The sequence below is a fragment of the Scyliorhinus torazame genome, chromosome 18 (assembly GCF_047496885.1).
Source record: "Scyliorhinus torazame isolate Kashiwa2021f chromosome 18, sScyTor2.1, whole genome shotgun sequence".
Taxonomy (NCBI): Eukaryota; Metazoa; Chordata; class Chondrichthyes; order Carcharhiniformes; family Scyliorhinidae; genus Scyliorhinus; species Scyliorhinus torazame.
Window position 1 is genome coordinate 29,227,908 of NC_092724.1, and position 288,358 is coordinate 29,516,265.

The 288,358-nt window shown below is 46.6% G+C and overlaps 2 protein-coding genes across 8 annotated transcripts in view; one reads left to right on the top strand and one right to left on the bottom strand.

The window, feature by feature from the left end:
* The first annotated feature begins 21,157 nt into the window (after positions 1 to 21,157).
* LOC140395090 (phospholipid-transporting ATPase IC-like) lies at positions 21,158 to 152,746 on the top strand. 5 transcript variants are annotated; one of them, XM_072482476.1, is made up of 30 exons: positions 21,158 to 21,447; positions 23,169 to 23,303; positions 42,318 to 42,359; positions 42,488 to 42,556; positions 49,080 to 49,171; positions 54,352 to 54,465; positions 60,377 to 60,475; positions 65,928 to 65,989; positions 66,525 to 66,597; positions 66,684 to 66,754; positions 69,368 to 69,450; positions 70,838 to 70,996; positions 76,563 to 76,651; positions 78,219 to 78,412; positions 80,650 to 80,858; positions 81,714 to 81,745; positions 83,578 to 83,734; positions 86,746 to 86,934; positions 90,991 to 91,103; positions 97,888 to 98,052; positions 101,457 to 101,568; positions 105,204 to 105,279; positions 106,064 to 106,208; positions 109,233 to 109,509; positions 111,611 to 111,834; positions 118,406 to 118,489; positions 122,770 to 123,015; positions 124,911 to 125,049; positions 132,743 to 132,873; positions 149,068 to 152,746. In XM_072482476.1, exons 4-30 carry the CDS (start codon positions 42,499 to 42,501, stop codon positions 149,305 to 149,307), a joined length of 3,633 nt encoding a protein of 1,210 aa, XP_072338577.1. In that variant the 5' UTR covers positions 21,158 to 21,447; positions 23,169 to 23,303; positions 42,318 to 42,359; positions 42,488 to 42,498; the 3' UTR covers positions 149,308 to 152,746. The 5 variants fall into 5 exon arrangements, with proteins under 5 accessions (XP_072338577.1, XP_072338578.1, XP_072338579.1 ...); XM_072482477.1 differs by having other exon boundaries at positions 42,491 to 42,556; XM_072482478.1 differs by having other exon boundaries at positions 23,197 to 23,303.
* Positions 152,747 to 191,632: 38,886 nt separating this feature from the next.
* The window catches only part of LOC140395091 (hepatocyte nuclear factor 6-like), a 129,410-nt gene continuing 32,684 nt past the window's right edge, over positions 191,633 to 288,358 (bottom strand). The window contains exons 2-4 of one of the 3 annotated variants that reach the window (XM_072482484.1): positions 263,627 to 263,696; positions 250,673 to 250,723; positions 200,644 to 200,747 (exon numbers count right to left, since the gene is read on the bottom strand). In XM_072482484.1, coding sequence (XP_072338585.1) covers positions 200,735 to 200,747; positions 250,673 to 250,723; positions 263,627 to 263,696 — 134 coding nt within the window. In that variant the 3' untranslated portion in view covers positions 200,644 to 200,734. Of the gene's footprint in view, positions 200,748 to 250,672; positions 250,724 to 263,626; positions 263,697 to 288,358 lie in introns of all 3 variants that reach the window. The other 2 variants (XM_072482481.1, XM_072482483.1) reach the window with 2 other exon arrangements.

The window sequence follows — 288,358 nt, forward strand, 5'->3', positions numbered from 1 at the left end:
GCAAGGTGTCAGCATATATCAGGGGATGAAAGAAGAGGGGGAGGCGTTGGTAGAGGAGCTGAAGGGTAAATGGGAGGAGGAGCTGGGGGAGGAGATTGAGGAGGGGCTATGGGCTGATGCCCTAAGTAGGGTTAATTCCTCTTCTTCGTGTGCCAGGCTTAGCCTGATACAATTTAAGGTGGTTCATAGAGCGCATATGACGGGGGCGAGGTTGAGTAGGTTCTTTGGGGTGGAGGACAGATGTGGGAGGTGCTCAGGGAGCCCGGCAAACCATGTCCATATGTTTTGGTCATGCCCGGCACTGGAGAGGTTCTGGAGGGGAGTGGCGGGAATTAAATCTACGGTGGTGAAAGTCCGGGTCAAGCCAAGCTGGGGGCTAGCAATATTTGGAGTAGTGGACGAGCCGGGAGTGCAGGAGGCGAAAGAGGCCGGCATTCTGGCCTTTGCGTCCCTAGTAGCCCGGCGAAGGATCTTGCTAATGTGGAATGAGGCGAAGCCCCCCAGCGGGGAGGCCTGGATAAATGACATGGCTGGGTTCATTAAGTTGGAGAGGATAAAGTTTGCCTTGAGAGGGTCTGTGCAGGGGTTCTACAGGCGGTGGCAACCGTTCCTCGACTATCTCGCGGAGCGTTAGATGAAGGGCGGTCAGCAGCAGCAACCCGGGGGGGGATGTCTTGTGAAGGGGGGGTGGAGGGAGGGAGGGGGGAAGGGGGGTCTGCCTAGGGGGTATTTGAGCAAGAGATCACATGAAAGATCTGGAAACTGGCATGTACGGGAGGAATCCAGTGTACAAAGCTCTAACATATCGTTTTACCATGTTTATATCTTGCTATGTGCGTTTTCTTTCTATTTTGTTACGGTGGGGGGCGGGGGGGGGTGGGGGGTGGGAGGGGTGGGTGGGGGGGGGGGTTGTTTGTAAGGGTGAAAAATTGTGTTAAAAAACTTTAATAAATATATATTTATTAAATATTATATATATGGATGCGGAGAAGGCTTTCGATCGGGTGGAGTGGAATTACCTGTGGAAGGCACTGGGAAGCTTTTGGTTTGGTGAGGGCCTTATTGACTGGGTGCGGTCTATCAGGAACCAGTAGCGAGTGTGCGTATGAACCAGCTGAGGTCGAGGTATTTTGAACTACACCGAGGGATGAGGCAAGGGTGCCCCTCTCCCTGTTACTGTTTGCTCTGGCCATAGAGCCATCGGCCATGGCGTTAAGAGCCTCTAGGAACTGGAAAGGGCTGGTTCTTGGGGGGGGGGGGGGGGGGGAAGCACCGGGTCTCACTCTACGCAGATGACCTGCTCTTGTACATTTCGGACCCGTTGGAGGGGATGGGGGAAGTAATGCGAATCTTGGGGGAATTTGGCAATTTTTGGGGGTATAAATTGAACATGGGGAAAAGCGAGATGTTTGCGATCCAGGCAAGAGGACAGGAGAAGAGACTGGGAGAGTTGCCGCTTAGAATGGTAGGGAAGAGCTTTCGATATCTGGGAATCCAGGTGGCCCGGAAATGGGAGGTACTACACAAGTTAAACCTATCCCGGTTGGTAGAACAAATGGAAGGAGACAATAAGAGATGGGAAATGCTCCCGCTATCACTGGCGGGAAGGGTACAGACCGTAAAAATGACGGTTCTCCCCAGATTTCTGTTTGTCTTTCAGTGCCTCCCCATCTTCATCCCTAAGGCCTTTTTCAAGCGGGTGAATAGGATTATTTTGGGCTTTGTGTGGGCGGGTAAAACCCCGCGAGTGAAGAAAGTGTTGCTGGAGCGCAGTCGGGGGGAGGGTGGGTTGGCACTGCCGAACTTCTGCAATTACTACTGGCTGGCTAATATAGTCATGATTAGGAAGTGGGTAGTGGGGGAGGGGCCGGCATGGGAGCGGATGGCGGCGTCATGTAAAGACACCAGTCTGGGAGCATTGGTAACGGCACCTCTGCCGTTCTCGCCGTCCGGTGGTAGTGGCGGCTCTGAGGATCTGGGGGCACTGGAGGAGATATAAGAGAGTGGAGGGAGCATCAATTTTGAACCCCGATTTATAACAACCACAGGTTTGTACCGGGTAGGCTAGATGGCGGGTTCCGGAGTTGGCAGAGGGCAGGAATTGGAAGGATGGGGAATCTGGAGCTTTCCCAGCTTGAAAGCTTTGGAGGATAAATTTAAATTGCCAGCAGGGAATGGTTTTAGGTATTTGCAGGTGCGAGACTTCCTGAGAAAACAGGTGCCGGCCTTTCCGCTGCTGCCGCCACGGGGGATACAGGATAGAGTAGTTTCCAGTATCTGAGTGGGAGAGGGGAAGGTATTGGCTATTTACCAGGAGCTTTCGGAGGCGGAGGAAACTCCGGCGGAGGAGCTTAAGGGCAAGTGGGAGGACGAGCTAGGAGGAGAGATAGAGGCGGGTCTATGGACGGATACCCTAAGCAGGGTTAATACCTCCTCATCGTGCGCCAGTAAGTTCTTCGGGGTTGAGGATAGATGTGCGAGGTGAGCGGGAAGCCCAGCAGATCATGTCCACATGTTTTGGGCATGCCCGAAGCTTAGAGGGTTTTGGCAGGATTTTGCTAAGGCAATGTCCACGGTACTAAAAACACGGGCGGTGCCGAGTCCGGAGGTAGCGATCTTTGGAGTGTCGAAAGATCCAGGAGTTCAGAGGGCAAAAGAAGCCGACGTCTTGGCCTTTGCCTCCCAGGCAGCCCGGAGACGGATCTTGTTATTGTGGAGGGACTCGAAGCCCCCGAGACCTGGGTTAGTGACATGGCTGCGTTTCTCAGTCTCGAGAAAATAAAGTTTGCCTTAAGAGGGTCAATGTTGGGGTTCACCCGGAGGTGGCAGCCGTTCGTCGACTTTCTCGGGGAAAATTAAAATGTCAGCAGATGTAGTATTCCAAAGGGGGGTGGCTGGCGGATTGTTGTTTTATGGTTGTGGTGCGTGTAGATTGGGCTGGGGGGGGGGGGGGGAAATGTTTATTTTACCATGTTGATGTCATTGTTTATGTTACTGTTAGAAAAAATTTCAAATACCTTAATAAAATATTATTAAAAAAACAAAAATCGTGATACTGGCGTGGTGGCTGATGAAGTAGAGAGAGAGGAGGTGGGCCACAGAGAGGAGTGACTGCAGGCTCCCGGGCCGGACACAGGCCGGGCTGGCTGGGATGAGGGTGGGGGGCTGCCAGGACCGGTGGGGGGGTGACGGGGGAACAGGCCGAGTGGCCGGGGTGGCCCCCACGGGATTGGGGTGGTGCCCAGGCACTTACCACCATTACTGCGGCCATCTTGCTGTACACCCACTGACCACCCATCCTGGCGTCTGCAGAGTGACACCGGCTGTATGGGTGTCCCAACAACCCCCCCACCCCTGCACCCCAACCCACCAAGCTGCCTGGGGTTCGCCGCCATCACCGAGATGCCTCGGGTCCAGGGGAAGACTGGAGGATAGCAAATGTTGTCCCCTTGTTCAAGAAGAGGAGTAGAGATAACCCTGGTAACTATCGACCTGTGAGCCTTACGTCTGTTGTGGGCAAAGTCTTGGAAAGGTTTATAAGAGATAGGATGTATCATCATCTGGAAAGGAATAATTTGATTAGAGATAGTCAACACGGTTTTGTGAAGGGTAGGTCGTGCCTCAAAACCTTTTTGAGTACTTTGAGAAGGTGACCAAACAGGTGGATGAGGGTAAAGCAGTTGATGTGGTGTATATGGATTTCAGTAAAGCGTTCGATAAGGTTCCCCACGGTAGGCTACTGCAGAAAATACAGAGGCATGCGATTCAGGGTGATTTAGCAGTTTGGATCAGAAATTGGTTAGCTGGAAGAAGACAAAGGGTGGTGGTTGATGGGAAATGTTCAGACTGGAGTCCAGTTACTAGTGGTGTACCACAAGGATCTGTTTTGGGGCCACTGCTGTTTGTCATTTTTATAAATGACCTGGAGGAGGGCGTAGAAGGATGGGTGAGTAAATTTGCAGATGACACTAAAGTCGGTGGAGTTGTGGACAGTGCGGAAGGATGTTACAAGTTACAGAGGGACATAGATAAGCTGCAGCGCTGGGCTGAAAGGTGGCAAATGGAGTTTAATGCAGAAATGTGTGAGGTGATTCATTTTGGAAGGAATAATAGGAAGACAGAGTACTGGGTAATGGTAAGATTCTTGGTAGTGTGGATGAGCAGAGAGATCTCGGTGTCCATGTACATAGATCCCTGAAAGTTGCCACCCAGGTTGAGAAGGTTGTTAAGAAGGCGTACGGTGTGTTAGCTTTTATTGGTAGAGGGATTGAGTTTCGGAGCTATGAGGTCATGTTGCAGCTGTACAAAACTCTGGTGCGGCCGTATTTGGAATATTGCGTGCAATTCTGGTCGCCGCATTATAGGAAGGATGTGGAAGCATTGGAAAGGGTGCAGAGGAGATTTACCAGAATGTTGCCTGGTATGGAGGGAAGATCTTATGAGGGAAGGCTGAGGGACTTGAGGCTGTTTTCTTAGAGAGAAGAAGGTTAAGAGGTGACTTAATTGAGCCATACAAGATGATCAGAGAATTAGATAGGGTGGACAGTGAGGGCCTTTCCCCTCGGATGGTGATGGCTAGCACGAGGGGACACAGCTTTAAATTGAGGGGAGATAGATATAGGACAGATGTCAGAAGTAGGTTCTTTACTCAGAGAGTAGTAAGGGTGTGGAATATCTTGCCTGCAACAGTAGTGGACTCGGCAACACTAAGGACATTCAAATGGTCATTGGATAGACATATGGACGATAAGGGAATAGTGTAGATGTGCTTTAAAGTGGTTTCACAGGTCGGCGCAACATCGAGGGCCGAAGGGCCTGTACTGTGCTGTAATGTTCTATGTTCTATGTTCTATGTACGGGAAAGTGGCCCGCAATCCCTACCGGTCAACCATTCGTTCCATCTCCCGTTGGAAGACCAAGACCGCCGAAGGGAACCCTAAGGAAGTGGTAAAGGCGGCCGTCCGCTTCAAAAGCAGTTTACTGGCGGTCCGCCTTGCGAATGGGGAGCTGATGGTAGGCAGATTTCAGGTCCACTGTCGAGAAGACCCGGTACTGTGCAATCTGATTGACCATATCAGATATGCGTGGGAGGGGGTACGCGTCGAGCTGCGTGTACCGATTGATGGTCTGACTGTAGTCAACGACCATCCTGTTTTTCTCCCCAGTTTTCACCCCTGCCACTTGGCCTCTCCAGGGGCTGTTGCTGGTCTTGATATACCTTCCCGCAGCCGCTGGACCTCCAACCTGATGAAGGTCCTGTCCTGGGCACTGTACCGTCTGCTCCTGGTGGCGACGGGTTTGCAATCCGAGGTGAGGTTCGCAAACAGGGAAGATGGGTCGTCCTTAAGGGTCGTGAGACCGCAGACAGTAAGGGGTGGTAGGGGCCCGCCAAATTTCAGGGTTAGGCTCTGGAGGTTGCACTGGAAGTCCAGGCCGAGTAGCAAGGCAGCGCAGAGGTTGGGGAGGACGTAGAGCCGGAAGCTGCTGAACTCTACGTCCTGGATGGTGAAGGTGGCGGTGCAATACCCCCGGATCGCCACGGAGTGGGATCCAGAGGCCATGGAGATTCTCTGGTTGATGGGGTGTACCGTGAGGGAGCAGAGCCTTACCGTATCGGGGTGGATGAAGCTCTCAGTGCTCCCGGAGTCCAGAAGGCAGGATATCTTGTCCCGTTGACCTTCACTGTCGTCAACGCGGTCGTGAGGTTGTGCAGTCGGGACTGGTCGATCATGACGGAGGCCAGACGTGGCTGGTCGGCGGCAGTTGCAGGCGATAAGCAGCCCGATGAGGTGCCCGACGAGCAGGGGTCCTGTGGCGGGGAAGATGGCGGCGCCCACGGGCTGCACGTGTTGTGAGGGGAGCAAGCTGGCGGCGTCCACAGGCCGCATGTAGTCTGAGGCGAGGAAGATGGTAGCGCCCACGGGTCGCACGTGGGGGGTGCAGGGACAATAGCGGCGATCGAGCGGGCCTGATCCCCTGACCCCCGGCAGCAGCGAAATGTCCTTTCTTCCCGCAGGCTTTGCAGAGCGCGCTCCCTGCCGGGCAGCGCTGCCGGGGGTGTTTTGACTGTCCGCAGAAGTAGCACTTGGGTCCCCCGGGGTTGGTTGGCTGCCGCGCGGCGCAGGCCTGGGGTTGGTTGGGGGCGGTCGCTGATGGGGCCCACGGCGGGGTGTTCGCTGGTGGGGTCCATGATGCGCAGGAGGGGTGGGCCATGCGGTCGGGGGCATACGCCTGTATATTGCATGAGGTGACTGTGAGCGGGAGCGTTAACTTCTTGGTCGCCGTGGGGTCGAGGGTAGCCCCTTCTAAGAGGCGCTGGTGGATGTAGGCCGACCCGATGCCCGTAAAGAACGCGTCTCTAAGTAACAGGTCAGAATGTTCAGTGGCTGAAACGGCCTGGCAATCGCAGTCTCTCACCAGGACGTGCAGGGTACGCCAGAAATCTTCCACAGACTCACCGGGGAGTTGATGCCGCGTGGACAGGAGATGCCTGGCGTAGATTTTGTTAGTCTGCTGAGTGTACTTCTCCTTCCGTAGTGCCATGGCCTCAGCGTAGGTAGGAGCGTCCCGGATGAGGGGAAAAATATCGGAGCTCAGCCACGTGTAGAGGATCTGGAGCTTCTGTGCCTCTGAGGGTGATTCAGTCGCAGATCCGATGTAGACTTCAAAGCAAGCTAGCCAATGTGCGAAGGCCGACTTGGCGTTGTCTGCCTGAGGATGCAGCTGCAGGCGATCCGGCTTGATGCGGAGATCCATCGTTGTAAAATCTCTGCGTAATAAATTGATGCACTATCAATTACGACGAGATGAGAGTAGAGAGTAATCGAGGCTTTATTACACGGGGATGTGGAGCCTCCCGCAGCTGCTGCTGAAATGGCTGCAGTTCGGAGAGCCCACATATTTATACTCCGCCTACTGGGCGGAGCCAGCAGGCAGGGATCTACCCCCGTACCTGGAGTACAGGGGCCTTACCATAATACCCTCGTATGCACTATATACAATACAACAGTGGTGACTACCACACCTATCACCTTCGGGAGGCACTCCTCCAGCCTACCCGCCAGTACCTTCGCCAATGCTTTGCGTCCACATTCAAAAGTGATATGCGTCTATACGACCCACACTCCGACGGATCCTTATCTTTTTTTAGCAACAGGGAAATCGATGCCTGCCCGAAGGTTTGTGACAACACCCCCTTCCCTATCGCCTCTTCAAACATCCCCACCATCAGGGGTGCCAGCTTATCCTTGAATTTTTTACAATATTCCACCGGAAACCCATCCTGCCCTGCCACCTTCCCCGACTGCATCCTCCCAATCGCATCTTTTATCTCCTGCTCCACTATCACTCCTTCTAATGTAGCCCTGTCTCCCTCCCCTAACCTCGGGTACTCCAACCCACCTAGAAATTCCTGCATCTTCCGGTCTCTCCCAGGTGGCTCTGACCTGTACAACCTCTCATAAAATTCCTCAAAAACCTTGTTAATCAGATCTGGAGCCACCACCAACTTCCCTGCCCTATCCCTCACCTGACCAATTTCCCTTACCGCTGCCTCCCTTGTGTCATCATTTAGAACAGTGGAAAGCAATAGACATCCCAAGGAAATTAATATTGAATCAGGGATGAGGTCTCACCAGAACTGACATAAACATAATAGTAACAAAGAAAATAATAGCACCAAGGAATGAGATTTCCCCAGAATTACAAAATTTTCATCCCAGGGTTTGAAAGGAAGTAGGTTAGCACACCCACGTCGAAGCTACAACCAAAAAAGCGCTGACACTTCCTCAGGAAATTAAGGACATTCGGCATGTCGACATTGACTCTTGCCAATTTTTACAGATGCACCATGTAAAGTATTTTATTTGGCTACATCACAGCCTGGTATGGCAACTGCTCGGCCCAAGAGCATAAGAAACTACAGAGAGTTATGAACACAGCCCAATCCATCATGCAAACCAGTCTCCCATCCATTGACTCCGTCTACATCTCCCGTTGCCCTGGGAAAGCGGACAGCATAATCAAAGACCCGCCCCCTCCTCCACCCGGGTTATTCTCTGTTCCAACCTCTTCCATCGGGCAGGAGAGACAGAAATCTGAGAACACAGGTTCAAAAGCAGCTTCAAGGCCTGCTGTTACCAGACTCCTGAATGACCCTCTTATGGACTGAACTGATCTCTCCATGCATCTTCTCTACTGAGTAGCACTGCACTCTGTATGCTGCACCCAATGCCTGTGTCCATGTACTTACTTTGTGTATTTATGGTATGCCCTATCTTTTTCATGTGTGGAATGATTTGTCGGGACTGTACGCAAAACAATACTTTTCATTGTACCCAAATCCATTGCAGGTCCTCTAACTGTGATCTTCTAAAGTTCTCTCAATTCGGGAAACATTTATTTAGATTGCAAAAGTGCGCATGTCCCTCTGCTATATAAGAAAGGCGAAAAAGTAAAAGCAAGGATTCCTGTATCAGTTAGCATTAACATCAGTTGTTGGGAAGCCACTAGAGTCTATAACTAAGGTTGGAGTGACTGAACACTTTGAAAAACTTCAGCTGCTAGGAAAGAGCCAGAATGGATTTATAAAGAGTAGATCATGCCTGACAAAATGGTTTGCATGTTTTGAAGATAAGATTACGTGTATTCAAGGCTGGGATAGACAGATTTTCAATCAGTAAGCGAATCAAGGGTTTTGGAGATAAGACGGAAAACTGGAGCTGAGGACTATATCAGGCCAGTCATGATCTCATTGAATGGCGGAGCAGACTCGATCAGTTGAACGGTCGACCTCTGCTCCTATGTCTTATGGTCTTATTAGAATAGTGGACAGGGCATTGTCTCATGGTGTTGCTCATATGAACTTCGAGAGGAATTTGATAAAACCCTTTATATAAAAATGTAAGCTAAAGTTGAAATCCATGGAATTGAGGGCAAATTATTGGCCTGGTTAGGAGATTGATTATGTAACAGGAGGCAGAGTAGGGATAACGAGCAGGTACATTAATTGGCAGGATGTGACCACTGGGATCTCACAGGGATCTATCTGGAGCCTCAATTATTTTCTGATGATGGAATTGTTATGGGCGAGGCGTTTTCAGAACCCCAAAATGTATCATGGAGTTCAACCAACCTCTCCCTTTAATGTATTTGTTGCTTTTCCTAGCACACGGCTTGTTCTCTAGGTGTGGGATTACAATTATGGACACGTGGGTTTTTAACACAAAACAATGTTTATTCCATGAACTCAATTTAACATCTTAAATAAACATTGTATCTCTTAACACCCCTTACTTCAAAGATAACTCAGAAAATTTTGCAACAGTAAATAATTCCTAAAAATGTTCCTTCAAACTTCCAAGAGACTTAACACCTTTAAACAGAATCACATCAGGTTAAATGCTTTACTATTATGAGTTTAAATCACCCAAATGATCCAGAGATAGTCTTTCATGTCAGAGATCCAGCTCACTGCAAACACAGATACTCCCCAAGCTCTTTTTCTCCAAACTGCAGCTCTCTGGAAACACACAGACACACACAAGCTCTTTTTCAAACTGCCAAAACTAAACTGCAAAATGGCTGACCTGGGGTGAAATTCTCCGGAAACGGCGCGATGTCCGCTGACTGGCGCCCAAAGCGGCGCCAGTCAGACGGGCATTGCGCCGCCCCAAAGGTGCGGAATGCTCCGCATCTTTGGGGGCCGAGCCCCAACATTGAGGGGCTAGGCCGACGCCGGAGGAATTTCCACCCCGCCAGCTGGCGGAAACGGCCTTTGTTGCCCCGCCAGCTGGCACGGAAATGACATCTCCGGGCGGCGCATGCGCGGGAGCGTCAGCGGCCGCTGACAGTTTCCCACGCATGCGCAGTGGAGGGAGTCTCTTCCACCTCCGCCATGGTGGAGACCGTGGCGGAGGTGGAAGGGAAAGAGTGCTCCCACGGCACAGGCCCGCCCGCGGATCGGTGGGCCCCGATCGCGGGCCAGGCCACCATGGGGGCACCCACCGGGGTCAGATCGCCCCGCGCCCCCCCCAGGACCCCGGAGCCCGCCCACGCCGCCTTGTCCCGCCGGTAAGGTAGGTGATTTAATTTACGCCGGCGGGACAGGCATTTTATCGGCGGGATTTCGGCCCATCCGGGCCGGAGAATCGAGCGGGGGGGCCCGCCAACCGGCGCGGCGCGATTCCCGCCCCCGCCAAATATCCGGTGCCGGAGACTTCGGCAACCGGCGGGGGCCGGATTCACGCCAGCCCCCGGCGATTCTACGACCCGGTGGGGGGTCGGAGAATGTGGCCCTTGACCTCAGCTGCACCCACTCTCTGACATCACTGTTTTCTTAAAGGTACATTGCTTAAATATCCATGTCTTAAAGGTACTCTCACATGACAGAATAGAGGGTCGCATATCCATATTTGCGAATGGCACATAAGCAACATTGTCAACAGTTTAGATGGAAGCATAACGTTACAAAGAGATATTGATAGATGTGCATAAAGCTATGATAAGTGGATTTCAATATAGGCAAGTGCAAGGCACAACAGAATTATCTGCTTTGGACATAAAAGAATGAAAACTAGAAATAGTGGAGGTGTAAAGAGACTTTTAGGGGGTTCATGTGCATAGGTCATTAAATGTCATGAATAAGCAAAAAGTTTAATCATAAGTGGGGTCAGGAATGATTCAGACTAGCAGGTACAATGCTACCTCACATTAACTTACCCCTCTTTGTACACATTACCACGTATTCTAACTGAGGGATGATTTAGACTCTACACATTGGCACACAGGAGAAATACCGCAAGCTGTTGCCAACCATTACAAAGGCAGTCTGTGAGAATCATCAGTTCCATTACTGTTTCCCCAGCTACACCCCTAATTCTCTGCTGCAGAAGGAACAAACACACCCTGAGGCTTTTATATCTGGAGGACTAGAATACAAAGGGTTAAAAGTCATGTAGTAGCTATACTCAGCCCTGGTTAGTACTGTGCTACACTTCAGGAAGGATATATTGATCTTTGGGTGAATACAACATAAATTGTCAAAAAATTACACCTGAAATCCAATGGTTAAATTACATGGAGAGATTTTAAAAACTAGGGGTTGTGTTACTGGTAATTTAAAAGATTAAGAGGTGATTTGATAGACGTTTTCAAGATAATAAGGGGAGCTGATATGATAGAGAGAAACTATTTTCTCTGACTGAGGAATCAAGGAGGCATAGGCTAAAAATGAGAGCAAAGTCTTTTCGGAATGAAGCTAAGAAACACTTCTGTACGAGGTGGTTAAAGTGTAAAACTCTCATCCACAGCAGTAATTGATGCTGGGTTAATGGTTAATTTTAAATTTGAAACTGATAGCTTTGTGTTAACCAAAGTATTAAGGGTTTTAGGGCAAAGGTAGGTTTATGGAGTTAGGTCACCAACCAGCCATGGCCTCACTAAATGGATGAAAAGACTTAAGGGGTTAAATGGCCTTCCCCTGCTGGTATGTCAGGATCTAGGCCAGAATGCACATTAGTCTGTACACAGAGGGGTAGGTTAATGTGCAATTGCATTGTACCTTCTTGTCATAAAATGTGAAATATAGCTATGTGCAAAGCAAGCTGAATTGAATGACTAATGGTGTGTTTCACCGGTTTATAGCCAAAATGACAACGTAGAGATAATGCAGCTACTGGCACCAAGATACCAGATATTCTGAAGAATTCCAGATGGAAAAATTATCTGAAAATGAATGATTTGAATAAATATCACTTATTTCCCCTGTTTATATCTTTTATCATATTGTTGTCCATTAATCCAGGACACCCTGTAGCTGTTCACTTTGATGTTTTAACTATACATTTTGGCTCAAATAATTGATTTTTTTTCTCTAAAATCATTGCAAATGTACTGCACCCTAATTTTAGAAGCAATACACATGGCGAAATATGGGGCAGCACGGTGGTACAGTGGTTAGCACTGCAGTCTCACGGTGCTGAGGTCCCAGGTTCGATCCCAGCTCTGGGTCACTGTCCGTGTGGAGTTTGCACATTCTCCCCATGTTTGCGTGTGTTTCGCCCCCACAACCCATCGATGTGCAAGGTAGGTGGATTGGCCACGCTAAATTGCCCCTTAATTGGAAAAAATGAATTGGGTACTCTAAATTAAAAAGAAATACTCATAGTGTAATATATTTCATGGCAGGTGAGGAGACATGCAAAATGGCCGTTTGCAACAGTACCTCACACTGAGGAGAAAGCCAATATCAAGCTGCCCACATTCTTCTCCTGCTGGGAGTAGTCCCTCCCAGTCAGTAACCATAGTAAACTCTGCACCTATTTCTTTCCGCAGCAAAACAACAAGGTTAAAAAATACCTTCATAAGCAGTGTTGTTCAATCACAAATTTGGCTCCAGAATGGATCAGAGTTTACAAATACTGGCACACAGGACAAATACCACAAACTGTTGGCAATTATCGCCAAGCCAATCTTGTGAGAATCATCATTACCGTTCACATTGCCCCAGCTACACCCATTGTTTTACTGCAGAAAGAACAAACAAAACCTAATGAATAAATAATGTGGTTTGATAATGTGCCTGGGCCTATTCATTGCTCTTTTGTAAATATTTTGTGCGGATAATGTGTGTTGCAGGTTAATTTCAGCAAGGATGAAGAGACACAAGCTTGCAATGTGCAATTATTAAGTGAAATGCGGTGGGCTGCTTTAGTTGAACGTGTGAATTATTCACAAATTGGCCACCTGCAGATAATTCAATTGCTTCTCTTTTCATATCTTTTTTCTCTCTATTCCCCTTTTAATCCTTTTCCTGTTGTATGTTTTTGTACTTTTTTGATGTATTCATGGGATGTGTGTGACTGTCACTGGAAAAAGCAGCGTTTATTACCCATCCCTGATTGTCCTTGAGATGGTGGTGGTGAGCTGCCTTCTTGAATGGCCATCGTCCATGTGATGTAGGTACTCCCAAGATGCTGCTAGGGAGTCAGTTCCAGGATTTTGTCCTTAATAAAGGATTAAGTCAGGATGGTGCGTGGCCTTGGCAAATGGTGATAGGCCCATGTGCCTGTTACTCTGCCCTTCTCAGTACTAGGGCTCCTGGATATAGGAAGCCTTGGTGAATAACTGCAGTACATCTGGTAGAGGGTACACATCGAGGCCATCGTATGCCAGTGGTGGACGGAGTGAATGTTTCAGGTGGCGGATGGGGTGCATTGTTCTGGATGGTGTTGAGCTTCCTGAGTGTTGTTAGAACTGCACTCATCCAAGGAATTGGGCAGTATTCCATCAACTTCTGACTAATATCTTGTAAATGGTGATAAGACTTGGGCAGTCACGAGGTGAGTCACTCACTGTTGAATACTCAGCTCCTGACCTGTCCTTTTATCCACAGTGGCTGATCTTTCTAGACTTCTGGTAAATCTTGATGTGGGGAATGTGGCAATATTTGTTCCAATGCAATATGGTTCGACTTTCTCTTAATAGAGAGATTGCTTGCGCACAAAATTGATGCTCCAGTGCATCTTTTGGATGAGGCATTAAACCAAGACTCACCTCCAGCTCAGATTAATGTGAAAGATTCCTTGATGCTATCTCAAAGAGCATCAGTGTTATGGCCGACATGTATCCCGTAATCAACATCACCAAAAATAGATTAATCGTTATCACATCACTGTTTGTGTGAGTTTGCCGTGCTCAAATTGGCCAACATGTTTCCTACATTACAATCATAAAAAAATATATTTAAAATACTTAATTTCCTACAAGGTGCTTTGGGAAACTCTGTGTCATGAAAACTCCTATACGGAGGCAAATCTTTATTTCTGGTCATTGCCGGGCACTTGTGTGGTTACCTCCCACTTATCAGACCAAGCCTGAATGTTGTCCAGGACTTTCTGCGAATGGGCACAATCTTTTTCATTATTTGAGAAGTTGTGAGTGGAAATGAACATTATACAATCATCACTTCTAACCTTCTGATGGTCATTGATAATTGTTGGTCCCAGGACACTGCCACGAGGAACTTTTGTCGTAACGTCCTGGTGGGGTGAGGTGATTGGTCTCGAACAACCACAATCATATTCTTTTCTTCAAGGTATGAGTCCAACCAGTGAAGAGCTTTCCCCCATTTCACATTGACATTGATTTTATCAGGGCTCTTTGATGCCACACTTGATCAAATGTTGTCAGTCACTCTCACTTCACCTCTGGAATTCAGAGTCTTTGACCATGCTTGAACCAAGGCTGTAAGGAGGTCTGGAACTAAGTGGTCATGTCAGAACACTAAGCACCGCTGAACAGGATACTGGTGAGTCAGTGCCATTTGTTCAACAATGCCATCCATCATTTTGCAGACAATTGAGAGGAGACTGAAAGGTCAATAATTGGCCGGATTGGACTTGTCCTCGTGAGCAAGACATACTTGGGAAATTCCCACATTGTCAGGTAGATGTGTTGTCGCTGTATCAGGACAACTTGGCGGGTGGCACAGTTAGTTCTGGAGCGCAAGTTTCAGTACTACCGCTGAAATTTTATCAGGGCCATAGCCTATGCAATATGCAGCGTACTTTGTATGGAGAATGGAAAACGTGAAAAAGTAATGACTGTGCCCATCCTTAACACAATGCATGCAAGAGAGAGCAATGTGTTACGGCAGTGATCCTTTAAGGGAATGAGGTGATGTCAGAATCCCTAATAACAAATATCAATAGGAACCTAATCTCATAATATACAACTGAAACATACTGTGGCCCCAATTTTATTGCAGAACGGGTTTCTTACAGCCCACAGGATGTGGATGAGCAATGGTGGGCCCTGGAGAGATTTTAACCCCGGGGCCCATTTCCATACTTGGACCCAACTCCCGCCTGAACCCGACAGAAATTGCTGCCTGGACGGCAAACAGAAGCAAAGGTTCAGGCAACAGTAGGGTGCAGCCATGACCTGCGGGAACTGTTGCTGACAGTGGGGTAACTGTTGAGGGAGAATGTACTGTAACATCACAAGCACTGTAACATTACATGCATAGTAACACCATACATACTGCGATCTACCGCCACCCTCACCCCCGCCCCCTACACATACTAACGCCACACCCACCTTATCCCTCTAACAGCATGTGTACTGTAACACCATAACATTCAATAAATAAAAGACTGCCATTTGATCTGTATGTTGTAGCCTGGCAATTCTTTACTCGTCCTTCTCACTTATCTTACTTCATAGTATACAAAACTGATCCCAAATAGTTGCTGGTATACTCAGAAGACATGAAAGAAAAAAATATATCTAATTCTGGCTACTTTATAAAATTATTTTTAAAAATATTAAATGCATGAAGGTTAATTTACACTGCCTGAAGTCAAGACTGGTCAAGACTCACACAAAAGGAATTTCTAGTCTTCAGAAAACCACAGCAACCCTGTTATCTCGAAAGAGGTGCTAATGTCTCCTGTGACTGCAGAACTCAAATTCCAAACAAATGCACAAAGCTCCCTTCTGAGGCAAAGCACTGTCCAGTGAAGACAATCTGTTTGTGAGGACAAAGGATGCTTAAAGCCTCTGGTAAGCATATTAATGAATGGAACATTAACCATTGCAAGAATCCATACCATGTATACACACCATTTATCCAAACCAGGTGGAAATGTGGGAGTATTGTCACATGACTTCCCACCACCGCCAAGCTGCTAGAACCTATAATATTGTCTTCTGAAGCTAAAAGAGGCGGTCTGTCATCTTCCATCAAACAAACTGCAATAGAACTGGGGCCTTGTCCAGGTTTAAATTGACTAGCCCTCATCTACACTATTTCTGATGATACCAGTACCAACTACAACTCTGACTCATCTTTATATGCTTTTCCCATTGTGGACATCAGCGCTACTGGAGAAATGGATTCACCCACATTAGCTTCAGACTGCTAACCTCTCTGGAGGAATACACCATTGGACTATTGATTCTGGACTCACATGAAACAATGGGTGTGATTTAACTAAATGGGACCAAAATCCCATAGTGAGTGCATTTAGCTGCATGTTTCCTGGCACTCGCAGCGCCGAGAAACACAAGGCTATAAAATGCGACTCGCATTTGATAAGGGACCTCACTGGGGAATGTGCTGCCAAGGCCGTGCAAAGTCCTGTTATGTACACTGAGGAGCTCTGCTTGCCTCAACACTTCAGTGTAATGAGAGATCGGGACACCATTTTTAAATGGCCCCTGAAACGACTCCTGACCAACCCCCCAAACCCCAACGCACTTAGTGTGGGTCCCCGGCCCTCTTGAGCAACCCCTCCAATGCCCACACAGGGCACCCCCTGCCCAATTGCACCTGTGCAAAAATGCCAGCTTGGCACTTTGGTATTGCCAACCTAGCAGTGCCCCTGCAGTGCCACCTAGGCATCTTGCCAGTGCCAGACTGGCACCCAGGTGGCATTGCCAGGATGCTAGGCCTGCACTGCCAGGGTGCTGAGATGGCATCAGCAGTGCCAGGGCGCCAACCTGTCCAAAGGGCGTGCAGCTGGGGGCCGCCGATCCCCTGGGAGACCCCCACAAATGTAATTTGGTCTGGCCCCCGTTTATGGAGACCAGAGCTGAATGGCGCTTCACTGAGGTCTTCGAGACGAAGGAGATCCCGGGAATGGGGTCTCCCGGCTTTTACCGGCCGTGCTGCGCAGTGGCGAGCTGCTGTTTGTGCTGAGAGTGGCCATTGGATCGCACCCAATGATTCTTACTTTGCCTGTCTTTCCCTTATCCCTCTTTTATTGTGTAAATGCACTGGGAACTATGTATTGTCATCCCCTGTCACATTTTGAATGTGTGTAAAATAAACTTACCCTCTGATTGTACCCTCTGAATTTGCTATGGGGTTACTAAGAGATGATTGCATCACTCCAAAACTGAGGGGTTGGGGAAAATACACCACCACTTATAAAGGGGGAAATCAAAACATACGTTTGTGTTTATGGATAGGTAGTGATGGGATAAATCAAGGCTGATTTAAATTAAACCACCTCCTCTCCATACCACTAGGCACAACTAAACATGTAATTAATCACAAGTTGTTAGGCCAACTAATAACAGGACATGCAAAAGGCTCTGCATAATGTGATCTTCCCCCACAGTTTTCCCTGACTGCATTGGTTCATGTGCTGTGGATGGTTGTTGATGAACCCACGTTATGATGATCATACCTTTGCTGTGCCACACTCTGTGGCAGTGTGTTAGGCAGCACAGTGGCACAATGGTTAGCACTGCTGCCTCATGGTGCCAGTGACCCGGGTTCAATTCCGGCCTCATGTGAAATTTGTACATTCTCCCAGTCTCTTCGTGGGTCTCCACCAGGTGCTCCAGTATCCTCCCACAGTCCACAAAAATGCAGGTTAGGTGATTGGCCATGCTAAATTGCCCCTTAGTGTCCAAAGGTTAGGTGGGGTTATGGGGATAAGGTGGGGGATTGGGCCTCGGTGGGTTGCTCTTTCAGAGGGTTGATGCAGACTTGATGGGCTGAATGACCTCCTTCTGCACTGTAGAGATTCTATGATTCCTATTACTTTGTTGTTTGACTGCCTGTCTGATGCAAATTAATTTGTGAACCAGGACCACTTGTAGCCACATCCATCTCTCATGCGTTGTATTCAGCCACCTCTTTTTCTTGTTCCTATTTGGTGTCCATAATTCTCTATGAAGTGCGACAGAATGTTTCACTGTGTCGAAGTTACGATGTTAGTTTTGTTGAGCTGTTTTTGAATAGTGCCAAAACCAAATCATCCTGTACCAGAAAAGGAGACATGGGCAGGATTTTCCATCCCGCCGCACCAATTCTCCGGTGAGACATGGCCATGCCAGCGGTGGGATTCGCCATCTTGCCAGCCGGCCAATGGGGTTTCCCGTTGTGGGCAGCCCCAGGCCGTCGGGAAATCCCCTGGCGTGCATGCGCTGCCGTCACAACGGAGAATCTCGACAGTGGAGAATCCAGCCCATGGGCTCGATTCTCCGCACCCCGACGCCGAAATCGCAGCTGGTGCCGGGTCGGAGAATCCATTTCCTTGCATGGAATCGGGACCGGCGTCGGTTCCCCGATTCTGCGGGCCACGAAATGCGCTGCCCAGCACCTACCTGGGGCCATTGGTGGAGGCCTGCTCTGCCATTTTCCGCCCCTGACCATCTGAAGTCCCGACGGCGTGGATCTAATGTGGTCCTGCAGGTCGCGATACTAGCGTGGCGGCTGCGGACTCAGTCCGCGGCCGCCCTCGTTAGGGGCGGGCTGATAGGAGGGCAGGGAGGGCCTTATACACTGCCGGGCAATGTTTGGGCAGGCGGTCAGGGTCGGGTGCGTGGCCGATCGGGGGATCTATTTTCAGTGCCAGCTCCGGGGTCCGAGTCCGCCATGGAGTAAGGTGTGCGTACTGGAGGCCGCTGCCGTGCGCATGTGTGGCCTCTGACCCGGATGTGCGGGGGCCCATATCTGCAGCAAAAGATGCTAGATTTATGCCGGGTCCCTGCTAGCCCCCTGCAGGGATAGGAATATGTGGCCCCTTCGCACCAGTTTTTCGGGCGTGAAAGTCCACAGTTGTGACGCCGGCGTGGGGACATTGTCCCAATCACAGAGAATCCAGCCCATTGTATTCTATGGATTTGATGCAGTAAGGGTTAAAAGCCTGAGTTAGTGTGTGTTTGACTGCTGCAGTAGTGTTTTAAAAATCCTGGTTTCAAGACAGCCAGGCCTTTTGGGAGCTAGAAGTGCAATTAAAGCATCATAAAAGTTTGGTCATACAGATTTTTGTTTATATTAAGAGGGTTCCCAGGGAATAGTTAATTAGAACCATTGTGTTCAGTTTCGTATGATGATGTAGTTAATGGGAGGAACCAAGCATTGAAGCAATCAGGTGTTGAGGTTCAGTTTTAGTTTTGTGGCTAGAAGGCAAGCTGCGCAGGGTTTCTGAAGAAAGACAGATCAAGATTCTGCATTATCTGGTTAGCAGACAAGAAGCAAAAAGTTGGAATAAATGGGTCTTTTTCTGATTGGTAGGCAGTGACTAGTAGGGTGTGGCAGTGATCTGTGCTAGGACCCCAACTGTTCACTTTATATATTAATGATTTGGCGAGGGAATTAAATGAATTATCTCCAAATTTGCAGATGATGCAAAGTAGGGTGGGAGGGTGAGCTGTGAGGAGGATGCAGAGATGCTTCAGCGGGATTTGGACAGGCTGAGTGAGTGGGCACATGCATGGCTGATGCACCATGTGAGATTATCCACTTCAGTAGCAAAAATAATAAGGCAAATTATTATTTGAATCAATGTAAATTGAGACAGCTGGGTACTCAGTGAGACATTGGTGTCCTCGGGCATCAGTCCCTGAAAGTAAGGATGCTGATACAGCAGGCAGTAAAGAAAACAAATGCTAACTCGGCCTTCATTGCGAGAGGATTTGAGTACAGGAATAAGGATGTTTTACTGCAGTTGTATAGGGAATTGGTGAGGCCACACCTGGAGCATTGTGTGCAGTTTTATTGTCCTTATCTGAAGAAGGATGTTCTTGATATGGAGGGAGTGCAGCAAAGGTTTACCAGGCTGATTCCTGGAATGGTAAGACTGTCATACGAGGAGACACTAAATTGGTTAGGGTTATATTCATTGGTGTTTAGAAGAGTGAGAGGGGATCTCATGGAAACTTATAAAATTCTAACAAGATCAGACAGGGTAGATTCAGAAAGAATGTTCCCAATGGTGGGGGAGTCCAAAAATAGGAGTCATAGTTTGACGATAAGGACTGAGGTGAGGAGAAATTTCTTCACCCAGAGCACGTAGCACAGTGGTTAGCACTGTTGCTTCACAGCACCAGTGACCTGAGTTTGATTCTTGGCTTGGGTCACTATCTGTGCGGAGTCCCTGTGTCTGCATGAGTTTCCTCCAGGTGCTCCGGTTTCCTCCTACAAGTCCTGAAAGACGTGCTTGTTAGGTGAATTGGACATTCTGAATTATCCCTCAATTTACCCGAATAGGCGCCAGAGTGTGGTGTCCAGGGGATTTTCACAGTAACTTAATTGCAGTGTTAACGTAAGTCTACTTGTGGCACTAATAAAGATTATTATTATGGTGAATCTGTGGAATTCACTATCACAGAAAGTAGTTGAGGCCAAAACGTTGTGTAAGTTCAAGAAGGAGTTAGATATAGCTCTTGGAGCTAAAGGCATATGGGGGGAAGGTGGGATCAGGGTATTGAACGTTATGATCAGCCATGATCATAATGAATGGCAGAGCAGGCTCGAAGGGCTGAATGGCCTCCTCCTGTTTCTATTATCTATATATGTTTCTATGTATGCTTTTATTATTCTGACAGGGTGCAGGTCTTTTTCTTTAAGCAGTTTCAAAAGATCTCTCTTTCTCAAAGCGGAGTATTCAAGACATCTTTGAACAGCAAGCATTCCTGAGTGCTAACTGTATTTAAATGTGGATTGGGATCTGAGATAGTTCTGTTGTTTGAGTGGAAGTAAAGATAGCAGTTAAGGGTTAGTGTGTCACTCTATTGATTAGCATTGTTTAAGGGGTAAATATAAGCTACCTCCTTGTGTGATGTTAAAGATATTTTGATACTGTGATCGTAATAAAGTTTGTTTTAATATACCACATCCCTTTTTTGTGTGAAATTACTCCTGGAGCGAGGTATCCTTTCCTCACAGTCTTACATAATTAAAATAAAATATTGAGGCTTCTGTCCAATATCCTCGTCACTGTTGGAGTCTGGTCCGGGATCGTAATGATATTAAACATTAATAACATTAATATCGTCAGCAATGATTTCGGTCACAGCTTCCACATATTGACACATGTATCCAGGTCATCATTTTGGTAGTTATCTTAATTATTGACATCTGCCTTCTTATATATCTTATATTCATTCAGCGCCTTACAGTCCTGTTTAAGCTTTTCACAGATTGAAATGCTTTGCGATATTCTGTAAATCCAGGATGGGGTTTGCTCAAATAGAAAGTCCTTTCCCAATTCTGGAAGTTCCCCCCTTTCTGATGTCAGCTGAGGCGCCCAGGCGGCGCAACCGGGTATCAAGTCAAACTTCAGGACGTCCCAAGACCATCTCAGCCAATCCCTGTATTTGCTATGTGCCTCCGAGACGATGCGAGGGCGTCATGTGATGCAATTTCCTCTCTGCAAACGATATTAAATATTCGCTGGAGTAGAATTGTACTTACGACCAAATGGATCCCTTATATCTCCACTCGCTCTGGCTTCAGGCTGTAAGATTGCGGAGAGAGGTGTTGTTAAACTTCTAGAATCTCCCCCGCTGCAGCCCGATTGATCCGATATGTAAAACAAGTTGCTTCAATCTTTCGGCAAAACCGCCCGAGCCGCACATGGTGCAGAGATTGACACAGGGGAGAACTCACTGCAAAGCAAATGCGTGGGAACACAGCTTGTCTGTCAGGTCAGTCTGTTTATATACTTCAGCTGTACGGTGTGAAACTGAAAACTGTAAACTTCAAGCTTTGCTCCGAAAGAGCTTTTTTAGAGAAGTCAGTGGGAAGGTGCCAGTGAACACCATTCACCCAGCAGCAGAACTGATCTGCACCTCGTTTCAACAAGGTGAATTGGACATTCCGAATTCTCCCTGTGTACCTGAACAGGCGCCGGAATGTGGCGAGGAGGGGATTTTCACAGTGAGCCCTGCTTGTGACAATAATAAAGATTATTATTATCCCGCTCATCGAAAAATCAAAGAGCCTGTTTGTCGGTGATCGCAGTGGCTATAGTGGAGCCATTCATCTCTGAGAGTTCAATGTGACCCAGAATGGGTTAAATCGTCTCTGTATTCTGGCAACTCACGATTATGCAGCTTTTTAAAAAAGATTGCGCAACAAGTTACAAAAATAACCTGCTGAAAATTGGCTTGTTTCGAAAGACAAAAGACATTTTAGTTCAGAAGCAGGATATTAAACAGTGAACCCTTTCTGTCTCTCCGTGTTTGACAAAATAGACGATTGTTCATGTGTAATGGGATCCCGAATGGCTCGGAACCTGAGAAAGGTTACCAATACATGGTTGAGACCCAACCATCACATTCAGTAACAAGATCAACAGGAGAGTAATATAATTTGAATAAAATTAGTTATTTACATTTTCGGGATTTTTTTTGCTAGAAGTTCATCTTTCCCTTCCATTTCCTCAGACCTAATAGAGAAATAGAATTTATATTATGATCTGGCCCATGGGAATAAAGTAGAACTTTTGAAAAATTAAACTGCGATCAACTGCACATTCTCGGTTTAGACTGAAAGAATCTTACTACAAGTAGGCTGGTGTGTTTTTCTTCCATCAAGTTTACTTTGAGGTCTGGTGGTTTAATGGTGTAGCGAGGGTATATTTTCTTTTAGTTTCATTTTGAGTGCCCAATTATTTTTTTCCAATCAAGGGGTAATTTAGTGTTACCAATCCACCTAACCTGCACATCGTTTGGGTTGTGGGGGCGAAACCCACACAGACACAGGGACAATGTGCAAACTCCACATGGACAGTGATCCAGGGCTGGGATTCGAACCCGGGCCCTCAGCGCCGCAGTCCCAGTGCTAACCACTGTGCCACAGTGCTGCCCTGTGAATACTAACATTTCTGGTTTCCTTTGAAAGGCAGAATCCAAACATGTGTAACAGACAATACAGTGCAGAGGACTTTTCAGAGGAAGTTGGCATTTCTTGCAGGCAGACAATGTTGCATGGCTGGCAAAACGGTATTGAAGTTATCAGACATGTCTCAGAGCCTGAGACTGGCTTGGAAAGGCTGGGTATAGTTGCAGAATTTTATGGGTTATAGATTGCTGAACCTAAATTTATCGCCAGCCATGGCATGTTATCTTTCAATTGCAGCACCAGCAACACTTCATTCTGTATGTGGTACTGGATTCTTTTCTGGTTTAATCATGCTGTCAAATTGAAACCTTGCTTACATCTGTTGAACTTATCAATGCAAATATTCAGTGGTATTAAAATATAAGCATGTATTTCATGGAGCATAATCCATGACCTTCGCACCTCAGGCATGAAGGTCAACGGATGCCATTTTTGTGTTTCTGCAAGAAGTTTTGTTGATGATTATCTTTTATCTGTTTATTTGTGGTTTGAAATGAGTCGGCAATCATTTTTTCCTAAACAGATTGATCACGTGGCACTGTTCTTAATAGGCTTAAGGCCAAGGATTACTCCTATTTAAAGTGACGGACTCACTGCGGCGCAAAGGAGAGATAAGGTCGGAGATTCCCAGGCAAGGAGAGGAAGAAGGAAATAAGAGGTAGTTTTACTCAATATTTTCTCCCCTTGTTTCTGTTTTCGCCTCAGCTTCTTTTGCCACTTCTGAATTTGTTGGCATTTTTTATTGCCTTTTGATTTTGACATGGTCGATAGGGGAGAAAATGTTTCCATTGCCAGGAGAGGTGATAATAGGTGGACACAGTTTAAAGATCATTAGAAATAAGCTGGGGCAGGGGTGATGGGTAGGATTCTTTATATGGAGTGAGCTGTTGTCATCTGAAGAGTATGAATGGAAAGGGCAGCAGATTCAATAGTGACTTCCAAAAGGGTATTGTATGTATACTTAATAAAGAAAAAAAAATGCATGGCTATGGAGAAAAAGCTCAGAAAATAGGCCGAATGGATTGATCTTTCAAAACGTCAACATTGACACAATTGACTGAGTAACTTTCGTAACTTTCTTCTGTGGTGTAATGTTTTATGATTCCATTGTATTTGAGTGATTTTTCTTGGTATTGCAATGATCATGCTAAAATTGATCTGGATAGGGAAGGTGAAACATTTTGCTTTGTCTTTTTTTTCAATTTGGAGTACCCAATTCACTTTTCCAATTAAGGGGCAATTTAGCGTGGCCAATCCACTACCCTGCACACCTTTGGGTTGTGGGGGCGAAACCCATGCAAACAGGGGGAGAATGTGCATACTCATCACGGACAGTGACCTAGGGCTGGGATTGAACCTGGGATCTCGGCGCCGTGAGCAGCAGTGCATATTTTGCTTTGTCATTAAGGATAATTAATATACACAGGAAGAGTTGGACTGCTGGGGAAAACGATGGTAAATTGGTCTTGCACCCTCATTTTTGTTTGTAGTCTAAAATGGATGTAAGGAGAGCAGGAAAAGAGAAGGTAAATAAACCTCTGTTAATAACTGTAAACTTCTTACCAAGATTCTTATTAACAATCTCGTAAATGTTTGCTTGGTAGGAGGGAGATTTCATGGAAATCATGGAATCCCGAAAGTGTAGAAGGAAGCATTTGGCCCATTGAGTCTGCACCGACCCTCTGAAAGAGCTCCTACCTAGTCCACACCTCTGCCCTATCCCCGCAACCCCACCTAACCTTTGGACACTAAGGGGCAATTTAACCTGGCCAATCCACCTAACCACATCTTTGGACTGTGGGAGGAAATCAGAGCACCCGAAGGAAACTCACGCAGACACATGGAGAAGGTGTAAACTTCACACAGACAGTCACCCAAGGTCAGAATCGAACCCCTGTCCTTGGTGCTGTGAGCCAGCATCGCTAACCACTGAAAAAAACGGTGTCCTGAACTCCCTTATCGAATGGGAAAGAAGGGCAGTTTTTCGATGCAATGGCATAATATCACCAGAAGTGAATTGTAGAGAACATTTTTCAGTCACGCAGAAAAGCTGCATCAGCCATTCTTGAGCATATTAAAATTACTGACCCATCAGTGCCACTGAGGCAGCTGCAGAAGCAGCACTCCCAGAAATTCAGTTTTCCTCACAGCTCATTGACTGTATCTATGCAGCAGCTTGTGCAACCAACAACAATTAATTCAGTGGGCACGGCTATGATTTTTATAATATGTAAATCATATACTGTTACAATTCCAGATGATGTTATATCTGGACGGGAAGATTGCAGAATGGAACCCTGGCTCAAAAGACTGTAACCGTTGCTTTTTGTTTTGTAAAACATGGAGGAAAAGAGTCACAGTACCGCTAATAAGTTTTAGCAACAAGAACATTTTTTTATTAAACATGAAAAAATTGGATTGTGTTACAATACTCATTTACTTTCCTTTTAACTTAACAATACACACAGGTTTTAGGATTAACATAAATGGATTACAAAATACATCTTAATCTACAGTGGACTCATTAACACAAAGTTCATTTGAAGCACACAAGATGACTGTGGTCAAATACACGCACTCCGCTCCGAACCCAAGTTATTGCCTATGGATCTCTCCTCAGAATCCCCCCAGATGATTGTCACAAGAGAGTTTCAAAACTCCACTCAAAAAAACACACTTTAAAATCTTCTTTCGTAAGAATAATGCTTTTGATTCGGGGTTTGTATTCCAAAATCCAGTCCAGGTTGTTCAAATGACAACTTTAATACCAAGCTTCCACTCCACTTTTAATAGTGAATACAGTCCAGGGTTTTACACCAACCCCTTTTCGGATTTCTTCGTTTTGACTGCTGTGCAAACTGGTCACAATTGCGTTCACTCTCAATTTCCAGATTGTATTAACATGACATCAAACCTCCTATCTACCTCGGAAGTCTGCTCTCCCACTTTAAATCTAGTAAGAGGTCTTACACACCAGGTTAAAGTCCAACAGGTTTGTTTCAAATCACTAGCTTTCGGAGCACTGTTCCTTCCTCAGGTGAATGAAGAGTGCTCCGAAAGCTAGTGATTTGAAACAAACCTGTTGGACTTTAACCTGGTGTTGTAAGACCTCCAACGCCAGCATCGCCACATCATGACTTTAAATCTAGTTACAGCAATTGTCTTTGTAACTCAGAACACTTTGTTTCCTCTTCCTTGAAATCTTCTGAATAATACCTTCGCCTCTGTTCACTTAACTTCAGACGTCTTAAACATTCTTTCTGTCCCAGTTCCCTGGTTATCTGGACTATAACTTGTATTTTTGGAAGCTTGCATCTTTGCAGCTCCGTTCCTGTCCAGCGTTTACTGGCAGAGTGAGAGATGTTCCTTCCCTAAGGTCCTGTCTCCAACTGCCAACAAATTAAGCTAAAACTAAAACTTAAAAGCTTCTCTACCTTAAAAGGTCTTAGTTGCTAAGCAGCACCCACATGCTTATGCCTTTTATTTATTCTTCACAGCGTAGCCCTCCCTCAGCACAATAGAAACCAGTTGGAATTTAACCAACCCCACATATACAAACACTTTTGTCCAGCATGAATCTAACTATAGGTTTTACATTTGCAGGCACAGAAACTTTAATTAAATACACTTAAAACGATATCTTATTTATAATGTTTACCAGTACAAATATCAATCCCTTAAAACTACATTTGTTTTCCTATAAATTACAAACCCTACCAGAGAACTGTGCAAAGCAATGCCATGCATGTGGGCAGCATGGTAACACAGTGGTTAGCACTGTTGCTTCACAATGCCAGATCCCAGGTTCGATTCCTGGCTTGGGACACTGTCTGTGCGGAGTCTGCACGTTCTCCCCATGTCTGCGTGGGTTTCCTCCGTGTGTTCCGGTTTCCTCCCACAAGCCTAAGTTGCTGGCTCATTCAGAGCTGGTGGGGCTCATTCAGAGTTTGCCCCACCAGCGTGACATTGTGGGACCTGCCTCCTCCCAATTTTCTTTGCGAAGAATTTAAAACTACAGGGGGAAACCCAGCAATGCTGCCGACGGACTACCCTATGCCTTTCCCGCCCGGGATGGCATTTTGCCAAAAACAAATCACAAAATTCTACCTGTTGTCTTTCGAACAAGATAGAAAATCATGATCGCTCAGCTTGACGTAAAAGATCCCTGGGCACTATTTTGAAGAAGCACAGGAGGTTTTCGTGGTATTCTGGTCAATTTTTATCCCTCAATGGGCGGCACAGTGGTTAGCACTGCTGCCTCACAGCATCAGGGACTTGGGTTCAATTCTGACTTTAGGTGACTGTCTGTGTAGAGTTTGCAGGTTCCCCTGTGCCTGCGTGGGTTTCCTCCGGGTGCTCCGCATTCCTCCCACAGTCCAAGTTGGTTAGATGGACTGGCCATGTTGAAAAAAATCCCACTTAGTGTCCAGGGATGTGCAGGTTAGGTGAGGTTACGGGGATTGGGCGGGGCAGTGGGCCTAGGTAGGGTGCTCTTTCAGAGAGTCGGTGCAGACTTGATGGGCCGAATGGCCTCTTTCTGCAATAGTCTTAGTTCAGGATTCTCTTAAGGTTAATGTGCAGGTTCAGTTAACAGTTAGGAAGGCAAATGCAATGGTAGTATTCATTTTGAGAGAGCTAGAATACAAGAGCAGGCATGTACTCCTGAGGCTGTATAAACCCATTTGGAATATTGTGAGCAATTTTGGGCCCCGTATCTAAGGAAGGATATGCTGGGTTTGGAGGGGTCCCAGAGGAGGTTCACAAGAATGATCCTGGGAATGAAGGGCTTGTCAGTGGTTGAGGACTCTGGGTCTGTACTCAATCGAGTTTAGAAGGATGAGGAGGCGGATTTCATTGAAACCTACAGAATACTGAGAGGCCTAGATAGATTATCATAGAATTTACAGTGCAGAAGGAGGTCATACGGCCCATCGAGTCTGCACCGGCTCTTGGAAAGAGCACCCTACCCAAGGTCAACACCTCCACCCTATCCCAGTAACCCCACCTAACACTAAGGGCAATTTTTGGACACTAAGAGCAATTTATCATGGACAATCCACCTAACCTGCACATCTTTGGACTGTGGGAGGAAACCGGATCACCCGGAGGAAACCCACGCACACACGGGGAGGATGTGCAGACTCCGCACAGACAGTGACCCAAGCCGGAATCGAACCTGGGACCCTGGAGCTGTGAAGCAATTGTGCTATCCACAATGCTACCGTGCTGCCCTAAAGTGCCTTTAGTGGACATATAAAAGGTGCTTCCACTAGTAGGAGAGAATAGAATCTGAGGACACAGCCTCAGACTGAAGGGAAAAACTGAGATAAGGAGGAATATCTTCAGCCAGAGGGTGGTGAATCTGTGGAACTCTTTGCTGCAGAAGACTGCGGAAGCCAAGTCACTGAGTGTGTTTAAGACAGAGAAAGATAAGTTCTTGATTAATAAGGGGATCAGGGATTATGGGGAGAAGGCAGGAGACGGGATGGGAAACTTATCAGCCATGATTGAATGGTGGAGCAGACTCGATGGGTTGAATGGTCTTACTCTGCTCATATATCTAACGGCCTTATGATTTTATGAATGAACTCCAAAAACAAATTATCTTGTTTGTTGGAGCTTTTTGTGCTCAAATTGCTGTTGGATTTCGTACATTACAAAAGTGATCACGCTTAAAAAAATACTACAAAGTACAGTGACTCTTGAAAACACACCTTACCTAGACACACTCCTTGCCCTATCCCTGTAACCCCATAACCCCCCCTAATTATTGGACACTATGGGACAATTTAGCATGGTCAATCCTCTAAACCTGTACAGCTTTGGACTGTGGGAGTAAAATCTTGAAGCCATAAAAGATGCTATATAAATGCAATCCTTCCTTCTTCCCTCCTTTCCTTCCTCTATTTCTTCTTGCATTAGACCCGTTCTTTCTCTTCCCCTCCTTTTCTCCCTCCCTTCTGTTTTGTAGTCAATAAAATTCAAAAATACGTAAGAGCTTTCTGCTGTAATGATCAAAATATAGCCAAAGATTTCGGCTAAATCAACTCAATGAATAAGTCTACCCAATATTAAAACAGAAAGGCCAGGTGGAGTGAGACACACCTAATAACTCAATTTTCTTCGGACCTCGAGCATTTGAACAAATCCACCACACCAGCAATGATATACTTGGTTGCTCATTTCTGAATTGCAACTCTAATTGATTCATTTTGTTTTGAAGGTGTTTGCTGTTTAACTTAGTAATCGTGCACTACAAACCTGAATTTGGGGGGCGGGGGGGAATATACCTCGTAATCAAGAGGCGCATCGGTACCCATTTTCAACTTCAATTTAGAGTTCAGGCACTCCCATGCACAATAGAGTAACATATATCACAGACAATGGACACAACTGTATTAAAAATAATTAAACCAGCTTTGTTAAACAACAGATAATCTCTTATTATAAATCTGAGATCCATAAAGCAATTTCTGGAGGTTGCCAATGAAGAGATGAGTCAGGTTAAAAAAAAAAAGTGCTTGCCGGAAATGGTTTGCTGATATATGGGCTGCATGGTGTCACAGTGATTAGCACTGCTGCCTCACAGCGCCAGGGACCAGGGCTCAATTTCAACCCAGGTGACTGTGTGGAGTTTACACATTGTTCCCTTGTCTGACTGGGCTTCCTCCAGGTACTCTGGTTTCCTCCCACAGTCCAAAGCTGTACAGGTTTGGAGGATTGGCCATGCTAAATTGTCCCATAGTGTCCAATGGTTAGGTGGGGTTAAGGAGTTACAGTGATAGGGCAGGGAGTGTGTCTAGGGAAGGTGTGTTTTCAGAAGGTTGGTGTAGACTCGAAGGATCGAATGGCCTCCTGCACTGTAGGAATTCTATGGTTCTATGATTCTATATTTCACATAGCTCTTAAGCTGCAGGCAAACATGACACATTAGTGGCTCAATTGTACACAACGGGCACGATCTAACTGAAAGGTTTCTAAGTGTCATTTGCAGCGGGTTTTGCAGGGAGATTCTCACTGGCTTTGTCGGAGAATTCCCCACTGTTAACTATTGACACATAGTCACTTTATGGGCCCCGGAGAATTTTTCTCCAGTTCAGCTCACACTGAGGGTGCAATTTATCCAAATGGGAATGTGTTGCTAACTTTTGGTTGGTTCAATTGGCTCTGTTTTATAACCTTTGTTCTAGAGTCGCCAGGTATCTTTATGATACCGCCACGAGGTTCAAGTTCAAGTAATGATCAATAACTCAACACACCAATTAGTAAGATTCAAATCAATACACATTTATTATACACAGTAAATCGCTACTCATGCATAAACTCTACTTTCTAGGCTATTTCTATAACTAACAGGCCTATACTTAGCTTCGGTCTGGCCCACCAGGTCAGGGGAACAAATGGCCTTTCGTTCGGGTTCTGAAGCTGCGGGATGCAAAAGCTGGTACGGACTGGTAGCTAGGAGCGCCTATCTCGTAGCGAGCGTTGACTTGAGACTTACTTCTTTGGAGGCCGCTGGACAGGTCACTGTCAAGGGTTGCTTCGCATTGCTGAGTGACCCTGTCAAGAAGGATGATTTGAACTTGGGGGCTTTGCTTTATAGTCCCCAGGGGCTTCCCGCCCTTCGGGGCGGACCCCGTAACTGGTTTCAAGTGATTGGACTTCGTTCCAATCGCTTGGTTCGATTTCTTCAATACTGGAGCTGTTCTCTGATCGTTGGGCATTCTTTAAGTGTCCGTTAACCTCTTTTGTGTTGGCTCCTGCTGGCGCCAAGGAGTCTGGCTTGGCCTTGTTTGCCTTAAAATGTTTTGATTGTTCCCAGGGATCGCTTATTACTATGTAGGTGGCTGCTACATTACTATGCAGATGGCTGCTTGTATCGATGCTGTCTGGGTTTTTGTAGAGTCTAATACACAGTAAACTTGCATCTGCTAGTTTTTGCCTGTGTTGGCTGAATTTCCCTTCAGCCTTTGCGGTTCTCCATTTTAAGTCGGGAAGTGGCCAACTCAGGTGGTTACAAATGATGTCCCACAGCAAGCGCGTTTAGCCTCATGTATCTAACGTGACTCCAGTTAGATAGGGGGCTTCAGCGGGAACATGTGGCTGATGATACAGGTAGTCCTGTTTCCTGCACTTGAGGAGCTCCTCTGTGCAGGGAGAGATCGAGACGACCCTGATGCAACCCCCGGAGCCCCAACTCACTGTTGCGGGGTCCCTGGCCTCCCCTTACCACTCCACACCCATGCAGGGCACCCCTTGCCTGATCACCACTGTGCAAAAAGTGGCACCCTGGCAGTGCCCTTGCCAGTTGGCAGTACCACCTGAGTATATTGGCAGTACCATGCTAGCACCCATGCAGCACTACCAGCATGACATGCCAGGGTACCAGTGTCAGGGTGCCCAGGTATCACCAGCAGTGCCAGGGTGCCACTATGTACAGAGGGCGTGCACCTGGGGGCATCCAATCCCCTGAGAGACCCCTACCAGTGCCATTCCATCTAGTCCCCATTTGTGGATACCAGCACTGAATGGCGCTTGCCTGAAGTCTCCAAGGTGAAGGGGCTAGATCCCAATGCGTTGGTTACCTCAGGGAATTGCATATTAAAGTGAGACTAGCTGTCTCACTCTGATATGCAGATTTTCCAAAAAGTGATCTGCCCTCAATGGGCGGGCTTTACATCATGACATCTCGCGTGATCTCGCGAGGCATGGTGAGTCAGGTAGATCCCGGGTGCCGGGTCTCCCGGCATTTACCAGCCACGTTGCGTCGCAGCGTGCTGGTTTTTGGGCGCAGCTTTGCTGGCAGATTGCACCCTTAGAATTATTTTTATCAGTGGGAAGCTGATCCCACTGGCCAGCCCGGCTCCTCAGAGATCAGGGTGCCATTTTGAAAAGGTGCCCCGATCTCCGAGCGAACTTGAGGGTCTGCCACACTCCCCACCCAGGGGGAATGTCACCCCCCCCCAAGCCTGTGGGAGGCCTCTGTTGGCATCTGCTGGCTGCGTCGTGCTCCCGTTCGAGCACGGCACGGTCTATAGATCATGCCAAAGTATTTTGCTACTTGGTTCTCAAGTAGCAAAAGATGCCAAATTTGTGGACATGAAGATGGAGAAGAGCTAGAATATCTTCCAATAACCTAGTATTTTGTTCTAGTAAGAGATTATAAGTGAAGAGTGATGTCTGGACCTCTTCAGTTATAACTTTTACTTCCACTATTTCAAGATTTGAAAATAATGTTTGTTGATCTGATAGGACGTCCAATAGAAACACTTTTCGGTCTGCTCTATGAATGGAGATATATTTGTCTTGTGTTTCTCAGAGTACTTATCTGAACAGAGATTGTAAACACCTTTGAGATTTATAATACCAAAGAGCAAGCAATTTCTCTTTGCTTCTGAGGACTGTTTTGAGAAAAACACTGTACAGAGTAGTCTCGTGGGATTAGGAGAATTAGGTACATTAGGATCCCATTCTCAAAAAACCCCAGAATTGACTGAATATATGGCATGATTACTGATTTACCCATTGTGCAAATAATTAAATGAGGCATCAGTCATGAAAAGGTCTTCACTGAGATGGATGCTGTACACAATTGTATTAATTAACCTACCAGTTTAAAACCAAGATAAACTGAGATTAGCAATTTTAATTATGAGAATAATTGCAATTGTTTTCTTTTTTGCATTGTTTTGACAATTTTCTTAAAATATTTGCTAAAACTGCTCCATCGTTTGGCAAGTTTCTCCTGCAATGAGCTTAGCCAAGCAGACCAAAAAGATCCCAGTTTTGCTCCTTAATTTATGTTGTTAGCGGATCTCACCAGGTTAAAGCGAATTAACTTCAGCACTCTTGAGTTAGTGAGTATTTTCACTCCCTGTTTTACATAGCAAACCTAGAATAGTTTGCCAAGACTTGCTGCATAAGCTCACATCTGACTGACTATTGGCCAGAGCAGAGGAATGATTGGCATCTATGCATATCTACATCAGCAACCCACCTTTAGGGAAACCATTATGGAGAATGTTGTCAGAAAAGAGAAATAAAAGCGACGGGCGGGCTTCTCTAATCCTGAGACTAAGTTTGACACTGTCGGAAACGCTATCGCGTTTCTCGATGGCGTCAACACGGCCTCAGGATAAGCAATAGGGCCAGCACGGCACTGGAGCAGCCCACACCGCTCCAGCTGCTGATCCCGGCATCAACTGGGCGCCACGGGGTCTGCGCATGCGCAGTGGCACTGGCGACAACGCGCGCATGTGCAGTGGCTCCCTTCTCCGCGCCGGCCCCAACGCAACATGGCATAGGGCTAAAGCGGCCGGCGCGGAAGAAAGGAGGCCCCCAGCCCGAGAGGCTGGCCTGTCGATCAATGGGCCCCGATCGCGGGCCAGGCCACAACGGAGGCCCCCCCTGGGTTGATGCCCCCTCTCCCCCTCCACAGGCTCCCCCGGACCCTTCCACGCCGAGGTCCCGCCGGCTGAGAGCAGATTAGAACAGCGACGGCGGGACTCCGGCACCTGGCTGAGAGAATACCACCCACTATTTTTGATACCTGTGCATTTATTCATTCTATTCATTCATTAGAATGAATGAGCCAGCTCTTTGAAAGGCTCAGTAAATAAATATGTTGTCCAATGTGCTTGGCACAGATTGTTAAATGACCAATTTCTGTGCGGAGTAATCTAGTGACCTTTGGAATGTGACAATTGAGCTCATTGCACCTAGGCCAAGGAAGGTAGGAAAATACATGAGGTGTCCGGCCCTGATCATTTTCCATTGGCACCCGCAGGTACCTAGAATCTGTGTAGACGGGATCTGTCTGGGCTGTGACACAACCTTCCACAGTGCATGTAAATGCGTGCAGAAGCTAAATGAAGATTGGATCATGCACGGTTGTGACATCACGCCCACAGTTTAGGCCAACATGCCAAGAAAAGTGGGGATTAGGCTTGCTGGCGTTGTCACTGCCGTCGTCCAATTGGGGCCCACTCTTGCCATTTAAAAATGCCGTCCCGTCTCTCGCTACAGTGGGGTGTCCTGGTGAGTGGAGCTCCCCACTGTACAAAACGGGACTATATGCGGCCTCGGCTGTGCGTTCCCATTCAGGCACCTTATTCAACGCGAGTCGCGTTGAATAGCCACGTGTTTCTCAAAACTGAGTGTGCCGGGAAACATGATGCTCAGTATGCTCGCTATGGGACTTAGTTCCCGTTTGGGAGAATCACGCTCTATGTATATCTGGATCTCGCCCAGTGAAGGTTCGATCCAGATCACAATGTCTCACAAGGTTCCATTAAATCTCGCAAGGTGTTTCGAGCGCGCAAATCTCACAAGAGGCCTCTAGCAAGATTCAATGGCCTCTTTGCGTCACCAAGCCTGGCGCGATGAGGCCATTAAATTGCACCCCAGTTGGAACCCGGTCCCAGGAGATTGCTGCCTTCAGTAAACTAAGGGTATCAAGATGGAGAAGGAAAATAATTGAAGCACTGTCTTTGAGTTTTGTTAAATTGATCACGGAGGCTATTTTGGTTTCAACCAAATACAAATTAATTTAATAAATTGAACACTCTTAGCATATGTAATAACTCTCATGAGGCCCATGGGGATTCCCTAATCGAGCTCCCCTTGGGACTCGTGGAATATGAGCCTCCCCGCTAGTGGCCCGCCCAGCTGGGACTCATAACTGTACAGAAGCCGCCCAGGCAGGGATCGGCATCCTGATAGTCTTGATTGGGACTTGTAGTGTGTGTATTCTGCTGTAGCGGCCGTTTCCTTTGACCTTGAATAAACCACCATTTACTCAACTACTCGGCCTTCTGGGTCTTCATAGCACACAACTTTTAAAGAAATGTTCATCAAATGGATGCAATGCTGCTCGTCAATTTCCTGTCTAATTGCATCAAGGAATAAGGTGAAGCAGAGTAAGATTCGAGTGTAAGTACTCCAGGATGTGCAGTTACAATTCAGTCTTAATTTTTAAGACACTCATTCTGTCCTTACTTTAATTTAACACTTTGATTTTTGTTATTATTCATAGTTTTTAAAAATAAATTTAGAGTATCCAATTCATTTTTTCCATTTGAGGGGCAATTTCGCGTGGCCAATCCACTTACCCTGCACATCTTTGGGTTGTGGGGGTGAAACCCACGCATCCACAGGGAGAATGTGCAAACTCCACACGGACGGTGACCCGGGGCCGGGATCGAACTGGGACCTCGGCGCCATGAGGCAGCAGTGCTAACCACTGCACCGCCGTGCTGCCCTATTATTCATAGTTAAGTAGCACAGAAATGGAACTGGTTAGAGAATAGAAATCTCTGCAATGTAGGCTGAGGAGCTGGGAGATGTGAAACTGAGATATGACAGTGTAACCCAAAGCAGGTGAGTGTACAAAATTACACATTTATTGAGTCCTTTATCAGGATGAATGTAGACATAGGAATTTATTAGCTGATCTGCCGTGGTACTGCCTAAGGTTAGTTAGGACACAGCGAATTTCACTCTTGAGTGCAATGGTGATGCGGCATGTATCGGGGGAATCTGCAGTTTCCACAAATATTCATTGCCTCCAACACCGACGAGCAGTGGCAGCCATGTGCGCAATCCTAGAATCCCTACAGTGCAGGAGGAGGCCATTCAGCCCACAGAGACACGAGGAGAATGTACAAACATCTACAAGATGCACTGCAGGAACACACCAAGGTTCCTTCGGTAACACCTTCGAAAGTTACACCCCCTACCATCTTATCCTATGATCACATATCAATTCTAGCTCAATATCCATTTTAAAGCAAATTGTCAGCAGGTGGCATTCCAATTGTCCCCCTTTTGTTGTGACAGTAATTTTAGTTGGTATGGTACATAAATGGAACACTTATTAATGAATACATGTCCTGTCGATTGAAAAACCTACAAGAGATCTTTATTACTCATGTCAGTGGATTTTGCTATGAGATATAGACCATGGACATATGTATGTGTTTAATGTTTGAACAAGGTTACATGCCTGTGTGACATTTCAGTGGAAAACAAATTAAATAAAAATAATGGGTTCTCACATTTAATGATAAAAACAAGCGGCGTAGGAACAACTGCATTGTGTATCTTGAACATACTTTCTAATACATTTGAATAAAGCAATTTGTTCAGCGTCCCGTACCGTGGGTCAAGGGTGCATTGTAGAATCAGCACCTCCATCATTGGCAATCTTGAAAAATAGGCGTGCCTAAGTTGCTGTTAACAAGGAATGGAAGATTTCACTTTCATTAGCTTGGAACAGGATGATCAGCAAACTGATAGAAAGCAGCCTGGTTGACCCTGCCCTTTATTGTTTATGGTTGCTATAGTAACTAATTTATTTTCTGTTCCTCTGCACACAGGGGACACATTTTCATCCTCACCATGTGGTCAATGAACTGGCAGAGTGAATCACTCAGCCATTATGCATCCTGCTTGATTTTCATTCCATTGACGTTGATGGAGTGAAAATGGTAAGGATGATACACATTCCGTGTGGTGAAGGTGGGTATTTACCCTGAAGATAAAATCATGCATAGTCTTCGGGTGAAGTAGGGTTAGATGCATGATTGAGCCAGGATGCATGGATGAAATGTTGTTCACAGTTGAAAATTGGACATTCTGCCCTTAAGATGGAATTAGATATCAGTAAATTTAAGGATAGAAAACGTTCCAAGCATACTTTGCACGGAAAACTGAAGTATGTGGGAGAGCAATGGGATTTGGGAATTCAAATTTACAAGCACATACACTGAATGTCTGAACCTGCGGTTCCTCTCGTACCGAGTAAGATTACTGTTGCAACAACATATCGTTAATTATCGTCAACTAGTTTGACGAGCATAAGTCTCAGGAATTTAGCGGGCACAATTACTTTCTGCTTCAGGAGTAAGCAAAGCAAATAAAGGCTGTTGAAGCGCCCTCATCCACCCAACCCATTAGGCCCGCCTCCTTTACTCTCATCAATCCCCACCCCCCACCCCATGTGAACCGCAACGACCCTTACACCCACAAAGATCAGACTGACACAGCCCTCTTAAGAACTTTGAAACAACTCAAGGCAGCAGACGTCAGGACCACTCACACCAGCCGTGCCCCCCCCCCGGAAAACTCCGACCCCCACCTATACCCCCACCCCTGCTAAATCTCCCCCCATAAGTTTTAATGCACAATATCTTAAGAGTTTGCTCAGGGTAGATCTGCAATAGGTCACCATTTTCAACTATTATCCGGAAGAACATGATTTTCCGGGCTGAGTCACCAGCAAACACTTTCAGTTTCATTGTTGTCATCGAGAACACTTATCACCCATGCAAAACATGCATTTTCTTCTTCAACTATTCCCAAGAGCTCAGCTGGCCAATTGAGCTCAGCTGGCCAATTAAATAATAGTGTGCCACAACAGCAGAGCGAGACTTGCTGCAACATTCCTTCTGCTGCCAGTACACACGTAGAATATGTCAACCAGGGGGAAAACCAAAAGCAGTGGGAGAAGCCTTGCAGCAGCATGGTGAGAGATTCCGCAGCAGCAATGGTGAGAGATTCCGCAGCAGCAATGGTGAGAGATTCCGCAGCAGCATGGTGAGAGATTCCGCAGCAGCAATGGTGAGAGATTCTGCAGCAGCAATGGTGAGAGATTCCGCAGCAGCAATGGGAGAGATTCTGCAGCAGCAATGGTGAGAGATTCTGCAGCAGCAATGGTGAGAGATTCTGCAGCAGCAATGGTGAGAGATTCTGCAGCAGCAATGGGAGAGATTCCGCAGCAGCAATGGCGGGAGATTCCGCAGCAGCAATGGTGAGAGATTCCGCAGCAGAGAACACCTGAAAGATGAAACCAGGTTTATTATTTATTCACTGCTGTTGTGTTCTGCGTTTAGTAATGTATCCCTTGTGAGTGAATTGCAGATGTCCTGTTATTTCTGTTTGTCTTTTTCCAAATTGTCCCCTGAATAACATATACGCTCATCCAATTTGGAAGATAGGAGCGAAAGCCATTTAAAACCGCATACCTGTTTGTGGAAGATGGGTGAGGGAGCACTGGACTACTCGACTTTGAGCTTCTGCAAATCCAGATAAATCTCTCACTGTTGTGGTGCTTTTCATAACTTTCGGTGCGATGTCTACTTGATTTCTACGAAATTACACTGAACACACCTCCAGCCAGTTTTTAGTTTCCAAACTAAAAAAGGGCAGCACGGTAGCACAAGTGAATAGCACTGTGGCTTCACAGCGCCAGTGTCTCAGGTTCGATTCCCCGCTGGGTCACTATCTGTGCGGAGTCTGCACCTTCTCCCCGTGTCTGCGTGGGTTTCCTCCAGGCGCTCCGGTTTCCTCCCACAGTCCAAAGATGTGCAGGTTAGGTGGATTGGCCATGCTAAATTGCCCTTAGTGTCCAAAAGGTTAGGAGGGGTTATTGGGTTATGGGGATAGGGTGGAAGTGAGGGCTTAAGTGGGTTGATGCAGACTCGATGGACCGAATGTCCTCCTTCTGTATGTTCTATGTTCAAACATTTAAGCTTTTGGTCAGCCAGGTGTTTACACTGCAAAGTACCCAGTACCATGATTAATGGGGCAAAATCTTCTAGCTGCCACGCGGGTTTTCCGATGGCGTGGGGTGGATTCAATGGGAAATCCCATTGACAGCGGCGGGACCAGAAGATCCCACCACCAGCCAATGGTGTGTCCCCTCTCACTGCCAAAAAACAAGCCATGGGGAGACCAGAGAATCTCGCCCGGGGTCTCAAAACCAAGCAACTGAAAATCTATTCTCTTCGACAGATACCGTGGACACTTGCTCTCTCTGTGGAGATAAAACCACCTAAGTCCTGAGGACCGGCAGATGAGATGTTAAACCAAATCTCCGATTCGTTCTATTGGGTGGATGTAAATGATCCCATGGCAATACTCAAAAAAGAACAGGATAATGTTCCCAACGTCTTGGCTAAAGGTTATCCCTCAGTCAATGTCATAGAAACAAATTATCTGGCCTCATCTCATTGCTGTTTGTGGAACTCTGCTGCATACAAAGCAGGCAGGAGAATGGGGATGAGAAACATATCAGCCATGATTGAATGGCAGAGCGGACTCAAATGGCCGATTGACCTAATTCTGCTCCTATGTGTCTTATGGCTGCAACATTTGCCTGTAGTACACCAGCAACTACACATCAAGTGGTTCTTAACAACTTTGGGTTACGACAAGAATGTGGAAGGAACTACCCAAATACCAGTCCTTTCTTTATTTCTTCCCTTAGCACCCTGATCTGCACGCCCAAGGCGCCTAACATTGCTTTCAAATGGGTATCCTTCACATATGGAAGTCAACAGTTTCCAAAGAGGCAGAGGCACACAACACATGAAGCATTGCCATCTGAAATTCCCACCAATCACAGGCAAAAAATTGGTTGACTTTCTCCCTAACATTAATTCCCCAAAATATTTTGAAAGAAAACATCTGTTTTACAAGCTACAAATCTTAAATATACAGGAGTCATATCAGTGATTTTTATTGTTCTAAAGGGCTAGGGAATGGGGTCAGAGCAGGCCACAGCGGAATAATCATGGAGTCAAGGGAACAATTTTGTTTCTTCTGGTTTCGTAGAAAAATGTTTTTTTCCAATTTCTAAGACTTAGCTTTCGTAGGTGATTGCTATGGCTGCTAAAAGAAGATCAGTGATCAATTTAACAAACAAGTAATTTAACAGGGGCTGGATTCTGCGCATCCCGACGCCAAAATCACGACTGGCGCGGGGCGGAGAATCCAGTTCCGCGCACGAAATCGGTTCGCCGATTCTCTGGGCCCCGAAAAGCAGCGTACTCGGCCGCGTATCCTCTACCTGCGGCCATTGGAAGGTCCAGCTCCGCGGCCTGAGTCCGCCATGAGGCACGGCGCGACCGCTGGAGGCTGCCTCTGACCCGGAAGTGCGGGGCCCGTATCTGCAGCAAAAACTGCTCGATTCACGACGGGTCCCTTCTAACCCCCTGTAGGGCTGTGAATATGTGGTCCTTTCATGCCAGTTTTTCTGTCATGAAAGGCAACAGTTTTTAAGACGACGTGGGGACATACTCCCAAAAACAGAGAATCCAGCCCCAGATATTTGGCCTCAAATCCACATATTCAAGGGCCTCAAGGTCTAAAGTGACCACTTGGGAGGCCTAAAAAAAAGCCTCACTAATTTGACTGTGATGGTCAGGAAAGATCTGGGTGACCAGGCCAGCAGGGTGGCACAGTGGGTTAGCACTGCGGCCTCATGGCGCTGAGGTCCCAGGTTCGATCCCGGCTCTGGATCACTGTCCGTGTGGAGTTTGCACATTCTCCCCGTGTTTGCGTGGGTTTCGCCCCCACAACCGAAAAATGTGCAGGGTAGGTGGATTGGCCACGCTAAATTGCCCCTTAATTGGGAAAAAATGAATTGGGTACTCTAAATTTTAAAAAAAAGGAAAGATCTGGGTGGCAATATCCCACTGCTAATTTGTAGGCTTTGCACCCATTTTTCACCTGAAAGACTAGAACAATGCATACCAATTTCTACCCCATAACATTTGCAGAGGATACCATTATCGTTACATTTACTCTGCGCCATTAATGCATAGCCTGTTTTGTCCTGTTATTTTTCCTGTTGCTTTACTGATGTGATTTTCTCTGCCTAGTTAACACAATGGCCCTCTGGTTTCTTGGATCAATATCCTTCTTGGAATTCACCTGGCAGAGAGGCTCTCAGGCTTCTTGTAACCAAGATATTTTAGAAACGGTGATCTTGCAAACTGGCAAAATATATTGGAGAAGGTGCTTCCTCATATTTTACCTCAAAAGTGTAAAATTTGGAGAGTTTTGGAATGCAGCAAGGAGTGAAATTAACTGCCTTATTTTAAAGCCTGACATTCGGGTGTGTAATTAGCTGCAGGCGTGTTTGCTGCTTTTCCTGAGACTTATAGGGCCAGAAGGATCCCATGGTGATCCAGGAACAGAGGTGGAGAGGGCCCGTCAATACCCATCTCTGGTCAGCATGCCAGTTTCCTGACCTGTTTCTCCATGCTGGCCATTTGTGCCGGGACGGGTTTGGTGCTGGCAAGGCAATAATCCACCTCCATGAGGCGGTCAGCCAATTGTGCTTATTCGCCCCTGGCTAAGTGTACTGAAAGCAGGCCAACTTGTATTTTGGTTCAAGTTTCCTGCCGTGACGTGGAGCAGTTCAGCTGCCTGGAGGTGAGCCCTCAGTGGCAGACCAGGATCCCAATGCTCCAAGCAGACCCCATCTGCCAGCCTGCATCGTGGGTACAGCCAAAGATGACCCTGTAGAGGAATTTCCCACACCAAGTCAATTTGTTGAGGGGAGAAGATGAGAGAAATCAGATTTTGTATTTTGAATGAATAAGACATAAAGCAATATTTTAAAGACATATCCAACCAATCCAAAGCCCTCCTTTTATTTTAAATTCCTTCTGTCCTGCTTGCTTCTCTATTTCTTGCTTGTATCCATCCCAGGTAAGTTGGCAGTGGTTTGGGATGTTGCTCACTGCAGATCTACGAGTTTAAGGTTTCACCATAAGGGAAAAGGGCGAGGTTGGGAGAAATTTGCATGGTGATTTTTTTTTTTTGGATAAGGAACACCCTATCAGAAACCAATGTGAAATCAGAATCCGTAATGGTTTTTAATGGGAAGAGGATAAATATTTAAAAAGGAGGAACTTAAAAAGTTATGTGGAATGGACTGAGTAGAGAAATCTTTCAGCGACCAAGCGCTGTTAAATTCTATGATTTTCTAAATTATATGCTCTTAAATTCTATGATTTGACTTGAATTACAGCGAGAGGTGTTATACCTTCTCATTTGGTTACAGAAGCCGCCTAACTGCATCTCACTTGAGGTATTTGAATAGCATCATGAATTGTGGGTTGCGTGTTTTACATTGTCTTCCAGAGCTAGGATGCACAACAGCCTTGATCATGTTCCTTAATAGGTCATTTTTAATAATGAGTAAAAAAAAACATTTCTCCTTTTACTGCTGTATGTCTGCATTATGGGCCTGGTCGCTAATGTGTCTGAGTTACAGGGAAAGGATTGAGCATAAAGAAACTAGAAGCCGTCTAAGCTTGGTCTTCGGGCTAGAGGAGATTGCAGAGGGTAGATTCAGGCCTGTATATGTTCTAAGTGATTTTAAGAATAATATTAAGCTCCTTTTTAATGCATTTGCAGAGCTGTCTTGTAAATGCAGCTGAGGTGATTATTAAGCAGCTTACTGGTAAAAGTACATGGGACTGGACTGAAGACTTGGACGAAGGTCAGGTCCTTTAATCGGCTACATATCCTTTACTATTCCCACTTCCATGCAATTACAAGTAAACTAAGATATCTAAAAGCATTTTAAATGACTTGATATTTGTGGTAATGTAAAATAACAGCTTGAACTGCTTCCATTTTTTTTCAAAAATACCTGAGGTTTTGAGCTTCCATGGATCCAGTTCCCAAATGGAAATTCTTGTTGAACTCTCAATTTCTCATGAATCTGCTTCAAACATTGAGGAGAACTATATCGCACCTTGCAGGAGGAAGTGTACTGAGACATCCGAAATGAAACAGTAGACTAGTCAATAATGTTTCTGTGATCAAAACGACGTTCTGCATGTGTTCATTTTTGTCTGTTCTTTTTACTGTGTAGGTGGCTGAGGTGAGCCCGAGATTAACCCTTTCAGGGTAGCAGGTATGAAGAATTTCTTTCTGCAATTTGGTCCTACATCATATATTTTTTAAATTGGTAATTTTTGATTTGCTCCGCCTGTTCACTTTCGAGCTTGAGTTTATTAAGCAGCCAATTTTATTTTTTGACAGCAGTTTCCATAATGAACACTTCTGAATCTTCGAACTCAAATACTTTCGAGACATGTCAACTAACAAAGGGTAAGATATTTGTACATCGATGTTCTATACTCAGCACTGCAGCGGGCATTCATGGTCCTGCCTGCTCCCACCTAGTGCTGGAGTCCAGAGTGCTGGGTTGCAGGTTTACAACCACTGAAACCCATTTAATGCACCTCCTGGTCTCAGTTTGTTGAGGTGGCATAAATTAACAGCTCAGTACATCCCCAACTGTGGAAAACAAAGATGAAGCAGAAAAAGTGCGCATATGACATATGTCAGATGGTCAATAGAATTGAGAAAAAGGCCACATATTATAGGATGTTCAGAGGGGAATTGAAAAAACAAATAAGACAAGCAAAGGGAGAGCGTGAGAAGAGACTGGCAGCTAACATGAAGGGGAATCCAAAAGACTTCTGCAGGTACATAAGTAGTACAAAGGTGGCAAGAGGCAGAGTGGGGCCAAATAGGGACCAAAAAAAGGGATTTACCTATGGAGGCTGGGGGCAAATTGAGGTTTGAATGAATACCAAGGAAGAAGGTGCTACCCAAATCATGGTGGAAGAAGAGGTGGTTCAGGTACTTGAAGGATTTAAAATTGATAAGGAGTTGGTATTAGATAGGTTGGTATTATTGATAAGGCATCAGAGGTGCATCCCAAGGATACTGAAAGAAATGAGAATGGAAATGGCCAAAAACAGCTTGGTGGAATGAGTGGACAAGTGGCAGATGAAATTTATGTAGCGAAGTGTGAAGTGATTCATTTTGATAGAATGTCAAGTGGCAATGCAAAACAAAGGGGAAAATTCTAAAGTGGTGCAGGAGAAGAAGGACTTGGGGTGGAATTTACCCCCATTTATTCAGAAAGTCAGGGTCTGACTGAAACCCTACATGTGGCTCTCCTGCTGCTCAGCAGGGTTTTAGTCCAGATTCTGAATCTCTGAAAAAGAAAAATTAACTTGCATCGGAGCCCCCCCTTCCTCCCCCACACCATGCAAACGTCGGGGCAACCCCCCGCACAGGCATCAGGGCATTCCCCTCCCCTCACGGGCATCGCCACCTCAACCACCACACATGAGGGGAATCCACCCAATGTGACTCCCCAGAGGGCTTGCCCCGGCATTGCCACACCCCCCCAGCATGATCATCACGACCGGCTTTCACTTTTGAAAACCAGTAGTGATTCACGCCAGTGTGATGTCACGCTGGCTGGGCGGGTTATGACGGAGAGGGCGGAAATAGCGGCGTTAGGCCTGCTAGTGATATTAAAATATATTCTAATCTATGCTAATCAGGCTCCTGCCCTTCCTGGGTGTGAACCTGATTACATCACCATATGAGGACTGGGAAGATTGCATATAGAAATCTCAATGTCGCAAATCCCGTTTTTGGCGTCTCGCTTGGTTTAGCGGCCATTACCAGATTGGTGCCTGTGGCTTGCGCGGTCGGTCGCTAAATCGCAGCTAGTGGTTCTGCAAATTTTCCTGCCCTGTCTGTGATGATTCCCGCCGGGGCCAGAGAATTCTGGGGCGTCATTCTCCACTGGCGGGAGTCTCCATTCTGCCGGCACCGGGGGGGTTTCCCGACGGCGTGGGGCTGCCCCACAATGGGAAACCCCATTGACCGGCCGGTGTTACGGAGACTCCCGCCGGCCGGTCGACGCAGAAATGTGGCAGGGCGGGAAGGAGAATTTCGCCCCTGGTCTATATGGCTGGTCAGCTAGTGGAGGTGCTACATCACGGCTTACTTTCTCGCAGGTTTAATGCAATATTTGTTCCCATGGGTGAACAGGAACAATTTAAAATATATTAATAATAACAACAGGTCATAGCCGGGTTAATTAGGCATCTGCACGGTACGTGTTGCCATAGAGCTTTGTAAATTGGTTGACAATATAATAGCTCAGGATGAATGCCTTGGTTTGAACTCTGGCTTGTTTCGTGCAGTCACTTGAACTGTTCTCTGAACTGCTTTCCTGGCTCTTTCCACTGGACGCATTCGCAGATGAATTGTTCTGCAGTTATAGGTCATACCATTCATTTTCTGCATCTTTTGCACTGGTCTGAAAGTGGTCTGAATTACAGCAACATTTTAAAATAAAGCTCTAGTCTGCTTGTTTAATTTTAGTTCTCAACATACAGCCAGAGCGTAGATATCAAGTACTGGAGCTGGCACAGCGTAACACTAATTTACTGGACACTTAATCCAATGAATCTGGTTTGTGTATTCACAGTGGTTTAGAAAGCACGCAAAGCCCTTACCATTTAATACTTTACAGGCAGTTTGTATTTCACCAAAGCATGTTGCACTTCAACAGTGTGAGTTTTAGAGTATCCCAGCTTCAAGTAGAATTATAGATTCATACAGCACAGAAAAGGCCCTTCAGCCCATTGCGTCTGAGCCGGTCAAAAACAGCCACCTAACCAGTAGTACAGTAGTTATACTATTGGCTCGCATTGCTGTCTGCCCAAGTTAATGGAAGAGAATTGTAACTGGCATCTTTGAATTTGTGTATATATATGTTTTTGGAACATACCTCTTCATTCACCTGAGGAAGCAGTGGCGCTCCGATGGCTAGTGATATCGAAACAAACCTGTTGGACTTTAACCTGGTGTTGTAAGACTTCTTACTGTAAATAATGTAGTAAAGGATGAATGGGTTAGCTAGATCTTTGCCAACACTAAAGAATTAACTCTAAATGAAGCATGCTAAGACCTACTTGTGGTGGTAATGTTTTTAAGGCGGCACAGTAGCTAGCACTGCTGCCTCGCAGCTCCAGGGGCCCAGGTTCAATTCCGGTGTCAGGTGACTGCTTGTGTGGAGTTTGCACGTTCTCCCCCTGTCAGCGTGGGTTTCCTTCGGGTGCTCCGGTTTCAGCCCACAGTCCAAAGAAGTGCAGGTTAGGTGGATTGGCCATGCTGAATTGCCCCTTAGTGTCCAAAAGGTTAGGTGAGGTTACTGGGTTGCGGAGGTACGGGCTTAAGTAGGGTGCTCTTTCCAAGGGCCAGTGCAGATTCAATGGGCAAAATGGCCTCCTTCTGCACTGTAAATTCTATGATCTAAAAAAAATGTAGACAGTAAAGGAATTAAGGGTTACTTGTAGCTGAGTCTACAAAAGGATCAGCCATAATCTCATTGAATGGCGGAGCAGGCTCGAGGGGCCAGATGGCCTACTCCTAGGTCTTTTGTTCTTCTGTGACTTAACATGATTCGGTCACACAAGGTTTGATCCTGAGGTCCATTCCGTGCTGTGTCTTAATGCACATCTGTAATCACCAAAAGAGACTATTATAGCCGGCCTGTTAATTTGAAAATGCATCCTCAGAGACCAGCAAGGTGTTGCTAACCATCTTATCAATGATAAATAATAAAAAACAGAAGTGCTGGAGAAACTCATCAGGTCCGACAGCTACTGTGGAGCGAGAAACAGAGTTCATGGGTGGGATTTTCCAGCCCTTCCTGCTGGCGAGATTGCCTGGTCCTGCTGGTCGACCCCTGCCACAAGTTCCCCCTGAGGTGCGACGAGGAACCAATCAACTTTCGATTGACTTTGTCGGGGCATCCCGCTGACAGCCAATAGCAAGAAGGGAGTTTGCTGGTAATTTGCAATCTATGCTTATACCTTAGTTTTAAACTATTTATCAAAGCCTTGAAATTGTAGCCTAGATAGCTTACTCTACATACACTGAGTTCCTTGAGGAAGCCTCTGAATGTACCTGTGCTGTTGTGGATCTGTATAACAGGCGTGGTGTGGATTCCATTTTAATTCTTTGAATCAATTGGATGTCCATGGTGCTGGTCACAGTGACAAAAGTGAAAGTATGGAAGATAAATGTGAATGGTGCCAGAGAGGCTCGGCCATCCACACCCACATGTTCTGGGCTTGCCCCAGACTTGTAGGGTTCTGGACAGCCTATTTTGAGGCAATATGCAAGGTTGTGGGGGTGAGGGTGGAGCAGTGCCTGAGATTGGCAATCTTCGGGGTTTCAGAACAGCCAGAGCTACACATGGGGAAGAGGGCCGACGCCCTAGCTTTCGCTTCCCTAACCGCACGCCGGAGAACCCTGCTTGGTTGGCGATCAGCAGCACGACCCACAGCTGCAGGCTGGCTGGCAGACCTGGCGGAATTTCTCCATCAAATACACCAGCCAGGGTCGGAAGAAGGCTTCCTCAAAGCATGGGGGCAGTTCCTCGGCCTCGTCCAAGACCTGCTCGAAGCCAACACAAGGAGTGAAAAAGCGAGAGAAGGGAGAGAGCAGACAGGGGGACGCATCTCTCAGGGGAGGGGGGGGGGAGGAAGAGAGGAGGATACTAGGGGGAACTAGAGGGAGAAGCGTGGGAGGTGGAGGGGAACGGGGCAGAATGTCGTCATCCCCCGAACCCACAAGGCTGGCAAAGAAAAACACAAAGGGAAGGGGATGGCGGTGGGGGGGGGGGAAATAGGAGCAAGGGGACACGATACCCAGAATGAAAGAGGGGGATATCATGGAGGTGTCAGGGAGATGGGGAGGTTGGGGGCTGGAAGAGGGAAAGGGGGAAGGAGACATCAAGAACGACTGTATGTACGTAAGAACCGCATAAACTGTAAATATTGGACTCAAAGTTTTAATATGTATAATTGAAAATGTTAACAGAAATATTCAAAAAAAAGTGAAGTATTCCTATGGAAATTGCGCTTGCCATAAAAATCAACACAAATTCTCCTCATTCCTTGTTACCAATAGTTACCATATTTTCTGTTTTAGTGGCTATGTTTATTTTGTTCACCTATTTGTGCGTTTCATTTGGTGATACCAAGAATGAAAGAACAGTGTGTATTATTGAGAAGGGGGGGTGAATTGAGAGCTGGTATTGATCAGTGGGCATCAGGAGTGAGCAGGGGGACAGCAATGAGGGGGTCAGGGGTGAGCAGGCTGACAGCAGTGTGGGGGTCAGGGGTGAGCGAGGGGACAGCAGTGTGGGGGTCAGGAGCGAGCGGGGGGACAGCAATGAGGGGGTCAGGGGTGAGCAGGGTGACAGCAGTGTGGGGGTCAGGGGTGAGCGGGGGGGACAGCAGTGTGGGGGTCAGGAGTGAGCGAGTAGACAGCAGTGTGGGGGTCAGGAGCGAGCGGGGGGACAGCAATGAGGGGGTCAGGGGTGAGCAGGGTGACAGCAGTGTGGGGGTCAGGAGCGAGCGGGGGGACAGCAGTGTGGGGGTCAGGAGCGAACGGGGGGACAGCAGTGTTGTGGTCAGGAGCGAGCGGGGGGCAGCACTGTGGGAGTCAGGAGTGAGCAGGGGGACAGCAGTGTGGGGGTCAGGAGCGAGCGGGGGGCAGCAGTGTGGGGGTCAGGAGTGAGCAGGAGGACAGCAGTGTGGGGGTCAGGAGTGAGCGAGGGGACAGCAGTGTGGGGGTCAGAAGCGAGCGGGGGGACAGCAGTGTGGGGGTCAGGGGTGAGCGGGGGGGGACAGCAGTGTGGGGGTCAGGAGCGAGCGGGGCGACAGCAGCGTGTGGGTCAGGGGTGAGCGGGGGGGACAGCAGTGTGGGAGTCCGGAGCGAGCGGGGCGACAGCAGTGTGGGGGTCAGGAGCGAGCGGGGGGACAGCAGCGTGTGGGTCAGGGGTGAGCGGGGGGGACAGCAGTGTGGGAGTCAGATGTGAGAGGGGGGCGACAGCAGCGTGTGGGTCAGGGGTGAGTGGGGGGACAGCAGTGTGGGAGTCAGGAGTGAGCGGGGGGGGGGGGCTGCCGTGTGGGGGTCAGGTGTGAGCGGAGGGCAGCAGTGTGGGGTTCAGGGGTGAGCGGGGGCAGCAGTGTGGGGGTCAGGAGTGAGCAGGGGACAGCAGTGTGGGGGTCAAGAGTGAGCGGGGGGGACAGCAGTGTGGGGGTCAGGGGTGAGTGGGGGTAGCAGTGTGGGGGTCACGGGTGAGCGAGGGGACAGCAGTGTGGGGGTCAGGGCTGACCAGGGGGACAGCAGTGTGGGGGTCAGGAGTGAGCGGGGGGACCGTAGTGTCGGGGTCAGGAGTGAGCGGGGGGACAGCAGTGTGGGGGTCAGGGTGAGCGGGGGGGGACAGCAGTGTGGGGTCAGGGGTGGGCGGGGGGACAGCAGTGTGGGGTCAGGGGTGAGCGGGGATAAGTAAAGTAAAGTAAAGTTGCCATAGCCCCAGGTGACCACAGGATTCTTTCCCTTTTGAGGGGGAGAGCTGAGTGGTGGTGATTTAACCTGAGGGTCACCACACCTCAGGCAAGGGCAAGGTGGAGAAGGCGAGGCCTGTATTAATATCCTCAGTCAGTCTGGGAATTGAACCCTCGCCGTTGGCGTCGCACGCATCACGACGCAGTTGAACAGCCAACTGAGCTAACTGACCCCCTGAAGACCAGTGGGAGTCTGTCATTAGCAGAGTTAAAGCAGTATTTACAAGCATCACATTTACTGGCCAATGGAAAATTTAAATTAAACTGTGTTCCTTCTCAGTGCAGAAAAAGAACATCAAATATAAAGAGAACAGAATGTGGGGAAAGCAGCAGATAGTGGGAGAAATCAGCAGATAAATCACAAACTGAATGCATGTTGATTTTCTATCTTCTAGACCATACCTGGGAAGTCAAAGCGAACAACAGGAGATACCACACTCAAATCAAAGTACCTTCCTTCCTCTGCTTTAAGAAAAGGAAATATGCTGTAAGTCTCTTTATTCACTTTTATGTCCAAACTTATAGGGCGCTATTTCCCCCCCCCGGCGCCGTGTGGGAGAATCGCCGGGGTTGCCGCGCAAATTGCGCCACACCGCCCCGACCCCCGCACGTGATTCTCCCACCCCCTGAGCGGCGATTCTCCGGTCCGGATTGGTCGAGCGGCTGCTACGACACGACAGGTTCCTGCCGGCGCCGTCCACCCCTGGTCGCTGCCGGCGGGAACTCTGCGGATACGCTGGGGGGGCGGCCTGTGTGGAGGGGGGGGGGCTCCTTCACCGGGGTGGCCTCCGATGGGGTCTGGCCCGAGATCGGGGCCCACCGATCGGCGGGCCGGCCTCGCCCCCCACGGGCCTACCTCCTTCCGCGTGCGGCCCCAGGACACTGGCTCCATGTTGGTGAGGGGCCGGCGTGCGTAAGACGTTCCCCACGCATGCGCAAGATGGCGCGGCCGAACTGCGCATGCGCAGGATTGGGCTGCCCCAACTGCGCATGCCCAGGTTGGCGCGGCGCCCATTTGGCACCGCGTAAGGACGCTGGAATGGCGTGAGCCGCTCCAGCGCCCTGCTGGCCCCCTGTGAGGCCAGAATAGGTCGTGTCCGTGCCCTGTTTGTGCCGTTGTGAAACGCGACGGCGTTCACAACGGCACGAACACTTGGCCTCAATATCGGAGAATCGCCCCCTTTAACTCATATCTGGGGTGAAACTCTCCAGTATCGGCGCGATGTCCGCCGACTGGCACCCAAAACGGCGCAAATCAGTCGGGCATCGCACCACCCCAAAGGTGCGGAATGCTCCGCATCTTGGGGGGCCGAGCCCCAACCTTAAGGGGCCAGGCCCGCGCCGGACGAATTTCCGCCCCGCCAGCTGGCGGAAAAGGCCTTTGGTGCCCTGCCAGCTGGCGCGGAAATGACATCTCCGGGCGGCGCATGTGCGGGAGCGTCAGCGGCCGCTGACGGCATTCCCGTGCATGCGCAGTGGGGGGAGACTCTTCCGCCTCCGCCATGGTGGAGACTGTGGCGAAGGCGGAAGGAAAAGAGTGCCCCCACGGCACAGGCCCGCCTGCGGATCGGTGGGCCCCGATCGCGGGCCAAGCCACCGTGGGGGCACCCCCCGGGGCCAGATCGCCCCACGCCCGCCCCAGGACCCCGGAGCCCGCCCGTGCCGCCTTGTCCCGCCGGTAAGGTAGGTGGTTTAATCTACGCCGGCGGGACAGGCGTTTTAGCAGCGGGACTTCGGCCCATCTGGGCCGGAGAATCGCGGGGGGGGGGGGGGGGGGGGGCGCCAACCGCCGCGATTCCCGCCCCCGACGAATATCCGTTGCCGGAGAACTCGACAACCTGCGGGGGCGGAGAATCTCGTCCAAGGTCTTTCATGGCAGCAAATCTTTATTGCTCAACACACATGTTGTGGTAGGGAAGCCTCTCTTGAGTTGCTCCTGGTTAAATTGTGTAAAGTGGGTTTCAGCTGCACGTCCAGCAATCATATGGGGGCAGTTCCAAGGAAACCGCTGGTCTATATTCTCAATGATTAGATTTCCAGGTATTTTGAAATGGAATCTTTCCAGATATTTTAAAATTGAATCTTAACTGTATGTGAGGAAAAATATTTCCATGCAATGAATGGTTCGGGCCTGGAATGCACTACCTGGAAGTGTGATGGGGTTTACAGCTTTCAGTTCATTTCAATGCACTGTTTGTGGATCTCGTAGTCGGATAAACAAAAATAATGGGGCAATTTACCTGGTTCATATTTCCCGCAGGAAATCATCAGCAACCTGCACAAATCCCTCAGGTGACTCTGTTTTAGCAAAATTGCTTGCACAGATTACCTCCGAATTACCTGTAGCTGCAACGTTGATCAATCTGAACTCGTGCAGTGTGTCTGTGTAAAGTGCAGAATCACAACAGTTGTTTTTCATGACCTCACTTACTCACCTGGGCTGCAGTTCCAGAGACACGAATCATTCTCGAGTACAAGCAGTCAGTCTTCATTCTCGAGTACAAGCAGTCAGTCTGAGCTAGAACCTTGGGCAGCACGGTAGCATTGTGGATAGCACAATTGCTTCACAGCTCCAGGGTCCCAGGTTCGATTCCGGCTTGGGTCACTGTCTGTGCGGAGTCTGCACGTCCTCCCCGTGTGTGCGTGGGTTTCCTCCGGGTGCTCCGGTTTCCTCCCACAGTCCAAAGATGTGCGGGTTAGGTGGATTGGCCATGATAAATTGCCCTTAGTGTTCAAAATTGCCCTTAGTGTTGGGTGGGGTTATGGGGATAGGGTGGAGGTGTTGACTTTGGGTAGGGTGCTCTTTCCAAGAGCTGGTGCAGACTCGATGGGCCGAATGGCCTCCTTCTGCACTGTAAATTCTATGATAATTGTCCACAATATTCTAGTAAATTGTATAAACCCTGTGTGTCAGGCACCGTACAAGCCTCAGGTGCCCCAGCTGAGCACAGGGAGGGTAGTTCCGGATATTTTGCTTCCTACTATAAAAGCAAATTACTGCGGATGCTGGAATCTGAAACCAAAGAGAAAAAGTGGAAAAATCTCAGCAGGTCTGGCAGCATCTGTAGGGCGAGAAAAGAGCTAACGTTTCGAGTCCAGATGACCCTTTGTCAAAGCTCTTTTCAAAAAAAAACTGTGACAGATGTAGGGGGAAGCAAAGGGGAGAAAAGTTAAGGAAAGGGGATAAGATAGAGGGGGGGGGGGGGGGGTGGTTTATATATAAATAAAGACGAGAAAGAAAGAAATGGTAAAAGACAGCTAAAATGAAATGGGATGAAAACAAATGGGTCAAAGTGGGGTAGAGCTAATCATCTGAAGTTGTTGAATTCGATGTTGAGACCGGAAGGCTGTAGCGTTCCTAATCGGAAGATGAGATGTTGTTCCTCCAGTTTGCATTGAACTTCACTGGAACATTGCAGCAGACCAAGGACAGACATGTGGGCCTGGGAACAGGATCTAGTGTTAAAATGGCAAGCAACGGGAAGGTCAGTGTCCTGAATGCGCAAAGACCAAAGGTGCTCAGCAAAAAGATCACCCAGTCTACGTTTTGGTCTCTCCGATATAGAGGAGACCACATTGGGAGCAGCGAATGCAATAGACCAGATTGGAAGAGGAGCAAGTGAAACGCTGCTTAACCTGGAATGAGTGCGATGTGAAACTTGGAAGAGGTAAAGGGGCAGGTGTTACACCTTCTGCAATTGCATGGGAAGATACCATGGGTGATGGGCGAGGTGTTGGGTATGGTGGAGGAGTGGACTAGATTATCTCGGAGAGAACAGTCTCTGCGGAATGCTGACAGAGGGAGTGAAGGGAAGATGTGTTTGGTGGTGGCACCATGCTGGAGTTGGCGAAAATGGCGGAGGATTATGCTTTGCATATGGAGGCTGGTGGGGTGAAATGTGACAAAGCTTTGACAGAGGGTCATCTGGACTTGAAACATTAGCTCTTTCCTCTCCCTACAGATGTTGCCAGACCTGCTGAGATTTTTCAGCATTTTCTCTTTTGTTTCGTTTTCTTCTGCTCGCCTTAATCTCAAGGACAACTGCAGCATACTAACTGTCGAACAGTGATTGACTAATTTCAAATAGAGTGGGTATTGATCCTCTGACCTTCCTTGCTTGTGACCTGCAACATGTCACAGAAGATTTGGAGGAGCTGAAACTTAACTAAAACTTAATTCCCGCCACAATGAGCGCCTAAATGTCTGGTTTGCCGGTAAGATTTCAGGACAAGGGATGATAAGTTGCTGGAACCTCCTGTGAATTAAGCTGCTGGGTCAGTGGGAGGGAAACACTGGTGTGATTGTGGAGGAGTTTCCAGCTCGTCCATTTCATGCCATCTCCAGGCTACAAAGAGGTTCCTGACTCAACGGGGACAAACATAAGGAGCTGGGGGGTTTCTAGCTCTCCAGCCAGGGGGACGGGGGGGGTGAGACCCCCCATCATGAGAACTCTTTTCAGGAGGGCGAGACAAATTAAATGCCACTCAGGATCAAGGACCCTGGGGGTAGAGGTCCTGCTCACCGGGAGTTGTGGACTGATCTGAGGCTCGCAGCTCCATTGAATGACAGCGCCAACGGAAGGTCAGCGGCTGCTGCCAGCATACCGCACCCACTCGAGGCCTTGGATCGTCGATGGATCCCAGGCCACGGGTGAGTGAAGTGGTGGGGTGGGTTCATGGGGATTGGCAGTAAGGGCAAGGGGGTGTCTCCCAGAGGGCCCACCCCTTTCTTGAAGCCGGTTTCCTCAATCAGAAACTGAGTGGATTTGAATGAGTGAACCCTCTCAGCTTGTTAGATTGGCGTGATTCCCGTATGGCAAGTTCCTCGTCTGCCACTAGGTTAATACCAGCCGTGACAGGATGAGGGCCTGTTGCCTACTTTTTTTTCAACATCCTTTTATAATTTAGAGTACCCAATTATTTTTTTCCAATTAAGGGGCAATTTAGCATGGCCAATCCAACTATCCTGCACATCTTTCTGGGTTGCAGGGGTGAGATCCACGCAGACGCAGGGAGAATGTGCAAACTCTGCACTGTCAGTGACCCGGGACCAGGATCGAACCCAGGTCCTCGCCGCTGTGAGGCAGCTGTGCTAACTACTACGCCAGTGTGTTGCCATGCCTGACCATTGCACCACCGTGCTGCCCGTTAAGTTGCCTACTTAAGGGTTTGGCAGCAAGAGCAAGGGCGTGGCTCTTAGCCGGAAGCCCCCCCCATGCCGGATCCCTGGATTCTGATCGAGGAAAAAGAGGTAGGGCCCCACCTGCCTGATTAAATGCCCCACCTCTATGCCAAACGAACCATGAGCGAAGGCATTAAATTCTGTCCAGAGAGACCGCGAGAGTTGTCAATTATCATTGACTCCATTTTTAAAGCTTTATTTTCTTATTTGATTTTCTAACATTGTTTGGCAGTGGGTGTTAAATGCCGTTTTCAACAATTCTGAAAGATAGAAAAGAAGCAAAGGTTAAAAAGGCAGATTCCTATAAAGCTATATAATCACAATAGGAGAGTTACTTAGTCTGACTTAAAGAAGGTTCCACAGCATCAAACCAAAAATGGCAGCCAACCTTAAACAAAGGTTAAATCAATCATTGTGTAGATTATGAAAATGCATATTTCTGTTACACCCATTTTGCAATTGTCATTATGTCTGTTTATTTCCAGGGCAATGAAATTAAGACCTCTAAATACAATGTTATTACATTTCTACCTCGCAACCTGTTTGAACAATTCCAGCGAATTGCTAATTTCTATTACTTGCTTATTTGCATTCTCCAGGTAAGAACTGTTTGACTTGTTCCTCTTTATATGTTGTATTTTTGTATAATTTCAAGAAGAAAATGGCGGGAACAGCAAGGCATTTGCAATCCTTGTGCGAAGTCTCTTCACAGTTTAGCACTGCTGCCTCACCAACACCAGGGTCCCAGGTTCAATTCCGGCCACGGGTGACTGTGCAGAGTTTGCACTTTCTCCCCTCAGTTTGCACTGAGTGCTGAATTTGGTGCTTTTTGAGTGCGATAGTGAGAGTTTGGTGACCGAGGGAGTATAAGGCTTCATTTTTATCTAAAGTTTAGTCTTTCTTTTATTTAGTTAATTAACTTAAAAGTTGCTGTTTGGTTTAGAAGAAGGTGAATTTTCAATCAGCTTTAAACAGGCTTCTACTTCTAGGCACTTGCAGCTGGAGCTTGTTAATTAGTTAATTGGATTAGGCCAGTTTTTCAGAGGCTAGATTCACAGTATAAAAGTGATCTCCTACAGTGCAGACTTTGTTTGCACTGAGTGCTGAATTTGGTGCTTTTTGAGTGCGATAGTGAGAGTTTGGTGACCGAGGGAGTGCTGAATTTGGTGCTTTTTGAGTGCGATAGTGAGAGTTTGGTGACCGAGGGAGTGCTGAATTTGGTGCTTTTTGAGTGCGATAGTGAGAGTTTGGTGACCAAGGGAGTGCTGAATTTGGTGCTTTTTGAGTGCGATAGTGAGAGTTTGGTGACTGAGGGAGTGCTGAATTTGGTGCTTTTTGAGTGCGATAGTGAGAGTTTGGTGACTGAGGGAGTTAGGTGAGGAGGGAGTAAGGTGCTCCTTTCATTTTGTTTCCGACATTTCCGCAAAGAGTGCGAAGAGAGCCAGGAGTTTACAGGAAGTGTAGCTGACTGGGAGCAGAGTCGGAGGGCGGAGATCGAGTTAGTCCACACAGCAGCTATATTCTGTAAGGTAAGAGGGGATGGAGGCTAGGCCAGTTACATGCTCCTCCTGTAGGATGTGGGTGGTGAGGGGTACCACCGGTGTCCCCACTGACTATACCTGCGGGAAGTGCACCCAACTTCAGCACCTCAAAGACCATGTTAGGGAACTGGAGCTGAAGCTGGATGAACTTCGGATCATCCGGGCGGCAGAGGGGGTGATTGAGAAGAGTTACAGGGAGGTAACCACACCCAAGGTACAGGACAAGAATAGCTGGGTTACAGTCAGGGGGAAAAAAACAAACAGGCAGACAGTGCAGGGATCCCTCGTGGCCGTTCCCCTTCAAAACAAGTATACCGTTTTGGATGCTGTTGGGGGGGTGACCTACCGGGGGAAGGCCCTAGCGGCCAGGTCTCTGGCACGGAGTCTGGCTCTGGGGCTCAGAAGGGAAGGGGGGAGAATAGAAAAGCAATAGTTGTAGGAGATTCAATGGTTAGGGGAATAGATAGGAGATTCTGTGGTCGCGAGCGAGACTCCCGGAAGGTATGTTGCCTCCCGGGTGCCAGGGCCAGGGATGTCTCGGATCCTGTCTTCAGGATCCTTAAGGGGGAGGGTGAGCAGCCAGAAGTCGTGGTGCACATTGGTACCAACGACATAGGTAGGAAAAGGGGTGTGGAGGTAATAAATAAGTTTAGGGAGTTAGGCTGGAAGTTGAAAGCCAGGACAGACAGAGTTGTCATCTCTGGTTTGTTGCCGGTGCCACGTGATAGCGAGGCTAGGAATAGGGAGAGAGTGCAGTTGAACACGTGGCTGCAGGAATGGTGTAGGAGGGAGGGCTTCAGGTATTTGGATAATTGGAGCGCATTCCGGGGAAGGTGGGACCTGTACAAGCAGGACGGGTTGCATCTGAACCAGAGGGGCACCAATATCCTGGTAGGGAGGTTTGCTAGTACTCTTCGGGAGGGTTTAAACTAATTTGGCAGGGGAATGGGAACCGGATTTGTAGTCCAGCAACTAAGGTAGCCGATATTCAGGACGCCAAAGCATGTAATGAGGCAGTGGGGAAGGGAACACTGACAAAGGAGAGTATTTGCAGGCACGGAGATGGGTTGAAGTGTGTATACTTCAACGCAAGAAGCATCAGGAATAAGGTGGGTGAACTTAAGGCATGGATCGGTACTTGTGACTACGATGTGGTGGCCATCACGGAAACTTGGATAGAAGAGGGGCAGAAATGGTTGTTGGAGGTCCCTGGTTATAGATGTTTCAATAAGATTAGGGAGGGTGGTAAAAGAGGTGGGGGGGGGGTGGCATTATTAATTAGAGATAGTATAACAGCTGCAGAAAGGCAGTTCGAGGAGTATCAGCCTACTGAGGTAGTATGGGTTGAAGTCAGAAATAGGAAAGGAGCAGTCACCTTGTTAGGAGTTTTCTATAGGCCCCCCAATAGTAGCAGAGATGTGGAGGAACAGATTGGGAAACAGATTTTGGAAAGGTGCAGAAGTCATAGGGTAGTAGTCATGGGCGACTTTAACTTCCCAAATATTGAGTGGAAACTCTTTAGATCAAATAGTTTGGATGGGGTGGTGTTTGTGCAGTGTGTCCAGGAAGCTTTTCTAACACAGTATGTAGATTGTCCGACCAGAGGAGGGGCAATATTGGATTTAGTACTGGGTAATGAACCAGGGCAAGTGATAGATTTGTTAGTGGGGGAGCATTTTGGAGATAGTGACCACAATTCTGTGACTTTCACTTTAGTAATGGAGAGGGATAGGTACGTGCAACAGGGCAAGGTTTACAATTGGGGGAAGGGTAAATACGATGTTGTCAGACAAGAATTGAAGTGCATAAGTTGGGAACATAGGCTGGCAGGGAAGGACACAAGTGAAATGTGGAACTTGTTCAAGGAACAGGTACTACGTGTCCTTGATATGTATGTCCCTGTCAGGCAGGGCAGAGATGGTCGAGTGAGGGAACCATAGTTGACAAGAGAGGTTGAATGTCTTGTTAAGAGGAAAAAGGTGACTTATGTAAGGCTGAGGAAACAAGGTTCAGACAGGGCATTGGAGGGATACAAGATAGCCAGGAGGGAACTGAAGAAAGGGATTAGGAGAGCTAAGAGAGGGCATGAACAATCTTTGGCGGGTAGGATCAAGGAAAACCCCAAGGCCTTTTACACATATGTGAGAAATATGAGAATGACTAGAGCGAGTGTAGGTCCGATCAAGGACAGTAGCAGGAGATTGTGTATTGAGTCTGAAGAGATAGGAGAGGTCTTGAATGAGTACTTTTCTTCTGTATTTACAAATGAGAGGGGCGATATTGTTGGAGAGGACAGTGTGAAACAGATTGGTAAGCTCGAGGAAATACTTGTTAGGAAGGAAGATGTGTTGGGCATTTTGAAAAACTTGAGGATAGACAAGTCCCCCGGGCCTGACGGGATATATCCAAGGATTCTATGGGAAGCAAGAGATGAAATTGCAGAGCCGTTGGCAATGATCTTTTCGTCCTCACTGTCAACAGGGGTGGTACCAGGGGATTGGAGAGTGGCGAATGTCGTGCCCCTGTTCAAAAAAGGAACTAGGGATAACCCTGGGAATTACAGGCCAGTTAGTCTTACTTCGGTGGTAGGCAAAGTAATGGAAAGGGTACTGAAGGATAGGATTTCTGAGCATCTGGAAAGACACTGCTTGATTAGGGATAGTCAGCACGGATTTGTGAGGGGTAGGTCTTGCCTTACAAATCTTATTGAATTCTTTGAGGAGGTGACCAAGCATGTGGATGAAGGTAAAGCAGTGGATGTAGTGTACATGGATTTTAGTAAGGCATTCGATAAAGTTCCCCATGGTAGGCTTATGCAGAAAGTAAGGAGGCATGGGATAGTGGGAAATTTGGCCAGTTGGATAATAAACTGGCTAACCGATCGAAGTCAGAGAGTGGTGGTGGATGGCAAATATTCAGCCTGGATCCCAGTTACCAGTGGCGTACCGCAGGGATCAGTTCTGGGTCCTCTGCTGTTTGTGATTTTCATTAATGATGAGGGAGTTGAAGGGTGGGTCAGTAAATTTGCAGACGATACGAAGATTGGTGGAGTTGTGGATGGTAAGGAGGGCTGTTGTCGGCTGCAAAGAGACATAGATAGGATGCAGAGCTGGGCTGAGAAGTGGCAGATGGAGTTTAACCCTGAAAAGTGTGAGGTTGTCCATTTTGGAAGGACAAATATGAATGCGGAATATAGGGTTAACGGTAGAGTTCTTGACAATGTGGAGGAGCAGAGAGATCTTGGGGTCTATGTTCATCCATCTTTGAAAGTTGCCACTCAAGTGGATAGAGCTGTGAAGAAGGCCTATGGTGTGCTCGTGTTCATTAACAGAGGGATTGAATTTAAGAGCTGTGAGGTGATGATGCAGCTGTACAAAACTTTGGTAAGGCCACATTTGGAGTACTGTGTACAGTTCTGGTCGCCTCATTTTAGGAAGGATGTGGAAGCTCTGGGAAAGGTGCAAAGACGATTTACCAGGATGTTGCCTGGAATGGAGAGTAGGTCTTACGAGGAAAGGTTGAGGGTGCTAGGACTTTTCTCATTAGAGCGGAGAAGGATGAGGGGCGACTTGATAGAGGTTTATAAGATGATCAGGGGAATAGATAGAGTAGACAGTCAGAGACTTTTTCCCCGGGTGGAACACACCATTACAAGGGGACATAAATTTAAGGTGAAAGGTGGAAGATATAGGAGGGATATCAGAGGTCGGTTCTTTACCCAGAGAGTAGTGGGGGCATGGAATGCACTGCCTGTGGAAGTAGTTGAGTCGGAAACATTAGGGACCTTCAAGCAGCTATTGGATAGGTACATGGATTACGGTAAAATGACATAGTGTCGATTTATTTGTTCTTCAGGGCAGCACGGTAGCATTGTGGATAGCACAATTGCTTCACAGCTCCATGGTCCCAGGTTCAATTCCAGCTTGGGTCATTGTCTGTGCGGAGTCTGCACGTCCTCCCCGTGTCTGCGTGGGTTTCCTCCGGGTGCTCCGGTTTCCTCCCACAGTCCAAAGATGTGCGGGTTAGGTGAATTGGCCAATGATAAATTGCCCTTAATGTCCAAATTGTCCTTGGTGTTGGGTGGAGGTGTTGAGTTTGGGTATGGTGCTCTTTCCAAGAGTCGGTGCAGACTCAAAGGGCCGAATGGCCTCCTTCTGCACTGTAAATTCAATGATTATCTATGATTAATCTAGGACAAAGGTTCGGCACATCACCGTGGGCCGAAGGGCCTGTTCTGTGCTGTATTTTCTATGTTCTATGTTCGAAGCCCTCACCTTGGAATTCTCTCCAAAGGTTGCTCAAACTGAGATGGCCTCGACGACAGCCCACTTCACAGGGTTTCAATCTTGTCACCCGAGATTCTGAACCCGTGAGTTCCTGAGTTTGCGCCCAGCATCAATTCACAAACACAACTTCAACTCTTTGGCCGCACCAAGCAGGATACCACTCCTCCAAAGGAGTATCTTCACCCCGGTGGCCCACTTGCTTACCAAAGGGGAATTGTATTTTTCACTGAGGAATAGATGGAGAAATCAGTTTTTTTCTGCTGTACATCCTGTACAGCACGAGATATGTGGCGATAAAAATTAGAGTTATCTGTGAAGTTCGAGGGCAGGATTTCCCATCCCCCTCGTGGTATTCTGGTGGCAAAGGCGGCTCACTATTGGCTGGTCGCGGGATCTTCTGGCCCCAATACTGTCAACAGGGTTTCCCTGTTGTTCGCATTCTCCTCTGCCAGGGAACCTGTGGAGGGAGTGTGGTGGGGGGGGGGGGGGGGGTGAGCGGCCATCATTGGGAAAGGCCGGAAACCCCACCCTGAGAATTTTCGGTTCCTATCTCGGTGCTGCTCCATATAACTCCCGTTGGATGAGAGAGAAACTGGAACACAAAACCAAATAGTTTATTAAGGATCCGTTGCCAGATTTGGAAATACGTTCCTTCTCATGCGAATGTTTTTTCTATTGTTTAGGCTGTCCCTGCTATTGCTACTTTGCCTTGGTATACAACAATGATTCCTCTCACTTTTGTCCTGGGAATAACAGCAGTTAAGGATATCAGTGATGATATTGTGAGTACTTCTCCATTTGCTATGAGCTAACAATCATTATTTGCATCGGAAAAGCGCCGTGAATGTAGTAAAATGCCTTAAAGGCCTTCATGGGATCAGAATGCTGAGCCAAACGAGACATTAGGGCAGGTGTCAAAACGCTTGGCCAAACCTTGGGCGGGATTCTTCCAACGGGCAGCTAACTGTCGTTGCCGGAGTAAAAACGGGAGTGTATTACTCCGGCATCGCCGCCCGTTCAGGGACCCCATTCTGCGGCCCACAGGGGGCTAGGACGTAGCTGGAGTGGCCTCCGCCGCCCCAGCTGCTGAACCCGGCGCCATGGAGTCCGCGCATGCGCAGTTGAGCCGGCGCCAACTAGCGCATGTGCAGTGGCCTTCTTCCCTGCGGCGGCCCCGACGCCAAATGGCGCAGGGCTACAGGAGCCAGCAAGGAGGCCGGGGGCAGAGAGGCCGGCCCGCAATTGGTGCGTCCCAATCACGGGCCAGGCCATTACGGAGGCCCCTCCCCCCTAGGTTGGACCCCCCCCCACAGGCCGCACCCGGACCCTTCAACGCCGTGGTCCCGCCTGCTCAGAGGATGTTAGATGGCGGGATTCGGCTTTTTGTTGACGGCCGCTCGGCCCATCTGGCCCGGAGAATCGGTGCGCCGGCCCCAGCCGTTGAGTTGCCGCATACCCCGACCTGCGCCGCGCCGACCATGCCGGCGCGCCGATTCTCCGCATTGCGCCCTGGCGTCGGGGAGTTGGAGAAAGGTTTTTCACTTCATAGGCAACCATGCGGACTGAAGGATGACCAATCGCCGTATTTTGGGTTATATCAGGAGAAATATTTTCCACATCCCAATCTTGGTTCAGAGATAAGCTTCCTCAGTCGATGCTGCATTATTATAGCGCCATAAATAGCGCCATATATTAAGTTCCAATATATTATTATGTTTGTGTTAAATATAATAAATGATAAATCTATGATTTGGTCAGAAAGTTGAACCTTCAACATTCCCTTGGACGGAATTTAATTTCCTCTTCCAAGGCGAGTTTGGAGGTTGGGCGGATGTATTTACTTGGGTGTGAGGACGTCAGCTGGAGACTCCATCGCCTTCCCACCTCTGCCCCAATTACGTTTGAGGCAGGAAGGCTTGTGGAGAGCCTTCCCGTCCCTGGGGTCCCTGGTTGTAAGGCCCCTACCTAATGACCCTCAGCTTGCGACTTGCATCCCACCCCCATTCACAGTGGCCTGGGGCCCTCACTAATCCTGGGCTACTGTTGGGTGCATTGTTGGTAGTGACCAACTCTTTCCCCCCCCCCCCCCCGTGGCTCCGACGGCAATGAGGAGCTGCCCGCCAATTGTTTCCATTGCATGTGGTTTTGATGAGACCACATCTGGAATACTGTGTACACATTTGGTCTCCGTTTTCAAGTAAAGACAGCCCTCCATTGGAGGCAGTGGCTGGGATTCTCCGATCCCAGTTCACCCTGCCACCGTTGCCAGTGAGAACGGCGAATTTGACGCTCAGCCAAATCTCCATTCACTGGAGAATCCCGCCAGCGTGAATGGACTGAGAATTCCGGCCAGCACAGCGAAGGTTCACTAGATTAGTTCCTGCGAAGAGGAGGTTGTCCTATGATGAGAGGCTGAATAAATTGTGTCCATATTTCTTGGAGTTTATAAGAATGAGAGGGGATCTCATTGAAATGATCAAGGCTAGGGGTGCGGGGTTTGTTTGGGTAGCCAATTAAATATTGTTTCCCTGGCTGCAGAAGCTAGAACAAGGGGGGCGATTCTCTGAGCCCCGCGCCGGGCCGGAGAATCGGAGCAACCGCGCCACAACGCCCCGACGCCCCGACGCCAGTTCTCCGAGGTGCGGATAACCTGCGCCATTTGCGCCGGCGTGGTTGGTGCGGCGCCGGCCGCAGGCCGCTGGAATCGGTGGGGCCGCTGATTCTCCGGCCCACCTGGGCAGAGCGGATACGACAGAGTCCCGCCGGCGCAGTTCACTCCTGGTCGCTGCCGGCAGGAACTTCACGCGAATGGTCGGGGGGCGGCCTGGGGAGGGGGGCTCCATCCCCAGGGGGGGGCCTCCGATGGGGTCTGGCCCGCGACCGGGGCACACCGATCGGTGGGTCGGCCTCTTCCCCTCCCCTGGCCTACTTTCCTGCGCGGCCGGCCCCTGAAGCCCCACGCCATGTTGAGTCGCGGCCGGTGCGCGGAAGAAGCACCCCGCGTATGCGCAGGTTGGCGCAGCCCAACTGCGCATGCGTGGGTTGGCACTGCGCCCATTTGCCGCCGGGAAGGGGGGCTGGACTGGCGTGAACCGCTCCAGCGCTGTGCTGGCCCCCTGTGGGGGACAGAATCGGTCGTACCCGGGACCGGTTTGCGCCGTTGTGAAACGCGACGACGTTCACGACGGCGCGAACACTTGGGCTCCATTTGGGAGAATCGCCCCCAAGGTTTCTGGCTGAGGGCCTGATCATTTAGGCCTGAGGTGAGGAGAAATTACTTCATTCAAAAGGTTGTGTTTCTTCAGAATTCACCACCCCAGAGGGTAGAGGATGCACCATCACTAGACATACTTAAGGCTGAGATAGATAGATTTTAGCTCTCTCGGTGAATTGAGAGATATGGGAAGCAGGTGGGAAAATGGAGTTGGAAGACAAAGATTGGCCTTGATCATATTGAATGGCAAAGCAGGCTTGACCGGCAGTATGGTTTCCTCCTGCCCCTGGTTATATTCTTGTGCTGTCCAGATAAGGGCAGCTTAACAAAAAAGGCCTGGCCACTTTGGGCACCTTCCAGACTGGGCTGCTTTTCCCACTGGCTTGATTTGGCGGGAAAACCACAGTCATTTCCTTGCTCAGGCCCATGGGACCCTGATGACATATTGAAGCTAGATCTTATTTAAAGAAGGACCTGTGGTGGCGATATTTGGGGTTTCAGAGAAAGCCGGAGCTCACGGAGAGGTGGAAGGCCGATGCCGCGGCCTTCGCCTCTCTAATTACACGGCGGAGAATTTTACTGGAGTGGTGGTCCGGCATCGCCACCGGGGGTAACTGCTTGATTGGGTGATCTGTACGACTTCCTGTGGTTGGAGAAGATAAAATATGAGTTAAGGGGCTCTGCCGAGGGGTTTGCGAAAAGGTGAGGGTTGTCTGTGACGGTCTTTGAGGAGTTGTTCGTCGCGGGGGTGCTGGTGGTGGTGGTGGGGTGAAAAAGGGGGAAAAATCTGTACAGACTGTAGAGTTGATTGCTGGGAAGTATGTTTCTTGGGGGGGTGTTTATGTGTTGTAACCTGTTTTGATACATGTTTGTAATAAAATACGTTTAAAAAATAAAGAAGGACCCAACCGTCTTTTGTCGGGTGTCCTTGCTGCCTGTTACGCAGAATGGACAAAGAAATGTCTGTGTCTGACAACTATACTGCGCTTCATGAATAGTTGATGCCCGATCATTTCACAGTGTCTGAAATGAAAAATTTGCCTGTACCAGCAAAGATTTTGCAACTTCTTCAATAATACACTTTGGAGACTGCAGCATATCTTGAGCTTTACTCAAAATGCCTGAACACATTGTGAGCAGGTATATTTGTTCCATTTCTGACACTAGATGGCTTTATGTGCCATTTACACACAATTGGCTAACCTTATGGTTAGCCTCACCAAGGCTACAGGTTGCGATTAGCATCCTGAGTGTGTATCATTTAAAAAAAATAGATTTTCAGAATGGGGAGACATGATTCTGGAAAAGTAGGCATCACATTTAAGCAAACTGCTTTTTTTTTTACAGACAAATTAGGAACAAGAGGCTATGGCAGGGGTAGGCTATGGCAGGAGTTAGCTTGGCAAAAGTAGGCTTGGGCATCTGGCAAGACCCTTGAACTACTTACCCTTGAACTAAGTGGCTTGCTAGGCCATTTCAGTTGAGAGACTTGGAGTCACATGAAGACCTGACCAGACAGATTTCATTCTCAAAAGGAGCATTTCGTGAACCAGGTTTTTTTGACTGTTTTGTTATGCTCTTGATGTGGCATAAGCTGATTCCTTGATGTGAACTCTGACAAAGGAAGGTTCAGACTTGGGGATAGCTTTAACACGTTTATTAAACTATTAACAATTCTCCTACTTGGATTCGACGCTACTGTTAACCCTGCTATAGATACTCAGACTGATGAACCAGTCTGCTACAATCCACGTGGTGGGTGTAATGCTGAATCAACCCTGTGTCTGTACTCACCGAGTGTCTCCACTGGAAAGAGGAAGATCATGTGTGCAGTGTCCTTATATATGGGTTGGTGTAATGCCCCCCAGTGGTAGTGTCACTTCTGTGTGTATCATGAATGCCCATTGGTCGTGTCCTATCTTACTGACCTATTGGTTGACTGTCTGTGTGTCATGTCTCTGGTGTTCCCTCTAGTGTCTAGCTAGGTGTAGTGTATGTACATTAACCCTTTGTGCACTTACAGTGATGTATATCACCACAATGACAATCCATAATAGTTTCAGCTGAGTCTGATTCCTAAATTTTAGATTTATTAACTGAATTCCAATTCCATCAGCTGCCATGGTAGGATTATGGGATTTGAACCCATGTCCCCAGAGCATTAGCTGGGTGTCTGGATTACTAGTCCAACGACAATACCACAATGCTGCTTTTTGGCGATGTTTTCACAAAGGAGGAGGATGATGCTGAGGTCTGTACATTATTTTGGGCATACCACATTCTTGTAACCAACCTGCTAGAGAAAGAATATACTTGGACCACTCATCCCGTAGAACATTGGATTTTAAGTGCCTAAGGATGCCAATTGGACCATTGTGCCAGCGGATTACATTAACAGGAAAGAATTGTGATCCGAATGAAACCAGAGGTTTCTGTTGGCAGAGGGGTCCCTTTTCCAGAGATCAGTTAATTCCCAGTGGTTGGCAGTAACCCCACTCCACCCTAATTCATTGTGAGATCCCCTTTGGTCGTGCTTTGATTCATATTGAAATAATCTTCTGTGTTTGTTTTAGTTATGCCATATCAAATTTCATTCAGCACAATGAGATCTCTCCTAAATTTTCTCCTTTATTGATGGTAGAACTTGAGCTTCCCCATTGCTTATTTCCTTTAGGTGTGAGATCATTCTTGTTGCATTGTGTGAGGCACGTTAGCTTGTCACGGATAGCGTGCTGCCTACAAATACATTTGCAAACAGGATCTACAATTGCTGAAACACGTTAGGAGTGCACGAGGACCTTTGAGATAAATTAGACATGCTGTTTATTTAATCAATATGAATTATATTTGTAATTTGGCAGGTGTATGTGCGTCAATATTCTTTTCACAAACATACAACATTTTTGTTTGAACTTATTATTTATACTTTATTAAATTTGTAATGATTTTACTGTGTAAAGATAGATGCCACTGGCAAGAAGGGGTAGAATTGCTCACTCTTTTGGCTCTATGTTTGCCAGGCACGTCACAAGAGTGACAGAGAGATCAACAACAGACCATGTGACGTCCTTGTTGGGAAAAGGTAAGCAGTCAAAACAGCACAACGTCCACCATCACCTGACACAATATAGCGAGTAGCGAGAGCAAGCATTTAGCACAGCATTACATTCCGCAATGGCTACGGGTTAGCACTCTCAGCCCTGGATGTTGCAGTCCCTCGCTCGGGAATGGAGCACACAATCTAATACCACACTTCTGTATGGTACTCAGGGTGTATTGCGCTGTTTCAGATCAGCTCTTTGACCAAATTCCTGCGTGGCCCCTCGGATGAATATAAAAGACCCCGTGGCACCATTTGAAGGAAGCTCAGCGAGTTCTCCTGATGTTCAGGTCAACATTAATGCACCCGGCAGCATCACTAAATACAGGCTGTCTGGGAATTTATTCTGATTGCTGTTTGGGGGAGCAATACCGTATGAAACTTGGCTGCCAACTCTGCCTATATTGCAACAATGACTAATTCAGAAGTGGTTCCTTGGTGAGGAAGCATTTTGAGATGCCCCAAAGCCATGAAAGGTTCCATGAAAATGGAAATGCTTTACCCATTTCTTTTACAGCATTACAGTTGCAAAATGGAGAGAGCTCCAAGTCGGTGATGTGGTTTGCCTGAAGAAAGATGACTTTGTTCCGGTGAGTTATCTTTTAAAGATATCCATTCTTCAGAGTGATAATGCTCAAGTATCTCAAATGATATTCATATTTGTGGTTCTCCTTAGGCTGATCTCTTCTTGCTGTCTAGTTCGGAGCCAAATAGCCTGTGTTATGTTGAAACAGCTGAAATCGATGGGTAAGTTTGCTACATTTGCTGATTGTCATTCATGTTGGTTGGATTTTCCTGTTCTTGTTATGTTCAAAGATTATGGAACTCTGCTTCCTTTCCTGACAGTGATATTGCAACAGGGAATATTTACCAGTGTACAATTAAATCGCTAACGACATTAGGTCGGTTTCAGTTTCTTAACTACATTTGTCTCTGGTCAGTGGTGTGTCTGAAACATTCAGGGACCCATGCGTCACCATGTTTACAAGTCTTTAATTCAAGCAACTGAGAAGCCTGCTCGATATGAATAGCAGACTCTCTTCCCAAGGACACAGGTTACTTACCTAAACCACAGTGACATAGTCACATTTTGGATAGTAGAAGGCCATTGGCCCAGCTTGCCTATCTTTCCCAACCAGCCATCCCGTTTCCTTGCTGCACTTTGAGACAGTTAGCTCACAGTCCCATTTCCTCCTGACCTGCCCACCATTATTATCTGTTCAAACTTACTAATAATGTTCTTCCACTATTCTATTACCCTCTTACATTAAAAAAAATAGCTGTTACTATGGTGAATGTAGGGCATTTTTACATAGATTTTATTATACATATCTGTTGCAGTAATGTTATTAAAACATTGTGGTTTACTATGCAGCCAGGCAGTGTGTCTGCAAAAGGTGCAATTAAGATGTTGTAAAACTGGGGTAATTATTAATTTGAATGTTTACATGTTTACACAGAGATGCGAAATGGAACTTTGTAATGATTACTGGAGATTCCCTGGATATTGTGTTTAGATTACGGTCTGAGTGGGATACAGATTATGTAAATAATGGAAGGAGCCAGGTCTGTAGCAAGCAGTTTTGGCTGCAGGACATTTTAGTCCGACAAGGACAAGAATTTGCAGGATGTCCCTGAAAGGGTCTCTCTACTTTTGTGGAAAGAAATCTCTACACAAAGTACAGCAAGTATCCCTATGTTTGCTAACTTTATTTATAAGTAGCTTCTAACCTGTAATAGGCTTTGCTTAATTGGGGATAGAAAAGGTATAAGTGAGTAGTTAAAGTGTTTGTCCTTTTATTTTAAGAATTGTTTAACTATTAATTGAAAAGCTATTTTCTGTGATGTTAATGTGGTTACTCATGTGTTAATTATAATGTTTGTTTTGATATAAAATATCCCTATTTGCCATTTGAATCACTCCTGAAGTGAAGCATCCTTTCCTCACAGTTTTTCAAATTGAAAATTTTTTGGGTTTCGTCCGGTTCCCTATCATAAATTGGGGTCTGGTCCGGTACCGTAACATTACCTAATTTCCCTATTTTCATTTAACACTCTCTTCATTTCATGATTTGGGGAGCAATGCTCTTGGCTGAAATGATCCATTTCTTAGCAATGATGTTCATTGCCTCGATGGATATAGAAGAAGAGCATAAATACATACAAGAAATTCTTGTCTCATGCATTTAAGGATAAATTTGATGATTTGATGGTTTCAATTCAGAGCTTCTTGTGAAGGTGCGAAGGTCAACGTGTCTAGTTTACCACCCAAGTAAACTGAGATAGCATCATAACGGTTACAAATGAGACACACCCACCTCCGCAAACAGTTTCCCACTATTGTGACCCTGCCATAGGAAGATCTTGAGTGTTGAATAGTAGCTTTTCTCTTGCTGTGCAACCAGGGATAACTGTCAGACTGCCTTCTGCCTATAGTTTCCTCCAGACTCTTCCATTCCACACCCATTCTTTCCACTGGAAGGTTACCAGGTTTTGCTTGGCATTTTTTCCATTGGTGTCAGCAACACCAGAAATTACTGTAACACTCTTCTCCTCCAGCCTGACCCTTTTATTGTTTTTGTTTCATCCCAATGTAAATCTTCCCCTCCCCCAACTCTCCCACTGGGCTATCTGTCTCTTGTCTTTTAGTTTAGCACTGACCTTTGTTCTGCTATTGACACATTCTGCTATCTTACTTTTATGCCACTATCAACACCTTCTTTAGTCTTTAACAGTACCATTAACACTCCCTTTGTCTTGTGTCCATGACATCTTTGCCAATCTTTGCCAAGGTAAGTTAAAGTGGGGTTGCGGGGGTAGGGTGTAAATGTGGGGATAGGGTGGAGGTGTGGGGTTAGGTAGGATGCTCTTTCCAAGGGCTGGTGCAAACGTGATGGGCCGAATGGCCTCCTTCTGCACGGTACGTTCTGTGATCTCTCCTTAGCTCCCACCTATCCCTGACCTCTGACTTTGCTCGAACTTCTTACAACTGTGTAATTCACCACATTTCTACCCCCTCTTCAGCTCTGAAGAAGTAAATACGGACTCGGAACATTAACTCTGTTCCTCTCTCCACAGATGCTCCCAGACCTGCTGAGCTTATCATGCCAGTGTCATCCTATGGTTCCATATGCTGCTTTAGTGAATAACCCTGTCAGCCGTCCAGCTACTTTTACACTGACACTTTGAACAAAAATATCACAGTGACTACAATATTTCTTGACGTGATCCAATTCCTCCAATGTGACCAGGCCTTTACACTGGCAGTGGGCTTTCAGCAGTCCGTGTAGCATGGCAGCATTAATTAAGTAACAACACTGATTGAACAGCCTTATAACTGAAAACAATTTTTGCTTTCAGTGAAACTAACCTTAAATACCGACAAGCACTGAGTGTCACACACAAAGAGGTAAACACGATGGACCAACTAGCACAGTTTAATGGTGAGTGTGAACTATGGTTCCAGAACCTTCTCCCGGGTTTCATTGGTTTGAAGCCTTTTCAACAGAACATGGTCTGCAGCAGACCAGCGTTGGTGGACTTTGAGGATCTTTCCTCATCTCCTAAATTATCATAGATTCTTAGAATCCCTACTGTGCAGAAGGGGGCCATTATCCTTGCAACCCCATAACCCCACCTAACCCACACATCCATGGATACCAAGGGGCAATTTAACATGGCCAATCCACCTAACCTGCACATCTTTGGACTGTGGGAGGAAACCGGAGCACCTAGAGGAATCCCAGGCCGGAATTGGCCCCAGGCCCCTGGCGCTGTGAGATAGCAGTGCTAACCACTGTGCCCCCGTGCTGCCCCTATACACTTTATATATAGGGGCTGGTTTAGTACATGGCTAAAGAGCTGGCTTTTTAAAGCAGACCAAGGCAGGCCAGCAGTATGTGCAATTCCCATACCAGCCTCCCCGAACAGGCGCCGGAATGTGGTGACCTGGGGCTTTTCACAGTAACTTCATTTGAAGCCTACTTGTGACAATAAGCGATTTTCATTTCCTTTACAGTCTCTTATCTAACCCCAAGTATTGCTCTGTGTTGCAAATGAGAAACTGATGTTTCTCATTTGTGGTAAGAAAGGGACGTGTATTATAGCGGCAAACTCAAAGTTCCCTCACATTTATTTAAAAAAAAATGTTTTATTAAGTGGCAATTTAGCAGAGCCAATCCACCTACCCTGTACCTTTGGGTTGTGGGGTCGAAACCCACGTAAACACGGGGAGAATGTGCAAACTTCATACAGACAGAGATCCAGAGCCGGGATCGAACCTGGGACCTCGGCGCTGTGAGGCCGCAGTGCTAACCACTGCACCACCATGTTGCCGTTAGTTCCCTAACATTTATATCCTGAACATAATGATTAAATAAATGGTTGAAAGTTGAATTAAAATCTCTGTAAACCTGTAAGATCCTTGACCTCAATTGTTTGTCTAGGGCCCTATCTATTTTGAAATCATTGGTTTAGAGCTAGCTAATAATAATGTGTGGGGCCCTGTCAACAGCACTGTGGCTAAGAAAATTAGTTGCCTGTCCTCGTGCCTGATTTTTTATTTGCCTAATTTTATAAGGGTGCTGAGGGTGAAAGAAGCCAGGCCCACATTTATAGTGCTGAATTACTTTTATTAAATTGAAAATGATTAATTAAATTGGTAAATTCAATCTCAGGTGAAGTTTCACGATTTTGGGGGAAGCTCCACTCAAGTGTACCTCACTTCTGTACAGTGGGCCGCTATGGCACCTGAGCTGGCCTCACCTGCTTTCTTAAAACAAGGTGCATACTTGCTAGCAGCCTTTAAGCAAATTCAAATTGTCTCCACAGGTAGAATAATCTGCGAAAAGCCAAACTGTGACCTGCACTCATTTACAGGCACTCTATTTTGGAAAAATCAAGAATTCTCACTTGGCAATGAGCAAATATTACTCCGAGGTTGCAGAATACGAAATACGGAGAAGTGCTACGGTGTGGTTTTATTTGCAGGTAAGTAGGACGGTGCACACTAATGTGTTGCAGTCAGAATGCAGGTCTTCAAATTGAACACAGCCTATTCCGGTTGATATTAGGTGATGATTGTCAATTCAGCCACTTGGCTAAGATCAAGTGTGAGATCAGGTGCGGTGCCTGCCCTTGTCAGCTTGGATCTAGTCTCTGCTGTTGGGACCATGAATTGGATTCAGTTTCAATTGGATTTTGGATCGAGCAATGAGATGGATTAATGTCTTGCCCCGTCCACTCTGCATGCTTTGTTACTCTGTGAAAGGAATAACACTTTTAAAAAAGATTTGGTAATTGCGATACTCATGAAATACATTCTGCTCCTTAAGCACTGTTCCTTCCTTTAATTATGTTAATTACATTGCTTAATCCAAATTACTGGATAATTCAAGTTAGCGAATAATTCAACCTTCTATAATGCATGGAATGCCTGCGAACTATGAGGCCTAGGCTTAAATCCGGCCTTTCAAAGACACTTTAAATTCTAGGTGACAGAATTCAGCACACACGAACAATCCTTCTGTGGCTGCATGCATGGTGGCGGTTTTGGCACAAGAGCGATTTAAAGCAGTCAGTGTTCTTTTTTTTTAGTTTAGAGTACCCAATTCATTTTTCCCAATTAAGGGGCAATTTAGCATGGCCAATCCGCCTACCCTGCACATCTTTGGGTTGTGGGGGTGAAACCCATGCAAACACGGGGAGAATGTGCAAACTCCACACAGACAGTGACCCAGAGCCGGCCTATTTCAAGCTGGTGGTACTGGCAAGTTGTCCAGGCTCCATGCCAGGGAGTGCCAGTGTACATTCTAATACTTAGTTACAATGACTGGACTCAAATTGGGAATTTGAAGCTGGGAAGTTAGCATCTCAGCCCATTCTATAATGTGTGCCACCTTCTAGCCTGTCTGTAGTAGCAATGGAGTCTTCTTTCACAAAATATACAAGTTTCATTTTAATATTGCAGTGCGTGCTGATGATATGTGAGTCCGTATGGGTGTGACTCCGAATGGGCGTCAACCATGATTAAAGACATCAATCCTCTGAACGGCCCAACGAACTCTGCATGTATCTGTACCCGAGGTCCCCAGCCCATTCCCCCGGGCACAACAGGCCAAAGGTGGGGGCTTCTTCATCTGACACAAAGGACACTATTTCACCGAGTTCTCAATGCCAGTGTCAGCCCGAGCCATCAGATGTAGCTCAATGCAAGCAGCTTCCTCTTGGAGACTCCTGGATGATCATTGTGTAGCCGCTGACCTGGGTGGGGGACAACCACTCTGGATCCCCATAGGATGGTGCCACCTTCCACACCCAATTCTTGATGTTTGGAAAGGAAGGGCTTGATATCCTCTCTGGGGTGTCCTTGAGTTCCGTCACTTCGGATCATGTGGCACAGATCTGTCAGCATTGGGTCCTTCTGGGTCCACACCGAGACTTGTCTCATTTAATTGGTTTGATGTGGGACTTCCACCCCTCACTACCTGATTTCCAAACCATGAGTGACCTCAGCACGTCAAATTCCCCATGGGGAAATCTAGGAGTCACACCCATACGGACTCACATATCAGCACGAACTGCAATATTAAAATGAAACTTGTATATTTTGTGCAAGAACACTCCATTGCTACTACAGACAGGCTAGAAGGTGGCACACTTGAGATACTAACTTCCCAGCAGGCAGGGTATCCAGGAAATTTAGTGTCATTGTGACTTCTTCCATTACCGGCGGAGGGGCCAACTTTGTGGGCAGCGGGAGATGACTCAGGATGTCAGCGTTGGCGATGTGTGTGCCAGGATGGTGCACGAAGCAGGACTCATAGGCCACCAACAATAGTGTCCAATATCGACCCGAGCTGAGGTGAAGGGGGAAATCGCATTGTCCTCTTTAAAAAGGCCCAACAGGGGTTTATGGTCCGTGATTATTAAGTGTCAGCCATAGATGTACAGATGGAATTTTTTAACTCTAAATATCACAGCCATTCCCTCTTTTTTGATTTGGACATTGCATCATTCCATATCTGCCAAAGTTCATGATGCATACATAATCAGTCGCGCGGTGACATCGTCCCATCAATGGGAGGGCACTGCCCCTGCTCTGTACGAAGAGGCATTGCATGCTAGTACCAGATGTCTTGTGGGATCATAGTGCAGCAAGATGTTGGATGATAGCAGCTGTAGTTTCACTTTTCATCCTGTGGCCCCTGCAATGATCACCTCTGGAGGTGTTGGAGTGTCAGTAAAGGAGCCAAGTTGGGGATGAACTTCCCAGAAAAATTCATGAGGCCAAGGAATGACTTCAGTTTCGTCGTGTTTCATGGGGTCGGTGCCCCACTTTTATGGCCGTTACTTTGTCCTCTCCAGGGTGCAGGCCATCTTTATCGACACTGAAATCTGGTCTGGGTCTGGGAGCAGCATTTAAAGGGATAACATGGGAACCCGTACTCTACAAGCCCCACGGGGAGGTTGATTAGTGACCCCCATAGTCCACACGAGGGTTATCACCATATTCCTGTCAGATTTTGGTGAGGGCATGAATTTCACCCTTCCCGCTGGCAGGCTTTTAGGCAGAGAGAGAGTGGGAGGGTATGTGCAATGTGGGGGTTGGGGATCGGGGTGAAATTGAAGGGATGGGATTCCCTCCAGTTTCCAGCCCACCCCAACCTCACAATTATTTTACCCTGGGATGGGATGCCCACCCTTGACCAGTTGAGGTCCTTAACCAGCCAATCATTGGCTACCTCAGGGCCATTCATTGCCCAGCCTCAATGTTTAGGCCAGTGAGAGGACTTACCTGGCATGGGGGGGCGACCAATAATGAACGGGCTTAGATCTTGGGCGGGAAGGATTGGCACCTCCCTTAGCCTTTCCTTCTGAAACCCCGATCACACCCTTTCCAACCCCACCCAGGCCCCCCCCCCCCCCCCCTCCCCCCTCCCCATCCCTGGTCTCCTTAAATTTACCTCGTCCTCCCGTCCTGGGCCTTCAGCTCATGCACCTTCTGAAGTTCCCCTTCTGTCCACTGCAGCGCTGTTGCTGCAGGGGGTGGAATGCTGCCCGCCAATCCGATGGTCCGACAGCTCTCCAGTGAGGAGTGGAAGTTCCTACTACAGTCAAATGGCGGCTCATTCAAGTGCGGAATGGCTGCGAGGCCCTCGGGAGTCAATGGCGATGTGCTCCCCACATACTCTTTGGATGTCGGTGAGGGACACCCCGCCATGAAAAAATACTTAGGCCCAGGAATCCACATCAACCTGGCTGAGGTCAGGAAGTTTTATCACCTGCCTGAGTTCCTGCTCGCTCCAGTCCCACCCTGAGTTAAAACCCCTGCCCTTAGTCATCAAGGCAGACTGAGAGGGCTGAGGCCTTGCTTTGGAAAAACCTAGGCTTTGAGAGAATGTGACTGTGATAATAAAAGGATTAAGATCCTGCCCGTGTGACAAAGCTATCGGACCTAGATAGACTCGGGAACATGCTTACAAGTTAGGAAAGCGGAGAATTAAGTTGCATGTTAGGAAGTGCCTCCCTGAGTGGACTCCTCAACCTCTGGAATAAATGCTGGCACATTCTGCGAGTACAACTTCACCACATGAACTTTGCAGGGAATTAGATAAGTTGCTGCAAGTGCCAAATTTCCCTGCGTACGTTATTCAGGTGAGTGCTAGACACCAGACATTATCATCTCCCGGAGCTTAATTGCCTTTGTGGTCAGAGAAAGGTTTCTAAACTTGGACAAAGTTCATTGCTACTCCTGGGAGATTGTCTACGCGGTCCTCCAAACCCGTCTGTTGCCACCCCACTGCTAGTGAGAAGGCAGAATTTCCAGTCAAAACTCCTTTCCGCGGTTTCCGCGGAGTATCCCCGCCGCAAGCGAAGCAGGAGAATCCCGGCCTGAATGCTTGAGTTATGTGGGAGCAGGAACAGGGATGAAGGACTGGTGTGTACCCATTGCATTATGTTGGAATGGGACAAAATCAATGGGGTGATTTTGTCCGTAGAAGGTGCGAAACAGACAACAGCAAATCAGCAGCGCATGTTACATCTCTTCCAATTGTTATTGTTACCATTAAGATCAAGAGCGATGAAAATCAGGAGAGATGTTGAGCAAGTGGTTGCTTTACACTACAGTAAGTAACTAGTCTCCACTTAACATTGCCCTTCTTAACATTGCCTTTCTTAATGTTGCGTCATTCCATTAAGTTAGTGCCAGTAAACCCATTTGACGTTGCCAGTTTCACTTCAACGTTGTTTGCCAGACTTCCTCTTCTGTGTTCCTGGGCCTCGCCTCCCCGCCCTCCGTTCTTGCCTCACTCATCTCCTGGCTTCACCAGTGCTGAACTCCCAATGAAGTCTTCGCCTCCATCTAGTGGCAGACATTGGTCAGTGCAAGTAGTTCTGCTGATAATTGCACCGACCAACTTCTGTCACTAGATGGAGCCTGGTCAATCTAAAAATACTGTACAGATGTCTACAAAGTGAGTGTATTTTGTTTGTTGTATACTGTATTAGTTTCTTTTATGTTTAGTGATATATGTTATTTTGGAAAGAATGCACAGTGCGGCACACAAATGGAGCAGCGGTTCAACTTGTGCGTCATTTTTTTCCGGGCCAGAAATGTCTGAAGGAACTTAACTCTGGCTTTATCATTGATCCCTACGGGAGCCTACGATTCACTTAAAGTCATGAATTTCAGGAACACAAACGCGACTTTAAACAAGGACTTACTGGATGCGATTCTCCCATGCCGTGCCGTGTGGGAGAATCGCCGTTCGCGCCATTTTTTCCCGCGGCGCCGGTCCGACGCTGGCAGGCAATTCTCCGAGGAGCGGAGAATCGGCGCCATTTGCGGTCGCGGGCCGCTGTTTGCGGCCAGACCGCTGATCCTCCGGCCTTGATGGGCCGCGCGGAAAAGGCAGAGTCCCGCCGACGCCGTTCACACCTGGTAGCTGCCAGCGGGAACTCTGCGCGAAGGATCGGGGACGGCTGGTGGGGCGGGGAAAAGCACTCCTTCACCGGTGGGGGGGGGGCTCCTATGGGGTCTGGCCCGCGATCGGGGCCCACCGATCGGAGAGCCGGCCTCTCCAGCCCCGGCCCTATATTACTACGCGGCCGACCCCTGAACCCCCATGCCATGTTGCGTCGGGGCCGGCGCGCTGAGGAAGTCCCCCACGCATGCACCGGTTGGCGAGGCCCAACTGCGCATGCGCCGGTTGGCATGGCCCAACTGCACATGCGCGGGTTGGCATGGCCCAACTGCACATGCGCGGGTTGGCGCGGCGCCCATCGGGAAGGGAGGCTGGAGTGGCGTGAACCGCTCCAGCGCCGTGCTGGCCCCAGAAACTGTATTGCCCACGCCCATTACGCGCCATCGTGAAACGCGGCGCCGTTCACGACGGCGCGAACACTCTGTCTCACTTTCGGAGAATCGCGCCCACTGTATCTTCCAAAGCCAAAATTGTTGCTCCCCTTCCCATAAATTTACTGCTGATGTTAGCATAATGACCCTCTTCAGCACACGGATGTTGACTTGTCTTGTATTTCATTTAATTTCCAGGGGTGGATACAAAAATAATGAAAAACAGTGGGAAGTATATCTTGAAGAGAACCAGAATCGAGCACCTCATGAATCGTGTGGTGCTTCTGGTATGTTCAGTCGCTTTTCACTTGCTCTCTCACTTTGCCTGAATATGTCCCTTTGTAACTTTCTGTGCCTCCTATCCTTGTGACATCTGCGCACTGGTAACTCCTTATTCCAGTCACTAGTAAGCGTACGGCGAAAAGCTGAGGCCCTGGTACAGTCATCTCCCACTAGTCGGGAGATGTTCCCTTTACCCCGACTCTCTGGTTTTCAACCTCCCAACCAATTACCGACCCAGGTAGAAAGTGCAGACCCAGTTTTTATAGTCGACTGGGCAGCAGTGGGTAGCTTAAATTAAAAGTAGGTAAATGTTGGAAACGCTCAACAGGTTTGGCAGCATTTATCGTGAGAGAAACCGAGCCAATGGTAGATTCCGACCGTCCCCCCCCCCCCCCCCGTCCCCCCCCCCCCCCCCCCCCCCCCCCCCCCCCCCGTCCCTCCCCCATCCCCGCCAGGATCCTCCAGTTTTGCCAGAAGCCAAAGAACCTTTGGCCGGGCTGCCGAATCTCCCACTGGTGGGCTCCCCCACGGCAGGGCTGGAAAGTCTCAACCAACGTTTCAGGCCACTGGTCTGTTATAAGTTCTCAGTAATGTAATTAAACTTGTGCATTAAGGGTATGAGTTAAATAGACGTAAAGGAATTGTTTTTTTTTGGGGGGGGGGGGAGGTAAAACGAAGCATAAAGTCGGAAAATGCACGTGCGGCCTCTTCGCTGTATCGTGCATTTCCGTCTGGTGCTTGTTTCTGACTTGCCTCCAAAACAAAAAATGTTTTCCCCAAAGAGCTTTTATAGTCCAGGAAATACGTAGAAATGTCCTGAGGGGTAAAAAAAAGGTGCTGTTTCTTTTTTAAAAATAAATTTAGAGTACCCAATTATTGTTTTTCCAATTAAGGGGCAATTTAGCGTGCCCAATCCACCTAGCCTGCACATTTTTGGGTTGTGGGGGCGAAACCCACGCAAACACGGGGAGAATGTGCAAACTCCACACGGACAGTGACCCAGAGCCGGGATCGAACCTGGGACCTCGGCGCCGTGTGGCAGCAGGGCTAACCCACTGCACCACCCTGCTGCCCTAAAGGTGCTGTTTCTGAAAGCATATACAGGTAAATCCCGTTTTTGACCAAATGGATGTTCATTCGGTAAAAAAGGATTTTCCTTAAATCCGGCACTGTGCAGTTCACCCTTTAGAATTAAGAGTGAAATAATCAGAGAACGGCGATGCGGTCAGACAAAAAGATGGATTTAGTTCACACCGCAGGGCCCTGCTCAAAAAAACAAAGAGGAACCGACAAACGATGAAATAAAGTGATTTGCGTGAGGGAACGCTTCAGCCGAATCGACCGAGAAAATAAATCAAAATAACACGCCCTGTCCGTTAAATCGGTATTAAGTAAATTCTGGATTTACCTGTATTTCTTACTGCCTGTCTGACTTGGTTAAGGACTGCGCTTAGTGTCCAGGACGATCAAAGCAGGCTGCAGCTATTTGGATCAAAGGTGACTGTAACATTGCCTGTGAGGTGAAATTGAAACTGAAATAACCAACTGCAAATGTATTTAATGCATTTCCAGATTCTCTTGATTCTCGCTGGTTTAGCCTTCTGCCTGGCTGTTGGAGGTGCCATCTGGGGTGTGAAATTCGAAAAGAAAGTTCCCTATTTCGACCTTGTGCCTGATGCTTTCAGCCCAGGATATGAAGGCTTTCTGTCCTTCTGGGGATATGTTATTATCTTGAACTCCATATTGCCAATGTCACTTTATGTCACGTAAGCAAGTCATCACCCCTCTGCAAAGCTACACGCAAACTTACAAATACTTTGAAATGTGCGTCTATCTCGGCTGTTTAGCCCTCTACCTTCTTCCTGGAGATTAATAGCGCAGAAAGAAAACTTTCGGTGGACTGCCAGATCGAACAATTCTACTGATTTCCTCATAATTCAGAAAGCAAAGGAAAGAGAGCTATTGGAAAGCAATCAATGCCTTTCTATTAAATTGAAAGCAAATTACGGCAGATGCTGGAACCCTGACACAAAAGCAGAGAATGCTGGAAGAAACCCACCAGCAAGGTCTGGCAGCATCTGTAGGGAGAGGAGACCGAGTTAGCGTTTCGAGTCCATTTGACGCTTCTTCAGAACTGAGGGAGAGGGTGAACCCGTTTGATATTTTACCACAAAAGAGGCTGGAGCAGTGATTAGTCGGAGCTGGGAGAGACTGCAAATAAGATGTAGCAAACCTAAGAACAGGTGACAGATGGCCCAGTGGGCGGGGGGGGGGCTAGTGAGTGTTTGTGCATTGAGTCAAAAAATGTATGAGGTATTTTTTTAAAACGGGGAAAAAAGTGGTTATGCTGAAGGAGGAAGGTCTTAGTCTAAAATTGTTGACCTCAATGTTGAGTACTGAGGTCCTAATCCAAAGATGCATTTCTATTACATATAGTGTTTGATAGTAATTGAAATAATAAGCTTAGAAAGAGAAGGTAAGGCTATGAATCATTAGTCAAATTGTGTGCTTTAAAACATGATTTTATAATTTTAAACATCATCCAAGTCTGGCTCTGATATGAACTAAACCTCTGAAAATAGCTGATAAGCGGTTTGGTGCACGTTAAGGCTCTGAGATACGATTAGTACGTGTACCTACATCGGCCATCTCCAAACATAGGAGTAGAAATTCTCCAGCCATTACGTTTCACTTTTCCTGCTAGCAGGGCACCCCAGTGGGTTTCCCGGCGGCATGGGACGGTTTCAATGGGAAATCCCATTGACAAGCGGCGGGAAGATTGAATCCCACCACCAGTGAATGGCGTGCTGCCAAGCAACACGCGGAGACTGGGGAATCCAGACCAGACTCTCTCCGTCATCAAGCTAAACATCGTGTGCTTCTATCAAAGGCTGTTCTCTGAGCAGCTGAGGTTGCAGCAATGACGGCGAACAGTTGTGTCACGCACTGATCAATTTCAGTATCAATGGGCTGCACGGTGGCAAAGTGGTTAGCACTGCTGCCTCACAGCACCAGGGACCGGGGTTCGATTCTGACCTCAGATGCCTGTGTGGAGTTTGCACGTTCTCCCCGTGTCTGCGTGGGCTCCCTCCGGGTGCTCCAGTTTCCTCCCACAGTCCAAAGATATGCAGGTTAGGTGGATTGGCCATGCTAAATTGTCCCTTAGTGTCCAAAGGTTAGATGGGGTTACAGGGATAGGGCAGGGGATTGGGCCTGGGTAAGGTGCTCTTTTGGAGGGTCTTTAAAGACTCGATGGACCGAATGGCCTCCTTCTGCACTGTAGGGATTCTATGATTCTATGAACTTTGAATGAGTCAAATTGCAGAGTGAGGACAAAACTAGGGGGAGCTTCCCGTAACAGCCTCCCCGAACCGGCGCCGGAATGTGGCGACTAGGGGCTTTTCACAGTAACTTCATTTGAAGCCTACTTGTGACAATAAGCGATTTTCATTTCATTTTCATTTTCAAGTAATGTTGTGTGCTGATTTTAGTGAGGTCCAGGAGAGGGAGCTAATTTATTAAATTGTATAAACAGCCTTGGACACTGGAACTGTTACTGAAAAGAATATTGTCATTTACTCTGCCCTCTGGTGAGGGAACAGTGAAGCAAACCTAGGCGGTAGGATTGAGAAAGCCCTGAAATTATCGGAATTTCCGTGGTTCCCTTACCACTAAACACATGAACGTTTCACCTCTGAAAAGCAGCTAGTGACACAGAATTGTATATATTGAAATAACTATTCCCCCTTTTAGCTGACGCTTACTTTAAATATTTCAGCGGGTCTTTTATTTGACAGAAAAACATGCTGATTTTTAATCGCAGTACATTGCAAAGTGGTGTTAATAAATGCCACCACTTCGTCCCTTTTACAATGGTTAGTACTGATGTAATTTGTGCAGTACCTTAATATTTAACTAACTGTAATTCTGATTGTTCTCATGATATCATTGCAAGCTAACACTTCAGCATACAGCAGGTAACAGCAGGAATGTTATTTTTCAGCTTTGAACTCCTCCACATAGCCCAGAGCTTTTTCATTAACTGGGATATGAAAATGTACTGTGTTGAGAGAGACTGTCCTGCCAAAGCAAGAACCACCACCCTGAACGAAGAGCTTGGCCAAATAAAGTACATCTTCTCAGATAAAACAGGCACTCTGACCCAGAACATCATGGCATTTAAGAAATGCAGCGTCAGTGGACAGATATATGGTAATTATTGATGTTAATCAATGAGGAACGACCGCTGTTCCACTTTGCAGAACTCTTATCGGCTGAATACTCTTCAATGGGACTGTTTTAAAAAGTCCACAAATAGAGGACAAACTAATTCCCCAAAGAGTTTTGACTGCAAAAGCACTTGTGATGATTTGCAGTTTCATTTTGGTTTTATTTGTGAAGTTGCACAAATTTGTAGAGGTTAGGGAGACCTGTTCTTGCAAATCTTCACAGAACTCGATGTATGTGCGACATTAACAAGCCTTTTCCAGTAACTACCTGCAAAACAGATTCATGCTCCTACTTTGCCAGGTGACATATTACTGCCAGGAAACAGGTCTGCATTTTTCCGGCAAACCCGCAGGACATCCCAAAGTGCATTAAGCCTTTACCTGCGCAGTTCAGCAGTGGTTATGTTGGCAATTAAGTTAAGCACAATAAAGATCCCAGAAACTTCAGTTTATGCAACTGATTAGTTAATCTGATAAAGCAGGCACTCTAATCCAAAAGTACTTATTTGTTGGTTAGATACAATGTACAGAAAGAAACTGGTAAATAACCATCTGGAAAAGGGATTGAAGATGTCAGGATCAGGACGTTAGTTGGCTGGATGGACAGTGCGAACCAGATTGGTGCCAACAAGTGTGGGGGAGGGTCAATGTTCAATCCCCAGTCCGGCAGGGGCGGACTCAGGACCTGCCTCCTTGCCCTACATGTGGCGGAGATGACCTGCCTTCAGGCAGAGAACTCAAGAGGGGGAAAGCTATGTCATGGTGGATTGAAGAAGAAATCTTGGATCAGAAATATTCTGTATTTTGTCAACTAAAGTTTGAATTATTTGTCTTTCAGGTAATCAATTTGGCGATGTCAATAGAGCAAAGGTAAGTGCTTTTTTAATCAAAATTATTTGTCAGGAATCTGACTTTGGCAGTCGTTGAATTTTGAGATTCAGTTATAACCTGGTACCCATTAAGTACTAATTACTGACCTACGAGTGATTACAGGAAGATAAGGAGGGCCCCTCTCTATATTTGTCACAAGATTTTAACTGGGATAACTAAAGATTAGTATCATTGCCTCATGAAGCACTGGTAGAATAATGGAACAAATTACAACTTGTGATGTATATTTCACGTATTCATCACCAGTAGAATCTTTATCTTTATTGGTGTCACAAGTAGGCTTACATTAACACGGCAATGAAGTTACTGTGAAAATCCCCTAGTCAACATATTCCGGCGCCTGATCGGGTACACTGAGGGAGAATTCCAAATGTCCAATTCACCAAACAAGCACGTCTTTCAGGACTTGTGGGAGGAAACCAGAGCACCTGCGGAAATCCATACAGGCACGGGGAAAACGTGCAGTCTCCGCACAGACAGCGATCCAAGCTGGGAATTGAACCTGGGTCCCTGGCGCTGTGAAGCAACAGTGCTAACCACTGTTCTACCGTGCTGCCTATGTTTAGCCATGTGAAGTGCAAGCTAGGATGTTTTGTGGGACAGTGCAAGCTCCCCTCCTCTGAGGCAGAAGCTCCCAAGTTCGAATCCCACCCCAGGTCTTGATGGCCAAGGAAGTTGTGTTGATACCATGGCCAGACAGGTTGATTATCAACCATTAAATCCTTCCAAAATGTCTACGGCAGGTGGTAAGAGTCTCCTAGTCAGCCATAACTGCAGAAGGCAGCAGCAAACCACAGTAGTACCTTGCCAGGCATAACACTGGACCAACATACAAAATGCATGGTCACCAATGCTCTCTTATGGCATGGGACCTGAAGAGAGAGATGCAGGTAATGAAATAATTAAGAACATTTCCAGCCCTTCTCACTGGCAGAACCTTCCGGTCCCCCCGTGGCGAGTTCCCCTGTAGCGGGAGGGCCGAACCACCCAAAACGTCGTAGACATTGGCAGGGCTGGACGACCCCGCTTGCTGCCAATGGCGAGCTGCCTCTGCCCGGAAAATAGGCCCCAGGGAGGAGTTGGAAAATCCCGCCCAGAGATTAAACATACTGAGGTAATAAGCATTTTATGGAAAAGATACCTTTGTTAATAAGTGGAGAAAATAACTTGTTTTTGTTTTATTTAATGTTAACTTTAAATCTGAGATCGAAAGACATTTATTAACCAATGCTTTTCAGGGATATGTGAATACGTTGGGCATTTGGAGCTAGGTTACAGGTCAGCCACAATCTCGTTGAATGGCAGAATGGGTTGGAGGGGATGAATGGCCTCCTCCTGTTCCTGTGTTCCGATATCTACAAGAAGTTAAATCCACTCCCTCTCATGTTGGAATAGACCAGAGGCGACCACTTCATCAGTAATGAGGGTGGAATCATCATCGTAATGTCATGCGTGCTCTGCCCAAAGGCAGGTCCTCCGCTGTTGTCCACTGACGCTTTATCCTGAGCTGTCGTCTCAGCAGGTTTTATGGCAGTGGTGATCTGCCATTGCCTTCTGCTGTCGGGGGCAGGACAAAGAGGGCGGTCCCAACTTCACCACATCCGGGGCAGGAATCAAACCCGTGCTGTTGGCATTATTCCGAACCGCTCACTCGGCAAACAAGCCCCCCCCCCCCCCCCAGAAGTGGAATATCAACTGTCATACCATGCATTTCAGTTCTTATCCCATAATTCTCCGCTTCAATCAGCGTTCATCAATTATTGAGCCACTCGCCTCACCCCACATTGAGAAAGTCACTGGTGTGTTTACAGGTCGTTGACTTTAGTTGGAACACGTTCGCCGATGGAAAGCTGACGTTTCATGACAGTTCACTTGTGGAGCTGATCCGATCAGGGGGTGACCCTGGAGTGCATGAATTCTTCAAATTACTGGCTGTTTGTCACACGGTGATGGTGGAGGCGAAAGATGGTGAGTTTGAATTGTCTTTGTTTAGTGACTGTTGAATTTCACTGATGTTTATGCAGAATACTGCTCGAAATGCAGACAGAATATTTCTTCAGTGATAAATGGGTTCTCTTAACTTTTGCATGAATTAGCTCTTTATACTCCAAGGACTGCCCGATTTCCTATATTTTTCTCATACATGACGTGGCGATGCCGGCGTTGGACTGGGGTGGGCACAGTCTTACAGCACCAGGTTAAAGTCCAACAGCTTTTGTTTCGAATCACTAGCTTTCGGAGTGCAGCTCCTTCCTCAGGTGAAGGAAGGAGCAGTGCTCTGAAAGCTAGTGATTCGAAACAAACCTGTTGGACTTTAACCTGGTGTTGTAAGACTTCTTGGGCGTCATTCTCCGCCGGTGGGAGTCTCCGTTCTGCCGGCGCTCGGGGGTTTCCCGACGGCGTGGGGGTGCCCCACAATGGGAAACCCCATTGACCGGCCGGTGTTACGGAGACTCCCGCCGGTCGGTCGGTGCAGAAATGTGGCGGGGCGGGATGGAGAATTTCGCCCCTTGTTCTTCTCATATATGTAAGTGGGGATACTTTGACTTGAACGAAGCAAAACGAATTTTGGTAGCAATTTTACCATTTAGAGAAAAATATCCTTTGACACAAAGATGGTTTTAACAGCACTTCTGTCACTTAAAGGCTGAAGAAAAGTTGCTGTTACGATTTCAAAGTTTATGGAATAGGGCAGGTATTTCAGGTGCACACAACAGGCACAAGCTGGTGCTCGCTGCTGGGATTATATAATTAGCAAATTCTGAGGTCATTGCAATCATTTGCTGATAAGTGCTCCCTTTGGGTGATGCTCCACATCAGGGAAGTTTATTTGTACAATCGGCCCTCACAATTCTGCTTTCAAATATTCATCGCTGTGATCCCACAGTTTCACAAAGGCAGCTTGGGTAACAAACTATAGACAAACTGGTCATTGCAATGTGGACACTGCTTTAGCTGGGCAGTAGCTTGGCCAGGGTGCAGGCATTACAAATACATTGGGTGGAATTCCTCCGAGCAAGGGGTTTGCACGCACGTAGGATTTTCTTGGCCTTGTTGTTGATTGCTGGTGAGATTTCCACCCTCGGGGTCTGAAATTCTGGGGAAGGCCTGACACTGCCCAGGCACTTAATTCTGTCAATGGACGAGATGTGGGGCTCCCAATGATTCTACTGTCAGCAGGCCAGATCTCTGTCATCATCATCTAATTCCACCGGAGAAATCTAGGGAAAAACTTTATACTGGCGGGATTTTACTGTCCTGCCAAAGTCAAAAGGCCCTTTAATGGCTCACCGCTCGCCCCTTCCCCAAACTAACCAAGTACTCAAATAAAGACAGAAAATGTTTGAAATGATTAAAGAAGAGCAACACTCAAACAAAGCCAATACATGCAAAATACTGAAGCGAGAAACATGGACAAAAATTGGGAATTCAGGTCCCTTTGTAAGGGGAGGCAATGGTGTAGTGGTATTGTCGCTGGACTAGTAATCCTGAAACCCAAGATAATGCTCAGGGGTTTGAATCACACCATGGCAGATGGTGTAATTTGAATTCAATACAAATTCGCAATTAGAAGTCCAACCATTTCTGATTGTCGTGAAAAACCCACCGTGTTCGTTAATGTCCTTTTGGGAATCTGCCATGGCCTGGCCTACTTGTGACTCCAGATCTGCACCAATGTGTTGATTCTTAAATGCCATCTGAAATGGCCTGGCAAGCCTAATCAATTCAAGGGCAATTAGGGATGGGCAATAAATGGTGGTCCAGCAATCAACACCCACATCCAATAAATAAATAAAAACCAAAGAGAAAATGCTGGAAAATCTCAGCAGGTCTGGCAGCATTTGTAGGGAACGAAAAGAGCTAGCGTTTTGAGTCCAGATGACCCTTTGTCAAAGCTTTGAATAAATACAAAACAACCTCATTAATTGAGCTTTTGAGGGTCAAATATTATCCCATGTTAAAATTCAAGTTTGAAAGATACTAATCAAATAGTTTCAATACCTTGGTGGGGATTGCCTTATTTAATCTGCAAGGTGAATGCCAGATGGCCCACTCCTGCTCCTAGTTCTTATGTTCTTATTAAGGCACTCAAGAAAGACAGAAAGCCCCATTATGGGACCGGAAATCCCAGAATTGGGACCCGCCTGCCATTTTTGAAGAGTTTGAGTCAACCTGACTTGGTGAAAAAATCCGGGCCCTCGTGTTTGTTAAAATTAGTTACAGCCGGCTAATTTTATTTTGCATTACTGAGGTTGCTCCTCCCTCGAGTAAATAGAACAGAACAACTACAACATGATACAGAAAACAAAGGCGGGGGATTTTGCGCCCGAGTTGGTCGCAGGCGCAAATGGCGACACGGGCGCAAAGTTCCATGAGAGCTGGAAAACAAGAATCTTGCCAGCGGGATCTTGGTTTCACATATTCCTTGCTCCCCCCTCCGTTTATTATATCGGAGGTCAGGGCACCCTTTAAAAAGGAAGCCACAATGTCGGGATTCACAGCGTAGCTGGCTGTTTCTGGCCCCACCCAACCAGCCAGGTGAGGTTGGCGATGCCGCCATTTAATTTTTTTGTACTGCGCAAAGCTGGTTGTGCAGCCAGTGAGCTGCACGTTGATTTTCTTGCCTCATCCAGCACTCTACACGAAAAAAGAGAAAATTCCGCTTATTGGCATGGATTCACCATCACAGTTTTCCTGCTTTACCTTTTTTTTAATAGAAATGGATGAGATTAGCAGCAGAAATTGGGCCTTGGTGAAGTGGGATAACTGGACTATTTTAGGTTTTCCTTTTAGTTTGGACCTCCCTGTTCTAATCTGCAGAAAACTTTCAGTACTGGACACGATTAATAATGGGAAACCATTACTAAAAGAGGTCAGCGGTATTCAATGGGAACTCAGAAAGTTAATTTGACAGAATTTCTGAATCTATTCCAGGCCATGTTTGGACATTGAACTTTTCCTGTTTGTCTTACTTCAAGGTCAGCTTGCATACCAAGCCGCTTCCCCGGATGAAGAGGCTCTGGTCACTGCGGCAAGAAATTTTGGTTACGTGTTTCTGTCACGCACGCAGGACACAATAACCATTAGTGAGCTGGGAGTGCAGAGGACATACACAGTGCTGGCGATACTGGATTTCAACAGCTGCCGCAAGAGGATGTCTGTTATCTGTGAGTAGCTAACAAAAAACAACTAAAGAATAAAATGCATTTCCACTTTTGGAGCCATTCTGGCACAGAAGGAGGCCACTCAGCCATGAAGTCCATGCTGTCTCTGTGTGGAACAACCCAGTCAGTCCCATTCCCTATTCTATCCCCTAGCACTGTAAATTTATATCCCTAACATTCCTATCCAATTTCCTATCCAATGAGGCCTGCGCCTCAACAACCCGGATAGACAACGGATTCCAGGGGTCTTTATTGCTCGTTACGTAATAGAAGGTCTTTTTCTGTAAGGTGAAACTTCCTTTCAATGAAAGTTGTTTTTTTGATTTTGCATCCTGTCTTTTCTTAACTATGCAGCCGTGAAGATAAGCAGAGATCGCCTCTCGCTCCTCTGCCAATCCCATTGTCCATCTCAGCATGGTGCTTTCCTTTCAAATCCTCCAATCCGATTACTCTGTGACAGGAGCCCAGGGAAGAATTCTCCAGCCCTTCCCGCCGCCGAGATCTTCCAGTCCCGCCAAAGTCAACCACCGCTGCGGATTCCCCGACGGCGGCACTGGCGAAGACCGTAAATCACCATGGGCTTCAGCGCGATCTGAAGATCCCAAGGGTGAGCCGCACCCATCATGGGAAAACCTGCCAGAGAAAGGCTGGAGAATTCCGCCCCTAGTTACTCCTGTCAGAAATATTGGCGTACATGTTTTGTTTTAAAATTTGTCCTTGATATGTGGGCAATGCCGACGACGTCTATTGTCCATCCTAATTGCCCCGGCAACGCGCACATTACAGGATGTGTTCACATTAGAAAGAGTACAGAGGGAATTAATGAGGATGCTGCCAGAACTGGAAAATGTCAGTATTGAGGAAAGATTGCCCGGGCTGCTGTTGTTTTCTGTGGAACAAATTAGGTTGAGGTGAGATTTAACTAAAATGTATAAAATGATGACAGAGTGGAAGGAACTATTTCTCTTGGAAGACAGATCAATAACCAGGGTTATGGGGGGTTGTGGCAGAGATTTAAAGCAATTAATAAGAGGATCAGAGTGGTGTTCTAAAGGATATTTTCATGCAAAGTGTGGAATTCATTGACTGAAAGGGTGATAGAGGCAGAAACCCTCATCACATTAAAAAAAAACACTGAGATACGCACTCGAAGTGCAGTGAACTACAGGACTACAGACAAAGGCTGGAATGTAGGATTAGGCTGGATAATTCTGTTATGGCTGACACGGAAAACAATGTAACTTTTGATGATTCCATGATTCTAACCCAGCGGCTTGTTTGGCCAGGTTAAAGAGCATTGGGAGTTAACCGTACAGTGCAGGTCTGTAGGATATGTAGGCCAGATCAGACACAGGTGTCAGGCTGCTTTCATAGATCATAGAATTTACAGTGCAGAAGGAGGCCATTCGGCCCATCGAGTCTGCGCTGGCTCTTGGAAAGAGCACCCTACCCAAGATCAACACCTCCACCCTATCCCCATAACCCAGTAACCTCACCCAAAACTAAGGGCAATTTTGGACACTAAGGGCAATTTATCATGGCCAATCCACCTAACCTGCACATCTTTGGACTGTGGGAGGAAACCGGAGCACCCGGAGGTGTGTTAATGAAGCAGTAGGTTTTTCACAGCAGTTCAACAACTTTCATTGACATTTGTTGATACCGCCCTGATTTGTTATGTTGTTGGTGTAACATAAGCGGCTTCCTTGTGGTGCACTTGACAAAGGAAGGTTCAGACGTGGAGATAACTTCAACACGTTTATTAAACTATTTACACTTCTGTTACTCGGGTTTGACTCTACTGCTAATCCTACTATAGCTACCCAGTCTGACTAACCAGTTGCTGCAATCCACGTGGTGGGTGTAATATTGAATCAGCCCTGTGTCTCTACTCACTGACTGTCTCCACTGGAAAGAGGCAGATCATGTGTGCGGTGTCCTTTATATATGGGTTGGTGTAATGCCCCCCTGTGGTCGTGTCACCTCCGTGTGTATCGTGAATGTCCATTGATCTTGTCCTATCTAACTGTTCTATTGGTTGAGTGGGTGTGTGTGATGTCTCTTGTGCTCCCTCTAGTGTCTAGCTAGCCTACATGTATTTACATTGATGCACATCACCACACGCCCCATAAATTACCAGTCTATTTGTCTTAAAAAATTAATTAACACCGTGCCTGTTTTACTGACATAAAACTGGCACCTAATGTCCATGTGGTGGGTGGTGCACTGATTACTATCTTGGTCCGGGCCAATGTCTGAATGCTTTGCATTTCCACAGATGAGGCCTATTATCTGTTTCAGGACCACTTCCCAAACACAGCTATGACGTTTTAGGAGATCAAAGTTTTACATAAACGTAACGACAGGAAGTATAACATTAAAATGGACTTGCACCTGTCACTTTGTCCAGTCAACCTCCACTCCCTAACTTAGCACATGTTGGGCATCAAAGCTGAACATTTCTTGGTTTATATGGAGTGTTTTTCTCTCAGAAAAGCTATATTGCAGCGAAGTAAAACACTCTTCGTCATGTGAGGATGTAGCCAACTGTTTAGTTTCAATGTCCCAAATCCCTGGAGCTTGACTAGAACCAGAAAGCCAGAAATGATTGACCTACTGTTGCCAATCTGAATACTATCCCACCAGTGTCACCAATAATGTTGCTCTTTAGAGTTGCCAATATGATACTGAGGCTCTTTTTATGATATGATGATATGTCCCAACAGCGTCGCCATACTGTGGGTGTTTCTATTTCTCTTACTGAACCACAAGGCTTTCCCGTATATCGGTCAAATCACCACACAACCAGTTAGTCAGTTGCAGTTCAAAGATGGTTTATTTACACACAAGGGTTACTTTGACATGCAAGCACAATATACTACAAGTTAAACTACCCCTATCAGCTACATAACCTATACTTAACTTCAGGGCGACCGGCACTATGCAGATGGATAAGGCCTTTATCTTGATTTCACGTGGCTGGTTTGAAGAAGTGGCTCTGTCTCTGCCTCTGCTGGGCTCACCTGTCAGGTAGCGATCGTTGGTCCTGAACTTGGCTGACATGGGCTGGATCCAGAAGGGGCTGGCATAGGCCGGGTCCAAAAGAGACTGAACACATGACTGTGTCCCCTTTTATCCCTCTAGGGTTTCACGCTCTTTGGGGCGGTCCTTAATCTTGAACCCAATAATTCGACAGGGCTTCGATCACTGCCTTCGATTTCGGCCAATAAAGGGGCAGCTGCCTTGGTGACTGGGCGGGTCCTTAGCGGTCATTGACCTTGGCAGTTGGGCTCTCTGAGTAAAGGGAGTGGCGTCGATCAGTCTGTGGCTGTACCGTTTTCTTGATTGGAGTCCCAGTGTTCTGGGGAATGGGCCATTAAAATGCAAACAAGTGGGGGTTTTGATCAGGTCTAACTACCTGCGTTTCAAAAACAGAGATGCTCTGCATCTGTCTGAGTCCTGGGTCGGCCATAATTCCCACAGTCCTTTGCAGGTGGCTATCTCAGATGGCTACACTACAAAAGCAAGCTCTTTGTTGTGCCATTTCCTTAAGAAAAAGCTTGTCTGGAATGCACCACATTTTATGATATAGATCTGATATAGAGCAGTGGCACAGTGGTTAGCACTGCTGCCTCACAGTGCCAGAGTCCCAGGTTCAATTCCAGCCATAGGTGACTGTGTGGAATTTGTACATTCTCTCCGTGCCTGCGTGGGTTTTCTCCGGGTGCTCCTCCCACAGTCCAAGGATGTGCAGGTTAGGTGGATTAGCCATTCTAAGTTGCCCCTTACTGTACAAAGATGTGCAGGTTAGATGGATTGTCCATGCTAAATTGCCCCTTATTGTACAATAGGTGGGGTTGCGGTGATAGGATGGGGAAGTGGGCCTCGGTGGGGTGCTCTTTCAGAGGGTTGGTGCAGACTCGATGGGCTGAATGACCTCCTTCTGCACTGCAGGAATTCTATGGTTCTAATTCAAAATTTCCTCTGTTACTTGTCATCTTGAGCCTAATCTTGGAAGACTGATGTTGTAAATTCACCCTGAGCACTTTTTCTTTGCAGTGGAAGATTCAGAAGGGAAGATTAAACTGTACTCCAAAGGCGCAGATGCGGTGATCTATGAAAGGCTTTGTCCCAACTGCCCCCACAAGGAGAGCACTCAAATGGCACTCGATGTAAGGCTGCTAATTTTTCACCCCCCCCCGTGTTCAGACTTGCTACAGGAAGGGTGCGATTGCACCAGAAAGGGTGCAAAGGAGATTCACCAGGATGTTGCCTGGATGGAGTATTTGAACTCTGAAGAAAGGCTGAATAGGTTTGGGTTGTTTCCTTTAGAGCAGAGAGAGCAGAGAGGGGACCTGATTGAGATGTATAAGATTAGGAGGTGTTTGGACAGGGTGGTTAGGAAGCAGCTGTCCCCGCTCAGTTGACAGGTCAATAATGAAGGGGCATAATTTTAAGGTGAGGAGCAGGAAGTTTAGAGGGCATTTGAGGAAAGTTTTTTTCATCCAGAGGGTGGTGGGAATTTGGAATGTACTGCCTGGGAGGGTAATAGAAGCGGGAACCTTCACAATCTTTAAAAGGTACATGGATGAGCACCTGGCATGACATTCAAGGCTGTGGGCCAAGGACTGGAAAGTGGGATTAGTGTAGACTTAGTGCAGCTTTGTTGGTACGGACTCTTCTGTTCTGTGACCCCGATGACTATCGGAATCTTTGAGGACTGTGAGCGCACTCTGGCATCATTGAAAATTTTAGCAGTCATTAGATATGTTCAGAGATCAGGAGAAGTGGAAATGGTCTTTGGTTTTAAGCTTCTCCTTTTAAATGTTCTCATGTTATAATTTCAACAATTCTCGAAATGTTGAGTTGACGAAACGTGTTCCGTTTCCGCATGTTATACGGGAAACTGAGGTTGAGAATTGTCTGGTCGCATTGAACTGATAAATTGATTTGATATTTTCTGCCGCACACTTTACTCTGGATGTTGTTAGGTTACGGGACTTCACAAAGGAATGCACGTATGATCACAAAGAACAATCTTAGCAGCACTGCCAACTTAAAGTGAACTCATTGCAATGGCCGCTTGTCATGCAATCATCGCAGTGAATATTTAATGATGATGGGGGTCTCTGTCACAGGGGAATTATAAACGTTTATGAGTCTACTTAAAGCTCTTTAACCACATCATCACTGAAATGCCAGCAGTTTGGTCTAGAAATTAGTGGTCCCGATTTTAAGTGGGGAAATTGGTTGGGGATTGGTGCTGGGGGGTAGATAGACATGATAGCTGTAAGCCCCAAAACAGGCAACGAATCCAGGGGTCCAGCAACGTTCCAGGTCTTACCAGTCGGTCCACACTTATCCCTTGTCCAGAATCCATCCAGATCTACTACCCGCCAAAGGGCGAGAATGGCAATTCTGCGGCAGGAGGGGTGGGGCATATTTAAAATCTATCCTCCCATTCTGTCCTATGGTGTCTTCCTCGCCTACTCCAAAGGTGGGTTAAAAGCAGGACACAGAGGAGAGACTGGCCGCAGTCATTTTAACTTAAATTCTGCTAGATTTCTGTCAGGCAAGGAGAGTTCAAATCAGGAGCATTGTTGCTGCTCAGGCAATCCTATACAATTCGAACACCAGACTGATTAAATTGGGGATTTAAGATCTTTAATATCTGAGAACACATGGGTGTGATTGAATGACCTTATCGTGCCCGACCCGGTGACGTGGTGAGGCGGTTAAAACTCGCGAGAGGTCTCTCGCGGGATTTGCGACGCTCGAACCACCTTGTGTGATTTAACTGCCAGGGTGCCCAGGTGGCACTGCCAGGTTGGCAATGTCAAGGTGCCAGGTTTCCTGCACCAGGGATCAGGTGCTGGGGTGCCCCGACCTTAAGAGGTAGGGTTGTGTGCGGGGGTGGGGGGGGCTCGAGGACCCCCTGAGAGGTAAGCTGGGCATTGGGGGGGTGGGCCTCCGGAGGCTACGGTGGGGAATTCCAGGGGGGTCCAGAGATCAGGGCAGCATTTAAAAATGGCACTCCGATCTCTTCCTGCACTGACGAGCTGTGAAGCATACAGGAGTGTAGTACTACTCAGCAAAGAAGATGTGTGAAGAGATCAGATCAGTCCATGAGAGGGTCGTTTAGGAGTCTGGTAACAGCAGGGAAGAAGCTCTTATTGGATCTGTTAGTGCGTGTTCTCAGAATTTTGTATCTCCTGCCCGATGGAAGAAGTTGGAAGAGCGAATAAGCTGGGTAGGAGGGGGGTCTTTGATTGTGCTGCCAGCTTTCCCAAGGCAGCGAGAGGTGTAGACAGTCAGTGGATGGGAGGCGGGTTCACGTGATGGACTAGGCTGTGTTCACGACTCTCTGTAGTTTCTTACAGTGTTGGGCTGAGCAGTTGCCATACCAGTGATGTAGCCAGAAAGAAAGCTTTCCATGGTGTATCTGTAAAAGTTGGTAAGAGTCAATGTGGACATGCCAGATTTCCTTAGTTTCCTGAGAAAGTGTAGGCGCTGTTGTGCTTTCTTGGTCGTAACGTTGACATGGTGGACCAAGTCAGATTGTTGGTGATATGCACACCTAGGAATTTGAAGCTGTCAACCATCTCCAGCTCGGCCCCATTGATGCAGACAGGGGTGAGTACAATACTTTGCTTCCTGAAGTCAATGACCAGCTCTTTAGTTTTGCTGACATTGAGGGAGAGATTGTTGTCATTACACTAGGTTCTCTATCTCCCTCCTGTTTTCTGACTCATCATTGTTCGAGATCTGACCCACTACGGTCATGTCATCAGCAAACTTGTCGATGGGAGTTGAAGCCAAATTTGCCACGCAGTCGTGTATGTATAGGGAGTATAGTAGGGAGCTAAGTACGCAGCCTTGCGGGGCCCCGGTATTGAGGACTATCATGGAAGAGGTGTTATTGTTTATCCTTACTGATTGTGGTCCATGGGTCAGAAATTCGAAGATCCAGTTGCAGAGTGAGGAGCCAAGTTCTAGGTTTTGAAATTTGATATGAACTTGGCTGGGATTTTGGTGTTGAAGGTGGAGCTGTAGTCAATAAATTGGAATCTGACATAGGAGTCCTTTATCCCAATTGCTTGGAATTCCCACATGACAGTGACCCTGACGCCACAATATATTCACTATAATAATGGTGTCTGGAGATCACCCAAATGAGCTCACTTTAAACCGGCAGTGCTGTTAGGGGTCCGTTTTTTAGGAATATTATTAATTGCATGCAGGTAGAGCAAAAACGAAACTCCCTCAACTGCTAGTTTACCAACTATTCATACTGGCGAGATATTGTGGTCCCACACCGGCACATGAATCTCCCGGTGATGAGGGGTGCAGTCACTGGGAAATCCCATTGACAATGGTAAATCCCGCTGGGGGCTGCTTCTGCCGCCGAAAAACATGGGCATGTTGGACGGGACATCCCGCCCTAGATTTCAAGCAGATGGCAATCCTTTTTCAAAGAATACAGTGGTCCTCGCGTGTGCTGCTTTTGGTGGAATCTCTGATTGCAAGCCCATCATTTAAGACTGAGATGAGGAGGGTAGCGAATCTGTGGAATTCTTTACCACAGAGGGCAGTAAAGACTGGATCTTGTTTTGGGAATGAGGTGGGATGTTGGAGCTGAGGATTATCAGATCAGATCAGTTATAGTCTCATTGAATGGCGGAGCCGACTGGATGGGCTGAATGGCCTACCTCTGCTCCTACATCTTATGGTCGGATGATTTTATTTCCCTTTTTCTCCTTATGTGCCTCAATGTCAAATCACGTCAGATAATGCTTTTGCAAAGAACTTTGGGATGTTTTACTATGTTAAAGAAGCTATCGAAACGCAAGTTGATCATTTTTGGCCCATACTCATTGGAACAAAAGCCAATTTGTGCAAACAGCCCTTCTACTTGAAAGTAAATTAATTTTTAAAATACTTGAATTTTTGCATGCAGAATTTCAAAACAATTCTAAAACCACTGACAATGATATTACGTGCAAGCGCACTTTCTAGAATAATAATGACTTTAGATCTCAGTGAGATTGAGACCCTGGGCTGGATTTTGTCTGGCTTTCGCTGCCTGTGCTGGAGAGCTCAGAAATAATTGGGAATTTGGCACGAGAAGGATGCGGCTGCCTAGACACAATCACGTGGCAGTAATTTCCCACAAAATAGGTGACAAGGGCTTATCACTGAATCACATGGCAGGAGACCCGCGACGTCTAATCCCCGTGCGGGAGATGGCGTGGTACAAAAAAGGCAGACAGCCCTGTGATCCAGTTATAAGTTGGCAGTGCTGTGCTCAACCCCCCACCCCTCCCCCCAGTGCTTGAGGATGAAGGAATACAGGGTGAATGATTCCCATTGGGCCAAAGCTTCTTCCTCTCAAGGCAGTGTTCACAGGATCCACCTCCTTCGGAAATTGATGTTACGTTAATGCGTGGTCCCCTCTGTCCCTCGGCAATGAGCTGCCCCTTTAATGTTTAGACCCAATGGTTTGGATTTATGCCCTTCCTACCTCAGGCCCCACCCCTCAAAGTTTAAGCTGACCACATTTCAACACAAAATAAAAGGGACTGGGTTCTCCGGTCCCCCAGCCATGTGATTCTTGGCGGTGCGCCGTTCGATCGCCGCTTGTCAATCGGATTTTCCATTGTAACCACACCACACACCGAGAAACCCACGAGTGAGTGTGCGCCGCCGGCGGGGAAAGTGAATCGCAACAACCAGAGAATTCCATCCAAGTTCTCCAAAAGCAATGCACCTTGCTGTGTCTCAGTCTGATGCAAATCCAAACACTTTTACACTGAGCCAGTTAAGCTACATTTAAATCACCGATTTTCACTGGGCTGGTTAATGAAGGCGCACGAGGCACATGTGAGTTTCATTAAATTGGGGAGGCAGCATTAATTCAATTTGAATTACATTTGCATTAAGCATGGCAATGAGCTTCCCGCTGCTAATGGGTTTACCGTTATGTTACCATCCCGCTGCTGACTTGATCGCTTACAGTTTTCCCGCCCCTGGAAATCTTGACACACGACCTCCCGCACAGTTTTCTGTGCCTGCCGGCCATCTTGCCTGCTCCCGTGTGCTCCACAAAATCCAGCTCCCCATGTGGGAACCTAAATCATCGTCTGTACTGGGTCCTGTTTGCACATGGTGTATTACACAATAAGGACTGGAATATAGCCATTTTCACCATGGATCCAATCACCAATATAATAATGGTATTTATGGTATCATCTTTGCAGTGTTAATGTAATGAGTCATGGATCTTCTTGCACTTGGCAATGTGTAATGGGAGCATAACATCAGCGTGAGGCCCCAAAATAAGTGATAACTCCCATTTGTCTGAACTGTAGGAGGCAATAATTGGCTCCAGTGGAAATGGAACTTCTAAAGCAGCAGTTTAATCAAAGTGCTGGAAACAATGATTAACACAAACACAGTAACCAAACAGAATATCATACCAACAGCAGTGTTGGGAACTTGAAATAGGTACTCAATTCAGGACAGAGAATTGAGGCCAAAACATGTGATTTCAAGAAGGAATTAGATATAGGACTTGGGGCTAACAGGTTTACGGATATTGGGGGGAAGGAATTTCATAAAATTGTAGTCACCTCAAGTGTAAACTGACGCGACCATCAATTCACAAGAGACAGAGAATTGAAGTGAACAGTGGCTTTAATCAACTAGAACAGTACCTGCCTGCGACTGTTCTGCAATGAGAGTCGCCTACCGGGCAGCTGCTCTTTATACCTCCCCTCAAGGGGGCGGAGCCAGGGGCGGCACCCACAAGAGCACCAACATGATACAATCAGTGTAGTACAGTACAATGGTCCATAGGTGGAGCCCACATGGGCAACAGCATGGTACAATGTAGTACAGTGGTGAATGGTTACTATAATACGTTCACCACATAAACAATGAGGCAAATTTGGAATCAATGCATCTTGGTGATGATAGCATTATAATATCACAATACAGTTATTGTGTCAAGATTGGGTACTACTGTCACATTTGCATTTTGCCTATTGACTGGTTCCTGACAGAACAGTGACTAATCACCTGACCTGACTTTATGTAGCTAGCTGGGCACCTGTGGCCATTTTGAAAGCTTCAATCTTCCATTTTTAAAATGAATTTACACCTGCAATTTTGAAAGGAACTGTAAATAAAGGCTTGAAGTGAGTGACTTAATACCACCAATGAGTCAGAATTATCTCGATAGGGCCCTGAGAACAAGTCAAATCCTCAATATTGATACTATTTTGAAGGCTGCTGCTGAGTAGCTTATCAGTTCTTTGTTGGTCTAAGAGTTGAAACGCTCTGTGACCCTGGAATATTATGGCTTGGAGTGAGGGAAGGAATGGCGTCACCGATCGAATCCTCTGTCAGTTGGTTTTTGGCCAACACTGACTGAGATTTAGTCCACCCTGCTGTTCCCCCTGAGGGAGGATGTGTGACAACTGGAGCCAGTGGACACTTTTAAACATGGAAACAGGGAAAAACATTCCGGCACAGAAGGAGGCCAGTCAGCCCATTGTGTCTCTGCTGGCCCTACATTTTAAAATATGGGGTGGAATAGCATTAAAAAATTTCCGTTACCGAAACACATTATTTTCAAATGATTAAAGTAAGCTTTTAAATATATTTTCCATAATTCTGAAAATCTCTGGAAAAGTCTGACTTTCCGACTGTCTTTTTCCCTGGAGTACTGTAAATATTCCTCATTTTAAATGTGTTACCGTCTCAGCACAAATATTAGAAATGTCATATTAGAAATAGCATCTCTTGCTTATGAAATATTGTCGAGGCAGGCAGCAGAGCGAATACTGTATCTTCCATAATCTTTTCACACATAAATTGTGGCGTAAATCAATGCTAGCTTGAAGGTAAGCTTCATTTTCCAGAACTGTGTTGTGAAAATTGATATGCTTTCTGCAGTATTTCGCTGCACAAACACTGCGGACATTGTGCCTGGCATACAAAGAAGTGGACGAAAGCTACTTCAAAGACTGGAACCAAAGGCAGCATAAAGCCAGTGTTGTTCTTCAGAATCGTGGGAGATTGCTCGAAGAGTTGTATGAAGAAATAGAAACAGATCTGGTGGTAAGCCATCATCTTTATCAAATAGACTTGGCTGAAAGCAGTGTTTCCAAATCAAACTGTTGTTTGCCAAGTAACAAAGGGTATCGCCACCAGACTGACCTGCCGCCTCTAGGCATAATTATTTACATACAGCCAACATGATGCTCTCAAGTGAGTTAAGCATCTCCAGGATAATCTCACCGTTCAGGCCTTTAATAATGCCGAGAGAATTCAGCACCTAAAGAAAAGCAAATTACTGCGGATGCTGGAATCTGAAACAAAAACAGAATAATAATGGACAATCTCAGCAGGTCTGATAGCATCTATGGAGAGAAAAGGGTGCGAACATTTCGAGTCTGGGTGACTCTTTGTCAACTTTGACAAAGACTCATCCAGACTCAAAACGTTAGCTCCCTTTTCTTTCCACAAATGCTGTCAGAATTCAGGGCCTGATGGTTGGAATGGGCAGCATTACCAATTGAATGTATACTTGTGTTGGTATGTCATTTGGAAATTGATAGTGACAGGCTGATCTCCAAGTCACACTCCCTTGCCCCTCACTACCAAATCTAAATCATGAGCAGAATTTGGTACAACTTATCCTTCTGTTCAAATCACTCCATAACCTCACCTGTGAATATCTCTGTAAACTCTGCCAGCCTAGCGGCGCTCTTGAGAACTCTTCCAACTCTGGCCTCTTGTCCGTTCCCTACTTTCTCCAGCTCCTTCAGCTATCCAGGCCCCAAGCTCTGACATCTCCTCCCTGAGCCTCCCATCGCCTCCATTTTTCCCTGCTCCGATAAGCTGGCCCTTAAAACCCAACTCTTTGACCAAGCTTTAGTCACCTGCCCTCTTCTCTCCTTCAGCTCAATGTCAATTTTGTCTTATTATTTCCCAGAAATGTGCCTTGGGACATTTTACCAAGTTAAAGGCGTCAGAAATACAACTTGAGCACAATGTGAGAGTTCGGCCTTCTCCTCAGTAATCAAATTTTATTTTCATAAGTGACACTTTCCTCATTGTCTTATTGCTAAATATTGTGTTGTGATCAGAATCAGTTTGAATACTGTTGAAACATAGAACATACAGTACAGAAGGGGATCATTCGGCCCATCGTGTCTGCACCGACTCACTTACACCCTATCCCCGTAACCCAATAATCCCTCCTAACCTTTTTGGTCACTAAGGGCAATTTAGCATGGCCAATTCACCTAACCTGCACATCTTTGGACTGTGGGAGGAAACCGGAGCACCCGGAGGAAACCCACGCAGACACGGGGAGAATGTGCAGACTCCGCACAGACAGTTACTCAGCAGGGAATCGAACCTGGGACCCTGGCGCTGTGAAGCAATTGTGCTATCCACAATGCTACCGTGCTGCTCCAATTGATTAACATCCATTTTTCTCAGCTGAAAATATGACAATTGTTTTCAACATTTCACTTAAAGTGTGAATAACAATTCAAACAATACTGTAGGTGTAAGTGTGTTTAACATCAATTACTCACCACTTATTTAACTGATAATTCATTTCTGAGAGAGATTAATTGGTTTAAACAATCCAATTTATAGTGTGGAGTCTGTCAGGCCCATTGTAACTGCTAAAACAAAACAGAAATGTGGGAAAATCTCCTTTAACTATACTGCTGAGTATTCCCTCCATTTTCAGTTTTAACTTGGGGGTGGCGCGATGGCACAGTGGTTAGTGCTGCTGCCTCACAGTGCCAAGGACTCATTTGCATCCTGTTAATGGGCCGCGCACCATGGGTGGGATTCTCTCAGCCCGGGGCCGGGCCAGAGAATCCCCACGACCGGCGCGAATCGCACCACGCCGCCCTGACGCCGGCATGCGATTCTCCGCAGAGTGGAGAAATGGCGCCGGCGTGGTTGGCGCGCCGCCGGTCGGGGGCTGCTCTACGCAGCCGGCCCGCCGGTTTCGGCCCGGGATGGACCGAGCGGCCGTCGTAAAAACGCCGAGTCCCGCTGGTGTCGTCTACACCTGCTTTCAGCCAGCAGTAACTCGGCGTTGAAGGGGCCGGGGGGGGGGGGGGGGTGTTCCTCCGATGTGGCGGGCCGGCCTCTCTGGCTGGGGGCCTCCTTTCCTACGTGCCGGCCCCTGTAGCGCCATGTTGCGACATGCACAGTAGCCTCCTTCAACGCGCCGGCCCCGACGCAACATGGCGCTACAGGGGCCGCGCGTTGAAGGCGGCCACTGCGCATACGCGCGTTGGCGCCGGCACCACTGTGCATGCGCGGATCCCGCGGCACCCAGTTCGCGCTGGGATCGGCAGCTGGAGGCGTGTGAACCGCTCCAGTGTCGTGCTGGCCCCCTGTAGGGGCCAGAATTAGTCCTCATCTCGGCCCGTTCACGCCGTCGTAAAACGCGACGGCGTTTATGATGGCGTGGACACACCGCGGGATTAGATAACCCGCCTGGTATTTTTCAAGCCCGCGTGAATCGTGGGCGAAAATTGGTGCAGATATTTACAAACGTGGCCCGGACATGGTGGACCTTGCGGTGGGCCAAGGCCGTAACTTTTTAAGAGAGTTGCCCCCAAAGACCATCAGAGAGCCAATGACCCCCACCCCCTGGCAGCAAATCTTGCCTACCACCAGACCTGCCCCACTAACTCTTTCCCCCCCCCCTCCCCAACCAGGGAGACCCCAATTACAAAGACCCCCAACAGATATCCCTCGATTATAGAGTCCCCCACCAGAAACTCCCCACAAGGGAGACCCCTGTGTGGAAGCTAGAGAGCCGTCCAGACTGGGACAGTGAAAAATTATCATTGCCTTAAAACTCACCTGGGCAATACACCTGTTGGCTCAGGCACAGGAAGCAGCACCTGTGAATTCCTGGAAAGATAAAACCAGTCAGCTGGGTTTAAACCCCCTCAGATCTTTGATCTGCAAAACTTTCATTCATATCGCTGTGAAAATGTTTCCACACAAACCCAGCTGTCTGCTGGGAACAAAGAGGAAGCCTATTTTAGATCCTATTTTAACCCAATGCACTCGGGCATGCATTTCTAGCAGAGGCGGGTGAGATCGCGTTAGGTAACGGTAGCTCTGAACAATTTTCCTCCACTCCTCCTCAGGACATTCAGGTTCATTGTAAGAACCAACCTTGAGCAGTCTAATCTAGCATAGGCTCAAACTTACAACCTTCCTGATCTTGATAGCCTACTGGGTAAACTGCCACAGCCTGGAAAATCAAGAAGGGGGTAATCTGAAATCAAATGCAAAAATAATGAAAATGTTAGACTACGAATGTTCTGAAATTCTAATATAACAGCAATGGAATCTTGAGCTCTATTTCTGCATGGTTCTCCATAATACACTCTTATTTTGAATATAATATTTGCAAATCAATAAAAGGATTTTGCTTAAGTGGAGTGAAGTCCTTATTTGTATTTATATTGCAGCTTATCGGAGCCACTGCTATCGAGGATAAATTGCAAGATGGAGTCCCTGAAACCATTCAGAACTTGAAGGAGGCAGATATTAAAATCTGGGTACTGACTGGAGACAAGAAAGGTGCTGGAACTGTCAGACTACTTATTTACTGAAATATATAATATAAATACATATATATATATATAAATATTCCTCATCAGCTTCTTCCATTTTTTTTTTTCATGAGTTGAGTGAATCACTCTGATTATTCTGTGTTGTACACTCAGCAAACAGAGGATGTAAGGCACGATAGTATAGTGGTAATGTCACTGGGTTAGTAATATAGAGGCAATGTTCTGGGGTTATGGTGTGGAATCTTACCAGAATTTGGCAAAGTGTCAGGCTCAGACTGAAAACGACATGTAGCTCTCCAGTTGCACAGATTTCTCTTCAGATCTTGAGCCTCTTTAAAGAAAACAAAATCAGTGGGCGTGGTTTATGCAGTCACTCTGGCAGGGGCCTGATAGGACCAGCTCCACAGAGATCAGAACGCCATCTTTAAAGGATGCCCCAATCAGCACTAAAACTTAACGGCCCCCAGCCCCTACCACGGAGTTATTGGAGGCCCGTTCTCCCCCCCCCCCCCCCCCCCGGCATTTCCCCTCCCTGCGCACCACTGTGGAAGTACCACCGGTACTCTACCATGCCCCCCCCCCCCCCCCCCCCCGTGCCCACTCTTTCCCCCATCCCTCCCGATGCATAAATTAACCCCCCCCCCCCCCCCCCCCCCCCCCCAAGGGCCCACCCAGGCATTGCCCCGGCACAGTTTGGCACTGTCACTTTAAGACAGTGCCAATCTGGCAGTGCCAGACCTGTGCCAGAGGGCAGTGCCAGGCTGCCCCCCCCCCTGTACTTCTGTGAGCCTGAGGAACCCCATCGACTGATTCTCATTTGGCCAAACCTGTTGTAAACCTCATATTGGCGAAATATAAATATTTATTGAGGAGGGATCATGTGGCAGGGGGCCTGTTAATAATACCTAAATTCATTAAAATCTGTTTAAATGGGTTCCCGCCCTTGAGGTTCTGACCATGAACCTCATTATATCACCAGCAAGGGGGCGGGGAAAATCTGGAAAGGTCATCGCTCTGGTGAGAATCATGGGCGGGATTCTCCGGTCCCCCAGTCACGTGTTTCTCGGCGGCGCGCTGATCGCTAGGGGTGGGATTCTTTACTCCCGCCACTTATTAATGGGATTTCCCATTGAAGCCACCCCATGCCGGTGGGAAGCCTGCAGGCAGGGGTGTGCTGCCAGTGGGAATAGAGAATCCCAACAGACGGAGATTTCCGGCCCCAGTGTTTTCCGATTCTCTTCGGACTTTGCGCCCATGTCGCCCAACCCAAGCACGGCTAGCGCGGGCTCAAAATCATCCCCATGGGTTCAAATCCCACCACAGCAGCTGGTGGGATTCAAACTCAATTAACGAATCTGCAAGGGAAAGCCAGTCTCAGTAATGGTTGACCATGAAATTATCATTCATTGTTATAAGGACCCATCTGCCCTTTGAGGGAAAGAAATCTTGTCATCCTTACCTGGTCTGGCCTACATATGCCTCCAAACTCCAGCAATATCGTTGAATCCAAGCTGTCCTCTGAAGTAGCCTAGAAAGCATCTCATAGACTATTCGGCCCATCGAGCATGCACCAAACCTTTGAAAAAGCACTCTACTCAAGCCCACTTCCCCGCCCTTAACCTAACCTGCACATCCCTGGACACTAAAGGGCAATTTAGGATGGCCAATCCACCTAACCTACACTTCTTTGGACTGTGGGAGGAAACCGGAGCACCCGGAGGAAACCCAGGCAGACACGGGGAGCAAGTGCAAGCTCCACACAGACAGTCACCCGTGGCCGGAATTGAACCCGGGTCCCTGGTGCTGTGAGGCAGCAGTGCTAACAACTGTGTCACCCTCAGTCCAAGGGCACTTAAGGGTGGGCAATAAATAGTGGCCTTTCCAGTGCTGTCTATACCTCATGAAAGAATAACAAAAAAGAGATTACGTATCGATGGGGGTGCCCGAATTGTGTGATGTTCTGCAAGGCGCAGTTGGAGAATATTTGATTTAGCCAGAGAACAGTAACACCTGGAATTTTACAGATGGCACATCAGAATCTGAAATAAGAAACAACAGGTTAATGTTTTGTCTGTAGACATTTCATTTCAACAAACATCTCTATTAGATTGAACACAATGAAGGTGAGAGAGATCAGCAGGTAAAGGATACTGAGGTATGTTAATTATTTACACTGAGAGGGTTCAATAGTCTCATTTATCAAAAGTTTAAAAGAGATGAAGGTGTGATATCGGTAAAGGTCATTTACATCATAGGAAGACAGCTGACATGCCTACCACTGTCATTATAACTGTGCAAAGTCATGGGGAGAGATTTCCCAACCATGACACCAGCGAGCATCGTCATGGGCAGGGCGAGAAAATGTGGTGTGCCGTTAAAAGCCACGGCTCTCCGAATTTTCCTGACCTGCCAGCGACACTGCCCACCACTGACAGCATCGGAAAGTCCTGGCCACTGGGCGGAATCTTCCCAAAAATGGGAAGTGTTGACTCTGGTGAGAAAACCGGGGCGGGATTCTCCCATCGTGCGGCTAAGTGCCGACGCCGGTGTAAAAACGGGAGTGTTTTACTCCAGCGTCGGCGCCTGCTCCGGGACCCCATTCTGCGGCCCACAGGGGGCTAGCACGGCGCTGGAGCGGCCCACGCCGCTCCAGCTGCTGATTCCGGCCTGAACCCGGTGCCGCCGGGTCCGCACATGCGCAGTTGGGCCGGTGCCAACTAGCGCATGCGCAGTGGCCTTCTTCCCTGCGGCGGTCCCGACGCCAAATGGCGCAGGGCTACAGGAGCCGGCGCGGAGGAAAGGAGGCCGGGGAACAGAGAGGCCGGCCCGCCGATCGGTGGGCCCCGATCACGGACCAGGCCCCTACAGAGGCCTCCCCCCTCCGGGGTTGGAACCACGCCCCCCCCCTTCCCCCCCCCCCACAGGCCGCCCCCGGACCCTTCGTCGCCGAGGTCGCGCCGGCTCAGAGGATGTTAGGATGGCGCCGGCGGGACTCGGCTTTTTGGTGACGGCCCATCCGGGCCGGAGAAACGGCGCGCCAGCACGGCCCGGGCCGGAGAGTCGGTGCATACCCCGACCGGCGCCGCGCCAACCACGCCGGCCCCAGTGGAGCTGATTCTCCGCTCTGCGGAGAATTGCTTCCCGGCATCGGAGCGGCGTGGTGCGATTCGCGCGGCCAGCGATTCTCCGACCCGGTGGGGGGTCGGAGAATTCCGCCCCCGATATGCAGCTGGTCGGCTTCGCAGCTAGATTGATGTGCCGCATCGAACACTCTGTGCATTTTAAAAGAGGAAGCGAGGTTCACACTCAGCTGGTGGGGTGGGGCCTAGGTCAGGAATCCTAAGATCGGGGCCCCCTTTTTAAAGGCCCCTGTGATCTCCGACCTAGATCAAAGGCCCCCTCTCCCTGCCCAGGAAATCAAGACACCCTCCCCTGAAGCACCGGGGAACCCCCCCCCCCCACCCCCACCACAACGTGAATATCGTCTCCCCCACCACCCCCATTGGAACATAGGTGAATAAAGATATTGGTAAAAAGCATGTGATTATGATTAGGTAAGGAACAGCATTATGTAATTCACTGTTTTGAATGAATGGGAGTTACCTTCCTTGACTTTTCTCTGTCTTTTTCCATTTTTAACAGAAACGGCGGTAAATATTGGATATTCCTGTAAATTACTCTCAGATCGAATGGTGCTTTTTGATGGGCATGATATCAGGTGAGTAATGAATGATGCAGTTCTCTGTTGATGAATTGCTTCAGTTTTGGGATGTACCCGCCAGAATATTCGGAGTGTAGAAGATATTCTCCAATTTAAACCTCCCTGGCATTGGTAGGGAGGTATGCAATAGTGGGGGTGGGCCTGTTGCTAAGACAACTGTTATTGAAGCCTCAGGGCCCAACAGTACTGGCAGGTCCGGGCTGAGGAAGCTAACAGTCTGAGAATCCTCTAGGCCCTGGCCACACCCTCGCTGGGTGACCTTTGAGGCTGATGGTGGTGAAGATTGGAACCTGCTGTTTCTGAGGCTTGGCCTAATTCCAGTCTTTCCAACTCGCACTGGATGGCCTGTGGTAATTGGGGGCTGCCGTCATTACAAAATGTAATGGCAAACTTTATTGTGTTGATCCCAAAGCATGCCAAATAACATAAATGTGTCAAAGCACTTCACTTTATCACTTGTGTGGGAAATTATCCTAATAAAAATGTCTCGTTGCCATTCCGTCCCTTTCTCCAGAGGATTACATCATTGGACTCCACTGCCCTCCCTCCCCACCTTCTTGTGAGGAGTTTTTCCGTTCCCTGCTTTGAAAGAAGGGATATTCAGCAGCTCATTCTCCTAGTTATGTTTAACGGTGGCAAGCGTTCATGCTCAGCAGGTTTGCACGCGTGTGACTTCACTACTAGAGTGTGAGCCGGGGGGGGGCGCTTGTGTGAAAAGTGAACTGTCCACTGATAAGCCAATAGTAACACTGTGAACATTTCTGTCATATCACCACCTCAGCAAAACCCTGGAGAAGTTACAGAAGGACAACTACACATACAAAGAGAACAACATTGCAACTATTTCAGGGGCCATAAGCAACAGTGAGCAGCCGGACATGCTGTCGTGCAGTAACAAGGCACTGATTATCACCGGGAGCTTCTTGGTATGTTACCTGATTCTTTGACACATTTGTCTCTGGATTCTGTTGATATACCGTCAATTACCACGAGACGAGAAGGGTGGAACAATCGAGGCTTTATTGCACAAGATGTTGTGCCTCCCGCAGCTGGAACCAGAATGGAATCAGCGCAGGAGAGCATACACTTTTATACGCCGCCTGCTGGGCGGAGCCAGCAGGCAGGGATTTACCGTCGTACCTGTAATATACGGGCAGTGCCGTAATACATACAATATACCACTAGTGGTGTTTACCACATCTGTTAAGATTTATTTTATCCAACTTTGCCATACGCCGATCTTAACAATGACCAGGAAGATGGAAGCATTCTAATGCTGTGTGCTGTCACAATATCATAGAGCCCAGTGTGTAATATAATATGAACGAGGTCCAGGGCTCAGAGTAGCCAACCATATAACAGACATTGAACTGAGTGAGATAATGACCTTGATAAATGAAACTAGTGGCCGGGGCTTGCGTAGGTTTACATAGGAACAGGAGTAGGCCATTCCGCCTCTTGAGCCAGTCCCGCCATTCAATGGGGTCATGGCTGCTCTGTGGCCTAACTCCATAAAGCTAACTCCATGGGCTTTTGGCCCATATCCCTTAATATTTTTGCTTAACAAAAATCTATCTATCTTGGATTTAAAATTAACACCTGATCTAGCTACAACTGCAGTTTGTGGGAGTGCGTTCCAAAAACTCTACCACCCTTTGAGTGAAGACGTCCTTCCTAACATCTTTCCTGAATGGTCAAGCCATAGGTTTTAGACTGTGCTCCTAGTTTTAGATTCTCCAACCAGTGGGAATAGTTTATCTTTATCCACCATATATATCTTTCCCTGTTAATATCTTGAATAATGCGATCCGATCACCCCTTAACCTTCTAAATTCTAGCGAAAACAGGTCTAATTTGAGAAATCTCTCCTCCTGTTCCTCCTGTTAGGTTATAATCCAGGTATCATTTTTGTAAACCTACATTGCACTCCCTCCAAGGCCAAAATATCCTCCCTAAGGTGTGGTGCCCAGAACTGCTCACAGAACTGCAGATTGATTCCTGGGGTGAGAGGGTTATCCCATGATGAGGGATTGAGTGCTTATATTCTCTGGAATTGTGGAGAATCAGAGGTGATCTCAATGGAACATAAAAAAATTGTTAGAGGGCTTGACGGAATTCCTGCTGAGAGGCTGGGCTGAGTTTTCCCGGGATTGGATTTGTTTATTGTCACGTGTACCGAGGTACAGTGAAAAGTATTTTTCTGCGAGCAGCTCAACAGATCATTAAATACATGGGAAGAAAAGGGAATAAAAGAAAATACATAATAGGGCAACACAACATATACAATGTAACTACATAAGCACCGGCATCGGATGAAGCATACAGGGTGTAATGTTAATGAGGTCAGTCTATAAGAGGGTCATTTAGGAGTCTGGTAACAGCGGGGAAGAAGCTGTTTTTGAGTCTGTTCGTGCGTGTTTTCAGACTTCTGTATCTCCTGCCCGATGGGAGAAGTTGGAAGAGTGAGTAAGCCGGGTGGGAGGGGTCTTTGATTATACTGCCCGCTTTCCCCAGGCAGCGGGAGGTGTAGATGGAGTCAATGGATGGGAGGCAGGTTCGTGTGATGGACTGGGCGGTGTTCACGACTCTCTGAGTCAAGATCCTGACTTCGGGATGAATGCCGAGCCAGGAAAACGGAAGACAGGGCAATAAACGTGACCCTCCCAGAGGCAGCCAATTAAAAGGTGGGAAAACAGTGTCCAACTGGAATGCTGTGCGAAATTGCAAAATTTCATTCAACTATTGAAACATAAATGTATCACCAAGGCCGACATGTTAACTAACGTTTGCTCTCCTGCACACATTTCTTTATTAGGCATGATTTAACTTGAAGGACTTAACACAGCTTTGAAGTGTGGCTCAAAAAGAGAACATACTAGACAATCTCAGCAGGTCTGTCAGCATGTCTGGAGACAGAATGGCGCAAACATTCCATTCTTTCTCCACAGATACTATCAGAAGTGCTGAGATCATCCAGCATTTTCTGTTTCAGATTCCAGCACCCGCTGTAACTTGCTTTTGTATTTGAAGTGTTCTGTTGTGCTCAGCTCTCTATTTATGATGGTGCACCTCACAACTAGACCGAGCATGATCTTGAGCGTGTTTCCTGCCTCGTGGTTCTTGCTGATCTGTGAAAAAGCAGCCTTACAAAACTCTGGTGCGGCCGCATTTGGAATATTGCGTACAATTCTGGTCGCCGCATTATAGGAAGGATGTGGAAGCATTGGAAAGGGTGCAGAGGAGATTTACCAGAATGTTGCCTGGTATGGAGGGAAGATCTTATGAGGAAAGGCTGATGGACTTGAGGCTGTTTTCGTTAGAGAGAAGAAGGTTAAGAGGTGACTTAATAGAGGCATACAAGATGATCAGAGGATTGGATAGGGTGGACAGTGAGGGCCCTTTTCCTCGGATGGTAATGTCTAGCATGAGGGGACATAGCTTTAAATTGAGGGGAGATAGATATAGGACAGATGTCAGAGGTAGGTTCTTTACTCAGAGAGTAGTAAGGGCGTGGAATGCCCTGCCTGCAACAGTAGTGGACTCGCCAACACTAAGGGCATTCAAATGGTCATTGGATAGACATATGGATGATAAGGGAATAGTGTAGATGGGCTTTAGAGTGGTTTCACAGGTCGGCGCAACATCGAGGGCCGAAGGGCCTGTACTGCGCTGTAATGTTCTATGTTACACGTTATGGCAGATAACTTTACTTTGAAAAGTCTCTTGACCTGGCAAACTATGTTGGTACAGTTTGGCCAATTTTAAGTTAGATTAAGTTATATAAAATGTGTATCCTTAAGGTACTTCAACAGTACCTGACTGTCAGTGAGAGACTGCAACGTAACAGGGGAGGCCTGGATGAAATATCTCCTCCCACTGGTGAAGTCTTAAGTCACAAGAATCAATTCCCTTGCTTAATTTTTAACCTTCATTTTACGGTCTGCATTTAGGATAAATTCATTAAACGCTTGAAGCGATCGAAAAGGAAGAAACAGTGTTGCTGGAGGTTGAGAACTGCCATTAACCCACAATCAAGAGAAGATGTTGACTGCGAGGAGGAGGCTCACGAGCGAGCGTTTGTGGAGCTGGCTTGTCAGTGCAAGGCCGTCATCTGCTGCCGCGTCACTCCCAATCAGAAAGCTATGGTGGTGCAGCTGGTCAAAAAGTACAAAAGTGCCATCACGCTGGCCATTGGGGACGGAGCAAATGATGTAAACATGCTGAAAAGTAAGAAAAGGCTTGCAGAGTTCAAAGGGGAGGAGGCAGGGGCAAAACCCAAATCCATATGGCGGCTAGTCATTTTCAGTTGTTAGTCAGTAATTGTGGGATGGTTTACTGGTTGAGCAAGATATGTGTGAGGGGTGGGGTGAGGGAGGGATGGGGCTGGGGTAGAGGGGACGTGTGGGTTAAGGTGGATGGGGAACTATCCACAGCACGGTAGCACAGTGGTTAGCACAGTAGCTTCTCAGCTCCAGAGTCCCAGGTTCGATTCCCAGCTTGGGTCACTGTCTGTGCGGAGTCTGCACATTCTCCCCGTGTCTGCGTGGGTTTCCTCCGGGTGCTCCGGTTTCCTCCCACAGTCCAAAGATGTGCAGGTTAGGTGGATTGGCCATGCTAAATTGCCAATCCAAAAAAGGTGGGGTGGGGCTACTGGGTTACGGGAATAGGGTGGAGGTGTGGGCTTAGGTAGGGTGCTCTTTCCAAGGGCCGGTGCAGATTCGATGGGCTGAATGGCCTCCTTCTGCACTGTAAATTGTATGAAATTCTATCCAGCTCTCCACAGCTCGACGACCACATTGTCTTAATTACTGTGTCCTGTCCAGGTGATTGGAGTCTAACCTGACGGTAAGAGCATACATGGCTGGGCAGGCATTTCGGGGGGGGGGCTGGAGAGAGACGAGGGGGGCAGGGGGGAGATTGGGGGGGTGGGGGAATGTTGAAAGACATTGAGAGTGAGCAGGGAAGCATGACTGAACAGGCATATTTGTTTGGAGAGAAACATGAGAACAGAAAACTAGAAGGATAGCATGGGCTTGACTGGGTGAAAGACCTCCACTTATGCCGTAATATTCCATCATTCTGTGACAAGAGCTGTCAGAAATAGTGGCAACTTTATTTTATAGGGATGCTGAGCAATTAAAAGAACAGTAACATTATTAAGGCACATAGGCAGCGGAATGTTCCATTTTATAAGCTCGAACCTGTAGGGATTCGATTCTACGTTCTAGTCTTCAGCCCCTTGAGCCCGCTTCGCCATTCAGTACGATCATAGCTGATCTCATCTTGGCCTCAAATCCGCTTTCCTGCCCATTCTCCATAACCCTTCAACCCATCACTAATTAAAAATCTAGCTGCTCTTTAAATTTACTCAATGTCCCGGCATCCACCACACTCTGGGTTTGTGAATTCCACAGATTTATGACCCTTTGAGAGAAGTAATTTCTTCTCATCTCTGTTTTAAATCTGCTATTCCTTATCCTAAAACTATGACTCCCTCGTTCTAGATTGCCCCACTAGAGGCAGCATCTGTTCTACATCTACTTTGCCAATAACCTTTATCATCTTACCTCAGTTAGATCTCCTCTCATTCTTCTAATCTTGACTTTGACACCAGGGTCAAATGGTTCAATTGTCCCAAAGCTACATAAGAAGGTTACCCGTCATTCCGGACAGCAGAGGGGTCATTTTAACCCAACCCCCCTGGCTGGAAACTGATGGGATCGGATCTGCCACCCATTTCCCCAACACCCCATATGTTTGTCTTCACTCTTGATCTCACTGGAGAGTAAAATAGGGGGGAGTCTAACATTTCTGGGAAATCCACTCCCATCGGTTTCCTGTTTGGGTGCGCCAAGTTAAAATGACCCCTGTTTCTGCTCTCTGACCTTTTCCTCTCCTCTTCCCGTGCCATCCCTGATCACCTAGTCCCCGAAAGCCCCAGCAAGATCAGTTCAATTCTTTTGTTTAATTATTACGTATCAATACCCAGAGTTTAGAATTGTCATTGAGCAATTGAATTTGCTTTGTTCTGCTTTTGGAGCAAGCCATCCATAACTGAAGATGTAGAATAGACTGATGGATAATGCTTTATATGAGATCTAGTCCCACATCAGCTCTGCCTTCACCGTGTTGGGCTGATGTTGAATTTATTGCCCATTGCTCTGGAGGAGGTGCAGGTGGGTCTTCCTCTTGAATGGCATTGGATTTGGTGACCTACAATCCATTTGGAGTCACAAAGATCCATATCGCTCAATAACCTGTGAATGGTCTGAAACAGACTTTCTGTTCTCCTGTACACGGTGAGTGACTTTATTGTGTGTTTCCCCAGCGGCGCACATCGGAGTTGGAATCAGCGGTCAGGAGGGCACGCAGGCTGTTTTGTCCAGCGATTACTCACTCGCGCAGTTCCGCTACCTTGAACGGCTGCTTCTGGTTCATGGTCGATGGTCATACTTAAGGATCTGCAAGTTCCTGAGATATTTCCTGTACAAGACATTCGCATTTTCCTTCGTCCAAATCTGGTTTGCATTCTTTAGTGGATTTTCTGGTCTGGTAAGCAAGAATATTTGAACATTGTTTACCTAAAGTTGTGATTTTCTGGGAAACTTGGGATTGAAGGAATGAAAGCACTCAGTTTATGAGTTTTCTGATACTGGAAAGGTTTGACATCATTTCTCTAAGATTTCATAAAAAACACAGCTATTTCTTTATTTAAACAGTTCCATAACTTTCAAGCCTCATGCCTTGAGTCAAGTATACTTCCCATTGGAGAGAGCTTGGCCAGGTTCACTCTGAGGGGCTTATGGGCTTTGAAAGTCAGGTCTGCATGTCCGACAGTTGATCGCGGGTTATCGTTAGTTAAATCTCAGTGGTACCGTATTTTATACTGTTTAAGTTAAACAATCCTTCCAGCTCCAGACGTCAGTCGAGCTTATCCTTCATGTTCCATAAACAGGGGCATTTTACTAGACATCATCTGAGCCTGTCCTTCATGTTCTGAAAATAAGGGTGTTTTCAGTCCCTGGTCCTCATGAAATCCATTTTACACAGGGCAGCAATTTTCTTGTTAGTTTCTTTAAAGTTCATTGACTTCTTCTCCCATGATGCCTTATGGCACAATGTTGGCCACCTTTCCCACTCAGCTTGGATCTGCTCGCTTCTTCAGACAGATTTAGAATGTACTAACTTATTCCTCCAAAGTTTCTCCACAGTCATCCGGCTGGGTAGGACTGCGCCTCATTCTTAGCTATCTAATCATAGCTAGGGTATCACTTGTAATGGCTTCTTTTCCCACACGTTTTGCATCAATACCTCAGTTACCGCCTGGTACCCCAGGGTTCTATCCTTGCCCACTCCTAACTTTTGTCTACATGCTGCCTCCCAGTGACATTATCCGAAGGCTCAGTATTGGTTTGCATATATATGCCAACAACACCCAGCTCTCCCTCACCACCCCCTCTCTCAACTTCTCCACTGTTGCTAAGCTATCAGACTGTTTACCTGATCAGCAGTACTAGATGATCAGAATTTCCTCCAATTAAATAGAGTAGACCAGACTGTTTGCAATCTTGGTGTCATATTTGAGCCCAAGATAAGCTTCAAAGTACATAACCGTACAATTACTAAGACCATTTTTTGCACCTCCATAACATTGCTTGACCTCACATCTGCCTCAGGTCCTCTGTTGCTGAAACCCACATTCATACCTATGTTACATCTCGACTTGACTATTCTAACGGATTCCCGGCTGGCCACCCATATTCTACTGTCTGTAAACTTGAGGTTATCCAAAACTCTGCTGCCATTGTCCTTCCTCACACCTAGTCCCATTCACCCTGTGCTCGTTGACCTACATTGGTTTCCAGTCAATTCTCATCCTTGTTTTCTAATGCCGAGATAGCCTCATCCCTCCCTGTCTCTTTAATCTTCTTCCAGGCCCATAAATCTCTGAGATAACTGCACTCACCTAATCTTGGCCTCTTGAACATCTCCGACTTTAAGCACTTTACCATTGATGGCTCTGCCTTCAGCTGCCTAGATCCTAAACTCTGGGATTTTCTCCCCATACCCCTGACTCTATCCTTGGGCGGGATTCTCCCCTACCAGCGGGGTGGGGGGTTCCAGCGTAATGGAGTGGCGGGAACCACTCCGGCGTCGGGCCGCCCCAAAGGTGCAGAGATCTCCGCACCTTTAGGGGCCAAGCCCTCATCTTGAGGGGCTAGGCCCGCGCCGGAGCGGTTTGCGCTCCACCGGCTGGCGGGAAAGGTCTTTGGCACCACGCCAGCTGGGGCCGAAAGGTCTTCGCCGGGCGACGCGGGTCGGCGCATGCTCGGGAGCGTCAGCGGCTGCTGACGTCATCCCCGCCCATGCGCAGTGGAGGGGGTCTCTTCCGTCTCTGCCATAGTGAAGACCATGGCGAAGGCGGAAGAAAATGAGTGCCCCCACGGCACAGGACCGCCTGCGGATCGGTGGGCCCCGATCGCGGGCCAGGCCACCTTGGGGGCACACCCCGGGGCCAGAACACCCTGCGCGCCCCCCAGGACCCCCCCAGGACCCCAGAGCCTGCCCGCGCCGCCTTGTCCCGCCGTTCAAAAGATGGTTTAATCCACGCTGGTGGGACAGGCATTCCAGCAGCGGGACTTCGGCCCATCGCGGCCTGGAGAATCGGCAGGGGTAGGTCCGCCGGCCGGCGTGGCGCGATTCCCGCCCCCGCCGAATCTCTGGTGGCGGAGACTTCGGGACACAGCGAGGGCGGGATTCACGCCAGCCCCTGGCGATTCTCCGACCCTGCGTGGGGTCGGAGAATCCCGCCCCTTGGGCGTCTTTCTCCGACCCCCCGCCGGGTCGGAGAATGGCCGTTGGCCGCCGTGAATCCCGCCCCCGCCGAAGTCTCCGGTACCGGAGATTGGGCGGGGGCGGGAATCGGGCCGCGCCGGTTGGCAGGATCCCCCGCTCAATTCTCCGGCCCGGATGGGCCCAAGTCCCGCCCAGAAATTGCCTGTCCCGCCGGCGTAAATCAAAGCTGGTATTTACCGGCGGGACCAGGCGGCGTGGACGGGCTCCGGGTTCCTGGGGGGGGCGCAGGGCGATCTGACCCCGGGGGGTGCCCCCACGGTGGCCTGGCCCGCGATCGGGGCCCACCGATCCGCGGGCGGGCCTGTGCCGTGGGGGCACTCTTTCCCTTCCGCCTCCGCCACGGTCTCCACCATGGCGGAGGCGGAAGAGACTCTCCCCACTGCGCATGTGCGGGAAACTGTCGGCGGCCGCTGACGCTCTCGCGCATGCGCCGCATTTCCACGCCAGCTGGCGGGGCACCAAACGCCATTTCCGCCAGCTGGCGGGGCGGAAATTCCTCCGGCGCCAGCCTAGCCCCTCAATGTTGGGGCTCGGCCCCCAAAGATGTGGAGCATTCCGCACCTTTGGGCTGGCGCGATGCCCGTCTGATTGGCGCCGTTTTTGGCGCCAGTCGGCGGACATCGCGCCGTTGGGGGAGAATTTCTCCCCTTGTCTTTTTTTCGTTGTACCTTAAAATCTACCTATCCTTCTGTGGCTTGATGACTAATTTTGTTTGATTACACTCAAGTGAAGTACTTTGGAATGTTTTATTAATTCATAGCTGAATCTAAATATAAGATTTTGTAAACACTTCCTATTAATGGTTTTAATGGTCCCACACTGTCAGCACTGTTTAGAAATCTAAATTGACAGAAATGGGTGACTTAAGAGACTGCAAGAAACTGTAGGATAAATGATGAAAACCCACTTCAGGTCTGTCAGCATCTAAAAGAGGCAACCGAAATTCATCCTTCATAAAAAATTATCTACTACCGTCTCATTTTAAAATTTCATTTATGGAGTGTCAGCATTGCTGGCTGGGCAAGCATTTATGATCCATCCCTAATTGTCCTTGAACTGTGGTTTGCTAGGCCCATTTCAAGATCAATCACATCGCTGTGGATCAGGAGTCACATGCGGCACAATTGGATGAGCACCAAACAATTGCTGATGCACATCAGGTGGAGGCAGGAACATCCAGGGGTGACAGCAATCGGAGGTCTGCTGGATCCCAGGACTCAGCTGGGTCCCAGTCAGATGCCGAGCCTCTGGACAAGGTTATCCCAGAGCTGATGCAGATGGAAGGACACAGCCGTGAGATTCAGGAGGGGATGTCAGCGATACTCCAGCGAGCGCATACCCGATTGGAGGAGTCCCAAAGGCTACGGGTGCTGAAGTAATGCCGACAATGCATGGCACCGAGGCCAACTGTGCTAGGGTGGCGACCACAGTGAAAAGCCTGGGGCATGCGTCCGTGTCTCGATTGGTGGTTCCCAAGGCGTGATTCAGTCCGTGACAACCATGACTGAGGGCCTCAACATCATGTCCCAGTCGTTAAGGGATATGTCAGAGATGTAGGTGGACATTGCCGAGGCACTGAGGACCATCACTGAGAATGTCGACACCATGGTGTAGACAATGCGCAGTCGCTGGGACTGGCAAAGCCAGGTCACTCAGAGGCCTCTAGAGCTCACTCCAGCTGCCTCTCCATCCCATGGAGACCCCCAGGGCCCTATAGGCAGGAGGAAGTGCTGGGGGCCAACCTGAGGCCTACCACCAAGGAGTCAACAGCGTTCTCCAGCTCTTCTTAATCCCCCTTCTCTCCTAACACCAGCACATCGCCAGGGTAACGGGCACAACATGGTGGCACAGTGAAGCCTGTGACACTGGTAGGTTTGCCAGGGCCCTCCGGCTCCAGGCCCTTCAGAGGACGTCTGCCACAGACATCAAAGACCACACAGCATGGAAAGCAACAGGTTGCCTCCACCTCTGATGTGCATCCTGGGGACACACCTTGAAGTAGCGGTAAACCATTAAAGACCAAGAAGAGAGATAATCACTGAGTAGTGTCAGGGCAGAGTCACTGTCTGTAGGTAGGGGGAATGGAAATGTCAAATATTCATGTTACACCTGATAAATGTGAAGCCTCTGTCATGTAACTCTTCACAGCAGGCCTGCTTGCACCCCACCCTTGTTGCCGTCTGCTCCCCCCATGCCCCACCTCCTCGGGCACAGTGGTACAAACGCTGCCGATGCAGACCCCGTTCAGGGTATGGATGTCAGCAGAAAGACAGGAGTCAGACTTTGGCATAACCTGAGGAGCACCAGACCTAACCTCACAGCGAAGTAACTGCCGCGATTTACCAGCCATGTCCATCGGAATGGGGATGGGACACAGCTGGTAGATCCCGGAAGAAGCCTCTCCGGGGATTCCCGGTGGCCATTACACATCGTGAGATCATACGAGATGTCACGATCTGGATCCGACGCACAATGGGCGGAACCCAGACTTGCGCAGCTAAAAGCTCACTTCGCTAAGCTGCCACTGGATCAGACGGCCAACCGGCATCTAATGGCCTCGCCGAGTTGACCCCAGCCAGGCGCTGTTCAGCACTGGTCCCCACAAATGGGGTCCAGACGGAACAACACTTTTGGGGTTGGTCTCCCAAGTGATCGGAGATCCCCGCGTGTTCAGCCTCTTGGCAGTCTGCCACTGCTGGTGCCATCTGTGCACCATGGCACTGCCAGCCTGACACTCTGACAGTGCCACCTGGCACCCAGGCTGTGCCATGCTCGAGGACCCCCCTAATAGGGTTGAACGTCAACCCTAACAATAACAGATTACTGTAGTTTCTTAACCTTGACACACTAGTTCCCATTAAACAGCACCTTAACAGAACATGCAGCTCTCATGCCATTTACACAGGCAACTAAAAGCAATACTTGCATTTACGAAGCAATTTTTCTTCTGTTAGGGAAATTCATTCTGAACCCTTTTCCAAAGCCTGTCTCAGTGGCAACTTTCATGTCCTCTCTCGGCCGATTTCCAAACACTTCTCCTTTGTAACTTTCATGATCTCTCTCGGTCGATTTCAAAATCCTTCTCCTATGTAACTGTTCAGAACAGCATTCTTTCTCTCTTTGTCTTTTAACTCCGCCCAGCCTCTGGAACAAAGGTTCTTTGCTGGGTTTTACAGGCTTGAACCCATCAGTGTTAGCTTGGCTGTTTGATTGCCCACTCCCGTTTATACAAAAGTAAAGAGCCATGGTATGGTATGCAACTAACATCCCACTGTCGGAAAAAAAAGGCCATCAGACTCTGTAATTTATCATAGAATTTACTGTGCAGAAGGAGGCCATTTGGCCCATCGAGTCTTCACCGGCTCTTGCAAAGAGCACCCTACCCAAGGTCAACCTCCACCCTATCCCCATAACCCAGTAACCCCACCCAACACTAAGGGCAATTTTGGAAGGGCAATTTATCATGGCCAATCCACCTAACCTGCACACCTTTGGACTGTGGCAGGAAACTGGAGCACCCGGAGGAAACCCACGCACACACGGGGAGGATGTGCAGACTCCGCACAGACAGTGGCCCAAGCTGGAATCGAACCTGGGACCCTGGAGCTGTGAAGCAATTGTGCTATCCACAATGCTACCGTGCTGCCCCTTTAATAGAGAGTTGGTGTCAGCAAATTTGGTGTCACACACTCTGACTCCTGACCTCGTGAACTTTGGTGGGTTCGACGACATGCAGATAGCCTGGATGTCGAATGAGGAAGTTTGAACTTCCTTCTCCTAACCCAGAGCCCTGGTGATTGGCCTCTAAGAGAACAGTTTCTATCTTTACACCTCAGTCAACACATCTGCAGCACTTTCAGCCTCTCTTACAAAGCTGGCAGTGTCATCAAAAAGAAAATCAGAGTCTTTGACTCAAGATAGCGTTATATTTTTGACAGCATCCCAACCATTGATGAACTGTTGATTAGTTCCTCAATTTTTTCAGCTAATCCTAAAATCTGTCAACAGTATATCATGGTCTTCATGTTGTTTTGTGGTGTGAGTGATCCTGGTGTATGAATTGCAGTGGAATAATAGTCAAAGGTGCTAATTCTCTGATGGAATTTGAAAAAAACCCGAAATGCAAAATTTGCCCTATGCACATGCTTTCAAAACCGTTGTTAGGCATTCAATCTTAAATTTGCATTGAATATGGCTGATGTTAACTCACTTTGTCTACTCATTCTTGCAGTAATTTTCACATTCCTAATTTTTGTTTTATCCCAAGTCTGTTTTTGAGAAGTGGTGCATCTCCTTCTATAAGGTGGCATACAGCTGGCTGCCTGTCCTGCTAGTGGGGGTGTTGGATCAGGTAAGATGGCGTCAAACCTCAGTGTACATTCTCACTGCCCACCAAAGTGGAAATAAATGCTGCATATGCTCAGAACATTTATGCGGCCCTAACACTCTGAAAAAAGCTGCAGTACCTCACTGAATTGCACTGAATCCTCAGCACAGAAACAGGCCACTCAACTCAACGGATCAAAGGGTCATGGGTGGGATTTTCCGGACCCCCTGCAGCTTATATATTCTGGTGACAGAGGTGGCCCACCATTAGCTTGCGGCAGGATCATCCGGACATGGTTGTGCATGCCCCGCACCCTCAGCCCTGGGGAACACCCTCCAGGGGGCTGGCCATCGACACTGAAAATCCCACAAGTGGGAAGGGCCGGTTTTCCAGTCCAATGGCATCATCGTGGGAGGAACGGGGAAATTTATAGAGCAGTTATGGCTCTCTAAATTTTTCCGTCCCATCTTCGGCTGTGCCTGCTGGTGTTGGGGTCAGAAAACTCCGGCCTATATTCCACAGAAGCCTTCCCTCGCTCTAATTAGCTCTTGCCATGCTGCCACCCCACCACCTTCAGTATTCTTTGATTCTCATCTTGTTAGTATGCATCATGGCTTCCCTTCAACACACCAATGCTGTCTGCTTCAACCATCCACTGTCACAGGGAGATTCACATGCTCACCACTATTTAAAGAAATAATGAGGGGGAATTACCTCTCTCAGAGGGTAGTGAATCTGTGGAATTCTTTACCACAGAGAGCTGTAGAGGCTGGGTCGTTGTATGTTCATGGTTGAGATAGACAGGTTTTTAATTAGTAAGGGAATCAAGGGTTATGGGGATAAGGTGGGAAAGTGGAGTTGAGGATTATCATGTCAGATCAGTCATGATCTCATTGAATGGCGGAGCAAACTCGATGGGCTGAATGGCCTACTTCTGCTCCTACATCTTATGGTTGAAATTCTTTATGTGATCGGTCAGTGACTATGGGCGGTTTTAACTGACCAACATGCCGCGTGTTTTTTGGCAGTGGAGGCGGTCCGGCAGTGGGATTTACAGACCCCGCCGTTGTCAACGGGATTATCCGGTGACTATACCCCTCGCCGCCGGGAAACCCGTGCGCCGGCGTGGGACCGGAATATCCCGCCGGCTTGAACAGACGGTAGATCGCACCCTGTTTCTTATTTATGGCCCTTTATAATGTAACCAAATTATTTACCAGCCTTAGAAATGTTTTTAAAAATTTAAGCTTCCAGTAATTGTTTGCCTGCATCCTTTAATTCTGTTCCCAATCATGAGCGTGAGTGTATTTATCGAGTAGACATTATTTCTCATGAGTTGTTTAATCAGTCACACCTAAAACCAAAATCCGTTAACCGCCCAATCAGACTCCATCTGCAGGACGACTCAAATGAGATTTTCCACTTTTCCGGAAACCCAGTGGATTTGGTCAGTGGTGGGAAGCTCCACTTTTCGGCGTCGTGGAGGATTTTTCAGTGTCTGTTGAGCAATTCTGCATCTGGGAATGGCTGGAGAATGGTTATTGGGCCTAGTGGCTGAGAACAGGAATAAAGTTTAAAAAACGGGGACGGGTCAGCCTCGGGTGACCGTCTGTGTGAATTCTGCACTTTCTCCCCGCATCTGTGTGGGTTTCCTCCGGGTGCTCCGGTTTCATCCCACAGTCCAAGTTTGTGCCGGTTAGGTGGATTGGCCATGATAAATTGCCCCTAGGGTCAAAAGATGTGCAGGTTAAGCGGGGCTACAGGGATGAGGAGTGGGCCTCGGTAGGGTGCCCCTTCAGAGGATCGTGCAGACTCGATGAGCGGAATGGGTGCATATGCACAGGTAGGTCCAGCGGCTTCGAAGAGGGAAAGATAATTTCTTGGTGGGACCCATCATCCATGCCCTTAAGAGATCGCCACAGTTGAAAAATCTTTGCTAACTCCAGGCCTGTCATTTTCTGGTTTGACGCAGGTAGCCTGCTGCTCATTTCTAGCACTTTCTCTGTTTAATTCCGATTTCTGGCTTTCATGGTTTCCTGTTGCCCCGTTATAAAATCTATTTTATTTTGCTCATTTATTGCCACGTATTATTGCTATTAAAATAGTTGTTTTCGGTGAATTCCCGTTGCCAGTGATGGGAGTGCCAAAATGAGCTAATGACTGTCTTCTCTGCATGAGACTCTGGTGGGATTTGAATTTTGATATTCTGCTGAAGGTTTTTCATTGAGTAACTCTGGTGCATTGAGAGGGATGGTTATTTGGGAACAGTGCTGCTAATTTCCTATTCTCACCACCATTGTGGCCATTTTCTGCTAGAAGCAACATCAGGCATTTAAAATACTGGTCCAGAGTTGGATGGGTGTGTCACACAGATTGCCTGAAAACACCACACGGGACACTTTTTCCATCATTTGTGCCTTTGTAATGTGGCTTAAGTTTATGTCAAAGGAAATTAATACAGGCTGGGATAAGATCTTCAACAAAAAAATGATCATTTAACTAGTTTAATTGTTGACTAAACATTGAATATTAAAATGTGGACTCATAAAGTGGGAATGAATAATTGCAAGAGTGGGTACATGAGTCCTTTTAAGTGGCAAAAAGATCTGATTCATAGGCCCAGATTGTCGCTTGCGAGGTGGGTGAGCAGAGTCGGGAAATATTCCAGTTCACTGAACCTGCCTCGAGCAAGTAGGATCTTCATTCTGGGGGGGAGGGGGGGGGGGGGGGGGTTGTGAATGAAGGTTGGGGAGAAGAAGGGAGGGGCAGGTGCCTGATGGAGTTGGGCATGTTGCCCCCGGAAACAATTTGGAGGCAGACAGCGAGGCTGCTTGGTTACCGAGGCATGCTGGTTAAAAGGCCCATCGACATTCTTGGGGACTTTGTCCCAATTGTTTTTATTTGCTGTTAGACCCTCTAGCTCCCACCCCACACATCCCCTCAAACCTTATCTAACTCCTCAGGCCTCATCAGACAGAAACAAATCGAGGGGTGGAGGGTCAGTCTGGCGAGGTGTAGTTTGATAGAGCCAGTAAGGCCGGCTGCACATGATCAGGGTGCCATCATTAAAGGGGGCTCCGATCAGCACTGAGGTTAAACTCCCCCTATATCATCCCCCAATGTACAAGTATTGGGGGCTTTCCTTCCCCCTTCCTCCCACTAGCCACCGTGGCAATATCGCGGTGGCACAGCAGGGATGGGCGATAAATGCGGGCCAAACCAGTGATGCCCACATCCCGAAAAATGAATAAAAATGTTTTTTGTAAACTTGCAGTTCCCCCCTGCCCCCTTCACTGCCAGGTACCCTCCTCCCTTTAGTGTCAAGTCTCTCGCCCTCACTGCCAGGCCCCCGTGCCAGAGAGCAGTGCCAGGGAACTGCCGGGGTATGTCCCTCTTCCCCCAGGGGCTATACTTACCTTGGGGGGGGGGTTCATGTGGAGGGGAAGCCCATTAATAATAAAAATTTGTTGAAGTGTATTTAAATTTGGGAACCTTATTATGTCACCGGTGTGGGACAGGGAAACTTGAGAAACAAGATCTCGCCAATGAGAATCTCGTTTACTGACCCTTGTGAGATATTGCACCGTGTCACCGTTTCTACTCATGCTGAACGCAGGCGCAAGATGACCCCTTTGGTAATGTTATGGGCGAGGTGTTTTCAGAACCCCAAAATGTATCATGGAGTTCAACCAACCTCCCTCTTTAATGCTATTGTTGCTTTTCCGAGCACACGGCTTGTTCCCTAGGTGTGGGATTACAATTATGGACACGTGGGTTTTTAAACACAAAATGTTTATTCCATGAACTCAACTTAACACCTTAAATAAACATTGGATTGCGTAACACCACTTACTTCAAAGATAACTCAGAAAATATTGCAACAGTAAATAATTCCTCAAAATGTTCCTTCAAACTTCCAAAAGACTTAACACCTTTAAACAGAATCACATCAGGTTAAAGGCTTTACTATTATGAGTTTAAATCACCCAAATAATCCAGAGATAGTCGCAGACATCACAGCAAATCCAACTCACTGCAAAACACAGACACTCCCCAAGCTCTTTTCAAACTGCAAAACTAAACTGAAAAATGGCTGATCTAAAGCCCAGCTCCACCCACTCTCTGACATCACTGTTTTCTTAAAGGTACATTGCTTAAACATCCATGTCTTAAAGGTACTCTCACATGACAGTAACTCCAGACAACTCAGAAATATTGCTTCTTTTTATAATATTGCGGATTCAACCAAGTTTTGTGCTATTACACTCAATGTTTCTAACTGTTTGTATTTTTTGGAATTACAGGATGTAGGTGATTACCTGAGCATCAAGCACCCAAAACTCTACAAAATTGGACAGCGGAACGAATTATTCAATTACAGGATCTTCTTAATTATCCTATTTCATGGTCTTCTAAGTTCATTAGTTTTCTTTTTTATACCATATGGAGCATTCTTGGAGATTGCGGGAAAAGATGGCACAGCGGTCTCAGATTACCAGTCCCTGTCAACGACCATTGGCACCGCTGTGGTGCTGTCTGTTAATGTGGAGGTAGGTCCGCAATTATATCTTTGGCCATCGCACTGTGTAGTGAAACTGTTAATGACCATCAGTACTAATAATCCAATTAACAAATATAAAAACTTGGGAAGCTCCAGCTAGCTGATGGAGTGGTTTGTTCCAGCCAGTGGTTATCAAACATGGGTCCATCTCCCTCTTGGGGTGGAAAAATAATGTGGAAGTGAGCAGGGCTGATCTTATGTGTGGGCCACATGAACAACTGGTTAAAGATCCACTTGGAATGAATGACAAATGTTTATGGAGTTTGCAGTCTCCTACATTGGTGTACTTTCAGTCAAGGAGATGCACATTGCCATTAAACTAGTCCCGGCGCATCCTTTAAAAGGTCGACCAGTGCTCTGTAAAGGCCATTGCTTTTGCAGACTGAGTAAATCAAACTTTCTTTGAAATTATGTAGGATTTCTACATGTGTTGGAGACCACGGGCGGGATTCTCCGGTCTGCCAGCCCCGTGTTTCTCGGCCGCGTGCCGTTCCCGCTGGTTGTCAATGAGATTTCCCATTATAACTACCCCACTCCGCCACGAATCCCGCTGGCGGGGGTACGCTGCCGGTGGGAAAATTGAATCGTAACAACCGGAGAATTCCGGCCCACATTATGAAATTCCAGCCTGAAAAATAATAAATGTCGACTTTTATATCGAATGAGTTATGAGTATCATTGTCAAACATCACACCAAGGATAGGCAGCATCTACAGTGAGAAGCAGACATACCCATTTGATTGATATTTCTAAGTAAATACCAGGGGTGAGATTCTCCGACCCCCGCCAGGTCGGAGAATCGCCGGGGGGCGGCGTGAATCCCGCCCCCGCTGGATGCCGAATTCTCCGGCGCCGGGGTTTTTGCGGGGGTGGGAATCGCAGCGCGCCGGTCGGCGGCTGCTGGAGCAGCCCCCCCTGGTGATTATCCGGCCCGCGATGAGCCGAGTGGCCGCCTGTTTTCGGCGGGTCCCACCGGCGTCAATCACAACAGGTCCTTACCGACGGGACCTGGCTCCAAGGGCGGCCTGCAGAGTCCTCGGGGGGGTGGGGGGGGGGGGGGGGGACTGGCCCCGGGGGGCCCATGGTGGCCTGGCCAGCGATCGAGGCCCACCGATTCACGGGCGGGCCTGTGCCGTGGGGGCACTCTTTCCCTCCGCACCGGCCGCTGTCAACCCCCGCCATGGCAGTGCGGAGACGAACCCCCCTGCGCAACCGCAGGGAAGGCTCCAGCACACGCTGGTGCTCCCGCGCATGCGCCAACTCGCGGTGGCCCTTCGTAAGCTGGTTGACGCGGCGCCAAACACTCCGGCGCCGGCCTAGCCCCTGAAGGTGCGGAGGATTCCGCATCTTCCGGGCGGCCCGACGCCGGAGTGGTTCACGCCACTCCTCGGTGCTGGAGTGGCCCGCCGGTTCGTGGAGAATCCCGCCCCTGTTTTCTGAAAAGCTATTTGGAATTTTTTATACATGTCACACTTCTATATAAGTATTACATGGTGTTCTATAATTTAGATGGGGGTCTGTAATTACTAATCCCTTTGCAAAGATGTCCTTCAACCAAAAATGTTTCAGAATTACTGGTTCAAGCAGTGGATGTGACTATATTTAAACATGGTCATCGAACATTTCTGCCTAGTTCCAGTTCTGGGGGTTCTGAGTGCACCCTGGAGGTGAAGGACATCTCCGGGAGCCAACTGCTGCCCCATTGATTGAATTTAGATGCCAAATCGTGCTGTAGTACATTGGGAGTGGAGTATTTTGTCACAGGTTTAGTTTGCCTGAATGAAAGTACTTTGATGTGCAAATGAGGCAGGTCTTACGTCCTTAATCATTAAATGTTTTCATCTGTCTGGAAGGATTGAAAGGAATAACTTATTCTCTGAACAGGTTATGTTGGAGATTTCATACTGGACAATCCCCAGCACTTTGTCCATCATCATCAGTCTTGGACTCTACTTTTGCCTCACTTTTCTAACCCAAAGTAGTTTCTTGTCTCAACTGAAGCCAGACATGTTCCAATTCCAAGGTAAGAAAGCAGTTTATCTGTTTTGATATGTACACTTAACAGAGTGCAAGTGAATTATTTTCACCGTTTGGTCAATGCCAATTTGTAACTGAATTTAAGATGAGCAGGTATAATAGTACCTTTCTTGCAAGTTCTTCACCACACTCTTTGATTACTTTCTGAGCTGTGAGAACTTTTCTAGTCTGGGACTCGAACCCTAAGGAAACTCCACGGAGATTTCTGCCCTAATTGCAGCCTGCATCTTTCTTAAAAAGTTTACCTTCCAAAGTATTTTAGTAAAGTACATTTTCAGTCTGTAGCAAAACGTTTTAAAAAGTGAAGAAGGTGACACTCATCCTCCTGACTTTTAAATCTATATTTAATCAAATACTGTATGCTCATATAATTGGAAAGATGGGCTCAGCTGAACCTCACAGTGTGAAGCAGTTGAACCAAGATTCTTTAGCTGACGGAGGGTGGGATTTTCTGACCCCCTGCAGCCTGTTTCATGGCGACGTAGGCAGCTTGCCATTGGCCACCGACAGGATCCTCCAGTCCCGCTGATCTCTATGGCATTTTGCCCGCCACGGGCAGCCAACTTCGGTGGGACTGGAAGATCCTGTCAGCAGAAAGGGCTGGAAAATCCCACCCCTGTTCTTTTCAGTTGGATAATCCAAAAGAAGATTTTCTCTCAGTGTTTCAGTGAATAAACTGGGCTGTCCAGGTTTGACTTCTGGCCAATACTCAAATGAGTTGATTTCAGCTGGTTAGCATAAACATGTATCTGTTCCCGTGGGCGGGACTTTCAGTCACGTGTGGGGGCCAGGCATGGGGTGCAGGCGCACTTTGTAAATTGCACTCCCAGATGGCTTGTCAGTCTTCCGATGCCTCTGGAATGCAGTTATTTTCAAAGTGTAGCCGGGAGCTGGTGAGAACCAGTAACCTGCTTGTCTCCAATTAATTGCCTGCTAAACTCCTACAAAAGTTTGGTGATGAGCTGGGCATGGCCACAAGGCAATTTTCAAATCACAGATTAGGAATAGCGATCAGTCCGGTACACGTTAGTGTACAGCCTTTGGGAGCAATGCTTGGAATGATGTTTCTGTCACCAATTGTTGGGAGAAAGGGGTCATTCGTAGAGTGTGGGTCTAGTACCTTTTCATTGATCCTTTGGCCAATTGTCTACACCCCAGGCTGCTGATTCTCTGATCTCCTGCCTGCTCTATTCTGTAAGCCCAGTAGTAGCTACCATCTGCTTTGGAACACTGCACTCTTGAGTCAGTTCCTGGCTCCTGGCCCAGTGCCACTAATCGGGTACCGAGCTCACCTTCGGCACAATTTTAAAATTATGCTGTGCAGATGTGGCGTGGTGTCGGGTCCCAGAATCAAGCCATGCATGTGTGCACGTCTGTGTCCGTTACATGGTCTCGTCCCTATTTCATTCTGTTGGGGAATATGACCATTGAGTGTACATTGAGATATCAAGTATTCCATGAGCATAACGTATCCTGTTATGGGTAAGTTTTGGAGAGTTAAATTTGGACACAGGGTTGAATAAATATGTGGGAGAGAAAGTCAGGAAGTTTTTAACACAGGTGATGGAAAATCCCTGATATAATCAGTTGATTATTGAAAGGAGCAAGATTGATGGGCTCAATGATCCTCCATGTTCCTTAACTTCTTAACTTTCCCAGTGAATAAATTAACATTAAATGAGTACTACTGCATTAACATCGTCTTTAAAAGTTCCAACCAGACTTCCGGTGGCGACATGTAGAGAAGTCATACACAAGGTGGCTCCTGCCAGAGAACTTTATTTAAGCCCTTTTAGCCTGATTTTTGGAGGACATTTTCGCTCAAGGTTGTTTTTATTATGGGTTAAGTGTCCCACGTCAAGGGGATGTCCAGTAGATAGCAGTAGATCATTGCCAGAAAAAGAAATAGCGTTGAATTTGGAAGTTTTGAAAGTTTTGTCTCGAAAGAAAATGGTGGAGGCTGCTGTGGCTGCAGGGTCCACGCCACTAACTGTTGAGATCTTAGCAGTGGAGCAACAGAACTGGGAGGTCTTGGGGGACCATGAAAAAGCGATCGAGGCAGCGATATCCTCAATTTGAGCGACCTTGGCTAAAGTGGACGAGTTGGTGAAGGCGCAGGGTCTAGTCCTGAAAGAGGTGGTTGCGGCTCTGTCTAGGTAGAGTGATCAGATCACTGCGCTGGTGGTTGGGTTGCCAGAGGGCCTGAGCCCAACAAAGATCATATCACAGTTGTTTTGGAAGCTGGTGGGGGAGCTGAATCCTGCCCCTTGCGATCATCGTTTGCTTCCACAGCTTTCAGGGCAAAGAAAGAGTTTTTCAGTGGGAAAAACGATCATCGCAATTGCAGATGGGACGGCCATGCTGTGAGAATTTATCAAGATGTTGGAGTGGAGCTGGCCAAGAGACGTGCTGCATTTAATAAGGCCAAGGCTGCGTGGTTTCGCAATAAGGTCGGATTTGGCGTGGTTTATGAAAATAGAGACTATTACTTAAGAGACTCCAGAGGAGGCTGAAGTGTTCATGGAGAGACATGGACAGGGATTGAGATAAATGTTTTCTTTCTCCTATTGGTTAGGTGATGCCTGTACTGAGGTAGTTGGTGATTTCTGGCAGTTGATGGGGTGTTTATTGGGTGGTTGTGGAGTTTTTCTTTTAATGGGAAATTTTATTGTGGAGGTTGGATTATTGTTCATGTTTCTGTATGTTTTTTTCTCTCTCCTTTGGAGATAGTAAAGCTGGGCTTGGGTGGGGGGTTGTTGGTATTTGGGAGTTTTGATGAATGGTACTCTGGGGGGTGGCCACCCGGTTAGCGAAGATAGTTAATGGGAGTGAAGGAATAGGGATAACCGCAGTTCATATGATGGTGGTGGGGGGGGGTTTAAGTATGAGCTTCGGGGTTGTGTTTTTGTGTTAGGTGGGGTTTGTGGGGGAGGGGAGTCTTTAGCTGCCTGGTCGATGCTGGCTAGACTGGTTGCGGGTGGGGAGTGAGAGAGGGGGTTAGTGGCTGGGGACTGTTCTTTATTAGGTCGTGTTGGGGGATTTGGTAGCCATCTTGGGTGGTGTAGCCACCTGAAAAGGACCAAGGGAATTATGGCCAACCCAGGACTCAGACAGATACACAGCCTAAAACACAGGTAACCAGACCTGATCGAAACCCCCGCTCTTTTGCATTTTAATGGCCCATTTTCCCAGGACAATAGAACTCCAATCAAGCAACCGGTACAGCCACAGACTGATCGGCACCACTACCCTTACTCAGAAAGCACAACTGCCAATGTCAATGACCACTAAGGACCCGCCTAGCTACCAAGGCATCCGCACCTTTATTGGCCGAAATCGAAGAGAGTGATCAGAGCCCTGTCAAACTATTGGGTCCAAGGTTAAGGACTGCCCCAAAGAGTGTGAAATCCCAGAGGGATAAAAGAGAGCACGGCCACGTGTTCTGTCTCTTTTGGATCCGGCCTGTGCCAACCCAATTGCAGCAGGAACAGCCAGCTAAGTTCAAGACCAAAGATCGCTACCTGATGGATGAGCCCAGCAGAGACATAGCCACTTTCTTCGAACCAGCCAAGTGAAATCCAGATAAAGGCCTTATCTATTTGCACAATGCCGGTCGCCCTGAAGTTAAGTATAGGTTATTGTAGCTGATAGGTGTAGTTTAACTCGTAGTAGATATTGTGTTTGCATGTTGAGATAACTTGTGTATGTAAATAAACCATCTTTTGAACTAACTAACTGGTTGTGTGGTCATTTGATCGATATAAGGGAAAGACATGTGGTTCACTTAGATAAATAGAAATACCCACAGTATTGGCGCCAATGTTGGGACCGAAACAGAGCAACAGTGGGCCTGGTGTTGGCTCTCCTTGAGTGGTTGTTGGACTGCCTCACAAAGTGGGAACGGCTGACCCTGGTATGGGAGGGGACGGCTGACCCTGGTATGGGAGGGGATAGACGACCCCCCGCCCCCAAAATCTGGTTGGTCACATGGTACATGAGGGGGTTGAGAGGACCGGTAATGAGATCTCGGGTTTTTTGCCCATCAGGGATTTTTAAATAATTTTTTAATAATCCTTATTGTAACAAGTAGCCTTACATTAACACTGCAATGAAGTTACTGTCAAAAGTCCCTAATCGCCACATTCCGGCACCTGTTCAGGTACACAGAGAGAGAAAACAGAATGTCCACATTACCTAATTACCTAACAGCACGTCTTTCGGGACTTGTGGGAGGAAACTGGAGCACCCGGAGGAAACCCACGCCGACACAGGGAGAACGGGCAGACGCCGGGAATCGAACCTGGGACCCTGGAGCTGTGAAACAACAATGCTACCCATTGTGCTGCCATGCTGCCCATTTGTAGACTGATGTGGTGCTGTTGCAGGTGACACATTTGCAGGATAAAGATCACTTAACGTTGCAGAAGGGTTGGATGGGGCAAGCGCTTCATTCGAGATTTGACCTGGAGGGTGCAGTGATTAATAAGAAGATAGCTTTTTCGGTGGCTAAGATTTTGATGGATCCGATTGGGAGATATTTGATGGTGAGCGACTTGTTGGTAGGTGGTCCGGTGGTACTGGTCAATGTACATGCCCCAAACTGGGATGACACAGCTTCTATCAAAAGGTTGCTGCCATTCATTCCGATTTGGATGCACACCAACTAATCCTGGGAGGGGACTTTAACAGTGCATTGGGCTCTCGATTGGATAAGTCGAGGCCTAAGGCAGTGAGGCCTTCAGGGGTGGCAAAGATATTTCTGACCTTCATAAAGCAGACCCATGGGGATTTTTACACCCGGATGAGAAGGATTGTCCCTTTTTCAGTACAACAGATATAATCTAGGATCGATTTCCTTGTGGGAGATAGGTCCCTGTTACCAGGAGTGGTGGGGATGGGGTATTCGGTGATAATGATCTCCGATCATGCTCCACATTTTGTGGATTTGATGGCAGGGTCGGGCCCTGCTCAGCACCTACTATGGAGGTTGGAGATGTCACGGTTGACAGATCAGGGATTCTATGAGACGGTTTCCTCCACCATTGAGGAGTATCCGGGGTTTAATGGAAGTAAGGAGATCACCTTCCATGTTGCAAGAGGCTTTGAAAGAAGTTATTAGAGGAAAAATCATTTCTTACGAGGCACATGAGGAAAGGAGTGAAAGGGTGGAGAGGCAAAGGTGGGTGGAGGCCATCCTGGAGCTGGATCGCCAATATTCCGTTAGTCATTATGTTTGGAGGGTATCGGGTGTAACCCGGCTATTCAAAAAGGGAGGTAGAGAGAAAACAGGGAACTATAAAACAGTGAGCCTAACGTCGGTAGTAGGGAAGTTGATGGACTCCATTATCAAGGATTTCACAGCACAGCATTTGGAAAGCAGTGGTGTCATCAGACAAAGTCAGCATGGATTTACGAAAGGGAAATCTGCTTGACAAATCTACTAGAATTCTTTGAAGATGTAACTAGTAGAGTTGACCAGGGAGAACCGGTGGATGTGGTTTATTTGGACTTCAAGAAGGCTTTCGACAAGGTCTCACAGTAGATTAATATGTAAAATTAAAGCACGTGGGATTATGGGTAGTGCCTTGAGATGGATTGAAAGCTGGTTAGCAGACAGGAAGCGAAACATTGGAATAAATGGGTCTCTTTCTGATTGGTAGGCAGTGACTAGTGGGGTACCGCAGGAGTCTGTGCTAGGACCCCAACTGTTCACATTATATATTAATGATTTGAACAAGGGAACTAAATGTATTATCTCCAAATTTGCAGATGATACGAAGTTGGGTGGGAGGGTGAGCTGTGAGGAGGATGCAGAGATGCTTCAGTGGGATTTGGACAGGCTGAGTGAGTGGGCACATGCATGACCAATTCAGTATAATGTGGATAAATGTGAAGCTTTCCGCTTCAGTAGCTCTTGGGGCTAAAGGGATCAAGGGATATGGGGGGAAGGCGGAATCAGGGTATTGAACTTGATGATCAGCCATGATCATAATGAAATGTGGAGCAGGCTCAAAGGGCCGAATGGCCTCCTGCTTCTATTTTCTATGTTTCTATGATAGACAGTTGGGGAGTCTGGCTTTGCCTATCTATTATTTTATGATTGAGCGGTGAATATTGAGATGCTGCAGGGGTGGTACAGAGGGACAGAGTCTGCATGGGGTAGATGGAGGGGGCTGCCTGCAGAGGCTCAAGTTTGAGAGCCTTGGTTGTGCATCTTCTTCTGTCCATCCCGGCTAAATGGACTTCCAGTCCTGTGGTGGTGGCCATCTTGAGAATATGGAGGCAATTTAGGCAGCATTTTAAGCTGGTGCTATGTTATTGTTGGCCCCAATCTGTGGGAATCATCGTTTTGCACCAGACTGGTTGTTTGGGATTTGGAAGGGGAAGGGATTGGAGTGGTTTGGAGATTTGTTTATAGATGGGATTTTGAGGAATGGGTGGGCAACTACTGGCTCTCACGAGCTAACCTGTTTCGGTATTATCAGGTACGTGCCTTTGTACATAAGGAGATTTCTTCCTTTCCCTTGGTGCCGCCGCCATGTTTGATGGATAGGGTTCTTTCGGTGGCGGATATAGGGGAAGGGACGATGTCGGCTCGTGTCGATGGAGCAAGTTCCTTTGGAGGAGGTTAAGAAGAGGTGGGAGGGGGAGCTGGCCAGGTGCTTGAGATGGGGTTTTGGAGCGTGGCTCTACACAGAATCAACTCCACCTCCTCATGCTCAGCCTGATTCAGTTTAAAGTGGTTCAGAGGCACGGATGAGTGAGTTCTTCTGGACAGTAGATGATAGATGCGAGTGGTGTTCTAGGGGTTTGCCGCATCATACGCACATGTTGGTCTTGTTCTAAGCTTATGAACTTTTGCGTCTCCTTCTTCAGCACAGTGTCGGGAATTCTCTGGGCTGAGTTGGAGCCTAGCCCTTTGGTGGCAATCTTTGGGGTTTCAGATTTACCAGAGCTCCAGACAGGGACGAAGGCAGATGTTCTGACCTTCACCTCGCTGATAGCCCAAAGGCCCTGTTGGATGGAAGCCTTCGGTCCCGCCCAGTGCTGCGGTGTGGCTAAAGGACCTGATGGAGTTCTTACATTTAGAAAAAATTATGTAAACCCTGCAAGGGTCGACAGAAGGGTCCTATCTGAGATGGCAGCCGTTCATTTCCCACTTCAGGGAGCTGCTCACTGTCAGATGTGTGTGGGGGGGGGAAGAGTGTTTTTTGTTCTTTTGGGGCCTGGTTTTGTGGGAGTGGGGGGGGGGGTTGAAATATTGTAATTGTTGTTTGAATATGGTTGTGGTGGTGTTATATTTGAAAAACGTTTCTTAATAAAAATATATATTTTTTTTAAGTTCCAACCAAATTCCTTCCTGTTGATGGTCGGTGCATTACCAAGACCTGGCTCTTCTCTCCCTATCCAAAATGGGCATGCAGTGGGAAGGACCTGACCTCTCTGTGATCCAGCTCCATTTTGCGGGGTTAGGGATCGGAGGATGTTACATGTTTGGACGGTACTGGTGAAAAAGCCCTGATTACATTTCTACAGTGTTGCGAGTGGCTGGCCAATCAAGCAGGGTCCTCTGTTCAATTTGTGCTGTTCCGCAGTCCATGAAGGTAGCTCATACCTGCCCCAATAATGATTAGTGCCAGAATTTTGGGTGCTCAATATTTGTGCCTTTTATTTTACAGGAGCAGCATTAAACATATTTAAACAGCCTTATGTCTGGCTCACCATTCTACTGACTGTCGCTGTGAATTTTATCCCTTCCATTACGATTCGATTAATTTGCGGAGTCTTTAGCTCCAAAGGTGTCGGAAGAGTAAGTACAGCTGCTTTGAAGTTGTTTGTTTTCATTCGGCGTGTCCGGTCTTTATTTACACTTAAAAAGAAAATAAGGGATAGTGATGCTTCATTTAAATGCCGTCAAATATTTTCATCTTATGAATGTGGATTTGCGAAGCTCATTCCGACTATTTTCATCACAGCCTTGGCTAAAATATTTGGTTTGGGACATCAATTGAAAGCAACCTTCTCTGAAGAGAAGGTAGAAAGTCAGAGTATGAATCGGGGGCACCATGGTCCCACACATCCCCTTGTAACTCCAGTAACAGCAGCCTTGGTGGGGCACTGGGATCGAGTTCTAAAGTGGCACAGATGGAAAAACTCAGTTCCAAACTTTTATGATGGAAATGGCACTTTATTTTCCAAAAGCAATGCTAGAATTATGGAATAAAAACAGGAAAGGCTGAAGATACTCAGCAGGATTGGCAGCATCTGTAGAGAGAGAGAGAGACAACCGGAAAGAATTTTCACAGACCTGACCCACAGGGGACAGGGATTGTCAAACCAAAGGTCCAGGGAAACCCTCAGCTCTGGATTCCTCCACATCTCCACAGCATGTTAGCAATGGCACTCACTAATCCGTTCCTTGCCTCTAAACTTGGCTTATATTGCCTGATGGAGGGTGTGGTAGTAGTCTGTGTAGAGGTATTACGGTACCTGGTAATGCTGGAACACCATTGGTAGGTATTGTATGTTTCCTATTGGTCAAGCTGTATGGTAGCTCCGCCCTGCAAGGCGGGGAATAAGAGCCCGTATCGCCCCAGCAGCCTTCTTTCTGTACCTGAGCTGCTGGGGGAAACATCCAGCTTATTAAAGCCTTCAGTTGGACTACAACCTCGCTTTAGTGGTCATTGATCGTGCATCAATTTAATAAGCTAGATTTAAAAGGATGGAGCTCCGGATCAAGCCGAAGTGTCTGCAACTCAGCCCCCACGCGGCGAACTCAGCGGCAACCTTCAAGCACTGGCTGGCGTGTTTTAAAGGATATCTCAGAACAGACGAAAACACACCCACGGGAGAACAGAAATTGCAAGTCCTGCACTCAAGGGTGAGCCCGGAAATTTACACCCTCATCGAGGACGCGGACGATGCAGCAATGGAGCTGCTAAAAGGACATTATATTTGCGCGGTAAACCGGGTCTACGCCCGACATCTGCTAGCAACGAGGCTACAAATTCCTGGGGAATCGCTGGAAGAATTCTACTGTGCGCTCCTGGTGTTGGGGAGAAACTGCAGCTGCCCGCAAGTTTTGGTGAGCGACCACACAGAACTCTTGATCCGGGACACTTTCGTGGCAGGTATGCTGTCCTCCCAAATCTGCCAGTGATTGCTGGAAAAAGACACCCTAGGCCTCAAAGAGGCACGGGCCCTTGCAGGCTCCTTGGATGTGGCCTCCCGAAACGCCCGCGCTTACGCTCCCGACTGCGCGGCAGCCCCCATGGCAGCGTGGAACCCCTCCGCAGCCGACCCCGAGACATCCCCCATCCCCTCCACAAGCTTGTGCTGCAAGGTGGCCTGGCAAACCCGGGGGGCCCTACTGCTACTTTTGCGGACAGGCCAAGCACCCCCGGCAGCGCTGCCCGGCCCGCGCATCCACCTGCAAGGGATGCGGTAAAAAGTGCCACTTCGTGGTGGTATGCCAGGCCCGTGAGGTCGCCGCGGTCTCTGGTGGCGAATGCGGACCGCCACCGCAAACCTCTCCACGGTCCCCGTGCGGCCAGCGGGCGCCGCCATCTTCCTCTTCCAGGAGCACGTGCGGCCCCCGGGCGCTGCCATCTTGGCCCACGGACGCCACGTTCGATGGATGGGCGCTGCCATTTTGTGCACCCCCAGCCATGTGCGACCAATGGGAGCCGCCATCTTGGATGGACTCCCAGGACCCCAGCTCGGCTGACCGCACACCGCCCGAAGAGAACACTCAACTGCTGCGATTAGCCTCGGTCACCCTGGACCAGTCCCGGCCTTGAACACTCTCAACTGCTACAACAACCGTACTAATCAACGGGCACGAGACGTCCTGCTTAATCGACTCTGGGAGCACGGAGAGCTTCATACACCCCGACAAGGTAAGGCGCTGTCCCCTCCTCGTCCACCCCGTTAATCAAAAAATCTCCCTGGCCTCCGGGGTTCTGTGTAGCAAACCTCACGGTCCAGGAAAGTGAGTTTAAAAATTACCGGCTCTACGTCCTTCCCTATCTCTGTGCAGCCACACTCCTAGGTTTAGACTTCCAGTGTAATCTCAAGTCTAACTTTAAAATTTGTGGCCCTACACCTCCCCTCACTGTCTGCGGCCTCGCGACCCTCAAGGTTGATCCACCTTCCCTGTTTGCGAACCTCGTCCCGGATTGCAAACCCGTCGTCACCTGGAGCAGACGGTACAGTGCCCAGGATCGGATCTTTATTCAGTCAGAGGTCCAAAGGCTACTGAGGGAAGGAGTCATTGAAGCTAGTAACCGTCCCCGGAGAGCTCAAGTATTGGTGGTAAAGACCGGGGAGAAGCATAGGATGGTCATCGACGACAGTCAGACCATTAACAGGTTTACGCAGCTGGACGCGTACCCTCTCTTCCGCATGTCCGACCTGGTAAACAGGATCGCGCATTACAAGGTCTTCTCCACGGTGGATCTTAGGTCCGCCAACCACCAGCTCCTCATCCGCACTAGTGACCGCGAATACACGGCCTTCGATGCAGATTGGTGGCTCTACCACTTCTTAAGGGTTCCCTTCGGTGTCACTAACGGGGTCTCGGTCTTCCAGCGCGAGATGGACCGAATGGTTGACCGGTACGATTTACGGGCAACATTCCCGTATCTCGATAATGTCACCATCTGCGGCCACGACCAGCAGGACCACGACACCAACCTCCGAAAATTCCTCCAGACCGCAAAGATCCTTAACCTTACGTATAACAAGGATAAATGCGTGTTTAGCACCGACCGCCTAGCCATCCTCAGCTATGTAGTGCGAAATGGAGTTATAGGCCCCGACCCTGAACGCATGCGCCCCCTTATGGAGTTCCCCCTCCCTCACTGCTCCAAGGCCCTAAAGCGCTGCCTAGGGTTTTTCTCTTGCTATGCCCAGTGGGTCCCCAACTATGCGGACAAGGCTCGTCCCCTGATCCAATCCACAGTTTTTCCCCTGTCGATAGAGGCCCGCCAGGCCTTCAGCCGCATCAAAGCAGACATTGCAAAGGCCACGATGCACGCCATCGATGAGTCCCTTCCCTTCCAGGTCGAGAGCGACGCGACTGACGTAGCTCTGGCGGCCACCCTCAACCAAGCGGGCAGACCCGTGGCCTTCTTCTCACGTACCCTCCATGCTTCCGAAATCCGCCACTCCTCAGTCGAAAAGGAGGCCCAGGCCATAGTAGAAGCTGTGCAACATTGGAGGCATTACCTGGCTGGCAGGAGATTCACTCTCCTCACTGACCAACTGTCGGTTGCTTTCATGTTCAATAATGCACAGCGGGGCAAGGTAAAAAAACAATAAGAACTTGCGGTGGAGGATCGAACTCTCCACCTACAACTACGAGATCTTGTGTCGTCCCAGGAAGCTAAACGAGCCTCCTGATGCCCTGTCCCGTGGTGCCACCGCACAAGTGGACCGTCTCTGAGCCCTCCACGAGCCACCCGGGGGTCACTCGCTTTTTCCACTTTATCAAGACCCGCAACCTGCCCTAATCCATCGAGGATGTCAGGACAGCCACCAGGGACTGCCAAATCTGCGTGGAGTGCAAACCGCACTTCTACCGGCCAGAGAAAGCGCTCCTGATAAAGGCTTCCCGTCCCTTTGAGCGCCTCAGCAATGGACTTCAAAGGCCCCCTCCCCTCCACCGACCGCAACACGTACTTCCTGAATGTGATTGACGAGTACTCTCGGTTCCCATTCGCCATCCCTTGCCTCGACCGACATGACCGCAACCACCATCATCAAGGCCCTCCATAGCATCTTTGCACTGTTTGGTTTCCCCCCGTACATACACAGTGATAGGGGGTCCTCCTTTATGAACGACGAACTGCGTCAATTCCTGCCCAGCAAGGGCATCGCCCCCGGGGTAACGGACAGGTAGAGAGGGAGAACGGAATGGTCTGGAAGACCGTCCTCCTGGCCCTACGGTCCAGGAACCTCCCAGTCTCCCGCTGGCAGGAAGTCCTCCCGGATGCCCTCCACTCCATCCGTTCACTGCTTTGTACCACGACCAACCAAACACCTCACGAACATCTCCTTGTCTTCCCCAGGAAGTCCTCCTCTGGGACCTTGCTCCCGACCTAGCTGGCAGCTCCCAGACTCATCCTGCTCCGAAAACACGTGCGGGCGCACAAGTCGGACCCGTTGGTCGAAAGGGCCCATCTTCTCCATGCTAAAGGGCAGCACGGTAGCCTTGTGGATAGCACAATTGCTTCACAGCTCCAGGGTCCCAGGTTCGATTCCGGCTTGGGTCACTGTCTGTGCGGAGTCTGCACGTCCTCCCCGTGTGTGCGTGGGTTTCCTCCGGGTGCTCCGGTTTCCTCCCACAGTCCAAAGATGTGCAGGTTAGGTGGATTGGCCATGATAAATTGCCCTTAGTGTCCAAAATTGCCCTTAGTGTTGGGTGGGGTTACTGGGTTATGGGGATAGGGTGGAGGTGTTGACTTTGGGTAGGGTGCTCTTTCCAAGATCCGGTGCAGACTCGATGGGCCGAATGGCCTCCTTCTGCACTGTAAATTCTATGAGTCTATGAGTCCTAACCCCCAGTACGCCTACGTGGCGTATCCCGACGGCCGACAAGATACGGTCTCCCTACGAGACCTGGCGCCCGCCGGATCCCCACGCACACCCCAGCCACCAGTCCCACCCTCCCTCCCACCGGGGCACCTTACAGGAGGATCGGTCCTTCCGCGGCCCCGTCTAGGCCCCCCACCCACCGACGCACCCCGCAGACGCTCCCCTCCCAGGTCAACCGTTTTCCCCACCAGCGGCGTCTAGGGGTGTTGAAGCTGCCACAGAGATCGAGGCCACGCTTCCGGAGTCACAGGCGCCCGAGCCTCCACCGGCGCCACCACTAAAGCTTTGACGATCACAGAGGACAACCAGGGCCCCCGATCGACTGATAGCTTCATTTTAAAGTATATAGTTTTTTTAAAAAATATATATTTTATTCAAAATTTTTGGCCAACCATGACAGTACATTGTGTATCCTTTACACAGTAATATAACAATATAAATAACAATGGCCAGTTTTAAGCAAGAAATAAATAATATATAAACAACATCAAAATTAAAAAACAAAACTAAATGGCGACTGCCTTGTCCCAAATAAATACTCTCCAAAAATACAATTCAACAGTCCAATATACAATTACCTATAACAACAACCTATACATATTATACATGTTCACTAACATCCCTGAGAGTCCTTCTGGTTCCTCCCCGAGTCCTTCTGGTTCCTCCCCTCCCCCCCCCCCCACCCCCGGTTGCTGCTGCTGTCTTCTTCTTTTCCATTCCCTCTATCTTTCTGTGAGGTATTCGACGAACGGTTGCCACCGCCTGGTGAACCCTTGAGCCAATCCCCTTAGGGCAAATTTAATCCGTTCCAACTTTATAAACCCTGCCATGTCATTTATCCAGGTCTCCACATCCGGGGGCTTGGCTTCCTTCCACGTCAACAGTATCCTGCGCCGGGCCACTAGGGACGCAAAGGCCAAAACATCAGCCTCTTTCGCCTCCTGCACTCCCGGCTCCTCTGCAACCCCGAATATAGCCAACCCCCAGCTTGGTTCGACCTGGACCCCCACCACCTTCGAAAGCACCTTTGTCACCCCCACCCAAAACCCCTGTAGTGCCGGACATGACCAGAACATGTGGGTGTGATTCGCTGGGCTTCTCGAGCATCTCGCACACCTATCCTCTACTCCAAAAAATTTACTGAGCCGTGCTCCAGACATATGCGCCCTGTGTAACACCTTAAATTGTATCAGGCTTAGCCTGGCACACGAGGACGATGAGTTTACCCTACTTAGGGCATCAGCCCACAGCCCCTCCTCAATCTCCTTCCCCAGCTCCTCTTCCCATTTCCCTTTCAGCTCATCTACCATAATCTCCCCCTCGTCCCTCATTTCCCTATATATATCTGATACCTTACCGTCCCCCACCCATGTCTTTGAGATCACTCTGTCCTGCACCTCCTGCGTCGGGAGCTGCGGGAATTCCCTCACCTGTTGCCTCGCAAAAGCCCTGAGTTGCATATACCGGAATGCATTCCCTTGGGGCAACCCATATTTTTCGGTCAGCGCTCCCAGACTTGCAAACGTCCCATCTACAAACAGATCTCTCAATTGTGTTACTCCTGCTCTTTGCCATGTTCCAAATCCCCCATCCATTCTCCCCGGAGCAAACCTATGGTTATTTCTTATCGGGGACCACCCCGAGGCTCCCATCTTACCCCTATGCCGTCTCCACTGCCCCCAGATTTTCAGAGTAGCCACCACCACCGGGCTTGTGGTGTATTTCTTCGGTGAGAACGGCAACGGCGCCGTCACCATAGCTTGTAGGCTAGTCCCCCTGCTGGACGCCCTCTCCAATCTCTTCCACGCTGCTCCCTCCTCTTCTCCCATCCACTTGCATAGCATTGAGATATTGGCAGCCCAGTAGTACTCACTTAGGCTCGGTAGTGCCAGTCCCCCCCCTATCCCTACTACGCTGCAAAAATCCCCTCCTCACTCTCGGGGTCATTCCGGCCCACACAAAACTCATGATATTCTTCTCAATCCTTTTGAAAAAAGCCTTCGTGATCACCACCGGGAGGCACTGAAACACAAAAAGGAATCTCGGGAGGACCACCATTTTAACCGCCTGCACCCTCCCTGCCAGTGACAGGGATACCATGTCCCATCTCTTGAAGTCCTCCTCCATCTGTTCCACCAACCGCGTTAAATTTAACCTATGCAATGTACCCCAATTCTTGGTAGCGAAAGTCCCTTGTTACCTTCCTCAGCGGTAAGTCCTCTATTTGTCTGCTCTGCCCCCCTGGATGCACCACAAACAACTCACTTTTCCCCAAGTTCAGTTTATATCCTGAAAATTCTCCAAACTCCCCAAATATCCGCATTATCTCTGGCACCCCCTCCGCCGGGTCCGCCACATACAACAACAAATCGTCCGCATACAGAGATACCCGGTGTTCTTCTCCTCCCCTGAGTACTCCCCTCCACTTCCTGGAACCCCTCAATGCTATGGCCAGGGGCTCAATCGCCAGTGCAAACAATAACGGGGACAGAGGACATCCCTGCCTCGTCCCTCTATGGAGCCGAAAATATGCAGACCCCCGTCCATTCGTGACCACGCTCGCCATCGGGGCCCTATACAGCAGCTGTACCCATCTAATATACTCATCTCCAAAGCCAAATCTCAACACCTCCCACAACTAATCCCACTCCACTCTTTCAAATGCTTTCTCGGCATCCATCGCCACCACTATCTCCGCTTCCCCCTCTGGTGGGGGCATCATCATTACCCCTAGCAGCTTCCGTATATTCGTATTCAGCTGTCTCCCCTTCACAAACCCAGTTTGGTCCTCATGGACCACCACCGGGACACAATCCTCTATCCTCATTGCCATTACCTTGGCCAGAATCTTAGCGTCTACATTCAAGAGGGAAATAGGCCTATAGGACCCGCATTGCAGCGGGTCTTTTTCTTTCTTTAGGAGAAGCGATACCGTTGCCTCTGACATAGTCGGGGGCAGCTGTCCCCTTTCCCTAGCCTCATTAAAGGTTCTCATCAGTAGCGGGGCGAGCAAGTCCACATATTTCCTGTAAAATTCAACTGGGAATCCATCCGGTCCCGGAGCCTTCCCCGCCTGCATGCTCCTAATTCCTTTCACTACTTCCTCCATTTCGATCTGTGCTCCCAGTCCCACCCTCTCCTGCTCCTCCACCTTAGGAAATTCCAGCTGGTCCAGAAAACACATCATTCTCTCCTTCCCATCCGGGGGCTGAGCTTCATATAATCTTTCATAGAATGCCTTGAACACTCCATTCACTCTCTCCGCTCCCCGCTCCATCTCTCCCTCCTCATCCCTCACTCCCCCTATTTCCCTCGCTGCTCCCCTTTTCCTCAATTGGTGGGCCAGCAACCTGCTCGCCTTCTCCCCATATTCGTATTGTACACCCTGTGCCTTCCTCCACTGTGCCTCTGCAGTACCCGTAGTCAGCAAATCAAATTCTACGTGTAGCCTTTGCCTTTCCCTGTACAGTCCCTCCTCCGGTGCCTCCGCATATTGCCTGTCCACCCTCAGAAGTTCTTGCAGCAACCGCTCCCGTTCCCTACTCTCCTGCTTTCCTTTATGTGCCCTGATTGATATCAGCTCCCCTCTAACCACTGCCTTCAGCGCCTCCCAGACCACTCCCACCTGGACCTCCCCATTATCATTGAGTTCCAAGTACTTTTCAATGCACCCCCTCACCCTTAGACACACACCCTCATCCGACATTAGTCCCATGTCCATTCTCCAGGGTGGACGCCGTTCTTTTTCCTCCCCTATCTCCAAGTCCACCCAATGTGGAGCGTGATCCGAGATAGCTATAGCTATATACTCCATCCCCCTCACCTTCGGGATCAACGCCCTTCCCAAAACAAAAAAGTCTATTCGCGAATAAACTTTGTGGACATAGGAGAAAAACGAAAACTCCTTACTCCTAGGTCTACTAAATCTCCATGGGTCTACTCCTCCCATCTGCTCCATAAAGTCTTTAATCACCTTGGCTGCTGCCGGCCTCCTTCCAGTCCTGGACCTCGATCTGTCCAGTCCTGGTTCCAGCACCGTGTTAAAATCTCCACCCATTACCAACTTCCCCACCTCTAGGTCCGGGGTACGTCCTAACATGCGCCTCATAAAGTTGGCATCATCCCAGTTCGGGGCATATACGTTCACTAAGACCACCGCCTCCCCCTGTAATTTGCCACTCACCATCACGTATCTGCCCCCACTATCCGCCACTATGGTCTTTGCCTCAAACATTACCCGCTTCCCCACTAATATAGCCACCCCCCTGTTTTTCGCATCTAGCCCCGAATGAAACACCTGCCCCACCCATCCTTTGCGTAGTCTAACCTGGTCTATCAGTTTCAAATGCGTCTCCTGTAACATAACCACATCTGCCTTAAGTTTCTTTAGGTGTGCGAGTACCCGTGCCCTCTTTATCGGCCCGTTCAGCCCTCTCACATTCCACGTGATCAGCCGGGTTGGGGGGCTTTTTACCCCCCCCACCCTTGTCGATTAGCCATCCCCTTTTACCCAGCTCCTCACCAGGTTCCCACGCAGCTGTGTCCCCCCCAGGCGGTGCCCCCCCGCCCCGCCCCGCCCACCCCACACCAGCTCCCCCTTCTCCCCAGCAGCAGCAACCCAGTAAATCCCCCCCTCCCACCCCCCCCCCCCCGCTAGATCCCCCACTAGCGTAGTTACACCCCCCATGTTGCTCCCAGAAGTCAGCAAACTCTGGTCGACCTCGGCTTCCCCCCGTGACCTCGGCTCGCACCGTGCGACGCCCCTCCTTCCTGCTTCCCTATTCCCGCCATAATTATCATAGCGCGGGAACAAAGCCCGCGCTTCCCTTTTGGCCCCGCCCCCAATGGCCAACGCCCCCAACTCCTCCACCTCCCTCCCTCCCCCACAACCTGTGGAAGAGAGAAAAGTTACCACATCGCAGGATTAACAACATAAAAATCATCTCTCCCCCCTTTTTCCCCCGTCTTCGCCCCACCACTTTGTCGCAAACGTTCTTTTTTAATAACCCACTCATTCCAATTTCTCTTCAACAATAAATGTCCACGCCTCATCCGCCGTTTCAAAGTAGTGGTGCTCCCTTGATATGTGACCCACAGTCTTGCCGGCTGCAGCATTCCAAATTTGATCTTTTTATGAAGCACCGCCTTGGCCCGATTAAAGCTCGCCCTCCTTCTCGCCACCTCCGCACTCCAGTCTTGATATACGCGGATCACCGCGTTCTCTCATCTGCTGCTCCGAGTTTTCTTTGCCCATCTTAGGACCATCTCTCTGTCCTTAAAACGGAGGAATCTCACCACTATGGCTCGAGGAATTTCTCCAGCCCTCGGTCTTCGCGCCATAACTCGATAGGCTCCCTCCACCTCCAGCAGACCGGTCGGGGCCTCCGATCCCATCAACGAGTGCAGCATCGTGCTCACATATGCCCCGACGTCCGCCCCTTCTGCACCTTCAGGAAGACCAAGAATCCTTAAATTCTTCCTACTCGCATTATTCTCCAGCACCTCCAGCCTTTCCACACATCGTTTATGGTGTGCCTCGTGCATCTCCGTCTTCACCACCAGGCCCTGTATATCGTCCTCGTTCTCGGCAGCCTTTGCCTTCACGACCCGAAGCTCCCGCTCCTGGGTCTTTTGCTCATCTTTTAGCCCTTCAATCGCCTGTAACATCGGGGCCAACAGCTCCTTCTTCATCTCCTTTTTAAGCTCTTCCACGCAGCGTTTCAAAAACTCGTGTTGTTCAGGGCCCCATATTAAACTGCCACCTTCCGACGCCATCTTGGTTTTTGCTTGCCTTCCTTGCCGCTGCTCTAAAGGATCCACCGCAATCCGGCCACTTTCCTCTCCTTCCATCCGTGTCCAGGGGGGATTCCCTTCTGGTTTACCGCACAGTGTTTTTAGCCGTTAAAATTGCCGTTGGGGCTCCTATCAAGAGCCCAAAAGTCCATTCCACCGGGAGCTGCCGAAACGTGCGACTTAGCTGGTCATCGCCGCACCCGGAAGTCCCCTTTAAAGTATATAGTTAATTGTGAATCTGTAAATAGTTACAAAACGCTGTATGGAGGTATTACAGTACCTCCATAACTATAATTTCTACCACGTTACCATGTTGTAATATCAAGCCACCACCCCCGCCGGACTCTTTTTTTAACAGGGGGTGAATGTGGTAGTAGTCTGTGTAGAGGTATTACGGTACCTGGTAATGCGGGAACACCATTGGTAGATATTGTATGATTCCTATTGGTCAAGCTGTATGGTAGCTCCGCCCTGCAAGGTGGGGTATAAGAGCCCGTGCCGCCCCAGCAGCCTTCTTTCTGTACCTGAGCTGCTGGGGGAAACATCCAGCTTATTAAAGCCTTCAGTTGGACTACAACCTCGCTTTAGTGGTCATTGATCGTGCATCAGAAGGGTTTAGAACATAGAACAGTACAGCACAGTACAGGCCCTTCAGCCCACGATGTTGTGCTGACCATTTCTCCCAATCTAAGATCAACCTAACCTACACCCCTTCAATTTACTGCTGTCCACGTACCTGTCTAAGAGTCGCGTAAATGTCCCTAGTGCCTCTGACTCCACCACCTCCGCTGGCAGTGCCTTCCACGCACCCACCACTTTCTGTGTAAAGAACATACCTCTGACATCTCCCCAATACCTTCCTCAATCACCTTAAAATTATGTTTGCTCGTGACAGCCATTTCCACCCTGGGGAAAAGTCGCTGGCTATCCACTCTATCCATGCCTCTCATCACCTTGTACACCTCTATCAAATTACTTCTCTTCCTTCTTCGCTCCAGTGAGAAAAGCTTTTTCTTCATAAGACATGCCCTCCAGTCCAGGCAGCATCCTGGTAAATCTCCTCTGCATCCTCTCCAAAGCATCCACATCCTTCCTATAATGAGGTGACCAGAACTGGACACAATATTCCAAGTGTGATCTAACCAGGGTTTTATAAAGTTGCAGCAAAACTTTGTGGCTCTTAAACTCAATCCCCCTGTGATGCGACCATCAATTCACTTGAGACGGGAGTAGAAGTAAACTGTGGCTTTAATCAACTTAGAACAGTGCCTGCCTGCGACTGATCCAATACTGAGAACCGCCTACAGGTCGACTGCTCTTTGTACCTCCCTTCAAGGAGAGGAGCCATAGGCGGAGCCCATACAGGCCCCAACATGTTCCCCTACGGATAATGCCATACAATGGCCCATAGGAGGAGCCCTCAAGGGCAACAGCATAGCACAGCTACAAATACAAGGGCAACAGCACAGATACAAATACAATGGTGGATTATTGGCATAATACATTCACCACACCCTGTTAATGAAAGCCAACACACCATACGCCTTCTTAACAACTCAATCAACCTGGGTGGCAACTTTGAGGGATCTATGTACGTGGACCCCAAGATCCCTCTGTTCCTCCACACTTCCAAGAATCCTGCCTTAACCCTGTATTCAGCATTCAAATTCGACCTTCCAAAATTATCACTTCACATTTATCTAGGTTCAACTCCATCTCCACTTCTCAGCCCAGCTCTGCATCCTGTCAATGTCCTGTTGTAACCTGCAACAGCCCTCAACACCATCCACAACTTCACCAACCTTTGTGTCATTGGGAAACTTACTAACCCATCCTTCAACTTCCTCATCCAAGTCATTTATAAAAACCACAAAGAGCAGAGGTTCCAGAACAAATCCCTGCGGGACACCACTGGTCACCGACCACCAGGCAGAATACTTTCCATCCACTACCACTCGCTGTCTTCTTTCGGCCAGCCAGTTCTGTATCTAGACAGCCAAATTTCCCTGTATCCCACGCTCCCTAACTTTCTGAATGAGTCTACCATGGGTAACCGTGCCAACTACCTTACTGAAATCCATGTACACCATATCCACTGCCCGACCTTCATCAATGTGCCTCGACACATCCTCAAAGAATTCAATGAGGCTTGTGAGGCATGTCCTGCCCCTCACAAAGTCATGCTGACTATCTTTAATCAAACTAAGTTTTTCTAAATAATCATAAATCCTATCTCACAGAATCCTTTCCAGCACTTTGCTCACCACAGACGTAAGACTGACTGGTCTGTAATTCCCAGGGAATTCCCTATTCACTTTCTTGAACAGGGGAACAACATTCACCTCCCTCCAATCATCCGGTACTACTCCAGTGAAGAGTGAGGAAGCAAAGATCATTGCCAACGGTGCAACAATCTCCTCCCTTACTTCCCATAGTAACTTTGGGTATATCCCGTCTGGCCCAGAGGACTTATCTATCCTGATGCTTTTCAAAATTTCCAGCACATCCTCCTTCATAATATAAATTATTCGAGCCTATTAACCTGGTTCACGCTGTTCTCACAACAACAAGGTCCCTCTCTCTAGTGAACACTGAAGCAAAAACACTTATGGCCTCCTCCACCTCCTCGGACACTAGGCACAAGTTCCCTCCACTATCCCTGATCCTACTCTCACTCTGATCATCCTCTTATTTCTCACATAAATGTAGAACGCCTTGGGGTTTGGGGATGGTGGGGAATGATGGGAGAGGTGGGGGAAGGGGCCAGAGGCCTCAGAGGGGGAGGGTTGGGGCCTGGTTTTGGAGGGTGGGTGGTAGTGAGAATTGGGGCTAGGTTGGCGGCATAAAGATTGGGGCTTGGTGGTGCAGTGGGTGGAGTTAGTTGGAGGCCTTGGGGGATGGTTGTTGAATGGTGGCATTGGGGGGTAGAGCTGGTCGAGTGCAGAGCCTCCTCAGACAGGTGCCTGAATACAAGGGATAGGTGTGAAAGTACTTGCCTCCTCAATCAGCAAGTCCTCGCCTTCCAGTTTCCCATGGCAACAGTAAATGGTCAAATGCTGCTTTAAAACGAGGCTCACTCTCAATTACAATAAATGGCCATGTTCTAACATTAGCTTATACCCTCTTGTACTGCTCTCCCCTGAGGAGATCTTGTGGACAGTGGGTAACGTCTCTGCCTGTGAGCCAGAAGCTCCAGGCTCGACTCCCACCCAGGACCTGATGGCCAAGGAACATTCATAACATGGCCAAAAGATTGAATATCAACCTACAAAATCCTTCCAGCACACCAGTGGCAGCTTGTAAGACCGGGAGAGACTCCTGGTCAGCCATGCTTGATGCTGGTGCCCCTCAAGCTTTAAGCCCCTGGCGACAGACCTGCAACCTGTTCCAGCAAAAGAAGCCGTGTTATGGGAACAGATGAAAGTCTGCCTTGTGTACCACTGCTGGATTCCCTTACCAAAGGAAATAAATGGGGCTGGATTCTCCTGTTGCCAACGCCAAAATTCCGTTCAGCGACCGGCCAGAGAACCACGTTTACGACAGAATCAGGGGCGGCACTGCTTTCGCGATGCTCTTCCCCTTCCAAAGTGGCCCCATGTATCGACGGTCTCAGGACATTGCCTGAGGCCTGCCCCTCGATGCTCCCCCCTCTCGACCGGCCGAGTTCCCGACGGAGTGGGTCTCTCACGGTCTCACCCGTCGGGAATTCGGCGTGGCGGCTGCGGACTCAGTCCAGCGTCGCCACAGTCGGGGGAGGGCCGATCCGTGGGCAGGGGGGTGACATTATTCGGGGCTGGGGGCATTGTGGGGGGTGTGGTCCGGGACACGTGAGCCGGCAGTAGTGGAGGGACTGTTTTGCGGGCCAGGTCTGCGAGCGGCCTCCGCCATGAAGCACGCCGCAGGCCGACACCATGAAGCATGGCGCGGCCGCGGACCCGGCAAATCTCTGCATATTGGCAGCTCGAGCCGGGTGCTCTATGCTGCCGTCCTGCTAACCCGCAGCAAAAGGGGGAATCGATGACCGTTTTGCGCCAGTTTTCCTGGCGTAAAACGCCACCGTTTCCATGCCAGCGTCAGAGCCCCAGAATCGGAGAATCCAACCCATGATTTTTTTATCAATGCTAACAAGCCCTCTTTTTTTTAATCATTTTAAATACCTCCATTTATTCACCACTCCTTCTTAACTCAAATAAATATAAAACCAAATGTATTCAAACTGTCCTCATAGTTTAGTACAATTTCACAGCGAGTGGTTCGTATCTGGATTGCACTGCCTGGACGTGTGGTGGAGGCAGGTTCAATCGAGGCATTCAGGAGGCGTAAGATGATTATTTGAATGGAAACAATGGGCAGGAGTACGGGGAAAAGCCAGGGGAGTGGCAGTAAGCCACGATGCTCGTTTGGAGAGCTGATGCACACACAATAGGCCAAATGGCCTTCTCCTGCACCGTAACAATCTGTGATACTGTGATCAGAACACCTTTGAAATGGGATTTGTGTGCACCATGGCTTCAGGGATTCTTTAGTTATCTCTGAAACGGAATCCATTAGAATAAAAATGAATACAACGTGCAAACATTGCTTCGCGCTCTATTTTTTTTTAAAAAGCTTTGCATTGTTTTCAGAAAGATTCCCTGAACTGCAATCTTGCTGTTGTATGGTGACTTCACTATGAGGTTTATCAATAAAAGGCAATCCAAGGTGGAATGACAACAAGCCTTGAGATCTAATCATTCAGTTAGTAGACAAAGGTCACAGCTTGACCTTACGGAAGAGAAATGCAAGGAAGAAAATTCCACGTAGCCTGTGCTTGGCTGGTAATTTGGCAGAGCAATTCGGCAGGTTTGGCAACAGGTCAATAAGAACTAATTACTATGAGAATGTACATCCAGGGTGGCCACATTTACTGCTAAATACTTAACCCTCAGCAGGGATTAACCTTTCCAAGAGCAACAAAACACTTAGCACCTATTAAATTCCAGTAATGTAACATATATACCACTGCTAGACAGCCACATGTAAGGTAGAGGCCAACCTATTTTTCACTAGAAGAGCGCTGTCCAATAGGAATGACTAACTAACCATGTGTCTTGCCAGGCTGAGAAGAATTAAGCTGCATGCACTTATACACACTGCAGTCAGGTGCCGAGCAACAACGTACCAGTCCGCCAGCCATTTGGGGAGCAGGAAGTAATACACTCGATGAAGCTCCTGAAACAGAAGGCACAATATTGATTTTCCACCTCACCAGACCAAGGCAGGCCAGCAGCATGGTTCAATTCCCGTACCAGCCTCCCCGAACAGGTGCCGGAATTTGGCAACTAGGGGCTTTTCACAGTAACTTCATTTGAAGCCTACTTGTGACAATAAGCAATTTTCATTTCAGTTCCTCCTGGGGTGAAGTTGAAAATTGCCCCTTGTGTCTTAAAGACATTTTCCACAACCCTGCAAAGGATGCCAATACTTCCCAGAAGATTCTGTCCGTAGGTCAGCTATGGTGGTGGATAAGAGACAGCCTTTAATAAGTTAAGATTTACGCAGTGTGCACTAAATGGATACGTGAGATGGAATGCAAATTCTTTTACTAAGCGGCGGCCTATTTGATTATTTCCAGGCAACCTACGAAGATCTAAACAAAGGTCAGCAAATTTCAAACAACAAGGCCAATCATTTCAACAGGGATTCCTCACATCGCCGCTCGGCCTACGCCTTTTCACAGGACAAAGGCTACGCTGACCTCATTACCTCAGGTGCAAGCATCCGAAAGAAAAGGCCGGCCTCGGGAGCAAACACAAACAGCAATGCTCAAAGTATGCCCGAAGGAGAAAAGGGTGTGCTGCAGGAAAGACTCTGAAGTAATCGAACACTTTGTTGCATTCACTTACTGCGATGCTGGAAGTGTCCTGGTATTGTTATGTGGACCATTCTGGTAAATATCCCAAATACCTGAAGGACACTGACTGAACTGAACACTGTGCTAGGCCCACATGAAGAGTTAGTTTTGTCCCTGCAACTTGAACGAATAGAGTGCCTTTCCTCCTGATTCAATAGGACCTGTGCATAATACTTTCTGTTATTTCCATCTATTCAAATCAAGTTAAGAGATTTTCTTTGCAGCGTTCTTTTTTTTCCAGTTTGTTCTGTTGGATTTCTTGGTTCCTGAAAGCCACAGCCCATTCAGGTCTTCACACCGAGAAAGTGAGAGAGATGAGAATCATCATTTGCTGTTGTACCAGCAATCATTACACATATCCGCCCACTCTTTTTTAATTCTTGAGGTTGTGTACATGACCCAAAGTAAACCATGAGAGATTAAGAGGGCAATTTTAACCTAACCCGCCGGGAAGGAAAACGACCGATTCAGGTGGAGTTCTTGCCTTTTAACCCAACCTAATATTGCACTTCACCGATTTTGATAGGAATAAAATTGGGTGAGCGTAAAACTACCATTGAAACTAGTTTCATGATGGGTGGGTGAGGTTAAAATGGTCGCTAAGTTCTGAACCTTCATTGAGGATTGTCCTTCATTACAGCATCGAAACACATCACCTATTAAATTCCAGTAACATAACATACATAACACTGCTAGACAGCTGGGTGAAAGTGCAGACCTATTGTCCAGCAGAACTCACTGACTAACCACAGGTTATGCCATGGTGGCAACAAGTAACCAGATGCACGAATAAGCTTGTTACATTCAACACAGGTACTTCACATCTTTATTTATTCAACAAACAACTAATCGCATTCAATGTGGGATTCTGCAGTCTTTCTCTTACACCAATGTTTGGAACTCTGACACAAATTAACCAGACCCATCACATCTTAGCACAGCTTTTGTCTGACCACTGATAATGACACTTGGACTTCATCAGAGAGGTTGCCGGAAATGTTGACTCTCTCAACAAGAGATATGCCCCTGCACTCCATCCAGAATGCGATTGGACACTGCTTGCCCTTTCCCAGCGTATGCCCACTAAAGAGGTCTTGCTTTTCTCATTGGTTGAGCTGATGACAATATCAACTTCCCTCTCCGTTTGATGTTTCTGCTGTTCCCATGGCGCTACAGTTCAGCAATTGCAGTCCATTTTAGTAGGTGACCAATAATCAGTAACCAAGGGCACTGTAAGAAGTCTCACAACTGCAGGTAAAAGTCCAACAGGTTTATTTGAAATCACAAGCTTTTGGAGCGCTGCTCTTTCATCGGGTGAAGTGGAGGCAGGTTCACAATCAGCATATAAAGGAGAGACGCAATTGCAAGATAATTAAAGATTGGAAAGTGAGTGTTTACAGGCAAACAAGTCTTTAGAGGAACAAATCGTGTTAATGGAGTGAGTGATAATCACAGGTAATCGAGGTGTGAATTGTCTTAAGCCAGGACAGTTAGTAGGATTCTGCAAACCTGGGTAGGGCTTGAGACAATTCACATTGTCCTGGCTTATGATTTCAAATAAACCTGTTGGACTGTAACCTGGCATGAGACTTCTTACTGTGCCCACCCCAGGCCAGAGCCGGCATCTCCACATCATAGTAACCAAGGGAATAAAGCATGCACTTCAATCAATAGTCACTCGCACATTGTGCTTTTCATAGCTTTTTATCTCCAAGCACGTAACAGTGTTTAAGTACACATGCATATGAATATTGGGGTCACATAGTTAATGGTTGTGTCGATTACTAACTTTTTATTTGTAATTAAAAATTCTCTGAGCCCTATCTACATCCCCAATTCACCACACACGTCTAGTGGCAAATGTATTGGACAGCACTTCACTCAAACACTAAAGATTGAATACAACACCTATACTGACTGAACCATAAACATTGCTTTCCTAAGATACCAAGGATCAGGCACTCAGTTCCCGCTATGTCTTGAGTAACATTGGATGTTAATGTGCATTAGATTGCCAGGAGTAAGAGATTCATACCCTCCTCATGTCCCTCCCATCATTTGATTGTTGATCATTTGTATTTTATTCAAATTTGCTCTACCTTTGTCACCGTGGCATCGGGAAAAAAATTATGTTCAGCATTGATGTTTGCACATGCATGCCCATCTTTGAGAACCCAAATAGGACAATTTACAGTCACTTTGAGACTCCAGTTCAGTTCAGCGCTGTTAGTAACCAGCATTGTGGTTATTTTGCCAATTATTGTGTGGCTAAGATAGTGTTTAAAGTTCCAAAAGGTAGCCTTGACTGAAGGAGTCACAGATGAAATGATGAGTGCAAGATCTAGCATATAGTCTCAGATGGTGAACAACCCTCAACCAATACATTTGGAAGCTCCAGTAATGGATTCACTTGAATGTTAATTCCAAATCAACTTTTTCATTATTTTTGAACCCGAAGGTTAATAGAGGAAAACAAAAGCAAGCTATGCTCTGGATAATTGTCAATTTCCCAGATCTCCATTATTCAGCAAATTGCAGCGGTCTCATGTGTTCCAAAGAACATCCAGCATTTGCAGTCAGCCTTAATCGATGGTGCTACCTCTTAGGGACCAGTAAGGGACCCTCTTAATTATTTGACCAACTTAAACAACCCCTCCCCCCACATCTCAAATCCAAATCATTGCATGTTTTTCAGAATTTGCAACATTTATATCTGATTATACTTGGTACCTGTCTCTGTAATCAAATGAATTCTGATCTCTTCTCCCCTCCATTCCTTACGTGCTCAGAGCTAACATACTGAGCCTCAAGATTAACAATGTGCAGATTGTAGTACGGGCAGGGAGATGCTTTATTATTCACCTTGATGTGATATACTATAATAAAGGATAATAATATGAACATTTCATTTTATTTCAAATAATGCCATTAGAACTCGTTACACAGGGGCTATATTTGCATATATCGTATTTTTGATATTTTTATATTGAATGTGTTTGAAATAAAGCATTCATGAAAAATGATTTTACAGTAAACATTCAATGAATAAATAGCCTTTTGCAAATGCTATCAAATCCCATCAGATGTAGATTGGAGATGTGTTTGAATGAAGCGTGTATTTTGTCTGGGTAGATAAAAACTGAGGAATGTGCAACAGTTCGATGGGCAGAAAGTTTAAACTCTGCTGCTTTAATACAAACACAAAATGCAATTGGACCAAATTTCTCTGCTGTATTTTATGAGGGGCAATAATATGTATGAGAATAGTGTCTGTGCTAATTTTTATTCCCATTTCTACGTGTAAGGAAACAAAAGTCGAATTAGATATACTTTTTAAAGTTGCTAACTCCACTTGAGTACATAGTGTTCTGGTCAATAAATGACTGTGATTATAAAACCATTTTCTGTTGCTGCCAACTAAGTCCCTTTTTCTTTGAGACGGGTTGCTTAGGATGTAAGTTCTTATGTTTGGACATCCCTAACATGGCACTTGTCCTCATGGACCATTGTGTAATATGGAACCGTGGATCACATGAATGATCCCATCAACTTGCTACTTTCTTAGTGTGCTGATACTGACAGATCTCGAGATTCTGATTTACGATTTGTCTCTCCAATGAGGCATCAACACGTAATATAGCGCTTTACAACCTCCAGGCCTGGGAAACTCAAACAAGGACCAGTCATCAAATAAAAAATACACAAATAGAACTTATTTGATTGGGCTTCGGGAACCACTTGGTGGCTCATGGATCTCAAATACAGCCTCAGGTTCTGATTAAGCTTTTGCAATGTTTGTAGCTGCTGCTGCTTGTTTAGCCAACCAGATATGCCACTCGCCTGGATTGCACCATCCTCATACATCCACTGGAGCTTGTCCGCAGTCACTTCATGATAACCATCCATCACAAAAGTACTTGCATTCATGCAGCTCATTGAAAGATCTCAGAGAGTTCCCCAGACTGCATTGTTTAAGTGCAGCAAAGATTTAAACAGGGGAGGTTACGCTGTGTCACAAGTTACTGTCAAAATGACTGGTGAAGTTAATGGTGCCTGACTGTTATTCTTAGTACAGCCGGTATGGGGAAGATACGTGTTTAAATGTGGGTAGCAGGGTGATACAGTGGTTAGCACTGCTGCCTCACAGCGCCAGAGATCTGGGTTTGATTCTGAGTTCAGGTGTTGACTGTGTAGAGTCTGCACATTCTCCCCGTGTCAATGTGGGTTTCCTCCAGGTGCTCCAATTTCTCCCACAGTCCAAAGATGTGCAGGTTAGGTGGATTGACCATGCTAAGCTGCCCCTTCATGCCAAAAGGATAAGTGGGGTTACGTGAATAGAGCAGGGGAGTGGGCCTAGATTAGGTGCTCTTTCAGAGGGTCGGTGCAGTCGATGGGCAGAATGGCCCACCTTCTGATTCTAAATCAGGAAATCTAAATGTCTGATTTGTGAAGTCAGCATCTTGCTGGCTGACTCTCTATTCACATGCATTGAATGGTGTGACTGTTGCTACGTTTGCAGAGGCAGAAACAAAATCTATCACCATTTCAAGTCTTAAGTACCCTTTCAATGGCTTTTTAGGTTTTGAAATGTAATCTGTCCAATGTCACATCTGGCTTTCTGTAGTCAAGTGCCAATGCCATGAAGCTGTCTTTCTGGAGGCAGACATCTTAAGGCAGTTCAAAAAAGACCTCTCACAGAGAAGACACTGATGAAGCAATACAGTCTTTAAATGTGGTGTCAGGGAATGGAAATAAAACAAATTTTGAATCCTGGAAATGTTGCAGAGAATACATAGCTCAGAAAGGCATACAGAAATCTTTAAATTAGCCAAAAAATAGCTGAAAAAGGACCACGAAATTCAACATACCAAATTCTGCAAAAATACTGGGTGTGTGAACATGGAAAACCTTGCAAACTTTCTAATCCCAGTTCCAGTAGAAATGAAAGGGGATATATGTCAGAATTAGCAGTTTTTCCATTTGCAATGGGAAAATGACAAGCTAGCATCAGAGTAATGTTGCTCTTTTTAACCTTAGTTTTATTAGCTCTGATTATGTCACCTTTGCTCACGAGTCGCCAGGTATCTTTCTGATACCGCCACGTGGTTCAAGCTCGAGTTATGACTAATAAGTCAGCACACCGCTTAGTAAGATTGAAATCAACGGTCATTTATTATATACAACAAGTAATGCTTACACAATAATCCTACTATCTATATAGAAACCTACCACTACTGGCCAATACTTAACTTTAGGAAGGGCCCACCAGGTCAGGGAAACGAATGGCTTATCGAATCGGATCTGGCCCGCGGGATTCAAAAAGGCTGATACGGGTCGATGGCTAGGAGTTTTTATCGGGTAGCGATCGCTGGAGTCAAACTTACAGTTTCTGGTTGATGTTCTTACGAAGGACTCGAGCAGGAGAAGAAGGGAGAGAGAGAGCGATCTGAACTTGGCCCCTCACTTTATAGGGCCCAGGTGCTTCCCACCTCTCGGGGCGGCCCTTGACCCTGAGTCCCAAGTGATTGGACTTGTTCCCAATCACTGGGTTCGATACGTCCAATAACGGGGCAATTCCTCGATCGGGGGGGTGGTCGTTCACCTGTCTTTGTTTCGGCCACTGCAGGCGCCGACAGGTCTGGCCCGGCATTCAAGTGCTAATACGTTGCAATTGTTCCCGGGGATAGCCGATTAAACTGCAGATGTCTGAGTTGATGTGCTGCTAATAGTCTTGAGTATCGATCTGGGTCGACTTCCCCAGAGCCGAATACGCTATTCTGTCTGTAGCTGTCCGTTTGTGTCCTGTTGGCTGCTTTTCCCATCAGCCTTTTCGGTTAGCCATTTTAAATCGGGTTTTGGCCAAATTAATAGGGAATCAGCCATTTTAAGTGGCTACAGTAAGCCAGAACTAATGAGATTACCACACTTCTAAAACTGTAGGGGAAGGATTAACAAATGAACAAAGATAACAGATGGCAGCGATTTTGAAAGCCTTGGACGAATACTTTGAACTCTGAGTGAATGTTACATATGAACACTATGTATTCAACACTAGAGCTCAAGGAGAGACAGTAACCATAGATCAGTACATGACTGTCGCAGCATAGCTAAAAGATGACCTGATTGAAGGTAGATTAGTCTTAGGCGTGCAAAACCCCTCGGTGAGAGCAAGTTTATTAAAAGATGAGAAACTGGCACTAAAGAAAACCATAGATGTGTGTCAAAATGCGGAAGTTGTGAAATATGTATGGCAGAGCAGACCAGGCAATACAATCTACTGAAAGACAATCCAGGGCAAAATAGCAGAGCAACCGCACACAAAGGGCAGGATTCAAATACGGCGGAGGACAGAATGCAAAGAAAAAAGATTTCCCAGTATGGAGAAGGCAGTGTCATAGCTACAAAAAGCAGAATAATTTCACACACAACTGCTAGCCTAGAAAGAAGCAGAACCTGTACAGGTAGCCACTGCAGAGATATCAGCAGAAGAAATATACATGATACAATGGGTTACTTCCATTAAGTCGATAGGCGATGAATGGTTTGCGACTGTTACAATGAAGGAGAGTATCAACTGAATAAGAAGTGTCAGAAAGGCACAGGTACATTATGCAACACAATGACCTTCACAGACTTGGGTGAAATGAACATGACGATCATAAATGAAACACCCAAAAGTGAGATTGAGGCTATATGATGGCATGATACTCATATCGAGAGGATAAGTTAGTCTGAGAGCCGAATGCAATCAAACAATCATAGAATTTACAGTACAGATGGAGGCTATTTAGCCCATCGGGTCTGCACCGGCCCTTGGAAAGAGCACCCCACTTAAGCCCACTCCTCCAACCGATCCCCATAATCCAGTAACCCACTTAACCTTTTGGACACTAAGGAGCAATTTATCATGGCCAATCCACCTAACCTGCACATCTTTGGACTGTGGGAGGAAATCCACGCAGACACGGGGAGAATGTGCAGGACAAGAAGAAATATCTAAGTTCCAGATCATAAATAGGACACAAGAGCCACTCATCTCAGCTGAAGCAAGTCTAAAGCTTGGGCTGGTAACCCTAAAAGTGCCAACAGAGAAAGGACAGCAAAAAGACCCAGCGAAAAGGAAGCAATATTCAGGTAAATCACAAGATGGTTATCAACCAGTATAGCACAAGAAAATGTACAAGCCTCAGATGAGTGAAGCAGTTTTACAGGAAGATGTTCACAGTAGAGTGGAACTGGGAGATTTGAAGTGCAAGATTTGAGCTGAGTATATATTTTTGAACATGCACAATAAATCAAAGCCTTCGGTGAACCGAGCAGTATGACATCTGAACCAACAAATGTCAGAGAGAATGAAGGAGCTAAAAAGAACTCAAACAGATATACAACCAGGAAAAATGGCAGACATAAAATGCACACAAAGAAGTTGCAACCGTGAAGGACTCCATACTGAGTGCAGAACTACTAGCAATCCCAGAGGTCCATGTAGCCCCAACAACCACAATGGAACAACAACATCCACCAAGGCAACAAGGGCCATGGGAAAGGTACTCTCAACACATGACTATGAAGAGACCGGCACAATATTTGTGTGCACTTCCTGTGGCCGTGACTGACTAGTAAAATGAGCAATTGTTAATGCATGAGAAAAGTGAGTACCTTGGGTAACTCGCAGTCACACAGCATCGTGCATACATAAGAACATAACATAATAACTAGGAGCAGGAGTAGACCATCTGGCCCTTTGAGCCGACTCCGCCATTCAATGAGATCATGGCTGATCTTTTGTGGACTCAGCTCCACTTTCCCGCCCGAATACCATAAATTTTTATTCCTTTATTCTTCAAAAAACTATCTATCTTTACCTTGAAAACATTTAATGAAGGAGCCTCAACTGCTTCACTGGGCAGGGAATTCCACAGATTCACAACACTTTGGGCGAAGAAGTTCCTCCTAAGATCAGTCCTAAATCTACTTCCCCTTATTTTGAGGCTATGTTTCCTAGTTCTGCTTTCACCTGCCAATGGAAACAACCTCCCCACATCTATCCTATCCATTCCCTTCATAATTTTAGACGTTTCTTTAAGATCCCCCCCCCCCCCCCCCCCCGCTATCCTATCCATTCCCTTCATAATTTTAGACGTTTCTATAAGATATCCCCCCCCCCAACATCCTTCTAAATTCCAATGAGTACAGTCACAGTCCTCTTTGGGTCTCCTCGTAATCCAACCCCCTCAACTTTGGAATTAACCTAGTGAATCTCCTCTGCACACTCTCCAGCTCCAGTATGTCCTTTCTCAGGTAAGGAGACCAAAACTGAACACAATACTCCAGGTGTGGCCTCACTAACACCTTATACAATTGCAGCATAACCTCCCCAGTCTTAAACTCCATCCCTTTAGCAATGAAGGACAAAACTCCATTCGCCTTCTTCATCACCTGTTGCATCTGTAAACCAGCTTTTTGCGACTCATGCACTAGGTCCCTCTGCATAGCAGCATGTTTTAATATTTTATCATTTAAATAATAATTCCTTTTGCTGTTATTCCTACAAAAATGGATAATCTCACATTTGTCAACATTGTATTCCACCTGCCAGACCCTAGCCCATTCACTTAAACTATCCAAATCCCTCTGTAGACTTCCAGTATCCTCTGCACTTTTTGCTTTACCACTCATCTTAGTGTCATCTGCAAACTTGGACACATTGCACTTGGTCCCGAACTCCAAAGAATTTATGCGTCTTCTGTTCACTATGAAAAGGGGGATGTTTATATCTTTTGATCGATAGGCAAAGGGGAATGTTTGGTTTTGAAATGCAATCAGTCCGATGTCTCATCAGGCTTTCCATGGTCACGTGATTATGCCTGAAGCTGTCTCTCTGGAGGCAGACATCTTAAAGCAGTTCAATAAAGACCTCTCACCGAGAAAACACTGCCATCTTTAAACCTGAAACAATGGCACTGCACGGGTGATGCATGATCAATGACCACTAAAGTGAGGTTGTAATCCAACTGAAGGCTTTAATAAGCTAGATGTTTCCCCTAGCAGTTCAGGTACAGAATGAAGGCTGCTGGGGCGGCACGGGTTCTTATACCCCGCCTATCAGGGCGGAGTATCATACATTTTAACCAATAGAAAGCATACAGTTTCCACCAATGGTGCTTTAGCCTATCAGGTACCGTAATACCTATAATACCACATTCACCCCCTGTTAAAAAAGAGTCCGGCGGGTGTGGTGGCCTGAAACTACAAAACATGGCAACATGTTATAATTAGTTATGGAGGTACTGTAATACCTCCGTACAGTGTTTAGTAACTATTTACAATTCTGATAGCTATGTACATTTGATGGTTTATATTTACAGATTACAATTAAAGTGAAGCAATCAGTCGATCGGGGGCCCTGGTCGTCCTCTGTGATCGTCGGAGCTTCGGTGGTGACTCCGGTGAAGGCTCGGGCGTCTGTGACTCCGGGAGCGTGGCTTCGATCTCCATGGCAGCTTCAGCACCCCTATACGGCGCTGGTGGGGAAAACGGTTGACCTGGGAGGGGAGCACTTGCGGGGGGCGTCGGTGGGTGGGGGGGGGGGGGCCTAGATGGGGCCGGCAGAAGGACCGATCCTCCTGTAAGGTGCTGCGGTGGAGGGGAGGGTGGGACTGGCGGCTGGAATGTGCGTGGGGTTCCGGCGGGCGCCAGGTCCCGTAGGGAGACCGTATCTTGTCGGCCTTCTGGGTACGCCACGTAGGAGTACTAGGGGTTAGCATGGAGCAGATGGACCCTCTCGACCAACGGGTCAGACTTGTGTGCCCGCACGTGTTTTCGGAGCATGATGGGTCCGGGTGCTGCCAGCCAGGTCGGGAGCGAGGTCCCAGAGGAGGACTTCCTGGGGAAGACAAGGAGACGTTCCTGAGGTGTCTGTTTGATGGTTGTACAAAGTTTGACCGGATGGAGTGGAGGGCATCCGGGAGGACTTCTTGCCAGCGGGAGACTGGGAGGTTCCTGGACCGTAGGGCCAGTAGGACGGTCTTCCAGACCGTTCCGTTCTCCCTCTCTACCTGTCCGTTACCCCGGGGGTTGTAACTGGTCATTCTAGCTCGAGGCGATGCCCTTGCTGAGCAGTAATTGACGCAGTTTGTCGCTCATAAAGGAGGACCCCCTATCACTGTGTATGTAAGCGGGGAACCCGAACAGTGCAAAGATGCTATGGAGTGCCTTGATGACGGTGGTTGCGGTCATGTTGGGGCAGGGGATGGCGAACGGGAACTGGGAATGCTCGTCAATCACGTTCAGGAAGTACGTGTTGCGGTCTGTGGAGGGGAGGGGGCCTTTGAAGTCCATGCTGAGGCGTTCAAAGGGACGGGAAGCCTTTATCAGGTGCGCTTTCTCTGGTCGGTAGAAGTGCGGTTTGCACTCCGCGCAAATTTGGCAGTCCCTGGTGGCTGTCCTGACCTCCTCGATGGAGTAGGGCTGGTTGCGGGTCTTGACAAAATGGAAAAGGCGAGTGACCCCCGGGTGGCAGAGGTCCTTGTGGAGGGCTCGGAGACGGTCCACTTGTGCATTGGCACATGTGCCGCGGGACAGGGCGTCAGGAGGCCCGTTTAGCTTCCCGGGACGATACAAGATCTCGTAGTTGCAGGTGGAGAGTTCGATCGTCCACCGCAAGATCTTGTCATTTTTTATCTTGCCCCGCTGTGCATTATCAAACATGAAAGCAACCGACTGTTGGTCAGTGAGGAGAGTGAATCTCCTGCCGGCCAGGTAATGCCCCCAATGTCGCACAGCTTATACTATGGCCTGGGCCTTCTTTTCGACTGAGGAGTGGCGGATTTCGGAAGCATGGAGGGTAGGAGAGAAGAAGGCCATGGGTCTGCTCGCTTGGTTGAGGATGGCCGCCAGAGCTACGTCGGACGCATCGCTCTCGACCTGGAAGGGGAGGGACTCGTCGATGGCGCGCATCGTGGCTTTTGCAATGTCTGCTTTGATGCGGCTGAAGGCCTGGCAGGCCTCTATCGACAGGGGAAAAGCTGTGGATTGGATGAGGGGACAGGCCTTGTCCACGTAGTTGGGGACCCACTGGGCATAGCAGCTAAAATACCCTAGGCAACGTTCCAGGGCCTTGGAGCAGTGAGGGAGTGGAAACTCCATAAGGGGGCGCATGCGTTCAGGGTCGAGGCCTATAACTCCATTTCGTACTACGTAGCCGAGGATGGCTAGACGGTCGGTGCTAAACACGCATTTATCCTTGTTGTATGTAAGGTTAAGGATTTTAGCGGTCTGGAGAAATCTTCGGAGGTTGGTGTCATGGTCCTGCTGGTCATGGCCGCAGATGGTGACATTATCGAGATACGGGAATGTTGCCCGTAAACCGTACCGGTCAACCATTCGGTCCATCTCGCGCTGGAAGACCGAGACCCCGTTGGTGACACCGAAGGGAACCCTTAAGAAGTAATAGAGCCGCCCATCTGCCTCGAAGGCAGTGTATTTGCGGTCACTAGTGCGGATGGGGAGCTGGTGGTAGGCGGACTTGAGATCCACCGTGGAAAAGACCTTATAATGCGCGATCCTGTTTACCAGGTCGGACATGCGGGGGAGAGGGTACGCGTCCAGCTGCGTAAACCTGTTGATGGTCTGACTGTAGTAGATGACCATCCTATGCTTCTCCCGTGTCTTTACCACCACTACTTGAGCTCTCCAGGGGCTGTTACTGGCTTCAATGACCCCTTCCCTCAGTAGCCTTTGGACCTCTGACCTAATAAAGATCCGGCCCTGGGCACTGTAGCGTCTGCTCCTGGTGGCAACGGGTTTGCAATCCGGGGTGAGGTTCGCAAACTGGGAAGGTGGGTCGACCTTAAGGGACGCGAGGCCGCAGACAGTAAGGGGGGGGTATAGGGCCGCCGAATTGGAAGGGCAGACTTTGAAGGTTACACTGGAAGTCTAAACCCAGGAGTGTAGCCGCGCAGAGGTGGGGAAGGACGTGGAGATGGACATTTTTTAACACCCTTCCCTGGACTGTGAGGTTTGCTGCACAAAACCCCTTTATCTCCACTGAGTGGGAACCGGAAGCCAGGGAGATTTTTTGATTAAAGGGGTGGATGAGGAGAGAACAGCGCCTTACCGTGTCAGGGTGTATGAAGCTCTCCGTGCTCCCAGAGTCGATTAGGCAGGACGTCTCGTGCCCGTTGATGAATACGGTCATCTAGCAGTTGAGAGTGTTCGAGGCCGAGATTGATCCAGAGTCACCGAGGCTAATCGCAGCAGTTGAGAGTTCTCTTTGGGCAGTGCGTGGTCAGCCAAGGCCATGTCCAGGGAGCCTCCCTGAGACGCAGGGTGTCCTTTTCTAACAGGAGTTGGCGGATTTGTGACGATAGCATACCTGCCACGAAAGCGTCCCGGACTAAGAGTTCCGTGTGTTCGCTCGCCAAAACTTGCGGTCAGCCGCAGCTTCTGCCCAACACCAGGAGTGCACGGTAGAATTCCTCCAGCGATTCCCCAGGGGTTTGTTGCCTTGTTGCAAGCAGGCGCCGGGCATAGACCTGGTTTACCGGGCGAATATAGTGTCCTTTTAGCAGCTCTATTGCTGCATCGAAGTCTTCCGCTTCCTCGATGAGGGTGTAAATCTCCGGGCTCACCCTTGGGTGCAGGACGTGCAGTTTATGCTCTCCCGTGGGTGCGTTTTCGGCAGTCTCGAGATACGCTTTAAAGCACACCAGCCAGTGCTTAAAGATTGCCGCTGAGTTCGCCGCATGGGGGCTAAGTTGCAGACACTCCGGCTTGATTATGAGCTCCATCCTTTCTTCTTAAAAAAACTAGCTTGTTAAATTGATGCACGATCAATGACCACTAAAGCGAGGTTGTAGTCCAACTGAAGGCTTTAATAAGCTAGATGTTTCCCCCAGCAGCTCAGGTACAGAATGAAGGCTGCTGGGGCAGCATGGGTTCTTATACCCCGCCTATCAGGGCGGAGCTATCATACATTCTAACCAATAGAAAGCATACAGTTTCCACCAATGGTGCTTTAGCCTATCAGGTACCGTAATACCTATAATACCACAACGAGCCTAACTGCTATCATTCCATGAGCGGGTGTGTTTCCCGCATGGGCCTCTTGCTGTTTCCGACTTAATTGCGGAAGGTTTCTCTGCCACCAGGGGACTGATGTGCAACCTCTCCTGCAATCAAGTGGGGCTGGCTGTCATGTTTGTTACTACAATGCGCTGAATTAAATTCTGCCTTTTGTTTCTGTCACTTATGCAGTTGTCAGCTGACAGTTTCAGCAAATTGCCATGCAAAAAATTCAAATCAAATATGCAAGGACAAGTCTAATTAACAGTAGAGATGATGTGAGATGCTTATGCCTCCGCAAAATTAGGCCCCGAACATATAGCAATATGACCTTTTGTGGTGTGTCAAACAACAGCAAGTCTAAAGCACCAAATGTGAGGATTCACTTTGTTGTGTAAAGCTCAAAAAGAAAGATATTTATACAGCACTTTTCATTACGCTCAGATATTTGAAAACACGTTGATGGCAATAGAATATGTAGACTGTTGTGGATTACTCAAATCACTGACTTCAAGGACATCCAAGAAAGATAGTTTATTCCTAAACTCAAAAGTTACATACAGCACTTGCACTCTTGCTAAGGTCCCAGGAATAACCCCTGCCCTCCCACCACGTGACCTCTTATGTCGCCACGTCATCACGTTCTAACGTGACCGCTCAGTCTACAGAGTACTTTTGAAGTGCAGTCACTATTGTGGTATAAACTGGGCTGTCACACATAGTCTGATATTTTAACGTTCAAATCTGTGTTTGTTATACATGCTGGTGAAATGTCACATGACGTGTGGTGACGTCAGCGGAGCATTTCTGCGGGCTTTGGGGAGTTCACCTGTAGCAGCAACGTCTCTTCGTAAACCCTGCACTATGTTTTTATGAACTTAGAGTATGGCACCTTTATTTCTTTTCTCTTTGCGGCAAGCAACAAATATATGTGGGCAGCACGGTAGCATAGTTGGTAGCACTGTTGCTTCACAGCTCCAGGGTCCCAGGTTCGATTCGAGGCTTGGGTCACTGTCTGTGTGGAGTCTGCGTGGGTTTCCTCCGGGTGCTCCGCTTTACTCCCACAAGTCCTGAAAGACGTGCTGTTAGGTGAATTGGGCATTCTGAATTCTCCCTCTGTGTACCCGAGCAGGTGCCGGATCATTGCAGTGTTAATGTAATGTAAACCTACTTGTGACAATAAAGATTATATAAATATATATATAAAACAGAAGAGAGAACTGGCGATGAGGATTTGGGCCATAATAATAATCTTTTATTGTCACAAGTAGGCTTACATTAACACTGCAATGAAGTTACTGTGAAAAGCCCCTAGTTTCCACATTCCGGTGCCTGTTCGGGAGAATTCAGAATTCTCAGCTGGTACGGGAATTGAACCCGCGCTGCTGGCCTTAGTTCTGCATTACAAAGCAGATGTCTAGCCCACTGAGCTAAACCAGCCCTGTCAAACAACCATCGATTTGGGGCCAGAGGGGAAAAAAACCATCAACGAAGATTTGGTCCATAAACAACCATTTGACAAGGATATGGGCCAGAAAAAAACCATTGTTGTGACCGGGCTGGCATCAACGTATTTGTGGCAAGTAAACAAAAAAGTGAAAACCTTGATGAGTAAATTGATTGATCGCGACCATGGCTCGTGTGAAGTGAGGGTTATGAACTTTCAGCGAAAAAGGCTTCGTTGATTGGAGTCCAAGAAAATTTCATAAAATGGAGACTGCTAAAACAAGTCTGCAAAAAATCTATTGTGTCATCGCTATACTCACATGGGACACTCAGCAGGAAAATGTTGGAGTAAGGAGAATAAATGGAAAACTTGTGTAAAGTAGGCCACATCGTCAAGGCATGTTGGTCACGTCAACCTTCCATCAGCACAAAAAAGTGGACCAGGAAAAATACAGCTAAGTCAGTTAAGTGACGAACTAAGGACTCACTCAGGCAGGCTTTTTCAAAGTGCGGGTATGACCCACAAAATATCGATCTTACAAACGAGAAGCAACAAAAGTCGTAAATACATAGCCAACCACACTCGACCAATCAGCTGCTTCCACTTGCTGTGCATCATGTTTGAATCCTGATGTCACCTCAGGAACTCCAAACTCCAAGCTAGCAGTCTGCTCTTAGTTTCGCTCTTCCTTGCACTCTTTTATCTTCCTGGCTCCGCTCTCATTCTCACCCTTCTTTGTGCTCCTATATCCTCCCAGCTCCGCTCTCAGTCTCGCTCTTTCTCGTGTTCCTTTATCCTCCCAGCTCCGCTCTCAGTCTCGCTCTTTCTCGTGTTCCTTTATCCTCCCAGCTCCGCTCTCAGTCTCGCTCTTTCTCACGCTCCTTTATCCTCCAGCCCTGCTCTCAGTCTCGCTCTTTCTCGTGTTCCTTTATCCTTATGGATCCACTCTCATTCTCACCCTTCCTCGTGCTGCTTTATCCTCCCAGCTCTGCTCTCAGTCTCGCTCTTTCTCACGCTCCTTTATTCTCCCAGCTCCGCTCTCAGTCTCGCTCTTTCTCGTGTTCCTTTATCCTTACGGATCCACTCTCATTCTCACCCTTCCTCGTGCTCCTCTATTCTCCCAGCTCCACTCTCAGTCTCGCTCTTTCTCGTGCTCCTTTATCCTTACGTATCCACTCTCATTTCACCCTTCCTCGTGCTCCTCTATTCTCCCAGCTCCGCTCTTAGTCTCGCTCTTTCTGACGCCCTTTTTCTCCCCGGCTTTGCTCGCTAACCTTATTTTACTTTGTTTACCAAATTACTGTTATAACCCGCACGAGACCTATGGGGTTGGAGGAATTAGTCTTCCTGTGAGCTTCATTGAGTACGGGATTCCTGCTGAGGGATGGGGAGTCCATGGACAGGGTAATAGACATTGATATAATGAGTCGGCCAGATTTGGAACCAACACCTCAGACCTGGCTGGCATCTGAAAAGTATGGTACACATTATTACTTTGCAGTAAAACTAGTTTCTCGTTATCCACTTTTCCTGTAATGTTGTTCCTGGATTGTTTTTTAAACTCAGCCCACTGCCCAGTAGAGATGTCCCTCGCAGGTCCGGCTGTCCCCACTCCCAGAAGGTGAGAGAAGGCCTCAAGCTTCGCTCTGTATTTATCAGCTACCCCAGTAGAGGTGTCCCTCGCAAGGTCCTGCTGCCCCTGCTCCCGTTCATCCACATGCATATCAAGCTAGCTGCCCGATCCAAATAATTGATTGGCAAAGACTGTTGGAGAAATTATTTTGAGTGAGATAACATTTCAAAAAGCCTCAGAAGAGTATTTATCGTCAATCTAATGTGGTTTCAGCGATGTAATCATTGCTGTCTGCTCCCTGCTAACTTTAATAAATTTTGCGTCATCTTCCCATTGTGATAAGTACAGACTGACATACCATAGCTCAAGAGGCAATGCTGAGAAATCTAGAGAAACTATCGCAAAAAGATTTACATGTTAAAACACACCAAATACTGTGCACTTTGTTCTTTTGCTATTGGTTCTAGGCCAATTTCTCTAGTAACATTGAGGCATCAAACCCAATAGGGTGTGTACCAATGTGATACAGAGCTGATTTCATTCCCTTTTGATCCTAGTGGAAAACAAAGTTTTGGGGGAGTTCATGGCTAGAAATTCCACACAGGGGGTAGAATTTAGTCCAGCTGACAGGAGTCTTGCTTGCTGGCTGGAGAACTGGTGAGAGGCCCACTTCACCTCCTCTGGGGAACCCCTGCCATATTTCAAAACTTCCCTGGCCAGCGACAGGACTTCCCCAGGATCAAGGAGCCCGGCAGGGGCAATACCACACCCTGCCCCATGAGCAGCCAGCCTATCAGAAGCTGGCATTTCCTCATTGGCATCAGAGGCATCAGGGAAATGGTGACTGATGCCACCAATGAAATCACCAGAGACCCAGGATCAATGAGGGACCTTGGCCACACTCAGTGAGGAAAGGATAGAATTGAGGGGTGAGCGGGTCACAGGTGTGGGGTGAGGGGTGGTTCAGAAGCAAGGACAAGGTCCCTCAATCTGGCACAGACTGCCAGGAGAGTGCTCTTCATGAACTAAAATATGTAATCAGCACTTTGAGTGGCACAAAGACTATTTGTTTAAGCACAGATCGGAGATTTTTCCTGTTCTGCAGCCGGCAATGTAACTCGCCCTCGTCCTGTTTCACATTGGGTACCCGCGTTGCCCTTAAAGCCGCTATCACCACATTACCAGAGTCATGAGCAGATTACTTGGTGCTCATGGCCTATATTGCTCGGCAGCCAGTAACAGAGTCAAATCAGTCGGTGTGGTAAAACAGACCATGTATATAGTTGTTTCTCTTCCCACACCGAGTGGTGCACAAGGCAAACTTTCATCTGTTCCAATAGCAAGGTTTGTCCTGGAACAGGTCACTAGTTTGTCACCAGGGGCTGATTTAGCACACTGGGCTAAATTGCTGGCTTTTAAGGCAGGCCAGCAGTACGGTTCAATTCCTGCACCAGCCTCCCCGAACAGGTGCCGGAATGTGGCGACTAGGGGCTTTTCATAGTAACTTCATATGAAGCCTACTTGTGACAATAAGCGATTTTCATTTCATTTTCAGAGGTTTATAGCTTGAAGGGGCACCACTCCACATCAAACATGGCTGACCAAGAGTGTCTCCAACTGTCGGACCCACAAGACCCTCCTTAACCCATATGGGCTCAACTTTATTTTATATTTCAAGAGATTATTTAAAATGGAACGTTTTTCTAAGTTACAGTTTAATACCTATAATTACACCTCTGAATCCACATGGAGGTAATTCCTAATCAATAAGCTGTTTAGAATTTCAGGTTTCCAGAAAACATACACATTTATTTTAGAAAGAATTGTCAGACGTATTGCTGGAAGTCCAGCTTTTTATAACATCAATATTTGCATCTAATACATCTGAAAAGTTCTAGTTATATTTTGTATTGTACTTTTTCTTTCAAACTTGACTTTTAATAAGAACATAAGATCTAGGAGCAGGAGTCGGCCATCTGGCCCCTCGAGCCTGCTCCACCATTCAATGAGATCATGGCTGATCTTTTGTGGACTTTGGTTAGGTTCCTTTGAGAAATTCTCCAAAATATTCTGCTGCGCAATCGACCCAGGCCCACTCCTCCGCCCTATCGCCATAACCCCACCTAACCTGCGTATCTTTGGACTGTGGGAGGAAACCGGAGCGCCTGGAGGAAACCCACGTTGACACGGGGAGGACGTTCTACCCAGCTGCCAACACCATCAAGTTAGTTGAAGGGGCAGGATTTTCTATTCTCTCTGGTGGCAAGCTTGGAGGCAGGAAGGGTCATTAGGCAGGATGGTGACGTAGCTGACACACCGTCGCCTTTCTGCCTCTGTCAGAATTACATTCTGGCCGGGAAGGCCCATGGTCGACCTCCCTGCCGTGCCACCAATTGAGACACTTAAGGAGCCAAGTAATGACCACTCAAGGGCCTCATCTTGTTGTGTGTCTCAACCCAGCTGCAGGCGGCCTGTTGCCATAGGATGCGCACAACAGCTAGTATCGTGCAACCAGCTTAGCACCTTCGGGCGGTGGGGAGGTGGGGTGGGGGATGGGGGGGAAGGTGCAGCCCTCAATCAAAGGCACTCAGGGACTCCATCAGGACCCATTGCTTTCAGAAAGTTCACTTCAAAGAACAGAAAGAAGTCTTACATCACCAGGTTAATGTCCAACAGGTTTGTTTCAAACACTAGCTTTCGGAGCACCACCCCTTCCTCAGGTGAATGAAGAGGTATGTTCCAGAAACATATATATAGACAAAGTCAAAGATGCCAGACAATGCTTAGAATGGGAGCATTTGCAGGTAAAATTAGTCTTTACAGATCCAGAGATAGGGGTAACCCCAGGTTAAAGAGGTGTGAATTGTCTCAAGCCAGGACAGTTGGTAGGATTTCGCAAGCCCAGGCCAGATGGTGGGGGATGAATGTAATGCGACATGACTCCAAGGTCACGGGTGAGGCCGTACTCATGTGTGCGGAACTTGGCTATAAATTTCTGCTCGGTGATTTTGCGTTGTCGCGTGTCCTGAAGGCCACCTTGAAGAACGTTTACCCGGAGATTAGAGGCTGAATGCCCTTGACTGCTAAAGTGTTCCCCGACTGGAAGGCAACATTCCTGCGTGGCGATTGCTGCGCGATGTCCGTTCGTCCGTTGTTGCAGCGTCTGCATGGTCTCGCCAATATACCACACTTCGGGACATCCTTTCCTGCAGCGTATGAGGTAGGCAACGTTGGCCGAGTCGCACGAGTATGTACCGCGTACCTGGTGGGTGATGTTCTCACATGTAATGGTGGTACCCATGTCGATGATCTGGCGCGTCTTGCAGCGAATGCCATGGCAAGGTTGTGTGGTGTCGTGGTCACTGTTCTGAAGGCTGGGTAGTTTGCACTTCAAAGAAGGCTGATCTGACGTCAGAATCTGTGTAAGAAATCTTACAACACCAGGTCAAAGTCCAACAGGTTTGTTTCAAATTACTAGCTTTCCAAGGTCCCGGTTGAGGCCGTACTCATGTGGGCGGAACTTCAACACCATACTGGACGCAACAAGAAGGAAATGTGAGGAGGACCTGGGGATTGAAATAGGGTGGGGACTCTGGAGCGAAGCACTGCACAGGGTCAACTCCACCTCCACGTGCGCAAGGCTCAGCCTGACGCAACTAAAAGTGGTACATAGAGCCCACTTAATAAGAACTCGTATGAGTAGGTTCTTCCCGGAGGTGGAGGATAGATGTCAGCGGTGCCAAGGAGGCCCGGCCAACCATGCCCACATGTTCTGGTCTTGTCCCAGACTTGCGGGGTACTGGACAGCCTTCTTCGAGGCAATGTCCAAAGTGGTGAGGGATGAGGGTGGAGCCTTGCCCGAAAGTGGCGGTCTTCGGGGTTTCAGACCAGCCAGATCTACCCCTGGGGAGGAGGGCGGACGTCCTTGCCTTTGCCTCCCCGATCGCCCACCGTAGAATCCTGTTCGGCTGGCGGTCAGCAGCACCGCCGAAAGCTGCAGACTGGCTGTCCGACCTCTCGGAATCTCTCCAAATGGAGAAAACCAAATTCGCCATCCGAGGGTCAGGCGACAGCTTCCACAGAACATGGGAGCCATTCACGCAATTGTTCCCGACCTGTTTGTGGCCAACGAACAAGCAGAAGAATAGCCAGGTAGCCAAGAATCAGGGGAAAGTAGCCGAGGCGGGGGAGGGAGGGATAGACCCGGGGGGGTGGGGATAGCAGGTAAACCTAAGAGAAAAGAAAGGCGAACCACAGGAGAAGGGGGAGGGGGGAAGGGGGTGGGGTGTGGAAGAGCGAGGAGACAGGGAACAATAGAGAGGAAACAATGAGGTGGGGGGGGGCAAGGGAATGACAGCCAGAAGGAGGGCACGAGAAACAATAACAAACTTGGCATCTACAGGAACAGAGAGCAAGGAAAATCCGGGCGAAAGACGGGACGAACGGCTGAAGCGGAGGTGAGCGCGAGACGACAACGGCAGCGAAAACCGTCCGGGAGAAGCAAGCGACAACACCAACACCAGACCCATTCGCATATTGCCCTCTGTAATTTTTCTGTATTTGTTTCCCCGGCGCCCAAATGTATATGTACAACCCCAGTTTCCCACCTCCCCCCCACAAACAGATGCTTACTTATATGCTGAAAATAATACTGCCAATTGTACAGAGCTGCTGTTGTTGAGCTAGCACATAATACCCTACCAGTTATTTTATTCTAACTTTTTTGTTGTTGTTTGTTTTGTTTTTTGTGCGTGTTCCAGTCACTTCTATATATATATATATATGTGTGTATTCTATTTTGTGTACATAACGGTAAATATACTTTATTCAAAAACCCAATAAAAAACATTTATTTTTTAAAAATGTGTGCGGAACTTGGCGATAAGTTTCTGCTCGGCGATTCTGCGTTGTCGCGTATCCTGAAGGCTGCCTTGGAGAAGCAGCCTTCAGAAGCTGTGACAGTGGGTATGGGTGTCTCGGAGGCTGCTGGGACAGTTGACAGCAGTTTGATGGCTTCCTGCTCAAAATGAGCATAGAATGCATTGAGTTCATTGGGAAGGGGTGCGTTGCTGCCCGAGATGCTACTCGGCATTGCTTTGTAGCTTGCTATGTTATCTAAGCCTTGCCACAACCGACGAGAGTCTGTGTTGTTGGTCTATGACTCTAGCTTAGTCTGGTATTGTCTCTTGGCATCCCTGTTGGCTTTGCGGAGGTCATACATGGATTTCTTGTATAGGTCATGGTCGCCTGTCTTGAACGCATTAGACCTGGCCTTCAGTAGGGAGTGAGTCTCTTGATTAAACCATGATTTCTGGATGGGGAACACAGTACTACTTTCTTTGGCACGCAATAGTCTACGCACTTGCTGATGAAGATCTTCTGATGCCTCGTGCCAGGTTGCACAATCTTCTTGACTGGATTCTCCCACTTAAGTTTCTGCTTGTACGCCGGGAGAAGGAGCACCGTTGTATGGTCCGATTTGCCAAAGTGCAGTTGGGGGCTGGATCGGTAGGCGCCTTTGATATTTGTGTAGCAGTGGTCAAGGATCTTGGAGCCCCTGGTGGGACAGGAGATGTGTTGGTGGAATTTTGGCAGTACACTCTTGAGGTTGGCCTGGTTGAAGTCCTCGGCCATGATGAACAAGGCCTCCAGGTATTCTGTTTCACTGTTTTTTATAGCGGTGTACAATTCATCAAGCGCCTTTTTCACTTCCGCCTAGGGTGGGATGCCGTGATGATGGCAGAAGTGAACTTCCATGGTAGGTAGTATGGGCGGCACGTTACATCCCCTTTCGCACACCATTCTTTGCCATATATGAAGGTGAATACTGACCTGCCTTGAAACTGCCCAAATGCGTGAAATTTAGAATGCAAAAGAGCCATCCAAGAGAGTAGTCTGTCTCATCCATCAGCATCTATTCCGTCAGTTTATATCAGAAAACTGCATTACAGGAACATCACAGAAATAGGCTGTATTCCCCGAGAGGACAGAACTCATTGGGGCAACACGGTGGCACAGTGGTTAGCACTGCTGCCTCACAGCGTCAGGGACCTGAGTTCAATTCCAGCCTCAAGTGACTGTTTTCACATTCTCCCTGTGTCTGCATGGGGTTGTTTCAGTTTCCTACCATTGTCCAAAGATGTGCAGGTGAGGTGAATTGGCCATGCTAAATTGCCCCTTAGTGTCCAGGGATATGCAGGTTAGGTGGCGTTTCGGGGGTGGAGAGTGGGCTTGGTAGGGTGCTCTTTCAGAGAATTGGTGCAGACTCGATGGGCCAAATGGCCTCCTCCTGCACTGTAGGGATTCAATGATTCTTTGGGTTCACTGGTAATCTGCTTCCCTCTTTGGACTCTTTGGGCTGGATTCTCCGCCGGCGGGATGTTCGGAAGGTGCGGAATCCGAAGTGCCTCCGCCAGCCGGCGCGAGTTGGCACATGCGTGGGTGTGCCAGCGAGTTCTGGCACATGCACAGAACCACTGGCGTGATCCCTGCGCACGCGCAGGGAGTGGCGTCTCCACGCCGGCCATCATGGAGCATTACACAGGCCAGCGCGGAGAGAAAGAGTGCCCCCACGGCATAGGCCCGCCCGCAGACCATGGGCCCCAATTGCGGGCCAAGCCACCATGGGGCCCTCCCCGGGGCCGGAATCCCCCCCCCCCCCCCCCGAGGACTCCGCAGGCCTCCCTCAGAGCCAGGTCCCGTCGGTATGGATCTTGTCCATTTCACGCCGGCGGGCCCGGCCGAAAACGGTCGGCCGCTCGGCCCTTCGGGCCCGGAGAATCGCCGGGGGTGGGGCCACTGCCAACGGCCCTCGACCGCGCGACGTGATTCCCGCCCCTGCCAAACAACCTGCGCCGGAGAATTCGGCAGCCGGCGTCTGAGCGGCGGGGCGGGATTCATGCCGCCCCCCGGTGGGTCGGCGAATCCCACCCTAGAGGTTTCATCAGAATGATACCAGGGAGGAGAACATTTTGCAGACACACGTGAGATACTGAAACTATTTCCACTGCTATTTATTAGATGTTATTTAAGATTCTGAAAAGCTTCTATAAAGAGAACAGGGGCAATCTATATTCAATAATTAACAGGGAGCTCATCAATTTAAAATTGCTGCTGATAGGACGACGAGAGAGGTCAGGAAAAGGTTCATTACGCAAAAAATTAGTAGGGCATATAATGAATGCCACGACCAATGGCTGAGGCACAGGCCATTGTATTTTCAAGAAGAACCCGGATATTACAGAAATAAATACCGGGCTTTGGGAAGGAGAATTGTTACTTTTGTGTTAACAATGTTTAAAATTCTTCCTTCAGCTGAGCCAACGTGACTGGGATGGGAAGAGACGAAGCCTCTGGGTTCACTATCTATTAATATTTCACAATATATATCCTCAGAGAGATTACAACAGCAGAGGATGAAATGTTGCAGTGTAAATGTTGGACGTGTATCGCAAAGAAACAAGCAGAACAACAGAGAAATGTAGCCTGCTGGTAAACACAGAGAAATACATGAATATCAACAGAGATGGTTTTAACTCCTTTGGACAGGTACAGCTGTGTGCATGGTTCAAAGCCGCACACCATATATGGTCTCACTAAATTTGCTAAACATTTTATAGCCTTTTCTACTTGAGGTGTTGTTTTCCATGTGTTGTACACATGAAACCCACCTCCCTCTGCTTTTACATATTACCCATCCTTGCCCTGTTCAATGTAAAATAATTCCTTTCAAGTTTGTAACCAAAATATCTGACTTTATATTTACTGACATTGAATCCCACCTGCCGTGGATTTTCTGCCACCTGTGGAAACTAATGAAAGTCTGCCTTTATCGCACCAGTAGGTGCGGGAAGTGAATTGGAATGGAAATTTTCTTCAATAGTTTCCTGCGTGACACCTTGTGAATAGCTTTCTGAAAGTCAATGTACACAGCATCCGGAGATTGGGCGGGGGCGGGAATCGGGCCGCGCCGGTTGGCGGGACCCCCCGCTGGATTCTCCGGCCCGGATGGGCCGAAGTCCCGCCCAGAAATTGCCTGTCCCGCCGGCATAAATCAAACCTGGTATTTACCAGCGGGACCAGGCGGCGTGGGCGGGCTCCGGGGTCCTGGGGGGGGCGCGGGGCGATCTGGCCCCGGGGGTTGCCCCCACGGTGGCCTGGCCCGCGATCGGGGCCCACCGATCCGCGGGCGGGCCTGTGCCGTGGGGGCACTCTTTCCCTTCCGCCTCCGCCACGGCCTCCACCATGGCGGAGGCGGAAGAGACTCTCCCCACTGCGCATGCACGGGAAACTGACAGCGGCCGCTGACGCTCCCGCGCATGCGCCTCATTTCCGCGCCAGCTGGCGGGGCAACAAACGCCATTTCCGCCAGCTGGCGGGGCGGAAATCCCTCCGGCGTCGGCCTAGCCCCTCAATGTTGGGGCTAGGCCGCCAAAGATGCGGAGCATTCCGCACCTTTGGGCCGGCGCGATGCCCGTCTGATTGGCGCCCTCTTTGGCGCCAGTCGGCGGACATCCCGCCGTTGGGGGAGAATTTCGCCCCCTGTCTTTCCGAAATCATTACTGGGTGCTTCTAATGATGTTCTCTTCATTTCGACCATTTTAATTAATAATTCAAAAAGATTTCTCTCATAAATGTTAAATGAGCCTGTAATTACCTGGAAAAGCAAAAAGAAAATTGCAGATTCTGGAAATCCAAAATAAAACAGAAATTGATGGAAATTCCGAATAGGTCAGGCAGCATCTGTGAAGGGAGAAGAAAAGTTGATGTTTCATGTTAATGACCATTTGCCAGACTTTGGGAAAGCTTGAAATGTCACAGGTTTTACGTAAGTGAAAGAAGGGAAGGTGGAAAAATAACTAAAAGGGAAAGACTGTGATACGATGAAAGACAGGAAGGATTAAAAAGATAGCATCAAGATGGAAAGAAATCAGTTCAGTGGGGCAAAAACAGGCTGAACCATTGAATCTACCAGGGCAGCCCTATTTTGGATCGTGGGAAGGGGGTTAGAAATTGACTGCTCAAGGTTGGGGGATTATGAGGTTGGAGGTCATGGATGGAAGATCTCCAGAGGATATGATGTTTGTGGCAGTCTTGAAGTTGATGGCTTGATGTTTAGTGGTGGGGCCATAATCTAGGGAGAGGTAGGAAGAAATGAGAGAGTTGGTGAACTGACCTCTACTTTGCTGTGGCTGAAGGCTAACAGTAACCAATTATAAATTATCCTGTTTCAGACTGTAGGGGACCTACATTTGTCTTCACTAATTGTTTTCTTTTTATATACGTATAGAAGCTATTACAATTCACTTTTATGTAGTTTACTCTCAAACTCTATTTTCCCCCTCTTAATTGATCTCTTGGTCCTCCTTTGCTGAATTCTGAAGGCTAACAGTAACCAATTCACGTGTTCAAGATAGGTTTGGTAATTCCAGGGAAGTTCAGGAACTGTCACATTAAAAAAAAAAATTTAGCGTACCCAATTCATTTTTTTCATTAAGGGGCTATTTAGCATGGCCAATCCACCTACCCTGCACTTCTTTTGGTTGTGGGGCGAAACCCATGCAAACACAGGGATTATGTGCAAACTCCACACGGACTGTGACCCAGAGCCGGGATCGAACCTGGGACCTTGGCGCCGTGTGGCAGCAGTGCTAACCACTGCGCCGCCATACTGCCCTGGAACTGTCTCATTGACCTATCTCAGGAAAAAATGTAAAACCAAGAATTTTGTGGAGAAAAAGTAATTTTCTGGGATTGATAACCATGTAGAATACTACATTAAGGATAATCCACTGGGCCAAGCCAAAGGAACTGATTGTTCCAAAACAAAACTATGACAGAGTTGCCAATTAGCCCTACACTAAAGTCAATATTGATTTCTGCAACCTCCCTAGCGTCAGAGCCCCACTTTTCATAATTAATGAATGCTTTGGGTTCCCAAAAGTTCAATTAGTGACAATTATCTTCGCTAAGTCTGTCAAATCAAAGGTCAACAAAATCTTTTCAATGTAAGCAGTCTCATTGCACCTGAAGAGTGATAAACACTCCCCCTTACTTGGTAGAGAACATTTCTTTTTAACCTCTTACTTTTCAGCACAACTCCACTCTGATCTCAAGACGATAATGCAGTCAAGCGATCTCTGCAAACACTGAAGATAGTATGAAGATATGAGGTACGAGTTGGCTAAGATAGGTTGGGGAACTTCATTAAAGGGCATGTTAGTGAATAGGCAATGACTAATATTTAAGGAACGAATGTATGCACTGCAACAGTTAAACATTCCTTTCTGGTGCAAAAACACAACACAAAAAACAGCCAACCATGGCGACCAAAATAATTTAAATACAGTATTGGATCCAAAGAGTCATATAAAGTTCAGAGAAAAAGTAACACGCCTGAGGATTGGGGACAGTTCAGAATTCAGCAAAGGAGGACCAAGAGATCAATTAAGAGGGGGGAAAATAGAGTTCGAGAGTAAACTACATAAAAGTAAATTGTAATAGCTTCTATAAGTATATAACAAGAAACCAATTAGTGAAGACAAATGTAGGTCCCCTACAGTCTGAAACAGGATAATTTATAATTGAGAACAAGGAAATGGCAGAGCAGTTAAACAACTCCTTTAGAACAAAGAAGAAAGAAAAGTACAGCACAGGAACAGGCCCTTCGGCCCTCCAAGCCTGTGCCGTCCATGCTGCCCATCTAAACTAAAATCTTCTACACTTCCTGGGTCCGTATCCCTCTATTCCCATCCTATTCATGTATTTGTCAAGATGCCCCTTAAATGTCACTATCGTCCCTGCTTCCACCACCTCCTCCGGTAGAGAGTTCCAGGCACCCACTACCCTTTGTGTAAACAACTTGCCTCGTACATCCCCTCTAGACCTTGCCCCTTGCACCTTAAACCTATGACCCCTAGTAATTGACCCCTCTACCCTGGGAAAAAGCCTCTGACTATCCACTCTGTCTATGCCCCTCATAATTTTGTAGACCTCTAGCAGGTCGACCCTCAACCTCCGTCGTTCCAGTGAGAACAAATTGGGTTTATTCAACCGCTCCTCATAGCTAATGCCCTCCATACCAGGCAACATCCTGGTAAATCTCTTCTGCACCCTCTCTAAAGCCTCCACATCCATCTGGTAGTGTGGCGACCAGAATTGAACAGTATACTCCAAGTGTGGCCTAACTAAGATTCTATACAGCTGCAACATGACTTGCCAATTCTTCTACTCAATGCCCCGGCCAATGAAGGCAAGCATGCCGTATGCCTTCTTGACTACCTTCTCCACCTGTGTTGGCCCTTTCAGTGACCCATGGACCTGTACACCTAGATCTCTCTGACTTTCAATACTCTTGAGGGTTCTACCATTCACTGTATATTCCCTACCTGCATTAGACCTTCCAAAATGCATTACCTCACATTTGTCCGGATTAAACTATCTGCCATCTCTCCGCCCAAGTCTCCAAACGATCTAAATCCTGCTGTATCCTCTGACAGTCCTCATCGCTATCTGCAATTCCACCAACCTTTGTGTCGTCTGCAAACTTACTAATCAGACCAGTTACATTTTCCTTCAAATCATTTATCTAAACTATGAACAGCAAAGGTCCCAGCACTGTTCCCTGCGGAACACCACTAGTCACAGCCCTCCAATTAGAAAAGCGCCCTTCCATTTCTACTCTCTGCCTTCTATGACCTAGCCAGTTCTATATCCATCTTGCCAGCTCACCCCTGATCCCGTGTGACTTCACCTTCTGTACCAGTCTACCATGAGGGACCTTGTCAAAGGCCTTACTGAAGTCCATGTAGACAACATCCACTGCCCTACCTGCATCAATCATCTTTGTGACCTCTTCGAAAAACTCTATCAAGTTAGTGAGACACAACCTCCCCTTCACAAAACCATGCTGCCTCTCGCTACTACGTCCATTTGCTTCCAAAGGGAGTAGATCCTGTCTCGAAGAATTCTCTCCAGTAATTTCCCTACCACTGACGTAAGGCTCACCGGCCTGTAATTCCCTGGATTATCCTTGCTACCCTTCTTAAAGAAAGGAACGACATTGGCTATTCTCCAGTCCTCTAGGACATCACCTAAAGACAGTGAGGATCCAAAGCTTTCTGTCAAGGCCGCAGCAATTTCCTCTCTAGCCTCCTTCAGTATTCTGGGGTAGATCCCATCAGGCCCTGGGGACTTATCTACCTTAATATTTTTCAAGACGCCCAACAGCTCATCTTTTTGAATCTCAATGTGACCCAGGCTATCTACACACCCTTCTCCAGACTCAACATCCACCAAATCTTTCTCCTTGGTGAATACTGATGCTAAGTATTCATTTAGTACCTCGCCCATTTCCTCTGGCTCCACACATAGATTCCCTTGCCTATCCTTCAGTGGACCAACCTTTTCCTTGGCTACCCTCTTGCTTTTTATGTACGTGTAGAAAGCCTTGGGATTTTCCTTAACCCTATTTGCCAATGACATTTCGTGACCCCTTCTAGCCCTCCTGACTCCTTGCTTAAGCTCCTTCCTACTTTCCTTATATTCCTGTCTTCACAGAGGAAGAGACAATTACTTCCCCAAAATGCTAGGGAACCAAGGGTCTAGTGAGAAGGAGGAATTGAAAGAATTAGGATTGCTGGAAAAATGGTACTGGAGAAATTAATTAAACTGAAAACCGATAAATCTCCAGGGCCTGATAATCTACATCTCAGGGTACTAATGGAAGTGGCCATGGAAATTATCGATGTGTTGCTTGTAATATTCCAAAATCCTGTAGATTCTGTGACAATCCTGGCAGATTGGATAATGGCAAATATAACCCCGCTATGTAAAAAAGGAAGGAAGGAGAAAACAGGAAACTGCAGAGCGGATTAGCCGAACATCAGTAAGGGAAAATGCTAGTCTATTACAAAGGATGTGATAACAGGACACTTAGAAAATATCAATCGGATTAGGCAATGTCAACAAGGATTTATGAAAAATAAATTATGTTTGACAAACCTACTGGAGTTTTTGAGGACGTAACGAGTAGAATAGATAAGAGTGAACCAGTGGATGTGCTGTACTTGTATTTCCAGTAAGCTTTTGATAAAGTCCCACTTAAAAGGTTAGTGTGAAAAATCAAAGCACATGGGATTTGTGGTAATATACTGGCATGGATTGAGAATTGGTGCGGAGACATAAAACAGAGAGTGGGAGTAAATGGGTCTTTATCGAAGTGGCAGGCAGTGACTAGTGTGGTCCCACAGGGATTAGTATTTGGGCCCCAGCTCTTCACAATATACATTAATGACTTGGATCAGGGAACAAAATATAATATTTCCAAGTTTGTCGATGGCACAGAACTTGGCAGAAATGTGACTGGTGAGGATCATGTTTCAGAGGCTTCAAGGTGATATCGACAAGTTGAGTGAGTGGGAAAATACATGACAGGTGCAGCAGAATGTGGATAAATGTGAAGGTATCCACTTCGGTAGGAAAAACAGAATGGCAGAGTATTATTTAAATGGAGATATATTTGGAAATGTTAATGTACAAGGGGACCTGGGTGCCCATGCACACCAGTCACCGAAAGCAAGCATGCAACAAGCAGTTAGGTAGACAAATGATATATTGACCTTCATTGCAAGAGGACTTGAATACAAGAGTAAGCATTTTTTACTGTAGCTGTACAGGTCCCTGGCGAGGCCACACCTGGAGTATTGTGTGCAGTTTTGGTCTCATTATCTTAGAAAGTACAAAGTCTTACAACACCAGGTTAAAGTCCAACAGGTTTGTTTCGATGTCACTAGCTTTCGGAGCGCTGCTCCTTCCTCAGGTGAATGAAGAGGTCTGTTCCAGAAACACATATATAGACAAATTCAAAGATGCCAAACAATGCTAGGAATGCGAGCATTAGCAGGTGATTAAATTTTTACAGATCCAGAGATGGGGTAACCCCAGGTTAAAGAGGTGTGAATTGTCTCAAGCCAGGACAGTTGGTAGGATTTCGCAGGCCAGATGGTGGGGGATGAATGTAATGTGACATGAATCCCAGGTCCCGGTTGAGGCCGCACTCATGTGTGCGGAACTTGGCTATAAGTTTCTGCTCGGCGATTCTGCGTTGTCGCGGGTCCTGAAGGCCGCCTTGGAGAACGCTTACCCGGAGATCAGAGGCTGAATGCCCTTGACTGCTGAAGTGTTCCCCGACTGGAAGGGAACATTCCTGCCTGGTGATTGTTGTGCGATGTCCGTTCATTCGTTGTCGCAGCGTCTGCATGGTCTCGCCAATGTACCACGCTTCGGGACATCCTTTCCTGCAGCGTATGAGGTAGACAACGTTGGCCGCGTCGCACGAGTATGTACCGCGTACATGGTGGGTGGTGTTCTCACGTGTAATAGTGGTATCCATGTCGATGATCTGGCATGTCTTGCAGAGATTACCATGACAGGGTTGTGTGGTGTCATGGTCACTGTTCTGAAGACTGGGTAGTTTGCTGCAAACAATGGTTCGTTTGAGGTTGCGCGGTTGTTTGAAGGCAAGTAGTGGGGGTGTGGGGATGACCTTGGCAAGATGTTCATCGTCATCGATGACGTGTTGAAGGCTGTGAAGAAGATGACGTAGTTTCTCCGCTCCGGGGAAGTACTGGACGACGAAGGGTATTCGCTGTGGCGCGTTGGAACTGTCGATCGATGAGTCGAGTGCCATATCCCATTCGTACGAGGGCATCTTTCAACGTCTGTAGATGTCTGTTACGCTCCTCCTCGTCTGAGCAGATCCTGTGTATACGGAGCGCTTGTCCATAGGGGATGGCTTCTTTAATGTGTTTAGGGTGGAAGCTGGAGAAGTGGAGCATCATGAGGTTATCCGTGGGTTTGCGGTAAAGCGAAGTGCTGAGGTGACCGTCCTTGATGGAGACAAGTGTGTCCAAGAATGCAACTGATTTTGGAGAGTAGTCCATGGTGAGTCTGATGGTTGGATGGAACTTATTAATGTCATTGTGCAGTCGTTTCAGTGATTCTTCGCCGTGGGTCCAAAGGAAAAAAATGTCATCGATGTATTTGGTGTATAACATCGGTTGAAGGTCCTGTGCGGTGAGTAGGTCCTGTTCAAACTTGTGCATGAAGATGTTGGCGTATTGGGGTGCGAATTTGGTCCCCATGGCTGTTCCGTGCGTCTGAATGAAGAACTTGTTGTCGAAGGTGAAGACGTTGTGATCCAGAATGAAGCGGATGAGTTGCAGAATTGCGTCTGGAGATTGGCAGTTGTCGGTGTTGAGTACTGAGGCTGTTGCAGCAATGCCGTCGTCATGGGGGATGCTGGTGTAGAGTGCCGAGACGTCCATTGTGACGAGGAATGCTCCTGGTTCAACTGGTCCATGGGTGCTGAGTTTCTGTAGGAAGTCCGTCGTGTCGCGACAGAAGCTGGGTGTACCTTGTAGGATGGGTTTCAAGATGCCCTCGATGTAGCCAGAGAGGTTCTCACACAGGGTCCCATTGCCTGAAACGATAGGACCACATCATATCTTAGAAAGGATATACGTGCCATTGACGGAGTGCAACGAAGGTTCACAAAACTGAATCCTGGGATGGCGGGATTGTCGTATGAGGAGAGATTGAGTCCACTGGACCTGTATTCATTGGAATTTAGAAGAATGAGACGGGATCTGATTGAAATGTATAAAGTTCTCATAGGGCTGGACAGACTAGATGCCAGGATGATTTTTCCTCTGGTTGGGGGGTCTAGAACAAAGGGTCACAGTCTGGCGTAGGCCATTTAGGAATGAGATGAGGAGAAACTTCTTCACTCAGAAGGTGGTTAATCTGTGGAATTCTCTGCCACAGAAGGCTACAGAGACCAAATCACTGAATATATTTCAGAAGGAAATGGATAGATGTCTAGACCCTAAAGGTATCAACAGGTATGGGGAGAGCAGGGGAGTATGGCATTGAGATGGAAGGTCAGCCATGATCATATTGAATGGCGGAGCGGGCTCGAAGAGCTGAATGTTTCTATGCTATAGTAGAGAGAAAAAACCTTAAGTCAAAAAATTTTTTTGGGAGGATTCTCCAGTATCATCTGTGGAAGAACACGTTGCGAGTGATAACAGGAATTATGGCATTCCAGCCAAAACTCCATTCACTCTCAACGGCACCGGAAAATCTCGGCCGCAAAGATTTCGGCCTGTATGTTTTTAAGAATAATTCCACACAGTTCAACTGACATACCACCAGTATTGTTTAGCATCAATATTGTTTACCAGATCCTGAGGGACAAAACTTCCCACCTTGCCAAAAAGAGAGATCCTGAGATCTGTCAAACAGTCAGAGCTGCTAAAGAATGAAAAAGACGCTCAAATGGACTCAAACAACATGCTCCAAAGCTGTGTTCAAGCAATGGCTAGTGCGACGCAGGGCTGCCTACCTGTTGCCAATTCATGGATTTCACAGCTGCTACAGAATAAACTTGTCAGATTTGCCAGGTCCGACCAACATGAGGACCTATAAAGAACCTTGGGGAATTGGCTACCTGAACAGCCCAGTAAGTGCAACAGACATGTAGCTTAGAAGTATGGAGATAATCGTTGTTTGACACAATGGCCTGGATTCTCCAACCCGGCGCCGAGGTGAGGCGCGAATCTTGGGCGAAATTCTCCCCCAACGGCGGGATGTCCGCCGACTGGCGCCAAAGCCGGCGCCAATCAGACGGGCATCGCGCCGGCCCAAAGGTGCGGAAGGCTCCGCATCTTTGGGGGCCGAGCCCCAACATTGAGGGGCTAGGCCGACGCCAGAGGGATTTCCGCCCCGCCAGCTGGCGGAAATGGCGTTTGTTTCCCCGCCAGCTGGCGCGGAAATGCGGCGCATGCGCGGGAGCGTCAGCGGCCGCTGTCAGTTTCCCAGCGCATGCGCGGGAGCGTCAGCGGCCGCTGTCAGTTTCCCGCGCATGCGCAGTGGGGAGAGTTTCTTCCGCCTCCGCCATGGTGGAGGCCGTAGCGGAGGCGGAAGGGAAAGAGTGCCCCCACGGCACAGGCCCGCCCGCGGATTGGTGGGCCTCGACCGGGGGCCAGGCCACCGTGGGGGCACCCCCCGGGGTCAGATCACACCGCGCCCCCCCCAGGACCCCGGAGCCCGCCCACGCTGCCTGGTCCCGCCGGTAAATACCAGGTTTGATTTACGTCGGCGGGACAGGCAATTCCTGGGCGGGACTTCGGCCCATACGGGCCGGAGAATCCAGCGGGGGGTCCCGCCAACCGGCGCGGCCGGATTCCCGCCCCCGCCCAATCTCCGGGAGCGGCGACTTCGGCGGGGGCGGGGGCGGGATTCACGGCGGCCAACGGCCATTCTCCGACCCGGCGGGGGGTCGGAGAATGACGCCCCTTGCCCCACTGCCCCGACGCTGGCTTCCCTATTCCCCGGCGCCGTTTTCCGGGCGGCGGTAGGATTCCCGCCACATCGGTCGGGGGCCGTTGACAGCACAGGGAACCCCCGCACTTGTGCGGAAATACGCTGGCCGTTCTGCGCATGCGCGAGATCACGCCGGCCATTCCACGCATGCGCGAACCCCTGCCAGCCCTTCGGCGCCAGCTGGAGCTGCGGGGATGATTCCGGCAGCAACCATGCCTCCTAGAAAGGTGAGAATTCCTCACTTTCGGTGGCAGTTAGCGCCGGTTTTCCCGCCGGCGTAGGGACATAGCCCTATTTTTAGCGAATCCTGCCCAATGAGTCTACAAGCTCATGCACGCCACTTTCAAAACCCCTTTCTGCTTCCAAATATGCAGGTGAATGTAAGTTCTTCAATTAATTAAATTTAATTAATTAATTAAAGCAAATACATTTCAGCAAAAAAGATAAAAGATGCAATTGTAGGTTTAGAGCGCCAATCACTAATTTTTCGCAATTTTATTTTTGCTACACTTTTGATTTTTATGGCAATCCATAATGAATCTTACTTTGTAGCTGTTGATTTAAACCTAGGTGTGATTGTGCTTTGATTAGTGATCAATTATATAATCAGCAATACTATTAACTGTGGGCTCTGACTTTTCTCCAAAGATGTTTTTCCCATGGGTCGATCACACTGGTGTTGAATGCTGTTTTTCCGAGAAGCACCACTAAAAAATATATATTTTTCCATTGCCTAAAGAAGAGAAACTGTTCTTGCTGTATTGACCAATGACCTTTGGATGATGAGTGGTCCTACATGGGTTGGTGAAGCATCAAAAGATGGGTTTGATTGATTTCATAGGATTTACAGTGCAGAAGGAGGCCATTCGGCCCATCGAGTCTGCACTGGCTCTTGGATAGAGCACCCTACCCAAGCCCACACTTCCACCATATCCCCATAACCCAGCAACCCTACCCAACACTAAGGGCAATTCTGGACACTAAGGGCAATTTAGCATGGTCAATCCACCTAACCCGCACATCTTTGGACCGTGGGAGGAAACCGGAGCACCCGGAGGAAACCTACGCACACATGGGGAGAACGTGCAGACTCCGCACAGACAGTGATCCAAGCCAAGAATCGAACCTGGGACCCTGGAGCTGTGAAACAACTGTGCTATCCACTGTGCCACCGTGCTGCCCCTAGCTGATAGCAGATGAGAAGACACCATCAAAAGATGGGTAAACAACTTCAATATTGTGAGGTTTTCATGGTCTTACAGAGCTTGTGAGGAGAATAGATGAGTACTGAGACTTGTTTTGATAATGTCTGTAACATGCCTTGAAAGGCTGAGAGGGAACCATAATTTTGGCTTAAAAAAGTGCTGTTTTCAGGACTCTGGGCTGCTGCCAGAGTGGAATAGTCAACCACTAGAGACTATGGGAGGAAGGATCAGGAATAGGGGGATTTTCCCTTCTGAAGGCAGAGTGTTGACGCCGTTGTAAAAACTGGAGAGTTTAACTACGGTGTCATCGGACCGCTAAGTGTAGTGATCCTCTGCCCTACAGGAGGCTAGAACGGCACTGGAGCGACCCACGCCACTCCAGCTGCCGATACCGGTGTCAAATGCGCGCATGCACGCTGCGACCAGGGCGAATGCGTGCATGCGTAGTAGCTTCCTTCATCACGCTGGCCTTGAAGCAACATGGCGTAGGGCTACAGGCACCGGCGTGGAAGAAAGGAGGCCCCCACCAGGAGAGGCCGGCCCGCCGATCGGTGGGCCCCGATCGCGGACCAGGCCACGGTGGAGGCGCCCCCCGGGTCTAAACCCCATTCCCCCACCCCCCCCCCCTCCCCAAACCAGGCCGCCCTCAACAGGATGGACGCCAAGGTCCCACAGGGTAAGACCAGATGTGAACGGCGCCGGCAGGACTTGGGCTTTTTTGGCGGCCACTCGGCCCATCCTGGGCAGAGAATTGCGGGGGGAGGCCGCGTGGAGTGGCCCCCAACCGGCGCCGTGCTGGCACCAATGCGCCGATTCTCTGGTCACCAGAGAATCGGGGGACCGGTGTCGGGGCGTCGTCGCGCCCAGCCCGGTGATTCTCCGAACCAGCGTGGGCTGAGAGAATCCCGCCCAGAGTAACTGACCATAGTGCCCATCTATTGGGAGGTTATTCAGAGACTTGGTGATGTATGTACCAAAGGGAATTTTACTAAATTAGTTAGCTGTCGTTTTGAGAAGTTGTCGTGAACACACCAATTTGGGGTTAACGTTTGTAACATAGTAAATACCTGTAACATAGTTTGCATAGTATGTAAGTAAAGTTGTCTTTCCTCCTTTCTTTTAATATATAAGGTCATAACATTATTATTATCATTATTCAATATTCAATAAAATTGTTGTAATTGGCATCACTTGGCATTGTCACTCATTCCTGTTATGCTCAGAGTGCTATTCCAGACCTAAGTGAAACTTCAAAGGGACTCTCATGTCCTCTTACACAATAGCCAGAATATTGTCAGTGAAGAATATTTTAAACTCTTTCCCTACCTCAATTCAGACACCCACAGTGATTAAGGATAAAGTGAACTCTGAGTGCAGAGGCATGTGTGAAAGCATAGAAAATGTATGATTTACAGCTGTAGGTCTTTTACTTAATAATAAATATACATTTATATATTATAAAGTAATACAAGTGTGAGCCTGAACCATTTTACTTCACAGTAGAAGACACAAGTAACATACCAGAAATAGCAGGTAACCTAATCCTAGAGGCTAATAAGTGTAAGGAAATTAAGGTAACTAGTATCGGCAGACAGAACGTACTGAAGAAACTCAAAGGACAAAAAATCTGACAAATTCCCAGCAACTGTTAACTTAGATTCTGGGGCTGTAAAAGAGATAGGCGAAGCGCTGGCTATAATTTTCCAAAATCCCTCAGAAACTGGAGTGGTCTCAACAGATTGGAGGTTGGTAAATGTAAAACCACTATTCAAGACAGGAGTGGCAGAGAGAACAGGGGACGACAAGCCAATTAGCCTGACATCAGTCATGGGGAAAGTGTTGGACTCTATTATTGAGGAAGCTTTAACAATGCACTGAGAAAAACAGAGTATGATTAGAAGAAGTAAACATGGTTTTATGAAAGGGAAATTTTTTTCAACAAGCTTATTAGAGTTTTTTTGAGGATGTAGTGAGTAGGGCAGCTAAAGGGGAACCAGTAGATGTAGGATGATTGGATTTCCAAAGAACATCAGACGAGGTTCCACACAAGAGGTTAATACACAAGATTCGAGTTCATGGAGATGGAGGTGATGTATTAGCATGGATACAAGATTTGTTAATGGACGGTAAGCAGAAAGTAGAGATAAGTGGAACATTTTCAAGTTGGGTGTCCGTGATTAGTGGAATGACACAAAGGTGAGTGCTGAGGCTTCAGCTATGTACAATCCACATTAATGACTTAGACAAAGAGACTGCGTGTAATGCGTCTAAGTTTGCTGAGGATACAAAGGCAGGTGGGAATGCAAGCTGTGAGGAGGACACAAAGAAGCTGCAAAGCGTTGTAAACAAAATAGGTCAAGTCAGTGGGCAAAGAGTGGCATGTTGCGCAGTGGTTAGCACTGGGACTGCGACACTGAGGACCCGGGTTCGAATCCTGGCCCAGGGTCACTGTCCATGTGGAGTTTGCACATTCTCCCCATGTCTGTGTGGGTTTCACCCCTACAACCTAAAGATGTGCAGATTAGGTGGATTAGCCATGCTAAATTGCCCCTTAATTGGAAAAAAAATAATTGGGTACTCTAAATATTTTTAAAATGTCAGTGGGAAACGAGATGGCAGATGGAGTATAATATGGGAAGTGTGAGGTTATTAATTTTGGTCATAAGAATAGAAATTGGGCTCGTACAAGGAGCGCAATACATTAACATGCAGGTATAGCAAACAAGTAAGAAAGCAAATAGCATGTTTATTTCAAGGGGATTGGAGTACACGATTAAAGAAGACTTGCTACAATTGTATGGGATATTGGTGAGACCACACCTAGAACACTGCATGCAGTTTTGGTCTCCACGTTGAAGAAAGAATACATTATACTGGAGGCAGTATTGCAAAGGTTCACTAGATTGGTCCCTGTAATGAGATGGTTATCCTCTGATGAGGGTCTGAGTACATTTGATCGACATTCTCTGGAGTATAGACAAATGAGAGGTGACCTTATTGAAACATTAACAAAATTATGATGTGTCTTTCAGGGTAGATAGTGAGATGTTGATTCCCCAAGTTGAGAACCTAGAACAAGGGTACACAGTTTCAGGATAAGCGGCTGATCATTGAGGACTGAGATAAGGAGAAATTTCTTCACCCAAAGAATCTTTGCAATTCTCTACCCAAGAGGGTTGTGGATGTACCATCATTGAATATACCTAAGGCTGAAATGGACAGATTTTTGGTGTCTCAGGGAATCAAGGGATATGGGACAAAGGTGGCAAAGTGGAATTGAAGCCCAGGATCAGCCACAATCACATTGAATAGTGGAGCAGGCTCGATGGGCAGAAGGGTCTTCTCCTGCTCCCAGTCGTTATACTCTTATGTACATGCAGTCAGTTACAGGTTGGCCTGTTTCGCAGCTAAGGAATAGTGTGTAATACACGGAGGGAAGAGAAGCTAAAGAGGAGAGAAGTATATTTGGAAGCTATGTTCCATTAAATTTTATGTTATTTCAGTGCAGGTTTCTTTGATGTAGTCAGAAAATGTAGACTATACTGCATAATCCTGTTGACCATATTAATGGCTGTTGATCATATTAATGGAGAAAACAATTAAAACAATTGTGCGGAATTCCCCTGTCTGCTATTTAACAGAGACATTACCTCATTTAAATGGGATAATGCCTGCATTAAAATAGCAGATAAAGAAATGCCATGTGATACATTAAGAGTCTGCTAATATTGCCAACAGTCACCACTCGGCTCCATAAGGGTCATTGTGCGAGTGGGATTCTCACTGTGGAACCTGGCAAGATGGGTCGCAGAGTAGACCCCCAGTACGTGCTAGCCCCTGATGACTCAATCTCATTTAGCAAGGCGCTGCATTGGGAGCCACTGCTGACAAAATTATTCATTGTATATCTGGAAAAATGCAATTAGTAAAATTGTAAAAATGTGGATTCTTCGATTTTCTTAGAAAATTAATAACCTGGACTCAATTTTCTGATGTTATATAGAACACATTTCTGCCATTTTAGAAGCATATATACTTGAATTGTTGAATGAGTTTCTAAAGCAAGATTTATTCTTTTGCACATTATGTGAAAGATTTTGTAAAGATACCAACAATATTTAAAGGCAATGTTATCATGCAAATGCTTGTTATGTTTACAGCAACTTCCTTTCTGCTGTTTAAACCAAGTGGCCTAAAACTGAAATGGCAGAGAAGAACTTATGTGAATTAAGTATTTGTGCAATAACATTACTCACAATGATTTCCACTTCAACATGCAATAGAATCATATTGTGCCATTGGTAATTTCAATTTCCATTTCTCTCATTCTGTTATAATGAGGTATGACTGCTACTTTAGCTTGTTCAATAAACTAGACACAAATTAATTTCTAATTAAAATGTTACTTTTTCTTTAAAGTTCCAGCTCTACATCTATGTTTTAAAGGGGCACTTTTGTGAGGCTGTATCACAGAAGGGAGCTTCATATCGGCTGCAGAGTCAGCCCTATTTATGTTCTAGCCCTATCTTTGACCTATACTCATATCAAGTGTGGTTTCAAACTGAAAGCCTCTTTAATAAGGACACAGGGAGTCCACACTGGGTAAAACAAGCATAACTTTATTTACAGCACGATATGTACACTGCCCGGTAGATCCCTACGGGATTCTGTTCTGGCCAGTGCCTTACTGGCTGACCTTTCATACAGAGGTTAATAGAGATCCCCCGCCCCTAGCGAGGGAACATGTACTCCGCAAGGACCATGCAGAAGATAATCATTCCCACCCGCAAGCCCCATGCAGGATATTACAACCTCCTCACAATTAAGTACTCCTTAAGCTGTAATGCCAAAACAATGGTGCACTCTTCATTTTCCCTGAACAATTCCAACGAAAGATGTAATGTTGGGAACAGATGACACAAGATTCGTGACTAATATTTAACCTGTGTTATCATGAGGAGAAAGGTTATTTTTCAGAACTGCGAATTAACAGTAATTTCAAGTTGTAATTTCAAGAAATGATTAATTATTTAATGGTTTACAAAATAACCTAAATTTAGCCTAAGCAAGGACTTTAATTAAAGTTGAGATTCACTTTATTTCATTGCCAAAATAAAGTTTAAAGTATTTCAGATAGAAAGCTTCCTCTAACTTTGAGGCCATAGGTTTCTAGTCTAGAATTTCAAAGCACCTTATAAGAAATAATTCATTCTAATGGTGTGCACTTCAAAACTAATTCTTGATTCACAAAATAACACGTATGGTCATCCGATGGTAAAGTTACTTCAGTTGATGCCTCGTTTATCTGGCAACATTATTAAACGTTTAACTTCATAATCACTGCACACTTGTATATTCTGGGATCAGGAATTTTGCAAATATATCAGAACAAATCTGAAGAGGTTTGCGTATGACCCAATGCTTAGACTAAAATATTGAGGACTTTTGCTAGATTTGTTTCAAATTGAATGTAATGGTTTCATTCGCCTCATGCAGCAGTGAACACAGCAGCTGGACAGGGTTCTGGTCACAGGGTGGTCGACCTCTTCATACCTTCAAATTTTGCATTGCTGCATCAGGCAGTTAGATGAACATGAAGTCCTTGAATTGATGGAAAGATCTTGCGTTAAACTTGATATAACATATGAATGACACAATGGGATTGGGGCTATTTTCCAAATGTGGGATCACAGAGCCCAGTGGTAATGATATCAGTGATGGATACAAATATCTTTCAATAATCTTTCTTCGAAGTGCATTTTTCCCCCATTTCTTCTGACTGCCCCACTCCTACTGCCCACACAATCCCACTGTGACTACTCACCATAGTCTCAGCTTTTCTTTGGAGGGTTGCGTAGTTCCATGGTTGCCACCAATGTTGTTTCTTGACCGGTGAACTGAGGTGCATGTCTCCCAAGGAAAGACTGGTTCTGTCAGCTCATTCTGCCCTTTGTGGGGAATATGCTTCACTTTAGCAGCAAAGGGAAGGACTGGTGAAACATGCTCAATGAGGAAAAGGAAGCAAGTTAGATTAAGTCAAAACTGAAATTTGAACTTATACCTGTCACTTTTTCTCTCTGTTCCCTTTTCCCATGTTGGGAGATTGCAGCTTTTGTACAGATACTACTGAACCCTGATATTTGCTTTAGGTCACCAAATGTGTGTGAATGTATACATATTTATATATATTCTGACTATGTGTATATAAAATATATGTGTAAATGTGTTTTACATATATGGACAGCTCTTTAAAACGGTTGTGCAGTGGTTAGCACTGTTACTTCACAGCGCCAGGGTCCCAGGTTCGATTCCCTGCTTGGGTCACATTCTCCCCGTGTCTGTGTGGGTTTCCTCCGGGTACTCGGGTTTCTTCCCACAAGTCCCAAAAGACGTGCTGTTAGGTGAATTGGACATTCTGAATTCTCTCTCTGTGTAACCGAACAGATGCCTGAATGTAGTGACTAGGGAATTTTCTCAGTAACTTCATTGCAGTTTTCATGTACGCTTACTTGTGACAATAATAAAGATTATTATTAGTAGTAGTAAAGGGGAATATTTGCAACCTGGGTATTTTTAATATTGGAAGACTATGGGCTACATTTCCCACCTATGTGTTTCTCAGTGGCATACCATTCGTTGGTGGCGAGTTTCTGTCTTCCCGCCGCTTGTCAATGGGGTTTCTCATTAAAGCCACCCCACACCACCGGGAAACCCATGGGCGGTGGTGCACTGCCGGTGGGAAAAGTGAATCGCAATGACTGGAGAATTCCAACCTATATTCTTTCAACTACATGATCTAATGGATGGGCAAGAGATCTGCAAATTACATGTGCAGTGGGTTTGAAATATAATAGGGGCGAACAAATATCAGTGTGACAAGTAATGTGCAGGCCTTTCTCAGCCTTGGTTCAGTGGTCACGCTTCCACATCTAACTCAGAAGGTCTTTGAGACATTAAAGGTTATTAAGACATTAAATCGAGGTCCCTCCGCCAAGATCATATGCAACTGTTTATAAAAGGTCAGATCAGTTCTCCAGATGCCTTGGTCCAAGCGTATCCCTCAGCCAACGCCATTGGTCATGTATTTTATTGTTAGCACATTTGTGCTCTGCTCAAGTTGGCTGCCAAGTTTCTCTACAAATGTAATTCATTGGTTGTGAAGCTCATTAGGATGCACTGAGTACAAGTGGAGTGCTATATAAATACAAGCTCTTTCTTTCTGTAAACCTGCAAAACAATTCTGTTTGAAATTATTGTGTGCAGTGTTCCTGTACTGGCACAAGAAAAGTATGACGTGGGGGGGGGGGGGGGGGGGGGCAGGTGTAAGTTAGAGGAAAGAAAGTAACTAACACATTTTACACAAGAACATGCAGTTTACTGGAATACAGTTTCAGAAAATCTAGGGAAAAAATGATGTAGCATTCATTATGAACTGGGCATTCTAGGAACGCACCAGGAGTTACCAAATTTTCACTAGACATTCTTAAACAGGGAAAAACTTTTGCAATGAACTCAGCACAAACCAAATTAATAATGCCAGATGTAGGACTCCATTATTAGTGAATGAATAGAAAATAATTTATTGAACATAAATGTCAAAATTTACAGCACAATAATGACAATTAAGCATGAACAAATGTGATTTTTGACAAGATGCAGAAAGAAAGACACAATTGTGTCTGATGGAGAGTTTATGACAAGATTATAGTACCTAAACACCAGACTATGTATCAAGAGTTAGGTAACTGTATAAAGTGCCAAACACTTACCCATTTTAATAGCTTAACAACACTGAAACAGAGTGTCTACATTTAATAATTGCATTTCACAGTAGATAAGACATTATGAAATAGGCCTGCTGGCAAAGCTAAGCTATAAATAAAGAGATGCAGCCAAATTTCTAGAACCATGCGCTAAGATGGAATTTTATATTTTTACATTAAAAAAATTATTTAACATTGTGAAGTCTGTACCAGAAAATTCTGACTTCATTACATTTCTTGCCCAAAAATATTAAAAAAAGAAGAGACAGAAGATTCAACCAAATAATATCACACCAATTCAATATGCTGGATGCCACGTCATTTCTTTAATTTCCCTTGTAGAAGAAGATCATTATTCTCCAGAACAAGCGATTACACATGAAAGCATTATACAACAGTGGCAGCCTCACAATATCATCTGTAACTTAGTTGCGTCATAAGACTCTACAGATTTTATACATAGAAAATGTGTATTACCACAGTGTGGAAATGTTAATCTTTGGTTTCATTCACAATAAACAGTTGCTGTTTATTGGTACTGTGTTACTCAAATAATAACAATACTAAAATACCCTTATATTCAAAAATCCACTGGACTCCTGGACAGTTACAACAAATATAAATAAGGTCCTATAACATCAATTAGGGCAAAGTGTAAATCTTATGAACTTGCATGTCCTCTGATTAAACGGTATGTGGCGTTTGTGGTGATGGGGCCTATCCATTTACATTCACAGATGTGGCAGGTAATAACAGACTAAAGTATAACAGTTGAAGACCATACAGAATCATAGATAAATTTACACCTCTAGACATCACTATTGATTGAAGCCCCAGAATTCAGAAAGATGCCTCAAACACCTAGACACTTGAATATTCCAATAATGTTTGATCTGCAATTGGTTGACAATTGTGGTGAAATCACCAGATATTCTGCTTTAAGTGGACAATCACATGATAGAGAATATTCATCCAAGTGTAATCCTCATCAAACATATCATATCAGGCAAACTATACAAGGGTTTTTACAGCGGCACATAGGTTCAAATGGGTGAATTCTAAATGCTGGAACCTGGTTGGTGAGAATCCGTAGCAGCAATAACAATCCTTACTATGATTAAATTCAGGATGGTTAGATTGCACTTAATATTTTTGGAATGACTTAAAATGGTATGTGCAATTTATTTTGTTGGGATGCATTAATGAATAGCTTGGTGTATAGCAATAATGACTGTGAAATTGTACAGTCATTACAGAGAAATAAAACTAGCACTTAAATTTATATCTTAAAATCAGTTTTCATGTAAAGCTTTTGTAAGCCAATCCTAATACACTAGCCACCAAATGCTCCTAGGATGATCATGTTTCTTCACTAGGTCCCCAAGTAAAGGTTGTTGTGCATTATTTGACAACACTGCACACCTTGGGCGAAATTCTCCTAACGCCCAGCCACATTTCTGCGTCGACCGGCCGGCGGGAGTCTCCGTAACACCGGCCGGTCAATGGGGTTTCCCATTGTGGGGCAGCCCCACGCCGTTGGGAAACCCCCCGGTGCCGGCAGAACGGAGACTCCCGCCGGCGGAGAATGACGCCCCTTATTCTTACCACAGGCAACCAGAATTCTGTACTGATTGTACATCTAGGATGTTATAATAGATACAGTTAGTTTACATATCTGCTGGATGACATCCCCCGCTGTGTTCATCACTTGCTTGTATTATTTAAAACTATGTTTTCCATCAAGGCCCTTCCAACATTATTTTTTTGACTTTATTCAATTTTATATGGAGTTCCAATGGCAAAGTGTCAGACTGCATGCAATACATAATCTTACAGGTCACCCTGAAACAGCATATTTATATGCAGTTACAGAAAAATCTGATGTGCATTGTGTCAAGATGGACAACAAGAATGGTACAAAGTTATTTACATTAAAAATGCGTGCGAGCAGTCATTTATATGAACACATCATTGTGTTGTATTTTTGACTCAATGGTTAAATCATTAAGTCAAAAATCTCCACATGAGACAAGATGAAGTGGATGTGGGGGTCACTGCACCTTGATGATTTTAATGCCTGGGTTTCATCTGTTTGGTGCTAGTCAGCTGCCCGTGGGAGATGGGTGGGATACAGCATCTGGTCAGTGGGTGGGAGTAGAAAATTGGCTGACAGGAGCCTGCTGGCACCACAGGAATGATTGCTGGCAATAACCTCAACGGAAGAGGATTTAGGAGGATCGAAGGGGGGTAATGGGGAAGGAGGGGTCTAAGGGTAGTGGTGTGAGGGTGATGGGGGGAAACCCAGAGGAGGGGAGTGGCTAAAGTGTCTACCTATATGGTCCTTTCCTCCTATATTCACCTACAGGAAGACCAAGATGACATTCCCATTCAGGACACATTTCAAATTGCAGATGGGAGCCCCATGACATCAACAGGTCCTGATCTGCATGTTTAAAATGGATTCATCCAACCTCAGGCTTGTTACTTGCTCAGAAGAGCAGGTTAATGTGAAGACAGTGTGATTGATATGGGATTTTGGTGCGTTAAATTACCTGGCTGATTTTAAATGTCCACCTTCTGATGGGACGGGATTGTTAAAATTCGTCCCTTATATTTAGGATTATTATAAGAATTGGTTGCAATGAATGAAATGATCAAAACATCAACTTAAACCATTAAGTCAAAAGTTAAAGATTAATTTGCGAGTAATTTGGACAAAGTGCAATAAGCAGTGAGGCATATCACTCAGTTTGGGAGCCGTAGATACTGTGATATTACTGGATTACAACTATTGGTGAAATCACCAGATTATGACTTTGTTTAAATTCATCACAGAGCATTTCATTCACCAATTGGTCTCTTGACGGAAAAGTGATTTAAAGTTTCAGCAAATAGGAAAACCAGGATTAAGTATTCAGTTGCTTTATTGTCAACCAATTGCAAGTCTCAAAGTTATTGTAATGTGAAATTTGTGAAATTGCTCTCAGCCAGTCACAATCATTATTACTAATTTTAATCTGACCTGTGCATGGAAAGAAGACTAATATCTGTTTGGTTTGGTTATTTAAAACAGGTTTAGAACCGGCAAGTTAAATATGGTGATTCTCACAAATGTACCTAAAAAGTTGGAAGAACACAAATTCACACCTGCAATAAATTCTCAAAAGCAACATCATATATTCAGCTGCCGAAAAAAATCTGTTTCTAATCACAGGCCCTAAAATCTATTCTAGTTGGCCTTCGAATCTGTTTTTCAGCTTGGAATATGCTGACTTGAGCATCGTTAGCTTAATCACTAATAATAATGATGATGGGTTGCTTAATGATAGATTGTTCGATGTGGGACATCATTTGACATCTCCTTTACGCTCCCCCTCCACCAAACCACCCCCTCCAACTCCCATCCCTTCCCCCTCCACACCCATATACACACATCTTTCTGAAACATTTGGAAATAAATTCTACCTAGAGTGACTAAGATTTTAACATTTAATGCCATACTTTAGCGTTTCTTTCATTTTTCATAACTGGAATACAAAGGAAAGGTTCAGCTCCCAGTTGTTTGGGCATGTCAAGTTACAAATGTCACAATGTGTTTAGCTATCTGTATTTGCATTCTTACAGATATACATTAGATCACCACCTGGGAGTTCATGTCACCCAACATACAAGCACCTCTGTTCACTAAGCTAGGGCCCTTATGCTATTGGGGACAAAATAACAACGGATAGGTGAATTGAAACCACATGACACTTAATTATAACTGCACACATGAAAGTGCCTTAGGAGTCAGAAAATTGCCTTGCACTGTTATGGGTAAAAGATTGTAGACAGTAGCCATAATTAATTCACTATCTTCACTTTAGAGTAATCTGCTCATTAGCATTAGGTTTTTGATTTTCATTTTCCTTTATCCAACAACTGTTCCACACAAAACCCATTAACTAGAACCATTGAACTTAAATAAACCAATCCAGCACCAAAAAGCAAACAAATATACATAGATGCTATGAGCAGTAGGTTATTACATTTGTTCAGTGTGTGGAATTAGAATTTGAGACAGTCGCATCAACCAAACCCTTGATCAATACAACTGTTTTCAGTTTATATTAACATGGTCTGAATAAGATCCAGCTGCCATGATCAACTCTAGCTGGCTCATTTCAATAAATAGAAGCAGGGACTTAAATAATATTCAGTTCAACTAAGTGACTCACACTTGTAGTGTTTAACTCTTTGCTGTTCATATTTTCTTTCCCACTTAATTTATTTCCCTTTTTTTCTATTTAACAGAGGCCATATGCTTTAATGAGTCAAAATACTAAAAAAGCAAGAACACTTGAGTCTAAGGAAATATTGCCATTTTGTTTTCCTCTTCCTCATAGCTGTCTTAACTTGCTGAATGATAAAACATTTGCTGAAGATCAAACGTTGGGAAATCTGTCTCCTGGACATGGTAACATAAAAGTAGTGAAATCGTTGTTTGTTAGCTTAACAAAATCAGATTGCCAGTTCCAATTATTAATTATGATTGTGATTTTTTTTGTAATAGGCTAGCTTGACATGGAGAAAATGCTAGTCTGAAAAAAGTCATACCATGTCTATGCTGATTGTCTCTTTAGTAACACAAAAGACACTTGATTCAATGCATATCTCCATGAGATAAAAAGCGACTACTTTGAAAAAATTGACGAAAAGGGATTTTTATTCAATGTTTTGTCTAGACTGTATTGTCAAGATCACTATTGTTCAGGCTTCTTTTTTTTTTGAAATTTTAACACAGAATCATGGACATATTTCTCACTCACTACCCTCCTGTCTGCACTCTACAGCTGGCCCTATGCAGCTATAAGAATAATCCCCAAAAGCCAGGTTTGAGTTATCCCTTTACAATTGGCTGTGGGCACAGCCAACACCACCTGCAGTTAATGCACAAACTCAGCACCTCAGCCTCTCAATTTTTTTGTCAGAGTGTCATCACAACACAATATATACAAAATTCTTCCACAATATGCAACAAGTAACAGTTTCCATGCATAAGTCCTATTCAAAATGAAATTGGGCATTAAAATCAATCATTTTCCAATACTAACCATACATTAGCTCTATAAAGAGTACATATTCATGCATAAATCATAAGTTTAGTTTATCTGTTTTTTTTAGTTATAGCTGAACACATAACACTTATAAATACTGTATTAAGACATGACTCTGAAAGAAACACATCTGAACATAAAATTACCTCAAAGGACTGTAAAAGTATGAAAAGTGTAAACTCCGGGGTCCTTTATCAACCAGCATCAACTTTCTAATTCATTGCCATAACATTCATATGTCTTCCATGAACGCATCAAAGTATACATGCCACCTTCTGCAAAATTATAATTTAACAGTATAAAGCTTCAAGTCACAATTTCCAAAACTAGCTAGTATTTTATCACATAAACTATACATTAATAGTTGAGGTATTTCTGAGAAATTGTCAAAAGCTTGCACGGTCTGTGTCACAGGCCCACCCGCAATAATGGGGACTTTGGTATATTCTTGAAACACTTTGGTATTTGTAAAGCCAATCACGTACCTCGGGAATGTTAGTGCACATGTTCTGTGTCAGAGTTGAAATGAAGATGAGTGACAATGAGTTTATATAACGAGTCAATGAGGAGGTTCACTTTGCTAGTACAGTCAATCCCTTCTGAATGGTGTGTTGACTAAAAATGATTGTACTTGCTTTCAGTTTATTTAATAGAGGATTGTCATTGAAGTATCAAAAGTAATCTGTTATGTTGCTAAATAAATATAAAATGTAGAGAGGGCACTCAATGGAAATTGAAGCTTTTTCCACATATGAGGAAAACTTAACCCAGGATTGCTTTAAGACCTGAGTACATTATTAAAATCTGCCTGGGGTTAGGATGCATTACACGTCGAGACACTGTATAACATACTTAAACTCCTTTTAAATTAATATGCTGGAGATTTCCTTGTATTGTTCCAGGCTTTTGTCGATCAAGTTATTTTGGACAGGGCGATTTTCTTTGCAGTTAGGATGCTACATCCTTATGCAATGAATTGTTCGATCGTAATCAATAAGATGATGAGAAATTCTTCAGCAATGATTCATCAGTACATAATCCTTGCTGAGACTAAGTTAATTTATTAATTATTTTTATTTTCATACATGCAATATAGAAAGTATGTTTATTCTCAAAATGACCTAGTTGCTGTTCTGGTAGGACAGTGCAGGATACAAAATGTAGTTACATATCATTTGAATCACATTGAAACATAGAACCTAAGCAACAGGATTCAGTTTTGCAGGAATATACAGAAGAGAATAGCAACAAAGAATGATTTAGTGGATGGAGAAAGAATGCTATATTTTTTCAATTTTCTTTCAGCCAGGAGAAACATTCACTTCACTGAGATCCTCCAAGAATGCCCTTATGCTTCCTGGATTCAGTTAGATTTCCTGAAAGGCATTTATGCAACTTTTGGCTTAATTTAAATCTTTGGCCAAGTGTGTAATCTAAACATTCTTATTCCAAAAAGAGTTTTCGGTTCCATATTCCCCTTTTTGCTTATAAATACCAGGAGCCATAGTCACAATCAAGGATGTGAGGTGTAAATGAGAGAGTATGTCCGCTTTTCCCAATTCTTTTAAGACATGGTTATGTTCCTCCTCTCTCTCCGTGATCCAAATCCCAGAATTGCTATACATGTTATCCCCCTAAACTAAATACTTGGCTATGCCTCTGCCACGAATGTCCACATTAAAGCAAAATGTTTACAAATGCAGATGAGTAAAATTCATAAATTAAATAAATACATAAATACATACATAAAACAGGTTTACACTGTGCCTTTTGCAATTATGCAATTATCAATTACATTTCTGGATAGATTACCATTTAATAAGCTTCGCAGAGTCAGAAGCCTCTGTTTTTCTTTTCCCAAAGCAAAACATGTGCACTAATATCGTCATCAGGGGCTGTAACTATCATTTAGGCAATCAAGGCTTTTGCCCGGGGCAGATTTTTGGCAACATAACTTGGATAACCCCGCCTGTCAGATTAAGTTCAAGGGCAAATGTTGCCCTGTTCTCCTCAATTGTCTCGGTCAATGACGCTTGCCCCGATTACTTCACAATGTAGGTACCAATGGTGAAAGGCTGAGCAGAAAACTCTGTTTCTAAAACTGAGGTTTACACAAGTTTCAAAGCACAGAGGTCTACAAATAGTCATCGCTTTGGTCCAAGCAAGGCACTCGTCTTGTGGTCACTCTGTATAGGGTAGTCTCCTGCATCACTGTAAAAAGGTTTAAGGAATTGTTTGTCAGGGTGTGTTGGTAATTTACAGGGCTGAGAGGTTGAGTGCGGGAGCAGTTACAAAACGCAGATCGTGCAAGGAAATCTTTGGTATCAGACGTGATTTTTAAATCACAATTGAACTTCAGTGAGGTAGCCTCTTTGGTTCTCACTATAAATGTCTCTACAAAGTTCACAACTGGAAGCCTTTTTTTGGCTTCCTACTTAATACTACTAGATTTGGTTAAAGAATCAAGCTTTACCACATCACAACAAGACAGAAACAACATTAGAGGAGTTTTAGCGAAATACCTATCAGACATTCCATCTGTGCCTCTTCAATAGTACCTTAATATTCATTTTTAGCAATGTACTATTTTGTCATAATGTTATTACTCTTACATAACAAAAGCTTGGTTATTTGTGGTTCTTTTCTTTTGTGAATCTGGTAAGTTTTTTTTTCAATATACTAGTGTGTAATTTCGTCTTCATCAACAAGGTGCCTAACTTCCACAACAAAGCAAATTAGTTCATTGAAAAAGAACCTTTATCATTAGATGGTACTATACCCGCATTTTAAAAAATTCAGTTTCCAGTGATGTCATGTCTCATAAAGTAGCTCGAGACATTAAAAAAAAAGGTTTTGGGGTTTTTTTCGGTGAAAAATTCTCTGGTTTTTTTTTGGTATTGTATATGGCACAAGTCATCTTGTAGGTATTGCAACAACAAGTCGTGTGGTACCATCCTATGTGATTATCATTAAGGCAGCTGTTGCTATTGGCACAAGTTTTCCTCTCTTTCTCTCTCTCTCTTCGTTTCTGCAACTAGCCATTGAGTGACAAATCATTTTTGATCTTTATATTTTTTGTGGGGGTAGGGGAGGGGAAAAGGGGGTGGGGGGAAGAGTTGGTTTGGGATTCCAATCCGTGTACAAGTTTGTGTCTTTTTTTATCTTCTTTGGTGACAGAGACAGTTAGGAAATAAATTCCATCCAGACTTAAATATCAACAAACACTTTTAATATATTTAGTCTATGACTAGGTCATTTCCTCATACAGGCTATTCTACAATGACCTTTATAGTGCGAGAGTTTGTCATGAAAATTACCCGAATATGTACTTTTATGTGCTTCCAGACCCGCATCAACAGACAGTGACACAGTGCAACTTATCTCCCGACCAGCTCCTTTATAACCCCGCCGTGGAGCAAGGTGTACACGTGTCTCCGATTTGATTTTCTTTGGAACTTATTTATTTTTAAAAATCGTGTCTTTTATTTGGTTTAAAGCCTTTTTTTTTGGTTTTTGTCTTAATTCCAGAGTGTAGTAGCAGAGCATGCCTGCTTGGCCTACTTATTCCCTCTTGTCACGCTTTGGTAAAAGTGCTTGCAGCTGATGCTGGTTGCCCAGTGGTGGTGGATGGCTCGTCCACCCATCTGTCCATACTTCGGCGGCGGGCGTTCATGAAGAAGTTGCTGACCGTGTTGAGCTCCAGCCCCAGCTGCTGAGAAATGGTGACCTGCATTTCTTTGGACGGCCGTTTGTTTTCCTTGAATATGGCGATCAGGGTGCGGCGCTGGAGATCAGTGAAGACAAGGCGCTGCTTTTTGGGGGTGGTGGCTCGATCTCGGTTTTGCTCTTGCTCTTTACGCTTGCAAGCTAAAAGAGAGAAAACAAAAATAGAGAGAGAGAGAGTAAAAAAGAGTTTAAATGAGAGGTATACATTGAGGCTGTGCAATGGAGGGGGGGGGGGGGGGCAGTTGGAATACTTTTTATACCAGGAAATCTCCTACACCCATCCAGCAGGAAGGTCACTCGTTTGCAAATTAATTGCTGCTAATGCACCGCATTTTTGCAGCACGAATAAAGGTGTACGGGTTACTTATATACAGATGGATGATAGCAAACCCCACATGCGCAGTTATACACAGACATCCAGACGTTGCTCTCCAACGTTCCTCGAAGCGTTATGTGAAGAAGGCATCTCGCCTTCTAACACACCATTCAAATACTTAAAACTGTATGAAGTGGCTGTACTTATGTCAAAGAAAAAGTTAGGGCTTGTCCATTTCAGTGTAGCGCTCTTTTAACGGTGAAGTGAGTCTTAATTGCTGTCAAACAACCCCTCGCACCGAAAATTAACTTTTGCAAGTGTGGTGTCTCATTCCAACAGATTTTAATTTTGGTTAGAGATTTTTGAAAGAACGTTTTTGCTTCAGTCATTTGGTGTACAGGGCACAAGGTTTGCTGAAACGGACATTTAGTTGAAGCTTTTTGTCATGCACTCAATTGGACAGTGGTAAGTATACCAATGTCAGGACAAACAAAAACTTTATAATGTATGAGAAGAGGGTACGGTTGTTTCCCCCGGCATTGGCATTCTTGTGATTGATCTGATGACAAGATGGAAAGCTTCAACAAAATGTATTTTTTCAGCAATTACTTTACTTTCTACATCTTATCATGCTCTCTCCCTCAATCTAAAACGCCCCGCCATTCATTTTGCTTTCTGCACCTGATTTGACAAATTCAATATTCTATCTTACACTTCCCGGTTTACACATTGGATTGCTCTGTAAGGATTCTTCAATCTGATTGGTTAAGCTGATTGCCCTCTTCTCACAGGTCCTACATGTTCTGGAAGAGGGTGTTGCAGGTTTTTTTGTGTGCGTGCTTTATTTGATTGTCTGAAATGTGCTGCACAAGAGGCCATAGACAGTGTTTGGGCATGTGGAAGTCTAACAAGCATCACACTATTTGTTTACTCCAGCAAAATCTGGCTGATTACATGACTTGTGTTACAGTTCAGGCACTCATCAGTAAGATATAAAACACATTTATTGTTTCGGTCTTTACAATGATCCCAGAACATGTGATAATGCTCAATACCTCAACGATATGTGAAAAGCATTATTATTCAAGTTTTATTTGCAAATAAAACATGAGCTCAGGCTGAACACTGGATTCCTTATATCGTTCCCAAGGCTTGAAATGTACCTATCAATTTCTCCTTGAGGACACTCGGTTTTCTTTTTAAATTTAAATCAGAATATTGAAGATGCTGCAAATTGGAAATAAAAGCAGCAATTGCTGGAAAGATGCAGCAGGTCTGGCAGCATCTTTGGAGAGAAACAGAGCTAACATTTTGAGTCTGAAAGACTGAAAAGATTCCTTGTTTGTTTGACTCTCTGAATGTTCACTAACCTCAATGTTTAGTTCAGTCATTCAGAGTGGAAACATTAACTTTGTTTCTTTCTCCACACGCGCAGCCAGACTTGCTGAGCTATTTTCATGCATTTTCTGTTTTGATTTCTTTTTAACTTGGAGTATCATCATTAGTTGTATCCATGGAGCTCCAACAATGTCAATCTTCACAGCATCAAGGTGCTTTAGTCCTCAATAAGCACTGTTTCAGGTTCCTGATTTTCACAGCATCTTGTTTATATATGTGATTTTTTTTCAGAACCATCCCTGAGATTATGTTAGAAAAGGAAGGAGGCAGTAAAAACTTGCTCTTTGTATTACAAACGCCCAATCCTCAGTTAATACATTGCTCCTGGAATCCACGCATGTGCGCTTTTTAAAATCCAGTTTCCCTCGATACTTGGCTTGCACTCCGGCTGGCGTGACACTAAGCTCTGGGAGATGGCTCTCTGTAATGGATTTCACACTGCTTGGCTTTATAGAGGTGAGTGTGGGAGCTAATCCCAAGTTATATAACCACTTTTGTGTCAATGGACTCCTGTAAATACTTTTTATACACAATGAAGTGAAAACATAACTGCAACCAAAAATAAAATGAACTGCAGAAGTAGAAGAAACTGTGACTTGGGGAAAATTAACAACAGGTTGCAAAATAGAATTAAATGAATCGGATGTGGCATAAAGAAAATTTGAATCAAATTAAAATGTAGGAAAACCACATTTACTGGACAGAAGTGTGAGTTTTATTATAACGGTTCACATTCTCTTGAACTCTTTTCCCATCTATATTGCTCTGGATTCAGCAACCTATAAAAGTTCCCCTTCTATTCAATGAGAAAGGAAACTATTAATATTGCTGAAAAAAAATACATGCTTTTGATTCTTTTCATCTTGCACTCATCAGGACATTATCCCATTATGGGGAGTCGTTAGTGGTGGTGTTGTCACTGGACTAGTAAAGTAGAGAGCCAGAGTAATGTCCTGGGGACTCAGGGTCGAATCCCGCCAAATCGGGAATTAAAAGTCTAATGATGACAGTTGGCGGGATTCTCGGACCTCCCGCCGGGTCGGAGAATCGCCGGGGGGGCGGCGTGAATCCCTCCCCCGCCGGCTGCCAAATTCTCCGTCGCCAGGGATTTGGCGGGGGCGGGAATCAGGCCCGCCGGTCGGCGGCCGCTGGTAGCGTCCCCCCCCCCCCGGCGATTCTCTGGCCCATGATGGGACAAGTGGCTGCCCGTTCTCGGCGGGTCCCGTCGGTTCTCGGCGGGTCCTGCCGGCGTATGTTACGACAGGTATTTGCCTGCGGGACTTGGCTCCGCGGGCGGCCTCTGTGGTCCTCGGGTGGGGCGTGGGGGGATCTGGCCCCGGGGGGTGCCCTCATGGTGGCCTGGCCCGCGATCGGAGCCCACCGATCCGCAGGCGGGCCTGTGCCATGGGGGGCACTCTATTCCACCGCGCCGGCTGGTGTACCGGTCCGCGATGGCCGGTGTGGAGACGAACCCCCCCTGCGCATGCCCTGGGATGATGCCAGTACACGCCGGCGCTCCCACGCATGCGCCAACACGTGCAGGCCGGCGGAGACCCTTCGGCGCCAGTTGGTGTGGCGCCAAGCCCCTTCTGCGCCAGCTGGCGCGGCGCAAACCACTCCGGCGCCGGCCTAGCCCCTGAAGGTGCGAAGGTTCACACCACTCCTTCCCGCCAAAGTTGCCCGCCCATCCGGTTTCCGAATTATCCCGGAGTCTGCGGAACAGACTCGATGGGCCGAGTGGCCTAATTCTGCTCCTATGTCTTATGGTCTTATAGGACAGTGGTTCCACCATTTCCTCTAGAGCAAGAGTGGAATTTTATATACAGCAGCTAGAATTATTGTCAGGTAACTTGTAGGAAACATATTCATGCATTCCTATGAAATCTACAGCTTGAATATTCAGCCTTGTTTTGGCGCTAAAAAATTCAATTTATTTAATAATTTGAATTAAGTAGCTGAATAAAACAGCAGTTCTGGAATTTTAAGGGCTATTCAAATTTGAAATATCCAGTATTTTGGATTATCTGACTTTAGATGATCAGAGTGGAAATGTAAATGGTTTAACAAATGTGTTTACACAGTGTGCACAAAGATTGCAGATAATACATCCCTCTTAAATGTTGTTGAAGTCATTTCAACCTCATTGTAAAACAATAGCAACCATCCTTTCTTCAACTATTTTTATTCAAACAAAACTTTCTTTATAGCAAACACAACAGCAATACAACCAACCCCAACCCCATCTTATTCTCAAAATGCTCCCACCCAGTCTCCCAATCTCCCTCCCCCTCACTCCCCCATAAAGAAACAAAAACCTTAACCAAACTAAAAAGACAACCCCCCCCCCCCCCCCCCCCCTGCAGCAGCTGACGGTAACCAGTTCCCTGAGAAAGGAGGGGAAAGGCTGCCACCTCAAGTAGAACCCTTCCACTGACCCCCCTCATGGTATACTTGATCTTCTCTCGGTGCAGAAATTTAATCTGGTCCCCCAACCAAGACAAGACCTTAGGTGGCACCAGGGGTCTCCACACAAGCAGATGTCACCTCCACGCTATTAATGAGACAAAGGTAGAACATCTGCCTTCATCCCCATCTGCAGCACCGGCGAGTCCGACACTACAAAAATGCCTACCAATGGGCACGGCTCCAGCTTAACACCCCAAAATCCCTGACATTGTATCAAAAAAGGAGACCCAGAAACTGACAAGTTTGGGGGCAAGACCAAAACATTTGCGTGCGATACACTGGCCCCCTGGAACACTGCCCACAACTACCCTCCACCCATGAGAAGAACCCACTCATACGCATCCTAGCCAGGTGCACCATATGTACTGGAACTAGATCAGGCTTAACGTCGCTTATGAGGATGTGAAGTTGACCCTGTGAAGAACCTCACTCCACACTCCCCCCCCCCCCCCCCCCCCCCCAATCAAAGACCAAACTCAGTTCACCCTCCCACTTCCTTTTTACCTCCTCCAACAATGCCTGCTTCACCGCCACCATCCGCCAATAGACATCTGAAATCTAACCCTCCCCTAACTCGCCCATGGACTATCCATTAGCGAGGGCAATGACACTCGAGGAAATGAAGGCAGTTGCTAGCGTAAAAAATCACACACCTGAAAGAACCTAAACATATTTGCCCTGGGGAGCTGGAACTTCTCGAAACAATACATCTAAGCCAGCAAACCACGCTTCCAGAAACAAGTCCCTGAACCTCTCTAACCCCTCCCTCTCCCATGCCTTAAACGATGAATCTAAGCCAAAGGGCACAGACCTATGGTTTCTGCAAATCAGAGCCAACAGTGACATGGAGCCCAGTTTAAAATGCTGCCTAAACTGATTCCAAATTCTCAAAGTGGCTCTCACCACCAGGCAAGAAGAGAATCTAGCAGAGGAAAAAGTAATAGCGCTGTAACCAGGGCCCCCAGACGTGACCACCTCCATCTGCCCCCACATAGAGTCTGGATCCACACACCCCCGCACCTTGTCAGTATTTGCCGCCCATTAATTGCAAAACAGATTGGGTAAAGCCAACCCCTCCTTTCTTTGCAGAAATGCTCTACGCACGAGGAGTCTTACCAGCCCAGGCAAAAGTAGAAATCAATTTGCTAACCCTGCAAAAGAAAGCCTTGGGAAGAAAGACTGGCAGACACTAGAACAAAAACCTTGGGAGAATATTCATCTTGACCATCTGTACCCTTCCCGCTCAGGTCAGAGAGAGGGCCTCCCACCTTTTCAAATCGGCCTTCACCCCATCCAACAGATTAGAAAAGTTAAGTTTATGAAGCCCAATCATGGGCCACCTGGATACCCAGGTACCAGAGGGTAGTCTTGGCCGGATGAAACAGCAGCATTCCCAGATCGGCTCCCCTCCCCGGGTGGGTTCACCGGAAATAATTCACACTGACCCAGATTTAGCTTTTATAATCTTTATTGTCACAAGTAGGCTTACACTGACACTGCAATGACGTTACTGTGAAAAGCCCCTAGTCGCCACATTCCGGCGCCTGTTCGGGTACACATAGGGAGACTTCAAAATGTCCAAATTACCTATCAGCATGTCTTTCAGGACATGTGGGAGGAAAGCTTGTAGCCTGAAAAAGAGCCAAACTTCCTGAGCAACTCCATTATCTCCCCCACATTGGAGAGTGGGTCCGTAATATATAGTAACAGATCATCCGCATTTCAGGACACCATATGCTCCCTCCCCCCCACCCTCTATCCCACTCCAACAGGTAGACGATCTCAATGCAAAGGCGGCCAGCAGCTCGATTGCGAAGGCAAACAAAAGTGAAGACAACGGACATCCCTATTTTGTACCAATGTTCAGTTGGAAATAACCCAAGCTCAGGCATTAGTATGTACACATGCAGTTGGGGCCCTGTAGAAAAGCTTAATCCATGAAATAAATTTTGGCCCGAAGCCAAACCATTCCAGCATCTCAATGAGGGACCCCCACTCAACCCGATCGAACGCCTTCTCCTTGTCCATCCTAATAATTTCCTCTGGCTTGGTCTCTAAGAAGGTCGACAACACAACATTCAACAATCTCCTAATATTGGCCAACAACTGTCAGCGCTTAACAAATCCAGTCGGCTCCTCCGAAATCACCCCCGGTAGGCAGGGCTCCAGTCTCATTGCCAACACCTTAGCTAACAACTTAACGTCGGTGTTTAACATCGAAATAGGCCAATACTACCCACATTCCATGGGATTCTTGTCCTTCTTCAGGATCAAGGAAATCAATGCCTGCGTCAGTGTGACCAGCAACACTCCCCCTGGCACACGGAATCATTAAACATATCCAGCAGAAGTGGGACAAACTGGCTAGCAAACTCTTTGTAAAATTCAATGGGGAACACATCCGGGCCCAGCACTTTGCCCGTCTGCATTAGCCGAATACAACTCATGATCTTCTCCAGCCCTATCGGCGTCTCCAACTTCTGCCTTCTCTCCTGCTCCACCTCCAGGAAGATGAACCCCTCCCAAAACCTGTCTCTTTGACGAGCCCTCCACCAGTGGCTCTGACTCATACAACTGACGATAGAAGGCCTTAAACACCTCATTAAGCTTCTCTGGGGCAGAAAATATCCCACCATCCGAGTCCCTGACCTGAACTGTCTCCCAAGGAACGGCCTGCCTCCTCAGCTGGTGGGCCAACAGTTGACTGGCCTTCTCCCCATACTTATAGAAAGTCCCCTTCAAGCGAAACAGCTGGGTCATCCTAGAGCAACCATCTTTAGCCTGTACATCCAATAGTTAGGCCAAGCTTAAAAAGACCAAATTGGGCCAAATACTGTATGTAAAAATCCAAAATCCATTAATGATAAACACTGCTATGTTGCTAAGAAATATTTGCAATTAAAAAATCTGACCCTCACGATATTAAAAAGCCTGCTTTCTCTCACCAGTCCAGGCTGGGACCCCTTAGCATTAAAATGGTTAAAAAGAATGTCTTGACCTGTGATCTTAGAATGGCGTTCCGCAACCTGGCTACATTGTCAACCACTTTGATCAGCAGAGGACTATTACAGGCACAGTTACATATGAGAAGGCTGCAAAAGAGGCCTCTTTGGACCACATTTATTTGTAACAGCTACGGTGCTGTATTGCCACCACTATTTGAGGTCACACAGAATTCCAAGTATGACATTCATAATTAAGGGACATCAAAACATATATATTCAATTAGTCAAAGGTGCGTTAGAAGAGGTGGGAATTAACATGAGCAATTCAGGAAATAATGTGAGAAATAAGGGGATATAAGTATATATATAAAAATACTGATATGAGCAAAGATAGGGATGAATATAGGAAGGACAAAGATAAAAGGCACAATTTAATTGGGTGGTGGGGGTCTGACATCTGCAACAAAATCTGGTAACACTCCTGCTGACCTCATCATTGGTATCCCTGAAAGAAAATAATTCCTAACTGGCAGTTGGAACCCTGCTGCTGGGGTACCCAGCTCCATCAGGGACACTTATTCACTGCACTTCCTACTATGGGAAGGTTATCCAGTCCCTGAGAGCTGCTGGCCAATTTGAGGCTGGGAGCTCTGCCGTGCCAGCAGCGACACCAATAGTGGTGGCCATCATCGGTATTGCACTGGGGCCTGGGCAGAGGATCGGTGATGGATCCTCCGGAGTCAGGTAAGTGTGGCAGGATTGTGTTCCCAGGGAGGGGATGGGAGAGGCATCAGCTTGAGAATTGACAGGAAGAGTAGAGGGCATTCCTTGCTGCGGGAATCCCCTTCCTTTCTCAATGCTGGATTCCCAAATTTGGTACAAGGAAAACAAGGTACCCCCCCTTCCCTGCAAAAGGCCACATGCAAACCCAATAGGGTTGACCGTGCAGTGAGTCCCCCCCCCCCCCCCCCATCGCCAACCTCCACCATTTACTGAATAACAGTGGTGGGGGTGAGCCCTTAAGTGGTTACATAATGACCTAAACTGGCCTCTGGGTGGGAAAGCCATTCACAAGCTTCTCACCCCATTCATAATTGGAGGAAAGTAGGAAGTAGGAAGTGTAACATTTTGATAATTCTAGAGGTTTTTTTTAATTAAAAAAGTTTTATAACTCACAACCTTAAACCTTACAGAAGGCAGCGGGATCTCCACCCCATGCCCACCTGCCCGATTACACAGTGCTCCTGTCACTTCGGAACTAACCTCTGTGTGGCCATTAAATTCCACCCAAAGAGTCAGCCGGTATCAAATTCATTTGGCTCAATAGTTCAGATAGACAACTCTATCAGGCACCTCCTTTCATACGCTAGGGTAAACCCTTTGCAGGTGTTCTCCCCATCTACCACAGCAACTTTGTCAGAAATGCCCAAGAAACAGTGTAAGCAGCAGTTTCACTGGAGTTGTTTTTCCCCCTCAGATCTTCTGAAGTCACAGCAGGACACTGATTGGAAACTCCTGAGGTCACTCTGAAGCCTGCCAGGGACAAGACACCTTCGTCTATCATTCATAGGTTCTGTCCAATTCTATCAGTTTATTTTTCTCCTTCCCTTCCCATAATGGGAGATGACGGCATAGTAGTACTGTCACTGAACTAGTATTACAGAGGCCCAGAGGATAGGGATTCAAATCGCACCATAGCAGATGGTGAAATTCAATTAATGAGGCCGGGATTTTCCAGCCCTAGAATGGCAGAATCCGCCGAGGAAATCCGGCGGCTGAGCCAAACGTCCAATGACTTTTGGCTGGACCGGGAGATCCGGGAGGTGGGTGGAGCTGGGAAAACCCTCATGAAAGCTAGTCTCAGTAATGAAACCACCAATGATTGTCATTAAAAAAAATCATCTGGTTCACTAATGTCCTTCAGGGAAGGAAATCTGCCGTCCTTACTGGGTCTGGCCTACATATGACTCCAGACCCACAGCAACACGGTTGACTCGTAACTTTCCTCTGAAATGACTTTTCACGCTACTCAGTTCAACAGCAATCAGGGATGGGCAACAAATGTTGGCCATTGACTCCCAAAATCCCATGAACGAATTATTGTTCTTCACTTGAACGAATAAATAAAACACTTTGGTCTGTAACATTGCTTCCATCTGATGGGCAAGTTGGTGGCCCGCAAAAGGCAACAATAAGCAGCAGCTGCTCCTGAAACCTTTGCTTGTATAAAACAGTGAACTAGTGAAGACCAATAATTCCTGTTTCGTGCAAATTATTTTTTTCTTAAAGCATGAGATGACAAGCGTATTTTTACAGACTGTTTATGTTACCATCATATTTTTAATGATTTTACCATACAATAAATTACCTTGGTGAGGTGAGAGATGCAGGAAATCTACCAGACAAACTACAGAAAGAGGGAAGGATATGTCTTCTAATAAGAAGGCTATTCAACTCGTAATTGAAGAGCCTCCATCAGCAGAATCGCAGACTGGTTACCCTCAGATGGGAGAACTATCTCTCGCTCCAACTCTTTGACTGTATTACAGGCATAGGTTGTGCGATTGCAGAGAAATCATCAGATTGAACTCTCAGGTCTCCTCTTCCCTCTTCATTTCTTACTCCATTTCAATTGCAATAAAGAATTTAGATGCAGAGACAGAATGCACCAAACATAGTGAGCGCGATTCTCTGGTTCCCCAGCCGCGTGTATCTCGGCAGCGAGCAGTTTGCTGGTGCTGGGATTCAATCTTCCTGCCGCTTGTCAATGGGATTTCTGAATATAAACACCTCACATCGCTTGGAACCTTGTGAGAGGGGGTGCGCTGTCAATGGGACAAGGGAATTCCAGTGAGAATTCCGGCATCGCCACACTCCGGCGCCTGTTCGGGTACACAGAGCGAGAATTCAGAATGTCCAATTCACCTAACAAGCACGTCTTTCGGGACTTGTGGGAGGAAACCGGAGTACCCGGAGGAAACCCGCGCAGGCACAGTGAGAGCGTGCTGACACCGCACAGACAGTGACCCACGCCGGGAATCGAACCTGGGACCCTGCTGCTGTGAAACAACAGTGCTAACCACTGTGCTACCATGCTAGGTTACACATTGCTCAAATGATCTCCAGCACACATTATAGAGGTGAAGTCGGAGGTGTGCTTCATAAGGAAAGGAGTCCAAACGGGTCCACGCATACAATCACTGCAGCTAGCTGACATATTGGACAAATTAATTTGCCCTACCAGTCATACAGTTCAGCACATCACAGGTATCATTATTACTGAGGCACATTGAATTATACTGAGCCAACATGAAAGAACGGAAATTACTGCGAGTGATGCTGTTGTTTGAAAATTTAACCCTCTCAGATCAAATTCCTCTCCCTCTAGTTAGTGGCACCTTTAAACCATTTATTTGAAATGGATTAGCGCCTCTTTACAAAGAGGAATGATGAAGCCCTATATGGTAATGTTTCTGCCACAGTAACTTCTGGCTGACCTCTTAGTTTTAATTTATGCTGTTGATTCCTATCTGGACCATGATGCTGGATCTAACCCCTCCTCTCCATGTTAAACTCCAGTCAGGGGGAGTTATCCTTCACCCAGGCATTAAGAGCAATTCACTCTTCATAATAATCGATCACAACTTCAGAGAGCTTCATCTATATCCCTGAATATGCTGCCCCCCTAGCACCCCCATATTTTTCTCACTCTCCCTCGCTTGAAGTATGGTTCAATTAGATGCTTGCCCATCCACACTGCAGACGTTGCCCTCATCCCCACAGGCAGCAAGAACCTCATAACATGTTGGATAAGAGCAAAAGTTAGGGGTCCTCCAGCACTGCATCTGGGTCCCTCCCATCCCTGACTATTAACCGGCATGTACCACTGTCTAAATAAATGGGTGTGATCCACATGTTCAGGCAACTCTACTTCTCCCTGATGCCCCTCAATTACCTCACTAATTCCAGCTCAACAATGAGGTGGAGCAAACACTTCTGCAGATATGGTTAACTGGGATTGAGTTGCTCTCCACAAACTCCCACACATTGTATTCACATCATTCCTCCTGCACTGCCAACATTATCTAACCTTGTTTCATTTATTTATTTAATTAAAGCTTATGCATTCTATCAACTTAGCTTGTTTTCTTAACTAATTACTTGACCTAGTCTCGGTAGTTAAATTAAATATTTACATGTCACTTGTTGCATATCCTTGTGCTATGACATCAATGTGATTTTTCTGCTGTCTGTTCTCAGCATCACCCTTTTCCACCTCTCCGCTCCCAACCTCGTCCTCTCCCACCTCTCCGCTCTCAGCCTCGCCCTTTTCCACCTCTCCGCTCTCAGCCTCGCCCTTTTCCACCTCTCCGCTCACAGCCTCGCCCTTTTCCACCTCTCCGCTCTCAGCCTCGCCCTTTTCCACCTCTCCGTTCACAGCCTCGCCCTTTTCCACCTCTCCGCTCTCAGCCTCGCCCTTTCCCACCTCTCCGTTCTCAGCATCACCCTTTTCCACCTCTCTGCTCTCAGCCTCGCCCTTTTCCACCTCTCCGCTCTCAGCCTCGCCCTTTTCCACCTCTCCGCTCACAGCCTCCCCTTTTCCACCTCTCCGCTCTCAGCCTCGCCCTTTCCCACCTCTCCGTTCTCAGCATCACCCTTTTCCACCTCTCTGCTCTCAGCCTCGTCCTTTTCCACCTCTCCGTTCTCAGCCTCGCCCTTTTCCACCTCTCCGCTCACAGCCTCGCCCTTTTAAACCTCTCCGCTCTCAGCTTCGCTCTTTTCCACCTCTCCGCTCACAGCCTCGCCCTTTTCCACCTCTCCGCTCTCAGCCTCGCCCTTTTCCACCTCTCCGCTCACAGCCTCGCCCTTTTCCACCTCTCCGCTCTCAGCCTCGTCCTTTTCCACCTCTCCGCTCTCAGCCTCGTCCTTTTCCACCTCTCCGCTCTCAGCCTCGCCCTTTCCCACCTCTCCGCTCTCAGCCTAGACCCTTTTCCACCTCTCTGCTCTCAGCCTCGCCCTTTTCCACCTCTCCACTCTCAGCCTCGTCCTTTTCCACCTCTCCGCTCTCAGCCTCGTCCTTTTCCACCTCTCCGCTCTCAGCCTCGTCCTTTTCCACCTCTCCGCTCTCAGCCTAGACCCTTTTCCACCTCTCCGCTCTCAGCCTCATCCTTTTCCAGCTCTCTGCTCTCAGCCTCGCCCTTTTCCAGCTCTCTGCTCTCAGTCTCGCCCTTTTCCACCTCTCTGCTCTCAGCCTCGCCCTTTTTCACCTCTCTGCTCTCAGCCTCGCCCTTTTCCACCTCTCCGCTCTCAGCCTCGCCCTTTTTCACCTCTCCGCTCTCAGCCTCGCCCTTTTTCACCTCTCCGCTCTCAGCCTCGCCCTTTTCCACTTCTCCGCTCTCAGCCTCGCCCTTTTCCACCTCTCCGCTCTCAGCCTGGCCCTTTTCGACCTCTCCGCTCTCAGCCTGGCCCTTTTCCACCTCTCCGCTCTCAGCCTCTCCCTTTTGTGCTGTTCCACTCTTAGCTTCATCTCATTACAATTCTGAAAACAAGAGTAGATTAGACACAACACTCTCTGACGCATTCCAGACCCTTCTCCATTCAATGAAGTGATGCAAAACAGCATTTGCAATTGTTTAAGAATACAATAGTAATCTATTCCTATAGTTATAATGTTCATTTATTTGTGAATTTTGCTATTAATTTCCCATTAAATTGTATACCTCTATTCATACAGAACCATGTATTGATTCCTGATAGTTATTCAGCAGAAATGAAAGTTACTGATATCCAGAGAGTGTTCCGCTCAAACTGGAGTACAGGTTTTTGTGACAAGAGGGTTGTCTCTTTATGAACCCTGTACATTAACAAGTTAATGGTCATTTCCACTTCTTATTTAACATCCTGTCACACATTGCAGTATGTTTGGCTCTCTCCTGTAAGATACACTTGAGGTGTGTGTAACTAAGCAGGCCACAAACTTTGCACATCGATCAGCACAAATTTTGTATCTTGTATTTTGTAGTGGGCAGTACGGCAGCATAGTGGTTCGCACTATGGCTTCACAGCACCAGGGTCCCAGATTCGATTCCCAGCTTGGGTCACTGTCTGTGAGGAGTCTGCACGTTCTCCCTGTGTCTGCATGGGTTTCCTCCGGGTGCTCCGGTTTCCTCCCACAAGTCCCAAAAGACGTGCTGTTAGGTAATTTGGACACACTGAATTCTCCGTCCGTGTACCCGAACAGGCGCCGGAATGTGGCAACTAGGTGCGTTTCACAATAGTTTCATTGCAGTGTTAATGTAAGCCTACTTGTGACAATAAAGATTATTATTATTATCTTTTAGTCTCTTTTGATTGTTCCCATGGAGTGATTTGTTGATAGTTGAAGCTGATAGCAAAAACTGTGGTTTTGTTTATTCTTTCATGATGTATAGGTGCCGTCGGCAAGGCCCGCATTTGTTACTCATCCCTAATTGCCCTTGAACTGAAATTGATGGCTTATTAGTCTGTGTTAGAATGCAGTTAAGAGTCAAGCACATTGCTGTCAATCTGGTGTCACATGTAGGCCAGACCAGGAATGGATGGCAGATTTCCTTCCTTCCCTAAAGGGAACATTCGTGAAACCGAATGGGCTTTCATGACAATGGTTTCTGTTTCTGAGACTGGTTTTCAATTCCTGATTTACCAATTGAATTTAAATTTCACCAACTGCTGTGGTGAGATTTGAACCTGTGTCCCCAGAGCTTGGGCCCTGGATTTTTAGTTGAGTGACATAACCACTAAGCAACCATCTTCTCGAGCTAAATTACGAGTGGTTGAAAGTGAGACTGGTTTGGTATTTGGGTAATAAAAACAATGAAAATCCGTGACATAATATGGCGCTTCCTAAATTCTGCATTTGGGATGCAAAGTTGATATTTTAAAGCCAACTGCAATAAATGTATTTCATTAACTGTTCCAACAATAGCGGTCAGTATTGTCCCAACAGGAGAGAATTCTTGCTTATCCAGCAAGGTTTATTTATGCCTCCCCGAGTCTGTGCTTTAATTTTTCCATATGTCTAGGCTCTACTCAAAAGTAATAATGGGAACATCTCTGAAGCAGGAAGAAAAAGCAAATTAAAAATAATCTAATGAAGAACAAGTTGACGTTTAAATCTGTCTTTTTTCACACATCAGGTCAGAAACCATTCATTTATTCATAACAAGAAAGCATTAAGCCTGGCTTTTGAGAATAGAGCACTTTGCTGATAAAGCTTACCACAAATCTTCCTGCCTCACTCTAATTACTGTTCTGAGAAAAATCAATTTGAATGAGACAGAAAGCTATTTACCACTACTGTCTAAGCTGTTCCCAGGCCATCTCGTTCACAGCGTGCATCACCCAGGGCAAATCGGTGGAGAATGTTCAGTACATCTGTTTTTTGCCATGGAAGTCAGACTTTTGCATCTATAAATAACCAGTGGGGCAGCATAAACGAAAACGTACAATATTGAGTGAGAACTAACGTGTTTAGTTTTCAAAAAAAAATCTTTTGATACAGGTGGTTTTTAGTAAAATCCTTCTCCTTCTGTTAGTCACCTCATGGCTTTCAATGGGAGTTGAGTATTCCCATTTGAGGAATTGCTTTATTTCTATGAACTGAAAGATGTGAGTGTCACTGCGCCACCATGTGTCACCCACTGCGCCACCATGCTGCCCTGTGCTACCATAGTTAAAGAATGGCCATAACACAACCTTTATTTTTTTTCTCTCCTGCACAGGTGAACCAGCTGGCTGTGACCACCAACCCCAAGGGATCCACATTACCCTCTGAGGAGGAGGAGGAACCCTCGGAGGTTGCAGCGCCGCAGCAGAACAAATATCGGCAGCTGGGCAGGGATTTGTGTGTCTGAGCAAGGGGAAGCTCAATCTGGTGAGGGCACTTCACAATTGCACTTGGAGCTGCCGGACAGTATGGTGGGGCAAGCCTTGGGCAGTCAGAGGAGTGCTCAAAGTGATCCCGCGGCTGAGTCGCAGTTGAATGATGAGCCTCTGAAGTTGGCATAAGGTGGCTATTGCTGGACATGCAGCGTGAGGTACGTGGAGGTTTGGTGGAGATAATAGAGGGCTTGCATATTCTGGCACGAACATTGGAGGAGTCCATCAAAGCCATGTGCTCCGCAATAACCCACTCACCAAGCTTCGTCCATGAACAGACTGTCCAGGAGGAGCAACTCCAGTGTATTGCAGAAACCATTGTCAGTATGTACTCTGACCTGCACACCATCACCCTGGCTCTGAGCTCAGGGGCCCAGGGCCAGGGTGACTGGCAACCTGGACAATGAGCCGGATCCTGGTCCCTCTCAGGAAGGCAGGGAGGTCCCATCGGTCATTGTGAGCAGCAGCTGCTGCCATCTGGAAGCACCTCTGAGGGCATTTCTAATGGGGGGCAGCCTCTTCACCCCCCCCCCCCCACCCAACTCCTGCCATTGGCACAGTCAATTTCAGTTGGCACAGCGACGAAAGGGCTGTTGCCACTTTACAGGAGACTTCCAATGTGACGGGACCCTCAGGGCCCCAACCACACAGAGAACAGTCGGCAAAATCATCCAGGGCAAGGAAACAAGTGAATCAACAGCCTCTCTCCAGTGCAGCTGAAAGGGAGGGGGAGGAGGGAGGGGTGCATTACACCTCAGCACACAGAAGAGATTTAGAAAGACTTCACTGTAAACACAAAGTTGTTCACATGTGGTTGCTTAGATTGTGTATCCTTGAGAAGGTCCATTGAGCATTTGTATGTGTTTCACAGCCATCATGTAGATGTTGAGTAGATTCTTTATGGTTTGAGAAATTGGTGAGAGATATGGTCCATTTAGATTATTATGTGAAGTTGCAAAAATAGTTAATGAATGGAAAGAGTGATCGTGCTGACAGGACTTTAGAAATAAGTTCTCAGTGGAGGTTGGATGAGATTGAAACACCAGAGGAGTACAGGCAGCTCAGAGGCCTTGACTACATGACCTGCTGGATGACAAGGGCTACATTATTAAGGCCTCCCATGTGTCACGGCCATCCTTAAGCCTCCATGTAGGCCTTTACACTTCTCCATCCAGGAGACTGCTTTCTTGTGGCTTTTATTCCTCCAGGACATCATCTCTGAAGTGCAAGAATGCAGTATACAGCAACCATCAGTGACACTCTGGATGGAGCATTGGATGACCAGCCACACAGTTGAAAGTGATGTCCCCTGCCTGTATCTCACATAGAGAGATTATGGAGGCTCTCACTAGCCTGTGTCTCCTCCGGCACTGTGTCTCAGGCATTTGATGGCAACTCATTCTCACCCTGTATTATCATCTGGGAGCATAAGGCCTTGCTCCTGTGCAGGCCTGCCACGCTCATGTACAACCTGCTCCTGACCATTTGGCTTTCTCCCTCTCCTTTTCCTCTCCTCCTCACTAGAAGATGTGTCTCCCACAGCGCCCACTATCCGGACGTTGGTCAAAACACAGGTTGAAGTGCAGCTGAGGCACTAAGTGCACATGTCTGCAGGCAATGTTCCAGCCTCAAAACACCTATAGATTGTACTCAATACAGACTTACAGTGAATTGCTACTCACAGCAGCATGGACCGCTGAAGTCAAACAAGAAACCAACCATTGCTTTTAAACCTGCTCTGATATCCAACCATTGGAAAAAGTTCCCACCTAGTGCTCTTTCCACACTCTGACTGTGTTATTGCTGTCAATTGGAGTGCTAATGAGCTTAACTAACCAATCATTGAAAATTTTAATATGGTGGGCAGATTCCCGATTCCTAAGGCCGCCTGCCGAATGTATCATTGTTATCCAGGGCTGTGCCGTCGGGAACACAACCCAACATCGTAATGTCTGATAATTCATTGCCACAGACGCAGGACAGTCCCATTTTCGTTGTGTATTTTTCAGCCCTCAGTGCTTCCTGATGTCACCCCTTAGTGATCCATTTCTAATTTTAAGGTTACGTCCTGGTTTTTCCCACCAGAGGAAATAGTTTCTCTCTATCTGCCTTATCAAATCCTTTAATCATCGTAAATACCCTGAGTGGTTAGCACTGCTGCCTCACAATGCCAGAGTCCCGGGTTCAATTCCAGTCTTGGGTGTCTGTGTGGAGTTTGCACATTCTCCCCGTGTCTGCGTGGGTTTCCTCCAGGTAGTCTGTTTCCTCCCACAGTCCAAAGATATGCAGGTTAGGTGGATTGGCCATGCTAAATGATCCCTTAGATCCAAAATATTAGGTGGGGTTACTGGGATAGGGTGGGGTATTGGGGCTAGGTAGGGTGCTCTTTCGGAGCATCAGTGCCAACTTGATTGGGCCAAATGGCCTCCTTCTACTTTTGGTGCTTGCACGTTCTCCCCATGCCTGCGTGGGTTCCCTCAGGATGCTCCGGTTTCCTCCCACAGTCCATAGAAGTGCCGGTTAGGTGGATTGGCCATGATAAATTGCTCCTTAATTTCCAAAGATCTGAAGATTAGATGGGCTTATGGCGTTACGGGGATAGGGTGGGGGATTGGGTCTAGGTAGGGTGCTCTTTCAGAGATTCGGTGCAGACCTAATGGGCCAAATGGCCTTATTGTGCACAGTAGGAGTTCTCTGGTTTCTAATTAGATCACCGCTAAATCTTCTATAGTGAAGGGAATAAAAGCTTAGCCCAAGCAACCTGCCCTTCTAATTTAATCCTTTTAGCCTATTATCATTCTAGTGAATCCATACTGCAGCCAACATCACCAAAGTATCTTTTCTGAAGTCCGGTGCTCAGAACTGAATCCAGCGTAGGTCTGATCTCATCCAGAATATTGGAACTATCACCCCTTCATATTCCAGCCCTTGAGGGAAAGACTGGCACCAGGAAAATGATAATGAAAGCTGCTGATTGTTATAAAGTCCCAACTGGTTCAAAAATGTCTGCAGAGAAGGGAACCCATAACATCTAGCAGGCATAACCCACATATGACTCCAATTTGAAACTATGTGATTAGCTCTTAATGCCTCCAAGGCACCTCCAGAAACATGGCTAAAAAACACTACATTAATTGGCAGTGCTGCCCATGTTCTCAGTGGCAGAAAGCAGGATGTGCTGAAGAAGTGATAGGAGTGGATAGGAGTTAATTTAAAACAGGAATATCACAAACATAAGCTGTTAGAAAGTGATATTAACGTCGCAAACTCACCACTCTGAAGTCATAGGGTGAAAATTCTGTGATCGTCACACTCAGAAGATAATAACGGTGGGATTCAAGAGGTGTTGGAGTGCCTAACATTAGCTATGGTAACTAATTCAAAAGTATTGTTACCGGCTTAGATTTTACAGCATAAATACCAGTGAGGCTATTAGAACTCAATGTTATGTAGAAGTAAAAGCAAACAGCAACTTCCGGGGACCACACATAGTTAAATTTGGAAATGAGGAAGAAGGTGTTGCCCAAGTCGCCCCACTCTTCCAAATGCTTGGCTACATTGGCATTTCACTGAGAGACTAAGCAATCAAATGAATGAAAGGTGTAAAGTTGGGATGCACATTAGGCACGTCAGAAAATTTGGGGCTTGTTCCTTTCAGGTTAAGCAAATCTTTTAACAATAGCCTGGATTTTTGTTGAGTCATGTTGACTTGGGAACCTTTAAAATCATGGATGGGACCCAATTCCGGGATTCCTCCTCCCAATCTCATGCAATTTTTACTGGCACAGGTAGCCCACTCGCATATAGCACTTCTGCCCTTAGCGGCTCCATTGCGGGTCAGGCAGTTTAAACCCCCTCACCCCTCAATTTCTGTGGAAGTGGGGGTCTCCTGTGAGAATATGTGGTTCATGACCTCTCAAAGGAGTCATGAGCCACAGGGAGGAAACCCCAGCCCCAAGTAGAGAACAAAAAAAAAAAACATCAGCAGTTCCTGGAATTCTTTCATTGAAAGACTTTGAAATACAAAACAAAAGTTAGATGCTGTATTGTAAGTTAGATGTGTTTTTACTGCACTGATTCATTAGAGGACTCTGTCGTGCAAAAGTAAGTTGATCAGCATTGCGTAGGTGTTGAGATATATTAGAGTGCTTTTCCTAATGGGGAAAAGTACTATTATGCACCAAAAATTGAAGAACAAAATGCTTGGGAACTCTGCTATCATGATCTATGGGCCCTAACTATCCTGGCAATAGTACTGAAGACTTGTGAAGACTTAGCCCAGCAGTTCCAGTACAGCTGCAACACTGGCATCTACATATACCTGGTAATGTGATAATATTGTCCAGTTATGTACTGTACACAAGAAACAGGACAAATCCAACCCAACCAATTATCGCCCATTAGTCTATTCCTGATCATTAGTAAATGATGGAAGGGGTCATAAACAGTACTATCAAGCGGCACTTACTCAGCAACACCCAGCTCACGGATGCTCAGTTTGGGTTCCGTCAGGATCACTCAGCTCCTGGCCTCATTACGGCCTTGGTTCAAACAGGGACAAAAGAGCTGAATACCAGAGGTGAGGTGAGAGTGACTGCTCTAGACATCAAGGCAGCATTTGACCGAGTATGGCATCAAGCAGCCCGAGTCAAACTGGAATCAATGGGAATCAGGGGGGAAACCATCTGCTGGTTGGAGTCATACCTGACACAAAGATGGTTGTGGTGGTTGGAGGTCCATCATCTCAGCTCCAGGACATTACTGCAGGAGCTCCTCAGGGTAGTATCTGAGGCCCAACCATCTTCAGCTGCTGCATTAACGACCTTCCTTCCATCATAAGGTCAGAAGTGGGGATGTACACTGATGGCTGCACAATGTTCAGCACCATTCGCAACTGCGCAGATACTGAAGTAGTTCATGTCCAAATGCAGCAAGACCTGGACAATATCCAGGCTTGGGCTGACAAGAGGCAAGTAACATTCGCGTCATACAAGTGCCAGGCAATGATCATCTCGAACAAGTGAGGATCTAACCATCACCTCTTGACATTCAATGGCATGACCATCACTGAATCTCCCACTATCAACATTCTGGGGTTACCATTGAACTAGACACTGAACTAGACCAGCCACAGAAATACTTTGGCTACCAGAGTAGAACGTAGAACATAGAACATACAGTGCAGTAGGAGGCCATTCAGCCCATCGAGTCTGCATCGACTCCTTAAGTGCTCACTTCCACCCAATCCCTGTAACCCAATAATCCCTCCTAACCTTTTTGGTCACTAAGGGCAATTTATCATGGCCAATCCCCCTAACCTTCACGTCTTTGGACTGTGGGAGGAAACCAGAGCACCCGGAGGAAATCCACGCAAACACGGGGAGAACGTGCAGACTCCGCACAGTGACCCAGCAGGGAATCGAACCTGGGACCCTGGCCCTGTGAAGCCACAGCGCTATCCACTTGTGCTACCGGTGAAAGGCTAGTAATCCTGTGTTGAGTAACTCATCTCCTGACTCCCACAAGGCACAAGTAAGGAGTGTAATGGAATAGCCTCCACTTGCCTGGATGAGTGCAGCTCCAACAATGCTCAAGAAGCTTGACACCATCCAAGACAAAGAAGCCCAATTGATTGCTACCCCTTCCACAAACATTCAATCCCTCCACCATTGACAAACAGGAGCAGCACTCTGCACCATCTACAAGATGAACTGCAAGAAATCACCAAGGCTCCTTAGGTAGCACTTTACAAACCTAGTCACTACACCTGTATGGACTAGAGCAGCAGATACCTGGGAACACCATAACCTGGAAGTTCCCCTTTAAGCCATTCACCATCCTGACTTGGTAATATATCACTGTTTCTTTACTGTTGTTGGATTAAGATCCTGGAACCTCCTTCCTCGTTTTAAAAATAAATTTAGAGTACCCAATTTTTTTTTTCCAATTAAGGGGCAATTTAGCGTGGCCAATTCACTTACCCTGCACATCTTTTTGCGCTGTGGGGGTGAACCCAAGCAGACACGGCGAGAATGTGCAAACTCCACAGATAGTGACCCGGAGCCGGGATCGAACCCGGGTCCTCGGCATTGTGATGCAGCAGTGCTAACCACTGCATCACCGTGCTGCCCTTGGAACTTCTTCCCTAACAGCACTGTGTATGTACCTACACCACAGGGACTGCAGCGGTTCAAGAAAGCAGCTCACCACCACCTACTCAAGGGCAACTAGGGATGGGTAATAAATGCTGGCCTTGCCACTGATGAACGCATCCCGTAAATTAATTTTTAAAAATCTAAAGTGATTTAAATTACCATGTGCTGTTAAACTTGAAAACAAAACTGCTCTACAGCTTTAGGTTGGAGAGAAAATTCAGACACTTATTCCCAGATTGCACTGACTGACAGGTCATCTGGTGTAGCTTCGGAAAAACAATCACCTGCTTTTGCTGTTTCAATGGCCTTCACTGTTACCATTATGGTAACAGCACGGTAGCATAGTGATTAGCACAATTGCTTCACAGCTCCAGGGTCCCAGTTCGATTCCCGGCTTGGGTCACTGTCTGTGCGAGTCTGCACATTCTCCACGTGTATGCGTGGGCTTCCTCCAGGTGCTCTGCTTTCCTCCCACAGTCCAAAGATGTGCAGGTTAGGTGGATTGACCGTGCATAATTGCCCTTAGTGTCCAGAATTGCCCTTAGTGTTGGGTGGGGTAACTGGGTTATGGGGATAGGGTGGAGGTGTGTGGTTGGCAAGGGTGCTCTTTCCAAGAGCCGGTGCAGACTCGATGGGCCGAATGGCCTCCTTCTGCACTGCAAATTCTATATGAATGCTTGGCTGTGTTTCAAAAGCTACAGAATCACTTATCGACACAGTGGCACAGTGGTTAGCACTGCAGCCTCACAGCACCAGAGACCCGGGTTTGATTTTGTCCTTGAGTGACTGCCTGTGTAGCTTTCTCCCTGTGTCTGCATGGGTTTCCTCCAGGTGCTCCAGTTTTTTTCCAAGAGTCCAAAGATGTGCAGGTTAGATGGATTGGCCATTATCAATGCACAGGGTTACAAGGATAGGGTGGGAAAGTGGGCCTAGGTAGAGTGCCCTTTTGGAGGGTCAGTGTAAATTTGATGGGCCAAATAGCCTCTTCTTGCATTGTGAGGATTCAATGGATCTCAGCATGGGGCTGTGCAGAAAATTTGAGTGGCAGCTGTAAGAGTTAATTGAACAAGTATCTCTCTTTGATGTGGTGACTGAATAGATGTTTATTTTTATAACTGATTGACCACTTGATGATATTTGTATTTCTTTGAAAAGCTTCTTTGAATGAATGTTTCAATAAGAAGTGTGTTTGAGAGAGAGCACGATTAGATTGTTAAACGTTGTCTTTTCATGTCCATGCTCCTGAACTCTTACCTTAATGGATATGGTGATTACCTATGGAGGATACAATTGGGTATGGAGGTAGCATTGAGGTGTATGGAAGCATGGGAATATCTGAGGGGGCATGTCATGTAGATGGGATGGTTGGGCATGAGACAGGGTGAAAGATGAAGGTTTTAGGGTCAGACATTTATCCTTACAACTTACACCCCAATAAATAGAAGTGGACTGTTAACTACCCAAAAGTGTTTCCTGACTTAATCTGTTCACCTTCTCCGTCAAAGTCTGGACCAATGAATTACAGATAACCTCCTTGACTCTTAAAATTAAATTTTAACAATTGTAGAGTTGCATTCCTTCAGATTTTTATTATTGTTGGAGATATTTAAAAATTAACAAGTTCTTTTTAAAATTTTCTTTCTGTCTCTTATATCATTTAATACAATCTTTCTTTCCACTTCTTTGTTTTGTTTATGTTTTTTGACAGTGGATGAACTACTATACTGTGTTACAAATGTGGAGCTTTACAAGATGAGTATATTTTAAAATGTCTCATTTAATTTAAGATGAAGCAGAATGGATATTGGGGATCGTAGTCAAATTTAACCTCAATTCAGAGACAAGCCCATGAGACCTAGATGCCATGTGGAAGAATCCCAAACCAAAACATATTGAAACTCAACTGCCAGTTACCACACCTTGACACAGGGAAAGGACAAGCTATTTTTGGAGATAGCTGTAGAAGCACAGAGAGAGAGAGAGAGAGAGAAATGCAGCCACTGCTGTAAAGAAGAAGAAGAAGAGGAAAATACTATTTTTATGTTAGCAACCAAGCAGGATGTGGTGAGAGATCGTTCTCGGTTTGAAAAGAAGAAGATGGAAAAGAGGGGACTAAAGCAACAAGAGATCCTGAAGGTGGGCCTTCCTGGTGGAAGTTGGTTCTGGAATACTCTGGAATACCGAGTGGAAAGATTTCCGAAGGATACAAAAAGATCAGATCTGCTGTGGCAGCGAGAAGTGAGCCTGTTGGAAAGCTGGGAGTAACGTGGGATGCATTTCTGTAACGCTACACATTTGCCAGAAGTTCATTGCAGAGCAAAATGGATTGTAAGATGTGTTGTTAGTCAATGTGAAAATATCTTTTCTATAATTGAATGTACTAGTTGCATGTTGAATAATGCTTTATTGTTGTTGATTTAAGATTGTTTGCGATAGCAAAAATCTTAACATTTGAACTTTTTTGTCCCTCAGCTATTTCTGTTGGTCATTTGGACAACTCAGCTTTTTTCAAAAAAACGTTTCAATCTCTATAGGGATCATTCCAACTGCATCAAACATTTGAATTTCTATTTTTCATACTTAACTGAAGTATTATTTTTGCATAGGTCTTTTTGGATGGCACAGTGGCATAGTGGTTAGCACTGCTGCCTCACAGCACCAGGCTCCCGAGTTCGATTCCAGCCTTGGGTGACTGTGTGGAGTTTGCACTTTCTCCCCGCGTCTGTGTAGGTTTCCTTCGGGCGCTCCGGTTTCCTCCCACAATCCAAAGATGTGCAGGTTAGGTGGATTGGCCATGCTAGATTGCCCCTTAGTGTCCAAAGGTTTCCTAAATTGCCCAAAGGGTAGGTTTTATAGGGTTACAGGAATTGGTTGGGTGAGTGCGCCTAGGTAGGGTGTTCCTTCAGAAGGTCAGTGTTGATTCGATGGGCTGAATGGTTCCCTTCTATCCTGTAGGGATTCTGTGAATTTAGTCGCCATGTTAGAAAGACTATGAATGAACAGAGCATGATTTTAATTTTGGTGACACTGATGGAAACATTCTACTGTGAGCACAGAGGAAGGTTGCAAACAGCCTGGTTCAGCTTCAGACTGTTCACATGGAGAGGGATGGAATTGGTGGCTTGGAAATGGCTTTGTGGTGGGGAGTGAAGATAGTTCTTTGGTCTTCTAAATATTTAGTTGAAGAAAAGTTCTGCTCATCCAGTACTGGATGCCCAACACGCAGTTTGACAGTTTAGAATTGAATTACATTGTTGAATCCCATTACAGAATTTTGAGTGTGTGAGAAACTGTGTGTTATAACCGTCCCTATGGCCACGAGGTGTGGACTGTGAGGTTCCCCGTGACCTCGGACAAATACGAATTTCCCCGATAAGTGGACGGGGATTCCCCTTTATAAGGGCAGCCCAGCGGACATAAAAACCCCAACCTGGATGTGGGTCGGGGCGGGAGACTCTTTCGGGAGTGGAGTTGTAGATAGTGTTAATTGAACCTTTAGTTTAGCCTCCATCATTGCTTCCTTGTGGCCACTCTGTCCGGAACCAACACTGTGCAACAGGAATTCTCACCTCTGTGGATGCTCCATGTATTTGCATACTCTTACCTATATGCACTCTATATGCCTGTGACCACTTGCATTCTGTCCCAATTTTAATTAGGATTAGTGAGAATATTCTGCCGACACACATTTCCTTTTTAAAAGGGCAGTCACCAGATTGAGGAGGACGTGGGTTCTCGACTATTATGCCAGCTTAATCCTGAACTGTAAATTCCTGATGTCAGCCAGTCTAAAACACTTTGCACGACTCCATAACAGAATTGTAATTCACTCATTATACCATTTATCGTAAACAATCCCATGGCTGTGTTGGAGATACATCCAACATGCCTTTCAGAAGTAAAGGTCAACAATTTAAAATGTACTGTAACAATAGCATTTTTTCAGAGTAAGAGATTGCAATTCTCGCAAGATTGCAAGATCGCTAAACAGACTCTTAAATGTGCTGCTGATCCACTTCATGGTATAAATATATTACACTTTTACACTGTTGCTCTTCTGACTGCTTTGTATATTTCCCACAGTAGCACAGTGGTTAGCACCGTTGCTTCGCAACGCCAGGGACCTGGTTCGATTCCCGGCTTGGGTCACTGTCTGTGCGGAGTCTGCACGTTCTCCCCATGTCTGTGTGGGTTTCCTCCGGGTGCTCCAGTTTCCTCCCACAAGTCCCGAAAGACGTGCTGTTAGGTGAATTACACATTCTGAATTCTCCTTCAGTGTACCCGAACAGGCGCCAGAGTGTGGCGACTAGAGAACCTGCACAGTAACTTCATTGCAGTGTTAAAGTAAGCGCACCTGTGACGTTAAGAAAGATTATTATTATTAAATTTAACATCAGTGCAAAGCAGTTTCTGCTTTATATTAATCCCTGAAGCAAAATAGGTGAGACTCTCTTCTCCAGTGAAGCAGACTCCATTTCTCTCGGGGTTCTGACAATTCCTGTTGAAGATACAGCAGAGTATGGGGGAAGCCCACTGTAGACTTTCAAGGCTACCCTATTATAGAGTTTTCCTAGATTCACTTAAAGTGTTGCTTGCTCAAAAAGTTTCCGTGAGTCATGATTAACCCCTCTGACACCATGTCGGTTGCTACTCACTAAGTTATTTTCATAGTTGCTGTAATATTTGACCATTGGTCTACTGAGTAAACCCTTGGAAAATAGCGGTTTCTAAACCGTGACCCTGGAATTAATAGCCCTTTGTCCCCTGTCATAATTCATGCAGTCCTTTTTTTTCAGAAGCTGTCTCTGGGGAGACAGTGGCATAGTGTTGTCATTAGACTAGTAATCCAGAGACTCAGACATGCTGGGTTCGAATCCCGCCATGGCAGATGGTGGAATTTGAATTCAATAAAAATCTGGAATTAATAGTTGAATGATGACCATGAAACCAGTGTAAATTGTCGTAAAAACCCATCTGGTACACTAATGTCCTTTAAGAAGGAAGTCTGTCATCCTTACCTGTTCTGACCTACATGTGACTCCTGAGTCATAACAATGTGGTTGTCTCTTAAATGTATCCTTGAAAATCTTAAAGACCTCTTTCAAGCTCTCCCACTCCCTCCCCCAACCCCCACCTTATCCATCTCTGCCCCAGGTAGTCCTTGAATAAGCAAGGAGTTATGGGCCATGAGCAGTAGACACAGTACATTGATTGTACCACAAGTCATTTATTTATCATAATTCTCTAATTCTTCAGTGCATATTTGTGGTTTTTGTTTAATGTCCTACGGCCAAAGATATTCTTACAAAGGTTGTCCATTACAAAGTTATCTGTATACTCCATTATACAAAGAGGGAAATAAAGTTATTTCCTCGCATTGCTTGTGAGAAAAAAATAATTCATTTGTTTGGCACTTGCCCCCATCTCAGGATACCCCAACCTACAAATTGTTTTGAAGTGTGGACACAGTTGTTATTTGGGCAAGTGCAGCAGCAAATTTACAAGCAGCAAGATCCCATGACTAGCAAATGAAATGCAGGACCAGTTATCTTGCTTTTAATAGCGTTGAGTTGGAGGATGAAATGAAGAAAGCCACAAATAGTGCCTTACTATCTTTTACTTTCACCTGAACGAAAAGACAGCAGCTTTGACAAAGAGTCATCCAGACTCGGAACGTTAGCTCCCTTTTCTCTCCACAGGCGCTGTCAGACCTGAGTGTCCAGTATTTTCTGTTTTTGTTTGAGACAGCAGAGGTCTCTGCTGAACTGAAATGTTTGCCTATACTATCGTCCTCCAGTTTTGGAGTATAGTTTGAACTGACATCTGTTTGACTCTGCGGAAATTGAGTCAAGCTCTTAAAAGCTTTCACCACAAACTAAGATGAGACCACCATACATATGTTAGCAGACTTCATTCTCCAGTATTTTCTGGTAAGATCACCTTACCAGTACATTCACTCGACATTGTTCAATTTTGGCAAGATATTTGAGGATCTCCTGTGGCTGGGAGGTGACCTCAAGCCATTGAAGTGAGATCCAGATGATGATTCTAAGTCATTCTACATCTACATCCCTGTTGCAGTTCAGGATGTGACCGCAATCCCTTGAAACTTATTGGGCGGGATTCTCCATCCCGCCGAACCCGTTTTCTTGTGCGGCGCTCCCCCGCTGACAGCGGAATCCTCCATCTCAGCAGCCGGCCAATGGGGTTTCCCATTGTGGGCACACCCAAGCTGTCGGGAAATCCGTGGGCATGAGTGTGCTGTGGTGAAACGGAGGATCCCACCGACAGAGACTCCAGCCCAATATCTTCCCAGCATTGGCAGTTATCTATTATGACCATGAAATTACACCATGGGGTACTTTTGTCGTCACAGAGAAGTCGGGTAAGAGAGGATAACAAAAATGATTTATTGTCAAATTGGTCCCTCTCCATAGGTCTCGTGAGGGTTATAACCGGTATATGCATACAAATGCTTGACATATTTGTTTGAAATTTCCCATTGGCTATTTTAGCAGTGGAATAAACGCAAAGAATATGTATTTATGAGCCGACATTTTGTGCGATTTTACAGCCTATCAACACGGCAACTATTTATTTGTAATTATTTTGGTTAAGAGCCGTATTTCCAAAAGAACGTCCGCCAGCATTAAACCCAATTTATCATTTCTAATATCATGGACTGGACTGATGCCAAAATGCTGTGCAGTTCCACTTCCAAGTTTTGTGTTACCATAAAGTGGTTGCTCCTTTGCAGTGATACAAAAGTGACAGTAGAACTGTGGAGAGAGCTGTTAATCTGTTATCAGAACCTTCAGGCAGGCTGTCTTAACTCTGCTCACCTTTGACCAAACACAGAAAATAACTCAAGCGCATCATAGCTAAAGCAGTTCATGGACTTCATAAACTTAAGCTGGGTCTTTTCATGTCTTCACAAGGCTGATGTTTCCACCCCCGCTCTCAAGAAATAAATGTCCTTGTCAAGAGGCAGAGTTCAACACGCAAATGTTACCACTCTTAAACAGGGCACGGCCCTAGATTTGATAGGGTGATTCCGATCAGACAGGATAAATGAGGTGCTGCCAGCCACAGATTTGACTTCATTCTTATCAATCTTAGTCTGGTAACTTAGTAAAACCCATAGCCACGGTTGAAGCAATTGAAACGAAAATGAAAAGATTCTTTGTTCCACAGATTGCAGAGCTACATAAACCCACAAAAAAAATACAAATTGTTTCTGTGACTCTTGAACATAAATGGTAGGCAGAGCTTGCTCGATGGATTAAACATGATTCATCCTTCTGATCTCTTTGCATGTTAAATGTTACTCATTTGTGGTTTCACCATGAATTCACTGCAGGTCTGAGCTTCAGTAAGTGACAAATGGCCAACGGAGCAGAAAGTCTATTTTAATATGCAGTTGCATGCTATTAAGTGCTATTTATAAAGAAATATAGCCTGATTCAGTTAGATTACAGTGTGGAACATTGTTTGTTGGATGCTTGGGTCAGAGAATTAGATTTGGAGGGCAGCATGCCTGATTCTCAATGCATTGACCTCTGCGATCAATATTCCATCCTGTGCTTTCAATGAATGAGACACAGTATTGGGAGGTTTGCCTCACTCAATTTATCCTTATTTGCCTAAAAGAAGAGCAGTTTACAAATCTATATGATACACAACCATTCCAAACAAATCTAAACGTAAACATCAGGAAACTGCAAACAAAAATACATTTTAAATAACTGTGATTCGATTTGTACAGAATTGTTTAGATTCAGTCCCTAACATCCATTTAGTATTTATGGCCCAGATTATCCTCTAGTAGGGCAGCTAATGGCATTTTCCTAAAGTTAGACTTGCAACGTACGGATGCAATGCTATAACAATGCAGCGAGGGGAAAAAGGGGACCCAAGTGAGCAAACAAGCAATTGTGTGTCTCCTTAACCAGTTACATTGAAGGATTATAAAACAGTGTAAGGACTGCGAAGGAAGTGTAAATAAGTGAATTCAAACTGGATTCAAATCCGGAAAGAAAAATGAAAAATGGAAATAAAAAGAGGGAATGAGAGGAGAGACACAGAAGGCCCCAGAGTGGACCAATGGGAGAGCAGGAGGATGGACCAAGGATAAAGAGCCTGCCAGAAGGAGAGTGAAAGGAAAGACCCCGAATAAAAGTAGACCCAAGAACGGATCTGTGGGAGATTGAGAGGGGAAGCCTCTAATAAAACCTGCCGTGAGATTGAACCTGTGGGAAAGTGAGGGGAGTGTACACCACCCTTAATCTACAGACGAGCAAAGAAAAAAGTCAACATAGATTTTGAAAGCTTGAATGCGCATTCTGAACCCTGAGTGGAAGCGACATATGAACGATATGTTCTCAACACTGGGGTTCAGAGTGAAAACGAGACCTTTGAACGTCATGGCAGCAATGCAGCTAGCAGAATCGTATGAATTTCAACAGCTAAAAGATGATCTGATTATAGATAGATGGCCCTCGGCGTGACAGACCCCTTGATGAGAGCAGGTATGCGAATGCGAAAGAAAGTGATAGGTGTGTGTCAAAGATACAGAAGTTGTGGAACAACAGCCGGAGCATATGTATGGCAGAGCAGGCCAGGAGGTACAATGTGCAGAGAAACAATCCAAGCAGAAAGAGATGCGCAATCACAGACAAAAGTCAAGATGCAAGCACTGTGGAGCACAGAATGCAGAGGAAAAGAAGGGCTGTCCAGCATGGGGAAAGCAGTGTTTCAACTGCAAGAAGCAAAATCATTTTACACACAAATGCAGAACAAGCCAATATGGATGGCCATTGGATAAATTTCAGAAGGTATGTCTCTTGAAGAACAATACACAATACAACAGGTTGGCTCAGTCAGGTCTATAGGCGACACATGATTTGTGACTTTTACCATAATGACCGCAGAAGGAAAGTATTAACTAAACAGGAAGTGTCAGATAGACACTGGTGCGTCATACAACATAATGACCTGCACAGATCTGTGTGAAGTGGCTCAACATGGCAATCTGAAAATGAAGCCCTCAAAAGTAAGATTGAGGCTATATGATGGCACAAGACTCAAGAGGGCCAACTAATCTGACAGCTCAATGCAATGTCAAGAAGGAAGAGCTTGCATTTCAGATCATAGAGTGACACAGCGGCCACTCATCTCAGCTGGTGCAAGTCTAAAGCTTGGGCTGGTAACCCTGAATGTGACAAAAGAGAAAAAGTAACAAAAGACACCAGAGGAAGGGCAGAAAAATACCCCAGGGAAAAGGAAACAAAATATCCAGAAAGAGGGAGATAGAAGGCCCCAGAGAGAGGGAGATAGAAGGCCCCAGAGAGAGGGAGATAGAAGGCCCCAGAGAGAGGGAGATAGAAGGACCCAGAGAGAAGGAGATAGAAGGCCCCAGAGAGAGGGAGATTGAAGGCCCCAGAGAGAGGGAGAATGAAGGCCCCAGAGAGAGGGAGAATGAAGGGCCCAGAGAGGCGAGAATGAAGGCCCCAGAAAGAGGAAGACAGAAGGCCCCAGAGAAATGGAGACAATATTCAATTAAACCACAAGATTGTTGACGGTCACATCAGTGTAATGAAATGCACAAGGCAAAGGTAAATTTTCTACAGGAAAATGTTCACATTAAAACTGAACTGCAGGAGTTGAAGAGCAAGAATTCAGCTGAGTCTTTGAAAAGGCATGCTAAACTGAAGTTTTCAATTAACCAAGTTGTGTGAGATCTGACCAAACAATTTTCAGGGGCAGCACTAAGATACCAAAAGGAAATAACGACTGACAATTCCACAGTTGACAACTCAAAGCAGAAGTTGACCAAACTCAACCATATATACAGCAACCGCACAACTAGTGAAGCAGTTCCTTCACAGCAATTGGGCAGTGGGGAGAAGGGATCTCACCAGATTTACTGAGTACAGAAATACCATCGATCTCAGAGATCCACAAATCTTCAACAACTGAATGGGACAACAATCATCAAGACAACAAGGGCCATGGGAATGACACTCTCCGGATAAAGAACATCACCTAGAAGAACAGCCAATGTCAACGTACGCAAATTCTATTAAGAAAAGTGCCGCCTTCAAGACTACGTGAGCAATGTGTGTGCCCAGACTGACTAGTAGACCAAACATTTGTTAATGCATGAGAGCAGTGGGTATATAGTGGGTGACCTGGGCAACGTACAATCCCTTATGTATACTAATGTGTCTTTTGTTCTCTGGGGGAAAAGGGGGATGTTTGTATTCCTTTTTTTACATGAAAACGGAATGTTTGGGTTTTGGAAATGAAATGTGGTACTAACTAACTGGCTTGCCATTGTCATGTGACTCTGCCATGAGGACTCAGCCTCTGGAGGCAGATATTTTAAGATCAGTTCAATAAAGCTCTCACGGAGTACACTGAAGAGGTACAGCTGCTCTTATTCTTGCAACACTGTGGGGGAGTGAGAGGAGAGACCTGGAATATAAAATTAGGCCTCAGGCTGGACCTGTGGGAGAGCGCGAGGAACCAGAATAAAACTAGGCCCGAGATCAGACCTGTGGGAGGTTCAGAGGGGGCACTAAGCCAGGATATTGAACTTCAAAACCAACAGAAAGAAATGAAAGAGAGATGTCACAAGACAGCAAGTAGGAAATTGGTTGGTGATTAGCATGGAAGGATTGGGTAATGGACAGGAAAAAGAACAAACCGGGTCTTTTCAAGTTGCCTGCTGTAAATAGTGGAGCGCTGCAAGGATCAGTGCAGGAGCTTCAACTATCAACAATCAATATTATCGACAAGCAAAGAGACCGAGCGCAATGTATCCAAATCTGCTGACAATACAAAGCTGTCAATGTAAGTTGTGAAGTGCACTTTTCCTCGACACGTGTTAATTACTTTAAGTTCATTAAACGCTTGGTTTAAACATATTTTTAGGAAAACAAGAAAATACCTCCATTGATATAGCACATTGCACAACCCCCAGGTATCCCAAAGTGCTTCATGGGCTTGTAAACACTTTTGAAATGAAGTCACTGTTGTAATGTATGGAATGTGGCAACCAATTTGTACACAGAAAGCTCCCACAAACAGCAATGTGATAAAGCCAAGATAATCTATGTTTTGTGATTTTGATTGAGGGATAAATATTGGCCAGGACACCCGGGATAATTCCCCTGCTCCCTTCAAAATAGCACTGAGGGGCCTTTCATGTTACCCGAGAGAGCAGACACGGCCTTGGCTCAACATCTTGATGAGAGACAGCATCGCTGACAGTGCAGCACCCCCGGAGGTGTGTCATCTTTGAGGGTTTTTTTGCTCAAATCCAGGAATGGGATTTGAACTCTCAACTTCCCGATTCATAGGCAAGACCACTGCCAATTAAGTTGTGGTTAACACAGCTCCGCCAGTTCCTTATTTCCCACTATAATTTCTTCTGACTCTGCATCTTAGGAATCAATTATGACCTTCACTAACCTTTTCTTTTTAACACGCTCATTGAAAATCTTACAAACTGTTTATTTATTTCTTGCTAACTTACTCTTCTATTCCATTTTCTCCCTCTGTCAATTTCATGGTCATCCTTCGCTGACCGTTTTGACCCCCCCCCCCCCTCCCAGTCCTCAGACTTACTATTCTTTTTGGCAACATTGTAACTTTCTTATTTTAATTTAATACTATCCTTACCTTTTCTAGCAAGGCATAGCTGTACCAGTTTTCCAGTAGAGATTTGATTCCTGTTTGCCTTTGCATATTTACCATGAGATTTTTCCAACTATTTTCATGATGAATGACGACCGCTGTCAAGTTATTACTCCGAGATATGAACACAGACCCGAGAGTGAGAGAGGAATGACACCATCATTGTAGCATTTATAAAGGAATTGGATTCTGATTAAGATGCAGATTAATAATTGTGTTTTTAACAGCACTGGACAATGACAAGCACCCTGAAATGTTGATGTATTTCACTTAAGTCATTTGTTGTAAAATTGATGAGAAGAGCAACATGGGGCGAAATTCTCCGGAAACGGCGCGATGTCCGCCGACTGGCGCCCAAAACGGCGCAAATCAGACGGGCATCGCCCCACCCCAAAGGTGCGGAATGCTCCGCATCTTTGGGGGCCGAGCCCCAACATTGAGGGGCTAGGTCGGCGCCGGAGGAATTTCCGCCCCGCCAGCTGGCGGAAAAGGCCTTTGGTGCCCCGCCAGCTGGCGCGGAAATGACATCTCCGAGCGGCGCATGCACGGGAGCGTTAGCGGCCGCTGACAGCTGCCCACGCATGCGCAGTGGAGGGAGTCTCTTCTGCCTCCGCCATGGTGGAGACCGTGGCGGAGGCAGAAGGGAAAGAGTGCAACCACGGCACAGGCCCGCCTGCGAATCGGTGGGCCCCGATCGCGGGCCAGGCCACCGTGGGGGCACCCCCTGGGGCCAGATCGCCCCGCACCCCCCCCAGGACCCCGGAGCCGGCCCGCGCTGCCTTGTCCCGCCAATAAGGTAGGTGGTTTAATTTACGCCGGCGGGACAGGCATTTTAGCGGCGGGACTTCGGCCCATCCGGGCCAGAGAATCGAGCGGGAGGGTGGCCCGCCAACCGGCGCGGCGCGATTCCCGCCCCCGCCGAATTTCTGGTGCCGGAGACTTCGGCAACCGGCGGGGGCGGGATTCACGGCAGCCCCCGGCGAGTCTCCGACCCGGCGGAGGGTCGGAGAATCTCGGCTATGGTCCTGGATCATCTTATGTCAACTATTTTCTTAATACAATTTAGAGACCACATTGATTACAGAATCAGAGTGCAGATTTGGCAAGTGTAATAAAACCATAGAGAAGTTACAGCACAGAAGGAGACCATTCGGCCCATCTTGTCCATGTCAGCCCAAGAACACCCAGGTGGTCTTTCTAATCCCACCTTCGAGGACCTAGTGCGTAGCCATGTAGGTTACAGCACATAAAGTGCAGATCCAGGTACTTTTAAAAAGAGTTTAGGGTCTCTGCCTCCACCACCAACTCGGGCAGCGAATTCCAGACTCCCACTACCCTCTGCGTAAAAACGTTCTTCCTTGTCCCCTCTACACCTTTTGCCACTTATCTCGAATCTATGTCCCCTGGTTCTAGAATTCTCTTCCGAGGGAAACAATTTTATCCTGTCCGCTCTGTCACTTCCCTTCATAATTTTGTACACCTCAACCAAATCACCCTCAGTCTTCTTTGTTCCAAGAAAAATGTAATGTAAGGGTACTTGTTAGGGGAATAAAGCTGAGAAGAAAAGAAAGCATTGAGTGAACCACTGAGAATTAATGCTGAAAATTCTATATTTGTTATTAATTTACGGGATGTGGGTGTCGCTGCTTAGCCCAGCCTTTATTGCCCATCCCCAGTTGCCCTTCAGAATGTGGTGGTGAGTTTCCTTCTTGAACCGCTGCAGTCCTTGAGGTGTAGGTACACCCACTGTGCTGTTAGAGTGGGAGTTCCAGGATATTGCCCCAGCAACAGTGCAGGAACACCGATATATTTCCAAGTCAGGGTGGTGAGTGACTTGGAGAGAAACCTCCAGGTGCTGAGGTTCCCAGGTATCTGCTGCTCTTGTCCTTCTAGATGGTAGTGGTCATGGGTTTGGAAGATGCTGTCTAAGGAACCTTCATGAGTTACTGCAGTGCATCTTGTAGATGGTACACATGGTTGCCACTGTTCGTCGGTGGTGGAGGGTTTGAATGTGTGTGGAAGGAGGAGCAATCAAGTGGGGTGCTCTGTCCTGGATGGTGTCGAGCTTCTAGATTGTTATTGGAGCTGCACTCATCCAGGAGAGTACTCCATTACACTCCTGACTTGTACCTTGTAGATGGTGGACAGGCTTTGGGGGTCAGGAGGTGAGTTATTCGCCGTAGGATTCCTAGCCTTTGACCTGACCTGACCTAGCCACAGTATTAATTAGGCTATTATTTTAAAATCAACATTTTCACACCACAATTCAGTTTTGTTCACCAAGTAGAAATGGGAAACCTTCACAACCTGGATGGAGGCACTGTGGAGAATAGTCATGAGGCTAACCCTTGCTGTCAAAGGTTTGAGACTAGAAAAATGGGCTTTTTTGGTGACTGAATGAAGCCTTCTGCTACATTTGTGTATGCGGAGTGAAATTGTACAGGTAAAATAATTCTGACAATACATCAAACCAACAAAACAAGAGGACATCATCTAAAACTGATGAACAGTCAATTTAGAACAGATGTTTGGAAGAAATTCTTTATGTTTGTAATGGAGATCTAGGGAAACAAAAAGATAACAATCTTAGATTCATTTAAAATCCAGTTAGAGGACAGGATGAAAGGATTATGAAGCCATTTTTCCATGGACAGATTAGCTAAGAATAACTCAATGCCCTCTTCATTGATATTTATCGTAAGATCTTCAGCAATTACAATGCTATTTGCAATTCTGTTGTCTACAGTCTATTGGTGGTCTTTCATTGTTCCTCTCGTGTAATTATATTATAAGGAAGTGAAAACTCAACTTGTCAATTTGAGAGACAGTTAAGTTGTTAGTCTGGATGATGTTGCTCATTCTATACGTGGACAAATTGTGGCTTACTGAAAAGTTTTGAAAGAATACACTCCTGTTGGTTTTCTCACACTACTGCAGACTGTAATCTGTGAGTGAAACACCGGTTGCCTTCTCTCTCACAGTTTGCGAGTCAATGAGAAAGGAGCAGCATTAAATCTTCTAAATCCGTCATGGAGGTAGAATTGAGGACCAGGGTTCAAGCACTCTGACACACCACAGGGAAAGAAAAGGCAGCTGACTATTTACCAAAGTGCTGTACATTTGGGCATTACTGACTGGGAAAAGCTGGTCTGCTTGGCCTGGAGCTGCAATTGAGCTCTTCTGCAAAGCTACAGAGAACTCAAAACACTTAAATTAATTAACGCCCCACCCAACCCCTTCAGAGGTGAAGGCCGCATGGGACATGGGAGGCAATAACTTAAAAGAGCAAAATCACAGAGAGAGATTGACTACTCGTCATTCGCAGTTATTGTGTCACTAAAAGTGGACTCAACATTTGTTCTTGGTATCATCTTCTACAATACAGCAACTTTACAACATTGAATGCACATCACTGGTGAGCCAGGCAGCCCAATGCCTTTGTTTAAAAGCTGACAGTGGAGTAGTGCTCCTCAGGCAGCAACATCTGGACACTTGCATTTAACCAAACATCTGTTCCTTCTCTGAAAAAGCTGTTCCTGTCATTGCATAAATAATGATGAGTGCCAGTAACATCGCTATATTTTGACAGCAGAACCTGGCCAAATGTTTGGCAGTCTTTAGTTCAGGAAGGTGTAAGATCACCAGATGGTCAGTATCACCCTATAACCCACCAAGACGTTTATTCCCTCTTTAAGGGAACCAATGGTAGGGGTGGGCGGGGGGGGGGGGGGTAGATCAGGTGCGGAATCTCCATCGCCCGCTGCCGGTAGCGGGGTCCCGATCTTGCGGAGAATTGAGCGTCAGGCTAAAAATGAGATCAGCGCCAGGAGTCGATCCCGTTCTGATGCTCCAGTCCTCTGCCTGTGGCTGTGAAGTACATGCCCCGTGCCAGCGAGAGAATTTGCACCCATTTGCATCCGAATAATGGGCTGGAAGTCTGATTCGCCACATCCCCATGATGGCCCAGGCCTCTAGGCCGGGATCCATGCGGGCGTGGATTAGTGCAGGTATTTCCAAGTGTGGACCCCGCGTATGATCAAGGGGTATACCGTAGGTACCCCCTAAAGTATATTGGAGGCCCCCTCTTCCCTCACAACACAAATCCTGCCTCCTCCAGCCCCCTCCATCTGATCCCACCATCAGCCCTCCCCATCAGACCCCCAACAGATGTTCTCCCATCAGAGACCTCCAACCGAGACCCTCCATCAGAGACCCTGCCTGAAAGCTGAAGAGCAGTCCAGACAGTAGGTTGAAAAATCACTGCATTTTCACTTACCCTTTCCTAAGATTTGCTGCCTCAGTTCAAAGCAACAGCTGTTACAAGTGGAAGAGGCTTGGTAGAAAGCCCAGTACACTTCAAAGGGCTTAGAATCCCTTGACAAGCTCTGAAATGCAGATCTTCCATTCAATTTTACATTCAATAGATTGCATTGGCCAGTGATTGACAGTTTTCTTACTCCAATAACAGCTGCTTGGTGGATTGTTGATCTATCTTTCCCTTCAAGCTTGAATGCATTTCAGTTGCCCTGCTTTGATGCCAATCACAATGTTTAAGAAACACCCTTGCTATGATTGACAACCCCTCATCACATCAAAGACAGCTAAGTGCTTCCTGCTGTTGGAACGGAGGTAGGATTTGCATTGTGCGAGGGAGGGAGGCCCGCCGCTAAACCTCGGTATCAGGCAGCCCGCTCAAAATGGCAGCCTGATATCAGGATTCCGACGGAATCCCACTAGCTCCTTGCCATACTTAAATTTGCATGACAGGAGAGGGAGTCGCATTCCGGAACCTGTTCCTAGCGCCAGTACAGACCCGAAGCGATTCCATTCCGGCAGGAGAACTTAGTGTCCCGATCGGAGAATCTTGCCCTGGAGATGCATATGAGACCCAGATCTGTCAGTATGTGGAAAGTTGTAGATTATTTCAAACTGATATAAAGTAGGTGAGTCAGCCCAGGTTGATTAAGGCAGTATGGACTGTTTTCATTTTGTTTCTCAGGTGATATTTTCTTTGAACTCACACCCCAAGGGGTGAAGAGACTAAGTTGGTTTTGTTGATACATCTAGTGGTGAGTATTGTCGGAGGTGCAATCTTCTGAATGTAGCATGAAGCCAAAACCAGGACTACATGTTCAGATGGGAGGAAAAAAAATTCTACAGCACTTTCCAAAAAAAGCATGGAATTCTCCTCATGACATAACACTCATCTCTGAACTAACCCAAGCAAAACAGACTAACTAACCATTTAACTCAGTGCAGATTTTAGGACTTTGCTATAATCAAATTGTCTGCCTTGGTTGCCTGAAAAAACAAAGGTGGCTACGCAACAAAATGTAATTTGTTTATGAAGTACTTGTGGATGTTCTGGGGATGTGAACGAGGTTATAAAAGTGCCAGCCAGTTCTTTTCACTTGAGTACAAGCAATCACCTTTGATATTCATGGAAAGCCAGCAATGCAACAGAACTAGGGACAAACTTAATGGTGTCATTCTTCCTCTTCATCAATTCTCAGCCCAAAGGCAGGTTTCATTCACAGCGCCACAATCTCCACCAACCTTAGGGTAAGGAGGCAGCTCCAAAATCCACCCAAGCCAGAAGCCGGGTCGAACCATTTGCTATTGGCAAATTATTTCCAATAATTGCAGCCATAGATCAGTCTAGCAGCCCCATTGTATATTGTACTTCCAATGCCGAATTTCAATGACTGTAAACAACGCATCGTATATTCAATGCACAATAGTAGTCCCCTACACTAGAAATTTTACATCAATTTTTCTCAGTTTTCTACATCTCTTCCCTCTCTTACCACTGGATTATGCTGATAGGACTTTCCATGTTATTAGATCTGTAACACACATATAAAAATGAATATCTGAATTCATTTCCCAGATCATTTGGATCAGAGTAGCTGGACCAACTGATCTTCAGTACTAGAGCTATAAGGTTTGCCATCCATCAGCCATTCCCTTTGGAGAATTAGTTTAAAAAGTCACATTCTGAGGTGAATTAGAGACTAAGAGCCAGATTGTCATGTCTGGGGAATGGGGTCGGGCAAGTAACCATTTGCACTTTAAAACAATTATTTTTGTTAGGGTCTTTTTCATTGCAAACTCGACATGATAACGCAAGACCAAAACACATATTTACAATAATTTGCATACACTGTGGTTCAGGCAGTAATTTTCCAGCAACATGTTCCTTGCGATTATCTTCTCCTCTACTCGTCCCATGTTCTTCTTGGCTGCATTTACCAACCCCGCCCTCTCCATGCTCTTCCCCCCCTTCCTTTCTCTTCTGTATTCCATGATTTGTCTTGTGTTCCCCCCCCCCCCCACACACTTTATTGGTTGCTGGTTACGAACAGGTCTTGAAACAAGTTGGTGAACAGCCTCCACGATCTTTGGAAGCCTCCCTCCGACCAACAGTTGGTGTACTTTATCTTCTACAGCCTGGGAAATTCCGCCAGGTCGGACAGCCAGTCTGCAGCCTTGGGTGGTGCTGCTGATCGCCAGCCAATCAGGAGTCTCCAACAGGCGGTAAGGGAGGCACAGGTTAGAGCATCAACCCCCCTCCTCATGAAGAGCTGTGACTGCTCTGCTACTCCGAAGACCACCACTAGTTGGCACAGCTCCACTCTCACCTTCACAACCCTGGACATGGTCTTGAAGAAGGAAATTTGCACCTTTGACTGCATATTCCAATTTGCAGTGCCTTCCCAATCCTATATTAGTTATTGTGGCCTTGTTGTGGGTTGGGAAGGCCGAGTATGAACCCTGCGCTGACCTCTTCTGAAGTCAGGGCCACCATAGTGAGGACCATAGGAAATTTGGATTTCCTACCCCATGCTATTTTCAGATGTTGGTGGAGGTTTTAGAAGCACAGAACTCCCCCCCCCCCACTACCCCCCCACCAGATTTGAGAGTTTGTGACCAGTGGGGGATGCCTGCTGAGGAGTCTAGGAAAATCTTACAGTAAGTGCTAAATGTTTTCGACACCTTCCAATTTCCATTTTAAATGTGGTATTTTAATGTAGACGAGTCTTTAATTCAGTGGTTGATCAAAGGCATCTTTCCTGCAAAGTTAAATTGATAACCATTGTGTAAATGTTGGTCTGTACTGCAGTGCGGTTCTCAATGGAAAAAGTGATGTAATGCATTAAAAACTGGAGAACAATGTGCTGGGAAACTATCCCGTCATGTTCTGCACTGAGATTTAAATGCCCAACCATCTCTAGCTTTGAAAAAAATGGTCCTACTATTGAACATTGAAAAAAACCCTTAGCACCTGCTACACTTCTTTGGCAGGCAATCTGCTTTGAATTGGAAATTAACATCACCTGCAGGTTAAATTGCAGTTTCAATGGACTGCCTTGTTGACATTCCCAAGGGTATGTTTTGATAGCTGGAGCTATTATGAATGTTTGGCTGAGTTTCAAAAGGTCTAGAACCATTTATCTCAGTGAGTGGGAGGTGGGGGCGGGTGCGTGCTGTGTTCACGTTTGGATTGGCAGTTTTAGAGGTTATTAAAGAATTGTCTGTCTTTGATTTTGCAAGTGAGTAAACAGTTCTTTGTTTTTACAACAGATTAGCCATTTGAGGCAATTTACATTTTTTTGAATAGGTTTTTATCAAGCAGAGTTTTTTCAGTATTAAGTGTCTTTGAATATGTCAGTTCTATTAGATTGTTAAACCTTTCCTAAATGTCCAATTAAAATGCTTCCTGAGGTTTTCCCATTTTGGATACTGGATGGGTAGGTATGTAGGATACATGGAGTGGCATTGGGGACATGAAGTGGCATTGAGGGCTATGGAGTGACATTAGGGAAATCAAGAAACATAGAGGGGACTCCCCCACGACCATTCCCCCCCTCCCCAAGGATCGCAGCCATTGGGCCCCCCCAATGGGTCTTTCTTAACCCCCCAACCCCCCTTCTTGCCAGCATCAGGCCGTCACCCCCAATCGCCAGTGCCAGTTCCCCCCACTGCAGGTGAGCGACACCCACTAAGGGGTCACCAGCTGCCCCACCCCCCTTCATGCTCCAATTTCATGCCTAGCTCCCTTCATGCCTCCTTCATACCCTGCCCCCTTAAAAAGCTCTGACCCCCTTCAGGCCCGAACCCTCAGGTGCCACCCATTCAGGCCCCACCCTTCAGGCCCCATCTCCATCACTGGCACTGCCAGGGTGCGACCACCTGGGGGCCCCAATGGTGTTCAAGTCCTCCAACTCCCCCCCCCCCCGTTGTGGTCTATAGTGGTGGAGCCATCGGGGGGGGACAGGCTGTGGGTGAGTGAATAGTGGAAGCCTGGAGTATCTGGCTTCAAACAATCCCGACATATTTAAATGCTGATTTAAATATGCTAATCTGGTTCATGCCATTATGTCACCTGCAGAAGGTCGGGAGCATCGTGCACTGGTTGGCGCCTGGCGCGAACCCCATTTAGGAGCTCACCTGCTGTTATCCAGGCAGAGCGGGACATGCGCCAGTCGCACAATGGCCAGGGAATCGTCCCCTGGGAAGTCATTTGATTTTCCCACGGATGGCCCTGGTCCTGATACCTAGAGGTATAAGTAGTGATGCAGTTTTACATCATTGACTTGTACATACACTCCCTTGATACTCAGAAAATGAAAGCTGTAATCCCCACCCTTCAATAACTCTCTTTATGGAGATTTACAAATGCACATTTTAGCACTCCCCGCAGCGTTGGACCAGTTTCCAGAATTGCACAAGTTGAAAGAAAATGATAGGACTGCTTCAGGTCAAACCAATTATATTATAAACCACACACCGTAAAACAGAAATTTAAAGTGACTGCTTCAAACAATTTCTTTGTTGCTGATTATTTCCTGAAGGCTGGCGATGAGGAGTAAAATCAACCACCTGTAGTACACTATATTATTTTTAAAATAACCTGCTGCTGAGATTACAAAACACATGCATTTCATCTGATACCTGATCACAAGCAGAGTGCACTCGCTAAAGGTATTGGGCGCAATCGCACAGCCTCGTCACGCCCGACTCAGTGACACAGTGAGGCCATTAAATCATGCAAGAGACCTCTCGTAAAATTTACGACGCTCGGACGTCTTGCGAGATCTCATTAGATCTCGAAAAACGTCACGATCTGGAATTTGCCCTCGCTGGGTGAAATCCAGATGAACATATTTCAGTGAGACATTTGGCTCATTTAAATATGTCACCACCTGATACTCCTGAGGCCCGGGAACAGAAACCCGTGCCTGGGAGACCATGCCATAGCTGGTCCACACAAATGTGGAAAAGGCGTAACATCACCTGGGAGGTCGCTCAGGCCATCAAAGGGTCCCTGAGTAATTGGACACTGGGTAGGGTGGCACCCTGGCATTCCTGCTGCCTCCCAGGCACCTTGGCACTGTCAACCTGGTGCCTTGGCAGTGCCAGCCAGGCACCCTGCCAGTGTGTCTGGGTGGCACTGCTCGGCTGGCAGGGGCACTGCCAGAGTGTCAGGCTAGCACTGTCAAGGTGCTTGGTGCCAGGTTGTCCATGCCAGGGATCGGGCCCTACCTGATGGGATAAAGGGGCTGGTGGGCCCCCTAACAAGTATGCTGAGGCAGAGGGGGGGGGGGGGGGGGGGTGTCCAGAGGTGTGGTCTGGTGTCCAAGGGGGGTTGCGAGATCAGGGTGGCTTTAAAAATGGCGCCCGACTTCTTTCTGCACTGACGAGCTGAGTTCAGGAAATGAGGTAAGTGCAGTCGCGTTGGGGTGTTCCCAACTGAGGCCAAAAATAACAAGAGTCCCATTTGATAGAGGGAAAGACCACACTATACGCATCCAAAATGGGACTCTTTTTTTGGGCGTTAAATCGTGCCCGAATTTTTATTCTTTAACTAAGGAAATGTTCTAATTTCCTACAACGCATCATCTACAAACTCCAGAAAGATCACACTTGTGCATATATCGGCAGCATGTCAAATGTAGGTTGTGTCTCATTCATGTCAGTGATAAACTGTTCATACTTCACGATTAGACACACCCCTTTTCTTCCCCTGCTTATCAAAGGCACTAGACGTGTGAATCATGACTCTTCCAGCACGAACACAGCTTATCTCGCATCCAAGGATTGGAAATTCTTGGTATACAAACTATACTACAGAGGCAAGGGTGAACTGTACAATATTGTGGTAGAAGTGACTTGTTATTGGTTATGTGCTGTGTATTGTACAGTATTATTGTTTACATATACAACAAGCTAGATATTGTAAAGGGAAAAAGAACGGTAGGGATTCTTTTGCTACTTTGAATATATTTAAAAGCCAGCGATCTTGTTTTTTTTCATAAGTTTCAAAAATACTTCAACCCCTCAATAGACTGGGCTGTTTATTAACTGTGCTCTACTATAGGACTTCCGCTTGTGACCATGGAGTGATTGGTCACATAAAGGTCTGATCCTGTTCAAAGTCACAGAAAAGGGCTCTTTTCACCCAGATCCGGGTGGAATTTTGATGAAAAGGCGTAGGTGAATGTTAGAGGAGTAGTTTACCCCTGGAATGGTATGTCTTCTGATCACCGGACCCGGCAGAAAACAGCAGGAGGTTTGGCTGGAAAGTTGAAACAGTCTTGTGCTTCACAGTCAGTCTCTTCCAGCATGCAGGCGGGGGAGGAGCAAGCTGTATGACCCCAGATACAGGAAGTGATGACTTTTATCAAGGAGGAATTCCATAAACAGAGGAAAGAAATTCATGAGGATCATGCAAAGGCCATTGCAGAAGCTGTGGCACCCCTGAAGAGTACTTTGGAGCGGATGGAGAGGTGTTTGGAGGTGCACGGGTCACAGATTCGGGAGATTGAAGGAGTGATCTCGGACCACAGCGATCGTGTGGTGGCTCTGGAGGCGGAGGTGGGGCTCCTAGGAGACCTTTGTAAAACGTTGAGGGCAAAGGTGGAGGAGCAGGAGAATGCCTCAAGAAGGCAGAACCTGCGAATAGTGGGTCTGCCTGAAGGAGTGAAAGGTGTGAGTGCCACGAGGTACGTCTCGAAGATGCTGGAGGGGCTGGTGGTAGAAGGGGTGCTAGATAAGGCCCCTGAAGTGGACCGAGCACATGGGTCTCTGAGGCGAATGCCTGGAGCTGGGGAGCCGCTGCGGGTGGTTATCGTGAGACTCCATAAATTTGTGGAGAAAGAGAGAATTCTATGGTGGGCCAGGGAGAAGTGTAGCTGCGACTGGGAGGGAAATAACATCCGGATTTATCAGGACATCGGAGCCGAGTTGCCAAAACGGCAGGCAAGTTTCAACAAGGCCAAGGCGGAGCTGTAACGGCGGCAGATCAGGTTTGGGGTGCTCTACCTGGCGAAATTATGGGTGACATTTGGAGGCCGGGAGTATTATTTCGAGACCCCAGAAGCGGCCGAAGACTTCATTAAGGAGCATAAACTGGGGGAGAACTGAGTGGGCAATGCTTGGGAACCAGGGTGCTCGCACTATGTAATGGTCAGGAGCATGTTTGAAGTGGGTGTAGGGACTGGGGGATTTTCGCCTTTTTTTGTGGGGGGAGAGGCTTTCTGTTCAATGTTGAGAATGTAAGGAGTTGTAGGGGTGAAAGGTTTATGTGGGGATGGATGTTCCCATCCCCCCCCTCCTGTGGGACTGTTTGTGTTTAACATCTGTTTGTTTGCTTTTGGAGAAGGCTACCTGGAGTTCAGGAGAAGTCCTTGTTTGGGTGGGGGAGGGTAAGGCCAGCAGGAGGCCTTCTTCTCTCAGTTGAGGAGTGATAAGGTGCGGTTGGCGATTAGGGATTATGTGGAGTTCAATCAGAGTGGGGAGGTGTCGGCGGGCATTATTTGGGAAGCACTGAAGGCAGTGGTCCGGGGAGAAATTATCTCATTTACGGTTCGTGTGAATAAGGAAAGGAGGGCGGAACATGACCTTCCAGTGAGCGAGATAGTGGAGGTGGACAGGGAATATTCGAGGGTGCCCACCGTGGAGGGATTGACAAGGAGGAAAATGTTGCAGGGGCAATTTGACAGGCTGACAACGGGGAGGGCGGTAGGGCAACTGCGTGGGGCAAGAGGGGTGCAATACGAGTATGGGGAGAAGGCGAGCCGCATGCTGGTGCACCAGCTGCGGAGGCAGGCTGCGTCCAGGGAAATATTGAAGATCCGGACTGGGGCTGGGGATGTGGTGTCAGAGCCAGGGAAGATAAATGAGGCATTTAGAGAGTATTACCAGGGACTTTATGAGGCAGACCCAGGAGGAGAGGAGGGGGACATGGGGTGGTTTCTGGACGAGCTGGAATTTCCCCAGGTGGAGGAAGCAAAGAGGCAGGCGTTGGAGGAGCCCCTGGGGCGGAGGGAGGTGCTGGATAGTATCAGCGGTATGATGTCGGGGAAGGCCCCTGGGCCGGATGGGTACCCGGCAGAATTTTATAAGGATTTTCGGCGGACCTGGCACCACATCTGTTGGGGCCGTTTAATGAAGCACTGGAGAAGGGGGAGTTGCCAGAGATGATGAAGCAGGCAGTAATCACACTAATCCCCCAAAAAGGGAAGGATCCAGTGGAATGTGGGTCGTATAGACTCATATCACTATTGAACACGGATGTGAAAGTATTGGCTAAGTTGTTGGTGGGAGGATTGTGTCCCGGGGGTGGTTGCAGAAGATGAAACAGGCTTCGTGAAGGGCAGGCAGCTCGCAAGTAATATAAGACGGCTGTTGAATGTGGTGATGAATCCCGAGAGCTCTGGTACCGGAGGTGGTGGTGTCCATGGACGCGGAGAAAACATTTGATCGGGTGGAGTGTTCAAAGTTTTGGGAAGGTTTGGGTTTGGGCCGAGATTTGTGGCATGAGTGCGGTTGCTGTATGTGGCGCCAAGAGCGAGGGTGAGAACAAATGATATGAGCTCACAAAACTTTGACTTACACAGGGGTATGAGGCAGGGGTGCCCGCTGTCGGCGCTGCTGTTTGCGCTGGCAATGGCTCTCAGGGGATCGGCAGAGTGGCAGGGGATAATGAGGGGACAGACGGAGCATCAGCTGTTGGTCTATGCCGATGACCTCTTGCTGTATGTTTCGGATCCGCTGGAGAGTATGGGAAGGATTATGGGCCTGTTGGGGAGGTTTGGAGGGTTCTCGGGATACAAGCTGAATGTAGGGAAAAGCGAGGTATTCCCGGTGAATGAGCTGGCACAGCGGGCTAATTTAGGGGGGATGCCATTTACGGTACCGAGGGATAGATTTAGGTACTTGGGGATTCAGGTAGCGAGGGAATGGACGGGGCTCCATAAGTGGAACTTAACGAAGCTGGTGGAGGAGGCCAGGGAGGATCTTAAGAGGTGGGATACACTGCACTTAACATTGGCAGGAGGGTCCAAGTGGTGAAAATAAATATTCTGCCGAGGTTCTTGTTTATCATTCAGGCTCTCCCGATCTTTATACCAAAGGCCTTTTTTCGGAAAGTGGACACAATCATCTCTGACTTTGTATGGGCGGGGAAGGTGCCGAGGGTGGAGAGGACCCTGCTACAGAGGCAGAGGCAGCAGGGGGGGTTGGCATTACCAAACTTGCTTCGTTATTATTGGGCGGCGAATGTGGACAAGGTGCGGCGGTGGTGGGAAGGAGAAGGGGTAGAGTGGGTTAGGATTTAGGACAAATCTTGTAAGGGGTCTAGTTTGAGGGCTATGGTGATGGCAGCATTGCCAATGGCTCTGAGTAGATATTCAGGGAGCCCAGTGGTGCAGTCCACGGTTAAGATATGAATCAGCTGTGGAGGCATTTTAAGGTGGAAGGGATGTCGGTGTTAACGCCGCTATGTGAGAATCATGGGTTTGAGCCGGCAGTGATGGATAGTGTATACAGGAGGTGGAGGGAAGTGGGGCTGGTCAAGGTGAGGGATTTGTATTTGGAGGAAGGGTTTGCCAGTCTGGAGGAGCAAAGGGAGAGGGTAGAGCTTCCGAGGGGTAGTGAGATCAGGTATCTACAGGTTAGGGACTTTGCATGAAAGGTCTGGAAGGGGTTCCCTAGATTGCCGGGATACACCCTGCTGGAGCGACTGCTGCTTTCGGATGTGGAAGGGGAGGGAAAAATTGGGGATATATGTAAGTGGCTGGGGGAGGAGGGAGGCGAGTGGGTGGTGAAGATCAAGGAGAAATGGGAAGCAAAGTTGGGAATGGATATCAATTGGGGAGTATGGAGTGAGGCATTGCGAAGGGTAAACGGGACCTCTTCTTGTGCAAGGATGAGCCTGATACAGTTTAAGGTGGTGCACAGGGTGCATATGACTCGGGCGAGAATGCGTGGGTTCTTTCAGGGGGTAGCAGATGAGTGTGAGAGGTGTGGCCGGGGCCCAGCGAATCATGCGCACATGTTTTGGGGTTGTGAAAAATTGGGAAGATTCTGGGTGGGAGTGTTCGCGGTCTTAGCCAGGATAGTGGAGGCGGGAGTGGACCCGGACCCTTTGGTGGCGATATTTGGGGTTTCAGAGAAGCCGGAGCTCATGGAGAGGAGGAAGGCCGATGTCTTGGCCTTCGCCTCTCTGATTGCACGGCGACAAATTTTGCTGGAGTGGCCACCGGGGGTAGCAGCATGGTTGGGTGACCTATACGACTTCCTGCGGTTAGAGAAGATAAAGTATGAGTTAAGGGGAGTTTGAGAAAAGGTGGGGGATGTTTGTGACCGGGTTTGAGGAGCTGTTCATCGCAGAGGGGTGTGGGGGTGTGGGGGGGGGGGGGGGTTTGATTGGGAGGGGGGGTGAAAAAGGGGAAAAGTCTATACAAACTGTGTAGTTGATTGTTGGGAAGAATGTGTCCCGGGGTGTTTATTTGCTGTAACCTACTTTGATACAAGTTTGAATAAAATGCGTTTTTTTTAAAAAGAGAAAAAAACGATGATAAAACAAATATTTGCAACTCATTTCTTTCTTATTTTGTATGACAGAACTAGAGAGGTCAATGATAAAAGATTGTACACTTTGCCTCTTTAATGTGTGGTGGTGTTTGCTATAATTGGCAGAAGCAATATTGAAAACTATCCTTTTGACAAAAAATAATTGCATGTCACCATTTGAAGAGACAGCTTTTGCACTACAGTCAGAAGAGGCGGGGCGGCATGTAGTGAAGTGGTTAGCACTGGCACTACAGCGCTGAGGACCCGGGTTCGAATCTTAGCCCTGGGTCACTGTCCGTGTGGAGTTTGCACATTCTCCCCATGTCTGCGTGGGTTTCACCCTCACAACCCAAAGATGTGCTGGTTAGGTGGATTGGCCACGCTAAATTGCCCCTTAATTGGAAAAGAAAAATGATTGGGTACTCCAAATTTATATAAAAAAAGAAGAGGCAAATGTTTTGCTTCCCACAGAGAAAAATGCTCCTCTGGGATATGTACAATGTCTTCTATGCTCCAGATTTCCTTATACCTCAATAATCAGGCTTGCTTGCTAGTAAATAATTCAGATTTGCTGCAGAAAGCAACCAATCTTATAACTACTAAGGAGGATTTTTTTTGCAATTAAACAATACTCAGGACAGTCTTTAGTTTCCATTTTCAATAGTTACATAAGAAAATAAAAGTAGCTGATTTTTCCTCCTCTCCTTCATTACTAGCTTGTACACACTGCAATCTCTTTAACAATGGTAAAACAGCAGACTGAACCATTCGCAGGGAAGTTTATCCTTATCCCCACACAATGCCCACCTGTTATTCCTCCCCCACCTCGCCATAAACAGTAGATGAGAGTAATTTTCAACAGATATGATCAGTCTAACAATTGAAGGCACTTGTTACACCAGATTGAATTGCATCAGGTAGCGCTTGTGTGTCGAAGTCCTTGTTGCAACAAGGCATATTAAATGACATCACATCATTCATGGTACCAGAACTCTATGAACTATATGGAGGACCTCCAAAATTCAGGAGGACCCTTGACGTATGCCCTTCTGCACCTAATTGTATGCACCTTCAGTGGAGTGGACTGGAAGGAGGAGGCCAGGATGCAATCATGCACCAGCAACTGAATAGGATGACTTCAACGTGCATTCAATGACATTCTGATGTGTATTGATTTTCCTGGTGCATTGTGATGGCTTCAATGGTTATACCGAAGTCAGCATCTGTCCCAGTGGCTGACCATCCACTTAGCGCAGTTCAGTTGCTAAGGTACCACTTCTGGATTTGAATAGTGCTTTATTCCTCACCATTTGTGACAATTTCTATATTCAAGAAAGTGTGATGTCTATATGTCCTCATGTGTTGCCTAATAACTGTACTCATAATACCACAGGATAAACAGCTATAATAGTTTGAAAAAAGAACACCTTATAATCTCTATTTTATGCCTTAGTGGATTATAGGTATCAAAACCTCTTTCACCCACTCACCATTCTTCATATAGTACCTATTGATCTACTGTCCACATACTAATAATGTCGATGAGCGAGAATACAACATTTTATTTTTTATTAGTGACACAAATAGACAAGATTATGTTCATCTATGTATGACCTTCCCCCTTTTATTTGTCAGTGAGCAATGACATGGCAAGTACTTTGGATCTTTGCAAGGATTGGTGATTGGTTTATCAAGGGCTTTATCATGCCATGTGAAGGGTGAGTTATATGTCAATCACTGTGTTGGAGAGGGTTAATGAAAAGGAGAGTATGAAACAGATAGGATTTAGAAATTTACACTTATTGATACAGTAGACCAGATTCCTGACCAGACCCAGGAAAATCTGGAGGCAGTCAGGAAGGTAATGTGCACTTTTAATGAGGCTGATGAACAAATACATTTATCTGAGAGAGCAAATGGAAATTATAGCATAGAGCAAACATATAGATCTAAAGACCAAATGCGTAGTACCCAGTAATCATATTTGTAGGTAATGCGGTAGTATTTTTCAATAATGAAAAACCACTAACTTTGCAAAATCCCACAATATTGTAAATTGTCAACGATCCTCTCAAGCGTTTCTTTCAAACTTATTTCAAAACTTGACTGAAATCCTATAGGATGTATTACAGAAACCTATAAGAATCCTTTGGGCCCCATTGGTTTGTTTGCGACGGGGTAAAATACAAAAAAAAACAATTTCTTATTATATCATTATAATCTCAGTCTGGTCTGGGCAACAATATAATTGATTGGACCGACAGGACTGGTTATTTAAGCAAACCAGACCAATGTGAACATCTGCCGTACCTTTCGTCTCTACCGTGGAGGATTTTAAATCCTGTCGGCCCACTCTTCCGGCTGGAGGATCAGCATACAGTGTGAGTAGTCATGTACAGGAGGAAGGATGAGAAGAGGGAAAAAAAATTAGTGACAGAAAAGTTTAGCTTGTACATAAAATAAAAGGTTGTATTCGCATTCAGAGAACACACTAGAGGAAACAACCATTTAACCTTTAAATTCCTTCAAGAATGCCAAACCGTTTATCTTACACAATGAAAACTTGCCTAGCACACTGCTGGTAAACAGCATTTCAGGTCACTTTTAAACGCAATCTGTACATCAACCTTCACTTAAATGTAGGTGCCTTAATTGAAGGAGCAAGCAAAGGTCCAAGTGACACACTCCCTATGGCCAATATAAATAAATTCAGTTGATAGTGTACAAGGAAATTATAGAAAATTCTACATTTCAAATTCTTAACAATTAAACTGTTTCTTCTATATTTCCTAACTTGATGTATTCAAAGTTAATTTTGGAAATAAAGCAAGCCTTCATCATGATAGCCTGGTTCCACAAGATATATGTAATCTAGGTTTACCTTCAAATTAAAATGACTCATATTGCTCAGGCTTTTGATTTAAGGGTCATTATATTTTCCCCTGTCTACTGGAGAAATTTCAACTCTTCTTTCAATGCTTGGTAATTGTTTTTGCTATGTTTGATGATTCCTCTCTCTCTCTCTCTCTCTCTCTTTCTCGCACACCAGTCCCTGCCCCAGACCCCTTATGAAACAAAACCAAAGGATTCTCCAAAGCAAGAATTCAACCACAAATGTTCACGTTTTCGAAGAGGGCTAACTAAGATCAAGATATTTTGGGGTTAATGTGCTTACTGTCAGTGCAGGTACAGACAGAAAGCACATTCTCTTTGAATTTCAGGTACAGTACAACTAAACCTAAATGATAACGTAGGTGAGCTGAAAGACCACTTTTTCTTATGGACAGTTTTGCTGAAATTTTAAGCAAAATGCAGTTGGCCAATACAGAATTTGACCACATAAATTTTCTTTGTGGAAAAAAACAGTGTACTCCTAAATAGATTAAATTCACAGTCTCTGATGAGGCATCTAGGAGATTTCAGAGGGAAGGAGGGGAAATTGAAGATTGAGTACGCTGTTCCTGCACATTTCTTAATAATCACATCAACAGCAACATGCATCAAAACCTTCGGTTGGGGAAACATGTGGGAGAAGGAGGTGATGATGGAGATCTTCTCTGTGCATTGTGTGCATTAAAATCATAAACTTGTAATAGTTTAAAATGTTGTTGCACACAGTGCAGAGAGAAAGTAATCTTCCTTTATTGAAGAGCAATACATTAGATAAAGGAACCTGCAAAGGTCGGAGATTAACCATTTGTCAAATGAAACTGACTTGGTCCAACAGACCATACAAATGTAACACTGTCAGGCACCCACCTAACTGTTTTTATCTTATGAAGGAGGTAAATAATCACAAGGAAAACCTCAGTGATTATTCTCCCATTCAAGGCAATTCAGCAAAAACGTGGAGAGCATCAATTAAGTGTTATCACAGACACTAATAAATCATGAACAATTTTATGATATTGGCCCAAACTACTCCACATTGTATTTTATCCCTACAGCCTTCAATCACTTTCACAATAGGTTACCGATTCAACTTCTTTATAAATGAACTAATGACACAATCTCCTTTTGGTAAAAAAAAATTTTACAGATCGCCCATTTTGTGGACAAGTTTCTGTTAATCTACATAGCTGGAAATTACACTCAACAATGTGATCTGATGACCATACAATATATTCCCACAACTGTACATTTTTCTCACTGTTACTTAAAAGAAGCACTCATTTATTCTAAACGTCTCAATAACAGGAGGAAGTTCTTATTCTTTAATCAAATTGATGTACACAAATGTGCCTTCAATTATTTTATTGTCTGCAGCTTACCAACATTTTGACCCTCTTATGGACTGACCTCAATAACACTACACCCCTGTATGCTTCATCCAATGCCGGTGCTTACATAGTTACATTGTGTACCTTGTGTTGCCCTATTATGTATTTTCTTTTATTTCCTTTTTCTTTTCATGTACTTAATCATCTGTTGAGCTGCCCACAGAAAAATACTTTTCACTATACCTCGGTACATGTGACAATAAACAAATCCAGTCCAATTTTCTAGACATATGTAATATCCTCTTTCCAACTCTTTTCTTCATTGAGAACAAGTCCAATTCTATCAGTTTATTTCTGTGTTGTATTTGAGTACTAATGTCATCCTTGATGCTCTCTGAACCTTCTTTAGCACATCAAAATCCTTAGAAAGGTGAACTACTGTCCACCTCTCACTAACCACTTCTTCATTCTACAGAGATTGAACTGGTAATAGAATGGAACATGGTTTCTTCTTTTTCCTGCAGTGTTTATTGACCAATTATTAGACAGGCAAAATGCTTATCATGGATATATTTTTCAAAACATATATTTATAAAATGGTTATAAAATATCACTCCTTCTCCAGATGAGTTATAGAATAATACTTTGGAAGTGAGTACTCTGAACAAAGTAGATTGGATTGAGAATTAAACAGAAGGTGATGCGGCCAGGAGTAATTTTTCCAAGCATAAGGATCCACAAGTAACCCCTCATGAAGAGAGTGGAGAGGCCTTTGTGTTCAAAAGGTTACATAGCGAGGTGAATTACACTACACTGCTGTAAGCCTATCAACAAGGCCACCCAAGATCAAATGTCAGTTTGCAATGAAATACAAACTTGGACTTCTTCTCGAGAATGTGCTACATTCTGTATCACTGAAGTAGCTCAGTTGAGGAGTGATACCCATCGGAATCATTGCTCCGTTTGGACCTAGAAGAATGGCCAAGGACTGAGAGGAACTCTGGGATAGGGTGGAAAAGTTGGAAGGGTGAAATTACAAAAGTTAAATTATAAAAATAAAATAAATCTGAATGAAATTTGCAAGTCAACAACAAAACTCACATAGAAAGAAAATGTTATATTTTACATCTCTAAATTTAATGAATAAATTTCTCTTTCCAGGACAGATGTGATCTTTCAGCTCAACTATAATTATAATTTATATTTAGTCACCCTATGAACAGTATCACAGTATTTATAATAAACATAGTTTTAAAGTTTTGACAAGATGTTTTAATTTGCAGATATCACTAAAGTCAAAATGAAAGATACCGGTGTACAGTCCACTCCATTTAAGAGTAAGTTTATATCCCACTTGTATATGCAGGCGATAAAGGTTAGTGAAGGTGGACACACTTTCTATGACTGTATATCTGTCAGCTGGGTACGGGAATCTACTGTGCATAATTTTTATCATTGTTCCAATATGAATGTTGGAGTTTCGCAACACTGCTTTTCTCAATGTAGCGTCTCACTTTAACAACTCGCTGTCCATTAACAGATCGATAGTCAGTCAAGATGCCATATTTTGAAGCACAGATGAGAATTCTTACTTATTTGGAGTTTGGAATCTGATTTGGATTTGTATCTCAGTTTTCAAACACTCCACGTTTGAAACGTAACAAACGACACGTGGGGTTTGAGCAGAGCTTCCACTAACCACACGAGAAACAGACAACTTGCATGGGCAGCTACCCAAAGGCCACCAGTGAAACTGACAGAATGGCTAACCATCCTTAATAATACCAAGGAGGCTGACGTGATGTGTGCCCAGCCATTGTCAATAGCACCAGGAATGTTGCCAGATTAGATGGTCAAACATTGTGACCAATAATACCAAAGGGGTTCAGATATTGGCTGGCTAATGAACGACAAAACCACCAGGGATAGTAACATATTTGATGGGCAACTATGTTAAATAAAGGGCAGCACGGTGGCACAGTGGGTTAGCCCTGCAGCCTCACGGCGCCGAGGTCCCAGGTTCGATCCCGGCTCTGGGTCACTGACCGTGTGGAGTTTGCACATTCTCCCCGTGTTTGCGTGGGTTTCGCCCCCACAAGCCAAAGATGTGCAGGCTAGGTGGATTGGCCACGCTAAATTGCCCCTTAATTGGAAAAAATGAATTGGGTACTCTAAATTTCCAAAAAAAATCTATGCTCATTAATAATATCAGGGAGACTAAAGCTTTGAATGGACAGCCATTATCAACATCATCAGGGAGGCCAGCACATTACCATGTTGGATAGAAAACCATTTCCAATTTCACAACCAAAATGGACTTACTGGCTGGACAACTGTTCTCCACAGCACCTGGGAAATACATGGAATGCACAATCATCCCAAAATGCCTACGGAAACCGACAATTTCACATCAATAGCTACCCACAACACCGCCATAGAACTTTAAAAAAATAAATTTAGTGTCCCCTATTCTCTTTTTCCAAATTAAGGGGCAATTTAGTGTGGCCAATCCACCAACCCTGCACATCTTTGGGTTGTGGGGGTGAGACCCACACAGACACGGGGAGAATGTGCAAACTCCACACGGACAGTGACCCGGGGCCGGGATCGAACCTGGGTACTTGGCGCCGTGAGGCAGCAGTGCTAATCACTGCGTCACTGTGTCGCCCCACCGCCATAGAATGTAACAGTCAAATGGCATTAATGCTAAACTCCCTGTAAAAGCTTGAATAGCTAACCTAGGAGTTCCGTGACACATCACTAAAATGCACTTGCTGGGGGGGTGGGGGGAACAATATAAGTAAGGTTCATTTTACCCTTTGAACTGAGCAGATTCGGGAGGGAGGCGATATTCGAAAATAATCGCAAAAGTAAAACTGGAAAAATTAAACAGCATCGAATGAGATGGGTTCCGTATTCTGAATCAGACGCTCCAACAATCACTCCTATTCCCTCAAAATAAACATGTACAATATTCTGACTACTGTGGCAGATTGAATAAATTCTCACAGGCTATCTTTTAAAAACATAATTTCCTGTCTTTCGGCACTGCAGTATCAGGGAGAAACAGAGCTTGCAGTTTGTTTCAGTGCAGCGCTAATAATATTCACCATAAATTTGCTAGGTGGGTTTTAACATGGCAAATTCCCCTAATTTAAATGAACTGGCCTAAACCAGGTCAAAATCTGATTTTTGCATACAATTCCAATTTGGATTCCAAATCTATTGTGAGCTCATGCCTCCTTCTAAGTTCTCTACAGAGAGAATGGTATTGCCAATTCCTTTTATGAAATTTAGACCATTAAGTATCATGATATCTGTTTAAATGTGTTTGAATCTCGTAATTACCCTGTAATTTCTAATAATATTATTGGGGGCTGATTTTATGGAGTTACTGAGCCCAAGTCAATGAGGAAGCTAAATTCAGCTACAATGAAAAAGACACAATTGTGGAGGCTGCTTGGGTTAATAACTGTTGTCCAGAGACTGTTAGTTTGAGATGTGGTTAAAGCAACAGCTGAAACGGCTTTTGGAAGCCCGGGCAACTGTTTATCAAAGCAGACCTGCTAAACAAGTAAAGGATTGCAAAGTGAGAAAATCCAGGTTTCCTGAGCAGGTGTTAGATTACTGACCGGAAGTTTCTGAGACTGTGAATTCAACAGCTACCATACCCACATCAGCCCTCCATCTCACCCAGCCACAAGTAATAAATGCAGCGTCAAAGAACAATAGGAGCTGACCATCAGGGGGGAAAAGATGTCCAACCTTAGCTACTTTACATCATCACCATGATCTCATCAAATGGTGGAACAGGCTCGAAGGGCCGAATGGACTACTCCTGCTCCTGTCTTCTGTTCCTGTGTTCCAATGCCCGAAACACAAAAATTGGCCCTGCTAACAATTTAACCAATCAATACTACAATAAAAGAGTAAAAATAGGCGATCTGCTATAATAAAAGCAGGCCAAGGAAAGCTTCGTTTAAATGGGGCGTTTGACTTGTTTTCAATAACTGCTATTAAAAATGTTCTTTGATAAGCTGTGTACACAGCAAGAAACTTTTTACAGCCAGAGAAAATAAAAAAAAGCTTGCATTTATATAGTGCCCTCAAGATATCTCAAAGCAACTTACAGTCAATGAAGCAATTTTTGAAATGTTGTAATGTAGGAACTGTGGAGGCCAATTTGCACACAACAAGGCCCCACAAACAGTAATGACTGAATACTCTGATTTTGTGATGTTGGTTCAGGAAAAAGTGTTGGCCAGGTCACTGAGAACGCTCTCATTTTTGGAAATGTACCTGTGGGGTCTTTTACAACTATTTGAAAGGGAGTTGGTTGAAACCCTCATGTGAAAATCCAAAATATAAAGTAAGAAACGTACGTCAACAAATCATAGAATGCAAATGCCCCTGGAGCTGCAAGGTAATGTCACTATTCTATGTACATTAATCCCCTTTTATACAGCTTTTCGATTGGAGACAAAGGCGCTCCGTACTTGTTGTTAAAGATTCACACTAGTGATAGTCCACAGCAAGTTAAAATCCTGACTCCTTTTGAAGAAGACAAATCTTCCTTGTTAGACCATAACCTGGAATATTTAGAGCAGTTCTGGGCATCACATCTTAGGAAGGATATGTTGGACTTAAAAGGAATGCAGTGTAGATTTACCAGAATGATATCTGAACCCGTAGGGTTTAAATGCAGCTAAAGATTAAACAAACTAGGGTTGTGTTCCCTGGACTTTAGAAGCTTAAAGGATGATTTGATTGAAGTTTTCAAGATATTAGGGGGAACCAATGGAGAGAAACTGTTTCTGCTGGTTGGGAGACTAGGATTCGAGGTCATAATCTAAAAATTAGAGTGGGGTCGAAGTTTGGAACTCTCGTCCGCAAATGGCAATTGATACTCTGATCAATTGTTGAACTGAAATTGATAGATTTTTGTTAACCAAAGCTGTTAAAGTATATGGGGCAAAGACAAGTATATGGAGTTAGGTCACAGATCAGTCACAATCTCATTGAATGGCAGAACAAGGTCATGAGGCTAACTGGATTACGTTTCCTGTGTTCCCATCATTGGTTAAGAACATCAAAAGAAAGGACTGCTGAAGCTACAACTCTACTCTCAACCCAGGGCAAGTGTCCTAAATTTATGTCATGTAATAGTATCCTACTGAAAGCCTGTTTCATATTGGGGTGGATTGGCACTGAATCGGGATTCCCGGGACTTCTGATTTTTGGGACTGGATTTTAAGGGTGCGGGCTGATTCAGGGCAAAAGCCTGCAGCCTGCACTCCCGACCTGGTTGGCTCCATTGCAGGAATAGCCGTGTCTTAGCCCACTGCAATTTTCATGGAGTTGGGCCAGGTTTTCACGGATTTATGTTTCACAGCACCTCAAAGGTGTCTTGAACTGTAGTTTGCATGAGGTAGCCTTTTAAAAGGTAAATTCAAAATATTCTTCTCATGCATCCCCCATCCCCCATTCTACGGTATGCCTCTCCAAACAACCCCTCATGAACCCTCATGCCCCTATGCCAAGGTATTATCCTCCACCCACACACACACCATGGCCCCTCATTAATCCTTTGTCAAGCTATGCCCCTTCACCCATCTCCAATGGCCCTTGTGAACTCTATGCCAAGCTGTGGCGCTTCCATGTGCATTGATCTAATGGATGTGTGGGTTCTCAGCCAAGAATCCATGATGAGGCTTGGTTGAGAGCCAGACATCCATTAGTCTTAAAATACCTGAACCCCTGAGAAGACATTGCTTGGTTGGCAACTTTGACTCTCTGATCTCTGCTGTCAGTTGCACAATGCTTATTTACACACGGTTGATGTTTCTGCTTCAAGTGCTTGCAGTTGCAGCGATTGAAACTTTAAAGGGTTTGGATGATTGACACTTTTATTGCAATCTAATGCAAGGAATTTTTTTAACTTAGTAGAAAGTTGTGAATGAATGGCTATTTTTAAAGATTTCTTTTGCACAATTGTGTTGTCACTATAGGGTTCACTGAGACTACACAGTGTACAGTGGGTCATTAGACATGGAACTGCCACAGCTTGAGGGGCCAAAGGGATTATTGTGGGTACATGTCTTGGCATGCAATCATGAGGGATCATGGGGATAGGTGGGAATCATGAGGTGGCATGGATGGGACATGGGAAGTGTGAGTGTGTGTGTGGGGGGTAGAATCTGTGGGGGGTGAGAGTTGGAAGTCTTTTGTATTTTTACTCTAACTGGAATGAAGTCTCACAGCACAAATGCAGGCCTTTTAAACAGCCCACCTAGGCACTCGGCCGCCCCTGAGGCTGCCTCCAAACTTCTTTCCAGGTCGGTTGGCTCAACGGCAGCCCACACCACCAACCCCAAACCCTGCTCCCCCACATCCCCGCACCATGATGAAAATCCCACCTTCATGGGTACTTCCTTCTGAAGGCGAGCTGGCTGAGTTGTGCTACCCACCTCAAGAATGAACTTTGAGGGCATTGAATTGAAGCAGTATTGCCCAAAAGGGCTGAATATCTTTCTTATTTTTGTGGGAAAGAAGCAGAGTGGGATTTTCACCTGCCCCTCTCATCCTCAAAGCAAGGCACAATCCTGGTGGGTCTCCAGCCCCGAAGAAGGAGCCTTTGGGGCAACAGAGGGAAATCAGACAGTGCTATCGTGTGACGCATGGTGCAGCATCCAAAGAGGTGAAGAGGGCACTGAAACGGCTGTGAGCCCTGAAGACAAATTTTGGATGAGGTTGTAGCAAACCTTAATGGAGATCTTAAAGTAGATCTTTGGAGGAAGAGGAAGCCATTACTTGTTTCTCTTCGGCCATCTTGACATTTTGGAAGCTCCCTGTTGCCATCCCAAAAGCTACCATCAGGTTTCTCCTGGCTGTCCCAGAGAGTGTGAGGTTGGCAGGAAAATCTACCAGGAACAAAGGCCCTCTCGGCCTGCTCACATTTACAAGTAGTGGAAGGGATGGCCAACAATGGGTCTGGGGGTGGAATTATGATTAGGGAGAATAGATGGTAGGAGATTTCATCTCTCAATTTTCTGCCACCATATTCTAAACATAGAAACATAGAAAATATAAGCAGGAGTAGGCCATTTGGCCCTTCAACCTGTTCTATGCTGTAACATAATCATGACTGACCCCCTATCTCAACGCCATACTCCAGCACTTCCCCCCCTACCCTTTGACACTTTTAGAGTCTAGAAATCTATATATTTCCTTCCTCAATATATCCAGTGATTTGGCCTCCACAGCCTTCTGTGGTAGAAAATTCCACAGGTTCACCACCCTCTGAACGAAGAGGTTTCTCCTCATCTCCGTCTTAAATGGCCGAACCATATTATGAGACTGTGACTCCTTGTTCTAGACTCCCCCCGCCAGGGGGAACATCATTCCTGCATTCAGTCTGTCCAGCCTGTCAGAATTTTATGTTTCAATTAAATCCCTCTCATTCTTCAAAATTCCAGTCAATATTGGCCCAGTCAACCCAAACTTTCCTCATATGCCAACCCTGCCATCCCAGGAATCAGCCTGGCGGGCTTTTGACAACTCCCTCTCTGGCAAGTCTATCTTTTCTTACTTAAGGAGACCAAGACTGCACACAATACTCCAGGCGTGGCCACATCAGCTACCCAATTTCAAGAAGAAAATCTCAGTATCCCATGCAATGAAAGTACAGTACGTGAAGCGTTTAAACATGTTGTTTTATCTGCTCGTTTTGGATGAATGGACAGCCACCATAGTCAGCATCTTCAAGTAAACCAACAATTCTTGGCATTCTGCATTACAGACACCTGACAAGTACCAGCACTACACATGTAGATGGCAACATAATTTGGTCCTGGGGACTTTGTAAATGTGGATTGAAGAAGTTGTGTAGCTGCAGGCCTTTCTTTTTTTGCGAAGTTTCTTGAATTAGTTCCAGGTGCACTAGTTCCCGTGCTGAATTACTGGTTTGCTTGCTAACTTTTAAAAACTTTTTTAACATCTGGTTCTGCTGTGAGCAGATTGGTTGAGCTGGGCAACAAAGTGCAACTTGTTTTGAGGGGAAACTAATATAGTCAGCGACAATTAATCAGATGACCAGAGTACAGAGATTATTCTGAGAAATTCTCACCCGGGTTAGAGATATTAAAAGTCATTGCTTTATGGTTCCAATGACATGTTTGATAGTCCTGGCTGCATGATGAGCTTCATTGTATCTGTGCTTAACTTTGCCATGATTGCCACAAGGGTGGCGTGAACCATTACCACACAGGGTAGCCCTGGAGCCAACCTTCCCTTTCAAATAAGAATGCCACCAATGATGCTTTAAGCTAGTTCACATAAGAGCTCACATGAAAGCAGGTATTCACTTGGTATGATTCTAGACAAGTGGCCACATCCCAACTGGAAATGGTGAAAACCAAATCCTTTACCATCCATAGAGCATAGAGGTCTGAGTGGTGTCATTTCTCTTGACCTCTAAGAAAGCCAACAAATCTTTGGGAGGAATTTCACGGCAGGGGCGTAAAATGTGGTGAGCCATTCAAAAGTCCATTCACTTTGGCAGGAGCGGAAAATCCTGTTGGCGGGAGTGGTCGTATAATTCTGCCCTTTAAATAATGTTCTCAGGTTGCTGCTGTTGATCATTGTGAAACTAATCAAACTGTGGACCCGGTTGATCTGTATCTATGATATTCTGCAGAAAATTCAACTTATTTAGATGGGCCACATTTCCTACATGGATCACGATTGAATCACCGAGCAGATCTTCTGTGGGTAACAGTCACAGGGCAAATGACATCAAGTGGCCAGTACAAACGATACATGGGTACCCTAAAATAAAATATCCTTACAAACTTCTGCACTGTAGATCGCCTCTCCTGAGAAAACACCAAAGACAATTGGAGAGAAGCACTGGAATTTGGTTCAGCCTGTTTCGAGGACCATCAATGGCAAACTTGTAACATCCAACATGGCCAGAGGAAGGCCAGAGGGGGTGCAACTGCAGAGGTTCCTCCAAGCACCAACAATGACAACATGGACTGTGGTTCTGCGGATATCCATGCTAATCTCACATTGGTATCTTCAGTCATGAGAGGACCAGCAGAAGACGATGAGTTCACTTAGATCTTGAATAACTCGGATAACACAGAACCCATCACTATGGCCTCTTTGATGAATCTGAGAAGAGCGAGATGGCTGACACTGGACATGGTCCCAGTACTAGCTTGGAAGGAGCTGGATGAATACAAATTGAAAGGTATGATTTTATTAGCCCTTGGCAATGCCACATAGACATTGGGCACAATCTAATGGCCTCACCCACCCAACTCGTTAACACGATGAAGCCACTAAATCTCTTGAGCGACCTCATTAGATTTCACGAGGCGTTCCGAGTGTCATTAATTTTGTGAGAGATCTCTTCCGAGAATTACGACACTCGGAACACCTAGCAAGATGTAATTAGATCTCGCAAGATGTCACGATCTGGATCTCACATAGCGAGATCGAGATCCAGATTAACCTATTTAAATGAGTCATTATGCTCATTTAAATATGTCTACACTGGATTTTCCCAAAGCCTAGGAACTAATGTCTTCACTTGCGAGACCTCACCATGGCACCATTTAGCACTGGTCCACACAAACGTGGACCAGGGATAACGGAACCTGGGGGAGGGATCTCCTAGGCCTTTGGCTGCCCCCAGCTTGTTGGTCTCTGGGCGGGGTGGTACCCTGGCATTCCTGCTGACATCTGGGCACCTTGGCACTTCCAGCCTGACACCTTGGCACTGCCACCCAAAGTGCCTCCCAGGAACTGCCAGAGTGCCCAGGAAGCACTGCTGGCAGAGGACCGGGGTGGCAGGCTGGCAGTGCCAAGGTGGCTGGGTGACAGGTTGCCCATATTAGGGATCGGGCCCAGGGGTGCCCTGCCCTCAAGAGGTGGGGTGAAGGGGTGGGGGGCTTAAGAATCCCCTAAGAGACACATTGGAGAAGGGGGGAGGGGGGCTGGTCTGGAGGTCTCTGGAGGGGCAAGGTCGAGAGAAGGAGGTGACATTTAAAAATGGCGCCCCCATCTGTGAGTCATCTTTCTGCACTGATGAGCTGAGCTTGCTGTGCAGGAAATTAGGTAAGTGCAGTCTGGGCGGGACATTCCTCGCAGAGGCCAAAAAACCAGAAGTGTCCCGTTAGATAGCGGGGTCGTTCTTGGCACTGCAGACACTGAGAAACACCCTGTTTACGCACCAAAACAGGACTCTGTTTTTGTACGTTAAATCGTGTCCATTAAAAATTTCTCATTTGTCTGTGTACCACCTGACGCCGTAGGTGACTTCTTCTCGCTTCACCTGGGCCCCCTCTGCTAAATGCATTGATTGTGGAACACCAAATCCAATTACCTCCTTGACAAAAAGCGTAGGTTTCAGATGAAGTAAACAGCAGCTCATCTTACCATCAACAGTGAACAGCCTCTACAACAACACTTATAGTTTGCAAGGGAAATATCTTAACACTGGAATAAGACACTGCTTCCGAAGTACAGTGTCAGCAGTAAGAGGACCAATTAACCTCATGTGCCTTCACTGTTGTACTCCACTGAACCCACTGTCCCTGACTAGCAAGTGGGCTGCAATATGGGAAGAATGTAATGCAGGTTACTCTCAAAATTACTGCTCAGTAATTATTGAGTAGCACAGACCTACAGGTTCATGGTAACAATCACTTCCAGGTAACTGTATTTATACCCTCATATTGTTAGGCTCAGTAACTCCTCAGTAACAGTTACTCCTCAGACATAAATATTCACCATCAGCAACACTTTTCTCTTGCTTTAATACTGCCTAACAAGACAGGTTCTATGCATTGTGTAGTCCAGCTAAGTGTATAATTTGTTTTTGAAAAGAAAAATCGGCTATACACTTAAAGGGAATGTGCGGCACAGTTTATAATTTTTATATATATATATAAATACATGGGGGAGCATTCTATCGTGTCAATTGCGAATTAAGGACTTTGCTTTATACAACGTCTGGGAAATTCAGACTCATCAGTACCTGAGGATGTGCTTTACAACACCAGTGGCAACTCCTGAAGACTTCTTTGCATTGCGAGACCGTGTAGACACTGTATGAGGAGGACAAATTTCAGGTGACAGAAGAAATATAGATGGAGCCAAAGTAAATGCCCTAACAGTTGATTATTGCTGTGCCATTGCATTTTACAGCACTGTGGGTAAATGCTATTCCAAGTAAATGATACAATATATTAATCAAGCACTGATGAATTCGAAAGCATGCATTTATTGTGACTTGCAATACAACAAGAATTGTTTTGGTAGAAAGTGAAGCCAAGAGTTGCGGGGAATCAAAAGTGGAAAATCTATTGCTAGGTAGTGATGGTTAAACAAATATACATTTGGGCCCACTTACTATTCATTTCACAGTTTGTTGTAGATTCTTTCTTGATGAAATGTTCGCACTTATTTTCCAGTGCTCCCAACGGGAAATTCCGATTCGGTATTTTGAAGATTTTAAATGCTAGGTGAACTATTAACTCATTTTGCCTCTCTCAAGTCTTCACAACTCTTCTTTGTCCTGACCATATTCGCTTGACTTCATGTCTAACCAATTTAAGTTAGGCTGATAATAAATGTTGACTCAAAAGCAAACAAAATTCCATTTTCTACACACCAAATAGCAGCAATGTGCAGCCTTATTCAATCACTGGCAAAAGTTATATGTACCATCGGCTGTTTGTACTTCTTTCATTCCCTTGTTTACTGTGCCTTTTCAATAATGTCCACTCACAATTTATCTTTACCCTCTATCATTCTCAATCAGGACAATTTGGAAGATCTAAAATTTGGATTTAAGATTCTTGTCTACTTGGTAGCATTTCCTTCCCAGAGGATGCCAACACTGCAGCTTGTGTATTGCTTTTCAATGACAGTGCAATATTCCACCAAGGTGCTTATACAGCAGGGATTATTCACACGTCATTTCCAATTGCCACTCTGAAAGTAAGCAAGTTCACCCAAATCTAAGTAGCAAAATGGTGGGTAGAGAGCAATGACAAATAGAAATCTGGCAAAAATACAATCATATGGCAGATGAATGTTATTTAGTAACAGCTATCATGCTCCACACTCTTAACAGTTTTCTTTCCAAATCCTCTGTTCCCAAGTCGTCTCAAAATCTTCATCTACAACACCGTCAGTCACTTGTACTATCTTCTTCCCTATACCCTTTCTTTTCCCTTTTGTAAAGCACTTTGGGATGCTTGGCTTCATAACAATCACAATAAAATGTGACTTTGTTCTTAACTACAGTAATGTATTTGCAAAGGAAAATGGGTGATCTTCAGAGGAGTACTGTTTCTATCAGAAAGTAATTAACCAACTTATTTTGCTGCAGGTGAAAATCTAGACATTATACTAGTTTCACAAACATTGCATGCAAGAGAGGTGAATACTCACCTCAACACTATGACAGTGGATGGTTTTACGTTTGCTACTGCAGTAAAATCATGAAAACACACTTTATACATGTTCACAATTTCCCTAGAATTAACAAATGGAAAGAAAGGCAACTTTCCTCACTGTCTTGCTTTCTGCTTGGTAAAGTAACAGAAAAGGTTATTAAATGGTTTTACATCACAGAGGCACACAGGAATACTATTGTTACCAGCAAGGAAACAAACTGCTAACAAAATAACATCACGCCTGTTCATTTCCACATTCTGTTAAGCACAAGTACTGAGGATTTCAGGATTCCAAAGATGTTCATTCAATTTGTGATTGCAAAAGGTCAAAGAAGGTTTGAGTAATGGGTCTGTTTTTTTATAACCAGGCTCCCTGAATTACAAATTGGGTGTGAACATATGATAATATTTTTGAAAAGGCTTGATGTAGATTTGCTCAGTGAAAAACTGTGTAAATAAATATTTTTCGGGGGGATCAACTTGCTACCAAAATGTTAGAGGAATGCTGAACTTTAAAATGCGCGGCTACTGACAGTGAATTTTCATTACTAGCAGTGAAAAGCTAGCAGCCAAACGTGCCAAACTTGGCATGATGGTCATTTTAAAGCTTTGCGCTGCTAATGAGCTGTCTAAAACAGTATAAGTTTCAATGGTTGCTGAGTAAGAGGTGGGTAAACGTTAGGGGATGCGAGGTGGGGCTATTAGGGATGGGTGGGGATTGAAGCAGGGTAACAGACACAGCAGTGTTCAAAGAAGCAAATTTGGCAACCAGATGCCTATCACATGCTGACAGCTTCAATGATGAAAACACAAAGAGGCGCCGGGTGGGAAAGACACCACTCCATGTCAACCGAGAAAACTAGCCAAAGTTGATAATTATCGATCATTTGAAAAAAAAACACAGAACTGATATTGTCTCAAGAAGCTACCAATTGAAGTATAGCTCTGACACACGAAAACAAGTACAGTTAAGCCGTTCTGGAAAAAGTGATCTCCAAAAAAAGATTTTTGTTCGCTAGTTGGTAAGACATTGCTTGAAGTGAACCTAAAACTGAATATAAATTAATACAATGTAAATTATTCAAACATTTCAGCCTCTTAACAGAAGTATTGATACTGAAAGTACATCTCTTCCTCTGAGAATAAAGTGATCAGCATTTAGTGTTAACACCAAGGTTCTATTTAGATACATTTTCTAACACATGAACCAAATACACTGAGTCCAAAAATCAAGTCCATTGTCTTCAGCATTCAGTACTGTGATTATTATTTCCGCAGTCTCAGATCTTTCAAGGGCTCGTCCATCCTTGGCAGTTAACACTCAGTTATGCATCAATTGCTATTCTTTGGCTAGTGGCCTTCGCAGTAGAGGCCCCAAAACCTCCCCAGACACTCCCATTAATCATTAGCTAAGTCTGTGGGACGTTAGCTGCATTGGCTAGATCGTGCACACACTCCAATACAAAATACATATCTGGCACCATGAACTGTGAGACTTCAAGATGGAACTAGCTCTATCTGGACCACTGTCACTTACATCCAAAATCTGCACTTTGAAAATGGTAAGGAGGGAAAAATCAGTAACTGCCTACAAAGGATAAACGCAAGTAAGACTCGATCCACAAAGTTGTTCAGTTATAATCTTTTTGATTACAAGCAAAATTTCACTGTCTAAATATAGGCCTAAATATAGCTTTCTGGTAATTATAGATGGAACGATTAGATATTCTGTTTAATTAAACAATCAGCAAGGATCATCCCGAGCCTGAATGCGAGTCACTTTAAGCAAGTGGTTTCTCCTTGAGTTAATATCCTTCCAGTGAAAATATGACAATTGCTTATGACATTAAAGAGTCATTATGAGGTGTTCCACTGTGGTTAAACTGCTTTGTTGCAAAATAATTTGCTTATATACAAGATTCTCTTACTTACATAGGTTTGATAAAGAAACATGAAAGCGTGAAGGATAAATCCGAAGTCACAAAGTCTGCTGTGCATTTCTACACAGGGTCCTTATGCTTTTTAACATTTCGCCATATGTTCGTTGGGGGTTAGCTCAGAGTGGGTCAGAACAGTGCAGGTTTAATTCCTACTCCTGCTGAGGTAGGCTTGGGACCCGCCTGCCCCCCCCCCCCCCCCCAGAGTGAAAGGCAGTGGAAAACCACTACTGACAAAAACTGAAAAGAAAACAGCTCAGGATGAAATATCAGCAGACATGACATGAATATGTCCACAAATACTTTAAGCACATTTATTTTAGAGAATGAATCGGGCGGAATCTTAGGGCCCCGTCGCAGTGCTGGGGCGGTGGGGGGGAGGGGGAGGGGGGGGGGCGCGGGGGGGGGGGGGGGGCGGGGAGACCGTAAAATGCGGCGAGCTGCTCAAAAATCTTCAGTGAGTCCGGAAAGTCATGACATTTGGGTTTTCAGTCATGTAATGCAATCAGTGCAAGAGGTTAGCTCGGCAATTAAACCGCAATTGCTCATGTTTTACCTTACGACCGTAAGACATAGGAGCAGTAGTAGGCCATTCGGCCCATCGGGTACGCGCCGCCATTCAATGAGAGATGTGCCGCCATTCAATCAGATCATAACTCGCCTGATGTGCCAAAGTTACTCTGCTCCTATATTCACAGATACAATAGGTATTAACCAATTAAGCTGTTACTCTTCTTCTGCTCTTCTAGATCATGTTAGCACCCTTCTCACTGAATGGAAAATGGGAAATTACCTGTGATTTTCTGGTCTGCAGTATAGACCTGCTGGCAAAACAGGGTTTCATTAAATGTACCTCTTCCCAAGAAAAACAGCTAGTTAAGGTTCCTTGTTCAATAAATTATAAAATATTGCCATAATGCATCCTCATTAAAGCATTTTCTTTTATACTACAAACTAATTATTTTTAAAAATGCATTATTGATAACTCGCTCACTTATCAAGTAACCTTGAAAAATAATTTCTCAGCACTACTGAGTCACCTGAATTCCAAAAAGAGGCTGACTTTCAAAGTTGCCTGAATGCTTTTCAACTTTCACTTTGCTAGAATACTACATTCGTTCACTTGAATGGGAGAGGATATGACCAAATATTGCAAGAACTACCAGGATTTGCCCAAATGTATCTCAAGGACAGCACAGATGTGACTTATAAAAATGCTTCTGGTCAAGAAAGTTTCCAATCAAGGGCGGCCCCTTGGCGCAGTGGGTTAGCACTGTTGCTTCACGGTGCCAAGGACCCGGGTTCAATCTCGGCCCCGGGTCACAGTCCATGTGGAGTTTGCATATTTTCCACGTATCTGCGTGGGTCTCACCCCCACAACCCAAAGATGTGCAAGGTAGAGGAATTGGCCACGCTAAATTGTCCCTTAGTTGGAAAAAAGGAATTGGGTACTTTAAGCTTATTTTTTTTAAAAAGAAAGTTTCCAATCTTGTCCAGAAATACAAGTGGTAAAGTCTGCTGTCTATTATGCATATAGGATAAATTGATCCATATCCCAGGAGTCACCAAGATTGTTGTCGCATTCAATCCATATGCAATTAATTCCCTATTTCTCAGACATCCTTATTAAGCAATTTCTCTCCCCTTTCTGACCACTGCAGCTGAGGCACCACACGATTCACCCACCTACTCTCCAACCACCCCCCACTCTCTACTCCTTCTCTCATCCACTTACCCATCCACAAATTTCCATTCATTCCTCCACCCACTCACTTGTCCAGCGCCTCACCTACCTATCCACTGCCCCCACATGCCTGCTTGCTCTCCACACATTCCCCACCCACTCGCTCACTCTCGACAAATTACTCACACATACTCACTCTCTACATATTCCTCTACCCACTCACCCAGTCTCTACCCATGGTTCCACCCACTCTCCACACAAGTCCCATCCCACCCATATATTCGTATGGGGGCTGTTTAGCGCAGAGTAGGTCAGAATAATGCCAACATTATGGGTGGCATGGTGGCACAGTGGTTAGCCTTGCTGACTCACAGCTCCAGGGCCCTGGGTTCAATTCCGGTCTGGGCTCACTGTCTGTGTGGAGTTTGAACATTCTTCCTGTGTCTGCGTGGGTTTCCTCCGGTTTCCTCCCACAGTCCAAAGATGTGCAGGTTAGATGGATTGGCCATGCCAAATTGCTCCTTAGTGTCCAAAACAATGTGTAGGTTAGGTTAATGGGACAGGGCAGGGGAGTGAGCTTGGGTGAAGTACTCTTTCAGGGGGCTTGGTGCAGACCCGATGGGCCGAATGGCCTCCTTCTGCACTGTAAGGATTCTATTTTTTTTTCTATAAATTTAGAGTACCCAATTCATTTTTTCCAATTAAGGGGCAATTTAGCGTGGCCAATCCACCAAGCCTGCACATCTTTGGGTTGTGGGGGCGAAACCCATACAAACACGGGAAGAATATGCAAACTCCACACGGACAGTGACCCAGAGCCGGGATCGAACCTAGGTACTCAGCGCCGTGAGGCAGCAGTGCTAAGCACTGCACCACCGTGCTGCCCCTATCCTATTCTATTCTAACAGCATGTGTTTAATTCCCAATCAGCTGCGGTAAGTTTGGGATCTGCCTCCTCACCCTGTCCCCGTGAGTGGAAGGTCACGGAAAAACCACTACTGACAAAAACCGCCAAGAAAATAACTCAGGATAAAGTACACTACACATGACATGAATCAACAATAACAGAAAATGCTGCACAGTCTCAGCAGGTCTGACAGCACCTGTGGAGAGAAAACGGAGCTAACAGTTTGGGTCTGGATGACCCTTTGTGAAAGCTGGAAGATTGGTGTCAACAGTTTGAGAAAGAGTCATCCAGACTTAAAACGTCAGCTCCGTTCTCTTTCGTGCTGTCAGACCTGCTGGGATTGACCAACACTTTCTATTTTTGTTTCTGATTCCAGCATCCGCAGTAAATTGCTTTTATCTTATATCAATATGTTCATATTTCCTTTAAGAACAGTTATTCCTCAGAATTAATAGGCAGAATCCCACACATCTGTGGCAGTGGGACTGGGGCTATAAAATGTGACAAACCATTCAAAAGTCCATTGATATAGTGGGATGGGAAAACCCTACCCATTCCATCCCAACCACTCTCCACACATCCCAACCCAACCACTCTCCACCCATCTCAACCCAACCACTCTCCACCAATCCCATCCCAGCCACTCTCCACCCATCCCATCCCAGCCACTCTCCACCCATCCCATCCCAACCACTCTCCACCCATCCCAACCCAACCACTCTCCACCCATCCCATCCCAACCACTCTCCACCCATCCCATCCCAACCATTCTTCACCCATCCCATCCCCAACCACTCTCCACCCATCCCATCCCAACCACTCTCCACCCATTCCCTAACCACTCTCCACCCATCCCATCCCAACCACTCTCCACCCATCCCAACCACTCTCCACCCATGCTATCCCAACCACTCTCCACCCATCCCATCTCAGCCACTCTCCACCCATCCCATCCCAGCCACTCTCCACCCATCCCATCCCAACCACTCTCCACCCATCCCAACCCAACCACTCTCCACTCATCCCATCCCAGCCACTCTCCACCTATCCCATCCCCAACCACTCTCCACCCATCCCATCCCAACCACTCTCCACCCATTCCCTAACCACTCTCCACCCATCCCAGCCACTCTCCATCCATCCCATCCCAACCACTCTCCACCGATTCCCATCCCAACCACTCTCCACCCATCCCAACCACTCTCCACCCATCCCATTCCAACCACTCTCCATCCATCCCATCCCAACCACTCTCCACCGATTCCCATCCCAACCACACTCCACCGATTTCCATCCCAACCACTCTCCACCCATCCCATCTCAACCACTCTCCACCCATCCCATCCCAACCACTCTCCACCCATCCTATCCCAACCACTCTCCACCCATCCCATTTCAACCACTCTCCACCCATCCCATCCCAACCATTCTCCACCCATTCTCCCACCACTCTCTACCCACCAACACCCATTTTCCATCCATTCTTCCACTCATTCTCAATCCATTGCCCCAACCGCACTCCATCCATTCTTCCACCCCCGAAGGACATTATAATCTAATTTTTTTTTAAACAACAAAACAACAGCTTTCATGACAAAAGCCTCTAAACTGAATATTTAATAGATTGACTTTTTGCAACAATTCTACTTGCCTGTTTCTAAATACATCTATCATTTCTACTTTCTTCTCCTGATGGGTTGACCCATCCTGGGGTACAATTTCATAGATATTGGCATCCCTTTAGTACCTTGGCCAAGGTACATACAGTTCATATCTGAGCCTAAACAGTAAGTGCAGACACCATCCAAGCCCCTAAACGCTCCTTTCAGATGAAGCAACATTTCACTTTCACTTCCTTCAGTTTGGTTCCCTGGATTCGCTGCTCCCATTGAGGAGACTAAACGCAGACTGGGAGACTGCTTTGCGAAACTGCTTTGCCAAACACCTTTGCTCAGTTGGCAAACATGATTTCAACTTTCCTGTTGCATGCTATTTCAACTCACCACCTTGCACTCATGCCCACATGTCCATCCTTGGCCTGCTGCAATGCTCCAGCGAAGCCTTGCGCAAGCTGGAGGAGCAGCATCTCATCATCCAGTTGGAAATGTTACAGCCCTTCAGTTCTGAAGAGGAGTCAAAGGACTCAAAACGTTAACTCTGCTTTTTCTCCTGAAAGATGCTGCTAGACCTGCTAAGTTTTTCCAGCATCCTGGGCGGGATTCTCCCAGCCCTGGGCCGGGCCGGGGAATCCCCGCGATTGGGCCATGCCGCACCGGCGCCGGCACGCAATTCTCCGCAGAGCGGAGAATCGGTGCCATTGGTGCCAGCCTGGTTGGCGCGGTGCCGGTCGCGGGCCGCTCTACGCAGCCCCCCCCGGGATTCTCCAGCCCAAATCAGACCGAGCGGCCGTAAGAAAAAAAACGAGTCCCGCCGGCACCGCTCTAACCTGCTCTGATCCGGCAGGACCTCGGCGTTGAAGGGTCGGATGTTCGACGTTTTAGTTGCTGTGAAATGAAGAGTCTAAAATTCTTGTTCCTTTTCACCAAACACCATTTATTTCACTTCCACAGCCTCTGCACAAAACTCTTCACAACACACCACGTGACAGAGGCCACCTGAAGCCCCTTTACATATCAGTGTCAATTAATGGATACTTAACATAAATGAGACAACTAATTGCAATGTCTCTTAACACATTACTTAACAGTCTCCCCTTCCTTGGAGAAAATAAATAATTAGGTGAAAACAAAATTTCAAGAAAGTCAAAAACACACACATGATGTCCCCCCTTTTGTTTTGGACGAAAAAGAAAAAAAAAACAGTCACAGAAACAAGCGCCCTTCATGAACAATATCCAAAAGTTTCTGTGAACTCGCCCCTCTTTTCATAAAACAGTCTGACAGTTGATAGCTCCTGTCGACCCATTTAATTTTTGTTATTTCCCCTCTGGCCAACATCTGCTTCAAACTTGCAATGTCTATCCGTAACCTCTTTTCATTGACACTTTTTGTAGAGTGCACATTTTCCCACAGGGATTTATTGTCAATGTGACAGTCAATAGGTATATTACCCAAATCCCCTAATCCCAAAATTTCTGTCAATATCATACTTATATAAAAATCCATATCCACCGCCTCTACGAGGCTTAACGTCTCAGCAGCCAAAGTGCTTTTTACCACTCTCCTTATTTTCTTTGTTTCCCACACAAGTGGGCAACATTTACCATTGTTCCCCAAAAGGAAAATTATAAAACCATCCTCTGCTACCATTGTTAGACGTTTTAGTTGCTGTGAAATGAAGAGTCTAAAGTTCTTGTTCCTTTTCACCAAACATCATTTATTTCACTTCCACAGCCTCTGCACAAAACTCTTAACAACACACCACCTGACAGAGGCCACCTGAAGCCCCTTTACATATCAGTGTCAATTAATGGATACTTAACATAAATGAGACAACTAATTGCAATGTCTCTTAACACATTACTTAACATCGGATGGCGGCCTGTGAGGTGGGAGGGGGGCCCCACCACGGGGGAGGGGGGCCTCCGATGCGGCCTCGTTGGCTGACGCCTCCTTTCCTAAGCGCCAGCCCCTGTAGCCCTGCGCCATGTTGTGTCGGGGTCGGCATGTTGAAGGAAGCCACTGCGCATTGTCGCTGGTGCCACTGTGCATGCGCGGATCCCGTGGCGCACAGTTTGCGCCGGGATCGGCAGATGGAGCGGCGCGAACCGCTCCAGCGCCGTAAATTAGTCCTGGCAGTGGCCCGTTCACGCCGTCGTAAAACGTGACGGCATTTACGATGGCGTGGACACTCTGCCGCGGGATTAGAGAATCCCGTCCCCATTGTTCTTAGTTTTGGATTCCAGTATCCGCACTATTTTGCTTAATTCAGTGCAGATAAGTTGTTTGACTAAGGTGGGCATCACATTTTTAGCTCAATTTTGTCTTCACACAATGTCCACATGTCCATACTTTGTAGCAGGAGTTACTGGATAGTGTTCAGGACACAAATTCCTTTCTCTTTCCTAGCCCATAGGAGCAGTGACAGCTAAAAAGTTTAGCAAACACAGCACAAAATAAGAATTGAACCTGAGCCCTTCTGGTCTGTATACCTTTGATATATTCTGAGTGTTCCATTCATCCCTAGAACATTGAAGGAACATTTGTATGATAATAAGGGAATTACGGAAGAAAGAAGGAAGTTGGAATTGAGGTCGGAGGTCAGCCATGTTCTTATTGAATGGTGGAGCAGATTCAGTAGCCTACTCTTGCTTCTTTTTCTTATGTTCTGATAATCTTCGTCATTAAGTTACCAAATACTTCATTGTTCTACTTTCCTAATATCCACTATTTCAAACTAGATATGATCCTTTGTCCTGCTATTGTCTTCCCTATTTTGTGGAGTTTTATTCGTGCCCCATACTAGTTTGGAAGGTTAGTGTGGCTTTAAGAATTGATCTCAAGACTTGTGAGACTATAAAATCTCATTGGAATATCTGAGAAAAAAAATGATATTTAGTAATCTAATTGGTGTTGTGGGTTCTTTTAGGGGGGAGCCTGTTGAATGAGAACAGAGTGGGTAGAGGTTTGGAACGGCACCATTTTCTCTTCCGTTCCAGCTGATTTCACTTTCTGCTGGTTCTGAATGAGAATGAAGGACCAGCCAGGCGAGAGTCTCAAACATTAACATTAAGTAGGGTCCTATTGCGCTATTTAGATTTGATAGCATCTTCAGCAGATTGGCAATTGGTGAGAAATTAAGACAAAGCGGCCTCTGGCTTATGCAAAGAATTTCCATTGTGGAGGCGCTGGACCTGATGATTAAGGAAAGTCAGGGCCTTCCTATCTCTACCTTGGGATTCCTCCTTTCTCTCCCATGAGATCGTCCCGAAATCCAGTCCCCATCACTTTGATCCAGGCCAGCCGGCAGCTGAGGTCGGCATAATCCGATGCTGCTGACCACCTCTCTGTGCCTTCTTCCTGAAAGCAGGTGGCTGCATTTAAATAGACCCAGAGTTTTCTGTGTTTTACACTCGTCCCGCCTGCTCTGCCAGCCTGGAAGCAGAGCTCGGGCCTAAAATCAACCCAACTGCCTTTGAACCAATGGCCCAAATTCAAGATTTCAAATGTTGCTGAATATGACAGATTGTGTTGCAAACTTCCAGGACTACCACACGTTTTATGAGCTCATTTTGTTGTTTGGAAGCTGAACATTAGGGGTGGAAACAGCTTTAACTCTGAAATGGAAGTATTCAGCAGCGCTGTTTAATGAGAATCACCAGTGCTCCAGTGACTAGGTTTCGCAACCTGTTCTTAATTAAAAAAACACATTAAGTAGTTCAGTTGATTTGTATCTTTTGACAAAACCTTCTTTAGGTTCTCCTTATTGACTCATCAGTGTCAATTTGTTCGCATTTTCATCAGGCATACCGAAGAGTAGTTTTTGTAGGCAGTTTATAAATCTACGTTGGCCATGTCAATGAGTGTTAATGAAAGCATTTAAATGGGTAACGGTGTGGATGATGTAAAGATGGCTGAGTTCTGACTTGCTGCGCTTCCTACAAGGCGCACTATGAGATGGTTCAGCTTGGTATCCTTGCTTCAAAAACCCAATTTAAAACTCGAATGATAACATCCGGCATATAAAACTTGGCCTAAACCAAACGAAGTGCCGATTTAGGCTCTCCTTGTCCTTTATTTCTTTAAGTTGCTTTCCTCCAGTATATCCAGTAATTTGCGATTACTCGGCGTATTCTGTCAATGATGGCTACAGCGTGGGTTCCAGCTCTGCTGTACCTTGTTTACACCACATCTACAAGATGCACTGCAGCAACACACAAAGGTCCCTTCGGCAGCACCTTCCAAACACACGACCACTACCATCCAGAAGGCCAAGAGCAGCAGATACCTGGGGACATCACCACCTGGAGCTTCCCCTCCAAGTCACTCACCATCGTGACTTGGAAATATATTGGCCGTTCCTTCACCGTCACTGCACTGTTGGTGCACCTACACCACAAGGGCTCACCACCACTTTCTCAAGGGCAATTAGGGATGGGCAATGAATGCTGGCCTAGCCAGCGATGCCAAAACCCATAAATGAATTAAAAAAAACACTGGCTGAAATTTCTATTCTCTTGACAGAAGCACACGGTGTGCTGCTTTCTCAAGTACCAAAGGAATTGTCTATCTTCTCTAAACATTTTAAGGTCATTCCAGAGAGGCCTTGGAATGTATCCTAGAGGTTTAATGAATCCTCTGAATGCTTTTAAAATCTGGCTTGGCACCATATGGCCCCAGATGGTATGAGACTCCTGTTTCCAGGTGTCACATATTACTTCCCATTGGAGTTGGAGCATCACAAGAAAGCCTTTTACAGCAGCTCAAAGTTAATGCGTAAATGAAATAAAAACAGAAAATGCTGGAAAAACTCAGAGCTCTGAAGGGTCATACAGACTCAAAATGTTGACCCTGTTTCTCTACAGATGCTGTCAGACCTGCTGAGTTTTTCCTGTTACTTCTATTTTTATTTCTGATTTCCCGTATCCACAGTATTTTATTTTTATAATAATATGTAAATTAACTGTTAATTGTTGGAGCTGTTATTTCTACTGAATCCTTAATCCAGCCCAATGTGCTTCAATCACTCCATGTTAACCTACTTGATCCATGCAGCCAAGCATCGGATAAATTGTGACCTTTTATGTTCCGATAGCAATATGAATGAAGAACACTCTTATGCTCCTGGATTTTGAACGCCAAAATGTCACAGGAGGAAGCAATTCTACATAGTGGGCGTGATCTAACCAAAAAGATTCTGAGTCCATTCCTGGCGGGATTAATGAGGTCCTTCCTAGTGTTTGTAGGGCCGGGGACAACCCCGTTATCTAACGGCACCCTGTTGCTATTTCGGGCCTCAGCGGGGAACGCCCCTCCCAAGACCTCACTTTAGTGTAATTTCCGACAGTGGGGAACTCTGACGAGCGGAGCTCCTCAGCTCAGGAAGAGAACGGGATGCCATTTTTAAATGGTGCCTAGATCTCTTAACCCCTCCCCCCCACAGCATGATCCCCCAGACCTCCCCCCCACAATGCCCCAACTCACCTATAAGGGGGTACTCAGCCCCCCCACCCCCCAGCACTCCACCTCACGCAGGCCGGACCCTCCCGTACCAATCCCCTGCGCAAGCAAAATGCCAGCCTGGCCGTGCCAACATGCCAGCCCGGTAGTGACACATGGGCATCCTGACAGTGCCAGACTGGCACCTGGGTGGCAATGCCAGGGTCCCATGTTTGCAGTGCCAAGGTGCCTGGGTGACACCAGCAGTGCCAGGATGCCATCCTGCCCAGAGGCCAACCACCTGGGGGCCTCTGATCAACTGGGACAATGCCCCAAGTGCCGCTCCGCCTGGCCCCTGTTTGTGAGGACAAGTGCTGAACAGCGCCTGGCTGGGGTCACCTTGGCGAGGCCGATAGATGCTGGGTGGCCATTCGGCCTGGCATCAGCACGGCTAAGTGGGCTTCTGAACTCACTTAACCGTGCGAGAGTGGGTTCCACCCGTTGTGGGCGGGATCCAGATTGCGACGTCTTGCGAGATCTGGTTGGACCTGGCGAGGTGCAATGGCCGTCTGGAATCCCCGGGGGAGGGGGGGGGCCTCTCCGGGGATCTACCGGCTGCATCCCGCTTTGATCTACGCCCAGTATTATTCGCAACCTCAGAATACTTTATAGCAGTGCAGAAATAGAGAGGGAGCGAGAAAAGAAATCAATAAACAGGAAAGGAAAGAGTGAGAGGCAACCGACAGGAAGCAAAATGGAGTCGCAGATTGTTTTTCTAATTGGAACGGACCAACAATTAAGTACAAAAAAACACTATTTAAGCGATGAAGTAACTACATTTCATTAATGTGGCCGATGAGTGATAAAATAGGAAATAATGGCTTCCTGGGAGTGATTACACTGAATAATCTAATTTAGGGTTCTGATTATATCATCATAATGTCAGATTGGATCAAAGGAGAAGGAAAGTCTAGGTAAGGTTCTTGTTAATCAAACCAATTCTATTGTTTGGATAAAAATGGCAATTTACCTGCAGCTGCAAATATTTACAATAGAGTTTCTCTTCCTGTTAGGTCACGGCAGTGATGGCAAATATACTGAATCTGGGCATTCTGTGAGACAGTCATGGATCTGGAGTAGGATTCTCCATCCCGCAGCCCTGTTCTCCGGTGTGGCGCACCCCCGCCGGCAGCGGGATTCTCCATTCCCTCAGCCGGCCAATAGGGAGCTGGATTCTCCGTTTGGGAGACGAAGGGCTGGATTCTCCGCACCCCGACGCCGAAATCATGGCCGGAGCCAGGGCGGAGAATCCAGTGCCCAGTTTTTCTAGCGTGAAAGTCCACGGTTTTTACGACGGCGTGGGAACAAAGTCCCCAAAACAGAGAATCCAGCCCTAAGTCCCCACGCCACGTGCAAACAAGATGGCCTCCTGCTCGTGTGTCCCGTACTCCGACCACAGAATCGCACGGGCCACGTTTGAGACAATTTCCTTTTTAATGGGCTGAATTGCCCTTTTAGTTGTCAATAGGTGAGCCTCCGACTCCTGTGCTGGGTTGCTGACTGTAATATGGTGTGACGTCGCAAACACATTGGGATGTTCGCCCAACATCTTCTCACATGAGTTCATTTTGGCCATACGCAAGCTCCAGGGAGTAAAAGTTCTGCCCATGGTGTGGTTGTCTGATATTCTTTTTCTTGTGCAGGCAAGGTGTGGCCTCAGACCATCCAGTTTTCACTTTCGCTCCCAGTAAAATGGCTCTGAAGAGAACCAGGCTAAGATGGGAATTGTATGTAATTCAATTTTTTGTTCAAAATCTAGGTCTGCCTTTTGATTGAAACGTTCATAGGGCAGCACAGTGTCGGAGTGGTTAGCACTGCTGCCTCACGGCGCCAAGGACCCGGGTTCAATCCTGACCCCAGATCAGTGTCTGTGTGGAGTTTGCACATTCTCCCCGTGTCTGCATGGGTCTCACCCCCACAACCCAAAAGTTGTGCAGGGTAGGTGGATTGGCCATATTAAATCTGCCCTTAATTGGAAAAAAATAAGTGGGCACTCTAAATTTAAAAAAATTGATTGAAACGTTCATTCACAAAATACATTTTAATTATCATTAATTATTTTCATGCACTTTCTGCTTTCACCATTAGTCTGTTTAACCCTTTGGAGAAACATTGAATTCCAAAATGTCGAAGGAGGCCATTCAGCCCTTCAAGTCTGCATCGGCCCTCTGAAAGAGCACCCAACCTAGGCCCACTTCCCGCCCTAACCGTGAAAACCCCTTAACCTGCACATCTTTGACACTAAGGGGCAATTTAGCATGGCCAATCCACCTCACCTGCACATCTTTGGACTGTGGGAGGAAACCAGAGCACCTGGAGAAAACTCACGCAGACACGGGGAGAAAGTGCAAACTCCACACAGTCATCCAAGGCTGGAATTGAACCCGGGTCCCTGGTGATGTGAGGCAGCAGTCCTAACCACTGTGCCACGCCTGAGATTAACATTATGCATTATCCAAAACCAAACATATTTTGTCTGTCCAAAGTACAGTACGCAATTGAATTTATCTATACAGGTAATTATATCACTGCTGGAAAAGTGGCAGTGGGGAGGTATTGAAAGGTTTGGGAAGAAAGTAAAATTGTGATTCATGTGGAACCAAAAACCAGAAAAGGCTTTGTTGGACACACCCATTTCTGCAATAAAAACAGAGGGCACTAGAAATACACAGCAAGTCTGGCAGCATCTATGGAGAGAGAATCTTCTTTCATAATATATCAAAGTTAGTATAACATTTAACAAATAGCAAATGTCAGAAGAACTGATCAGCATGATCATTAGTCACATCTGGAAGTGGTGACTGCTGGCATGTCAGCTTTGGGAAGAGGAATCTCACTGAATACATCTGTCTAAACAAGGTATGTTGCCTCTCTGCAGATGTGGAAGAGCAGGAGGGCTTACGACAACTTTTTGAAAGTCAGACATCCCCTTACAGATCTTACTCTTCATCCAAACATGTCAGAACAGAGGACAAGCTGCCTGGCGATCCTTGTTCCACTCGCCTTCATTCCGGGGCCTGCAACCTCTTGCTGCTGCTAGCTGCATGGATTTGCTACAACAATTTAATAGCACTCCTGCCCCAGCTTCACCTCCCAGGTGAGCATTGCACTGTAAGGTAAGACAGAAGTATTACTCTTGGCTTGCAGATACATTCCTGGTTATCTCCATCGAGGTTCTCCATCTGCTGCTGTTCAGCAGCAACAAGAAGTCTTAAGCCCCGGTGATTATTTTGATGAAGCTGATGGTCCTCTGTGCGACATCAATATCTTTTCTCTACTTGGTTTAAAAAAAGCAGAAATGGAGTAGAATTCAACTGCAATGTCATTCTCTTCTTGCTGTGCCATGGGAAAACTATGAAAAAATATGAAGAAGAGACATATGGTCATACTAATATCCAAATGTGCGAATATAGGAACATGGGGTAGGCCACTCAGCCCCTCAAGCCTGCTCCGCCATTTAATAAGATCATGGCTGATCTGATAGCAGACTCAAATCTGCATCCCGCCTACCACAATAAACTTTCACCTCCTTGTTTACCAAGACTTTATTCACCTCTGCCACAAAAATATTCAGTCTGCTTCCGCTGCCTTTTCAGGAAGAGAGTTGCAAAGACTCATAGCCTTCTGAGAGAAAAAAATTGCCTAATCTCCATTTTAAATACACGGCCCCTTCATTTTACACAGTGACTCCTAGTTTTAGATTCTCCCACAAGAGGAATCTTCCTCTCCACATCCACCCTCCGGATCTTATGTGTTTCAATCAAGTCGCCTCTTACTCGTCTAAACTCCAGCGGATATAAACCTGGCCTGTCCAACTTTTCCTCATAAGACAACCCATCCATTCCAGGCATTAGTCTGGTAAGCATTCTCTGAACTGCTTCCAATGCATTTACATCCTTCCTTTAATAAGGAGACCAATACTGTAAGCAGTGCTCCAAATGTGGTCTCATTAGTGCCCTGTCCAACTGAAGTATAACCTCCCTACTTTTGCATTCAATTCCCTCGCAATAAACAATAACATCCTATTAGCTTAACTAATTACTTGCTGTACCTGCATATTAACCTTTGTGTTCTATGCATTAGGACATCCAGATTCCTCTGCAGCCCTGAGCCTTGTCAACACGGAAGAGACCCATTTATGCCTCCTGTTTTCTGTTAGCCAGCCAATCTTCTATCCATGTCAATAGGTTACTCCCTATAACATGAGCTTTTATTTTCCACAACAACATTTGATATGGCACCTTATCAAATGCCTCCTGGAAATCTAAGTACAGTATATCCACTGGTACCCCTCCATCCACAGCACTGGTTACTTCCTCAAAGAACTCCAATAAGTTTGTTAAACATGATTTTCCTTTCACAAAACAATGTTGACTCTGCCTGATTACCTTGTGCCCTGCTATAACTTCATTAACAATAGTTTCTAACATTTTCCCTATGAAAGATGTTAGGCTAAATGGCCTGTAGTTTCCCACTTTCTTCTCCCTTCCTATTTGACTAATAAAGCTACATTTGCCATCTTCCAATCTAATGGGAATTTCCCTGAATTAAGGGAGTTTTGGAAAATTAAAACCAAAACTATCTCACTGGACACATCTTTGGATGAAGTTCATCAGAACCCATGCTCTTATCAGCCCGAGGCTGCAATAATTTACTCAGTACCACTTTCCTGGTGACTATAATTTTCCTGAGTTCCTCCCTCCTTTCCATTCCCTGGTTTATTGCTGCTTTTGGGATGTTACCAGTCTCAGTAGTGAAAACTGATGCAAAATATCTTTTAATTCATTCAAAATGTTAACTCTGTTTCTTTCTCGACAGATGCTGCCAGATTTGTTGGTTTTTTCTCGCATTGCCTGTTTTTATTTATGTGAAAGAAGTCCCTGTTGAACATACTTGATGCATCAGTTGGCAGAAAATTGGCAGATTTTACAGAATAACCTTGGAAGTCCGAAGCATCCGGATGAACAAGGGAGGACACATTAAACATTATTGAGTGTTATCCTTATGGTAAATGGTGTCTGTTTGCAGCAGATGACAATAGTTTTGCAAATGGCGCTGTGCTTGCCCAGAACCTCCAGAAGAAGATGCCTTTGGTTATATTTTTGGTTCGTGCCGAGGCCTTGGGGCACAGTTAATGACATGATGGTGTGTGCAGGCAGGCTGGCTATGCTGCCAGTTGATATCACTGGCATGCGTTTTTCCATTTTGCTCAAACTTGAAATTTGATTTGCCTTGCGAGTGGCACTGTGGGACATTCTGCTGTGTTATTTGCAGTTGGGTGATCCATTGCTCCATGACCTGGGGCAAACGTTTGGTTTTCTGAACCTATTCGACAGATCCCATCTTTTTTGAGCATCTCCCTATTCTGTTGAACCTTCGTTAATTCTTTACTTATTGTTAACTCTTTGATGACTTTGGAGGGAATCATTCAACTGGCTCGTCACCAATAAAAATATTTTATGCAGGTTCAAATTCAGAAAACAAAAAATCTCTCCAGAATGATCATTCTTCTCCAGAAAAGCAATTAGCAAAGAGACAACATTTTCTGCAAACTTTCAAGAATTCCCATAAAACTAGACAATGCAGAGGAGGCCATTTGGCCCATTCAGTTTACACTGACCCTCTGAAAGAGCACCCTAGCTATGCCCACTCCCCACCCTGTCCCCGCAACCCCACCTAACCTGCACATCTTTGGACACTGAAGGGCAGTTTTAGCATGGCCAATACACCCAACCTACACATCTTTGGTCAATGGGAAGAAGCCGGAGCACCTGGAGGAAACCCACGCAGACACAGGGAGAATATGCAAACACCACATCAACAGTCACCCAAGGCCAGAATTGAACCCAGGTCCCTGGCACTGTGAGGCAGCAGAGCAAACACTGTGCCACCGTGCCACCCTTTAAGATTTTGGGCAAGAATACCATGTAGCAGATTTCCTTTAGGCCTTTACTCGTATGGAGCATATACGCTTTAATGAATCTTTCACTCATTGGGCTGAATTAAATGCCAGCTGCAATGGGCCAGAAAGGTGGGGATAATCCCAGCGTGGCCATTCCCAGGAGCTATGGGAACAGGATTATACGTCCATTAGGAAATGAACTGCCTGTCATTAGGGGTTCCATCCATTTAAGGGTAGAGACTCCACTTTAAGAGCTGTTGGCTAATCAGAGGACTAACAATTTTTTAGTCCAGGAAATGCCACCAAGAGGGTGGTCACTGCTGGGATGGCACCCAGTCAGGAGCAGCGAGATCGAGCAGGCTGGAATGAAGGTGAGTGGGATAGCGATCGGCAGACAGTTTGTTCTCAATATTCACAAGCTTGGAAGGAAAGTAAGATCTACAATGAGATGCCTGACTGTTAAACAGGTACTACATGCCTTCCTGCTCTTCCACATCTGCAGAGAGGTAACATATCCTATTTTGACAGGTGTGTTAATCGGGGCTCCTCTTCCCAAAATAGATGTAACTTCGAGATGTGACTAATGATCACCTTGATGGCTTCTTCTGATGAATACTAATTATTAAATGCTATCCTATCTATGATACCTTATTAAATAAGCCATTAGAGCAATCAGGAGAGGTGTTGCCTTTTCAGCTATATTTACCCAGCAGCCATCAACTACGCAGAAAGACCTACTTGGGGAGACCACAAGGAGCTGCCTGCCCAGGGTTTGGGTCAACAAATGGATCCATGCCAACTACTTGAGGGGCACTCCTAGAGAGTTAGCCCCTAGTACAGGGGCAGTATAACAATCGGCTGTGGCTGGAACTTCACTGCATCATTTGTTAAGAATTCTGCAGTGCTGACCTAACAGGTGATGCACTGACACAGGAAACCACCCTCCTCACAAATAGTTGCAATGCTTCAAAAAAGAAACACTGCCAAACATCCAGAGTGTGTCTGTCAGGCCTCAGTTGGTGGCACATTAGCCTCTGAGTTGGAAGATTGTGGGCTCAAGTCACACTTCAGGACCTGAGTACGAGAATCTAAGCTGCCACTCTTGTACAGAACTGAGGGAATGCTGCATGGATGAAGGTGCCAGCTTTTGGATGAGACATTAAACCAAGACTCTGTCTCTCAGGTGCATACAAAATATGCCATGGTCTTATTTTGAAGAAGAGTAAGAGAGTTATCCTTGGTGTCCTGGCCAATATTTATCCCTGATCAATATATTGGAAAGAGACTGTATGGTCATTATCACACTGCTGTCTGTGGGAGCTTGTTGTTAGCAAATTGGTTGCCACATTGTCTACATTGCAACTGTGACTATACTTCAAAAGAACACTTATCCAAAAGCACAATATGGCAGATGCTGGAAATCTGATTTCAAAATATACTTAATTGGTTGTAAAGTACTTTATAATAATTAAAATCTGTATTAATGTCACAAGTAGGCTTACATTAACACCGCAAAGACGTTACTGTGAAAATCCCCTCGTTGCTGCACTCCGGTGCCTGTTCGGGTACACTGAGGGAGAATTCAGAATGTCCAATTCACCTAACAAGCACGTATTTCGGGACTTGTGGGAGGAAACCGGAGCGTCCGGGGAGAACGCGCAGACTCCGCACAGACCCAAGCTGGGAATCGAACCCAGGCTCCTTGCGCTGTGAAGCAACAGTGCTAACCATTGAGCTACCGTGCGACATCGACTGGTTGCAACAAGTGCTATATCATACATTCATAGAATCCCTACAGTGCAGAAGGAGGCCATTTGGCCTATCGGGGCTGCACTGGCCCTTGGAAAGAGCACCCAACTTAAGCCCATGCCTCCACCCTATCCCTGTAACCCAGTAGCCCAACCTAATGTTTTGTCACTAAGGGGCAATTTTAGCATGGCTAACTTGCACATCTTTGGATGGGAGGACACCGGAGCACCCGGAGGAATCCCACAAAGACACGGGACGAATGAGCAAACTCCACATAGTAGGTCACCCAAGGCCGGAATTAAACCCGGCTCCCTGCAGCTATGGGGCAGCAGTGCTAACCATTGTGCCTATAAAAATGCGGGGATGGATTCTCCGGTCGCTGACGGCGAAATTGCGTTTGGTGAACAGCCGGAGAATCCAAGTTTCTGACCAAATCGTGGGTGGCACTGCTTTCGCGATGTTCCGCCCCCTCCAAAGCGTCGCACTCGGGAAATTGCTTGAGGCCGGCCCCCCCAATGCTCCGCCCCTGACCAGCCATGTTCCCGATGGCGTGGGTCTCTCATGGTGTCATCAGTCGGGAACTCAGCGTGCCGGCTGCGGAGGGGGGGGGACATTGTTCTGGGCTGGGGTCACTGTGGGGATCTCACGAGACGTTGCGATGTAAATCCCACCCATTGTGGGCGACATCACGTTTTTGCAAATCTGCACATTAGAGCGAGACAGCTAGTCTCACTCTAATGTGCAGATTCCCAAGGTACCTCAGGCTTTGCGATTCATTCTCTCTGTCTCAAAAACCTTGGTTCAGCACTGTGGACGGTTCCCTGAGCAGACTGTCAGAGTCATCTGGCAGAACGTCTCATCACCAGAACTTACAAAAAAGCACCAAGACCTAGCTTGGCTGGTGGTGAGAAGGGCCCTCCCCGTCAGAGTCTTCATGTACACCCGAAGGCTCTGCGCCGTTGCACGCGGCCCTCAGGGTGGCTGTGGGGGAAATGAGACGGTCACCCACCTCCTTGTGGAATGTGCCTTTGCAAAGAAGGTCTGGAGAGAGATGCAGTGGTATTTGTCAAGGTTCATCCCGAGCAGCTCTGTGACGCAGGACTCTGTGCTCTACGGACTGTTTCCAGGGGGACACACCGAGACAAACATCAACTGCTGCTGGAAGGTCATCAACTCGGTGAAAGACGCTCTTTGGTCTGCCCGAGACTTGCTGATCTTCCAGTGCAAAGAGCTGTCCTCGACCGAGTGTTGCAGACTGGCACATTCCAAGGTCCAGGACTATGTGCTGAGGGACGCACTCAAGCTTGGGGCAGCTGCCGCCAAGGCGCAATGGGGAAAGACCACTGTGTCTTACCAGCAAATGTACACCGAGGGGCGGGTAACAGTGTAAAACCCCCTCGGTCTGGGTCATTAACACTCCAATGTATAAAAGAAACATGACAATGTAAATGTTTAAGAAGGAATTGTAACATAAAGAGCGATATGTGTGTAAGGTTATCAAAATTGAATGGAAGAAAGTCAAGGGAATGTGTAACTCTGATGGAAATGTACAGTCAAGACAATTCAAAATGTTCTGTAATGTTTATGATAGATTTTAAGAATAAAGTATATATTTTGAAAAAAAAATTGAGGACTAGACAGATTGGCACTCGTGGGGGTTTCCCAGGGAATAGGAGACCCCCCCCAGCTGCAATGATGTTGAGCAGGGTGGTGCCCTTATGCTGCTGGTGCCACCTGGGCATCCTGGCATTGCCAGCTGACATAGGCACTGCCAATGTGCCAAGCTGACATTTTGTTGCACCTGTGTGATTGGGTCAGTGGTGCTGTGCGTGGTTATTGGGTTCGTTGAGGGGTGGGTGGGTGCTGGGGACCCTCCCATGATGCATTCAGGCTGGGTAGAGAAGTGAAGGATTGATTTGGAGGCCTCAGTGCCAGGAAACACATGGCTGAACATGCTCACTATGGCACCTGATTCACTTTGGGGAGAATCATGCCTGTCATGTCTTAATTCGCTGCCTCTTTCACCTTGGTTGATTGACATGCTTATCATATTGCTAATTATGGAAAGTGAGAAGGAAGAAAGAGAAATAGCAGACCACGATGAATTAGATGGAGGCAACAGGAAGAGACAAAGACCTGGGGCGGGATTCTCCGACCCCCCCGCCGGGTCGGAGAATCGCCGAGGGCTGGCGTGAATTCGGCCTGCGATGGGCCGAATTCCCGCTGCTGGAATGCCTGTCCCGCCAGCGAGAATCAAACCACCTCTCTTACCGGCAGGACAAGGCGGCGTGGGCGGGCTCCGGGATCCGGGGCGATCTGGCCCCGGGGGGTGCCCCCACGGTGGCCTGGCCCGCGATCGGGGCCCACCGATCCGTGGGCGGGCCTGTGCCGTGGGGGCACTCTTTTCCTTCCGCCTTCGCCACGGTCTCCACTATGGCAGAGGATGAAGAGACCCCCTGCACTGCGCATGCATGGGGATGCAGTGAGCGGCTGCTGACGCTCCCGCGCATGCGCCGCATGGCAAAGTCAGTTTCGTGCCAGCTGGCGGGGCGGAAATCAATCCGGCGCGGGCCTAGCCCCTCAAGGTGAGGGCTCGGCCCCTCAGAATGCGGAGAATTCCGCACCATTGGGGCGGCGCGATGCCGGACTGATTCGCGCCGTTTTTGGCGCCGGTCGGCGGACATCGCGCCGATTGCGGAGAATCCCGCCCCTGGATAACATTATAATCTGGTGAGTTGATTTCCCTTCACGCATGTTTTATCTGTACATATCCTCCTTAATAAAAGTGAATTCAGCTGCTGTGGTGGTTAGAATTGTAAAGTGTGGGGTGGGGTTCTCCGCAACCCCAGCCACATGTTTCTTGGCTGCGTGCCATTCACTGGTGGTGGGATTCTATATTCCCGCTGCTTGTCAATGGGAATTCCCACTGAAAGCACCCCACACCACCGGAAACCCCACAAGCAGGGGTGCACTACAGTGGGAAATGGTCGGAGAATTCCAGCCATGATTTTTTTATGCGTCATAACAATCCTCCCGCAACTGAAGAATATAATTATTTATTTATTTATTTATATTTTGAAAGGACCCAATTCTATTTTTTCCAATTAAGGGGTAATTTAGCATGACCAATCGACCTACACATCTTTGGATTGTGAGGGTGAGACTCACAGAAACATGGGGAGAATATGCCAACTCCACATAGGTAGTGACCCGGGGCCGGGATCGAACACGGGTGCTAACCACTGCACCACTGTGCCGCCCCCAAACATAATGATTTAAAAAGTCTTACAAAGCCCTCAGCAGGGTACTCAGATTGCAAAATGATGACTTTGATCTAATAAAGAGCATTGCCATTGTAATCTGCATTTGAATAAGCTGAGTGCTGGCCAAGGCACCTAACCAGGCCTTTGTTACACTGTGAATCTATGCAGCCCATTGTGATCGATGGAATGTTTTTAAATCTCATAGCAACCAAATTAGTCGTTTGAGGATTTTGCACTGTAAGTCATGCCCTTCACCACACACACACAAATCCATGGGGAATTCAGGAAAAAAAAAACGAATGGCAGAAATTTAAACTCTATCTCCTTTTAGTTATATTGATTGACTGGCAAACTATCATGTGATTGGAGATCACGTATCAATCAATAGTGTCCACAGCCTTGCATGCATACAAGAAACAAAATCATAAACCCTTCGAGCTATCATTGATTTGCAGAATGGAAAAAATTCAAAAATATCACGAAGCATCAAGCAACGCCACTCGGTGATTAATGGTCATTGCATGGTGCCCATTTTGTAGATTTGTGCCTCTTTAAAGGTTGCCAGTGAACACTGTTGTACAGCTGTGAGATACCAAACAAACAGCCATTTCATTATTGTTCAACAGTTACAGAAATGCCAGGTGGCCAATAAAAATGTGTCTTTGAAAGCATTTTTATTCCCACTGGGCAGGGTCAGGAAACGAACAATTACAGCAACAACTTACAGCAGCTCGGCCTGTTACCAA

Coding starts and splice junctions, on each gene's coding strand:
- LOC140395090 (XM_072482476.1), top strand. CDS start 42,499: ATGAACACTTCTGAATCTTCGAACTCAAATACTTTCGAGACATGTCAA. Junction 98,053..101,456: donor AAATAGAAACAGATCTGGTG/GTAAGCCATCAT, acceptor TTTATATTGCAG/CTTATCGGAGCCACTGCTAT. Junction 118,490..122,769: donor TAGTGGGGGTGTTGGATCAG/GTAAGATGGCGT, acceptor TTGGAATTACAG/GATGTAGGTGATTACCTGAG.